At 45.0% G+C, this 277,946-nt stretch overlaps 14 protein-coding genes, 2 long non-coding RNA genes and 2 pseudogenes across 38 annotated transcripts; 10 read left to right on the top strand and 8 right to left on the bottom strand.

Moving 5' to 3' along the window:
• Positions 1 to 33,875: 33,875 nt before the first annotated feature.
• Positions 33,876 to 34,728, bottom strand: LOC122220644 (annotated as a pseudogene).
• A 33,658-nt stretch (positions 34,729 to 68,386) lies between these two features.
• Positions 68,387 to 68,482, top strand: LOC122220878 (annotated as a pseudogene).
• A 1,705-nt stretch (positions 68,483 to 70,187) lies between these two features.
• Positions 70,188 to 76,714, top strand: LOC122218974. The gene is made up of 4 exons (XR_006202207.1): positions 70,188 to 70,268; positions 71,700 to 71,792; positions 75,501 to 75,584; positions 76,422 to 76,714. It is a non-coding gene; the product is annotated as an uncharacterized LOC122218974 (long non-coding RNA).
• Positions 76,715 to 93,129: 16,415 nt separating this feature from the next.
• On the top strand, positions 93,130 to 94,455 carry IER3 (immediate early response 3). Its single transcript, XM_042938157.1, has 2 exons — positions 93,130 to 93,391; positions 93,498 to 94,455. Exons 1-2 carry the CDS (start codon positions 93,182 to 93,184, stop codon positions 93,756 to 93,758), a joined length of 471 nt encoding a protein of 156 aa, XP_042794091.1. The 5' UTR covers positions 93,130 to 93,181; the 3' UTR covers positions 93,759 to 94,455.
• A 230-nt stretch (positions 94,456 to 94,685) lies between these two features.
• FLOT1 (flotillin 1) lies at positions 94,686 to 106,245 on the top strand. Of its 2 annotated transcripts, none has more exons than XM_042938156.1 (13): positions 94,686 to 94,742; positions 95,321 to 95,381; positions 95,677 to 95,752; positions 95,844 to 95,934; positions 96,172 to 96,315; positions 96,452 to 96,571; positions 96,660 to 96,755; positions 96,979 to 97,131; positions 103,504 to 103,685; positions 103,847 to 103,892; positions 104,011 to 104,148; positions 104,408 to 104,572; positions 105,985 to 106,245. In XM_042938156.1, exons 2-13 carry the CDS (start codon positions 95,339 to 95,341, stop codon positions 106,012 to 106,014), a joined length of 1,284 nt encoding a protein of 427 aa, XP_042794090.1. In that variant the 5' UTR covers positions 94,686 to 94,742; positions 95,321 to 95,338; the 3' UTR covers positions 106,015 to 106,245. The 2 variants fall into 2 exon arrangements, with proteins under 2 accessions (XP_042794090.1, XP_042794089.1); XM_042938155.1 differs by lacking the exon at positions 94,686 to 94,742 and adding an exon at positions 94,865 to 95,014.
• A 1,640-nt stretch (positions 106,246 to 107,885) lies between these two features.
• Positions 107,886 to 112,410, bottom strand: TUBB (tubulin beta class I). The gene is made up of 4 exons (XM_042938151.1): positions 112,156 to 112,410; positions 110,652 to 110,760; positions 110,267 to 110,377; positions 107,886 to 109,966 (listed from the first exon to the last, which is right to left on the bottom strand). The coding sequence occupies exons 1-4, from the start codon at positions 112,210 to 112,212 to the stop codon at positions 108,909 to 108,911; spliced, it is 1,335 nt and encodes a 444-aa protein (XP_042794085.1). The 5' UTR covers positions 112,213 to 112,410; the 3' UTR covers positions 107,886 to 108,908.
• Positions 112,411 to 114,411: 2,001 nt separating this feature from the next.
• On the top strand, positions 114,412 to 128,428 carry MDC1 (mediator of DNA damage checkpoint 1). Of its 6 annotated transcripts, none has more exons than XM_042938146.1 (15): positions 114,412 to 114,696; positions 116,530 to 116,668; positions 117,220 to 117,600; positions 117,686 to 117,755; positions 118,041 to 119,506; positions 120,256 to 120,321; positions 120,490 to 120,579; positions 121,290 to 122,066; positions 122,172 to 122,215; positions 122,686 to 124,719; positions 124,801 to 124,920; positions 125,049 to 125,231; positions 125,462 to 125,587; positions 125,699 to 125,809; positions 126,901 to 128,428. In XM_042938146.1, the coding sequence occupies exons 2-15, from the start codon at positions 116,533 to 116,535 to the stop codon at positions 127,066 to 127,068; spliced, it is 5,772 nt and encodes a 1,923-aa protein (XP_042794080.1). In that variant the 5' UTR covers positions 114,412 to 114,696; positions 116,530 to 116,532; the 3' UTR covers positions 127,069 to 128,428. The 6 variants fall into 6 exon arrangements, with proteins under 6 accessions (XP_042794080.1, XP_042794079.1, XP_042794084.1 ...); XM_042938145.1 differs by lacking the exon at positions 114,412 to 114,696 and adding an exon at positions 114,713 to 114,857; XM_042938147.1 differs by lacking the exon at positions 114,412 to 114,696 and adding an exon at positions 114,897 to 115,045.
• LOC122219657 lies at positions 127,934 to 130,992 on the bottom strand. The gene is made up of 3 exons (XR_006202506.1): positions 130,755 to 130,992; positions 129,919 to 130,060; positions 127,934 to 128,179 (listed from the first exon to the last, which is right to left on the bottom strand). It is a non-coding gene; the product is annotated as an uncharacterized LOC122219657 (long non-coding RNA).
• Positions 130,993 to 131,113: 121 nt separating this feature from the next.
• NRM (nurim) lies at positions 131,114 to 134,124 on the top strand. Of its 2 annotated transcripts, XM_042938152.1 has the most exons (4): positions 131,114 to 131,382; positions 131,958 to 132,154; positions 132,770 to 132,946; positions 133,296 to 134,124. In XM_042938152.1, the coding sequence occupies exons 1-4, from the start codon at positions 131,250 to 131,252 to the stop codon at positions 133,575 to 133,577; spliced, it is 789 nt and encodes a 262-aa protein (XP_042794086.1). In that variant the 5' UTR covers positions 131,114 to 131,249; the 3' UTR covers positions 133,578 to 134,124. The 2 variants fall into 2 exon arrangements, with proteins under 2 accessions (XP_042794086.1, XP_042794088.1); XM_042938154.1 differs by lacking the exon at positions 132,770 to 132,946.
• An 832-nt stretch (positions 134,125 to 134,956) lies between these two features.
• On the top strand, positions 134,957 to 144,455 carry PPP1R18 (protein phosphatase 1 regulatory subunit 18). The gene is made up of 3 exons (XM_042938144.1): positions 134,957 to 137,762; positions 142,409 to 142,619; positions 143,510 to 144,455. Exons 1-3 carry the CDS (start codon positions 136,149 to 136,151, stop codon positions 143,527 to 143,529), a joined length of 1,845 nt encoding a protein of 614 aa, XP_042794078.1. The 5' UTR covers positions 134,957 to 136,148; the 3' UTR covers positions 143,530 to 144,455.
• Positions 144,456 to 146,258: 1,803 nt separating this feature from the next.
• On the top strand, positions 146,259 to 162,053 carry DHX16 (DEAH-box helicase 16). 2 transcript variants are annotated; one of them, XM_042938127.1, is made up of 20 exons: positions 146,259 to 146,688; positions 148,128 to 148,375; positions 148,462 to 148,624; positions 148,933 to 148,989; positions 152,607 to 152,861; positions 153,048 to 153,251; positions 153,332 to 153,523; positions 154,171 to 154,281; positions 154,453 to 154,568; positions 156,205 to 156,415; positions 156,612 to 156,710; positions 156,815 to 156,967; positions 158,376 to 158,516; positions 159,144 to 159,306; positions 159,405 to 159,523; positions 159,637 to 159,704; positions 160,411 to 160,573; positions 160,678 to 160,839; positions 161,130 to 161,303; positions 161,818 to 162,053. In XM_042938127.1, the coding sequence occupies exons 1-20, from the start codon at positions 146,482 to 146,484 to the stop codon at positions 161,944 to 161,946; spliced, it is 3,135 nt and encodes a 1,044-aa protein (XP_042794061.1). In that variant the 5' UTR covers positions 146,259 to 146,481; the 3' UTR covers positions 161,947 to 162,053. The 2 variants fall into 2 exon arrangements, with proteins under 2 accessions (XP_042794061.1, XP_042794060.1); XM_042938126.1 differs by having other exon boundaries at positions 146,259 to 146,700.
• A 34-nt stretch (positions 162,054 to 162,087) lies between these two features.
• On the bottom strand, positions 162,088 to 165,929 carry CB2H6orf136 (chromosome B2 C6orf136 homolog). Of its 3 annotated transcripts, XM_042938139.1 has the most exons (7): positions 165,330 to 165,597; positions 165,085 to 165,225; positions 163,863 to 164,071; positions 163,504 to 163,592; positions 163,121 to 163,321; positions 162,466 to 162,535; positions 162,088 to 162,386 (listed from the first exon to the last, which is right to left on the bottom strand). In XM_042938139.1, the coding sequence occupies exons 1-7, from the start codon at positions 165,430 to 165,432 to the stop codon at positions 162,273 to 162,275; spliced, it is 927 nt and encodes a 308-aa protein (XP_042794073.1). In that variant the 5' UTR covers positions 165,433 to 165,597; the 3' UTR covers positions 162,088 to 162,272. The 3 variants fall into 3 exon arrangements, with proteins under 3 accessions (XP_042794073.1, XP_042794072.1, XP_042794074.1); XM_042938138.1 differs by lacking the exons at positions 165,085 to 165,225; positions 165,330 to 165,597 and adding an exon at positions 165,635 to 165,929 and having other exon boundaries at positions 163,863 to 164,261; XM_042938140.1 differs by lacking the exon at positions 165,085 to 165,225 and having other exon boundaries at positions 165,330 to 165,593.
• Positions 165,930 to 166,037: 108 nt separating this feature from the next.
• ATAT1 (alpha tubulin acetyltransferase 1) lies at positions 166,038 to 180,477 on the bottom strand. 6 transcript variants are annotated; one of them, XM_042938131.1, is made up of 13 exons: positions 180,355 to 180,477; positions 179,869 to 179,929; positions 179,651 to 179,742; positions 179,471 to 179,531; positions 179,240 to 179,353; positions 178,941 to 179,042; positions 171,768 to 171,813; positions 171,580 to 171,648; positions 169,943 to 170,014; positions 169,532 to 169,775; positions 166,919 to 167,031; positions 166,785 to 166,827; positions 166,038 to 166,452 (listed from the first exon to the last, which is right to left on the bottom strand). In XM_042938131.1, the coding sequence occupies exons 1-13, from the start codon at positions 180,459 to 180,461 to the stop codon at positions 166,278 to 166,280; spliced, it is 1,299 nt and encodes a 432-aa protein (XP_042794065.1). In that variant the 5' UTR covers positions 180,462 to 180,477; the 3' UTR covers positions 166,038 to 166,277. The 6 variants fall into 6 exon arrangements, with proteins under 6 accessions (XP_042794065.1, XP_042794066.1, XP_042794067.1 ...); XM_042938132.1 differs by having other exon boundaries at positions 166,039 to 166,452; positions 166,919 to 166,998; XM_042938133.1 differs by lacking the exon at positions 171,580 to 171,648 and having other exon boundaries at positions 166,039 to 166,452.
• A 496-nt stretch (positions 180,478 to 180,973) lies between these two features.
• On the bottom strand, positions 180,974 to 187,015 carry MRPS18B (mitochondrial ribosomal protein S18B). Of its 2 annotated transcripts, XM_042938141.1 has the most exons (7): positions 186,818 to 187,015; positions 185,524 to 185,632; positions 185,317 to 185,414; positions 185,121 to 185,189; positions 183,716 to 183,782; positions 182,128 to 182,187; positions 180,974 to 181,551 (listed from the first exon to the last, which is right to left on the bottom strand). In XM_042938141.1, the coding sequence occupies exons 1-7, from the start codon at positions 186,893 to 186,895 to the stop codon at positions 181,256 to 181,258; spliced, it is 777 nt and encodes a 258-aa protein (XP_042794075.1). In that variant the 5' UTR covers positions 186,896 to 187,015; the 3' UTR covers positions 180,974 to 181,255. The 2 variants fall into 2 exon arrangements, with proteins under 2 accessions (XP_042794075.1, XP_042794076.1); XM_042938142.1 differs by lacking the exon at positions 185,121 to 185,189.
• Positions 187,016 to 187,074: 59 nt separating this feature from the next.
• PPP1R10 (protein phosphatase 1 regulatory subunit 10) lies at positions 187,075 to 206,236 on the top strand. Of its 3 annotated transcripts, none has more exons than XM_042938129.1 (20): positions 187,075 to 187,214; positions 187,754 to 188,276; positions 194,455 to 194,572; positions 195,257 to 195,343; positions 195,498 to 195,633; positions 196,876 to 196,927; positions 199,186 to 199,263; positions 199,648 to 199,821; positions 200,029 to 200,134; positions 200,247 to 200,359; positions 201,498 to 201,598; positions 201,858 to 202,005; positions 202,083 to 202,241; positions 202,343 to 202,589; positions 202,774 to 202,837; positions 202,938 to 203,132; positions 203,281 to 203,356; positions 203,605 to 203,718; positions 203,878 to 204,678; positions 204,974 to 206,236. In XM_042938129.1, exons 3-20 carry the CDS (start codon positions 194,466 to 194,468, stop codon positions 205,081 to 205,083), a joined length of 2,868 nt encoding a protein of 955 aa, XP_042794063.1. In that variant the 5' UTR covers positions 187,075 to 187,214; positions 187,754 to 188,276; positions 194,455 to 194,465; the 3' UTR covers positions 205,084 to 206,236. The 3 variants fall into 3 exon arrangements, with proteins under 3 accessions (XP_042794063.1, XP_042794062.1, XP_042794064.1); XM_042938128.1 differs by lacking the exon at positions 187,075 to 187,214 and adding an exon at positions 187,264 to 187,531; XM_042938130.1 differs by lacking the exons at positions 187,075 to 187,214; positions 199,648 to 199,821 and adding an exon at positions 187,264 to 187,531.
• A 5,147-nt stretch (positions 206,237 to 211,383) lies between these two features.
• On the bottom strand, positions 211,384 to 226,399 carry ABCF1 (ATP binding cassette subfamily F member 1). 3 transcript variants are annotated; one of them, XM_042938119.1, is made up of 25 exons: positions 226,168 to 226,399; positions 221,780 to 221,826; positions 221,471 to 221,560; positions 221,229 to 221,355; positions 221,042 to 221,079; positions 220,849 to 220,956; positions 219,330 to 219,404; positions 219,132 to 219,248; positions 218,182 to 218,286; positions 217,491 to 217,613; positions 216,983 to 217,083; positions 216,804 to 216,889; positions 216,391 to 216,530; positions 216,157 to 216,305; positions 215,745 to 215,828; positions 215,426 to 215,550; positions 215,125 to 215,237; positions 214,834 to 215,005; positions 214,594 to 214,668; positions 214,431 to 214,501; positions 212,969 to 213,001; positions 212,718 to 212,886; positions 212,474 to 212,538; positions 212,315 to 212,387; positions 211,384 to 212,158 (listed from the first exon to the last, which is right to left on the bottom strand). In XM_042938119.1, exons 1-25 carry the CDS (start codon positions 226,379 to 226,381, stop codon positions 211,992 to 211,994), a joined length of 2,667 nt encoding a protein of 888 aa, XP_042794053.1. In that variant the 5' UTR covers positions 226,382 to 226,399; the 3' UTR covers positions 211,384 to 211,991. The 3 variants fall into 3 exon arrangements, with proteins under 3 accessions (XP_042794053.1, XP_042794052.1, XP_042794054.1); XM_042938118.1 differs by having other exon boundaries at positions 221,229 to 221,358; positions 226,168 to 226,396; XM_042938120.1 differs by having other exon boundaries at positions 221,229 to 221,358; positions 221,780 to 221,845; positions 226,168 to 226,292.
• Positions 226,400 to 233,099: 6,700 nt separating this feature from the next.
• Positions 233,100 to 238,647, bottom strand: PRR3 (proline rich 3). 3 transcript variants are annotated; one of them, XM_042938122.1, is made up of 5 exons: positions 238,216 to 238,647; positions 237,421 to 237,483; positions 235,335 to 235,517; positions 234,692 to 234,982; positions 233,100 to 234,391 (listed from the first exon to the last, which is right to left on the bottom strand). In XM_042938122.1, exons 1-5 carry the CDS (start codon positions 238,319 to 238,321, stop codon positions 234,285 to 234,287), a joined length of 750 nt encoding a protein of 249 aa, XP_042794056.1. In that variant the 5' UTR covers positions 238,322 to 238,647; the 3' UTR covers positions 233,100 to 234,284. The 3 variants fall into 3 exon arrangements, with proteins under 3 accessions (XP_042794056.1, XP_042794057.1, XP_042794059.1); XM_042938123.1 differs by lacking the exon at positions 238,216 to 238,647 and adding an exon at positions 237,960 to 238,103; XM_042938125.1 differs by lacking the exon at positions 235,335 to 235,517.
• Positions 238,648 to 238,767: 120 nt separating this feature from the next.
• Positions 238,768 to 246,465, top strand: GNL1 (G protein nucleolar 1 (putative)). The gene is made up of 12 exons (XM_042938121.1): positions 238,768 to 239,513; positions 239,927 to 240,092; positions 240,466 to 240,602; positions 240,764 to 240,915; positions 241,022 to 241,093; positions 242,070 to 242,277; positions 242,446 to 242,541; positions 242,941 to 243,135; positions 244,910 to 245,088; positions 245,166 to 245,328; positions 245,575 to 245,715; positions 246,089 to 246,465. Exons 1-12 carry the CDS (start codon positions 239,441 to 239,443, stop codon positions 246,328 to 246,330), a joined length of 1,824 nt encoding a protein of 607 aa, XP_042794055.1. The 5' UTR covers positions 238,768 to 239,440; the 3' UTR covers positions 246,331 to 246,465.
• Positions 246,466 to 277,946: the final 31,481 nt, after the last annotated feature.

The raw sequence follows: 277,946 nt of genomic DNA, 5'->3' as shown, positions 1-277,946 counted from the left end.
AGACACAGAATCAGAAACAGGCTCCAGGCTCTGAGCCATCAGCCCAGAGCCTGATGCGGGGCTCGAACTCACGGACCGCGAGATCGTGACCTGGCTGAAGTCGGACGCTTAACCGACTGCGCCACCCAGGCGCCCCAAATGTTTATTTATTTTTGACAGAGAGAGAGAGAGAGACAGAGAGAGACATAGCATGAGCGGGGGAGGGGCAGAGGGAGAGGGAGTCACAGAATCTGAAGTAGGCTCCAGGCTTTGAGCTGTCAGCACAGAGCCCGATGCAGGGCTTGAACTCATAGACTGTGAGATCATGACCTGAGCCAAAGTCCAACACTCAACCGACTGAGCCACCCATGCGCCGCTAGGTAAAATTTTTAAGTAGCTTTCAAAATCTTTGGTAACCTGAAACTTTATAAAGTTTTGCTAAGTTAAATGATAAGTTGGGTTGAACTCACTGGCTATCTAAATCTTTTCCAAAGAAGATAAAATACTAAAGCATGAGTTAATGAATAAGTTTGTGCTTTTGGCCTCCCATCATGGAGAAACTGAGTATACTTGAGTCTGTTGGTAAACACGTTTTATGCCTTACTGAAAGATTGTACTATGGGAAAACATATGTTTTTAGAAATTATGAAAAGCATTTATAAATTTGCCAATCTAAGGAATTGTTATGTGACAGATGGTTCACAATTGGTTACTACTTAATTTTCACTGGAGACTGAGGTTTCTAAGTTAAAATTCTGCTAAATGTAATTAGGACTGATGGAAATGATAAGGAAAGCAACTTTTTATGCACAGAAGTCAGAAATGTGTAAGGAAGGTATAAGAAATAAGAATACATTTTGTTGACAGAAAAAGAAAGTTTTAGAAGGTTTGTGAAGGAAAATTTTTGGAGAAGAATATTATAGTGGTCAGGACTAAGACCGAAATGGATGGATTTTAAAAGTACACTAGTGGGGCGCCTGGGTGGCTCATTCGGTTGAGCAACCGACTTTGGCTCAGGTCATGATCTCACGGTTTGTGAGTTCGAGCCCTGCATCAGGCTCTGTGCTGACAGCTCACAGCCTGGAGCCTGCTTTGGATTCTGTGTCTCCCTCTCTGCCCCTCCCCCACTCATGCTCTGTCTCTCTCTGTCTCAGAAGTAAATAAACATTAAAAAATAAATAAAAAATAAAAAAATAATAAAAGAACACTGGTAAAGATAAAAATCTGCCTTTCTCTCTGTTAAAAAGAGAAAGTTTTCTTTGTTGGTCTGCTCTTAGTAAGAAAGTGTAAACAAAGTTTTTTTCTTCTTGATCTGCCCAGAAAACTAAAGCTTCTATGTGTTGTCTTTATCAGGTCTTTGATAACTTAATAGAAATTAAACTTGTCAGTATTAAAGAAGCTGGGTTTTGCTAACAACTATGTAACTTCCTATACAATCCCTCACTGCCACCTTGGTTAAATGTAAATATTAAATTTATAATCATCTGTGATCCTATCTAGGAATGTACTTTGAAACTTCCCCCAGATTTTAATCATAAATGAAGTCTTTTTGACTAATTAGGCTTGTCTATTTGGTATGTTACATTACATGGGAAGCACTGTCAAGCAAACAATGATAAAATTTCTTATGTTGTTCAGGTAAGTGCTATAGTTCTAGAAATTACATGAAATTCCTGAAGTTTTAATATGTTCTGGTATAAGGGCTTCACTTGACCTTCTAATTATATTTCACCCTAGGTATTAGGTATTTCACCTGATAGCCCCTTGCTATGTATGTCTCACCTGATAGCCTCTTACTGAGGACCTGCACAGAAGCCCCCCTGAGTTGTCCCGAAGATATCTTTAGCTCATTATAAAACTAAGATCTTCTCCTATAGGTAGTTTGCCACCATTATTTGAACATACGATGCATGCACTAGCAGGTTGATGTGCTAGGCATGCACAATTTAACTGAAGTGCATAAATAATAGAATATGTATGAGTTCTTTAATGTTGTGGGAGACGTGCCTCCTAAAAATGGGCCACTTTGACATGAACATTGAGTTAAAAACAATAAAATCCAGCCAATTGAGGAGAAGCTCTTTACCTTCCCCTTAATGGCTTGCCTGATATTCATTAGCCTGATTTTTCATCAAAGAGAACTATTAACAGAGATTTCTCTTTACCTTAGAAACTCAACTACATAATAGGGCAACTTTGTTTTTCAAATATCTCATTTTCATCTTCCTGCTAATGGCCTTCCTCCCTTTTGTATCCTTAGACCCTACCAGCTCTCTAGTTCATAGAAGCTTCAAGTTGCCTCATTGTCTTTGGAATTTCCATGTCTGTGTGGAATTCCCACAGGTACACCTATTTAATTTCACTTTCTCCTGTTAATCAGTCTCATGTCAATTTGATTCTTAGTCAAGCTAGAAGGACCATGAAGAGCAGAAGAAATTCTTCCTCCCCAAAAACGTATCTGCAAGGTCCTTGCCCCTACCCCTTAATACACTGAATAGAAGCTTCCTGTACTAACCCCACAAGGACATAGTGTTTTGAGAGCTATCTTGCTGTCTCCTTACCTGTAACAAATAATAAAAAGCTCTTTGCTTTCAACACTTCCTTGGGTTGTGTTCAATTTGATGCACTTCAAGTACTGAACCCCTTGAGTTCAGTTATGGTCTTTATTAGTATCATTTATAATAAACTGTAATTCTAAGTATGGCATTTTCCTGAGTTCTCTGAGTCATTTTAGCAAATTATCAAACCCAAAAGGGGACCCTCCATATTTAAATCCAGTTGGTGAGAGAACAAGTGGGGACCCTCAAACATGTGGCTGACATCTGAAATAAGGGCAGTCATGTTAGGGACTGTACCCTTAATCTGGGAGTCTGATGCTAACTCCAGATGACTCGTGTCAGATTTGTGATGCAGCATTCCAGTTCTTTATCCACCTACATTCATGTATTTTCTGTCATGACCTTGCTGGGGTGTCTCCACCTGCATGATTTCACAAAGGTCAGAGGCCAAGGAAGAGCAAATTTACCCAGAGAAACAAATTCCAATACCTTTTGATATGCATTCCTAAATATTTACAGTTTCTTGCTCATCAGTTCTCTGTTATGCCTTTTGTTTCTCTGATTTTACTAGATTATCTAGATTCTGATAACACTAATAATGTATTTACATAAGTTTAACCTGTATGCCTTCAGGATACATTCTCCTACTTTCTCCATTTTTTTTCCAGAATTTCCTCAGCTGTGTGTGTGTGTGTGTGTGTGTGTGTGTGTGTGTGTTGCTTATGCAAAGCCCCAAATCACCAAGCCAAGACCTAACTTAATTACAGTTTCAGCCTCTCCCAGAAATAGAATCTTAAATCAGTCAATCAGGAATCACCTGATCAGCGCTAGTTGGGGATCTGACAGACTTCTGCCATCCCCTAAAGGAAAGTGACCTTGCCATAATCAATCTGCTTTCTGCCTCCTTGTTCCAGCTGACATCTGCCTAGAAATGTCTTCCATTTTATACAGCGCCTTGGAGCTCCTTTTCATCTGCTAGATGAAATACTGCCCAATTCATGAATCATTGAATAAAGTCAATAAAATCTCAAATTTTGAGAGTTGAATTTTGTTTTTTTAAGTGTATATTCATTAGCCTGACTTTTCATCAAAGAGGTTTGTCATCTTGATGTTTCCTTTACCATGAACAAAGGAATGGATGGATTACACAGAACAAATAAGTGAGTGATTATTATACGATATTGATCACTGCCACAAAGGCAAAATATATATTGCTTAAATTTTCTGGATTGGAGGGGGCATTTTACTTTCCTATTTTTATTTTGTGCCGTGAAAAGCTACTCCTACCCTAAGCTACATTGAACTGAGCTGAAAGACTTAATGCTACCCATCCCACAGGTGGTCTTTTCATTGCACTGAGGATTCTTGTATCACTGAGACTTCTTGTCTTTTCCACGCACTGTGGAATGGTCTCAGCAATGGTCACAGCCTGAGATATTTCCTTTCTCAGTGTGGCCTCTTTTCTTGCCTCACAGATTTCCATTAGCTGATTCTCATAGTGGCTTTAGTTGACTACTGGCTTCTGGGACCATCATATTAATGAAACTACCAGCCAGGGTGGTGCAATGGTGCATTTATCAACCACATTTCCCATTTTATTTTAGCTTCTTCAAGAGCACAGCAATCACTACCTCTAGCTCTTGGAGGAGGATTTTAACTACCTCATTTAATTTTATGGGAACTTTCATGAAAAGCAACCATATTTGATCTATGTCCTTTGAGCTGAATTGAAGGCCACCTGCTTGCATTACACGAAAAAGGAAACAATCTGTTTATAGCCTGGAAGCTCTTTGAAGAGATTCCTCTGATGGAAACTTGCTGAGTAATACCATTCCCCCAAGATGGCAGAGGACAAGGTGCTGACACCAGATGTCTTTGTCATTGGCATATGGTTTCATTAGCGGATCCATCCCTCCAGCATTTCTTCAGCCATCCTGTTCCCTCATGGGCTTACCAATTCATCACAGAAATGTTGAATATCAGACCAAAATGAAAATGTTGTAAGATAAATTTTCATAATAGTTGTTAATTCTGAGGCAGCAAAAACTACACCTAAGTAGGACTATAGGTCTCATATATCAGCAAGAGAGGCTGATCCAGGCATTCTCACTTGAGTCCTTCACTCTGATGGGGTTTTTATACCCTGGTTATTACTCCTTGTGATGGTTCATTTGATGTATCAACTTGAGTTGGCTAAAAGATGCCCAGATAACTGCTAAAACATTTGTGGGTGCATCTGTCTATGAGGATGTTTCTGAGAGAGATTAGCATTTGAATCAGTGGACTCAGTAGATTGCCCTCCCCATTGTGGGTGGGCATCATTCAATCTGTGAGGGCCTGATGGAACAAAAAGGAGAAAGAAGCTCTTTGCCTGAATTGGAACATGTGAGAAATAAGCCCACTGACCCAATCAAAGGAAGGATGTGGAGATTCAGAGCACAGTGAAGAGAGGCTTTAATCAACATTCTTGCAAGAGCGGGTGTCTGATGGACAGGCACACTCAGGGAAGTTACAGTACGCAATTTATCTCCTAGCATGCAAGTCCCTCCCCTGGTTCCTCATTGGCTGAGCACTACAGAAGTTACAACCTTACCCAGAAGTTGCCTATGCCCACGTAAGGCAAAAAGTAGTCTGATTGGAACAAATGGACGGACATTCCTTAAGGTGATGCAGAGACTTCAGTTCTTTGGTACATGCTTATTGCAAAGCCCGTGAAAAAACCTTGTGAAATGGAGAGGGGAAGAAAACCAGTAAATGAAGTGTCTAAGGGTTTGGGACTCCATTGGGGGTAGAGGAGTTGTACATATTTCCAATAGATTATAAACCTATTGTTAACTAGACAGCACAGCTTTTATTTGGTATTTCTGAAAATGAATCATTTCATTACTTCTCACAGAACATCTCTCTCTCCTGCCCTCAGAGGTCACATTCCTGGTTCTTGAGACTTCATACTCATACATTTTAACATACTAATACACCATCACCTCTTCTGATTCTCCAGCTGCAGACAGCAGAGCAGGTTGGAACTTCTATATCTCCATAATTGTGTGTGTATATATATATATATATATATATATATATATATATACCAGTACAGAACCAGTAAGGAAATAGATACTGCTTTTATTTTTTTATTATTTTTTAAAATGTGTATTTATTTATTTTTGAGAGAGAAGGAGAGCACAAGCAGGGGAGGGACAGAAAGAGAGGGAGACACAGAATCAAAAGCAGACTCCAGGCTCTGAGCTGTAAACCTAGAGCCCGATGTGGGGCTTGAACCCATGAACCGTGATATCATGACCTGAGCCAATTCGGTCACTTAACCAATGGAGCCACTCAGATGCCCCTAGATACTGTTTTTCAAAAACATTCAACTGAGCCTGCTTTGGATTCTGTGTCTCCCTCTCTCTCTGCCCCTCCCCTGCTCACACTTTGTCTCTCAAAAATAAATAAATATTTTTAATTAAAACAAATTCATTTGAGTAAATTTAAATCTAATTGGTTTTATCAAACGATTCAATCAAGCAGCATCCCATCTAACAAATAGAAGAGAGCTCTGAAGATTTTGTACAAAATGTAAGATTTTTACAGACAAAGAGAGGGACAGGAAGTTAAAAGAGTGGATTATTTCAGGCAATGTAACCTCCCCTTCAGGGAAGGCAAGAGATCTTACCATACAGATTACCTCATCAGTATGGATCAGGAAATAACAGACTGATTGGTTAAAAATTCCAGTCCTAGATAGTTGAAGCTGATGCTGGCAGGCCAGGTCCAAGGACCCGCAGGACTAGCCGAGAGGGTCCTTGGCTTCAAGAAGGATGGAAATTAGATGGGAGCCAGCAAGAGGTAAAAGCAGAGTTTATTGAAGATAAAATAGAAAGATATGGACCCAGGTCTGGGAGACTCAGACAGGAAAAGAGAATGAGTCTTATCTTTGCTTGGGGTCTGGAGTTCTTACTGGTGATTGTGATCTAGTGCACATGTTCTCTTAAACATCCAGGAACTGGTCAGAAAAAGGACAGGGTCCAGGTGTCTTTCATAAGTCACTCATTCCCTGAAGTCAGTGGTCTTGGCATCAAGGTGTTTGAAGTCAGTGGTCTTGGAAAACATTTATGACAACCCTCCTGGTCACTCCTTACATGCTATCTATTGTACTGGGAGATTCCAAAGATATCATTATCTATTTATGCCTTCCAAGGAGTACATGTACTATTTGCATTACAAGGCACATGTAGAGTGGGCTGGGGGTACAGATCCTAGCAAGAATGGAAGCCAGAAAAAAAAGGCAAAGGAAAACAAATGGCTTTTTTTATGGGATACCTTCAGTTTCCCTATCTCAGAGGTAATTAAGTAGTCTGACATGAAAGAAGAATCTGAGGATGCTCTTAGGGAAATGCCAGAAGGAGAATTAGACTAAGTGCATCCATGTTAGATTTATATAAATCTTTCATTGGTTGGCAAAAGTTCAAAGGTGGACATCACAGTGCATGCGTGAGACTAAGGAAACAGACTATCCCATACATTGCTGGCAGTAGTGCAAATGGCACAGTCCTGAGAAGTAGAACCTGTAGTATATGCCAAAATTATAAATGCATTTACCCTTTGATCCAGAAATCTCCCTTCTGGCAATCTACCCTATAAATTTGTCCACACAAGCACAAACTTGTTCAGCTTTAAGGTTAGTCATTGTGGCATTATTTGTAATAACAACTTATTATATTGTAATGTAGCCCAAGTGTCCAGCAATAGGGGACTGGTTGAACACATAACTCTGCTATATGTACCAATGGAATACTATACAGCTATCAAAAGGGACCAAGACATGAGGAAGACCTTTATGTGCTTTGAATTTTTTTTTTTTACATTTTATTTATTTTTGATAGACAGAGACAGAGCACAAGTCGGGGAGGGCAGAGAGAGACAGAGACACAGAATCCGAAGCAGACTCCAGGCTCTGAGCTGTCAGCACAGAGCCCGACATGGGGCTCGAACTCACAAACCATGAGATCATGACCTGAGCCAAAGTCGAATCCTCAACTGACTGAGCCACCCAGGCGCCCTCCTTTATGTGCTTTGATATGGAAGTATATCCAGAATATTTCATTAAAATTTTAAAAAGGAAGGAGAATATATAATATTGTTTTTTAAGATTATATATATACTATATATACACTTATATAATATATATATTTATAATATATATAATATGCTCTTTTGTGTAAGAAAGGAGGAAATAGGAGCACCTGGCTGGGTCAGTGAGTAGAGCATGGGACTCTTTATCTTGGGGTTGTGAGTTCAAAGCCCCATGTTGGGCACAGAGCTTACTTAAAAATAATAATAATAAATAAAAATAGAAAATAAAAATAGAAGGGACAAAATAAAAGTATATTTGTATAAAAAAAACTTTGGAAGAATAAATAAGACACTATTATAATAAAAATGGTTAATTACATGGGCAAAGCAAGGGAGAACAAAGGTAGGGATGGGGTGGGAATGATATTTCTCATGTACCTGTTGATATCACTTGCATTTTTAACTATATAATTTTGATATCTATTAAAAAGTCTTCCTAAAACTAATGCAATGTTATATGTCAGTTATAGCTCAATAAAATAAATAATATATTTTTAAATTTTTTTAATGTTTATTTATTTTTGAGACAGAGAGACAGAGCATGAATGGGGGGAGGGTCAGAGAGAGAGGGACGCACAGAATCCGAAGCAGGCTCCAGGCTCTGAGCTGTCGGCACAGAGCCCGATGCAGGACTCAAACTCAGACCCTGAGATCATAACCTGAGCCGAAGTCGGAGGCTCAACTGACTGAGCCACCCAGGCGCCCCTAAAATAAATAATATTTTAAAACTAAATTTTAAACAATGTTGCTTTGGAAGATTGTTAAAAACCTAAACAAGAAGACTTCCAATTTGGGTAAGCTATAATAATTTGTGACAAACTAAAGTGGCCACAAAACTATAGGGGCACCTCGCTGATTCATTTGGTAGAGTATGTGACTCTTGGTCTCAGAGTCGTGAGTTCAAGCCCCATGTTTGATGTAGAGGTTACTTAAAAACAAACAAACAAACAAAAAACAACTAGAAAAACAATGTTTATGATCACCAGAGATCTGAGGAAGCAACTCATACTATAGAACTAATTTTTGTCAAAGTTCTAAAGGGAGAACCTAAGAAAGTGAGCTTTTGATCTGAAACTGCTTTTTTCCCAGAGGCATTTGCTAACTCTGGGCTCAGGAAAAAGGTTAAGACTCTGAGCTTGGTTCAGGCAGAGTGCCATGGATGGAGTTAGGGTGACAAAACTGGAGAGTTAAGAGGTCTCAAAACCACAGTATCCCTTTAAGACATTTGCCAAATTTTGAATGCACATAGGGCTGCAAGCAGAAACCTCTGAAATGAATAATGTTTTCCACAGTCTTTCAGAGTTTTGAACACTAGAGATTAGAGTTAAGGACCCTCCAGGGGAAAGATTCCCAGTGAATACACTAGGCTCTTACAAAACCTTGTAGAATTATACCCTAGGAACAAAAACAAAAGGTGGACTACAGTCTTAAAAACTAAATACATAAATAACTGCAATTCAGCTTTAGCACAGCTAGGTCACCAATTAGATCAATGTGGTCAGCTTCCATTCTGTCTGCCTAGCAGGAAAAAAAAGTGAACTCTGTAGTAAAAGACATCATCAACTGAATAAGTCACAGTTTTTATTTTTTATTTTTTAAATGTTTATCTATTTTTGAGAGAGAGAGAACGAGGGAGGGTCGGCGGGGGCGGGAGGGGTGGTTGGGGAGAGGATCTGAAGCAGGTTGTGTGCTGACAGCAGAGAACCTGATGCAGGGCTCAAACTCATAACTGTGAGATTGTGACTTAAGCCAAAGTTGGATACTTAACCAACTGAGCCACCCAGGTGCCCCTAAGCCACAGTTTTTATAAATAATATTTAATATCAAATTAAAATCCGCAGACATGGTGAGAGTCACTTCCATAAAAATGAAAACCAAGAGAAAAACAGGCAATAAAAATAGAAACACAAGTGATCCCAATATTGTGTAACACAAAAAGGGCTTTAAAAGGACTATAGTTAATAGGTTCACAGAGGGGCACCTGGGTGGCTCAGTCGGTTGAGCGTCCGACTTCAGCTCAGGCCATGATCTCGCGGTCCGTGAGTTCGAGCCCTGCGTCGGGCTCTGTGCTGACAGCTCAGAGCCTGGAGCCTGTTTCAGATTCTGTGTCTCCCTCTCTCTCTGCCCCTCCCCTGTTCGTGCTCTCTCTCTGTCTCAAAAATAAATAAACGTTAAAAAAAATTAAAAAAAAAATAGGTTCACAGAAAGAGAGGAAAAGATGGAGAAGCTATATTAAAATGGAGACGTTCACCACAAAATTGAACTCTATAAAATAATCAAATGGAAATTCTGGAATACAAAATTACACCTAATATTAAGAACTCAATAGATGGGTTAACAATGGGTCAGAAATAGCAGAAAACATACTTGGTGCACTGGAAGACATACCAGTTTCTGAACAGAAACAGAGAAAAGAATGAAAAACCCAAGAAATATTTGTTAGGAGAAAAGAGTAAACTTTTTAAAAATCTCTAATGATTTATTAAAGATTAAAGAAATAACTGGGGCGTCTGGGTGGCTCAGTAGGTTAAATATCTGACTCTTGGTTTCAGCTCAGGTCATGATCTCACAGTTCATGAGTTTGATCCCTGCATCAGGCTCTGTGCTGACAGCATGGAGCCTGCTTGGGATTCTCTGTCTCCCTCTCTCTCTCTGCCTTTCCCCTGCTCACTCTCTCTTTTCCTCTCTCTCACTTAAAATAAATAAATAAACTTAAAAAAATAAAGAAATACTGAAAGCAGATATTCAATAAGCAAGAAATAAGGGACATGCATCAAAAATACTTGGGGTTTCTTTTTCTGAGGAAGCCTCTCTTCTGTTTCCATTCCCTTCTTTTTGTAAAAAATAAAAAAAATTAAATTAAATTAAATTACATTAAATTTCCAACCTTGGAGACATTTCAGGAGAATCCTACAAAGGAAAATGCCTAGAATTAAATGGACATAGGAGCCACAGTGCAAAAAAGAGAAGGTCATAAAATGTTCCAATGCCTTGAGAATCATGTTTATTGATTTTGGTTATAAAATTTATACCAAATGTCACATTCCTTCTTTTTTCTCAATCAAATGGAATCTACTCTGTGCCCCAACCTGCCAGGCTGGGAAGAAATTCAATCCTCGTCATTAGTGGGGCTCTGTCCTCCCTCTATAAGGTTACAAAATATCAGGGACTTATGCAGTATCAGAAAAATTGAAAGCAATGCCAGGTCCTTTTAGTGGTAGCTGCCTTAGCTCAAGCTGCTATAATAAAACACCATAGACTAGGTGGCTTAAACAGTAGACATTTCTCTCACATTCTGGATAGGAAGTCCAAGATCAAGTCCAAGATCAAGGTGCTGGCAGATTCAGTGTCTAGTGAGAGCTCTCTTCCTGTTTTGCATAGAGATGGCCATCTTCTCACTGTAACCTCACATGGCAGGGGTGGGGGGTTGACTCTAGTCTTTTCCTCTTCTTATAAGGGCACTAATTCTATCATGTGTGGGGAGGGGGCCCCATCTTCATGACCTCATCCAAACCAAATTATCTCCCAAAAGCCCCACTCCAAATACCATTGCACTGGGGATTAGGGCTTCAACATAGGAATCTTAGGGTGGCATAAACATGCAGTCCATTTCAGCAGCCATTGTTTTTGTTGCTCCCCCTGCTTTTAAGCCCTCCAGTCCTGGCTGACAGTCTACCTGGGAGACTCTGGCTTATGTGCTCCTACTAGGAGAAACTGTGCCCAGCCTCTCTAAGCATTCTGTAGCAATCCCTCGGCCTAGGAATGTCCCGGACAAAATTAGGTGCCTGGGTCTCCACCACTGATAGGGAGAAAGTCCCAAATTTCCAGATCCCAGAGAATCTCAGCCTCTGCTCAGCACACACCCACAGGCCACTTCTGTCTCTGTCAGCCTACGTGTTAGTACATAATCCAGATGCCAACAACCACCCATCTGCTCCATACCCAAAAAGAAGCTCAGAATTGAGAACAACAGCTTCATAATTTTCTCAGTGAGGAAAATGTACATAGAGCAACAAAAACAAAATAAAAAATAATTCCACAATAAACTATCCTGCCACAAGCCTGGCAGCTTAGATAAATTCTAATGGAATGAAGAGATAATAAATACTGTAGCCACAATTTGGCAAAGTGAGTTAAGTAAATGAGTTCTTACAGAGCCAAGGAATGAAGGCACAGGTATGAAGGCTGTGCTCCAGGTAAAGATTAAACTTTTCCAGTTACCTTTTGTTGAGAAATAACTATACCAAATCCAGTAGCTTAAAACAACAACCAGTGCCTCATAGCTCATGATTTTCTCTGTCAATTTGGCAATTCTACTCTTTTTTTTTAATGTAAGAGTTACAGTTCATTTATTTATTTAAGTAATCCCTACACCCAATGTGGGGCTTGAACTCATGACCCCAAGATTAAGAGTCGCATGCTCTACCAACTGAACCAGCCAGACACCCCTCTTCTACTCTTGATGTTGACTGAAATCACTTGGCACTATCAGATGGCAGATGGGGTTGGTCTAGAGTGTCCAAGACAGCATCCCTCACATTTCTGTCTCTGGTGGGGACAGCAGGACTCTGGTGGTAGTTGACAAGAGTGCTACACATGACTGCTCCAGGCTGCAGCCTTGGGGAATTTGAACATCTTGCATGGCAGGTCAGGGTTCCCAGAGTGTTCCAAGAGACAGGAAGTAGAAGTTGGCTAGGTCTGGAAACTAGCTCAGTATCACTTTACTGAATTTTGTTGATCAAAAAGCCATAGAATCCACCCAGATTCAAGGGAACCTCAACTCTTAATGGGACAAGCAGCAAAGGATTTGTAGACATCTGTAATCTCCTTCACTGGATAGAAGTGGACCCCTCCCTCTGGGTGATTCTAGGTGAGTTGTGTCCTGCTTTAGCAACAGCACCTATGAAACTTGATGGTTCTGGAGAAGATAGTGAGAAGACCTCCAACTTGATCAGTAGTGTCTGTGTGGCTGCTGTGAGCAGCACACAGGCCTTACTCATGGATTTACAAATGCTGATGCTCATGCTCAAGAGTCCAGCTAGTATTTTATGAAGGAGGCAGCAAATTAGGAGCTCTCAATAACACAACGCATCTAATTCATTTCAGTTTTTCCAGGAGCTTAAAAATGCATGAGATCAATTCAGGAAGCCATTAAAACGGTAAGCAAAAAAAAAAAGTCCTTCATGATTTAAATTCTGCACCACCTCCCCTCCTCTTGATGAGACAAGAGCAAAGATCCTACGAGAAGGGCACAGAGGACAGTGAACACTGAGATTGACTAAAGACCATTCCCATGTTCCTCACTCCATTCTGTAGTTTCATTTCTCATACTTAAATCTTTCTAAAACTGTTTTACATAAATAGAGTATACATACAGAAAGGCACACAAATCGTAAGTGTGCAGACGATGAACTTTCACACACTGAGCACATCATGCAACCAGCGGCTAGATTAAGGAACAGAACATTCCCAGGATGCCAGGGGCCTCCTTCATGTCCTCTTTTAGTCACTACCCTCCCCACAGAGTAACCATTCTCCTGACTTCTGCAGTCTTGCCTGGACTTGAGCTTTATATAAATGGAACCTGACAATATGTGCCCTTGTATAGACTTCATGCCTGCAGGTTCACCTGTGTTGTCACAAGTTGCTGTGAGATGATGCATTCTCATCGCTGAGAAGCATCCCACTGCATGAAGCCATTACAATTTTTCTTCCTGTTCTTTTGTGGAAGCTTTTTGGGCAGTTTGTGGTGTAGGCTGCAGCATGGTCCCTCATAGGCATATCTCTGTCGGGAGCCGTTCTGATCGTCTTGCTTCTTCCTGAGGTGCAGGCCCCCGCCAAGACACAGGGCCCCACTAAGATGCAAGGCATCACCGAGGCACAGGCCCTGACCAAGACACAGGGTGCCACCAAGGCACAGGGCACCAGTCTGAGGCATTTGAGACCTGGCCCAGCCGGCAGCACCACACAGTGCTTCTTTCCCAAGGGCTCCAGCCTGCTAGGCAAATAAGCAAAGCCTTCCTCCTATCCCACAAACCATCCTGGCACTTCTACCACCTCCCCAGAGCTTAGCCCAAAGACTCTTTCCTCTGGACTCATAAATGTCCCCAGCCTCATCACCTTCCCTCTTCCCCTCCAGTCCAAGGGGGGAATGTTGCTCTCAGTCTCCCCTTCTCCTAAATCCTGGGCTTTTGCTGTGAACCTTTTCAATTCTCTCAAAGGTCTAGTATTTAAAACTCAGGAGCCATGGAAGAATCACCATGTCCTATCTGCCACCCTTTCTCCACTTAAAGCCCTCCTTGCTCCCATCTCTTACCTGCAACGTGGGCAGCTCTCTGTGGAACATGATACTTTTCCTGGGAGAGCTTGGCATTTTCTCAGCCTGCATCAGAGAATTACAAGCCCCATGACCCTGAATTCCCCCTGACTTACTTGACCACTTCTAACAGCACAACCCTACAGTGTTTTAACCCAGGCAGGGGAGCCTGTGGTGCTTTATAGGGAGCCAGACTGTCTGCTATCTGAGCAGTTAAAGCTGGAAAGGTTGCCCCCACCTTGCGCTGCTCAGCCTCTCTGCCAGCTGTCACCCGGCTTGCTGCCCCTAGTTGCTCTCCAGCACACACGAGGCAGGGTTAGCCACCTCCCTTCCTCAGATGTGACCACAGCATCCTCGCCCAGGCAGTGTCTTCCTTGAGCACTCCTTGAACCGCCCCACCCGTGGTCTCCAGAGCACAAGGCAAGAATGGAAAGGGAGAATTTGTTGGTAGCCAGGGCTATCTGTCCTAGTGGGGATGCCTGCCTGAGAGCAGTGGAGCCCATCGAGCACCCGACATACTGATCCACCTCCCATGCCTCTCTCCTCCAACTGTCTGGGACTCTGAAGCTTCAGAACATTCTCAGAACCTTGGTTACCAGGTGGGGTGGACAAAGCAGTATTTGGCGAGTGAAGATACATCACTCTCGTTTCTCTCTCACCCCACACTGCAACATATGCCTGTAATGTTACGTAACTACAGTCATAACTACTCTTATCTGAAGCACGATAGAACCTGAACCATGGCAGTAGATCAAGTTTAATATGTGAGTTAGGAAAATGGAGGCATGGTTCAATGTTGTATCATACAAAAACTACATCAGTGTGCACCCACACAAATACTCTGGAAGGCTGACGGAGACTCGCTGGGGCAAGATGTGGAAGGGGCTCCCCCTGGTGGGATTTCCAGCAACTCCCCATGGAACTGCAATCCTAACTCAGGACAAAGGCCCAAGCTAAGCAGTCTGCCATCTCAGGCAGGATTGGAAGACTTTCATTTGCTGCAGGGCCAAGTTATGACTCCTGACATTCTCTGTCCCGAAATGACACTCAGTTCCAGGAAGAACTGGCCTCTGGGACAAACTTGCACTGGTGCCCAGTCTGACCAAGCAGGTAGCCCAGTGTGTCTGGTGTGAGGGAAGCCAGCTCATGTCTGCTCCTCAGTTCCACTGGGCCTGAGCACAGACTGCTCAAGGGGAGCCAGGGCCTTTGGGTGGGGCAGAGGCTGCTCCCTACTGCCTCTCAATTCATAGCCAAGAGGGGACTCGAGCAGGAGCCCTGGTTCTATTTATATTGCAAAAGAGGCTGGTGTAGTTCTAAGTTTAGATCACCTTGCTGTGCCACTGAGAAAATGAGTGTAGCAGGAGAAGGAAAACAAACTGGAGCCATGCATGAGCCCTGCCTCTATCTGGAAGCAACTGGGAATCCCGGGCTCACTCAGACCAGAGTGGATTTGGAATATTGGGTGATTTCCTCACTGGGTCCCAAGGACATGGCTACATAATATCTCAGCTGCATCCTGCTATCATATATACCCATGACATATGAAACTTGTTTGTCCATCCAGGGACCATCTCCAGCTTCCAGTGTTTGCTCTCACATCCACCCTCGTGCTGGATCCAGCCTGGCTTGAGATCTGTACTGAAATGTTGGCATGGAAGCCCAAGCAGAAACCTTCCTCCTGTCCTAAAACTGCCATCCCAGGGCCCCTTGCATGCATCCTCAGGTTGGGTAGGAAAGAGCACCACTTTCCCCATCCTCATCTTGGGTAACTGCTGTAGTATAGAGCCTCCTACCTGATCTAGCCTTGAGGAAGTTATCAGAACTTTTGGAGGAACTGGTCAGAGCAGCCCCCTAGCATGGAGCATAAAGCTACAATTAATGCTTGCACAAAAGACACAGACACGTGAGGGAAACAGAACAGCAAAAGAGGCTGGTGCAGTTCTTTTTTTTTTTTTTTTTTTAATTTTTTTTTTAATGTTTATTTATTTTTGAGACAGAGAGAGACAGAGCATGAACAAGGGAGGGGCAGAGAGAGAGGGAGACACAGAATCTGAAATGGGCTCCAGGCTCTGAGCTGTCAGCACAGAGCCCCACGTGGGGCTCGAACTCACAGACCGTGAGATCATGACCTGAGCCGAAGTCAGACGCTTAACCGTCTGAGCCACCCAGGCGCCCCGAGGCTGGTGCAGTTCTAAGTTTAGATCACCTTGCTGTGCCACTGAGAAAATGGGTGCAGCAGAAGAAGGGAAACAAACTGGAGCACATGGTACCCCAGAGGCTACCATGCAAAGCAACGATGAATAAAATACTGGAGAAAATAAAACTCTATGTTCAACAAGGGAAGAATATCCCCATAGGTATTCTCAGAAATGGGATATAAATGCAAACAATGAATAGAGCTGAAGCTGTGATCTGTGGAGCTCTGCGTCTAGATACAGTTAAGGACAGCTAGGAATTCAAGGTCTGTCAAGTAATGAGAAAGAATTAAATTGCCCACTTGAGGTGGGGGACCAGAGTCATGTTCACTGATCAAAATTCCAGAAGCTGTGACTGGCCTCTCCCTACCCTCTTCAAGAAAATAGATGGACAGGGATGCTCCTGGACACCAAAACGGGTCTGCGTGTAGACCTGACCCAGCCTCCTCCTGCCCTGAGTCATCCTCAGGGTCATAGCAGGGCAGCAGCCCTGGCTGCCCAGGAGACCTCACTCTGGACAGACCCCAGGGAGGGTAAATGCTCAGTCACTGGAAGAAAAGAGTGAAGAACAAAGAAGGGAGGCAGAGAGAGAAAATAACAAAAAATGAACCTGGAGGCTGAATTCCAAACTACACGAAAACTCACACTGAGAAAGGCAGCCAACAGCATCAACAGTCTAGAGACAGATTCATATCAAATGAAGTGAAAAGAAAAGAGCAACCAGAAAGAGACTTCAGTATCCTCAAAGAGGTGACTGAACATATAATGCTCATTAAAAAACAAGCAATTATGAAATAAAACCCAGGAGAAAGGTGCCATTCTGAAACAAGGGAAGCAAAAATATCATTTGATAAACAGTTTGAGAGAAATAATTGATTATTTGGGAAAATACATATATGTATAAAACATCTAACATACTAAAAAAAAATCCAAATATTTTCTGATCTCTAAAAAGAAGAGGATGTCCTAAGCTGGTTGAAAAAAACAAAAAACAAACAAACAAACAAACAAACAAAAAACCCAGGCCAGCAAAAGAAAAGAATAGACTAATAGATTTAACTATAAATTTTTTAATATTTATAGTTAATAAGGGGAAACAGTCAGACAAATAAATTCGGGAAATATTGCCCATTTAGTAGTTTGCACAGGCTTTGAATCCAAACTTTCTTGGTATGACCTGGGATAAGATACTTGATTTGTTCATGTTTCTGTGTCCTCCATAAACTGAGACTAATCATTGCATCTGCTTGCTGGTGAGTCAAGATTAACTGATTTACTACCTGTGAAGCTCTTAGAACAGTAACTAGCACATGGAAAGCACTCAACAGCTATTTTTATGTTTTACTGTACTGTGTGAGAAATTCAGACACAAACAGTTCACAGCAGAGAAGCCATAACTAGTTAAAAATCACAGTCAAAAACTTCAACTTTGCCAATAATGAAAAAAATCAAAATAAAATTTAATTTTTACCTTTTTAGTTGGCAAACATTGTTAAAATGACAATAGAGTATTCCTTCTCTAACCATCCTAAAAAATCTCCTTGGATGAAAGCATTATGATTTTTTTAAATTTCTTAATGTTTATTTATTTTTGGAAAGGGAGAGCACACAGCGGAGGGGCAGAGAGAGAGGGAGACACAGAATCCGAAGCACAAAGCCCAACGCAGGGCTTGAACCCACGAACCCTGAGATCATGACCTGAGCTGAAGTCAGACGCTTAACTGACTGAGCCACCCAGGTGCCCCTGAAAGAATTATGATTAAAGAACTTAGGACTTTATGCAAAGTTTGGGGTAGGGGAGATCAAAATTTTTAGTAAACCTATGTTCTGAAAAGGCTTTATGCCACCGCTTACCCATTAGGATGACTACAGTAGACACAGAGAGCAACAAGTGTTGACAAGGGTGTGGAGAAATGAGAACACTTGAGCACTTTTGGTGTGAATGTAAAATGACAAAGCCACTATGGAAAACAGCATGGTGAGTCCTCAAGAAATTTAAAATAGAATTGCCATATGATCCAGCAGTCCTACAGTTCCCAAAAGAATTGAAAGCAGAGTCTCAAAGATATATTTATACACTCATGCTCATAGCTGCATTATTCACAATAACCAAAAGGTGGAAGCAACCCAATTATCCATCCATGGATGGATGAACAAAACATGGCAAAACATGGTATGTATGTATATATATATATATATATATATATATATATATATATATGGAATGGAATACTATTCAGCCTTAAAAAGAAAGGAAATTCTAATACATGCTACAACGTGCATGAACCTTGAGGACACTATGCCAAGTGAAATAAGCCAGCCACAAAGACAAATACTGTAAGAACCTACTTATATGAGGTAGTCAAATTCATAGAGACAGAAAGTATAATGGTGGTTGCCAAAGCCTGGGAGGAGGGTGCAATGGGAGTTGTTTAATGGACACAGAGTTTCCATCATGCAATATGAAAAGGGTCCCAGGGATTGGTTGTCCAACAATGTGAATGTACTAAACACTACTGCATTGTACATTTTAAAATGATTAGGACGGTGGGGCACCTGGGTGGTTCAGTTGGTTGAATGTCTGACTCTGGATTTTGGCTCAGGTCATGATCTTGTGGTTTGTGAGATCAAGACCTGAGTCAGGCTCTGCTCTGACAGCATGAAACCTGCTTGGGATTCTCTCTTTCCCTCTCTCTCTGCCCCTCCCTTGTTCATGCTCTCTTTCTCTCTCTCTTTCTCTCTCAGAATAAATAAATAACCATTTTAAAAAATTGATTAAGATGATAAATTTTATTATGACAAATTTTAAATGTTTAAGATTTTGTTTTTTTATGTTTAAAAATATTCGTTATTTTTAGTAAGATAAAATTATAGATTATCAATTTTACAAAACAGATTGGTAACTTCTTATTGAACAATGATTGTCCATTAACCTTCCCTTACTGCAGAGCAGCTTCCTAAGAATCCCTCTCCTATAGTTTCAATGAGATGTTTGCAAATTAGTTCTAGTTTATTCCCACTAATGGGCCTATGAAGAAGGATTTTGGTGTTTGTTTACATGTAGTTCTCCATCTAAACAGAGCCTTCCAACTATCAGTGGGACTATGTAATGTATTGCGATTATGTAATGTAATTATGAAACAGAGAAAAATAAAGTGTGGTTCAAGCAGAACCACCTATGGAAGATCATGGCAGGAAGAGAAGCTTGTGTGCCCTCCTGGAATGAGCCAGTGGTCCCAGCCCAGGGATTCTGATTGGTTAGGTCTGGGCCCAGGCACATGTGTTTGGATAGGCTCCCTCAGGCAGTTCTAAAAGTGGGGTCTTTGTTCTATGACAAGGCAAAATGACATCTCAGAAAAAAAACACAGGCCTTGAGGTCAGGCCACCGAAAGTGATGTCCTCTCCCATCATTCTTCCTCTCCCTCAGCTTTATATCCATCCTTCCTACCCAGAAATCTGTCTCCTATCTGTCCCTGACTGCCCTTTGGCTGTTGTCTTAATTCAGACTTTCATTGCCTGTCAGTGAGACAGTTTCCATAGCTTCCAAACTATTTTTCCTGACACCAGTCTTGATCTTCTCCAATACACTTCTGCACTGCCTTTTGGTATACATCTTTCTTTCCCTGTGGTTGGAATTTCTGGCTTATAACAAGGGTGTATTTGCTCTGCTTTATACACTAGTTGTTTTCTCAGATCATCAAGATCCTGGCAATGACTAGGAAGCAATTTACACTTTTGCAACATGGTTCCCATTATGCTGCTTTTTCCTTCTTGCTTCAGCAAACCCTCAGTATCTTCCCTTGTATAAGAAATGAACCAGGATGTTATCATGAATATTTTCCATTTTGATTTGTTCCTTACGATCAACAAAGTTTGAAAGAAATTTTGCTTCAATTTAGAGTTGTGTCTCCATCCATACTTCTGGGCATTGAGTGTTTCCTAGGACCTCAGGTGAAGAGCCTCTATTGGGATCTCATCTTGTCCTTGTAGGACTAAAGACCAAAATTAGAAAGTGCCTTGAAGCATAGAGCTCTGCTTTATTTACTATTGAACCCCAACTCCTACAGCATGCCTGGGATATTGAATGAATGAATGAACGAATGAATCCATCCATCCATCCATCCACCCACCCACCTAAAATAAATGTTAGAAATAGTTCTTTAAAATTCCCCAGGGTCAAAAATGGATAGAAGCACAAAACAAGCATTGAATGTCTTTACTGTTCTCAGTTCCCTCTTGCCTTGTGCCTCCTACTCCCACATTCTCCACCACAAAGACCTATGGCACACTCTCAGGCACTCACTTCTTACCTTGGACTCCAGATCCTACAAGTGCCAAATCCAATCTGAATGTAATGGACATTGGATTAGGCTAATACTCAGGGCCAAGTCTACTCCTCTTCAGACACCCACAGGACAGTCAGCACTTCTCTTCACAAAATGGGATACATATTTTAGTTCAATAATGTTGATATTAGCAATAATTCCTCACTGACCTCTTCTACTCTAGTATTCAATGGCTCAATGGCAAGGAGACCATAGCAAAGAGAAGTACACATTAGATGCAGATAAACACAAGCCCACTTCCAGTTTTTACTCCCAGGTGGCTTTCTACACACAAGGCAGGAAAGGAAAATACAGACTAAACAGGGTCAGGAGGCCCATATTTGTTATTTTAAGGTTAAGAAAGGAATTTGTCTGTACCTTGATGGCAAGAAAACCACATCAAAATATCAACTGTGTCACTTAGAACAGACACGTGAAATGTGCTTTCTTGTGGGCATTTTCAGCGTTGATTACAGGTTTCCCTCCCTTTCCAAAAATAGAGCATTCCTATGAAAACTTTTGGAAGCCAAAATGGCATAAAGCAAAGAAACAATTAGCATTAACTTATATGAAAAAAAAAAATTAGCATCCCCAGAACCAAAAAATAACCTCCCTTAGGCTTTTCTGATACCTTAGGACACATCTTGCTAACGGAAACATGAAATAAATCAAGATAAAGCACAAGATGCTCACGGACACAGTTCAAAGCTCTGGCAGGTTGATACCGAGATGCTGAGCGTAGTTCCTTGCGAAGGCGCTTGGTGGCACCACTCTGCTGCTCGTGGTCCCTGCTGCTTCCAGAAGGGCTGCGATGGAAATCAGTGCAGAGTGCTACCTTCACTTTTTTTCCGTAAAAGCAAAAATCCTTTTCAGATTTCTTTCGGTGAGCGCAAGCAGGTACTAATGTAGTTTTGTTTTTTTTTTTTAAGTGAAATGGCATAACGCAAACTTCCAAAAAGCAGGGTGTACCTGTGTCTAGTAACTGTTTTGTTAATGTTTTTTTAGAATGGCGGACATCCTTTTTTTTTTTTTTTTTTTTTTTTTTTTAAAGGCACACAGTTTCGCCATCTGGCGGCCAAATAAATTAGAAACACGCAATTACACTGACCTTGAATTCGGCCTTTGTAGTTGCAGAACGTGTGAAAAGAGTTATTCCCTTTTCCTTTTAATCCTTACCCCCATTTTCCCATGAGAATATGTCGGTCATTGGGCGCCTGCGTGGCTCAGTCGGTTGAGCCTTCCACTCTCAATTACGGCTCAGGTCGTGATCCTAGAGCCCCGGGATTGGCCGAGTCCGGCTAGGAGCTGAGAGCCCGCTTAACATTCTCTCTCTCCCGCTGCCCCTCTTCCCTGCTCGCCGTGCTTGCTCTCTCTCTCCCTCTAAAATTAAAAAACAAAACATTTTAAAAAAAGAATATATCAGTCACTGCATAGGGAGTGGCAGGGCATTGAGCTTGATAGTATCTGGATCCCTACAGGGAAAGATAAGGAGGTTTGATCTTGGGGTGTGAAACTGGTTATGACAAAAGCAAAAAGGAAGAAGGAATGCGTCCCGCCCTCATGCCAATCATACAGTATTCCCAGATGAGGGATGGACAGCAGAATCTTTGAGTGCTTTCAGTTTCTCAACAAGAACCATGGCCTTTGAATGGAAAGGGTAAGGTGACTATTGGTAAGTAGGAGTCAACACCCCCCCCCCCTAAAAAAAAGAAGGTAAGAGAAACTGTAGTTGCACCAAATGTGTTCAAATACCTGCTATGAATGGACTACAGGCCAGAGTAAAAAAAAAAAAAAAAATTATGATACTAGGAGTATCAACAAGTCACCATCAGTGATCTTTGAGGAATCATGGAAAGGAAGACAGGTGTTAGAAGGCTGGAGGTAGCTTTGACTTCCAAAGATGGACAAAAGGCAAATGTTGAAAATTACAAATCAGTGGCCTTAACAATTACCATAGGCAAAAATCCTCAAATGAGATACAAAAAGGTGTCTTGTGGGGCACCTGGGTGGCTCAGTCAGTTAAGCATCCGACTTTGGCTCCGGTCATGATCTCGCGGTTCCTGAGTTGGAACCCCGCCTCGGGCTCTGTGCTGACAGCTCAGAGCCTGGAGCCTGCTTCAGATTCTGTGTCTCCCTCTCTCTGCCCCTCCCATGCTCACGCTCTGTGTGTGTCTCTCTCTCTCAAAAATAAACATTTTTTTTTAAGTGGTGTCTTGTGAGACCTTAAAAGAAGTAAATGTGGCCACCATGGTCATGCCAGACTGTCCTCATTTATGTTGTCTTGTCAGGGAGACTGACAGAATGAGGCACTATAGCAGACCCAAGGGGGTGCATTTGATTAAGGCATTTCATGACATCTCAAATTACATCCTTCTGGAACAAATGGAGAAATATGGAATTGATAATTGTACAGTTAGGAGAAACTGGAACTGGTTAAATGACAGAATTCCAAGGTGTTGGAGGGTTCTCACGTCAATCCTGCCCTGATCAATATTTGTATCATGTCTTGTGTGTAATACAGAGGATGTGTTTAGCGGATATGAGGATGGCATGGAGTTTGAAGGCATAGAAAATCCTTTGGATTCTGGAATCAGTACACCAAATCCATCTAGTCAGACCAAACAGATTCTAACAGGAAGAAGTGGGTCTTCTATCTCAGATCTCTATCTCTATCTGGGTTTTGCCCAGAGTTTCTCCTCTGTTTACAGCTCTGCTAAAAGTTGCCCTGCTTCCCCCAAATCCTCACTGGAGGTGAAAGCATCTAATCCACCTTAACCTCGAGGATTCCTGCTTTCCTCTCTCCAGCAATTGGTCACTGAAGTCCCTGAGCAGAGTGTTCCTCACTTCCTCGACTACCCCCAAAAACAATCTAGATTCACCCAATCAATATACCATCAGCCTCAATCTCAGAGACTGAGCAACTGATCCCTCTTATTCCAAGCCAATCACTCTTTTTGGCCTTAAAGTCCATCCTCCGCCTTCTCCCCAGGCCTCACCTCGTAACCATCCTGTCCCCTTCCAGTATCGTCAAGCACTCCCTCTCCACGGGCTCCTTCCTCTCCTTCCTGCTCTTAAAACAAACAAAAGAAAAAATTTTAGAAACCCTTCCTTACTCCTTCCCACTAAACTCTTCAAAGACTTGTTTCCACCACTGTGTCAGAGATTGGGTTCTCTGGAAGCAGACACCCGGATGGAATTTGAGATGTAAGATGTTGATTAGAAATCAACCTCTGTGATGGTAAGGGGAGGGCCTGCAGAGCTTCAGACAGCTATGGAGAGCCCCCACAGAGCAAACCAAATTGGGTGAAAACAGCCAGGCCTTTCCAACCCCACCCCTGCTCAGTCATCATGAGGGGCTTGCCCAGAAAAAGCAAGGACCCTGAAGGAGCTGACATTTGGTGACCGTCACCCTACTTCTGTGTCTCCACACTCTCCTTGCTTCTCTTTTCTGGCACCTTGGAAATTCACCTTTCATCTCCACTTTTATCCCATGTATCCCCTCCCTTTGCCCCACTCCAAATCCAATTGGTACTTTGTGATTCTCCCCTTCCCAGAAACTCTGTTTGCATTCATTGGTGCTATTTCTGTCTCTCTGTCTCTCTCCTCTCAGAAGTCTCAACCCTTGGTTTCCACAATAATTTCCTCTCCTACTTAGTTTTTTGTTTTTTGTTTTTTTCTTTTTTTAAGTAGGCTCAGGGCTTGAACTCACGACTCTTAGCTGAGATCAAGAGTCCAATGCTTGGGCACCTAGGTGGCTCAGTTGGTTAAATATCTGATGTCAGCTCAGGTCATGATCTCACGGTTCATGAGTTCGAGTCCGGCTTCAGGAGAGCTCAAGCCCCGCTTCAGGTGAACACAAGACCATTTGAAGTGAGTTCCTCTTCTCTCTCTCTCTCTCTCTCTCTCTACCTCTCACTCATTTGCACCCTCTTTCTCAAAAAAAAAAAAAAAGAGAGAAAGAGAGAGTCCAGTGCTTAACTGACTGAGCCTCCCAGGCTCCCCATCTCCTACTTAGTCTTAACCTCTATGGCTGGCCCTTCTTGGCCTTCTCCAGTGTCTTGTCCTCTACTCACCACCTAAGTGTTCAGATTCATCCTCCCCTTCCTTCATACCCTCCCAAGGTGATCTTTCCCAGAGTCAGGGTTTAATCTCCATTTACGTGCCAGTGACTCCAAAATCTACTCTCTAGCCCATTCCCTCCCTCTTCAGCTTCCAATTCTCACATTTAATTGGTCGCTAGACATGTCCACACTTACACTGTCAAGACAAGGAAGTTCTGCTTCTCCTTTCCTGCTATGTTCCTATCCTTAAGAAGACTTCTCCTAGTGCAACAATTGGATCCTTTGAATCTGCTCCATCAAGTTCCTTTTCTAGGCAACTACCGTTGCTTCATCCTGTTTGGACATGTGTGTGAAAGCACTCTGAACAATATTAAGGACTCTATGTGGAAACCTGCATCACTGCTGTAGAAATAGCTGATGCTGGGTGCTGAATCCAAAAGAACATTCATCACTTCTTCCCTGATCACACCCACTACTTACCTAACCAGGTGTGAACCTCTGACTCACTGGATCCCCAGGAAAGAGTTATTCAGAATTTCCTTATTACAGGTGATAAGAGGTGATAGTGATTTCTTTTACAGCTTGTGTTTCTCCTGAATAAAAGGGTTCTCCAAGTGGGTGGTTTACAGCTATGCCTTCTTTCCCCCTGTCCTGTATATGTGTGGCAAAGGCCTGTAGAGGAGGCATTTCTCAAGGAAAATGAAATCTCCACTTTATTTAAATACATCGTGCTTTGTGTGTATCTATGTGTCTTCTCTTCTCAAATTGGAATTTCCAGTTGAACTCAATGAATACTCATGGGCCACATACAATGTGCTAAGGGCAGGGCTGAGTACAAGACATTCCCTGCCTTAAGGAATTTAGAGAGTAATAAAAGGAATAAGTCTAATCAAGCACATGCCAGTGTGCTGGTGATCATAGAAGCCACAGAAACTACGTGCTGTGGGGTTACAGAGAAGGGAAATGTCTCCATCCAGGCTGGTTTCCCAAAAGCATCTGGGACACACCTCGAAGGCTAGATCAAATTTCAGGGAGTGAGCATGTAACAGAAATAAGCAAGAAAGAATGCTGACACACAAGGAATAGAGAAAAAAGAGTGACAAATGGCAAAAAGCTATCCGAAGAATATCTTCAGAGAACTACAAAATAAACAAAGAATAATAGTAAGAAATTTTTCTCATAGCTGAGGCCAAATACTGAGACTGTAGGAATATCCTGGGAGACAGAGTGGGAGAAAGATTATTAGGATAATATTAGGACAAGGAGGTAGGTAGGAGAGGCAAGATCGCTGCCCCATTAGCCCTTTATAGGCCCCAGCTAAGACCCAACTTCTTTGGATTTCCCTTTCTTACCATCAAGCATGATGGGTGTTAGTGGCTCCAAGACCCCACCTCTCTCCAGCTCTGCAAGGAGGACAGTGCTCACTAAGAAAGACACTGCTGCTGTGTTGACCCATCTCTTCTGGTTTGGTAACATGTCCCCAATGTTGCCAGAGGTGTTACCTCACATCTATACCAGTCCATCCTTCTGCCTCATGGGTGTAAGGTAGCTGTTCTGCCTGCAGGCATCATACCCACATTTCAGGCAGAAAGGAAGAGGAAAGAGCAAAAGGTATGTTGCAACTGAATCTATCTGAAAACAACAGAATTCCTGAAAGCCACACCAAACGGACTTCTGCTGATGACTCATTATCCAAATAGTCATGTGGCCACCCCTAGATGCAAGGGAGTCTGGGGAAGTAAGTGTTCTTAAGTAGCACACTGTCCCTCATACAAGATTCAGATACCATTGCTGAGGGAGAAGAGGATGATGGAGTTTGAGGCAGCAATCAGCTCTGTCAGTGTCAGAGATACATAGCCATCAAGATAAACAGTCAAATGATAAGACAGAGGAGGCTGCTGAGAAAGGACCTTCTGAGTAGATGACAGGGAGGGGACATCTGGGTAATTCTCCACTGGGGTGTAGGTGCCTGTGTGGGTTGTTCTCCCATTCCTGTGGGTGTGGGCATGAGGCTAACAGGGAGTGAGTGGCTTCTTTCACTTGCCCTAGGTTACTCAGCAGCAAAGCGGGAACGCACACCAATCCCCAACTTTGAGTCTGAGTTCTTTCCACCACCCTATACATTTGCAAACCATGTTCAAGGGACACTTGGAGATCCACAGAATGGCCTCCAGGGGCCCTGGCTAGTACGCAGATTGGTACACAGTGGCCAGGCCTTAACTCCTGGGCCTCTTCCTCCAGAGAGGTTCCACCTCTGTGTTTTTCTTGTATAGTGAGCTTCTTTCTCTATGAGATTTAATTTGATAAAAGAGCTAAACTGTTATGTTATTTTATTTTATTTTAAAAATGTTTGTTTATTTTGAGAGAGAGAGAGAGAGAGCAAGTGAGAGAGAGCAGGAGAGGGTCAGAGAGAGTGAGAGAATCCCAAGCAGGCTTTGCACCACCAGTGCAGAGCCCGACACGGGCCCAATCCCATGAACCACGAGATCACGACCCAAGCCAAAATCAAGAGTCAGACACTCAACCAGTTGAGCCACCCGGAAACCCCTAAACTGTTACTTTATTTTTTTTTTTCAACGTTTTTTTATTTATTTTTGGGACAGAGAGAGACAGAGCATGAACGGGGGAGGGGCAGAGAGAGAGGGAGACAGAGAATCGGAAAGAGGCTCCAGGCTCCGAGCTGTCACCCCAGAGCCTGACGCGGGGCTCGAACTCACGGACCGCGAGATCGTGACCTGGCTGAAGTCGGATGCTTAACCGACTGCGCCACCCAGGCGCCCCATAAACTGTTACTTTAAAAACCATTCTGGGGGCACCTGGGTGGCTCAGGTCATGATCTCACAGTTCAAGCCCCGCATGGAACTCTGTGCTGACAGCTCAGAGCCTGAAGCCTGCTTCAGGTTCTGTGTCTCCCTCTCTCTCTGCCCCTCTCCTGTTCATGCTCTCTCTCACTCCCTCTCTCCCTCTCAGAAATAAATAAACATGAAAAAAAATTTTAATAAAATAAAAAATAAACCATTCTGCTGTATAACTAACTATTGTGTACATTCATTATTTGGTGAGCATTTTAAGATAGATCTAATTATTTCATACATCCAATAGGTCCTCTGAGTTTGAAAGTGTGACCAGTGCACAAGGGGCTCCAGAAGTAGCTCATACCTGTTTGGTGCCAGCATCAGAAGACAACATTGTCTAAAATGGAATTAAAATGAGGAGGGGATGGGGTTAGACACCTCCAGAGGCAATCTGGAGGGAGCCAGGATACACCCATGACAAGAGTCCCTCAGTGGAGTACAGTATGGGCTACATGTACTGTGAGCTTTGTAAAGGCCTCTTTTAGGCAGCAAGCTTGAGTAATGGAAAACTGAGTAAGGTAGCAGGGCCCACAGTGACCACCAGGCAGAATGCAAACAGGCCCATTTAGGTGACCCACCTCAAAATAGCCATAAGTCCTAGTTGACCAATGGGCTACTTGCAACTGGGCACAGGTACCAAAAAAGGAAAATTCCACATGTTCCCATACCTTCTCATACCCTCCCTTAACTATAGCCCCTCCCCATCCCCCACTGCCTCTAGGCAGAGTCTCTTCTTTGATCTCCTGGCTGCTGCTCCCTTACAGTATATTCAATAAGCCTCTATCTCCTTTGTCCTGCCTTGGGTGAATTCTTTCACTGCCCACTCAACCAGCTTCCAACCCATCCAGTTGCCCCACAAGCTTGGCTTCATCCCTCTGGCAAGGCAGCATGCCTGGGGAGAGACAGTCTTACTTAGAAGGTGTTGGACTGTGTCTGTCTTCCACTTATTTTCATTCAATAGTCACACACAGACTAGATGAAGGAAAGAAGGAAGGGAGAGAGTGGGGATTTCAGTGAGGACTCACATGCAGATCTCTGGCTCTCAGACTTAGTAGGGGAGAAATCTACTGACCTCCATACAGGAGAGCTGGCTACAGCCTGCTTACAGAGAGACTTTGTGTGCATTTTTAAGACTCCTCCTGGGTTGAATTAAATAAGCACAGGCAACCCATAGGTATGTGAGCTTCACAACAAGTGGCACCTTTTGTGCAAATTAGGAAAAAAGGCACCTTCCTTTGGGCAGGCAGTCTGTGCCCTGCTGGTGCATGAGGCCAAGGGAGCTGAGGCTGAGGCTGGAATTTAGCCACACTTACCACCTTTGTGAGTTCATAGGCAGGGCCCAAGGTGCCCAATTCTCCCTGTGCCTCAGGTTATCTGTTGGGATGCACAGTCCTGCATTCTACCCATCAAAGCATTTTTTAGCTCCAGACAGCATCTGCCTTGAAAGGGAGGAGGAAGAGACAGGGAGAAGCTTCTGTTCTCTTCCCCTTTTTTATGATATGTGGACACAGATCTGTGCACATGTGAACTCATGCATACACACTTGCATGCCCATGCATACATGCAAGCACACACAAAATCAGAGCCCTGTTGGGTAGAGCTTAAGCCACTGAATGTTTCAAAAAGAATAGCAATACCTAAAATAGAATAATTGGTAGATTAAAGATGAGGCTTATCTTACTATTCATGGTTCTTAGTATTATATGCAATTACATTTTAGAAACCCAACAGGTAAATGGTAAGTATGGAATTAAGGAATCACAGTGTAGTGAATTCAAGGAAGCTGATGTTACTCACGAGAGTAAATTAAGTAGGAGGCATAGGGCATAGGGCCATGGTCAAGAGCTTTGTGTAGGATTTCTGGAGCTTCAAGCATTCAGAAAGTGCATCAGAGCCATCTTGCAGAGACCCAATATCCATTCTCCATTCCTCCTACTGACAAAACTTTGGTTTGTCTAACTTTGGTTAGAAATGTTCCTCTATTTTAAAAATAATTTTTTCCCTCAGCTTCCCATGCAAGTAGGAGTGGCTCTGTGACACAGTTCAGTGAGACTCCTAAGTTACTAAATGGGACTTGCAAGAAAATCCTTTTCTGGAACTGACTCTACAGGCTTGGGTCTTCTTTGGCCTTTATCCTCCCATTTACCCCTGCCTGAAGCATCAACATGATAGCCGGACCTCCAGCAGTCATCTGGACAGCATTTCTTCATTTACTCAACAAACACATGGTGTTTTCAGTGCTAGGGACTCCTCATGAAGAAAATAGACAAAAATCCCTTCCCTCAGTGAACTTAGTCTAGTGAGAAGAGACAGATCATCAGCTAATTGCTATATAATATGTCAGAATATGGTAAGGGTTAAGAAGGAAAATAAACAAAGAGATGATGCAAGACACAACCAGCCCTAGAGAAGAGACGGCTCAGGGGCTGAGGGAGCCAGCTTCTTGCTACACTATTAGGAGCTCTGTTCTCACCTTGAGATTGATTTTAAATGCAGAAAAATTAAGCCCCTAAATTGTTATGTCACTGTTTTTCAGGTTTCTGTTACTACCAGCTGAATGCCATCCCCAAGCTGATAATGATCCTAAAAGAAGGTTGTCTTGGGCATGCACAGTAAACATTTCCTCAGCTCTCATCCATATGAATAGGTTGTTAGCCAGATGACACAAATAGCAAGACAAGTAATAGATTCTCAATAAAGTAACTACTCCAATCCATGAACATATACAAAGCACCACTGCAAAAATATGATGATTTTTCACAGAACTTTTCTGTAGATTGAAGATTGAAAGTTTCAGTAGTCGTCCTGAAGTTACTTAACCTTACAGTGCTGCATTAAAAACTAATCTTCGCACGAACAAAATGTGGGCGGGGTACTACGGAAGAAGAGGAGGTGAGGGTAGAGAAATGGGGAAGGGAGATAGGGGTCTTTGTCTATAGCAGAGGTTGCAGACTTTGCCGCCTGCAGAGGCAAAGCAGGAAATGCAAATGATAAAGCACTCGGGGCTGAGAAAAAAACAAGGCTTTTGCTGTCTCTTTGTTCTCCCACTTTTGAGTAAAGATGTGGGTTGGAACAGAAATTCTTATGCTAATGGAAAAAAAGCTGCTCAAACTAAATGATAATTGCTAACTGACATTTTCCCTCAGTGTGAGGGAAACCAGGGGACACCAAGTAGACTCTGGTTACCTGAGAGGGGCCGCCACCATCCTGCTTTCTCAACTGTTACCGTTATGGGCCTCATGATGCCAGATAGTTTCAATTTTTTTAGAAATTGAAATCTGGATTTTTTTTAGGTGAAATATCCCATTTTTAAATGTTGGGAATGAATTCAATATTTTTGGTAAGCATTCTGTTACATATTATATGTCTCTGCAGTTATCAGGCAGCAGGCCATGAGTTTGCACCCTCCAGGTACGCTGAATGGATGGGATAAAAAGCTGTTGCAGTGAAAAGTGGGAGAAAGCCAAGAAGTTAGGTAAGGCAAGGAGATGGGAAAAAAGGAGGAAATGGAAGAAAAGACTGAAGGTGGTGGAATGGAAAGATTAAAATATAAGTCAAAAGAAAAAGATGTTGAAGAATGTGAGCAAGAAGAGATTGGGAGGGAGTGAAGAAGAGAGGAAGAAGGTAAAAAAAAAAAAGTGGGAGAAGAACTAGTGAAAGGGGAGGATATTTGAAGAGGTAGGAAGTAGCGGGGCCTCTATAGACAGAGGGTGGGGATTTGGAATCATTCCACAGAGACACAGGAATATGCAGGCACCACAGGGAGAACACCAGCTCCATATGGTGAAAGGGAAGCCCGGGTTCTCAGCCTTTGGCCATCACTTTCTTTTCTTCCTTCCATCTTTCTGGCTTTCTATCTTTTCTTTTCTTTCTTTCTTTCTTTCTTTCTTTCTTTCTTTCTTTTTTTTTTTTTTTTCCTTTGAGAGAGAGAGCACCCAAGCAGTGGGGAGAGTCAGAGGGAGAGGGAGAGAATCTTAAGCAAGCTCTATGATCAGCCTAGAGCTTGAAGTGAGGCTTGATTTCATGATCCTGAGATCATAACCTGAGCCTAAATCAAGAGTTGGACGCTCAACTGAGTGAGCCACCCAGTCTCCTCTCACTTTCTTTTGATAGTCAAATTGAAAGAGGACTGCAACTACCTCCATTCTGATCGTAGTCAGTATTTTCTGATTAAGTTCCTCTTTCCAGTTTCTCTCTTAACTCAGATAAAAGACCCTTTGGGCAAAGCATCCACTGGGGACAGAAACTACCCCCTCAAGCAATAAGGAGTGCTCTGACCCAGCAAGACCCCACATAACTGACTCCAAGACAATGAACAACCTGATTTTTGCTGCCCACCTGCACATACCCACCAACATTTGTCCCACATTTTCCTTTTATAAACCTAGAGGCAGGTGCCTGGGTGGTTCAGTCATTAAGCATCTGACTTTGGCTCAGGTCATGTTCTCACAGTTTGTCAGTTTGGGTCCCACATCAGATGAGTTTGAGTCCTGCTTTGGGTGAGCCCCACTTCTCTCTCTCTCTCTCTCTCTCTGCCCCTTGCTCACTTGTGCTCTCTCTGTCTCAAAATATAATATAATATAATATAAAATTAAATAAATAAATAAAATAATAAACCTAGAAGCTTTTCCAGCACTTTGGAGACAGTCTTTGTGACACTAGTCAGTCTGCCATCCTCCCAGTATAGGCCTCCCTGAAATGAATTTCTTTCTTGTTTCACCACCACTCATGTCTCTGACTTTCGATTTTGTCAGTGGAAAGTGATCAAACCTCGTCTGTTTGGGATCCCTGCAGCAGGTGCTCTTGTACTCCTGTGCCCCGGTTACAAAATAACTCAAACCCTTACTGTTCTACAGCTACAGGAAGTCTAGGACCCTGACGCAGGAAGTGCCACCATTTTCCTGGTCAATATTACCTCTTCCTTCTTCCTCTTACCACTTCTCTGTGAGCATCCAGGCTCTGTAGCCCTTCCCTTCCTTTACAAGCTAACAACGGGCTAGGGGTCAACTCAGCTTAGTAGAGACTTGAACCATGGATAGGCCAACGAGTAGGGGAATTACAACCCAGAACAGGGACACATTAGAATTCCATACCAAAGGTGACTGTTCCTAAAATGATTTCTGTCTCAGGGGACCCACTCTAGACATTTCTCACCTCTCTGCTCAAGGAATTGTGCTTAGCAATGGAACACCTCTTGGATCAGCCTCTCAGTTCAGACTCTGCCTTAATTTCATGTAATCAAAGAGTACATTATAGATTTTCTCTTACAAAGAGCAATAACTCCCCAGAATTAATGGGGCACCTGGGTGGCTCAGTCAGTTGAGTGTCCAACTCTTTTTTTTTAAATAATCTTTTTTCATTTATTTTGCAGATCTTTTCTTCTTGTTAAAGTTTATTTATTTATTTTTTTGAGAGAGAGAGAGAGAGAGAGAGCATGAACAGGGGAGGAGCAGATACAGAGGGAGAGAGAAAATCCCAAGCAGGCTCTGAGCTGACAGCACAGAGCCCAATGCAGGGCTCGAACCCATGAACTGTGAGATCATGACCTGAGCTGAAACCAAGAATTGGACACTTAACCAACCATGCCACCCAGGTGCCCCAAGCATCTGACTCTTGATTTTGGTTCAGGTCATGATCTCACAGTTTCATGAGTTTGAGCCCTATGTCAAACTTGGAGCTGACAGCTCAGAGCTGACCCTCTTTCTGCCCCTCCCCCCTCAAAATAAATAAATAAAACTTAAAAAAATTTTTTAAGAAAGAGCAATATGCCCACAAATTAATGATACCATCATACCCTAAAGCAAAAACAAAGGACAGAAGGAAGGAAGGAAGGAAGGAAGGAAAGAAAGAAAGAAGGAAAGAAAGAAGGAAAGAAAGAAGGAAAGAAGGAAAAGAAAAGAAAAGGAAATAAGAGTAGCCAACTTGTAGAAGTTGTGGTACTAGAGAGGAAAGAAGAGACAGGTGAGAGAGAAGCAGCAAAGGTAGAGGAAGTTTGGAGCTGATGTGGAGGTAATCTGTTCAGGCCCCGGAAGAGCTGTGAAATGAAGGAGTTACTGTCATTATGCTCAAGGACAGAGAGCAGTTTCCTCTTCTCTGCCAGGCCACCCCATCCCATGTTATATCCTGAATGGCACTCCAGCTCTCCTCAAGGCCTACACAGACCATTTCCTATTTTTCTTCCATCTTCCTTTCCTTTCCTTCCTTCCTCTCTCTTTCTCTCTTTCTTTCTCTCTTCCTTTCTTCCTTTCAAGTAGGCTTCACACCCAGCATGGAGCCCAATGCGAGGCCCTAACTCACAACCCTGAGATCAAGACCTGAGCTGAGATGAAGGGTCAGATGCTTAACCAACTGAGCCACCCAGGTACCCCTCTTTCTTTCTTTCTTTCTTTCTTTCTTTCTTTCTTTCTTTCTTTCTAATGGATCAGTTATTAAATTAGATTCTTTGTAAGAAATTTAGAACACCAATTTGTGAGGATACACTCCATTTATGACATAAAACACAGGGCAGAGGTAGCCTTGAAGCTGAGGAAGAGCTTTGATTTGTGGCAGAATTTCCAAGTCCACAGCTTTCTGATCAACTTCGCACTGCTCTGTAATCTCATATTTCTCCTTCACCATGTCAGAGATCTCACCTTCCTGGTGTCTGGGTTTACACAGCTTCTTCTTGAAGCAAGCATCAGTGAGATGTTTTGGTGGAGGTGCAATGACAAATTTCTGGTGTGTTCTACACAGAGGAACTCGATTGAGGGCCAGAGGTCCAGTCACAAGTAGCAAGCACTGCTCAGCTGCTTCAGGAAAACAACCCTCTTGCCTCTGTTGCCCCCAGTGAGGATGATCAAAATGGTCCCAGGAGTGACACCAGCTCGCAGTTTTCTCACATGCTGACTTAAAAGTTTTTTGCCATGGCTCAACAGCTTTCAAGGCACATCTTCAGTAGGATAATATCTAGGTATTTTTCAAAGTTTAATCACTAGGGTACCACCATTGTCACCACCAACTGGTTTTGTGACAATAGCAAGAAACTTCTTTTTCTTTTCAACCCCGGATTTAGCTGCTGAATACTTCCTCTTCTACATGGCCCTTCTGGAATACATAGTCAATGGGGGAATATCTGCCAATTCCTCTGACTAGGACAGGATTTCAGCTCTGATGGGACTTCCCACTTCCCCTTCTTTGCCGTTTTAGCCTTGAGGTTACCCTTCTGAACCCTGCCACCAGCATCAGCCTTCTAGGTTTTAGGTTTCTTCTTAGTATCTCACTTCTCAGCTTTTTTCACCCACCATCTTGCAAGATGGGAAAAAGCCATTTCCTATTTTTCTTACTTACCTGTATAGCCTTAGAAAAATTTCCCCCCTGAAGGTAACTTGAGTGTTTCTCTGTTCTTTGCAACCTGAAAGAGCTCAATACCTTCTTCATCTTAGCTTGTTTGTAGAAGACAGTCAGGGTTTGTGTTTGTGTTTTGTTTTCCAATTGAAAGGACAGTTGAGGACGTTTGAATATGGAACAGAAATATTCAAAATCTGAAGGATGGAAGCAGAAGTGCATATCTGCTGCACAGAGGGGAGCTCTGTTCAGTCCTGGACCCATTAGATGATGTATTCAGAAAATAAAATGCCTCTGATAAGGGATAAGTGACAGAAAATTACTACAGTCTAGGTCATTTCCTCATGATCAAGTTGTTAAAAAATTGAAATATTTCTTGACCTGCAAGTGACAACTTTTCTGTGCTTCTGAACAAACATCAACATGGACCCCTTCCAGTCACCAGTCCAGCACCTTCCAGCCCCTCTGTCTTACCCCTAAATCTGCCTCTCTCCCCCTGTGCCTCCTCTACTCCTGCCCCTTCATCGCCAACACACATTTCTTTTTCCCGTTCTTTTTCATCTATTCAATTATCCAACAGATATGTAATGAGTATTTACAATGTGCCAGGCACTGTGCTGGCAATGGAATAAAAGATGGCCAGCATGGGGCCCTCCCAGGCCACAGAGACTTACAACCCAGCATGAGGGCTGCAAAGTCTAGAGTCAACCACACTGCCCACATCTGAGCTCAGTGGATCTGGGGAGTGAAATGGGATGAGGTTAGTCCTCAGATGGAAGAGGAAATATAACTATAGGGTATTATGAACCTTTTATTATAGAGGCCGCAGACTTAGGCATATTGAGCCTGGAATTTAATGTCATGCAGACTGACATCATCCTACTACTTACAAGTGTGACCTTAATTCTGAGCCTCTTTTCCCTTCTGGTAGTAACAACCTTAGCCAACTAACAGGTCAAGATTAGATGACTTACTCCCCATAAAGCATTTAGCAGAGTACCTGGCACTTGGTTGTAGAAAATGGCAGGTGGGAGCTGGCATTGATGATATGGAGCTGCCCTGACTATCACGTGAGTATAGAGGAAGAGAAGTTCCAATCTCTGTATTCCATTCTTCCCTTTTACTGTCCACTTCTCTTCCTTCTGTCACCAGTCTTCCTCAGTTAGAAAATTGATACTTTCAAACATAGAAAACAAGAGCAGGAGGTATATGGGAACAGGAAACAACTGAGCTCCTGAATGGTCCTGAATGAGTACCCCCACTTTGCCCCCAGGAAACCACTTTCTACCCAATCCTATCCTCACCCCCAAGCAGAGCTGGCCCTCCTCAGCCTCGGCAGGACCTGCTCCAGCTTGAATCACTCTCTGGACAGATCTTTAGCCCACTCTTCCTGAAACTCAAAAGGTCGTAACTCCCTTGAGCTGCTGGAAAAACACTGTGCAGAAATCACAAAGAGTACAGGAAAGAAAAACAGGCAACAAAATGGATCAAGTGCAGGGAGTCGAACAGATGTTTATTTTGATCCATGTCCAGTTTTGGCAAACCTAGGAAAGAATACAATGTCCAGGAAAAGGCAGGCTGAAGGAAGGGAGGGAGGGGAAATAGTAATAAATAAATTTGAGACTCTATACAAAAAGAATAAAATTTGATCCATTTATCATAGCATACAAAAGGATAACTTCTACATAGGATATTTTTTAAAAATTGAAACTATAGAAGGGGCACCTGGGTAGCTGTTAGTTAAGCGTTAGACTCTTGGTTTTGACTCAGGTCATGATCTCACATTTCGTGAGTTAGAGCCCCACATTGGGCTCTGCACAGACAGTGCAGAGCCTACTGGGATTCTCTCTCTCCCTCTCTCTCTGCCTCTCTCTCTCTCTCTCTCAAATAAATAAATAAACTTTAAAACAATTTAAAAGCAAACACTTTCATAAGGAAAACATTACCATAAGCACGGTAAAATGATAAACATGTCACAAATGGCTAACATCCTTAATATATAAAGAACTTCTAAAATTAGAGGGAAAAGAACCAACAACTTTAAGGGGAGCAGAATAAGCCACTCTAAAATGTGCCACTTTGGCATGTGAATTATTTTGACCTGAAGGAAATCAACACCCAGCAGACTCAGGAAAAGCTTTTTATCTTCCCTCAATGCCTAAAAGAACTTATATAGGGACCTGAACCATAAAGAGAGCTATTACCAAAGATAACTTTTTTTTTCCAAGTAATGTCTATACCCAACATGGGGTTCAAACTCACAACCCCAAGATCAAGAGTCACATGCTCTACTGACTGAGCCAGCCAGGTGCACTGATAACTTTTTATCTGACTTACCTGCTTGACAGGGCAAACACATGACTACAAAATAATGCCTCTTTTCATCTTCCTGTGAATTGCCCCCATCCCCTTTGAAGCCCTAGGCCTCTATCCCATTCCTTAGCTCAGGCCAGCAGATAAACCTCAGTTGCCTGACTGTCTTGGAATGTCATATTTTTTATGAGGCTCTTGTAAGTATAAATTGTGTTTTTCTTCTGTTAATCTTTGTCAATTTAACTATTAGACCAGCCAAAGAACCTAGAAAGGAAGAAGGGAAATTTTTTCTGCCCCTACAAACTCAACTTAAAAATTGCAAGAACAGGGCACCTAGCTGGCTCAGTTGAAAGAACATGCAACTCTTTTTTTCTTTGTTTTTTTTTTTTTAATGCTTATTTATTTTTGAGAAAGAGAGAGAGAGAGCATGAGTTGGGGAGAAGCAGAGAGGGAGACAGAATCTGAAGCAGGCTCCAGGCTCTAAGCTGTCAGCACAAAACCGAACACGGGGCTTGAACTCTCGGCCTGTCAGATCATGATCTGAGCCAAAGTCAGATGTTTAAACGACTGAGTCACCCAGGTGCCTGAAGCATGCAGTTCTTGATCTCTGGGTTGTGAGTTTGAGCCCCATGTTGGTATAGACATTACTTAAATCAGTTTTTAAAAAGTTTTTTAAAATTGGAAGAGACATGAACAAACAGTTCACAGAAATAAATGAAAAGGGCTCCATAACATATTTAAAAAATGTTCAACTTTTCTTCTAACAAGAAAAATACAAATCAAAACTGTACTAAAGTAGTGTTTTTTACTTATCAAATTGGCAAAAATCCAACCAATTTGTTGGCAAAGCTGTGGGGAAACAGTCATTTTAGTATACTGTTGATGGGAATGCAGAAAGAGGCAACCCCTATGAAGGGTAATTAGGTTGGCCATATCTAGTAAAATTACATATGCATTTCCTCTTTGATCCAGTAATACCATTTCTCAGAATCTATCTAAAAAAATCACTGGCAAAAATATGGAAAAGTGTTTACATAGGTTATTTATTGCAGCCTTGTTTGTAATATAGAAACAGTCCAAATGTACAACTATAAGAAACTGGTTGAACTAAATATGAAGTACTGTGCAGCATTAACAAAAGGGGGGGGTTAAAAAATGTCTCTATATACTGTCATGGAATGATCACCAGCATACATTGTCTAGAAAAAGCAAGGTAGAACTATATATAAATATCTCAATAAAATAACTTTTTAAATAAAAAGTGAGGAAAACTACATAAAATGTTACTATATATCTAAGAATAATATATATATATATATATATATATATATATATATATATATATACAATGGAAGAATAAGCTAAAAACTTTTTAAAATGTCTATGTATGGGAGAAGGAGGAAATCAAGTAGAGGAGATAGGGATAGAAATTAGGTTTTTCTGATATACTTTGTTTTGTAGATCTGACTCTGAAACTGTGTAAATATTTTAAATAATTACCAAAAAAATTAACTTTAAAAAGCTTTCCCCAGGGGTGCCTGGGTGGCTTAGTCGGTTAAGCATCAGAGTCTTGATTTTGGCTCAAGTCATGATCTAATGGTCATGAGACTCAGCCCTTAGTTGGGCTTCATGCTGGGCATGGAGCTTGCTGAAGATTCTCTCTCTCCCTCTCCCTCTGACTTCCTTGCTCGCACGCACGGTCTCTCTCTCTCTCTCTCTCTCTCTCAAAACAAACAAACAAAAAGCTTTCCTTAAAGAGCAAAAGAAAAATAAAACAAAACCTATCTGCACAGTTAGTGGTATAATCACAAAGAGAAGAACTATTTCAAACAACTTTAAACCATACTAACTTGACTGTATATGCCTTGTGAGATATATCCTAAGGACAAACAAAATTGAAAAATGGTTTTCATTTCTATATTAATTGATTAATGACTAATCAATTAAGGTGATAATATGGAGAGATAAAGCAAATGTTGGTATGTTTGGGAACTGAAATATTTGGTTGGGAGAAAGAGTAGATATTAGATGAAGTCATGTAAAATAATGGAAGTCTTATTTAAATCAAAAGTATTAGTATAAACAAAGAATGACTTTATGTTAGAATATATATGTTTGTACTTCCTGTCCACCAGAAGGCCCTAGAAAACAAGGATCAACCCAATAGCAATGAGTGTCCTTGGGATTCAGACTGTGGTCTCTAATTGCCATTTCCTATCAATGGAAACCTTAAAGAAATGCTTTGTTCTCAGGCTGGAGAAGGAAATGTATAAGATGTGCTTGGATGTTTCATTATAACAAAAACTCAAGAAGCTATCAAAGTATCTTAGGACTACATCAAAAGGAGGTGAGGAGACTCTTGCCAAAGATGGGACAATTCAAGCACTCATAAGAATAATAATCGCAACAGACTGCAATAAACTAAAATACATCAAATATATTTAAACCCATGACTTTATAAAGATTTTTTTTAATTGGTCACTTTTAATTGGAGAGTTGTAGGTAAACAACTCAATAATTTGAAAACTGGTCATAAAGAGAAGCCAACATTTATCTTGCCTTTCCTATAGGAACCATACCTGACCACGTGGTTGATGAGGAATTTCTCTTACAGAAGTAGTCCAGCTAGTAAATGAAGAACAGAATGATAGAATTCCAATATCACCATTTTGCAACCTCTTAGAAAATCACAGATTAGTCAATGATGATTAATGCCTGATAACATAAACAAGAGAGAGGTAAACAGACATTATTTACCTTCTGTTGGAAGTTCACAACATTCTCTGAGGAATCCTGCAAAATAAGCCAAACCCAGACTGACGTAAACTCTACAGGACAAAAACAAAACAAACAATAACAACAACACAGTGTCTTCAACAAATACCTTTCAAGGAGAAAAATAGAATGGATGAAAGAACTTACACATTAAAAGAAACATAAGGGGAACCTAGGTAGTTCGGTCGGTTGAGCATCTCTTTTTTTTCTTATGCTTATTTATTTTTGAGAGAGAGAGACAGAGACAGAGACAGAGTGTGAGCAGGGGAGGGTCAGAGAGAGAGGGAGACACAGAATCTGAAGCAGGATCCAGGCTCTGAGCTGTCAGCACAGAGCCCTACATGGGGCTTGAACCAACAAACTGGGGGATCATGACCTGAGCCAAAGTCTCACACTTAACCAACTGAGAAACCCAGGCGTCCCAAGCATCTAACTCTTAATTTTGGCTCAGGTCATGATCTCATGGTTCATTAGTTTGAGCCCTGCATCAGACTCTGTCAGTGCAGAGACTGCTTCAGATTCTCTGTCTCCCTCTCTCTCTGCCCCTCTCCCTCTCGTGATTTCTCTCTCTCTTTCAAAAATAAATAAATAAGGGTGCCTGGGTAGCTCAGTCAGTTAAGCATCCGACTTCAGCTCAGGTCATGATCTCATGGTTCCTGAGTTTGAGCCTGCATCAGGCTCTCTGCTCTTATCATAGAGCCTGCATCAGATCCTCTGTCCCCCTCCCACTCTGCCCCTCCCCAACTTGCACTCTCTCTGTCTCTGTCTCTCAAAAATAAATAAACATTAATAAACAAACAAACAACAAACAAACATTAGGGCGCCTGAGTGGCTCAGATGGTTAAGCATCTGACTTCAGCTCAGGTCATGATCTCATAATTCGTGAGTTCAAGCCCCACATCGGGCTCTGTGCTGACAGCTCAGCCTGCTTCAGATTCTGTGTCTCCCTCTCTCTGACCCATCCCCAATCCCACTCTGTCTCTCTCTCACTCTCTCAAAAATAAATAAACATTAAAAAATTAAAATAAATAAACATTAAAAATAATAAATATTTAAAAAATAAAGATAAAAATATCAGCCTATTTGGAATTTATTTCAATTCTGATTCAAAAAAGATAAACTTGGGGCGCCCGGGTGGCTCAGTCAGTCAAGCGTCCAACTTCAGCTCAGGTCATGATCTCACGGTCTCTGTGAGTTTGAGCCCCGCATCGGGCTCTGTGCTGACAGCTCAGAGCCTGGTGCCCATGTCAGATTCTGTGTCTCCCTCTCTCTCTGCCCCTCCCCTGTTCATGCTCTGTCTCTCTCTGTCTCAAAAATAAATAAACGTTAAAAAAATTAAAAAAAAAAAAGATAAACTCATAAAAAAATATGAGACATTTAGGGGAATCTGAAAAAAAAAAAAATCTGAGGCTCCTAAACTCCAGGCTGTTTTCCCACTGATCTGAGCCTAGGCATCACTGCTATTGTAGGTAAAGACCACTTCAGAGCCCAGAACCACAGAGTTGGAACAGCTCCCTCCAATTGGCTCTTTACTATCAGAGGAAGAGCCTAAATAACAAGGCCCTCGCAGCTCCCCACCCTCCCTTCCTCCCAGACCAACTGACTGTAGCGGAGAGAACAAGGAGTATAAAACATTCAACAATTCACCATGAGGTTCCAGGCAAGAGGTTCTCTTGAGGTGGTTCTCATTCAGGTTCTTGCCCATCTGGCATCATTCAGGGTGCCCCAAATGAACAAGTTCTAATTGTGTGAAGTGAGCTGACATCCCTGATCACAACTGGGCCCGTGATATGGAATGGAAGACAGATGGGATACAAATACCACTACCAGCACTCCATGGACTAGAATAACTGTAACCTACACAGTACAGGACTCCATCTTGAAAAAGGTAAAAAGTCCCTAGGACCTGAACTTTTTTAAGTTAAAAGACCTGAGAATTCACCATTATCCCTATCTATGACTACATCTGCACCTGAGGTCCCTCGCTGCTCTTAGCTCTTCAACTGTAGATATGAGATACGATTATTTCAGAAGATAGAAGAAGAACTTAAGATAAACAAAAGAACCTGAGGAAGGATAAGAAGTGAACAAGTTGGGAAGTGTTGCTGGCACATGAAGCCAAGGGGGCTGAAGATGCTAGGCAGATAATAGTAATAATAATTTCACATTTATTGAGTTCTTACTACCTGCCAGGTGCTGGGCTGTCCTTTTCATGCATCATCCCATTTAATACCCTCAACAACCTAATAGGTAACGCCCTCACCTCCTCTTAAAGGCAACCTCACTCCCTCTTCTCAGGAATGCATTCCTTACCCATTTCCTATTTTAAACACCTGGCAGTTATACATAATAACTGAAGTTTCATACAATATACAGGCCAACATATATACAATATATGGGCCAAAGACCTCTATAACACAGTCAACAAAACTTCTTCCACTTAATATCTAAGCAAGGCCTACCTAAAGAAGTCTATCATCTTTGCAAAAGATGTCCAGAAGATACTACGCTTCTCTAGTCAGGGCTTTGCATGTGATGTGACCCATGACCAGCCATTGCTCCCCTCACAGTGTTTCATTTGGCCATCACCATTTTGGATTATTTTCCAGGAAGTAGAGCAAGCAAAGCATGAACCACATCTCTAAACAGAGATGGACTTTTACAATTTTACAACAAATGAGTAATGCTGAAAGTTGAGTGCATTTATTTGTAAGAAGTCACACTGTAATTGGTAATTATAGAGCAACTGACTTTTTTCCATCATTTCCTAACAAGGGTCAGGCCTTGAAGATTCACTAATGGCGAAATGATAATGACAGGATAGGGCAAGGAATTGACACACAAGGCAAAGAAGCAAACTAGATCTCATGTGAGATCCATCTGACCCCTGTAAAGGAGCAACATTTGGATTATATACCCATTACTCTGGCCCCCCAAAAACACCAAAACATAATTAACAATGGGACTTAACTCTTTAGCTGTAACTAATCATATCTAGAATTACTGCAGTGAAGCAATAATGGGGTGCATGTCTTTATTACTTGTTTGTGTCTTCTTGATATGGATAATCAGTACACATGACATCTGCAAATTTTATATTCAGGCTGTTTCTTTTTTTTTTTAATGCTTATTTATTTTTGAGACAGAGAGAGACAGAGCATGAATGGGGGAGGGTCAGAGACAGAGGGGACACAGAATCTGAAGCAGGCTCCAGGCTCTGAGCTGTCAGCACAGAGCCCGACGCGGGGCTCAAACTCACAGACCGTGAGATCATGACCTGAGCCGAAGTCAGAAGCTCAACCGACTGAGCCACCCAGGCGCCCCTATTCAGGCTGTTTCAATTGTCTGTGAAGACCCTGCTGAGGCACAGCAAGAATGGCACTGCCCAGCTGGGTCTGGTTGGGCTAGGAGAGCTGACCACCCAGCTTCAGGAAGCAGCTCCGTATTTCTCAGTGGGTAGTCCAGTAGGCAAAGACCTACTGGAAAAAACTTTTTTGTTGTTGTTTATTTTCATTTTTGAGGGGGGGGGAAGGGCATAGAGAGGGAGACAGAGGATCTGAAGCCAGGTCCGCACTGACAGCAGAGAGCCCAACATGGGGCTCGAACTCACATACCATGAGATTATGACCTGAGCTGAAGTCGGACACTTGACCGACTGAGCCACCCAGGCACCCCTGGAAAAACTTTTTAAAAAACTTCATTTCTTTGTGAAAATTTCCCAGAAAGAAAGTCAGTCATTAACACTAATAGAAGGAATGTGAAGCATTCTGAAAAAATAATGGTTTTTAGGAACTGCAAATTGGGGTAAAGAGAGGCATTTTGATCTTGATGGCAGCTTAGCTTTATTAATCCTCAATAAATGCAGATATTTGAAAAAAGACTTGAGAAACAATTTTAGGAAATGTTTTCAGGCAGCTTAAAAGTTTTTCACAGAGCAAGATACAAAACTTAAGTGAAAGTAGGGAGAGCGGTTAACTCGTGGTAAGAGAATATAAACAGGAAACAGCAGCCTCTTAACATAAATGTAATTGAGAAAGGCCTGGAAAATCTGGATAAGTATGTATCATCTAATTTGGAGATATGCAAGATCTGGTGCTTCTTGTAAAGGTCAAAAGGGTCTGCTATCCTTTCTGCAAATGTGGCCAATGGGTGCACACACATCAATCTCCCCTTCATTTCGCCATCCCTCATCCCAAACTTGCTACAAACAGATTTTGGAGGTTAAAAAATTCTGAACTCGTTGGAATGAGATTGTTTTGGGGGGGTAGGAAGGTTGGTAAAAGCCACCAGCATGCCAAGAACAGAGGCCCCTTTCCAACAGGAAAGGCTTCTGATTCACCTTCCAAGGGTTCATCCTCTCTCTACATAGATATTATCTAGCACTGTAAACACACCCTCTCCTCCCTTTCTACGTGATTTATTATTCTACTCTTGTCTGTCATATCCAGGTTTATCGTGTTTATGTCTTTTCTTTTAACTACCAAAGTCCTTTTGGATATAAGTTTGGTGTACATGAAAAATAACAGTACCTACCAAGTATTATAGCTATTAATTATATTAACAGTTAAGGTATGTTATAGTTATTATACTGTATATAATACTACGTTATATATAATACTATACTATTTATGATAGATATAATAGTTATACTATAGTAATAGTTATAGTATTAATGTCACAGTATACATTGCCTTATATCTTTACAATGCTAGGAGATAGAATTTACAAAAACAAGGCACAGCAAATGTGGGCAACTTGCTCAAATTCTCATAGCTAGTAAGTGGTAGATTCAGGGTTCAAACTCAGGTGGCAAGGAATCTATGTCAGGGCTTGTTCTATTAGTAAGCTGCCTCTAATGGTGAATATCTCATTAATATCATGCTCTTACCTATCATTAATTCAAGAGGATCAGCAGTTTTATAAAAGCTGCTTACCAAGCTGAGCTAAAGGAGGGTTAATTACACAACACACACACGCACACACACACACACACACACCCTTTATTCAGCTAGACTCCTTGGTTCTCTCAACCAAACATGTCCATGGTTACTCCATGCCAGACACTGGCACTAGTATACAAGCTAAGCATGGTCCCTGTCCTCTTGGAGCCTCCTGCTAATTAGGTACCTCATAATACACCCTATACTTTTCCTTCATAGCACTCATCACCCTTTAATTATTTGTTCAATGTCTTTCATCGCAATGTCCTGTGATCTCCAAGGGGGCAAGATGGCTGTCCTATTCACTACTATATCTAGTGTCTTGTGTAGCACCTAGCATCTAGGAGAAACTTAATAAGTATTTGTTGAATGAATGGATGTGAACAAGCAGTGGGAGCAGACTCTCTCAAAGGTTAGAGAAGGTGTTGTACCAGTCAGTAGTTAGGTGATATATTATCTGTTTCTGTGTCACGGTCTTCTGTTAACCTCTGCCTAACAGAAACCAGCAGCCTCTGAGTTCAAGTCTCCTTCCCATTGCACACACCTTCTGCTGTCTGCCTTGCCCCTGAAGTCTACCCAGGCCCGCCTAGCCTGGGAGCTATACCAGTGGGTGGAAGCCTGCCCTGCCCAAAGCGCTAATTAACCCTAAAAATCACATCAGTGTCATAGCTTTGGCGCATCCAATCAGGTGTCCCTTTGATCATAGTCTCTAGCCCTAGGGTTGAGAGTCACAACACCTGGAACAAAGGACAATGCCCCATTCCACCCCTCACTGTATGAGGTTTCCTGGGGACTGTGGCTTTCCTGGTGTGCCCTGTAGGCCAAAGTCACATGCCTGTCAGTAAGCATGGTCTCTTAGAGATGCGCATTTCTGGCATCAGGCGGGCATAGGTGAGGTCGGTCCTCAGCCAAGGACCTGGAACTCAGAATGAGAGCCTTGGGCAGACATGGATATGAACTTGCAGCTGTCTATCCTTCTCCCTCCGACTCAGGGAGTCTTTTTGAGATGGAGGCAGCAAGCCAGGAGCAAAGGAGGAGCAATCCCTGTAATTGCCTGTGGGCTGAAGGTAAATCAGCTGTCTTGTGAATCAGATTAGTTACCTGCTACTCAGTTCTTTACTATCTTCTTAACTCTAGACCTTTAGGGAAGTATTATTTAATTGTTCTGAGTCCATGTGGGGCCAATGGCTTCAACAGTGGTTGCTTGCAAGCATAAAGGGACAGGGAAACTTCTGGGGACAAGGCAGGGCTGGGAAGTCCCTTCCTCTCCCCAAGGAGATGCTCCCTCCAACTGCATCCCCCAGATGTTCCTCTTTTATTACAAAAGGCGGCTGTTTCTTTGCAGCACGTAGACCAGTTGAGGAAAGTCCCTGACTCCAGTCCTCAAATGGAGGTGACTACAAAGCACCCAGAGTTGGCTCTGGAGATTGTTCTCCTGATGCTTAGAGTTATTTTGCTCTTCACAGACTCCTGTAGCCCTGGGTAATCTGGGAGGCTTGTCACCACCTGGCAGGTAAAAGGATCCCAGTTGCAGTCTCAGTCAGGAATGTGGTCTATAAACTGCCTCTCAGGGCAGACCTGGATGTCTGGGTCGATTAAGTGTCCATTCTTGATTTTGATTTCGGCTCAGGTCATGACCTCACAGTTCATGAGTTCAAGCCCCACATAGGACTCCGCGCTGAGACTATAGAGCCTGCTTGGAATTCTCTCTCTCTCCCTCTCTCTCTGCCCCTCTCCTGCTTGTGCACACACACACTCTCTCTCAAAATAGTAAACTTAATAAAATAAAATAAAATAAAATAAAATAAAATAAAATAGGGGAGACTGGGTGGCTCAGTTAGTTAAGCATCTGATTCTTGCTTTCGTAAGTTCGAGTTCCACGCTGGGAGTGCGGGGCCTGCTTAGGATTCTCTGTCTCTCTCACTTTCTGCCCCTCCCCCACTCACGCTTGTGTGTCTTTCTCAAAATAAATAAATAAACTTAAAAAATAAAGCAAAATAACAAAAAGCAAACTGCCTCCCACCCCAAGACCTCAAGGCTCAGAGTCATCTTTCCTTCCACAAATGAGATTTCCCCTCTTCTGTGCTGTGCAGAGCCCCCACCCCCCCCCCACCCCCGTCGACCCAGGGCACTTTTCTAGTTCCCACAAGAATTGGATCTCTTTCATTGCTCTGAAAAAAAAGAACTTAATGACAGATCACAACCCTTCCCCCCAAAATCCCCATGATTAAAAACGCTGGCATTTTATTTACGTGTGAATAACCAATATTTTACAGTCTCTTTTCTCTCTCCCATGTGCACACACTTCCTCATTTTCCAACGGTTATGTCTATCCTTCCTCAGCCTGCACCTGAAGGTTTGTGACCACTGGGGGCATTCTCAGCTCTCACTCAAGGCCTCTGTTAGGGCATCTGTGACCTCAGAGGAGAGTTCAGTTACAGTGGTGTGCTGATAAACCAGCATGTGGGGTTAGAGGAGTAGGACCCTGATTACCAATTTCCATGATGTAAAAGCTCCCTCTCATCATGACCTCTTTCCAACTAAAAACCCATTTAACAACCAGCTTGTTAACAGATTGTTCTCACCATTTGGACTGAGCTGGCTGAAGCACACCAATGGTTCAAGGGGATTCCCCAGAGCATTCTTAGGTCCCCGAACTGTCTCAACAAAATAAGCAATAGATTCAGTGGAAGTGAAGGGAGGGAGGGGCCCTTATGTGCCATTTTTGCCTGCTGGCTTTCTTGGCTCAGCGTACTAGAAAATGTATGGACTTTAGGGAGTCAAAGCTCTGGGTTCAAATCCTTGTATGACTTTGGGCAAGTTTCGGTTTCCAACTCTACAAAAGACAATTGATAAAAACCTACCTATGGGATTACTTAAGAATGAAATGAGGGGTGCCTGGGTGGTTCAGTCAGTTAAGAGTCCAGCTCTTGATTTTGGCTCAGATCATGATCCCAGGGTCATGAGATTGAGTCTGGCATGGAGCCCACACTCAGCGTGGAGCCTGCCTGAGATTCTTTCTCTCTTCCTCCGCCCCTCCCCCCACTCGCACACTCTTGTTCTTTCTCTTTGTCTTTCTCCAAAATAAAATAATAATAATAATAACAGTTTTAAAAAAGAATGAAATGAAATGCCTAAACAAAATGCTTAGTATATAGCAAGCTCTCCATAAACATTATTTCTTTTGCCCCCAGCCTTATGTTAATTTTTTTGTAGTTCACATAATTATTTTCCAAAGGGCCCAACAGGGGGAGCCCAAACTCAACATTGTCAGGGTGGGGGCTGGTAATTCCGCCCAACTCTCTCACCAGTCTTGGCTTTAACTGGGGAAGCTTTAAGGAGCAAAAGTTTCTCTCTTCCAGGCTCTCCCTTGTCCTCATCCCTAAAGAGGTGAGTCCATCAGAATGTTTTAGAACTGAGGTTTATGCCATCTGGCTTCTTTCTCTGAGATGGCATGCTATACCCTGAATCAGAAAGCATGGTCTATGAAGGGAGCACCAAGGTGGGACTAGAGCAAGGGCAGAGGGCTTCACCCAAACTGTACTTCACTCAGTGCAGAGCACATAAAGCTTCCTGCACAGTCAAAATGTCTCCCACACCAAACCAGGTCCCATAATAAACTATTATACCTAACACTCATGGGGATTTATGGTAAAATTCTGCAGCAGGAGGCTGTGGTCAGACATCTAGAAGAGTTTTCCAACTACAAAACCTCCACAGAAGGAAGTAGAGTCTTTGTCTCTGTGGCTGGAGAGGGTGGAAAGAGGAGGGGAGTCAGAGGTGGAAGGGACATGAGGCTGTCCTCGTCCCTTTGAGGGTTTGAGAAGTGTGGCTGCCTGTTCATAAACAATGGAATTATTGGAAAGGTACAGAGAGGGACATCAAATGAAACTTTGAGGAAATCTGGTTTCTTGTGATAAAGAGCTTTTGGTAACCTGAGACAGTTTTGGAAACCTAGAGGCACAACAACTTGTAATTAGAAATGACTGGAAAACCTTGGGTTTGAACCACATATGGCCACTTTCCAGCTGACTGACCCATGTAAGTTATTTAACCTCTCTGAGTCTCAGTCACTCATATACTCATTCACTCTGCCTGTATTTATTGAGCATCTTGTATATGTCAGGCATGGGGCTAAATGAATCCTGAGGAGACAAAGATGAGCAAAATCAGACACTGTCCCTTTTTTCAGGGAGTCTACAATGTATTCATCTGTAAAAAGGCATACTAATGCTGCGACAACTGGATATCCACATGCAAAAGAATAAAATAGGATCCCCACCTCATGCCATATATGAAAATTACTTCAAAATGGATCAAAGACCTAAATGTAAGAGCCAAAATTATTAAACTCTTAGAAGAAAACATAGGCATAAATCTTTGTGACCATGAATTAGGTAATAGTTTTTTGGATATGACACCGAGTACACAAGTAACAAAAGAAAAAAATAGCTAAATTACACTTTATAAAAACTTAGACTTGTGTGCTTCAAAGGACACCATCAAGAAAATGAAAAGATGACACACAGAATGGTATAAAATACTTGTAAATCATATATCTGTTAAAGGACTTGTATTTAGAATACATAAAGAACTCCATGTGGGGCTCTGTGCTGATAGCTCAGAGTCTGGAGCCTGCTTCAGATTCTGTTCCTCCCTCTTTCTCTGTCCCTCCCCCACTCGTTTTCTCTCTCTCTGTCTCTCCCTCTCTCTCTCTCAAAAATAAATAAAAACATTTTTAAAAATTATTATAAAAAAAAGGGAGGGGTACCTGGGTGGCTCAGTCCGTTGAGCATCCAACTTTGGCTCAGGTCCTAATCTCACCGTTCATAAGCTCAAGCCCCACTTCAGGCTCTGTGCTGGCAGCTTGGAGTCTGGAGCCTGCTACGGATTCTGTGTCTCCCTCTTTCTCAGCCTCTCCCCTGCTTGTACTCTGTCTCTCTCTCTCTTGCTCTCAAAAATAAATAAAAACATTTTTAAAAATTTTAGAATACATAAAGAACTCTTAAAATTCAGTAATGAAAAATAACCAAATTTAAAAATGGGCAAACAGGGACGCCTGGGTGGTTCAGTCGGTTGAGCAACTGACTTGGGCTTAGATCATGATCTTGTGGTTTGTGAGTTTGAGCCCCACATCGGGCTCTGTGCTGACAGCTTGGAGCCTGGAGCCTGCTTCGAACTCTGTGTCTCCCTAGCTCTCTGTCCCACCCCCACTCACGCTCTGTGTCTCTTTCCTTCAAAAATAAATAAATGCTAAAAAAAAAAATTTTTTTTAATGGCCAAAGGATCTGAATAAACATTTCTCCAAAGAAATACAAATGATCAATAAGCACATAAAAAGATGCTCAACATCATTAGCCATCAGGTAAACGCAATGTAAACTACAATGAGATACCACTTCATACCCACTAAAATGGCTAGACTCAAAAAGACAGATTGGAGAAACTGGAACCCTCAAACACTGCTAGTGAGAATGTCAAATGGTGCAGTCAATTTAGAAAATAATCTGGCAGTTCCTCAAAAGGCTAAAGAGAAGTGCCATATGACGTAGAAATTCCACTTGTAGGTATATATCAATGGGAAATAAAAATATATATCCACACACATTCTCTCTTTTTTAATTTTCTTTATTTACTTTGAGAGAGAGAAAGAGTGGGGAAGGGGCAGAGAGAGGGGGAGAGAGAGAATCCCAAGCATGCTCCGCACCACCAGTGCAGAGCCTGATGCAAGGGCTCAAACTCACAAACCATGAGCCAAAGTCGGATGCCTAACGACTGAGCCATCCAAGGGCCCCTATCCACACATATTCTTGTACATGAATGTTCATGCCAGCATTTTTCATGATAACCAAAATACAGAAACCACACAAACGTTCATCAATAGATGAATGGTTATATAAAGTGTGTATATATCCCCACTGTGGAATAATATTTGGCAATAAAAAGAAACAAAGCACAAGCCAAAACAATTATTAGAAAGGAGAACAAAACTAGAGGTGATGCAATCCCATATTTCAAGATAGACTATAAAGCTGTAGTAGTCAAATAGTATGGTACTGGTACAAAAATAGACTCAGGTCAATGGAACAGAATAGAGAGCCCAGAAATAAACCATAAATGAATAAATATGGTCAATTAATCTACAATAAAAGAGGCAAGAATATACAATGGGGAAAAGACAGTCTTTTCAATAGATAATGCTGGGAAAACTGGACAGCTGCATGCAGAAGAATGAAACTGGACCACTTTCTTTTTTTTTAAGTTTATTTTTATTTATTTTGAGAAAGATACAGATAGTAAGTTGGGGGGGGGGGGTGGTGCAGAGAGAGAAGGAGACAGAATCCCAAGCGGGCTCCGCACTGTGAGGACAGAGCCCAATGCAGGGCTCGAACTCATGAACCATGAGATCATGACCTGAGCTGAGACCAAGAGTTGGACGCTCAACTGACTGAGCCACCCAGGAACCCTGAAACTGGACCACTTTCCTACCCCATACACAAAAATAAATTCAAAATGGATTAAAGACCTAAATGTGAAACATGAAACCATAAAACTCCTAAAAGAAAATATAGGCAGTAATTTCTTTGACATCAGCATTAGCAACTTTTCTCTAGCTATGTCTCCTCAGGCAAGGGAAACAAAAGCAAAAATAAACTATTGAGACTACACCAGAAAACAAAGCTTTTGTACAGCAAAGGAAACCATTAGCAAAACTAAAAGGCAACCTACTAAATGGGAGAAGGTATTTTCAAATGATATATCCAATAGGAGCTAATATTCATAATATAGAAAGAACTTATACAACTCAATACCAAAAACAGACAATTCAATGTAAAAATAGGCAGAGGAATTGAATAGACACTTTCCCAAGACATACAGATGACAAATAGACACATGAAATGATGCTCACTATCACTAATCATCAGGGAAATGCAAATGAAAACCACAATGAAGTATCACCTCACACCTATCAGAATGGCTAGAATCAAAAAGACAAGAAATAAGTGCTTGTGAGGATGTGGAGAAAAAGAAACCCTTGTGCACTGTTCATGGGAATATAAATTGGTACCGCCACTGTGGAAAAAAATATGGAGTTTCCTCAAAAAATTAAAAATAAAAATACTATATGATTCAGTCATTCCACTACTGACTATTTACCCAAAGAAAACAAAACACTAATTCAAAAAGATACATGCACACCTGTGTTTATTGCAGCATTGTTTACAATAGCCAATATATGGAAGTAACCCAAGTGTCCATTGGTAGGTGAATGGGTAAAGAAGAAGTGCTATACGTATACAGTGGAATATTAACCATAAAAAGGATGAGATCTTGCCATTTGTAACAATGTAAATAGAGAGAAAATATATTATGCTAAGTAAAATAAGTCAGATAAAGACAAATACCATATAATTTCACTTATATATAGAATCTAAAAACCAGATGAATAAACAAAACAAACAAGCAAACAAAAAGCAGAAACAGACCCATAAATACAGAGAACAAACTGATGGTTGGTAGAATGGAGGGAGGTTGGGAGCATGTGAAAAATGGATAAAGGAGGGTGGGAGATACAGATTTCCAGTAAGGAATGAATAAGTCACAAGGATAAAAGGTACAGAATGGGGAATATTGTCAATTAAATTATAACAGCATTCCATGGTGACAAATGGTAACTACACTTGTAGTGAGCATAGCATAACATGTAGACTTGTTGAATCATTATGCTGTACACCTGAAACTAATGTAACATTGTGTGTCAACTACATTTCAATAATAAATAAATAAATAAATAAATAAATAAAACCAAAACTGTAAGGAGAACAAACCACAAAAAATATATCAGAAGGAGAGGAGGAGGGAAGGAAGGAAGGAAGGAAGGGAGAAAGGAAGGAAGGAAAAGAGAGAGAGAAGAGAGAAAAAGAACTGATACATGCTATAATGTGAATGAACCTTGAAAACGCTGCACTAAATGAAAGAAGCCAGACACAAAGGCCACATATTGTATGATTTAATTTACATGAAATGTCCCAAATGGACGAGTCTATTGACATAAAAAGTAGATTCGTGGTTGCCCAGGGCTGAAGTCGGGGAGATCTGAGGGGAAATCGGGACAATTAATGGGTATGGGGCTTCTTTTAGGAGTGATGAAAATGTTCTAAAATTCACTGTGGTGCTGATTGCATAACTCTGAGAACACTAAAAACCATTCAGTGCGCACTTTAAAAGGGTGAAGTGTGTAGTATATGAATTCTATCTCAATACAATTGTTATTAAAAGTAAAGGCAAAATTCAAATAGATATGTGTATATCCACATTCATAGCAGCATTATTCACAATAGCCAAAAGGTGGATATAACCCAAGTGTCCATTGATGGATGAATGGATAAACAATATGCGGTGTATACATACAATGGAATACTATTCATCCTGGAAAGGAAGAAAATTCTGACACATATTACAACATGGATGAACCACAAAGACATTATGCTAAGTAAAATGAGTCAGTCACAAAAGGACAAATACATGGCTCCACCTATATGGGGGATCTACTATAGTTAAATTCATAGACACAGAAAGTAGAATAGTGGGGGCACCTGGGTGGCTTAGTTGGTTAAGCATCTGACTCTTGATTTCAGCTCAGATCATGATCTTGCAGTTCATGAGTTCAAGCCCTGCATGGGGCTCAGTGCTGACAGTGCAGAACCTGCTTGGGATTCTCTCCCTCTCTCTCTTCCCCTCCCCTGCTTATGTTCTCTCTCTCTCTCTCTCAAAATAAATAAATAAACTTTAAAAAGTATTTTTAGGGGCGCCTGGGTGGCTCAATCGGTTGGGCAGCCGACTACAGCTCAGGTCATGATCTCGCAGTCTGTGGGTTCGAGCCCCGCGTCAGGCTTTGTGCTGACAACTCAGAGCCTGGAGCCTGCTTCAGATTCTGTGTCTCCCTCTCTCTCTACCCCTCCCCCACTCATGCTCTATCTCTCTCTCTGTCAAAAATAAAAATAAATAAAAAAGTATTTTTAGGGGCACCTGGGTGGCTCAGTCGGCTAAGCTTCCGACTTCAGCTCAGGTCATGATCTCATGGTTTGTGGGTTCAAGCCCCACATCAGGCTCTGTGCTGCCCAGTTCAGAACCTGGACCCTGTTTCGGATTCTGTGTCTCCCCCTCTCTCTGTCCCTCCCATGTTCATGCTCTGTCTCTCTCTTTGTCTCAATAATAAGTAAACATTCAAAAAAAATTTTTTTAATAATAAAAAGTATTTTTTAAAAAGTAGAATAGTAGTCATCAGGGGCTATGGGAAGGGATGGGAAGATTCTGTGTAATGAGCACAGAGTTTCAGATGCAGAAGATGAAAAAGCTCTGGAGATGGATGGTGGTGATGGTTGCACAACACTGTGCATGTACTTAATGCTATGAACTATATCCTTAAAAATGGTTAAAATGGTAAATTTTTTCCCATGTCTATTATTTTTATTAGGGTAAGTGTGTATATGTTCTGTAACTTATTTCCTTGCAAGCCTGAATGGTGAGGTGTCCTTGTCTCTCTCTACGTCAACTCTTCTTGGGGCCTGGTCACAATGTGCCACAATGGGAGCAACTCACCTGCTTTTCAGGCAAGGGGCAAAGCTTCCGTCTTAGGACCACAGGGCAGGTGTCCTCCTGCAGCTGCTTAGCCTCTCGCTCCCAGCTTTCCCTCCCCAGTTTCTTCCACTGACCTCTCTTGGCAAAGAAATCACGATACATTGCTTTCTCAGAAGGATGCAAGGTCATCTCTGCACCACGAGGAACCCTGTAACACTCCTACCTCTCAGAGCAGATGCCCTGGGAGGGTCTCCTGGGAGGGAGACACATGGTGGTGGAAGCTGACTGTGCCAGATTCTGCCTCCACCTCCCTAGGTAGCTGGCAGCCTTTCCCAAATCCTTTTCATTCTTATATTCTTCAAACTGGGTTCTCCTCAAACTAGCAAAGAACCGGTATTTGTCCCTGTGACTTGCAGTGGCACAGAACCCGCTCAGAAGGCTGCAACACCGTCTGCCAATGAGTCGGGTGGGCCTGAAGGCCGTGAAGGCCACTCACCATCAGCAGCCACCAGGACTCCCTAATGTGGTCGATTTTATGTTATGTATATTTTAGTACAATTTAAAAACAATAATAATAATGAAGGCATAATAGTAGTTCTTACCTCATAGGGTTTTTGTGAGGATTAACTGACATCAACATTGGCTGAAGGAATGGCTAAACCATTTATGAACCAGGTTTGGAGAGTAGGGTTCGGGATGATAGTGGGACACTTTCATTTTCTACTTTAATTCATGTATCTATTGTTCAGATGTTTTAAATAACTTTTATGCTTTCATAATTACAAAAAAAAAAAGAGAAAAGAAAAAGAAATGAGAGCTGTTTATATTCCTGCATTACTGATTTGTTCAAGACTCATATCCACTGAAAAGTGCATGAGGATTGGGATCAACATTCTATTCTTGGCCTATGTTTGACCTTCTGTGTTTGTATCTCTATGTGTAATTTTTTCCAGATTTCCTTAGCTTTGCTTGCCTTTCTTCCCCTCCACCCTCAATTTACTTAAGTATCTTAGTCACGGTCTCTCTCTTTTTTTTTAAATGTTTATTTATTTTTTGAGAGAGAAAGAGAGAGCATGCAAGCAGAGGAGGACCAGGGAGAAAAGAAGAGAGAGAATCCCAAGCAGGCTCTGTGCTATTAGCACTGAACCCAGTGCAGGGCTTGATCCCAAGAACCGTGAAATCATCATCTGAGGCAAAATCAAGAGTCAGACGCTTAACTGACTGAGCCACCCAGGCGCCCCTCTTAGTCACAGTCTTAACCCTCTCATTCTGATCACTGAATCCTGCATTCATGCTGGAAGGAAAACTCCAGACCCCAGGCAGAGGGGCTCCATGTTTATCCCTAAACAGTGTCTTCTCAACTCCTCTTCCCCATTTTTACCTCCTCCCCTGTAGTGAAACCTTCCCTGAGATCTGATGTTCAGTCTTTCACTGCAAATTCAGAGGTCTACTGCTCCAGGAAGCCAGAGACAGCTTAGCCCTGGCCGGAAGTCTGTTTCCTGGGCAGGAGAACACTGGCAGGAATCCAGACAGCTGACGTCACCTGGTCTGGATGGCGGAAGCTATTGCCCAACCATAGGAAATCGATGCCAACAACACATTTCTCTGTGACTCCTTCCCTCAGTTCAGAAAAGCATTTTTCCTGGACAAAGGCAATAGGAGTGGAAAGTGCTCTGACCTGTGAACTATGCAACGTGCTGAGCGTGAGGCTGGCCTCAGCCTTGACTGACAAATGAACATGAGACCTGACACTGGACTCCAGCTTGGAAGACGCACGTCTGAGTCTAACTTTGACCTTTGACAAATCATTCGATTTCCTTGGTCAGTTTTCTTAGCTATGAATAATACTACCTACCTCACAGAAGTTATTGTTGCAAGCTGGAGTTAGGTCATCTATGTGGAAGATTTCATAAACTTGAAGCAGGATGCCAAAGCCAAATTATGCCTCTGTGAGGGCCTTCCTGACAGCAGCCAACCCTGAGGACGCCCGAGGGAGAATGGTTAGAGGCAGATCGGAGCTGGGCAGCCTGCCCTGGAATGCTGGTGTGCTGCTTACTAGCTTTAGGGCAGGGATGCACAACTTAACCTCTCTGTGCCTAGTTTACTGGTGGTCAAAATGGGGATGATAAGACTATACCCTCACCACAGGGTTGTCAGGAGAGTGAAGTAGTTACTCCACATAGGGTCCATAAGGCACATAGAACACTGCCCGCTCGTGGCAGCATTCACTAAGCCTTGACTGGGGTGATTATTCCAGAGGCCATCTTGTGCACCTCTGGGCCATAGGCTGGGCATTCAGCCTAATCCCAAAAGATCTCACAAAAAGAGATTCTGTCCCCAATCCACTGTCCACACAGCGGGCAAAGCAATTTAGCTTCTCTGCTTAGCCATGCAAATCTTCCCTAACCAACCCAGTGAAAGATATCAAGCCCCTGAGATAGGCCCTAGTCCCTCTCCAGGCGCATCTCCTAATGCCCAATGCCTTTCATCAAGGTTCCAGCAACCCCAAACTACCTGGCCCCTGTTCTCACCTCCACCACCTGGCCCCTGTTACCCTTCTGCCACCCTGCCTTCACTAACTCCTAGTTATCCTGCAAGACTCTTAGTCTCATGTCTTCCAGAAAGTCCTTCCTCACTCTTCTGCACAGGGCTTGGTTCCCCTTCTCCTCCCTTAACTCCTTGCAGGCACTTCCATCATGTCACAGGCCAAATTTTATTCTAACTCTTCATGTGACTGCTTCACAACAGATTAGGGGATTCTTGAAAGCAGCTGTTAGCACTGGGTCATACTTACCTCCCTAAACTCAGCACAAGCACAGTGCCAGGCATACAGTAGGTGCTCAGTAAACATTAGGTGCCAAGACTGATGAATGGAAGACCAGGAACTAATCAAGATTGTTCAGCTACCATAACAGTTGACATTACTTGCCTAGGGCTGGGGTGAACATCCCAAACAGATACAGTTTCCATTTGCCTCAGCAGTTGTTTTTCTTAGCATCATCTCTGTCTGTGTCTCAGGCATCCTCTGTACCTCTCTTCTCCCTGTTTTTATACTTTGTCTCACTTTTTTCACTTTGTTTCTCTTCCTTGCTTTGTGTCATATTTCTGTACCCTTTGTTGCTTTGCATCCCTTCCTCTTCTTTCTTTTGTGGTTGAATGGATATCTGTTCTCTTATAGATCATCAAGGTTCTTGGCTGGTAAGAACATCCCTAGGTTCATGACCCTTCAGAAAGAAAGAAAAAGATTTTGAAAGGAAGAAAATTAAGCCTTATTATGTCCCCAGAAGTTGCACATTTTTTTCATATAATTCTGGTAATATCTATAATACAGTATGTCACCCAAAGAAGCTAGGTTATGCTTCTATAACAAGCATCCCTAAAATCTCGATGTCTTTATGCAACAAAAAGTTATTTATTGCTCCTGGGTTGGCTGAGGCTCTACTCTGAGTCTTCATGGTCCTAACTCTAGGACCTAGGTTGACAGGGTAGCCACTATCTAAAACATTGCCAGTTGCCATAAGTAGGAGGAGAGAATGTAGAAAAGCACACATTGGCTTTTAAAAGTTCCACACAGAAGAGGGGTGCCTCTTGGAAGAGTGTGTGACTCTTGATCTTAGGGTTGTGAGTTTGAGCCCCACATTGGGTGTAGAGATTGATGAAATAAATAAATAAATAAACTTTTCTAAATAAATAAATAAATAAATAAATAAATAAATAAATAAATATTTGGAGATGGGGAAAGTAGGGAGTGCCTGACTGGCTCAGTTGGTAGAGCTTGTGACTCTTGATCTTGGAGGTGTAAACTCAAGCCCGACATTGGATGCAGAGATTACTTAAAAATTAAATCTTTAAAATTATTCCCCATAGAAGAGACATATTGTAATTTGTCAATTTAAGTTACACAGCCATGCCTGGGTTAATTGGTAAGAGTTAAATGGGGTGGCAAAGTACAGTTTTCCTAGGAACCTGGAAGAAGAAGGAGATTCACATATTTGTGAACAAGCCTGATAAGCACAGTGGGTATTACTGTTCCCACTTTACAGATGAGGTGGCTGAGGCTCAAGAAGTTTATGGAGTTTGTTCAAGGATATGCAGGAAATGTCAGAGAGGGAGGCTGAACCCATGTCTTTTGATTCCTGAGATTCTTCTCTTTCCATGTCATTGGATTTTTAGGGTGCCTAGACCTCTTCTGGCATTTTCTACCAAGTTTTTGGACCCTGTTGTGAAGCATGGCTTAAGGCATGCCAGAAGCAAGATGCTAAGAAACCCAGCCTTGCTAACCAACCTCTGCATCACATCTGGTGAGGGCATCGGCATCTGTCTCCAAAGTGGGGTTTTTGGAGACTTTCATTTTCCAAGACAAAACCAAGTAGGTCACAAAACATGGAGCACAATTCTTTGAAACCTTCTAGATAAAATTAATATATGATGACAGAAGTCAGAATAGCAGTTATTTCAAAGGAGGGTATGAGAGGGAATGCTGTATATTGACTAGATAGGGGCTTAAGGGAACCTTCTGGGGTAATGGGGGTGATGCTATCTTGGAGGAGATTGTGGTTAAATTAGTGAATACAAATGTAAAAATTAATCAAGCTGTACACTTACTATTTGTACATGTTTCTAAATAGCAGTTACATCTCAATAAAAATAAGTGATAAAAATATTTTTTACCAAATTAAAAAAAATATGTTGTGCCAAAGATTCTACTAAGAGAATGAAAAGACAAGATATCAAGTGAAAGAAAGTATTTCCAAATCACATATCCTACAAAGAACATGTATCCAGGGGTGCCTGGGTGGCTCAGTTGCTTAAGTGTCTGACTTCAGCTCGGGTCACGATCTCACAGTTTGTGAGTTCAAGCCCCGTGTCGGGCCCTGTGCTGATAGCTCAGAGCCTGGAGCCTGTTTCAGATTCTGTGTCTCCCTCTCTCTCTCCCCTCCCCCACTCATGCTCTCTCTCTCTCTCTCTCTCTCTCTCTCTCTCTCAAGTAAACATTAAAAAAAAAAAGAACGTGTATCCAGAATACATAAGGAATTCTCAAAACTCAACAGCAAGAAAGCAGACAACCGAATTTAAAGATAGGCAAAAGACGTGAATAGACACTTACACTAAGAGGGTAGCAAGAAGGCAAATAAACTCAACATTTGGCCATCAATTTTGCAGATTGAAACCATGATGCATTACCACTACAAATCTATTAGAATAGCTAAAGTAAAAGATATTGACAGCATCATCAAATGTTGACAAGAATGCAGAGCAACTCTATTTTGTTACTAGTGGAGCACAAAGTCTGCTCTCTAACACAGTTCAGCAATTTCTTATAAAGTCAATCACACTTACCATATAACTCAGCAATCCTGTAGGTATTTACCTGAGACAAATAAAGATATGTTCATACAAAAACCTGTACACTAAATGCTCACAGCAGCTTTATTTGTAATTACCCAAAACTATGTTAAAATGGGTAAATGCATAACTTGACATATCCATACCATGGAATACTATCTAGAAGCAAAAAGAAACAAATTATTGATACATGCAACAACTCGGATGCCTCTCAAAGGCATCATGCTAGATGAACAAATCTGATCTCAAAAGGTTTCATGCTGAGGCTCCTGGCTGGCTCAGTTGGTGGGGCATGTGATTCTTGATCTCGGGGTGGTGGGTTTCAGCCCCATGATGTGTGTAGAGATTACTTAAAAATAAAATCTTAAGGGGTGCCTGGGTGGCTCAGTTGGTTAAGTGACCTGATTTCGGCTCAGGTCATGTACTCACGGTTAGTGGTTAGGTTCATGGGTTTAAGCCTTGTGTCAGGTCTCATGCTGACAGTGCAGAACATGCTTGGGATTCTTTCTGGATTCTTTCCCTTTTTCTCTCCCTCTCCTTCTACCCACCCCCCAAATAAATAAACATTTTTAATAAATAAATAAATCTTTTAAAAAAGGTTCCATGGCTATATTATTCCATTTCTGTGACATTTTTGAAAAGACAAAACAACAGTAATGGAGAATAGCTCAAACCAGCAAGAGGTTTGCAGGGGATGGGAGGAAGGATGTGACTACAAAGGATAGCATAAGGGAGTTTGGGGCAGCAGAACTATTCTATATCTTGATTGTGGTGGTGATTACATGAATTTTTACACATATTAAGATTCATAGAGGGGCTCCTGGGTGGCTCAGTCGGTTGAGCATCTGACTTTGGCTCAGGTCATGATCTCACGGTTTGTGGGTTAGAGCCCCACATCAGGCTCTGTGCTGACAGCTCAGAACCTAGAGCCTGCTTTGGATTCTGTGTCTCCCTTTCTCTCTGCTCCTCTCCTGTTCACACTCTGTCTCTCTCTCTCTCTCTCCTTCAAAAATAATAAACATTCAAAAAAAATTTTAAGATTCATAGAAATGTACACTAAAAAAAGTAAATTTTACTCTATGTGAATTTTAAAATAACTTTTTCAATTAAAAAAAATCTTTTAAATTAAAAAGAAAACTTCTAGGGGTGCCTGGTTGGCTCAGTCGGTGTGGCATGTGACTCTTGATCTCAGGGTCGTGAGTTCAAGCCCTATGTAAATAAGTAAATAAAAAGAAACCTTCTAGCCCCTCAAAAAACACAGAAGAGGCCCTGTGGAGAGGCACTAAAGAACTAAGTGCCCTGGAAAGGTACACAACCTTCCTCTACCCATACCTGACCTTGGGATTTTCCTGGGCCCTCTATGCTTCACACTCTCTCTCCTGGTTCTCCAGCTAGGCCAGTGTGGCCCAGTGTGACCCACACATCACCTCCTCTAGACTCTAAATCCAGGGACCAAGGACTCAGTCTGCTTTGTTCACCTTTTTTTTTTTTTTTTTAAGTAGGCTCCACACCCAGTGTGGGGCTTGAACACATGAACCTGAGATCAAGAGTCTCTTGATCTACAGACTGAGCCAACCAGACCCTGCTGCTTTGTTTACTTCTATGTCCTTGTGTCTGGAACTCAGGTACAAGGTGAATGCTCATTGACAGAATGAAGGAATGTTCTAGCACTAGCCCTGATTCATCTTGCTACACTGCACAGCCTACTCTATATTTAGCCTCCTCTCCAGCTGCACTGGACACACCACAGCTGAAAGGCATCACTTGTCCCCCTCTCATAGCCTAGCCCTGGGTCATAAGCTCTTCCTGAAAAGCAGATTCTCCATCTGTCCTAGAGTTTGAAATCTGAAGATATTAGCAATCTGATGAGTTTATTGTTGCTGTCATGTTAATTTTTGAAGTACATTTTTATTATAAAAATAACATCTGTTCAATGTTTTTTTTAAAAACGTAGTCAAAAAACAACAACAACAAATAGGCAGACTTAGTCTTACTTCCCAGAAGCCATAATTGTTACTAGTTCCTTCTCTATCTAGAAAGAGTTATGTGCATGTAAGCATGTATGTCCATATACATATAACAGGTATGAATGAACTGATCCACAGCTCTTGGGGCACAGGTAATATCTTATTTCTTTATGGACTCACTCATATCAAGTCTGACCTCAGCCCTGATCATCACTGACTAGAATTCTAGAGTCTAACACTATTCAGACTGTCCCCCTTGGGTCACACAGGGAAGCTTTAGGCTCACGCTGTCCTGAGGGAAGAGGAGAGTCTGCTGCTCTGACCATGGTGGTCAGCACTGCCTTGTATTCCTTGTTTCTTGCCTAGGCCTGTGGGGTGCATTAGAATCAAGCCGCTCAGGTGCACCTGGGTGGCTTAGTCAGTTAAGCATCTGATTCTTGGTTACCACTCAGGTCATGATCTCACAGTTTCATGAGTTTGAGCCCTGCATCAGGCTATGTGCTGACAGTGTGGAGCCTACTTGGGATTCTCTGTCTCCCTCTCTCTCTCTGTTCCTCCCTCACTTGTGCTGTCTCTGTCTCTCTCAAAATAAATAAATAAACTAAAAAAAAAAGAAGTCAAGCCACTCAGCTGACCTGGGCAGGTCCTAATCACCCATTCATGACACCAGCAAAGCCAGGAGTGGGGAAAAAAAAAACACCAACTTTGGAAATAATTTTATATTTGAGAAGAAGGAGAAAGAGGAGAAATAGAAGCAGATGGAGAGAGAGGAGAGCATGAAAGCAGTCACACTACTGGGGAAAATCACAAATCTATAGTATACCCTTAAAGCTGTTTTTTGGTTTCATATACCTCTTTTATCGGGGCGGGGGCAGGGGGCACTGTAACATTTTTAGTGCTTCTCTACAGTCTTGATCTGGCCTTGCCTGGTGGCTGGGGACATTTGCCAAGGCTCTGAAAATGCCCTATCCAAAGTATCCTGGCCCAGTTCTCATGGACCCTAGCAACCAGTACCATCCAAGGGACTGCTTTGGAAGAGGCCTAGACCTTCACATTCCCTGGAGAAGTTGCATCCCCTATCTTTTCTCTGAGTTCCCAGAGTTCCAAGAATCAACCAAGGGGTATACTGTCTATCCCCCCATCTCAGACCAGACATCCAATACCTTCTAAAACTAAAGCCTACTTAGAGGTGGATTTCCTTCAGACTCTCGCTCAGCCTGATTCTTTCCTTTCCTTCTAAAATACACAAAAGACCTTACACCTAAAAGAGCTAGAAAAAGAACAAACAAAACCCAAACCAGCAAAAGGAAGGAAATAATAAAGATTAGAGCAGAAATATATGATAGAGATACTTAAAAAAGAAAACAACAATGGAACAGATCAATGCAACCAGGAACTGGTTCTTTGAAAAGATCAACAAAATTGATAAATCTCTAGTCATACTCATCCAAAAAAAACAAAAGAAAGAGAGAAACAGAGAGAAACAGAGAGACAGAGAGAGAGAGAGGACACAAATACACAAAACCACTAATGAAATAGGAGAAATAACAACCAACATTACCAAAATACAAACAATTGTAACAAGAGTATTATGAAAACCTATGCCAACAAAGTTGACAAAGTTTTGCCAACAAAGTTGACAATGTAGAAGAAGTGGATAAATTCCTAGAAGCAAATAATCTACCAAAACTAAAGCAGGAAGAAATAGAAAATTTGAACAGACCAATTACCAGCAATGACATTGAATCAATAATCAAAACACTCCCCCAAAACAGGGGCACCTGGGTGGCTCAGTCAGTTGAGTGTCAGACTTTGGCTCAGGTCATGATATTGTGGTTCTTGAGTTTAAGTCCTGCGTCGAACTCTGTGCTGACAGCTCAGAGCCTGGAGCCTACTTCAGATTCTGCGTCTTCCTCTCTCTCTCCCTGCCCCTCCTCTGCTCACATTGTGTCTCTCTCTCTCTCTCTCTCAAAAATAAACTTAAAAAAAGACAGCCCCCCCCCCAAAGAAAAAACAAAAGTCCAAGACCAGATGGCTTCACAGGTGAATTCCACCAAACATTTAAAGAAGAGTTAATACCTATTCTTCTCAAGCTATTCTAAAAAATATAAGAGGAAAGAAAACTTCCGAATTCATTCTGAGACCAGTATCACCCTGATACCAAAACCAGATAAAGACACCACAAAAAAAGAGAACTACAGACCAAATCTCTCATGAGTATAGATGCAAAAATCCTCAACAAAATATTAGCAAACTTAATCCAGCAATACATTTTAAAAACCACACACCACCATCAAGTTGGATTTAGTGCCAGAACACAAAGATGGTTCAATATTTGCAAAACATGATACATCATATCAATAAGAAAAAGTACAAAAAACATATGACAACTTCAGTAGTTGCAGAAAAAGCAATTGACAAAGTACCACAACCATTCATGATAAAAAAAAAAAAAACCCTCTGGAAAGTAAGTCTAGACAAAACCTATCTCAACGTAATAAAAGCCATATATGAAAAACCTACAACTAAAATCATACTCAATGGTGAAAAACTGAGAACTTCTCCCCAAAGATCAAAATATGTCCAATCTCACCACTGATAGTTAACATAGTACTGGAAGTCCTAGTCTCAGCAATTAGACAGTATAAAGAAATAAAAGGCATCCAAATAGTAAAGAAGTAAAACTATCTGCAGATGATAAGATACTATATATAGAAAATCCTAGACTCCACCCAAAAACTACTAGAACTGGTAAATGAATTCAGTAAAGTCACAGGATACAAAATCAATGTACAGAAATCTGTTGCATTCCTATACAATAATAGTGAAGCAGCAAAAAGTGAAATTAAGAAAACAATCCCTGGGCGCCAGGGTGGCTCAGTCAGTTAAGTGTCTGACTTCCGCTCAGGTCATGATCTCACGGTTCGTGGGTTCAAGCCCCATGTCCAACTCTGTGCTGACAGCTGGGAGCCTGGAGCCTCTTTCAGATTCTGTATCTCTCTTTGCCCTTCCCTTGTTCGTGCTCTCTCTCTCAAGAATAAATAAACATTAAAAAAAATTAAAGAAAACAATCCCATTTATAATTGCACCAAAAACAATAAAATATTTAGGAATAAAGTTGACCAAATAGGTGAAAGACCTGTACTCTGAAAATTATAAAAACACTGATGAAAGAAATTCAAGACAACACAAAGAAATGGAAAGATATTCCATGTTCATGGGTTGAAACAATAAATATTGTTAAGATTTCTATACTACCTACAGATTTAACGTAATCTTTATTAAAACACCAATAGGGGGCACCTGGGTGGCTCAATTGGTTAAGCGTCCCACTTCGGCTCAGGTCATGATCTCACGGTCCATGAGTTCAAGCCCCGCGTCGGGCTCTGTGCTGACAGCTCAGAGCCTGGATCCTGTTTCAGATTCTGTGTCTCCCTCTCTCTCTCTGCCCCTCCCCTGTTCATACTCTGTCTCTCTCTGTCTCAAAAATAAATAAACATTAAAAAAAATTTTTTTTTAATAAAATAAAATAAAACACCAATAGCATATTTCACAGAAATAGAAGAAACAATCCTAAAATGTGTATGGAACCACAAAAGATTTTGAAGAGTCAAGGAAATCTTGAAAAAGCAAAACAAAACTGGAGGTATCACAATTCCAGATTTCAAGTTATATTACAAAGCAGTAGTAATTAAAACCGTATGGTACTGACATAAAAATAAATACATAGGGGCACATGGGTGGCTCAGTTGGTTAAGAATCTGACTCTTGATTTTGGCTCAGGTCACAATCTCCCGGTTCATGGGTTTGAGCCCTTCGTCGAACTCTGTGCTGGCAGTGCAGAGCTTGCTTGGGATTCTCTCTCCCTTTCTCTGCCCCTCCCCCACTCACACTTGCCCCCCCCCAAAAATAAACAAATCAACCTAAAAAAAAAAAAAAAGATTCTCTCTCTCTCCCTCTGCCCCTCTACCTCCCTGTGCTCTTTGTCTCTAAAACAAACAAACAAATCAATGGAATAGAATAGAAAACCCAGAAATAAATCCACAATTATATGGTCAATTAATCTTTAACAAAGGAGGTATGAACATACAATGAGGAAAAGTTTTTTCAACAATGGTGTTGGGAAAACTGGACAGCAAAATTCAAGAGAATGAAACTGGACCACTTTCATACACCATACACAAAACAAATTCAAAATGGATTAAAGACCTAAATGTGAGAAAAGAAACAATCAAAATCCTGGAAGAGAGCACAAGCAGTAATTACTCTGACATCAGCCATAGCAACATTTTTCTAGATATGTCTTCTGAAGCAAAAGAAATAAAAGCAAAAATAAACTATTGAGACTACATTAAAGAAGAAAGTTTCTGCACAGACAAGGGAACAACCAACAAAACTAAAAGGAAATATACTGAATGGGTAGAAGATATTTGCAAATGACATATCCAATAAAGGGTTGGTATCCAAAATCCGTAAAGAACTACTCAACACCAAACCATGAAAAGATGCTCAACATCATTAATTATCAGAGAAATGCAAATCCAAACTACAATGAGATAACACCTCACACCTGTCAGAGTGGCTAAAATAAAAAACACAAGAAACAACAAGTGTTGGGGAGGATGTGGAGAAAAAAGGACCCTCTTGCACTGTTGGTGGGAATGCAAACTGATGCAGCCACTGTGGAAAATAGTATGGAGTTTACTCAGCAAGTTAAAAATAGAACTACCCTAGGATCCAGTAATTACACTACTGGGTATTTATCCAAAAAATACAAAAACACAAATTCAAAGGGATACATTCACCCCTATGTTTACTGCAGCATTATTTACAATAGTCAAACTATGGAAGCAGCCCAGATGTCCATCAATAGATCAATGGATAAAGAAGAAATAGAATATATATATATATGTATATATATATATATACATATATATATATATACACACAAATACACAATGGAATATTATTCAGCCATAAAAGAGAATGAAATCTCACTATTTGCAATGACATGGATAGAGTTAGAGAGTATAACACTAAGCAAAATAAGTCAGTCTGAAAAAGACAAGTACCATATGATCTCACTCATATGTGAAACGTAAGAAACAAAACAAACAAGCAGAAGAAAAAAAAAAGAGAAAGAGAGAGGGACAAACCAAGAAACAGACTCTTAATTATAGAGAACAAACTGATTGTTACCAGAGGGGAGGTAGGTGGGAGGATGGGTGAATCAGGTGATGGGGATTAAAAAGTACACTTATCATGATGAAAAAAAAATGCAAATAAAATAAAATAATAAAAATTTGAATAAATAAATAAACAAACAAACACACACACAAAAAAAGTCAACCTCCTCTAGGGGTCAGGAAACCTACAACTTCAAGGAAACAAAGTCCTGGCTATGCAGAGGAGGAAGAGAACACCTGCATTCCTTTCTAATTCTTAATAGATTCTTACAATAAATTCATAATAAATTGTCCTGTTACACACATACTCTTGAATTTGATCATTTCTTAGAATATGATCCGTTTTGGGAAAGTTACTGTGGGAGATCAGTTAAAAATCATTTATGAAATGTTTTTTGGATGAAGAAGCCCATAATGGGCATAGTGAGGAAGAATTAAAGAAAGGAACAGACAGGATCCTTCTGACAAATTTCAGTCCAATTTAGACAAGATACATATACTATCTGAGGAACTATTTGAAAACAACTCAAGCCAGTGGATATTTACAGAGCTTCCACTAATAAAAGCTAACAGTTTCTAATAGCCTACTAGGAGCAGGTGCTGCACTAACCTGGGGAACTGCAACCGAGTAGACAGAGGTGTATGCTGCCTAGGTTGCTCAGAAGAACAGACACGAAACATACAGGGATGAGGTAGTGACTCTTAGGAAAGGGGGAACACAGGCTGCCACAGGAATGGAGAGACAAAGGACTAAACACAGGATGGGGTTTCAGGGAAGGCCTCCCTTGGAAACTGATATTTAAACTGAGACTTGAAAGTAACCAAAATACAAAGACGTGGGAGCTGGCAGAGGAGGGAAGCTGAGTTTACTGCTTAGTAGGCAAGGGAGGGCCATGTCCCTCAAGAAATAATTCAGTGGTTTGCCCAAGCAGAAATAGAAAGGGTGAGATATAGGTCCAAAAGGAGGAAACCAGTAAAGAGGGACTGAGTTTCCATCTCCGGCTTACAATGGGAGCTGTACACTCTATTTTGTAATTGGGTGTCTTCAGGTCTCGGTTCTCAAAAAAATAAGCACTCTCAAAGAGATCCAAGACAGGTCCTATGATATCCTGGGGGACTCAGAGCCAAAGTGGGCAAACCATATCCATTTACTCCAAGGATAGATGGATATTTCCTTACAAAGACTAAATAGGAATAGGAGAGGCAGAGAAAGAGGGAAGATGATGGAGGGATCAGCGCTGCAGAAAACTGAACAAGTTAAAGGAACCAAGAGAGATTGAAGGTATAGAAGCATGAAAGCAGAGAGGGTAGTGGGTAAAGTAGGCCAGATTAAGAAAGACTTCGTAGACCGTGTGCTATGGACGGGTTTGTGTGCCCCCAAGATTCATCTGTTGAAGCCCTAAACTCCAATGTGACTGTATTTGGAGATAGGGTCTTTTGTAGGTAATTAAGGTTAAATGAGGTCCTAAGACTGGGGCCCTAATTTGATAGGATTTGTGTCCTTAAAAAAGGAGGAGACACAAGAGAGCTCTTCTCCTTTTGTAGTTCATAAGAGTGATGATTGGATATTCACACCATTATGTGACATGTGCCTCCCTGTTACGACCTCGGCACATTACCTGTCTGACATGGAAAAAAAGAAGAAGAAGAAGAAGAAGAAGAAGAAGAAGAAGAGGCCTCAGAATTAAACCTACTTTCTGGCACCCTGATCTCGGACTTACAGCCTCCAGAACAATGAGAAATAAATTTCTGTTGTTTAAGCCACCCACTCTGCAGTATTTTGTTATGGCAGCCAAAGCTAACATACCATATTAATTTGAACGAAAAATTCAATGAGGCTTTAAGCTGGGGATATACATGCTCACACTTAGGCCTGTGAAGGCTCACTTGGGCTGCAAAGTGGAGAAGGAATCTGATCAGGACAAGACTAGAAGCAGAGAGACAATGTAGGAGGTGAGTGTAGGCACCCAGGCTGGAGATGATGGAGGTTTGGAGCGTGATAGAGGGGACGGGAGGAAAAGCAGACAAACTGAAGAAACCTTTACAAGGTAAAATCAGCAGGACTTGGGGATTAACAGAATGGAAGGAGGAGCAGGGGGAGGGGGGGGGCCTCCTCTAAAGGCCCCTCCTCCAAAGGCCCCTAAGGTACAGTTAGAAAGGGTACTGCACTGGGAGTCTCAAGATTGAGGCTCTAATCCCAGATCTGCCACCAGTAAATTACCCAGGGGCTTTGGCCAAGTCACTTTATTGCCCTTCACTGCTTTAATTTCCTCACCTCACAGAAAGAGTTGGGGCCTATTGATCTCATGGTCCCATTCAATTCTATTATCCTATGATTCTATGAAGTAAATGCACTAATGAGGACAAATTAAAACAATAGTATCACCTCCCTCAAGGCTAGTTTAGGGGCCCTTTCTCTATGCTTTACTTAACACTATTGATTATATATACTTATAACTGATCATCAAGGACGTATCAGAATCCTCCACTTACTTGTCTGTCTCCCTCAAAAGACTGAAGACTCCTTGGGGCAAGATCCAGGTTTCCTGTACCTGGAACCAGGTCTCATATGGTAATTGAGTCATCATATTTTTTAAACTGATTATTTTAAAGTGCTGAGAGGACACATGGTTACTCTAGGAAGGTGTCTTGGTACAATGTGTTGTGTGTTTTCTGTATACGAGGCACTGTGGCAGATGCTAGGGTCAACAGAATAAACAAGTAAGCCAGTCATGGACCTTATGTCAAGTCAAGTAGCTTAGACAGACATTAAACACATGAGGACAAAAATGATGGTTTATTTCTAGTTGTGGTAAATGATACAAGGAAAAGTACTGGGTGCTGTGAATGTGTAATAGACATAACTTGGAGGTAGAGGAACAGTTTCTCTGCAAAAATGACCTTTATGATTATACAGATGAGTTGATTTACTCATAGAATGCAGGTGGGAAGAGAAGAGGGGGTAGTAGGTAGAGGAGAAAGGAAGAGAGAGAGACTTTTAGGCAGAAGGAATAATAAGCATGCATGAAGGCCTGAGGCAGGAAGGAGTTTTGGTGAGGAGGAGACAAGAAGGAAGCCCACCAGAATGGTAATGTTAGTTACCACAGTTAGTTAAGCTGTGGAGTTATGGGTACTTTCAATTTTCTTTTGTATACATTTTTCATTTTACAGATTTTCTACAAAAAGTATGTATTATTTTAATCATCCAAGGGGGGAAAAGACAACACTGTTAGTTTAAAAAATAATAATAAATGATGAAGAGAGAATGGGTGTCATGGAGGAAGGGGCACATTCCAGAGGGATTGATGACATAAGCAGTGAGTAATTCCTATGTGGGAGAGAGCAGTAAGCACATTGGTGGGGCTGGAACAAGGCAGCAAGGATGACTCACAAATGATACACCAAGGTCATGAAGGTGAGGCCAAGGAGTTGGGGGTAAGATGAGAAGTCACAGTGAGCTACTGCCAGGGGGCCTGAGCAGGGAGAATATACCTTTTTATAGAGGTGAGTAGGATAGAGAGAAACCAGGGGCAAAAAGACCCCCTGACAGGTCCCTGCAGGGCTGATGCAGGATAGTGGGGACCTGGTAAGGGCAATAGTCCTACAGCACAGAGCCAGCTTCAGTTACTTCCTCTGCTACTTCCCAGGCATTGAGGGGTTGGGCTGCCCCATGCTTTCTGCCCCTACAGCAGAAGTGGAAACTGTGGTTTCCAAAGGTCCTTCCTGATCTGCAATCTCTGAGAAAGAAACTGCTAGCCCGAGGACATTTCTAAAGAGATGAAGTCAAAGATAGGTTTGGGTGGAAGGGCAGGGCATAGGCAGGGTCTGGAAAATTGAGACCGGATGTAAGTTCTAAGATCTGCTCCCACCCACTCCTGATTGTGATAAGTATGCCTGCTACCCACACTGAATCCTTTGCCAGAGTCTCCCCCTGGGGCTGTGAAACATGTTTAGAACTGGGATGTGAGTTCAGGAGGGGGTGGAAATTGGCTCCCCTCCCCTCTGAGCTGGACCCATACCCATTGCCTCAGCCACTTCCCTTCTAGCCTTCCCTGCTTTTCCTATGCAGTTACCTCAGATCACCATCTAATTTCTCTACCTGAACACTCCTTGGCATCTCCCACTTACCTCACACTCCTAACATGGGTGCTGCCTTGCTCATTGCCAGCATAGAGATCAGAAGCAACTTCATCCTGGTCTTCCAGCCAGGAAGTTGAATGCAACATTAGGGTCTGTGTCCTAGCCTTTGACTGCTCTCCTGAGAAAAGAGATACAAAATTATATTAAATCATCATATTAAATCGGTGTATCAAATGCAGGACCAGTCAGTAAGTGGCTGAGGGATCTCTGTTCATAGCTCTGTAGTTGGCCCTGAGCTGCTGTGAGGATGGATGGGGCATCTGAAGAAACAGTCCCAGTCTCCACAAGTTTTATTTGCTCTTTGGAGGCATCCAGTTCTTAATAAAAGTAACATCAACCCAGAAGCCCTGGGTCCATGTCACAGTGGAGTCCTTGCTGAGTCATCTAGAGTACCTCACTTACCCCTCTAGGCCTCAGGTAGTTCATTCCATTACTGTTATTATTAATGGTTGTTGAATAAAGAGGACACTCATAAGAAGCTCTGAGAGAGTATAGCAGATGGCATTTTCTGAAGATGAGTGGCCCTCTACCTCCATGCTCTTCTTCAGTAGTTTTATAGATTCCAGGGTGGGGTCATGTTCCCTCCCTTTGAATCTGGGTTGGGCTGTGACTGCACTGACCAATGGGGTACAGGGAGAACAATGTAGATCATAAAAAAGATGAGGTTATAAAAAGAATACAGTTCATGCCTGCTTCTTTCTTTCAGTAACCCAGCCACCATGCAGGAATAACCCAATCTAGACCACCAGGAGAGAAACTGAAGCCCCCAGCCAATAAGAAAGCATCCACTGTCAGATGTGTGAGTGAAGAAACCTGCAGATAATTCTGGTCCCCAGCTTTTGAGTCTTCCAGCTGCAGCCCCAGACATCATGGAGCAGAGACAAGCCATCCCCACTGTGTCCATCCAAATTCCTAATCCACAGAATCCATGAATATAACTAAGGGTGTCTCATGCTGCTAAGTCTTGGGGTAATCTGTTAGGCAACATTAGGTAACCAGAACATTGTGCTCGCTTCGGCAGTATATATATATATATATATATATATATATATATATATATATACATACACTAGGTAACCAGAACATAGAGTAACCTTAGGACAAGCAAGAATGAGCAGCATATCAATTGAAGCAAGAAGTGCCCTAGAGGAGTTAAGAACCAGAATGGAATGCCATTAAATATGGAAAGCATTACTAGCTCTCACTATGTGGTTTCTAACCCAGTTCTGCTGTGACGTTGTTCCCTTAAAGGCCACCAACAACATCTGAACTAACAAACAAAACAAAACAAAACAAAATACCTCAACTTTTTCTCCATACTCATTCTTCTTCAATGTCTTCTTCCCTTGACTTCCAGTGATAAGTTAAACTACCACACTAATATGTCTTTCTACTGATCTCTGCTTTGTTTTATTCATTGATTCCTCTTCTCCCACCCACCTTCCCACTAGGGAATAACCAACTTTCTTTCCAAAGGCTTGCTCCCCTCTCTGTCTCCATGGCCCTCAAAGAGCTTATTTCTTCTTATCACACTATCATCTGTGTGTCAGAGTCCCTCACTCTAGTATCTTCATAGCTAGCCCTATTCTTCTACATGAACTCCTATCTGGTAGATCCCATGACCCACTAGTTATGTACTAATACCTTATTTCTTTGCCACCTCAAATCCAACACACCCAAAATGGACCCACTGTAATGGATTCTGTCTGGGCCTCACTCAGATCTTTTAGCAGCTGGTCCACTCATCACCCACAAGCATGTTGTCTAATAACCACACAGCTGTCCCCTTTTTGAAGAATTGCCCTGGGTCAAATGGGAGCCAAGCCTTCCCCAGTTACACACACTTTGGGCAGGCCTGAGTCAATGACTGCCTGATGCAGGACTATAAGACACCAGCCCGCTTGCCTCCAGCTGTAGCCCACTCTTGTGACATCTGTACCAAGAGCTTTCCTATGGACTTCAGCTCAGCCCACTCACTTGCTCAGCTGCTTCCCCTTTGCCATCCCATTGTCCTTACTCTTCTTTTCTTCCTTCAATCAGCCCCTTGAATAAATGTCCCACCAGGCTCTGCTTCTTTTTTTGTTTATTTATTTTTGAGAGAGAGAAAGGGCACAAGCGGGGAAGGGTTTAAGGGGCAGAGAGAGAAACATGGAATGTGAAGCAGGCTCCAGGCTCTGAGCTGTAAGCACAGAGCCCAATGCGGGGTTCGAACCCACGAATTATGAGATCATGACTTGAGTTGAAGTCAGCTACTCAACCGACTGAGCCACCCAGGAGCTCCACAGGCTCTGCTTCTAAGTGGCCCAGTTGAAAACACCTACCAAGGCAGGTTTGTTCTGTTTACCCTGTAAATCCTGTGTCTTGACCCCAGCCTGGAACTCCCTATCAGGCCAGTCATCAAGCCAAACACATTGTCTAGCAAATGGCTCTCAGATGTATTCCTACCTCACAGCTGGATTGTGAAATCAGTCTCCCCTGCACCCTGCCTGATGCTTCCTGTTTTTCCACCCTTCTCCAACATGTCTAGCATGTAATTGCTAGATTAAAAATTTTTAAATGCCTCTGATTGTACAGCTCCCCTACCCAAAAGTTCAATGCCTCCTGTTTCTAGTGGCACCAGATAAAGATTCTTTTGTCTGCTTTCCTGGCCCCTCACTGAGATCTGGCCAGCTTCCATCTTATTTACTTAATCTCATTTTCAGTATTTCTAATTTTTAGTTCCAGCCAGCTCCTTCAGAGTTCCACAAACACACACATTCCTATCACACCAGCAGGACTTTTCCCTCTCACCTATACTTTCCTAAATCCCACCCACTCGTAGGAGTATAACTGAATCAACATGAGTTCACCCCTTGATGAATCAGACGCTGTATCAGGTTGTTGCAAGAAGAAAACTTTATTTGCTGCAAACAAGGAGATCATGTGGAATAGCTTCTAAAGCTGTGACTCCCTGAGCAAGGGTGGATGGGTTCCATTTTATTTACGGTTAGGATAAATATTTAGACAGGGAAACCTTGTCATCATATGTAGAGGTGGGCTTAAGGTCATGCATGCACCTTCAGGAAATATGCCTACAGATACATTGTATGTTATGTAAATGAGGCTGAGGCTCCTCCTTGGGCAGAGGTTTTAGTATTATAATGAGGTAAAGGTAATGGTAGGTCATTCTAGAGGTCACTCCATGATCCATCTGTGCAGGTGCCAGTTGGGGATTAAGCTCAAACTGGTCTGGGTGGTCTGGGCTGGCTGAAGGTCTTATCAGAGCACTTGCTATTGCTTAAGGGGCAGTATTGCTTTCCATTTGCCTGAGTTAAGAGATAAGCTGGAAAAAAGAGGTTAAGGAAAAATGTGGGACAAAGATCAGTGAGTTCAAGCCATTGGGTTCAAGTCTTGGGTTCTAGCTGGTAACAAGAGTGATGGCCAGCTGTCTCCCAGTATCCACTTGCTCCTTCTTCCTAGTTTCAAGATGGGCACATGGCTGCATGGAGTAAATAAACATGTCCAGGTCTCCCTTGCAGCTAGATATGGTTGAGTGACTTCACCTCAATCTATTTCATATAAGCAGAAATGTTGTGTGTTGCTTCTATTGATGGCCTTAATAGGAAGGGGAGTTTTTCTTTGCCTTTCTCTTCCCTACTGGTTGTAATGTGGAGCTTACACAGTGTTGGGGAGGGAGATTTCCTCTGTCATTCAGAGTCTTTCCAGCTGGACTAAGAATCAAATTGACATAAGAAAGATTAACAGGAAAAAATCAAATGTAACATACATGCAGGGAATCCACACAGACATGAAATTCCAAAGACAATGAGGCAACATGATGCTTATATGAGCTTGGGAGAGGGGTAGTGTCTGATGATACAAAGGAGTGAGAGACCATTAGCATGAAGGTGAAAGGAATATTTGAAAAAAACAAAGATCTCCCTATTATGCAGATAAGTTTCTTAGGTAAAGAGGAATCTCTGTTAGGGGATTCTGGGTGACTCAGCTAAGATGCCAACTCTTGATTTTGGCTCACGTCATGATCTCACGGTTTCATGAGTTCAAGTTCCATGTCAGGCTCTGCATGCTGACTGTGGGGAGCCTACTTGGGATTCTCTCCCTCTCCCTGCCTCTCTCTCTCTCTCTCTCTCTCTCTCTCTTAAATAAATAAATAAAAATAAATAAATAAATAAATAAATAAATAAATAAAACTTTTTAAAAAAATAGCTCTCTTTGGTACAAGAGAGCTCCCTCTGGTATAAACAGGCAGTGAGGGAGATATGAAGAGCTTCTCCATTAGGAGAAGCTGCATTTTGATTGCTTATAACTCAAAATAAAATTCATGCCAAACTGGCCTATCTTGGGGCAGCCAGCCCTTGGCCCCTACAGCAGCCATCTTATATCATGAAGTAAAAGCCATGTTTGTGTGAGGCAACAAATTAGAGCTACTAGCCAACCCGAACTGCCTACCTCAATCTAGAGAATTAACTTATAGGTAGTAAACCACTGTTGTTGTTTTTACTCACAGCTGAATCCAATCCTAACTGGCACTCAATCCTTCATGATTCTACTCACATTTTGTGAAGAAAGAAGTGGATGCAGTGGTGGACAGGTAAATAATTAATAACTATGTTGGGGGTGGGATAGGGGGCAAGTCCTCATTTGCAACATTCCAATTTCCATGGCATAAAAATTCCCATCAAGGTCAACTTCAAGCTAGCAATATTATGTCAATTGGCTCACAAAAATCCTAAAAATACAATGATTGGGTCCTGGATCCTTGTGTGAGCTGTATGAGCTGGCTCCGACACATCACTGATGAAGCGCTGGGATGGCAATAACATTTACCAAAACTTACATGTTAGCATGTAATAGGCATTTTGCATACATTATCTTTTTTAGTCTTTCTACCATCTGCTGAGGGTTAAGGCCAAACTTCCTCAACCATTAATACCTTTTGGGAAAAATTCCAATATAAATGGATTTTTTTTAAAGTATATTTTCTTTTTTTTTTAACGTTTATTATTTATTTTTTTGAGACAGAGAGAGACAGAGCATGAACAGGGGAGGGTCAGAGAGAGGGAGACACAGAATCTGAAACAGGCTCCAGGCTCTGAGCTGTCAGCACAGAGCCCGACGCGGGGCTCGAACCCACTGACCGCGAGATCATGACCTGAGCCGAAGTCGGCCGCTTAACCGACTGAGCCACCCAGGCGCCCCTTAAAGTATCTTTTCTATAACCTTGGAAGATATGTTGGTCACTCCTATTATGGATAATTATAAAAAGTAGGAAATGGAGGTTAGGAAGAGAAAATGGGGTATGGTGGATATTTTCTGGGGTTTGATCATCCAGCATACACTCTCTGCTCTATGTAGTCGTCATGACTGTCAGGTAGTTTCCTTTCTCCCCCTGGCCCCTAAACTAGGCTAACCAGATTGTCTCTTCTAGGGCTTGGAATGATGAACATGAATGGGAGAGATGGAAAAATCTGATTGTCACTCATTCATTTCAGCACGTGGCAAGGGCAAGATTTAATTTTTGCCACTGAATCCCCTGGAGCTGCCTTTGTTTCTCTGTTCCTTAAGCCTGGTTCTCTAGCCTTCCTTTGATACTGTGAGCTATCCAATATCCTCCCAGGATTCAACATTTCTGTTCAAGTTAGCCATAATGAGTATCTGTGGCTTGAAACCAAAGAAATCCAAAGGAAGAAAGACAGAAGCTTTAGAAAAAAATTAAAGGAAGCTGAGGCAAAGCGCACAGAGCTTTAGAAAGACATTTCTAAATCACTACCAACAGGGAAATGGCCATGATTATGTAAGGAGAACTGAGGCAAGACCAGTCAGAATGCAGGGCTAGAGTTTTATGTATTCTACACCGCAGGAATTGATGGGCAGAATTGACATTACATAACCCTGAGTGTTACGTAAAGTGTTTGAGCTATACCACTGGATGCTCATCACAGGGTAATTAAGTAAAGGCAACTCAAATATATTTACATCTAGAATGTCCAACTTACTCTATGCTTCTAGAATCACATAAAAAGTGTGGGAGGCACCAGTCAGAGTGGTCAAAATGAACAAATCAGGAGACTATAGATGCTGGAGAGGATGTGGAGAAATGGGAACCCTCTTGCACTGTTGGTGGGAATGCAAACTGGTGCAGCCACTCTGGAAAACAGTGTGGAGGTTCCTCAAAAAATTAAAAATAGACCTACCCTATGACCCAGCAATAGCACTGCTAGGAATTTACCCAAGGGATACAGGAGTGCTGATGCATAAGGGGCACTTGTATCCCAATATTTATAGCAGCACTCTCAACAATAGCCAAATTATGGAAAGAGCCTAAATGTCCATCAACTGATGAATGGATAAAGAAATTGTGGTTTATATACACAATGGAGTACTATGTGGCAATGAGAAAGAATGAAATATGGCCCTTTGTAGCAACATGGATGGAACTGGAGAGTGTGATGCTAAGTGAAATAAGCCATACAGAGAAAGACAGATACCATATGTTTTCACTCTTATGTGGATCCTGAGAAACTTAACAGAAACCCATGGGGGAGGGGAAGGAAAAAAAAAAAAGAGGTTAGAGTGGGAGAGAGCCAAAGCATAAGAGACTCTTAAAAACTGAGAACAGAGGGCTGATGGGGGGTGGGAAGGAGGGGAGGGGAGGTGATGGGTATTGAGGAGGGCACCTTTTGGGATGAGCACTGGGTGTTGTATGGAAACCAATTTGACAATAAATTTCAAAAAAAAGTGTGGGAGGTTTGTTGTTGTTTTTAATATGTTGATCATTTGGATGGAGGATCAGAGAGAAAACACAGACCTCTAAGCACTCAGTTAGCATTTTATTTTCTAGAAAGTAAAATGAATTTACAATCACCTCATTAAAAACTATAAGCAATGGAGAGTACGGCAGATTTCTAGTATAGAAGCAACAAGTTGTATTTGGGTTTGTGTGACTGCCCAGCATTCTTGCTAGTTCTGTGTCTCAACGAAAACTTTCCCCCTCACCCCATCCTGCAGTGATCTCACCCTGCTCTGAATTCCTAGAATGCTTGCTTTCTGTATCAACATTCCATTCATTTGACATTCATCATAGTTGTTTGCTGAGGAAAAGTACTTATAAGTTCTAATATACCAAACAAATGTTAGTTATATGCTATTACGTGTGTGTGTATATATATACACACACACACATATATATGTCTATGCATACATATAATGTACACATATTAATGTATACATGTATGTATATAATATACACACATAAATACACGTGTATATATGTACAATTATATAGTTGTTATGTGTTTCTCTTATTTTCCCTTCATTGGGAATTGTGATCCCATGATTCCCCTTCATTGGGGATCATCACGAGATGATCTCAAGTCCTTATGCTCTTGAGATAAAGAGCTGGAGGAGATTTCTTGGGCATTATTTGTTATGTGTTTCTCTTATTTTCCCTTCATTGGGTTATAAGCTTCTTAAAGCATATTTTATCCATCCTTCTGTCTTCTACTGCTCTTAGTTGGAACACAGTTGTTACTCAATCTACTGATGTTTTGAGTATGGGGATTTACCTCCACCATTTCACAAGTACATGACCTTCAGCCACTTACCTTCACTGCCCTTCTGTGTCCTACAGGGCTGTTGAGAGGACCAGATGAGATAATGGGCACAAGTCACCCTGGAAGGGTTAGTTCCCTGTGGCCTATGACAGAAAGAAAACTGTGGCTTTAGTTCCTCCTTCAATCTCCTGTCTTCTTTTTCTCAGAAGTTTGGGTCATGGGTGTGATCAGAGATATATTTCTCTTTTTCAATAATAGATTTCTGAAGTGATTCCGAGACTTCTAAATGGGCAGTATGCAACATAATCTAATGAGAGAAGACTGATCTAGGCTGTTTTTATTTTATTTATTTATTATTTATTTATTTATTTATTTATTTTTCAATATATGAAATTTATTGTCAAATTGGTTTCCATACAACACCCAGTGCTCATCCCAAAAGGTGCCCTCCTCAATACCCATCACCCACCCTCCCCTCCCTCCCACCCCCCATCAACCCTCAGTTTGTTCTCAGTTTTTAACAGTCTCTTATGCTTTGACTCTCTCCCACTCTAACCTCTTTTTTTTTTTTCCTTCCCCTCCCCCATGGGTTTCTGTTAAGTTTCTCAGGATCCACATAAGAGTGAAAACATATGGTATCTGTCTTTCTCTGTATGGCTTATTTCACTTAGCATCACACTCTCCAGTTCCATCCACGTTGCTACAAAGGGCCATATTTCATTCTTTCTCATTGCCACATAGTACTCCATTGTGTATATAAACCACAATTTCGTTATCCATTCATCAGTTGATGGACATTTAGGCTCTTTCCATAATTTGGCTATTGTTGAGAGTGCTGCTATAAACATTGGGGTACAAGTGCCCCTATGCATCAGTACGCCTGTATCCCTTGGGTAAATTCCTAGCAGTGTTATTGCTGGGTCATAGGGTAGGTCTATTTTTAATTTTCTGAGGAACCTCCACACTGTTTTCCAGAGCGGCTGCACCAATTTGCATTCCCACCAACAGTACAAGAGGGTTCCCGTTTCTCCACATCCTCTCCAGCATCTATAGTCTCCTGATTTGTTCACTTTGGCCACTCTGACTGGCGTGAGGTGATATCTGAGTGTGGTTTTGATTTGTATTTTCCTGATGAGGAGCGATGTTGAGCATCTTTTCATGTGCCTGTTGGCCATCCGGATGTCTTCTTTAGAGAAGTGTCTATTCATGTTTTCTGCCCATTTCTTCACTGGGTTATTTGTTTTTCGGGTGTGGAGTTTGGTGAGCTCTTTATAGATTTTGGATACTAGCCCTTTGTCCGATATGTCATTTGCAAATATCTTTTCCCATTCCGTTGGTTGCCTTTTAGTTTTGTTGGTTGTTTCCTTTGCTGTGCAGAAGCTTTTTATCTTCATAAGGTCCCAGTAATTCACTTTTGCTTTTAATTCCCTTGCCTTTGGGGATGTGTCGAGTAAGAGATTGCTACGGCTGAGGTCAGAGAGGTCTTTTCCTGCTTTCTCCTCTAGGGTTTTGATGGTTTCCTGTCTCACATTCAGGTCCTTTATCCATTTTGAGTTTATTTTTGTGAATGGTGTGAGAAAGTAGTCTAGTTTCAACCTTCTGCATGTTGCTGTCCAGTTCTCCCAGCACCATTTGTTAAAGAGACTGTCTTTTTTCCATTGGATGTTCTTTCCTGCTTTGTCAAAGATGAGTTGGCCATACGTTTGTGGGTCTAGTTCTGGGGTTTCTATTCTATTCCATTGGTCTATGTGTCTGTTTTTGTGCCATAGGCTGTTTTAAAAGTATCAAAATCAAGGTAAAGCTATCAGCCTTCAATAAATGTTTTCCCCTATGCACCAGTTTTCCTTCTCTCACCCCATCATCTAACCCAGTGTTGTCCAATAGAACTTTCCGTGATGATAGAAATGTGCTATATCCATGCTTTCCAATATGATAACCATCGTTATCTTCATTTAAATTTTCTTTAATTCAAATTTAAATAGCTACATGCAACCCTATGGGACAGCACAGAGCTAAACTAAGAGAATCTGGGTCCTTTATTCATTCATTCAATCAGTCAATCAACCAATCAGTAAAAATCTATTGAGTACCTAATATGTGCCAGGTACAGTATTAAGCCCTGACAAGGGGTTCAATGATTGTCTCTCATCTGAAAGAATTCAAAATTTGTTTATGGACCCAGCAATAGCACTACTAGGAATTTACCCAAGGGATACAGCAGTGCTGATGCATAGGGGCACATGTACCCCAATGTTTATGGCAGTCCTTTCAACAATAGCCAAACTATGGAAAGAGCCTAAATATCCAACAACTAATGAGTGGATAAAGAAGATGTGGTTTATATATACAATGAAATACTATTTGTCAATGAGAAAGAATGAAATCATGCCATTTGCAGCAATGTGGATGGAACTGGAAGGTATTATGCTGAGTGAAATAAGTCAGTCAGAGAAGGATAGATATCATATGTTTCACTCATATGTGGATCTTGAGAAACTTAAGAGAAGTCCATGGGGGAAGGGAAGGGGGAAAAATAGTTACAAACAGAGAGGGAGGGAGGCAAACCACAAGTGACTCTTAAATACAGAAAATGGAATGAGGGTGTGTGGGTAGGGGTGGGGGAGAGGGGGAAATGGGTGATGGGCATTGAGGAGGGCACTTGTTGGGATGAGCACTGGGTGTTGTTTGTAAGCCAATTTGACAATAAATTATATTTAAAAAATTTGTTTATGGAAGCAAATAATCCCTTCAGATGATCTCAAGTCCTTATCCTCTTGAGATAAGAGCTGAAGGAGATTTCTTGGGCATTATTTCTGCAAATAACTTACCTCCCTGACTTTGCCTGCTAGATTAGGATTCTTGCCTGAGCTAGAGGCAGTTCTCAAAGGGCAGTGATATAGCCAGGGGTACCCATGCCCAAAAGTCCTACCCACCAAAGTTATTCCATCCTGGGGAGTGAGTGCACAACACATTCAGAGTTTGAAAGTGAAACCTAAGCAAAGATGCAAATGTCAAAGCAGTGTAAAACCCCAAAGACACTAAAAGCCAGGGCAGTGAGCCAAATAATAACATTAATAATGAGGATTGTTGAAAGACAGGAAAACATAGAGGTTGGTTGCTCTGTCTCTGGAACCAAACTTCCTGGATGGCAATCCTAGCACTCCCCCCACCCTCCGCTATTGCATAACAGCCTTGGTATCTCTTCACTTGTAAAATAGATGTTATAAAAGCCCTCTTTTCAGAGGCTTACTACAAATACTATATAAATTTGAACAATGAAATTGAACCCAAGTGGACTAGCTCTGGACTTCACTCTGACCAATATGCCACACAGCTGGACTGCAGAATGAGATAGACCAGAGATCCAGTCTAACTCCTACTACTTTATAGTAATGCAGTCTTGGGAAACTGAGCTGCCTCATTGAACCTCTCATTTTCTTCCTCTGTAAAATGAGGGTATAAATAATAATAGTAGGGGTTTGTGAAGACTAACTAAATTGATTCATGTATAGCAGTCAGAAAGAACAGTGCCTACAAGGGAGTGGGAAGCAAGGCAGACAGAGATACTGAGCCACAAGGTTGTTGGGTGAGGTCAGGAGGGTGTGTTCTTGGAGCTGCTGCAGTTCCAAGGGAAATTGCTGCAGCATCCTGAGGACATGCCAGTCCTTTAGAGGATCAATAGCTAACCAAGGACATAGCTGCATTCCATCCCATCCCTGTCCCTTGAGGTAATCTAAAAGAGAACCTGTTCTCTGATGAAGAAAACATTTTCACTTGGCAGATTTGGTTGACGGGGATTTTTTGTTTGTTTTGTTTTTAAGTAAGCTATACTTAGCCCAAAGTAGGGCTTGAACTCACCACCCTGAGGTCAGGAGTTGCATGCTCTACCAACTGAGCCAGTCAGCTGCCCCAGCAACAGAGATGTTTTGAGGCAGCTTCCTTAAAATAGTCCTGTCAGGGGCGCCTGGGTGTCTCAGTCGGTTGAGCGTCCGACTTCAGCTCAGGTCACGATCTCGCGGTCAGTGGGTTCGAGCCCCGCGTCGGGCTCTGGGCTGATGGCTCAGAGCCTGGAGCCTGCTTCCGATTCTGTGTCTCCCTCTCTCTCTGCCCCTCCCCCGTTCATGCTCTGTCTCTCTCTGTCTCAAAAATAAATAAACGTTAAAAAAAAAATTAAAAAAAAAAATAGTCCTGTCAAAGAATAAAATGGCAAACCACTCTGGAAAACAACATGGAAATTTCTTATTAAGTTAAATCTATACTTAATTATACTACTCCTAGATACTTACTCAAGAAAAATATAAGAACGCATGTCCACAAAAAGAGTCATATAAAAAGTTCACGGCAGCATTGTTCATAATAGCCAAAAAGAAGAAAAAAACACAAATGTCCACCAATGGTGAATGAGTAGCCAACTGTGGTATATTTATACAATGGAATACTATTCAGAAATCAAAAGGAAAGACCTACTGATTTGTGCAAGAACATGGATGAATCACAGAGATATTATACTAAGCAAAATAATCCAGACACAAAAGAGTGTCTCATATAGTCTTATTTATATGACATTTTAGGATAGGCAAAACTACATGAATGGAAATCAGATCAGTGGTCGCTAGGGGCTGGGAATGGAGAGCAGGTATTGACTACAAAGGAGCATGAGGAACTTTCTGGGGCAATGGAGATATTCTATATCATGTTGGGGTGACATTTGCACAACTATATGAGTTTGTCAAAACTCATCAAACTGGGGGCGCCTGGGTGGCGCAGTCGGTTAAGCGTCCGACTTCAGCCAGGTCACGATCTCGCGGTCTGTGAGTTCGAGCCCCGCGTCAGGCTCTGGGCTGATGGCTCGGAGCCTGGAGCCTGTTTCCAATTCTGTGTGTCTCCCTCTCTCTCTGCCCCTCCCCCGTTCATGCTCTGTCTCTCTCTGTCCCAAAAATAAATAAAAAACGTTGAAAAAAAAAAAAAAATTAAAAAAAAAAAAAAAAACTCATCAAACTGTACTCCTAAAAAGGGTGCATTTTACTGTATGTAAGCTATACTTCAATATACCTGACTTTTCATAAAAGATAATATCATCAAACACTAGCAACTTCTATGTGAAAAGGTGAGAGGATGAGCACAACCCATAGAGATGGGTTGAGAAAACCTGGTTTGTACATTTCTTTCTGATTTTATTTATTTTTTAAGTTTATTTATTTATTCTGACAGAGAGAGAGAGAGAATGAGCAGGGGAGGGGCAGAGAAAGAGGGAGAGAGAGAGAGACAGAGACAGAGACAGAGACAGAGACAGAGAGAATCCCAAGCAGGCTCTGAACTCTGCACTGAGCCTGTTGTGGGGCTCCAACTCACAACTGTGAGATTATGACCTGAGCCGAAATCAAGAGTCAGATGCTTAACTGACTGAGTCACACAGGCACCCCTCTTTTTTATTTTCTCTAAGTGCTGACAATTTAATAACTTTTTAAAAACTTTCTTTTCTTAATGTTTATTTTTGAGAGAGAGAGAGAGAATGAGCAGGTGAGGGGCAGAGAGAAAGACACAGAATTTGAAGCAGACTCCAGGCTCTGAGATGTCAGCACAGAGCCCTATGTGGGGCTCGAACTCACAAACCGCGAGATCATGACTTGAGCTGAAGTTGGCCATTCAAGCTATTGAGCCACCCAGGCGCCCCAATTTAATAACTTTTTTTGCCTTGTCAAAATGTTCCTGGCATCAAAATGGCTGCATCACAGTGTCTGGTCATGGCAACCAGAAAGGGCAATGGCATGTCCAGGCAATCAGAAAGATCAATAAACAAATGACTATAGTAAATTGTGTTTTATGCCTCAAGAGGTTTATGTACAAAGTAGATGGACTAGGGGTGCCTGGGTGCCTCAGTTGGTTAAGTGTCTGACTTCAGCTCAGGTCATGATCTCACAGGTTTGTGAGTTTGAGCCCTGCATTGGGGCTCCGAGCTGTCAGCACAGCCTGTTGTGCTGGAGCCTGCTTCAGATTCTGTGTCTCCCTCTTTCTCTGCCCTTCCCCCACCTGTGTTCTCTCTCTCTCTCTCTCTCTCTCTCTCTCTCTCTCAAAAATAAATAAATATATTTTTTTAAAAAGAAGTAGATGGACTAATTCTGCATGTGGGAGTAAGGGCAGGGTATTCCCAGGAGGATGGAGAGGAAAAAAAGAGAGGAAACTGCATGTGTCATGTGTGAAGGGTCCAATGGGTAAGAGTTTGGCACATGTGAAAAAATAGTGCTGTATCTCCGGTCAGGAGGAAAGCATTGGGGGAGTTGAGAGAGAAAGCCCACGAAGTTGCCCGGACTTAGGTTGGGAAACCAGCGCAGCCCTACTGGAGAGTTTGGAGGCACAGAATTGCTTGGCAAGCACTGACTTGGTCAAGTCCATCTTTTTTTTTTTTTTTTAAGTTTATTTATTTTTGACAGAGACAGAGTGTGAGCATGAGCTGGGGAGAGGCAGAGAGAGAGGGAGACACAGAATCCAAAGCAGGCTCCAGGCTCCAAGCTGTCAGCACAGAGCCTGACTCGGGGCTCAAACTCACGAACCGTGAGATCATGACCTGGGCCAAAGTCGGATGCTTAACCGACTGAGCCACCGAGGCGCCCCAGTCAAGTCCATCTTTTAACAAGAAAGCTCTGGGGAAGACATAGAAGATGGACAGTGGGGAGGAGAGTTAGGAAGGTTCTTTGTGGCCCATCCTTGTCATAATTTCCACTGAAATAAAAAGTGCATTTCTGGTAGTGGACTGTTCTGCATGCCAAAAATATTAGATAAGTCTCAGTATAAAGCAACCCTGAGGGTAGCTCAGCTGCCCAGTAGTTTGAGACCCTCTGTTTCTTTCCTGAAACAGGGTTAGAGGCCCTCAGGGTTAGAATCTCTTGGTCTATTCCAGAGATTCAGTGGTTACAGGAGCAAACCCAAACAAGTCATGGTTCCTGGTGGAGATCAACAGACCCAAGGGATAGAGTATTTTCAGCCTCCCCTTGTGAGCAATCCCCTTCTGTGCCGGGTGGGATTTCCAACCTGGGGAAACAACTGACCAATCGTCTGGGAAGGGAGACTGTCATAAAAGGGTCAGGGCCACTCTGGAGACAGGATGACGGCAACATGAGGCCCAGACACTCCAGGGAATCTGTGAGGCCACGGAGAGAAAACTTGAGGGAAGGCAGGGCTACTGTCTGCCTGGCCCAGCTTCCTCTTTCATGAGCTCATGGCCAAAGCCAGGCCAGGCAGGAGGGTGCCGGAGATTGAGTGAACATGTTTTTTCCCTTACTTGGTTCTGAGTCACACAGGCACCTACCCTTCCCAGAAAACCAGCTTCAGGGCTCACCCCCTGGCAGGCAGTCAAGCCCTAGTGCTAACACGCAATACCAGGAGGAGGGCCGGCTGGCAGCTGGAGTCAGGCCAGCCTGGAGCTCTTATCCCACCCCTAGAGGCCTCTCCCAACCTTCAAAGAAAAGGGCTTATGGTGGCTGTGTTGAAAATAGGAGGGAGGCCTAGTTTAGCTTTTGAGAACCCATGGGAGACACTGTGAATCATGGGGTTGCAGAGGAGGGAGAGACATCAGAGAGCCTTTAATCTAAACACTTGACTTTACAGATACTCATCCAGTAAATACAGGGTGTCTGAAAAGGTCGGACAAAGGGGGGAATACTTTACTTGTTGCACTTTCCCCTTCCCCACCACCCATATTATGCTTTGAATTAAATCGCAATCATACTCTCCAATGCTGACATGGGAGCACTCTACAGAGAGATGCAAGCTGTTTCCCACATGAACAACTCTGTAACATTGAGTTAAAGGGCCCTACGTGTCCAGCTTTTTCAGGCAGCCTGTAATGATGGAGAAGTAAAGTTCTAGGCACTGAATATAGAGCAGTGAACAAGATGGATAAAGTCCTGCTTTCATGGAGTTATTATCTGATAGGAAGAAATGTGAGGCCAAAGGGAGGAACTACAACACCGGGTCCTAGAAAGCCAGTGTTGGCACAAGAACAGGCACATTGGGTCCTTTCCCAGCTCCCCATTCTCAGCAGCCTCCAGGAAATTTTGGTTGAGTTGGACTGAACTAGCATGGACCAGGCAGTATATCAGGACAGGGGATATCATGCTCTCTTGTGACCTTGCCTTGGTGCTCCAGGCACTCTTGCCTTCCTTTTGCATCAGGGAAAACTGTCAGGGCCTGATCTTGACCTTCCTAAGGCCCAAATGGGCATCTTTGAGGGTCATTTATTAACTTGCTGCCAAGAATTCACCAGCTCACCCTACTGCCATGCCTCTAGCAAGAATTGTTCCAGCTAGAATGTGTGTGCATGGGGCCAGGGGAAAGGTGTTTAAAATCAGTCAACTCGCTGAACAAGAACTAGGAATGCAGAAGTCTCTGCTTCTCTGAAGAAAAGAAAAAAGCCACAAAACCTGCCTGAGATGGAGAGGGAAGCAAGGGGTTGGGGCGAAAAGAGAAAGAGAAATTCCTTTCTTTTTAATTTTTTAAAATATTTATTTATTTTTGAGAGAGAGAAAAGCAGAGTACGAGCATGGGAGGGGCAGAGACAGAGGGAGACAGAATCTGAAGCAGGCTCCAGGCTCCAAGCTGTCGGCACAGAGCCCGATGCAGGGTTCAAACTCGTGAGCCGAAGTCAGACGCTTAACTGACTGAGCCACCCAGGCACCCCAAAAGAGAAATTCTATGTCCTGATGACGTTAGCACTTTGAGGCTATTTTGTCACCCTGGTCTTCTACTCCTGGATTAGCTCACTGCTGCCCATATCTCCCCCGAAGTAGCCCCTCTTCATATAATCATAATAGTGGCCATCATGGGAAAAAGCGCCTGCTATGTGCCTAGGAGCAGTATACTTATATACTTAATCCTCACAGTAACCTGAAAGCCAATTTGCCCATTATTCTTTCTTTTTTTCTTTTTTTTTTCTTTTTCTAATTTACATCCAAGTTAGTTAGCATATAGTGCAACAATGATTTTAGGGGTAGATTCCTTAGTTCCCCTTACCCATTTAGCCCATCCCCCCTCCCACAACCCCTCCAGTAACCTTCTGTTTTTTCTCTGTATTTAAGAGTCTCTTATGTTTTGTCCCCCTCCCTGTTATATTATTTTTGCTTCCCTTCCCTTGTGCTCATCTGTTCTGTGTCTTAAAGTCCTCATGTGAGTGAAGTCATATATTTGTCTTTCTCTGACTGACAAATTTTGCTTAGCATAATACCCTCTAGTTCCATCCACGTAGTTGCAAATGGCAAGATTTCATTCTTTTTTATTGCTGAGTAATACTCCATTGTATATATATACCACATCTTCTTCATCCATTCACCCATCGATGGATATTTGGGCTCTTTCCATACTTTGGCTATTGTTGATAGTGCTGCTATAAACTTTGGGGTGCAGGTGCACCCACATTTCAATTGAGGGAACCTTTTCAGAGAAATTAAGTAGCTGGCCCAATATCATATAGTTAATAGGTAGCAAAGCTGGGGTTTAAACCCAGTTTCCTCTAACACCACTAGATTCTAATATGCTCTTTTTGCTACATCATGTCTCCTTTCTACTGCAAAACCAAGTCAAGTCAACAAAGTTACTGAGTATCTACCAAACATCCAGGTGCTGCTGAGCTTTCTGTTTCTGTTCCTTGAGTACCCTGACTCCAGCCCTCTAACCCTGTTACCCTTTTTCAAAAGTTCCCACTTCCAAATATCTGTCTCCTTCCCATTGCCTTTGTCCCCCATACTAGCCTTCAGTCAGCAATGCAGCAATACTCTAGGTGGCCAACAGGCACGACTCACTCTTATGCCAGGGATTTATACAGAGTGAGGGCCAGGGCTTTGCCAACCATCGCCTGCACAGTTATTTCCAATTTAATGGCAGATTCCCCTGAGCCACAGTTGAGCATCCCCCGTCTCCTCTTTGGAGAGGAAGCTTTGGGGGGGGGGGGGGGGACAGACCTTTGAAGGGACACAGCTGGATAAACAGATACCTCTGAGGGTGAGGGGTAGCTCCTCAGAGAAGATGGATTTAAGAATATTCATGAACCCCCTACTAGGTGAAAGGCCATGTACTGGAGACACCACCAAGACATCATGAGGAAAAGGGCGGATGTGGTCCTGTATATTTATGGAGATTATATTCCAGTGGGGGAGACAAACAACAAAAAGTAAACAAATAGATAAAATGATTCCCCAAGGTAGCAAGTGTTGTAAGAAAATGCACAAGTGGCTAAGAAAGAGGTTGGCAGGAGGTCAAGCTCACGGGTCAAATGAGGGGAGTGAAGGAGCATGGCAATCCTGGGGAAGATGGAAAGGAAATGAGGAGTAGTGAGAGCAGTGGAATGGAAAGGGGCCAGCGGCCTGTTTGCCCAGGATTAGGGCAGTGAGAACTGGTGCAGCTGCCATCTCAGCCCCTGGCCCTTCCTGGCCTTAACTCATCCCCCAGCACTCACCCCCGCACCCTTTCATTGGCTTAATGATTCACTCTCAACCTTTCCCTAGCTTCCTGTGTGTCAGGAGGTGGTGGGGAGAGCTGTGTGTCTCTGAGGGTAGCAGAAACAGGGATGACATTGGTTGAGAAGGAATGGTGAGCAGTATGGGTTGTCTCGTTCTGCTCTGTCCCATTCTGGCCTTGCCACAAAGAAAGGTCTCTCTGTGCCGGGAGGACAGTAAAGATAACTAGGCCCAGCTGGAGGCCCAGATTCCAGATGTGGGAGGTAGTGGTGAAACAAGATCCTGACAGCCGGCTTTGTTTCCCCTCCCCTGCCTAATGCCCTAGAGAAAATTTCCATCATAAACAAGTTGTGCATTCCTGACCTTGGGTGCCCCCACCTCTCTCCCACCAAGCCTGTTTCTTCCATCATCACTATCTCCCCCACCCTCAATTTACATCTGTGTGAGCACGTATGTGGGTCCATGCACGCATGCCAATAGTCATGTATTCATTTTAATAGTTGTGTGGCGTGCAGGTTCCCTTGGAATAAGGATGCAGGTAGCTGTGTGGGCTCACTGTTTGGGTGTGAAAACAAGGATGGTGGCAGGTGTGAAAGGCAGGTATGGGAAAGGGATGTGTTTCTGTAGAGGTGTGTTTTATGTTGGTCAGGAAGAAGTGTTTAATACATGAGTTTAGACAGCAATGATGGGTGTAAAATAAAGAAACATAGAGGCCTAGGAAGCAGTTGTATACACAGAAATAGTGTATCTATTTTAGCCCAGTTCTGGGGATGTCCTCTATTTGCATCCCACATGTCCTTGGTTGAGAAACACCATCATTTGTTCCTTGTTTGTTATGTGTGTAAGAATTGTCCCAGCTAGGGGCACCTGGGTGGCTCAGTTGGTTGAGCGTCCAACTTCAGCTCAGGTCATGAGCTCCTGTTCATGGGTTTGAGCCCCTCATCGGGCCCTGTGCTAACAGCTCGGAGCCTGGAGCCTGCTTTGGATTCAGTGTCTCCTGCTCTCTCTCACTTGTGCCATGTCTCTCTCTGTCTCTCAAAAAAAAAAAAAAAAAAAAAAAGAATTGTCCCAGCTGTTCTTAAGATGTAACTTTGTATGTGCGGCTTGAAAGAGTGTATCCATGTCTCAAAGCTTGGGGTGACCCGGCCACTGTGTGAATACCATATGTGCATTTTCAGCTTTCATTTAATAAGACTGTTGAGCCACTACTACATGTAAGGCACTCTGCTGGGTTTTATGGAGGGCACAAAGACATGTGTGACACAGCACAGCCTGTAATGGAAGAGATCATATACGTACTCTGTGTGCACCAGGCATAATATGATCTGGAGTAAAGACCTGAGCCAGATGCATTTCAAATCCCTGGAGTCAGCCTTAAAGCCTTCATATTCTTAACTGTCAGCACCGCACTCTCCATGCTCCGTGATTCTAACGATTCCCATCTCATTATTAAATCTCTGTGGTCTTGTGCTACAAGTGTCTCTTACTGCACCCCTCTTCCTGGTTCCCTCTGCCATAGCCCATCTCAGGCCCTTGTTATCTTCCACCTGAACCTTTCCAATAGCCTCCTATCCCATGCCCTACTTAGTTCCCAGCTTGAACTGTCCTCCTTTTATATCCTCCCATGACCCACAGAATCCACAATCTAGAGTCAAACTCAATTTCCTGGCCTGGCAGCTAAGTTCTCTCCACTCTGCCTACCTCCTTTCAAGTATCATTACTTCCCACTACTCCTTTACAGGAAACTTACTGTAAGATTGTTTTTCTTGTGATTCCCCAAACATATCCTGTACTTTTCCAGCTCAAGGCCTTTGCTGATTCCATTCTCTTCCTCACAGTCATCTTACACATCTGACTCTGTGGTATCCCACCCACAGTTCAAAGTCATCTCAAATGCCACTCTTCCATGAAGTCTTACCTTTTTGTTTTTTCCACCTTATTGATTAGACAGGCGTGAACACTAGTTCCTTTGGGTCCCCCTTTACACTTAGTCTTCAGTTTCCTTAAGACCCTCAAAACATGGGAATGCAAGCTGGTGCAGCCACTCTGGAAAACAGTATGGAGGTTCCTCAAAAAACTAAAAACAGAACTACCCTATGACCCAGCAATTGCACTACTAGGCATTTATCCAAGGGATACAGGTGTGCTGTTTCTAAGGGCACATGCACCCCCATGTTTATAGCAGCACTATCAACAATAGCCCAAGTTTGGAGAGAGCCCAAATGTCCATCGATGGATGAATGGATAAAGAAGATGTGGTATACATATACAATGGAGTATTACTCAGCAATCAAAAAGAATGAAATCTTGCCATTTGCAACAACGTGGATGGAACTGGAATGTATTATGCTAAGTGAAATTAGTCAGTCAGAGAAAGACAAAAATCATATGACTTCACTCAAATGAGGACTTTAAGAGACAAAACAGATGAACAAAAGGGAAGGGAAACAAAAATAATATAAAAACAGGAAGGGGGACAAAACATAAGAGACACTTAAATATGGAGAACAAACAGAGGGTTACTGGAGGGGTTATGGGAGGGGGGACAGGCTAAATGGGTAAGGGGCACTAAGGAATCTACCCCTAAAATCATTGTTGCACTATATGCTAACTAACTTGGATGGAAATTTTAAAAAATTAAATAAAAAATTAAAAAAGACCCTCAAAACAGTTCTCCTGATTGGGGTCCCCCCCCCCGCATGCATAAGGTAAGGCCCACAAGGGTGAGGTGCCCACTAAATCTGGCTTGCCTCACTCAGCAGCCCATATGCTGGAATTCATAGCCCTAGTACTTTGATCAGTACCTTCAACAGGGTACCCAGCACCAGTGAATGCTCAAAGGATGTTAAATTGTGTGTCCATGAGCAGCTGTCTCTAAGGCAGTTATGAAAATGTGTCAATTCTCTATTTTTTTTTTTTTAGCCAAGCGCCTCTCCCTTCTTATTACCATTACCATATTTGCATAACATCTCACAGTTTAAAATGTTCTTCACATAAATTTTGTTATTTTTTCTATATGACAAGGGACAAATCTGGGTGGCTGCTAACCTCTTGCCTTTCTGCACCAGCCTTATGTGAGCATTTCTGCACACATCTAAGTGGGTAGCTTTGTTATGTTATCCTTGCAAAGTCTCTGCACCTTTGCTCTGTGTGTGTGCGCGCACACGCACATGCATGTGTTATGTACACGTTAAAGAAGAGCAGAATAGGCCACCCCAAAATGTGCCACTATGCCATGTGAATTATTTTGAGCTGAAGGCAATCAACACCCAGAAGACTCAGGAAAAGCTTTTTACCTCTCTCCCTCAACTGGCTAAAAGAATTTAGATAGAGGCCTGAAAGATAAAGAGAGCTATTACACAGATAACCTTTTATCTGAAAGACTTACTCTTGGCAAGGCAAACTTCTGACTCCCAAACTTCGGTTCTTATCTTCCTCTGAATTGGCCTCCTCCTCTTTGAAGCCCCAGGCCACTGATCCATTCCCTAGCTCAAGATTGCTTATAAGCCTCAATTGCCTTACTGCCTTGAGTCTCATGGCTTCCTGGGTTCCAGAAGTAGGTAATTAAACTTGTTGTTTTTCCTGTTAATCTATCTTATATCAATTTAATTATTAGACCAGCCAAAGAAGAGACCATTTTTACTGCCCCTACAATACAGTGTGTGTTGAGGCAGGAAGCATTGTGTCTGTGTGTAGTTCATTTTTCCATGTCGTCTTGGCTATTTCACTAATAACTTTCTTCTTGGGGTGTGTGCGTTTTCTGCGTGCATCTACGAGGGTATAAATGTGCCTGTGTAACTGTAATTTCTTGACTTGCTAGGTCACTATTGTAGCAGTAAGATTTCTTTTTTAAGTCCTCCTGCTTCCCAAGAGATGGGACCTGTGGCCCAACCACCTTCTAAGCTGTCTGTTGGCCCCTCTCCATCTACCACATGTCCCGACATGTGCCTGAAGTCCGGGAACTCACCCACTCCACTCACAACTCACACACTCACAACACACTTGGGCGCCTAACCTTGCATAGGCCACTCCCTCTCTCGGCTTAATCTTCGGAATTTCCAGCTCGCTCCGGCCACCACTCCCAGTCGTGGGTGGAGTCGAAAAGGATCCGCCCATTCCAGGGCGCACAAAAATTGCTCCGCACGACTGCGGGTCCTCATCCGGCCTTCCGCCCAGCTCAGCTCACCATGTGTCACTCTCGCAGCTCCCTCCCCACCATGACCGTTCTGCGGGCCCCAACCCCTGTCTCCTCCACCAGCCCCGGACCCCGGCGGGGATCTGGTCCTGAGATCTTCACCTTCGACCCTCTCCCGGAGCCCGCGGTGGCCCCTGCCGCGCGCCCCAGCGCCTCCCGCGGGCATCGAAAGCGCAGCCGTAGGGTCCTGTACCCACGAGTGGTGAGTGTCGAGGAAGTAGGCAGCAGGTGGGGCAGGGCAGCCGGAACAGCCGGAACAGCCGAACCCCGAGATCTCAGCTAACCTTCCCTTCGTTGTCTCTCTTCAGGTCCGGCGCCAGCTGCCAGTCGAGGATCCGAACCCTGCCAAAAGGCTCCTTTTTCTTCTGCTTACCGTCATCTTCTGCCAGATCCTGATGGCTGAAGAGGGTGTGCCGGCACCCTTGGCTCCAGAGGACACCTCCAGCGGCGCATCCGCCACGCCCACCCCTGCGCCCCCGGTCCTCGAGTCCCTTAATCTGACCTCTGAGCCCTCGGACTACGCTCTGGACCTCAGCACATTTCTCCAGCAACACCCGGCCGCCTTCTAACCGGGACTCCCCACATCCCCCTCAAAAGAATCCGAAAAACCAAAGAAACACCAGGTGTACCTGGTGCGCGAGAGCGTATCCCAAACTGGGACTTCCGAGGCAATTTTAACTCACAACACTGCAGCGGAGACTCCAGCCCGAGCCTGGGATTAGAGGAGCACCGACACTCCGGGGCGAGATCGGGTGGGGAAGAGCGTCATTAATTTATTTCTTATTGATCCTAATTAATATTTATATATGTATTTATGTATGTTCCCCTAGGTGATGGAGGGGTGTATGTAATATTTATTTTAACTTATGCAGGGGTGTGAGATGTGCCCCCCTACTGAAAATGCAGATCTCTTAGTATTTGAGCTTTGTGGGAAACGTGGAAGCAGGGCTCCCAGAACTTAGGGAGACCCTTCTCCCGAGAAGGAATGGAGAGGATCTGGGTCCTGGAGAGCGCCCGGGCTGAGGCAAGGATGGTGGCGGGTCTTAGGTTTAGGGACTGGTATTCCGTCCTCCAGGATGTCACCTCCGCGGATCTATTGTGTGAGGCTTTGGCGGACTGTTGGGAATAAGGTCCTTGTCCGAGGATCTCCTCGAAGTTGCCCCCAAGGGGTGGCTACAGTGTCAAAGGTCGGTGGGCTATCGGGGGCGGCTGTGGGGTCGCCCGGTATGTTCTGTGAACACAAATAAACTCGATTTACGGTCAGCAGTCATCTGAATGTATCTTTGCAAGCGGCGATTCCCCATTCTTCCTCGGGCCGGCGGGAGGAGCTGGGTCCACGTCCCTAACGGGCGCTCCGCCCCAGGTGACCGGATACGGTCGTTTTTTGCCCAACGCGTGGTTTTCCCAGTTAGTACAGCCGAGCAAATCCGAGATGAAGCAATGTCCCCCGCCCTGGGTTGCCAGGCCCACGGAAGTCACGTCCTGCATCCCGGGGCGGAGCTCGCAGCTGGGGAAGGGCGACGGCGGGGGCGGCCGCTAGCCCAGCAGCCTCGGTAGGCCCGGCTGCTGGCTGGCTGTCTGCGAACCAGAGAGTGGCCTGCCGGGAAAGGGGCGGGCCGAGGGCGCAGGGGTGAGGGGGGCTGGCTCGCCGCGTGGGGCGGGGTCGCGTTTGCCGCAGCAACAGGGTGCGGCCGGGTGAGCGGCGCGGGCGCAGGCCCAGCTTTGCGGAAGGCGGTGCGTCGGGACCGCTGCTCAGTCCCCAGATCGGCTGCGCGCCCCAGCTGTTGCCGAGACCCCAGCCCGGCCGCAGCCAGCGTGCAGGGAGGTGGGTGGGGAGGGGAGATGTAGTCGGGCTGCGGAGGAGCGGGGAGGGTGGCTCAAGGTCTGGGGTCCGCTAGGCGCGGGAGAGCATTATCAGATAAGCAAGAAACTGTCCTCACAGAAGGCGGGACGGGGCAGGGGCAGGGAGTGGCCGTAAGCCGGCGTGGGAGGGAGCCGCTGGGGATCTGTGGGACTGCAGAAGGAAATGTCTTAACGGACCCACGGGTGTGGAAGGGACTGGGCCTTGGAAAGAGAGAGTATTCACTTCTGTGGACCTCGCCCGCAAAGTTTTTCTCTCCCTTTCCTCCAGCTCTAACTAACCTGAGCCATGTTTTTCACCTGTGGCCCAAATGAGGCCATGGTGGTCTCCGGTAAGTAATGTTCTCTTCTCAGCCAGTGCCCCCCAGACTCTTGCGGTCCTGCCTCTGTCCTTTACTCTTCTCCCTACCAGCTCCCCAGCGCCAAGCCTTCTGTCCACCCCACCCCCCCATGGCTGCAAGCCACCCATTTGTGATTACCAGTCGCTACCCTTACGAGGCCCAGACTGTCTCCCCTCCAGCTCCCAGATTTCCTCGTGGGGATTATCCCCCCAACCCCAGTTTTTCAGTCTTCCATATTCTAGCCCTACCCCTCACCACTGCAACTTACTGCCCCCTCACCTTGCAGGTTTCTGCAGAAGCCCCCCAGTCATGGTAGCTGGAGGGCGTGTTTTTGTTCTGCCCTGCATCCAGCAAATCCAGAGGTAAGTAGGAGAACCAGGGAAGGGGAACCCTAGTTTTCTCTCTTTCCTTTTTTTTTTTTTTTTTCTCACTGTCCACTCCTTTTTCCTATAGGATCTCTCTCAACACACTGACCCTCAATGTCAAGAGTGAAAAGGTTTACACTCGCCATGGGGTCCCCATCTCAGTCACTGGCATTGCCCAGGTGAGGCTTTCAGAGCCTTTCCCCTGATGTCCATTCCTTCATCACCTTCTTTGTCCCCAGACATTAAGAATCTTCTGACCATGGCCTTCCCAACCTCTGGCTGCAGAGAAATTTCTCTGCGAAGTCTCACTTTCTCCAGGGACTCCCGAGGCGCTTGACTCTTCCATTCTTTTCCTGCTTCCTACCTGGCTTCATGAGACCTTCACCACACTCCCTCTATCCCTATTCTGGCTACAGGTGAAAATCCAGGGGCAGAACAAGGAGATGTTGGCAGCTGCCTGCCAGATGTTCCTGGGGAAGACAGAGGCTGAGATTGCCCATATTGCACTGGAGACTCTGGAGGGCCACCAGAGGGCTATCATGGCCCACATGACTGTGGAGGTGGGCTTGAGGGCAGGGAAAGATCTGGGAGGCATACCAGAGTGAGTTGGGCCTCTGGGCCAAGCTAGTCTGTGGGAGACAGTAGCCAGAGGACTGAGAGCTTAAATTCCTCCTTCCTACCATTCTGTTACCCTAGGAAATCTATAAGGACAGGCAGAAATTCTCAGAGCAAGTTTTCAAAGTGGCCTCCTCAGACCTGGTCAACATGGGCATCAGTGTGGTTAGCTATACCCTGAAGGACATTCATGATGATCAGGTATACCTAGGTGGCTGATCTTCTCCAGTTCCCTGCTCCCATCTCTTAAACCTTCCTGAGGATTCTGATTTCTGCTTCTCTCCCACAGGATTATTTGCACTCTTTAGGGAAGGCTCGAACCGCTCAAGTCCAAAAAGATGCTCGGATTGGGGAAGCAGAAGCCAAAAGAGATGCTGGGATCCGGGTGAGATAGATCCCACTTGGGGGGTCAGTTGGTCACTATGGATTTGTTGGGCATGCAGCGGGAGAGGGGATGGAAGAGGCACATCTGAGTGAGGTCTGGTAGAGCTGGGTTGGCAGAGGATATAGATGAGGCCACGTGCAGGGGAGCCTGGTGAGGAGTAGGCTCTCCCCGCGGGGCCTTCCTCTCCCTACTCTGACTTCCTTCCTGATCTCTGTGTGGACAGGAGGCCAAAGCCAAGCAGGAAAAGGTGTCTGCTCAGTACCTGAGTGAGATCGAGATGGCCAAAGCACAGAGAGACTATGAGCTAAAGAAGGCTGCATATGACATCGAGGTCAACACCCGCCGAGCACAGGCTGACTTGGCCTATCAGCTTCAGGTCAGAACTACCACACTGGGCAGTTCCTCTCAGGCCCTCCATCTCAGGCTACCACACTTTCTCAGGTTCTAACTCTGATCCCTTTACTCTGGCTGTCCATTTCTGACCCAACTCCTCCATATGAGGAAGATTTGAAAAACCTAACCATTTCAGTTGAAAAGTAAAGGCCAAGAAGGGATATGGTCAATAGGACTGGTCATATGTTTGGGCAGACTGTTCCCTGTGAAAGGGCACCTGGGTGAATGGGGTGAAGCAGAGCTAGGATCCAGCCCATGCTCTGCTCACCATACTGTGCATTCTGCCACAGGTCAGTGGTTCCGCATCCACCCAGGGGAAGGGGCACCTTTTTCTGATTTTCCGTGGGCTCAAAGCAGCCCTGGTGATCCAAGAAGGGCGTGAGGAAGAAAAACATGGATGTGAGCTTTGAATCCTGCAAAGTGAGATATGGGCAGCCCTTGATATTGCAAGGAGGCATGATCAGTCCTCTTTGTTTGCAGATTCTGTATTTGAGAATTTGCCTACTCAAAAATTTATTGGTAACCCCAGAAACAGTACTTGTGGCACCTTTGTGGTCATTTGCACACAATGCACAGAGCAGTGAAAACTTTGAGTTGCCTAACGTGCAGCGGAGGTTGAACAAGATGTTCTGCCTTCCTGTTTCAGCTCTCATAAGGTAAAAAGTGTCATTTTCACAGTATATTTACTGCCATGTTTTTTGCATTTTTGTACTTTTTGTTGGTGATTTTGCTGTTTAAAATGGCCCCCAAGCGTACTGCTAAAGTGCTAAGTATTTCTAAGTGCAAGGAGGCTGTGATATGCCTATAGAGAAAATACATGTGTTAGATAAGCTTCTTTCAGACAGGAGTTATAGTGCTTTTGGCTATGAGTTTGTTGTTAATGAATTAACAATGTATATTACATAAGGTATCTTTCAACAGAAACACATGTAAAACAAGGACATATACTAATCTGTCGATGAAAATGTTGTGACCAAGGGCTCACAGGAACCTAATAGCAAAATAAGTATTTGCTAATTCAGTATTCATGGCTACTCTATAGATCTACCACAAATAATGAAAATCAACTGTATTTTGAGACCTTTACCCAAAGGATGGCAATATTATGAAATTTGGTTTTGCCAAGAATTGGTACAGGCTGAAAGCCTAATGAAGTGCAAAACCTCTTTAGTTTATGATGTTAAATTCCTGGTGTTTTGACAGGTAATTGAGTGTAGCATAGTGCTTTGCTCCCCAGCATGGTCTGCCTACCAGCAGCATCAGCATCAGCATCACTGTGGAACTTGTTAGATACAAAATCTCAGGCTCCAGTCCTACTGACTGAATCAGAATCTGCATTTTTTTTTTTTTAAGTAGGCTGCAGACCCAGTGTGGGACATGAATGCACGACCCTGAGGTCAAGAGTCACATGCTTTACTGACTGGGCTAGCCAGGTGCCCCCAAAGCCTGCATTTTTAACAAAATCCCCAGGAGATTCATGTACACACTGGAGTTTGAAAAGCACTAACATTGTGGAAACCATTTGCTTGAGTGGTCCTTAACCTTCTAAAAATGGCTTTATTTGTCTGAAGATCAAAGGATTGAGCTGATTTTGGCTCTGTTCCAGCTTTTATGAGTTCTTTATTTTGTGCCAGGCTTTGTGCTAGGTGCTCATGAAATAAGGATTCATTCAATAAATATGTATTCAATAAATACATATTCATTCAATAAATATGTAAGTGCTTACTATGTGCCAGACATTGTTTTGGAGGTAAGGATATAAGGCAGAAAAGATTCCTGCCCTTGTGGAGCTTACATTATAACACAGGAAACAGCTAATAAGCAAGTACATAATTTTTATGGGTTCTTGTTTAAGTGCTATGATGGAAATACACAGAGTGAGCAAAAAACAGTGGAGAGGTACTATATTAGGTTAGGGGTGATCCAAGAAAGCTTCAGTGAGGAAGTGACTTATGAGATGAAACCTGAACATGAGAAGGAGCCAGCAATGTAAAGAGTTGTGGACCAAGAACATTCTAGGCCAAGGCTGTTCAAATAGAACTTTCTATGATGATGGAAGTGCTGTAAATCTGTGCTGTGATTTTTTTTTTTACACATTTTTTAATTGTTTTTATTCGTTTTCAAGTTTATTTATTTTTGAGAGAGAGAGAGAGACTCACACAAAATGCAAGTGGGGGAGGGGCAGAGAGAGAGGGATACATAGAATCTGAAGCAGGCTCCAGGCTCTGAGCTGTCAGCACAGAGCCCAGTGTGGGACTTGAACTAACGAACTGCGAGATCATGACCTGAGCTAAAGTCGGATGCTTGACCACTGAGCCACCCAGGCGTCTCTGTGCTGTGATGTTCAGTGCTTCAAATGTGGCTAGTGAAATGTAGGAACAGAATTTTTAATTGTATTTAATATTAATTTAAATATAAATAGCCATATGTGGCTAGGCAGAGAACCATCATGTGCAAAGGCCCTGAGGTAGGAAAGCTTGGTATATCCCAGGAACAGAAAGGAGGGTTCTGATCTGGTGTGGCTGGTATGCAGTGAGATGGCAAGGTAGGCATGGCCAGGTCACATAGGGTTCAGGTGGTCGTGATGGAGACTTAGAATTCAAAACCCAGTAGAATGCTATTGGAGAACTTTTTTTTTTTTTTTTTTTGAGAAAGAGTGTACACACAAGAGCAGGGGAAGATGAGAGAGAGGGGGAGAGAGAATCCCAAGAATGCTCCACACTACCAGTGTGGAGCCCAGTGCAGGGCTCGACCCCACGAAACTTGAGATCATGACCTGCATCAAAACCAAGAGTCAGACGCTCATCTGACTGAGGCACTTAGGTGTCCCATACTATTGGAGAACTCTAAGCAGCGTGCTGCCATGGTCTAATTTACATTTTCACAAGGATCAGTATGGCTGCTATGAGGAGAATTGATTGTCAGAAGACAAGAGAGGAAGCAGGAATTTAAGTTGGAAGCTTTCTCAAAGATGATGGATTGAATAAATATAGTTAATTGCACTCCCTCTAAAACCTCACTAAAACCACATAGAGTGATTTTTGAAAAGAAAGGGAAGACAAAAACAGATGCAGAGAATAGAATCAGAGGGAACAGAAAGCATTTTGGAAGCCAGAAAGCCATCGTAATTGACTAAGCCAGTCTGAGACAGCTGAGCCAGAGCTGCAGGGAGAAACAATGTAATCAGCTGAGGCTCAGGAGATAGCAGCAACAGGTGCCTCTGGAGTTGTGATGAGACTGTTGAAATGAGGAGAAATGAGGTAAATGTGATAAAAAGTCACTTCTCAGCTCCTCTGGCTCCCTATGTCTTTGGTCATAGGCTCTTCTCTGCCCTAGTAGACATTGGGAAGTTTATTATCTGACAAGAGAAAACTAGAGGATATGATATGAGCCAGCTAGGCACAGGTGAGGGCCTGGTACTTTATCAATGACAGGCACGATGTGACTGACCATTGAATACTAAATGCTGACAGCCTCCCCTAACTCCCTTACCCCATTTGCCCCCCAGACCCTCCATCTTCCAAAGAAGACATCAGAAGACCATGCTGGGGAACATGACCAATCCAAAGGGAAAGGCTTAAAGATTCTGAATCAGAGGTTCCTCAGCAGGTGACCTGCCCAATCACCCTAGAGTGAAGCTCAAAGTCAACAAGCTTTATCCACATGCCCACAGTTTCCTTTCACTGTTTTAAACTTTAAACAGTTTTAAACTGTTTAAAACTGTTTTAAACAGTTTTTTTACTGTGAGCAGACAGCCAAGAATTACCTGATATATGAGGGAATACTGCAACATGGAAGACTGAGACCAAAACCACAAACAGCAAAGTGATTTGAAGGATATATATACTATGCAGGGAGAAGAAAGTTAAAAAAAAAATTTTTAATACCCCCAGTGAGATAAGAGGAAAATTCACATCCAGAAAATCAGGACATAGAACAGAAAACAAAAAAAGAGCTCTTAGGGGTGCCTGGGTAGTTCAGTTGGTTGCATGTCCGACTTCAGTTCAGGTCAAGATCTCATGGTTTGTGTGTTTGAGCCCTGTGTTGGGCTCTGTGCTGACAGCTCCGAACCTGGACCCTGCTTCGGATTCTGTGTCTCCCTCTCTCTTTGCCCCTCCCCCACTGGTGTGTGCGTGTGTGCTCTCTCTCACTCTCTCAAAAATAAAAAATAATAATAATAATTAAAAATAAGTAAATAATTAAAAGAGCTCCTAGAAATTAATAAGATGGCAGAAATGAGGGCGGAAATCACATTGAAAGAAATTCTAATCAAGGGATTTATTAACCTAATTCTAATAAATTATTCTAATTTTAATAAATTCATTAATCCTAATCTGTAGATTTATTAATCTAATAAATCAACAGAACAAAGTAACTGGGAGGAAAATTGCCAATGGAAAACATTTTTAAATGGTTATTCTGAAAGGTATGACTTTCTAGGTTGAAACCCTCTACCAAGTATGTAATACAATGAATGAAAAACAACTACACCGTGAAATTTCAGAACATGGAGAACAAAGAAAGGATCTAAAAGCTTCCACAGAAAAAGAACAGATCTCAAAGGGTCAGGCCTCAAAATGACTTCAGATTTCTCAAGAAACTAGAAGACCATGGAGAAATGCTTTCAAAATGCTGATGGGAAATGAATTCTAAAGTTTACTTATTTTGAGAGAGAGAGAGAGAGAACAAGTGAGGGAGAGACAGAGAGGGAGAGAGAGAGATTCCCAAGTAGGCTGAGCTGACACAACGTGGGGCTCAAACCCATGAACTGTGAGATCACGACCTGAGCTGAAATCAAAAGTCGGATGCTTAACTGACTGATCCACCCAGGTGTCCCCCCCCCCAACCTTTTTAAAACTTTATTTATTTATTTTGGGAAAATGAATTTTAACATAATAACTTGTACTCAACCTAATTGTCATTCAAATAGAAAGGTAGGGGAAAACCTCAGAAAAGCAAGATCTCAAAAAACTTATTGTCCACATACTCTTTCTGAGGAAGCTGCTGGGGGTTATTTCATCAAAAGGTGGGCTTAAACAGGAGGGGTGCCTGAGTGGCTCAGTGGGTTGAGTGTCAAACTTCTGCTCAGGTCATGATCTGATGGTTTGTGGGTTCAAGCCCTGCGTTAGGCTCTGGGCTGACAGCTCGGAGCCTGGAGCCTGCTTCAGATTCTGTGTCTCCCTCTCTGCCCCTCCCCTGCTCTCACTCTGTTTCTTGAATTGTCTCAAAAATAAACAACATTTAAAAAAAAAAAAAAAAAAAGGTGGGCTTAAAGCGGGCAGGAGGGACTCCAACACAGAGAGATCCTGCACTCTGGGGTAGAGAGCAACTAGTCCAGTTTGGGACCTGTTTGGAATTTTAGGGTCAAAGACACTGGAGGGTGCCATACTCAGAAGCATTGTTCTCGAGTGAACAGATGGCTGCATTAGAGGCTGGGCACCATCTCTGGTATTGATAAGACCCACAGAGATGTTGGTACATGGCTGAGCCAGAGCAGTGAGATAATAAAGACACATGTTTTTCTCTGGTACCTCTCACCAAAGTCTTGGCAAGAGCCTTCTGATCTCTGTACTCTACAAGGAATTAGAAAAAGAAATATGCCTAAATAAGAGGAATTCTATATGTACACATTCTTGTAGATGCTTTGAATGTCCCTGGGAGAAGAATACACAAGAAACTGGTCACAATGGTTGCTTCTGGGGAAAGGAACAAGGTGGTTTGAGGAAATAAGTGGATGGAAGCCTTGCTTATCATTATTCGTTTTTTTTTTTTCTTCTGAATTTGTACCATATGCAAAAAATAAAAGTGAAAAAGATACATACATACACCCGCCCCTGCCCCTGCCCCTGCCCCAAGCCAGTTAGGCAGCTGTTGGCAGGTCAGGCTAGAGTTGAGGGTGACTTGCAGGAAGTTTACAGGAGTACAGATGGAAAGAAGTACATGGGTTTGAGTGAGCCTAAAGGTGGAAGACGGCCACTGTGCACCAGAGCCCTCCAGTGCTCGTACTCTAGCAATGGACACTGTGGAGAAATAGACTAATAGGGGAGCTCAACAGAGGGAAACTTAGCATGGCCAAGGGAGAACAGGGACTGGATCCCAGCCCTATGCATCTCTTGATGCTGAGGCTGCCTAGAAAATGCCCTACCCTTGATATTGCCTCTGAGAAGGATCAGGCCATCCCCCAATCTATGACTGGGATCCATATGGGAAATGGACTTTGCTGGGCTGGCTGAACCCGCCAAGGACTAACTTCATGTACCTACTCTGTTTATATCTCTCCTGGAGCTCTGGCTTCTCTCTGTGGTTCCTGGGAACTTGCCCTTCAGCCCTGATGTTGAGCATCTCTCCTACCCAGGTGGCCAAGACTAAGCAGCAGATCGAGGAGCAGCGGGTACAGGTGCAGGTGGTGGAGCGGGCCCAGCAGGTGGCAGTGCAGGAACAGGAGATCGCCCGCCGAGAGAAGGAGCTGGAGGCCCGAGTTCGGAAGCCAGCCGAGGCTGAGCGCTACAAGCTGGAGCGCCTAGCTGAGGCAGAGAAGTAAATGCCCCTTCCCAGGCCCCATCCTGGATCCTTTACCATGTGGGTGCCCCCATATGAAGAACTGAGTTCTATGGAACTCGGGTTACAGGAGCCTCTGTCTCTCCAATGGGGTCTGCCTTTTGCCCCTCCTCAGCCCCTCCCTCCCCTTGTGTGCCCAGGTCTCAACTGATTATGCAGGCTGAGGCAGAAGCTGAATCTGTGAGGGTGAGTTAAGAGGGGGCTCTTGCTGGCTTGTGGAGGGAGTAGGGGTTGCTGTATCAGCTTGGGTTCCTTATCCTTAACTACAGCCATCAGTACCACAACTTTCCTGTACCCTTCTCAGATGCGTGGGGAGGCTGAGGCCTTTGCCATAGGGGCTCGAGCCCGGGCCGAGGCTGAGCAGATGGCCAAGAAAGCGGAAGCATTCCAGCTGTACCAGGAGGCTGCTCAGCTGGACATGCTGCTGGAGAAGCTGCCCCAGGTCTGGAGGTTGTGTGGGCACCAGGAGAGGAACAGAACCAGGGAATGTAGGGTGGGCGGAAATGAGGGGCAAGAGCTTGGGGAGAACCAGGCTAGGGGACCATAAATTAGGGGTGGGAATTATAAGCCAGCAACCAAAGTGAGGAAGGATGATCTTTACAAAGTGAAGCAGATCAAGGATCTTGAAGCCCAGGGTAAGGCGTTTTAGGAAGGAGTGTGGTCAGACCACAGGTGCTGAGTGGGCATCTCTCACCTACCAGGTAGCAGAGGAGATCAGTGGTCCCTTGACCTCTGCCAAAAAGATCACACTGGTGTCCAGTGGAGGCGGGGCCATGGGGGCGGCCAAAGTGACGGGGGAAGTACTGGACATACTGAGCCGCTTGCCAGAGAGCGTGGAAAGACTCACAGGCGTCAGCATCTCCCAGGTGAGGGTCTGTAGGGTGGGAGCTGTGGAACAGAATTTCTGGGTTCCTGGGGCATGTGATGCAGTGGGCCTAGTAGTGGGACCAGCACTAAGGAGGCTTGGGGACCATTGACGTTTTTGTTTTCTATGTGCCAGACACACTGCTAAGCTTCTACACATATGGTTTGTTTTTTAAAATCAAAGTATCCTTTGGGTAAGTAGTATTTTACAAAGTAAAGAAACAACTTCCAATATGTTAAGGAACTCAGCCCCTGTCATACAGCTGGTGAAGCTAGGCTTCAAACCCAGGCTTACCATCCTCTAGAGCCTTGTGGCCCCACTAGCACAAGAAACTAGTTGCAGCCTGTTGACAATTAATTCCAAGCCATATTACTACTTTTCTTGGTGTCTGTTTATTCACCTATAGATTATGGTAGAGGTCAGAAAGCAGGCCCTGGAACCAGACTGTTCTGGTGTGAATCTTGGCTTCAGTGCCTGCTAGCTGTGATCTTAGACAAGTTCTCTACTTCCCTGTACCTCTTTCCTCACCTTAAAATCATGTTAATAATACTATTTACTATGTTGAATTGCTGAAGGGATTTTGTATATATATATAAATATATATAGATATCTATATATAAATATATATAGATATATATATAAATATATAAAGTCGATTGAGCGTCCAGCTTCAGCTCAGGTCATGATCTCACGATTTGTAAGTTCAAGCCCCACATCAGGCTCGCTGCTGTCAATGCAGAGCCAGCTTCAGATCCTCTGTCTCCCTCTCTCTTCTGCCCCTCCCCCGTTCCTGTTCTGTTGCTCAAAAATGAATAAACATTCAAAAAAAAAAAAAAAATATATATATATATATATATATATATATATATATATATATATATATATATATATATATATAGGGGTGCCTGGGTGGTTCAGTTGGTTAAGTGTCTAACTCTTATTTCAGCTCAGGTCATGATCTCAGTTTTGAGTTTGAGCCCTGCATTAGGCTCTGTGCTGACAGTGCAAAACCTGCATGGGATTCTCTCTCCCAGTCTCTCTGGCCCTCCCCTGCTCACTCTCTCTCTCTCTCTCTCTCTCTCTCAAAAAATAAAAATTAAAAATATATAGAAGTGCCCTTCAAGTTAGTTTCCTTGGAGTCTTCTTGAGGCCTTCATTGAAAGCACTGAGAGATTAGGAGCTGAGGAAGGTCTGTGAAAGGGCTCTGGCCCTCTCCGCTCCTCTTCAGTGATATATTGCTGTACATGGGGCCTAATGACCACTTGACAAGAGGGTAGGGTAGGGTGGCAGAAAAAAAACTTCTTAGAAGACTCCTGGAAAATGCATGTCCTCCCTTCAGCCTTCATCCAAATGGGGACCTGGGAGAATAGGGTACCTGGTTCCCAAGTGTCATCACCATTGTCTTTTTGCCAGGTTAACCACAAGCCTTTGCGAACAGCTTGAGCCGTCAACCTTCGCTGATGCCTAGCCTCATGGCTTAAGTTGCCAGAATGGTTCCCATACTGCATGTACAACTGGCTTCCCTGAGCATGTCCTTTTGACATTGGGGTCCCACCCCTCATCTCCTTGCCAAATTGCCTGTGCCTTGCCTTGAAGGGGAATGGTCACTCCCCTTGCCAACCCTACACTGCCAAGAGTATCGGTCCCCCAGGATTCCCATGCCAGTCTTCTGATTATCCTACTCACCCAGCTTATTTAACTTCCTAATTACACTGTGTGAGCCTAATTACACTGTCTAGAATTTTCCTGACCCAAACTTGAGGGATGGCCTGGAGGTTCGCAACTTTGTCAAATCAATTGCTGTTAAGAAGCACTAACACTAGTGTCTGGGTGGCTCAGTCAGTTAAGCATTCGACTTCAGCTCAGGTCATGATCTTGCGGTTTGTGGATTCAAGCCCTGCATTGGGTTCTGTGTTGACAGCTTGGAGCCTGGAGCCTGCTGTGAATTCTGTATCTCCCTGTCTCTCTGCCCCTCCCCTGCTCACACTCTCTCAAAAATAAAAAAAATTACAAATTACAAATACTGATGAACAATTAATAAAGCAGAATTCATTCAAAATGAATGCTAGTATGTAGCTTATTCCCTTCGTTCAGTAGACTTTTGGGGCACCTGGGTGGCTCAGTCAGTTAAGCATCTAACTTCAGTTCAGGTCATGATCTTGCCATTCCGGAGTTCAACCCCCGAATTGAGCTCAGTGCTGATATCTCAGAGCCTGGAGCCTGTTTCAGATTCTGTGTCTCCTTCTCTCTCTGCCCCTCCCCCACTCATGCGCGCGCGCTCTCTCTCTCTCTCAAAAATAAACATTAAAAATTTTAAGGGGCGCCTGAGTGGCTCGGTCGGTTAAGTGACTCACTTTGGCTCAGGTCATGATCTCACGGTTCCTGCATTTGAGCCCCACATGCTGACAGCTCAGAGCCTGGCGCTGGCTTCGGATTCTGTGGCTCCATCTCTCTCTCTGCCCCTCCCCCACTCATGCTCTGTCTCTCTCAAAAACAAAAAAGATACAAAAAAAAGTTTTTAAATACTTTCTAGAATGGGAGAAGTTACTTGTACACTGTTAAAGTTGCACAACTTTTTTCCTGCAAAAAAGTTGGCTACAGGCGGAAAGCGTGCTGAAATGGGAGGAATGGAGAGAACTGCACTAGTCCCCAGAATTACTGAAAATAGGGCCAAGGAAAATTATGTTGACTTAAATTTCTAAGGTAGCTTTGAGACTTATTTTGTGTACTTAGAAGTATGGGGTAGGTTTTAGGTGTAAGTCACTTTAGACCATAACGTGGCATCCCTCACTAGTTATCTTTCCCTTGTGTTAACTGAGAAAATGCCAAAGGGTAACAGAAAACAGGACACAGAGCCATAACCCAAATGAACCCTGGATGTGCTATACTTTGGAAGTGGTGCAGTAGTAACTTCCAACTCTTCATTCATGAGATTCTCCCAGACTACGGTTAAAACAGATTGCTGTAGTCAACTGGTTTCTGGTTTAGTACATCCCAGTAGGCCTGAGGATCTGCATTTCTAGAAGTTCCAAGAGGATGTTGATGCCTGCTGGTCTGGGAACCAGTTACACAAACATTCATCTCCGTTCCCATTTCTGTCCATAGATCCTGCATCTGAGCCTAGGACTATCCCAGTTACTGAGACTGGTAGTAAGTGTGGTGGGGTGGTTTGGGTACTAGGGCTAAGAAATGAAAGTCAATTAAGTATAAGGATATTCTCGTCAGCTTATGGAAAGCAGAGTATATGTATAACTGAACTTGAGCTTCATGTGTCCACTGGCAAGCTTTCCCTAAATGAGCACACATCTCACAACTTCTTTTCAATTCTCATTTATTTTTGGCTCTTGGGGCAATGTCATCTTTTCAATATGAAAAAAAGCAAGTTCAACACAAAATAGAAATTTGAAGTGTAGGACAGGACAAAACCAAGGGCAGGTGGATAAAAGGAATAGCAAAAGGACAATGAGATGTTGCCAAAAGATGGAGGGTTCTCCTTGTCCCTTCTCTGGAGGAATGACTCAAGTATTTAGGTGGCAATACACACCTTATACATGGCAGGGCTAGGTTTGTAAGAAAAAGTGGGGATGGGGAGGGCCTTTCTGGAGGCTTTAGGGACCAAAGTCAGTCCCTCTTCCCCCTTTTGGCCTTCTTCTCCAACCATGGGAAAAGGAATCCAACATGTGAAAGAGGTTGCATAGAAGAGGGAAGGATCCCACTCAACAGAGTGGGCAGACCCCTACAAAGGAAATAGGACAGAGCTTGGAAGGGGACTAAAAATGGAGATAATACTGTTAACACCTTCCCTAAAGCTGAGAAATAACAGGGAAATTCCCGGAAATCAGGACTTCAATAGCCTGTATAGCCTTCCCCAAAACCGCTCTGGAATAGAAAACCCTAACCCTTCCTTATAGGTACCCCTACCTGTTATGAAGTGGGTTGGTTTCCTTTCCCTTGGGCTACCACATGGGCTTAGGATGGTGGCCATCTACTGGGTTTTCAGCATATGGTTCTAAATGAGATCTAATGAATTCCAGCTTCTTAAACAAAGGGAAATATCAACTGGACAGATGAGAGAAATGTATACCTAAGGGGAATACCAGGTTACCCAGAATGGCAGAAATCTAGGTTTTTCCAAAGTGGAAGAGAGGAGACATTCAACAAACAACAAATATTTATTGAGCGCCTATTATGTGCCAGGCACTGTTCTAGGAACCCCCCTCCAAAAAAGGAAAAACAAAAAACAAGATAGAGGCAGAAAATGCAAATTCTGAGGGAGAGGACAGGGGCAGTTGAGGAAGAAGGCTGAGGGAACAGAGAAGGCTACGGTGATGATGCTCTTAGGCCTCCTCTTCAGCCTCCTCGCCAAAATCCTCTTCTTCTTCTGCGGTGGCATCCTGGTACTGCTGGTACTCAGAGACAAGGTCGTTCATGTTGCTCTCAGCTTCAGTGAACTCCATCTCGTCCATGCCCTCACCTGTGTACCAGTGGAGGAAGGCCTTGCGCCGGAACATGGCCGTGAATTGCTCTGAGATGCGCTTGAAGAGCTCCTGGATGGCCGTGCTGTTGCCGATGAAGGTGACTGCCATCTTGAGGCCACGGGGTGGGATGTCACAGACAGCCGTCTTGACATTGTTGGGGATCCATTCCACGAAGTAGCTGCTATTCTTGTTTTGCACATTGAGCATCTGCTCATCTACCTCCTTCATGGACATCCGCCCACGGAAGACAGCAGCTACAGTGAGGTAACGGCCATGGCGGGGGTCACAGGCAGCCATCATGTTCTTGGCATCGAAGACCTGCTGGGTGAGTTCAGGCACAGTAAGGGCCCGATACTGCTGGCTTCCACGGCTGGTCAGAGGTGCAAAGCCAGGCATAAAGAAGTGGAGACGTGGGAAGGGCACCATGTTAACTGCCAGCTTGCGGAGGTCTGCATTGAGCTGACCAGGGAAGCGAAGGCAGGTGGTGACACCGCTCATGGTGGCTGAAACAAGGTGGTTCAGGTCCCCGTAGGTTGGAGTGGTCAGCTTGAGAGTGCGGAAGCAGATGTCATAAAGGGCCTCGTTGTCAATGCAGTAGGTCTCATCTGTGTTCTCTACCAATTGATGGACGGAGAGGGTGGCATTGTAGGGCTCAACCACAGTGTCAGACACTTTGGGTGAAGGTACCACGCTGAAGGTGTTCATGATGCGGTCAGGATATTCTTCTCGGATCTTGCTGATGAGCAAGGTGCCCATTCCAGAGCCTGTGCCCCCACCCAGTGAGTGGGTCAGCTGGAAGCCCTGCAGGCAGTCACAGCTCTCGGCCTCCTTCCGTACCACATCCAAGACTGAGTCAACCAGCTCAGCCCCCTCTGTGTAGTGGCCCTTGGCCCAGTTGTTGCCTGCCCCAGACTGACCTGGAATGGGGTCAGGAGGCAATCTTGGTTAGTAAGGTGAGAGATAAAAGACCAAATTCCACCTTCAACTTTTGGAAAAATGTCCATGAATGTGCCTTCTTTCTCACTCACCTGTGATATACCGCCCCCCCCCCCATTATTTACAACCTAGGGTAGTCACTACCAACACCCTGCATTAGAGATTTCAGAACACAGCCCCAGGTAAGCTCTCCAGTATAACAATTATCTCCTAATTCTTCCTGTTTCCTTCATACTAGTAAATTGAACAGCACATTATCTACTAATATGTGTATAACTCACCGAAAACAAAGTTGTCTGGTCTGAATATCTGCCCAAAAGGACCTGAGCGAACAGAGTCCATGGTCCCTGGTTCTAGATCCACCAAGATAGCACGAGGAACATATTTGCCACCTATATGGAAGAAAGTAGAGTAAAAATTGGCAGACAAGATAAATTGGGGCTGGGAGACCAAGGACCCAAACTTGTGATTCCAAGTGCTGCCACCAGGGGGCAGGAGAGCCAATCTTTTGCTCCACGGGGAAGTCAAATTAAGTTGAGTTCTCCTTTAAAAAAAAAAAAAGACAGACCCATCCGAAGGTGGTAAAGGGTTCTCCAGGGCTGGAAAGAGACCCCAGAGAAGGGGGAGAGGAGATAGGAGGCAAACTTCCCAGGCTCCCGCCCTTACCTGTAGCTTCATTATAGTACACGGAGATGCGGTCCAGCTGCAGGTCGCTGTCACCGTGGTAGGTACCGGTGGGGTCAATGCCATGTTCATCACTGATTACCTCCCAGAACTGCCGAGGGAAAACAATGAGACCTCAAAAGCTCTGGTCCCAGCCAATTAGGCTCCCCCGATCCACACATTTTAATCCCAGACACCCCGGTGGTGAGCCTGGTTCTAGGGCCCGGTATTCCCATCTGCCTGCCACTTCCTTCCACGAGCCACCCGCAGGTTTCACTGCTTGGGATGTGAACGGAGTTGCGGCTGAGGATGCCCGGCGATAGCAGGAAATTGTGGGGTGGGAGTGTGCCGAGGGGGATGGAGGCGGCAGACCAGACTGGACAAGCGCACCTCCCGGACTTGTACAAAGGGCAAGGGGTAGAGAAAGAAGCAGCTGCTGCGGTGGACCACCCTCCCTCCACGATTGAGGCGCACGCGCGCGCCATGCCACTGACAAAGGGTGCGTCGCGCGTGGGCGGGGGCGCGAATTCCGCGCGAGGCGGGGCTCAACTCGGACTAGCGCGCCCCCAGCCGGTCGGCAGGGCCGCATTGTCCCCGCGCGCCAGGGGCGCCCGGCCCCGCCCTTCTGCTACAACGTAGCAGCAGCACTTCCTCCCCGCCCTTCCCCCGCTACACTGTAACGGCGCGCAAAAAAAAAAAAAAAAAAAAAAAAAGAAAAAGAAAAACCACCACTCCCCAACTCTGCCTTGGTTGGCCTCGGTATTTTATTCCTTGGCTAGCTTTTAAGCCCTCGCTTTAAATACGGATTATCTTCCTTTCTCCCCCTGGTTATTCCTGAGGGACCCTTTAAAGAAAAGGACTCTCCCGCCCTCTTTCCCGGTATCTGTTCACGCCCTAAAAGGGTCTCTTTACGGGAGATGAAAGGAAATAAAATTAATTCAGCACCTATTAGTCTTCCATCCACGAAGAACTACGGGGCCGCCCCTCAGGGATCGCGGGCGCGCGAGATGCCTATCTTTTGCGAAGGGCACCGCTCAGCGCAGCCCACCCTGGCGCACCGCGTCCCCCAGCCCACGGGTGGGATTCGAGCTCTCCGCAGCCGCCGCCCAACCTCTCTCCTTCCCCCTCCGACGAAACCCAGCCAAGGGGGATGCACATGGGGGAAACCTCGCTTCGCTTTGTCTCGAACCGTTTCCGCATCTTCCTCCCTCCCCGGTCCTCAGACCGTTAGAACACTTTCAGGTAAAATCTTACAGAACCACGGTCTTCCCACCCCCAAACCCGAAAGGTACTTAATAGCTTTCCCAAAATAAGCCAGCCAAGAATTCCCCATTTTTCAAAAGCGAAATCTAGCTACAGAGGTCTATTATGTATAGAAAACTTTTGGGGGGCAAAGTTCAACTATGGATGAAATGCAAATATATCCCACAACTATTCTTCATCATTTATCTGGACTTTTTCCATCTCAAAAGAAATATAATTAAAAGAAGAGGTTTAAAATCCTTACCTTGGCACCGATCTGGTTGCCACACTGACCGGCCTGGATGTGCACGATTTCCCTCATTGTTAAAATTTATTTTAAATTTTTTGCTCGCCTCAAGATGTGTAGGGGGCAAGAAAATGATACGGAATTTTTTTTCTATACTGCTAGTCGCAGGCTGGAAGGATGGGACGTGTCCCGGAGCCTAGAGCAGCGAGGTCCGAACGCAGCTGCAGGAAGGTTCTGAGAGGGAGAAAGAAGAGGGGAGGGCAAAGGAGGGAAGGCGGGCAGGGCGGGGCGCGCGTGCGCCCAGGCTGGGAGGCGGGAGAACGCGCCCCGCGCCGCGGTCCCGAGACAAAGCCTTATCTAGGCTGGCCCTGATTAGTCGATGCCACTCACGTATGAGACGTCCATTGGTCTCTGCTTGGATGGAGGAACGCAGGCCTCACTGGGAGTTGTAGTCCTCCATTGTTGTCCACGCTGGAAAAGGAAGGGAGGGATGGGTGGATACTGGATTTTTGGTTTGGGTTTTGTTTTTTGTTTTGATGAAAAGTGATCTTGCGCAAGATTTCTTTCCCCCATGCCTGAGTTTTTGTACTAAGAGGGAGTAGTTTTCGGGGACACACTAAGTGGGAACCCTAGGGTGCCAGGCGTTGGAAGGTGGAGTGGGCACGCCCCGAACGCTCCCTGCTGCGGTAGCTCTTGGGAAGAGAGGGCCGCTTAGCTCAGCGAAAACGGGAGAAATGCGGCACCCTGCTCTGCTAACGGCTGGTCCTTTGGTGCCCCTAGGCATGAGCGCCAGTGAGCCGCTGCTCCCCCAGATAGAAAGAGCGTATTGCCTCTCTATTTCTTTGTAAGTTTTCTAATGATAATGTTTAGAAAGAAACCAAATTGCAGCAAGGGCTTTTTAGAAGAGAGATATAATTGTCTGAGGGTGTGTTCAAAGAATAAGTTGAATGGTTTAGAGAAACTGTATCTGGAATCTGTGAAGCCAGAAGTCTTTGTCTACGTGTAACGGGTTCTGGGCCTTAGAGCAGCACTAAAGACGCTTTGTGTCACAGAACTGTTGAGATGAAGTGCGTGGTAGAATTTTAGTGTCTTCCAGCCTGCCTCTCTAGACACTTCAGTGGAACTGTTTTTCAGTTTGCTGAATTCACTGACTAGGTGGCTGGTCATTGCAATCTTTCAAAAGCCTCAGGATTGAAACAAAAGAGGGGAGCTGATGGGAGAAAATTGGATGGGCTCAAGTCAGGGTAGCATGCCTCTTCTTAGGGGTTAATTCGTTTGATAGAAACTAGGTATCCAACAAACCAGAAGCTACGGATACAAAAAGAGTAAAAATTAGCTCCCGGGTCTTCAGGATCTTGCAATTTGATGGGAAGTGTGTAAACAATGGAGTGTGGTAAGCACTGTAACAATATGGGACAACAAGATCATTCACAATCCATTCAACACATTTCTCCTCACCTAAAAAAATAAACATCAAGTTGTATAAGACCCCCTCTACCCACTAAAAAGAGAATATTTCATGTTTTGGAGCATGATCACCATGAAAGCAGTTATTTTGTGGTAGTGGGGAGGGCTCAGAATTTAGAATTAGAGGACTTGTTTCAAGTTGTCTCTACCTAACATTAGCTGTAGGAACCTCGGGAGGTCCGCGCAGACCTTCAATTCCTTCTGTAAAATCTACTTCTCCTTATTTGATTGTTGTGGTCGGAAGAAAGTGAGATAAAGAATGCAAAAAGACTCCCTAAATTATACACATATCGAATTGTTACTATTCTCTTCTCCTCTTAGTATGAGATCATGAAATAGATGATTTTATCATCCTTTCTACACCTCTTGAAAGACCTTGGTCAACCTTTAAGATAGTTAACAAAACAGTTCTCTCTCTTCGCCTACGGATCCTTAGGAAAATGACCTCCAAATGTCCATCAGGGATGTATTCTCAGGGAGCAACAGACATGACTTCTACTAAAAAAGCCAAATCAGAAGGAAATGAAGTTCCATGAGGGAGTCCTCAAGCGCCACGCCTACGGGCCGTTCTCCAAACTGCAGCCTCCAGCCACGACTGCAACCCACACCTCATTTTCATTTCTCATGAGTCAGCGGACTCCATGTCTCGGAGGACCGGGGAAGGGCTCTCTGGTTGCAGTAAACGCATCCGGCAATGACTATGGTAAGCCCCTCTATCCGCCGGCGGCAGCCAGACTCTGTGGTTGCGGTTTGGAAATCTACGCGGGAAGTGGGCGGTGGGTGGTGAAGCGGTGGTGGGTTGTGCCTCGGAGCTGTCCAATCGAGGTGCGCGATTCTGTGCGCACAGAGCAACCTCCGATTGCCGCCTCCCTCAACCGATTTCGGGTTCCCGGGAGAAGCAGCCCCTTGAAGCTGTTAAGGGTGGGGGCGGGGCTTTGTGTCTCGGCGTTGGGAGCTTCGTCAATCGTCGCGCAGCAGGGCTGTGAAAGACAGCAGCAGGAGCCAATCAGCGAATCGGCTCCCTCCCGGCACGAGCTCTAGCGCCACTGGGTCGTGGCCGTTACTGGTGGCGCGCGCGGGGACTCAAAGTAGGTGAGTTCTGGGGGCCTCTCCCACGACTCCTCGGGTGCCATCTTTGTTCTCCCGGAGGGCGGGAGGGGCGTGCCTTGGGTGCGACTGGGCGGAGGATACTTGGAAGTTTGCTTCTCGGATTGTAATACTCATCCTTACTTGACGCTCCTCCCCGAGTTTAGGTATGAGACATTGGGCCTGGAGGGAACCCACTGGGGTAGGGATCAAAGATGGTGGTCCACTGGATTGGAGCCAAGGGTCCCGGGCTCCCGCCGAATCCTCCAGTCTTAAGGACGGAGTTAGCACTGTCCCCATGGACGCGTCCTACTTTCCCTGTCAACAATTAACCTCTGGGATGGCATCCTTCTAAGTGAGTTCCACCCTTCCTGTTTTGAGTTTTCATCCCCTTTCAACAGGAGGGCAGGGTTAATTTTATGTTTGGTTTGAACAGTACCAGGTACACAATAGGTACTGTCGAGCGAATATGGTGTGCCCTAGGGGAAAAGACACAGTTCTGCTGGTCCAGTTCTCGAGAGGGTGTGTGAAGGCAGAAATGGAAAGTACTGGTTACAATATAGTGAGAAAGGTTAGGGGAAAGACAAGTTTACTGACCACTGTGGAACATGTGGGTACACAAAGAACACCAGAAAGCAGGGAAGACTCCAGGAAAGGCTTTGTTGGAAGTGACATTTGAACTGAATCATAAATCATGGGTAGGAGTTGGATCAGAAAACTAGGAGTTAAGGGCCAAGGTACTGGCTAAAGCATGCAGGTGTGGGAGACAACAGGAACTGTGTTGGGAAATTGGGGAGAAGGTCCATATGGCTGAACCATAGGCTTTGGGGGAGGGGAGCATACATTGTAGGACCTGAGGTTCAGATCATGGAAGGTCTTGCTATGGAGTTGAGATTTTACTTTATTCTGTGGGCATGAAAAGCCACCAAATGTTAAACAGAGGATGGACAGTATCTTGGTGATCTTGGGCAAGTTCTTGAACCCATGTATGTTGCAGTTTCCTAATCCGAGAAATAGAATGTAGTAATAGTTGTTTACAAGATTCTTGTGAGGACTGAATCTGTATATATAAATATATGTACTTATATGTATATATGTACATATATAGAGATAGGTAGATAGATATAAAGTAACTAGAGCAGTGCTTCACACATAGCAAGCATGTATGTATATCAGCTGTTAGGATTCTTTGAAGTTTACTCTGATCATACTGAGATGTTCTGGTAAAGTGTAAAAACCATGGGCTTTGCCTCCAGAAGCATATTTATTCTTGTCCTTTCCACCTACTTGCTATGTTATTCTGAGCAACTCATTTAATATTTTTAGCATTACTTTCCTAAATGCATGCCTCCTATGTCTGCTATGCCTGACATATAACACAATGCCCAACACATAGTTGATGCTTAGCATAATTTGGCTCCCTTTGAAATGTTTTTTTTTCAAACTGTGTGTTGCAAATCAGCATTTAAAAAATAGAGAACGGGAATGAAAACTATCAGTATATTGTATATCCTAAGGCAAACATTGTTTCTGAAAATGTTTGTCTCTGTACGTAAGCACGTGTGTTTGTATATATTTGTGTACTTGGGACCTTGTAATATTTATCCCCCACCAATATTTATTTTTTATCATAGTCACAAATTTTTATTTAGTTTTGAGAGAGGGAGAGCATGTGCATGTGTGTAAGTGGGGGAAGGGCAGAGAGAGAGGGGGACAGAGGATTCAAAGCTGGCTTTGTGCTGACAGCATAGAGCCCAATGTTGAGCTCCAACTCACTAACCATCACAAATATTTTTTAAATGTTGTGATAGAGATGATGATAATGTGTTTCTTTCCCAGGTCATGGAAGACACCCAAGCTATTAACTGGGAGGTTGAGGAAGAGGAGGAGAAAGAGATACCCAGTGAATCCTTGGGGTGTAGCTTGGAGCCCGTAGGACGACTGCATATCTTCAGTAGTGCCCATGGACCAGAAAAAGGTCAGAGGTTATTAGATGCTCGAGTACTGACACAGGCCCCTTATTTTTATGGGGAGGTAGTTGGAAGGTTGCAAGAAGCTTATATATATTTCAAGGAGATCTGAAAATGTTTTTCACTGGGAATGGAGAAGAGGGGGCTGATTGAGTTGATTGTTCCAGGCAAGTGCCCTGGACTCAATGGGCTCAATTTTACTTTGGTAGGAGAAAGTGAAGAGATTCAGATAGAAATTGAGCATAGTCTGGAAATGGATGGTGGTGATGGTTGCACAACAATGTGAGTGTACTTAATGCCCCTGAACTGTACACTTAAAAATGGTTACATGGTAAATTTTAACATATATTTTACCACAATAGAAAAAAACCCAATATGGATGGATGGATATTGACAATGAATAACATTGCTTATATTCTTCAATACTTAGGTGTACTACAGCCTTTATTTTCTTATGTATGTGGAGACCTTGAGTTAGTAGTGGGGTACTTAACAGGAATATTTTCCTGATAGCAGGCCAAGACTCTGGCCTTAATCTATCTACCTCTCTAATTCTTAGATTTCCCTCTGTATCTCGGGAAGAATATGGTAGGCCGAATGCCTGATTGCTCTGTGACCCTGCCCTTTTCATCCATCTCCAAACAACATGCAGTGATTGAAATCTTGGCCTGGGACAAGGCACCTGTCCTTCAAGATTGTGGCAGCCTCAATGGTACTCAAGTCCTAAGGCCTCCTAAGGTCCTAAGCCCAGGGGTGAGTCATCGGCTGAGGGACCAGGAGTTGATTCTCTTTGCTGACTTGCCCTGCCAGTACCATCGCCTGAATGTTCCCCTGCCCTTTGTTTCCCGGGGCCCTCTAACTATAGAAGAGACACCCAGGGTACAGGGACGAACTCAACCCCAGGGACTCCTGTTGGCTGAGGACTCAGAGGAGGAAGTAGGTATGTTTGTGTATTGGGAGGGTGGGTGAGAAGATGGGGATGGTGAGTTTAAAATAGTCAACTTACTCCTTTCTATTCTTTATAGATTCTCCTTCAGAAAGGTGTGTGGTGAAAGAACCAAGAACCTGCCCTCTAGCTGCAGTGGTTCCAGAGAGGTGAGTGCAGAAGACCAGATACTTGAGTCTTCAAAAGGAGGAGGAACCAGGGCTATAGGATCCATCTCTGAGAGATGATTATCATGAAAGTGGGGCCGGGGAATTGCACATAGTCTTTTGCTCAGCTGAACTTTCATTAACCTGACGTGCCAAGTAGAGAACTAATTGCTGGAGAGAAAAAAACAGCTACTGCCTTGTGTCTGCTCTCAGGGAGCTCCCTGTTGAGTAGAATATTCCTTCTTGGGAAACATGCTTTAGATTCTTTCCTTTCTGTTCCCTTCACAGTGATGAAGAGGGGCCTTCCCCTGCCCCAGATGGCCCTGGGCCACCTTTTGTATTCAACCTGGACAGTGACACAGATGAGGAAGAAAGTCAACATCCAGCATCAGGAGAGGCCTCCTCAACTGCCAGAGGAGGCTCCACTACAGAGACAAAACAGTCTACAGCTATGGCAACTGAAATCCAGCTTGAAAAGAATCAGTGTTCAGTAAAAGAGAGAAACAATGACACAGAAGTTGAAAGGGATGCAAGGAATGGGGTGGTTTCACTTGGGGTGATACTGGAGAGGAACCAACCTACTGGGGAAGACAGTGACACAGATGTGGATGATGAGAGCAGGCCTCCAGGAAGGCCTGCTGTGGTCCATTTGGAAAGGGCTCAGCCTTCTGACTTCATAGACAGTGATACTGATGTGGAAGAAGAAGAGATCCCTGCAACCCCAGCTGTAGTTCCTATGAAGAAGAGGCAAATCTTCCATGGAATTAGTACAGAGAGTCCTCGGACACATGCCTTGGTACATCTACAGGAGAGCCCAACTGGTAATGATACAGATGTGGGGGAAGGTGAGATCCAGCTGGCAGTCCCTCTAGAGAGAAGCCAAGCCTCTGTGGTGATTGACAGCAATACAGATGGTGAGAAAGAAGTCTTAGCAGCACTCGCTTTGGCACATCTGAAAGAGAGCCGAGCCACTACATGGAACAGAGATACAGATTTGGAAGAGGACAGGGCCCAACCTGTGGCCCTTCTGGAGCAAAACCAAACCTCTACTGGGAGAGACAGCGACACAGACATGGAGGAGGAGGGGCTCCCAATGGAAAAGAGAGGAACTGTTTTCAAGGGTCACACAGACCAGGCATATTCAGAAAACAGGCAACCTCCTCCCCAAAACAGTGATCTAGGGGTGGACAAAGATAAGAGCTCACTTGGGGTCCATCTGGAGAGAAGCCAAGCCTCTGCCACAGTGGACATCAACATACAAGTGAAGGAGAAAGTCCCACCAGGGTCAGCTGTTATACTTGTGGAGAAGCATCAGGTGCCTGTGGTATGGACAGATCAAACAGATGTGGAAGTAGAAGAGGGCCAAGCAAAGCTGCCTGTGATGCATCTAGAGGAAGCCCAACCTCCATCTGGGGACTGTGAGACAGATGTGGAGGGCATATCCTTAGCAGCTTCAGTGGTGGCAGATATAAGAAAGAGCCAGCTTCCAGCAGAAGAGGATGCTGGGGCAAAGAGGGCTGTAACTGTTCTTGAGCACAAGAGAGATCTTGAGGCGAGGGCCCAGGGTGGGTCACTTGTGTCACAGGTGGAGCAGGATCACCTCCCTGTCTCGAGGGAGGACATTAATGATCTGGTGGTCACAGGCACTTCAGGGAAATCCATCCAGCCACAGAGAGAGGGAACCCAGACCTCCATAGAAAGGGAGAGAGAACCACATATGGACAGGACCCAGGACTCTGGAGACAACCACGGTGGTAAGTGCTGGCCTTCTCCCTTGACCCCTAAAAGAAAGAATGCTTATAGAGTATCTTAGTCCATTTGGGCTGCAATAACAGAATACTGGTGGCTTATAAATAACAGAAATTTATTTTTCACACAGTTGTGAAGGCTGGTAAGTCTAAGATCAAAATGCCAGATTGGTCATGTTCTGGTAAAGACTTGCTTCCTTGTTCATAGGCAGCTGTGTTCTTACTATGTCCTCACATGGCAGAGGGCACAAGGGAACTCTCTGGGGTCTCTCTTTTTTTTTTTTTTTAATTTTTTTTTTTTTAACGTTTATTTATTTTTGAGACAGAGAGAGACAGAGCATGAACGGGGGAGGGGCAGAGAGAGAGGGAGACACAGAATCTGAAATGGGCTCCAGGCTCTGAGCTGTCAGCACAGAGCCCGACACGGGGCTCAAACTCATGGACCGCGAGATCATGACCTGAGCCAAAGTCGGATGCTTAACCGACTGAGCCACCCAGGCGCCCCTCTGGGGTCTCTTTTTAAGGGTACTAGTCCCATTTACGTGTGTTCTATTCTTATGTACTAATCATCTCCCTAAGGCCCCACCTCCTAATAAACTCACATTGGAAATTATATTTCAGCATATGAATTTGGGGGATACACACATTTGGTCCATTGCAGAAGGATTTGGGTTAGGGAGAAAATGGTAGAGAGAGTAAGGAATTAAGGGTCAGGTAGAGTTTTTATTATCTATCCTCTATTCTTCCTCCACCAGATTCTGAAGACCTGGACCTACAGGCTACTCAGTGCTTTGTGGAGAGAGACAATCAGAATCTGGAAGGTGAGGACATCCATGTCATGTGGATGTTGGTGCAGGTGGGACCTGGGAGCCCAAAATGGTGGTCCTTGAAGGTTGTGAAAGCTAGCATGGGTGAGGCAAGAAACCAGGAATGGGACCCTGGAGTTCTGTGGAGGAGCTGTGCTTGAGTTGGCTTTTCTTGTGCAACAGCCCAGAGCATGGAGGATGAAGCCACCCAGGCGTTTCTGGTTACTCTACCCCAAGAGCCTGGTCCTTCCTGCCGTAGCTTCCAGGATACAGGTATAAGCTATTCTGTCTTTCATGCCCCTAACTTGGCATCATTGCTTTCTCCCTCTACATGCTTTTTTCATATTGTTTGACTTTTGCTGATGTTTCTCCATCTCCATCATCTTTTTAAATTTTTTTTTTTAAGTTTATTTATTTATTTGAGAGAGGGAGAGAGAAAGAATCCCCAGCAGGCTCTCGTTGTCAATGCAGAGCCTGATGCAAGGCTCAATATCCCGAATCATGAGATCATTACCTGAGCTGAAATCAAGCCGGACACTTAACCAACTGAGCCACCCAGGCGCCCCTCCCTCATTTTTAAAGAGGCTGCTATGAGAACTTTTTTTTTTTAACTTTATTTATTTATTTTGAGAGAGAACGAGCTGGAGAGGGGCAGTGAGAGAGGGGGATAGAGGATCCGAAGCGGGCTCTGTGCTGACAGCAGAGAGCCTGATGTGGGGCTTGAGCTCATGAACCACAAGATCATGACCTAAGCCAAAGTTGGATGCTTAACCAACTGAGCCACCCAGGCACTCCTATGAGAATTTATGTACGTGTATGGGGTCTTATTTTTTAGAGAAATACTAAATGTTATAACTGTCCTCCTTATTCCCAACTTTCCTTTAATAATCCATTTAGGTTTATTATTCATGAATTTATCTTAATCTTTTCTCAACCTGTTACATTTTCAATCTGTATCTCTCTCTCTCCCTCTCTCCTTCCAGGTACCTTGGATGAGCCGTGGGAGGTCTTGGCAACACAGCCATTCTGTCCGAGAGAGTCTGAGGCCCCTGAGCCCGAGCCCATTGTTGCTCCTCTTGATGCCCATGGATCCTGCCTCTCTACACCTTGGACAATACCACAAGGCCAAAATCCAGGAAGCCCAGTTCACATAGAGCCATTGGGGATTCAGGACAAAGGGATGCAGACTATGGAGAAAGACATGGGGATACCAAGAGAAGCAGCAGAGGGGGTGGCCCCTGAGAGAGGACCATTGGACAGGGAAACTGAGAACCTGCCATCAGGAGAACAAGAAGATGTGATAGGAGAAGAAGAGTTAACCAGAGGGATACAGGTGTTAGCTAGAGATACTCAAGGACAAGAGTCTGACCAAAAGGTGAAAATTGCAAGTATTAAAAGAAATATGGAGAGTTTGAACATAGAAATTGAGATAACCAGGGAAATACAAGAGAAAGAGATAGAAAAGCAGATTCTTGCAAGAGAAATATTTGAGAGAGAAACAGAGAAACTAGTACTAGAGAGAGAGGGTGAGCCAAATGGATTAGGAGTTGAGGTACCGGAAGTAATACTGGAGAGAGGCCCACAGAGAGGGGAGACTGAGAAAGGGAGCCAGGACCAGGAAGGGCAAGCCTCCAGTCCAACACTAGAGCTTGAAACAGGGACAGGCGGTCATCAGGGACTTGCTTCAGCCTCAGTAGCTTCTGGGAGCCAGTCAGGTGGAGGAGAGGGAGTCCCAATGAACCCCAGGAGGCAGCAGAGAGGTAAGTGAAGACAAAGGGGAACTCCAGGTTAGCCTTCGTGCTAATCAACCCCCAAGTGACTGACTGCTTAGACTTCAGCTACACTTGTTTTTACTTTCTGTCTAGGCCACTTGACTTGTGAGGTGCCACCTGCTGAGAAGGCCTTCGGGGTGAGAGCTGCTGTTTCTGCCTCCTCCTATTCCACTGTTCCTTCCCCTGACCTTGCTCCAATCTACTCCTTTCTCTGTCTTCCCAGTTTTAATCTGTTGTCACCACTCCTTAGTTGGTTTCTTTCCCTTTCCCTTGGCACCTGTCATTTTCTGTATCTGTTTTTCAAGTTCTGTCTCCCTGTACCTAACTCAGAATATCCATTTTTTTTGTGTCTTTTCCCTCTTTTTTCCAACCATCCTCTTATTGCCATCATCCATCTATGGAGAACACTATTCTAGCATGAGGCGGGGTCTGTGGGAACGAGGACTGCTCCCTCCCCAGGAAGTTTCCAGTCTTAGGAAGGGAGGTCATAGACAAGTGAAATGCCAGGAACACAGTCTAACCATAAACAAGTATCAAGAACAGTATTCAAGTACTGTCTTTCTTCTTTCTGCCTCTTCCTCCCTCACTTGCTTCTATTTCTCCTCAGGGTGATCAGGAATCCACAGATGCTTGTCAGCCTCCTGCAGTACCTGAAGCTTCAGCCCCACACCAAAACCCCCTCCTCTTTCAGAGTCAAAAACATCCTGTGCCTCAGCCCTTCTGTTCTTCCTCTCCATCTTCTTTAGAGCCCATTCCCAGGACCAGGCAAAACAGGAATCAGAAAGTTCCAGAGACTCCCTTGCCAAAACCCAAAGTCAGGCTCCGAGGGTCCTCCAGGAAGACACCCTCTCCAGTTTCTTCTGTAGCCCTTGAACCTCATACTGCCATTCCCACAGACCAACCCCTCAGTGCTGAGCCCACATCTCAGGTCACTCGGGGCAGGAGACGTAGGTCCTCTGTGAAGACCCCTGAACTGGTTGTCCCCACAGCCCCTGAGCTCCAGCCTTCCATTTCCAAAGACCAGCCTGTCACCCCTGAGCCCACATCGCGGATCACTCGGGGTAGGACACAAAGGTTCTCTGTCAAGGCCCCTGAACTAGTTGTCCCTACAGCCCCTGATGTTGAGCCTTCCACCTCTAAAGACCAGTCTGTCACTCCTGAGCTCATATCTCAGGACAGGACACATAAATTTGTAAAAACCCCTGAACCGGTTATTTCCACAGCCTCTCAGCTCCAGCCTTCCACCTCCAAAGGCCAGTTTGTCATCACTGAGTCTGTATCTGGGGCTACTCAGGGCAGGGCACGTAGGTCTTGTGTCAAGACTCCCAAAGCAATTGTCCCCACAGCCCCTGAGCCCCAGCCTTCTACTTCCAAAGACCAGCCTATCACCCCTGAGCCCACATCTCGAGTCACTCGAGGCAGGACACGTGGGTCCTCTGTCAAGATCCCTCCTGAATCAACTGTCCCCACGGCCCCTGAACTCCAGCCTACCACCTCCAAAGACCAGTCTGTCCTCACTGAGCCCACATCTGGGGCCACTCATAGCACGATACCTAGGTCTTCTGTCAAGATTCCTGAGCTAGTTGTCCCAACAGCTCCTGAAGTCCAGTCTTCCATCCCCACAGACCAGTCTGTCACCCCCAAACCCACATCTCAGCGCAGGACATCCAGGTCTTTTGTCAAGACCCATGAACCAACTGTTCCCACAGCCCCTGAGCTCCAGCCTACCACCCCCAAAGGCCAGTCTGTCACCCCCAAACGTAAATCTCAGGGCAGGACACCCAGGTCTTCTAGCAAGACCCCCAAACCAGTTGTCCCCACAGTCCCTGAGCTCCAGGCTTCCACCCCCACAGACGAGCCTGTCACTCCCAAACTCACACCTCGGGCCACTCGGGGCAGGACACAAAGGTCCTCAGTCAAGACCCCTGAGCCAGTTGTCCCCACAGCCTCTGAGCTCCAGCCTTCCATCTCCACAGATCAGCCTGTCACCCCTGAGCCTACATTTCGGGCCACTCGGGGAAGGATACATAGGTCCTCTGTCAAGATCCCCCAACCAATTGAATCTACAGCCTCTGACCTTGAATCTCTCAACCCCATAGATCAACTGGTCACCCCTAAGGCTATAGCTGAGGGTGGTCAGGGTAAGACACTAAGGTCTACAGTAAGTGCTGTGCCAGTTCTTACCACCCCTGAGTCCCAGAATCCTGACCCCATAGGCCAGCCTGTTCCCCCTGAGCCCATCCCTCAAGCCAACTGCAGCAGTAAGCGGAGGGCCACAAGGAAGCATGGGTCCTTCACAGCTCCCATTGTCCATGAGCCCCACTCTGCACCCCCTGAACCTAACTCTCGATCCTCAAAGAACCAAAGACGAGCAGTGAGAGCAGTGGAGTCTCTTAGGACCATTCCCGAGCCTGCTCTTGCCCAGCTTCCTGAGGCCCCCACTCATGCTACCCAGATCCAAAAGGTAGAGGCATCAGGCAGATCTGAGTTCACCCCAGAGCCCCAGTCTAAGCCCTCTCAGAGCCGCAAGAGGCCTTTGGCTACTGTGGATTCACCCCCACTTCAAAAACGGCTCCAACAGAAGACCGTGTCCCTCCACAAAGAGGAAGAAGATTCAGCAGAGAGCCCAAGGAAGGATAAGGTGAGGTGAGGGCTGGGGCCATGAAGCTAGGAAAGGGCTTGGAGGCTCAGAAACTCCCAGCAAGATCTTTCTCAATCCCAGGTTGCAGTGATTCCAGGACCAGGCAAGAGAAAGAGAGACCAAACAGAGGAGGAGCCCAGGGGAATCCCAAGCCGCAGCCTTCGGCGGGTCAAACCTAACCAAGAGTCCACAGCACCCAAAGTAGGAGAGAAGGGGCCTGGGGCTTGGTGGGAGACAGACATGGGAGGATGGGAGGAGACTTAGGGGTTCAGAGATAGACACTGATGGCGTGGGTTGCCGTGACCAGCTTAGGCTAACTCCCTCCACAGGTACTCTTCACAGGTGTGGTGGATGCCCGTGGAGAACGGGCGGTGCTGGCCCTGGGTGGGAGTCTGGCCAGCTCAGTGGCAGAGGCTTCCCACCTGGTGACTGATCGAGTCCGCCGCACGGTCAAGTTCCTGTGTGCCCTGGGGCGGGGGATCCCCATCCTCTCCCTGGACTGGCTGCACCAGGTGAGAGGCCAGGAGGTGATAGCACACCAGCAGAGATATTGATGGCAGAAGACTGCTCACATGATGCTCTAGAAAGTAGTGAGGGGAAAGAGGGTAAAGGAAGACAAGGGAGGTGAATGAGGCAGAAAGCTTAATTCAAAGAACATTTCATAAGCTCCGTCCACATGCTAAGCAGAAGAGCTGGGTGGTAGGCTGGGCTGAGCTTTGATGCTCACTGCTGCTATCCTTAGTCCCGCAAGGCTGGTTGCTTCTTGCCCCCGGATGAATATGTGGTGGCTGATCCTGAGCAGGAGAAGAACTTTGGCTTCAGCCTTCGAGATGCCCTGAGCCGGGCTCGGGAGAGAAGGTTGCTAGAGGTGAGAGGCTGTCTTCTACCCCATGTTTCAGGCCTCCTTCCTGAGGCTCTCCAGCTGTTCATGGGCTCTCAGTGCATACATCTATGGTCTTCACTGTTTTCTTCTGCTCAGGGCTATGAGATCTATGTGACCCCAGGAGTCCAGCCACCACCACCTCAAATGGGAGAGATCATCAGCTGCTGTGGAGGCACTGTCCTACCCAGCATGCCCCGCTCCTATAAGGTATGGGTGGTATGTTTTGGGTCTAGTGAGGTGGCAGTTAAAGAGGTGGCTGGAATGGGAAAAGTTTGGAGAATACTGGTATGGATAGAAACACAGAGTAGTGAGAGGGTGGGGGTAAGCTCTGTGGTATATAAAGGGATAGGAATGTAGGAGAGGTTTGCTGATTCCAAATGGATTTTTATTTTGCATTTTTAATATTTTAAATATACACAAAGGGAGAGAGAACTTCCATATATCAATGAACCTCCACATATCAGTCACTCAGATTTAACAAGGTAGCTTAGATTTTGCTACATCGTCTGCATTTATCCCTTTTTTTTTCTTTGCTGAAGTACTTAAAAAAAAGTTTTTTAAAGTTTATTTATTTTGAAAGAGTATGAGCAAGGTAGGGGCAGAAAGAGAGGGGAGACAGATCATCCCAAGCAGGCTCTGCACAGAGCCTGATGCGGGGCTCAGACTCACAAACCATGAGATCATGTCATGGGCTGAAACCAAGAGTCAGATGCTTTACTGACCTAGCCACCCAGGCGCCCCTTTGCTGAAGTATCTTAAAGGAAACTACAAGCATCATATTATTTCCCCTTACATACTTAAAGTATACTTCTGTAAGAAATGATGTATGTTTGTTTACATAATCACAATGCCATTATTGATCCATAACAAAATTAACAATAGTTTCTTGTCATTTTCTCAGAGTCCATTAGTCAGATTTTTCCAATTGGCCAAAAATGTGTCTTTATAATTCAAGTCAAGATTCAGATGAGGTCCAAGTATTGCCACAATTGCAATCTCCTTTTTTTTTAATGGTTATTTAAAAAAACTTTTTTAATGTTTATTTATTTTTGAGAGAGAGAGAGACACAGTGCAAGCAGGGTAGGGGCAGAAAGAGACAGAATCTGAAGCTGGCTCCAGGCTCTCAGCTGTCAACACAGAGCCTGAGGTGGGGCTCAAACCCACGAACTGTGAGATCATGACCTGAGCCAAAGTTGGAGGCTTAACCAACTGATGCTGAAACTGATTTGTGGACTCCAAACCTATTTCTAGGATTGTTTTTCACCCATGACTTTGTCTTTGCTCTCTGTCTTTCCCAGCCTCAGAGAGTTGTGATTACATGCTCCCAGGACTTCTCTCGATGCTCTATTCCATTTCGGGTTGGGCTGCCCATTCTCTCACCTGAGTTCCTGCTGACAGGAGTGCTGAAGCAGGAAGCCAAGCCAGAGGCCTTCATCCTCTCCACTTTGGAAATGTCATCCTCGTGAAAACATCACCACAGTACTTACTGTTTTCCCTCCCAGACCAGTAAATAAAGTGTTAGAAAAGATTTGGAAGAAAGAACCTAGGGCTTTAGAAAGAATTGGGGTATACTGACCTGATTTGTCTTGGAACATGGGTGGGGCTAAAAAGGCTTATGGATAAACAAAAAGATAGTGAGATTTTAGCCACAGTTTGTTTTTTTTCTGTTTCTTTTTTTTTTTTTTTTTTTTTTTTTAGTAAACAACCTAGTCTTTTATTTGCCCAAGGCTGGCTGTTGCAGGCACTAAGGCCCCAAAACTTCCAGAAGGGATGGAGGAGGGAGGGGCAAACCATCCTGCCTACCAGGTGCTACCTGCCCCCATCCTGCTTCCTGCAGGAAGCGGGAAAGGAGATGAAGTCTACATTTGTGCCATCAAGTATCAAGCCTGCTTTCAGATACTATAAATACTCAGTTGCTATTGAGGAGGAAACTGAGGCACTCTGACTCCCCAGGCCTCTATCTGCCAGTCCAAGTTTTTGCCTGCTCTCTCTCTCCAGAATGAGCTGCAGGCAGCCCTTTGCTGGGGGAGGGTCTCAGGAGCCCATCTCGTGGCCTGTGTGTGGGGGAGAAGGCCAGCCAGTGTCAAGGGCTGGGGCAGCAGGAGGAGGGGTGTGTTTGGAAGAGAGCAGCTGCTAGGAGGGGGGAGTCAGCACTGAATAGGGACCCCAGCTGGGGTTCCATAATGATATCAGTGGGGGACAGCCAGAGCCCTCTGCTCTCTAGAAGGGGAAACTGAGGCAGAGACCCCTCCCATCTTTGAGAAGGGAGGGGCCTCCTATAAGCTATTCAGGTCTATTTACCATCTCCACAAAGACACTACAGCCCAGGAGTTGGAGCATGTCAGTGGTCACTCAGTGTTTAGATTGAGACACAAGGAGTGGGAGGCAGCTGGGTCACCTGATGAGACACAGATTTCTCAAATGGCCACTTAGAGTTGGGTAATCCCATTCTCAGATATCATAAGTGGCTGCCCTTAGCAGGACTGATGTACTTACTTCTGTGTGGCACACATGGTGTCCTGCCTCCTGTTTGGAAGCCATCTCTCTCCCTCTTTGACTGGGATTCTTATTCATCCTCTGAAAGAGAGTAGAAACAATTTTAGTGTCAAGAACTTGAAGGGATGCTTGGAGTAAGTAAATTTGAGGTTGGAGGTATGGAATGCTACTAAAATATTTTCCTCTCTCCTCACCCCATCTTGTTAGAAGTGTTCTTTAGTTTTGACTTTGAGCAGATCTTTGCACTTTTCTGGCCTGCTTTTCCAGTATTTATAAAATTAGAGCTTACGTTTAATTTCTGTGATAAATAAATATTCACTCTGTGCCTTATGGTGTAGTGCAGGTTTTTTTTAAACATCTTAAATTTATGTATTATTTATTTATAATCTTACATCTTATTTATGTATTTGTTTATTTTTGTCTTTAAAGTAAGCTCTACACCCACTGTGGGGCTTAAACTCACAACCCCAAGATCAAGAGTTGCATGTTCCACCAATTGAGCCATCCAGGTGCCCCTTAAATTTAAAGTTTAAAAGTTGGTTGATTTCAATGATGTGGAGAAATTGGAACCCTTATCACATATTGCTGGTGGGAATATAAAATGGTTCAGCTGCTGTGGTAAACAATCTGACAATTTCTAAAAAATTAGACAGAGAATTACCAAAAGACCCAGTAATTCCACTAGTAGGTGTGCACCCAAAAGACTTAAAACACATGTTGAAACAAATACTTGTACACAGATGTTCATATCTATACTTCATTAGAGCCAAAAGGTGAAAAGAAAAATGTTCATTAACAGGTGAATAAACAAATGTGGCATATCCACACAACAGAATATTATTCAGCCATAAAAGGAGATGAAGTATTGATTCTTGCTACAATGTTTTGAGAATGAACCTCAAAAGCATTATACTAAGTGAAAGAAGCCAGACACAAAGTCGCCTGGGATGATTCCACCTACATGAAATACTTGGAATAGGTAAATTCATAGAGACAGAGTAGAGTAGTGGTTGTCAGCAGCTGGGAGAAGGGGGAAATGGGGAGTGACTGCTTAATGGGTATAGGGTTTTATTTTGGGATGATAAAAACGCTTTGGAACTAGATAGAGATGGTGATTGCACACATTATGAATTGTATTAAATGTCACTGGATTGTTCTCTTTAAAATAGTTGTTTTTATGTTATGTGAATTTCACTTTAATGACAAAGATGGGTGATTAGTTAGTGGCTTTTCTGCAAGTAAATTATACTTAAGTTTGTAAAACTTTGGTGTAGTAGAAAGAGCATGAGCTTTGCCACTACTGCTGACTTTTAAACATATAAACATGTCTCTCTTTTTTAATGTTTATTTATTTTTGAGAGAGAGAGAGCACACACGCGCAAGGGGGGGAAGGGCAGAGAGAGGGAGACAGAATCTGAAGCAGGCTCCAGGCTCTGAGCTGTCAGCACAGTAGGACCCAAATAAATATTAGTCCCCTTGCACACTCAGAATCTTGTACTGTGTAAAACTGTCTATGGCCTTGAGGTTCATGGGACGCCTTACAGTACTAGCTGTCTCTATACTCCCATTTTAGCACTCATCTGCACCTTGACTTAGTGACATTGAAGTGCCCCAGTTTAAACTTCTGGAGAATAGAGATCTTTTCTTACACTTCCAGTGAATACTATAGTAGTACAAATAATGTATTTCTATCAGGGTCCTAGCAGGAAATAACAGCACAGTCAAATTAGGATAATTGGAGAGAGTTTAATACAGTGAAAATGACAAGGAAGTTGGGAGAGTGTAGAGAAATCATAATGTTACAGTACCCTAGTACTCACAGCTCTATTGTGACCACCTCTAAGTCCAAAAGGTTGAGAGGAGAGAGCAGTTATGCAGAGAGGGCTTCCTCAATAAAAGCTGTGATTTTCATTGATTTAGTCCATTCGGGACAACCTTGAACAAGAAGGGTGAAGGGTGCATCTGGAGGGAAAACATAAGACTGGTATAGTTTACAACAGCACTGATTCAGAGGAGGGTGGGAGTACTGATCCTCCAACAGAAGGAAAGTAAAGGCTGTGGGATGCTGCCTGGCAATTTTCTCATCCATGAGCCCACAGGACTAGCAGCAACTTAGTTCTCATCTTCGTCAATTTTCTTTATATTCTTATGTCTGTAAGCTGAAGGATTTCGCTACATGATGTTCTAAGGTCCCTGCTATGGTCCTAGGTACTGTGACTAGGTCCTTAGCAACATGATGTTTAATTCAGATGGAGGAAAACCTTATTTTTACTTTGCTTTTCAAATATGTTATTCTGTAGGTATTACAAACAGGTCTGAAGGAAAAAATTCAGACAAAAGATCTTAGCGGTTTCTGACTCGTGGATGGTGGTCAGGCTTATGAGCTTGCAGAGTAAAGTCATAATTATCACAAGCTTGGGTAAAATTAACCTACTACAAAGTTTACAACACAAAATTTTCTATCACAAATATTTAACATTGTTATTCTCATGATTATAGATCAACAGCCTTTGGCATTATTAGAAATAATCTAAGTGTTACAGAGAAATTCTCTGTCCTTGGCAAGTGGAGAGAATAAGTTACAGAATAAACATTAATTTACTTTATGGTAAAATGGTCACTAACTTTTTAACAAGATACAATAGGTGATTCAGACCTTTGGGTTTTCAGCCTCGGTCAACAGTCTTCCGTTCTCTCACCGTTTCCTATTTGAAGTGTTAACCGACGCTTTGTAACCTCTGACTTTGGCTATGTTTAGTGGCTAAGGTTACAGAAAAGGGGGTTTATAATTCTCGTTTTCTACAAGAACCCTGAAAGAAACGAACGAACTGTCTTCATTTTAGATGAGACAACTAGCCGAGCTGCGACTCAACCCACACGAGTGGCTGCAGAGCAGCTACGTTTCCACTTGTCACTCAGAATTCTAACATTCCCTTCTATGACGCGGCGACCGCAGGCTCAGTCAAGGCGCCGGGACCCGCCCTAGGGACAGTGTGGAAAAAAAGCGCGCGGAGAACGCACGCCGAGGCAGCGGCGCGAAGGGGCCACGCCTTCCTGGGCAGGACCCCAGGCTGGAGGTGGGGGCGGGGGCGGGGCCTGCGGCCGCGGGAATCCCATACCCGCCCTTTTCTCAACCCCTCCGAGTGTCGCCATGGCCCCAACTCTGCTCCTGGTCCCTGCTGCCCTCGCCTCTTTCATCCTGGCTTTTGGCACCGGAGTGGAGTTCGTGCGCTTTACCTCTCTTCGGCCACTTCTTGGAGGGCTCCCGGAGCCTGGGGGTCCGGGTGAGCGGAAGGGATCGAGGACGAGCTCTGTGGCTGGAGGTGGAGCCGGACGAGAGCGAGGGAGGGCGGGGCTTCGAGACAAATGACAGGGGAAGTCCGGGAGAGGGAACTAGAACCTTGAAAGCCCGAGAAGCTTCAGGGCTGACCGGAGGGCTAAATTAGGAACTCAGGGATTAGCGGTTTGGAGAGGCGGAAGAGTTAGGACTGAGTGGGGAGGGAAAAGGCGATAAGAAGCAGAGGAAAGGAAAGTGCTTTTGTAGAGAGGACTATGGAGAGGGGAGTGTTAAAAAGAGGGCACATTTGGAGTACCGAAAACACGAGGATCAGTCCAATGGTGGCCTCTCCAGCCAAGCCTTTTGTGATTGAAGGAATCCTCCTCCCCACTCTGAAGGAGGCCTGGGGAAAAGGGAAAGGGCAGAGAATGGAAAAGCGATATGGGAAAAACCAGGAGAGGAAGCATTAAGGCTCGTGAAAGCATTAAAGGACATGGCCTGGGACCCCCAAGAGGAGATTAGGGTAGGGGGTGTTTCCTGAAACTTTCTTGATCTTTTGTCCCCTTCTTGAACTCCCCCTAGATGCCCGCCAAGGATGGCTGGCTGCTCTGCAGGACTGCAGCATCCTTGCCCCCCTGGCTTGGGATCTGGGTCTCCTGATACTATTTGTGGGGCAGCACAGCCTCATGGCAACTGAGACAGTGAAGGCGTGGATGTCTCGATATTTTGGGGTTCTTCAGAGGTCACTGTACGTGGCATGCACTGCCCTGGCATTGCAGGTATGAGGCCTTGGCCACTGAGTCCCCAAGGGAAACAATCTGTGAGAAGGGTGCCCTCAGTTGAAGGGGCAAGGACCTTAGCCTTCTGATAAAATGTGGGTTTAGGGGAATTTAGGTTGTTTAGGACTCTAATCTCAGCTTCCATTCCTCCACAGCACATATCCTTCTTCTTATCAAGAATGGTGTACCATTCCTCATTCCCCAAGCACCATATGTGCATTCTCACCTTTGCAACTTTGTTCATGTTGTTCTGCTTGAGATCCCTTTGGTGACACCTCTTTCAGTCCTACCCTTTCTTCAGAATCACTTCCTGAGGTCTCAAGAGGAGGCTTCCCAGTTAGTACACATTTGTTTTCTCAGTGTGTGCTTGGCACAGGCTACTTTATGTACCTATCTGGTCACCCCCATCTGTTCTCTTAAGTCCTCAGGGTAGATACAGGTTATCCTTACATCCTTGGGACCCCACCTAGCATGCTCCACATGGTGAATTTTTGTTTATGATGCTCATGGTAGAGGTGGGGAGAACTGCAGGCCAGCCTGGGGTGGGGGCAGCCTCTGGGTCTAGGTCTTTCAAGGGTAGGCTGCTGAGATACCCAGCCCCTCATCCTTTCCCAGTTGGTGATGCGGTACTGGGAACCTGTACCCAGAGGCCCTGTGTTGTGGGAGGCTCGAGCTGAGCCATGGGCCACCTGGGTGCCCCTCCTCTGCTTTGTGCTCCACGTCATAGCCTGGCTCCTCATCTTCAGCATCCTTCTCGTCTTTGACTACGCCGAGCTCATGGGCCTCAAACAGGTGAGGCTCCCAGATTCCTACCTGAGACCTCTGATTCCCTCTAGAATGCCTCTTTCCCTTTCAAGGATTTCCCTCCTCCTCCTCCTCCCATGCTCTTCCACCTTCCTCTTCTTTCAACTCCCTCACCTACTTCCTTTTCTTATAAGAGAGTCTCCCCTCAGCTTTCCCTCAAAGGTCAGAAACCATAGGCCTCCTGGGCCTAGCAGAGATGAGAATCAGGAGTCCAAGTCTCAGAAGGGTGGTTCTTGGGCCTGAGTTATAGAAGGGGAAGTTTCCTCCAAAGGGAGGAAAGAGGTGGCTAAGTTGCAAAAAGGGTTTGACTTCATTTCTAAGCTGTTCTCCCTCCTAGGTATACTACCATGTGCTGGGGCTGGGTGAGCCTCTGGCCCTGAAGTCTCCCCGGGCTCTGAGACTCTTCTCCCACTTGCGCCACCCAGTCTGTGTGGAGTTGCTGACAGTGCTGTGGGTGGTGCCCACTCTGGGCACTGACCGCCTCCTCCTTGCTCTCCTCCTTACACTCTACCTGGGCCTGGCTCACGGACTTGACCAGCAAGACCTCCGCTACCTCCGGGCCCAGTTACAAAGAAAACTCAACCTGCTCTCCCGGCCCCAGGAAGGTGAGGCTGAGTGAAGAGCTAGCCTGGTTCCAAGCCCTGAACTTCCTCTCCTTTAACATCCAGGCCCTGGCTGCTTCAGACCAGAGGCCCAAATCTATGGACTGAAGGGGCTGTCCCTTCCCTTGTTTGAGCCTCCACTTCTTGGGCCCAGCTCCATACCCTAAATTTTGAGTTTCAACCACTGGACCTCCAAGATCTTCTTCTCACCAGCCAAGAAAAGGAGGTGGGAAACTTATGTCTCCTCACAGTTTAGGGCTTGATCCCCCCCTTCCCCTCCCACCCACCTGCCTCAAGAACCTCCTTATAAAGGAAGAAGGGTGGGCCTGACCACTTCTCTCCCACTGTTACTTGATTCTGTGCCTCAGGGATCCCCTTCTCCTCCAGCTTCCCTTCCTAGGAGCAGAGTCTGCAGGTTTGATGGTAGTGCCTGCCCCACTGGCCTCTTAAGGCCCTGCCCCTGGCTCTGTCCTCTAACCTAGTTGAGAGGATCCTTCCGCTCTTCTGTTCTCCCGAGGAACACGCGCAGCAGAAAAATAAAATTCAGCCTTTTTTTTCTACATATGCCATGTAGTCTGTCAGTGTCTTCTCTAGCCGGAGGGCTAACTTTGGGACGGAAGGCAAGCGGAGCCAGGGCACGCCAAACTCGAGTCTGGGCAGCCACCGCGCCCTCTGGCGACAGCTGGGCGGCGACCACTCCGGCAGACCCACCCCCATCTCCCTGGTCCCCCTTCCTCCAAATTCCCCAATTTTCCCACTGCAGACCAGGGGACCCATGGAAGACAGGATGAAGCTAGAGAGTGGGGCATTGGCTCTGGTGGGGGAACCAGTTTCCAAAGTCGTTGGCTTCTGAGCACTTCTCCAGCCGCCCCGGCTCTCCACAGACCCACCGCAGCCTGGTGGCGGCCCTGGACCCCGCAGTAACAAAGGCTGTCGGGGTGGGGGGCGGGGGGGAGGCAAAAGCGTGGGGAGGAGCGGCAGGAGATGGGAAGGGCGGGCCCGGCTCGCAGCAGCTGCTGCTTCCTCTCCAAGTCCCTGGAGGGGCCTGAGTCATGGGCCGCTGCCTTGAGTCTGTGAGCTGGGGGCGAGGGTCTGGACACCTAGGTTCTCCAGGACTACTGGGAGATGGGGGTGGGTTGAGGGTCCTGAAGACAGAGAGCGGAGGGCCAGGGGTTGCGGCGGGAAAGGGGTGAGTCGAAGAGTCTAGTCCCACGCGGGGATCTCTGGAGCGAAGCCCCGCCCCCTCTGGCACCGCCCCGCGCCCCCTTCCCTTTCCCCATTGTCCTCAGACAAAGCGGTCGCCGCCCCCCGCCCGGCCCCCAGGTCTCTGTCTCCGTCCCTCCTCCTCTACTCCCTCTTCCCTCCTCCTCCTTTCCTTCCCTCCTCCTTTCCTTCCCTCCTCCCCTCCCTCCTGTCTCCGGATCTCCCTCAATCCCACTCTCCTCCTCTTCCTCTCTCCTCCTCCCTCCGGACGCCAGGCTCCTCCGCACCCCCTCCCCTGGGAGCCCCGCTGGCTAGTGAGTTGACTGAGGGGCTTCAGACTTGGGGAAGGGGTGTCTCCTCCGTCTGTCCCCGCTCCTGCCCCCAGCCAGGACCTTGGGCTGTCTCCTCTTTGTGCCGAGATTGTCTGTGCGGTCCGAGCTGGGTGGGGATGGCCGGCTATGTCAGGGTTCGGTGAGATCGGAGACCCGGGCATAGGACTCGAAGGTCCGGAGAGCAGAGTCGTGGAGCCGGTGCTCCGCACCCAGGGTCCCGGGCCCGGCCGGTGGGAGAGGCAGGCGGTGGTGGCGGGACGGGTGGGGGTGGACGCCAGGGTTCCGAAAGTCCCCAAGGGACGGTATTTCCCCCCGACCTGCCTGGGGGCGGAGTGCAGGGCGGAGGGGTGGCGGCTGGGGGCCGGAGAGGTGTGGCCCGAGCGGATCTGGGAGGGGAGCCAGGACCTCCCCGGCCCGCGCTGAAACGCGCGCCCCGCTCCTCCCGCGGAGCTCTATTTCCCCTCTGCCTCCGGAGTCCCCTTGCTCCCCTGGACCTCTCCACTCTCCGCCCCTCCTCACCTCCCCGCCCCCCCTCCTCAGGTCCCACCACCCCTTCTCGGGCGGGATTCCCTGACCTCCCTTCCCACTCTAACCGCCTCTGGAGTAGCTGTGGGGAAACCTCGCCTGACCCCTACTCCCCCGCAACCCCCCCTCCCCCGCCTCTCTTTTCTCTCTCCTCCCTCATGCCGGCTTCTTTTTCCGCCTTTCTCTCCTCTCACATCCTTGGGACTGTCTGTGATACCATTAACCGTACATTACCAAATCTGACTCCTGCCTCTTTGCCCTGAATCTCCACTCTTCCTCTCTGCCACGACCCCACCCCCACTTGGTCCACAGCTTTTTCTTCACTTTCTTAGTTTTCCCCTTTCTCTGCTTTCCGTCTTCTCCCTCTTTCCCTCTGTCTTCACCCTCAGCTCCTTTGCCCATCTCTGTGTCCCACCTCTCCCCCTCTACTTCCTCTCCGCCCACCCCCAGTCTCACCCCCAGGGCCTCTGGAGCCTCTCCTTCCTGTTCTCTGGCCCCAGCGCTCGGCACCCTTAGCTCAACGCGGTCATGGCCACCATCCCAGACTGGAAGCTACAGCTGCTAGCCCGGCGACGGCAGGAGGAGGCAGCCCTTCGTGGCCGGGAGAAGGCAGAGCGGGAGCGTCTGTCCCAGATGCCAGCCTGGAAGCGGGGGCTCCTGGAGCGCCGCCGGGCCAAGCTTGGTCTGTCTCCTGGGGAGCCTACCCCTACACCTGGGACTACAGAGGCTGGACCTCCAGACCCAGACGAGTCGGCTGTCCTCCTAGAGGCCATTGGGCCAGTGCACCAGAACCGATTCATTCGGCAGGAGCGCCAGCAGCAGCAGCAGCAGCAGCAGCGTAATGAAGAACTACTTGCAGAAAGAAGGCCTGGGACTTTGGAGGCCAGGGAGCAGAGATCCAGCCCTGGGGAGATGCGGGATCAGAGCCCCAAGGGAAGAGAGTCGAGAGAAGAGCGGGTCAGTCCCAGGGAGGCCAGAGAGAAGAGGATAGGGGGAGCCCGAGAGTCAAGCCCCAGGCCTTCAGAGGCTTGGGACTGGAGGCAGAGCCCAGGAGAGGCTGGAGACAAGAGCTCCAGACTGTCAGAAGCGCGGAAATGGAGGCTGAGCCCGGGAGAAACTCCAGAGTGGAGTCTGAGACTGGCAGAGCCTGGAGAACAAAGCCCGAGGAGAAAAGAGGTGGTGGAAAGTAGACTGAGCCCAGCGGAGTCTGACAACCAGAAGATGGGCCTGACAGAGGTCCATAAATGGAGGCCCGACTCTGGAGAGTCTCAGGAACAGAGTTTGGTACAACTGGAGATATCAGAGTGGAGGCTGAGCTTAGAAAAAAGAAAAGACTGCTCAGAGGAATGTGGGAGAAAAGAAGAGAAGCCAATTCCAACACTGGCCTCAGAAGAGATTACAGAGCTGTCAGAGACCCTGAGTAGGGAGGCTCCAGACAGCAGCTCTGGAGAAGTGGAGGCAGCAGAACAAAGGCGTAGCCCTGTGCAGGATGGTGAGAGGGGACTGAGGCTGACAGAAGGATGGAAATGGACCCTGAATTCTGGGAAGATTCGAGAATGGACACCCAGGGACACAGAGACTCAAATTCAGAAACCAGTCCCCCCAGAGTCTGCTGAGAAGTATCTGGGGCCCTTTGGTACAGAGGCTGGAGAAGGCGAGGCTGAGAAGGAGAAGGCGGGGGCTCTGGGCAGGCCTTTGAGAACCCTGCAGAACTGCAGCTCTGTGCCCTCCCCCTTCCCACCAGAGGACGCTGGGACTGGAGGCTCTAGAGGGCAGGAAGAGGAAGCAGTGCAACCCCGGCCCCCACCAGCAGCCCCTCTGTCTCCCCCACCCCCAGCCCCACCTGCCCCCCAGTCCCCTGGGGATCCCCTCATGAACCGACTGTTCTATGGGGTGAAGGCAGGGCCAGGGGTGGGGGCCCCTCGCCGCAGTGGACACACCTTCACAGTCAACCCCCGGCGGTCCCTGCCCCCTGCAGCCCCCACCACTCCTCCGGCTACCCCAGCCACAGCTGATGTTGCAGTCCCCGGAGGTGGGAAGAAGCGGTACCCAACTGCTGAGGAGATCTTGGTTCTGGGGGGCTACCTCCGTCTCAGCCGCAGCTGCCTTGTCAAGGGGTCCCCTGAAAGGCACCACAAACAGGTAGGGAACAGCTAAGCCAGCTTTCTTTAGAAGCCTGCTCATTGGTTCTTTCTGTACTCCTTTCTTTTTTTATATCCCTATGTTCTGGTCTTCCTCTATTCTTTCGTGCTAATTCCTGCCACAACCCTTCCTCCTCTGCACACACACCCTTCCTTCTTGTTGCCCTCCTTTTCCATTCATTTCCAAGCCCAAGAATCCTGCCCTAAATCAAGTGCTGTCTCTGGGTGTGTCTCTCTCAGGGTGTGCCCAGGCTGCTCACTCTTCATTCCCTCAGGCTCTGAGTCCCTCCCTGCCCCCCATTTCTTTCCTTCCTTTCCTCTGAGTCTGGGACACAACCCGTCTGGTGGAGACCTGAGCTGAGGCTACAGCCTAGAATCTATGAGAGCAGGGTCCTCAGATTGAAAGCACACACAGCCTCCCAGGGGAGGGAATGTGGGGCCAGGAAGCCTGAAGAGGCACAGGGGGTGCCTTTGGGGTTCTAGGGGAAAATGGCAGGGAGAAGTGAGTGGAGGAAGTTCTCAGTCCCAAGGCAGAGGGGGCAGAGCCAGTGAGGGAACTACTGGGATGAGGGTGGGGGAATGGAATAAGGCTGGCCAAAGAGAAGACTTTTGAACCCCAAGTCTGCTCCATGGGAGAGGCACACACAGAAGCCATTTGAAGTGGGTGACCTCAGGGTTGCACACCCCCAGCTGGGCCACTGCTTTAAACAGTGCTCCCTTCTCTCTTGGGACAAGAAAAGCCTTCTCTTCTTCCAAAATACCCCCACCCCTCACTCCCCTTCTTCCTTCCTCCCTGGGCTTCCCCTCCCTCCCCAGAACTGGCTCAGCAGTTGGTTTTCCCCTCTCTTCCTGTTGCCCTGGCCTCTCCCTCCCTTTGGGGTAGCAAAAGAGAGAAGTGAATTTGGAGACACTGAGCTGAGAGCAGGGAATACAATGGGAGTTGGGGACAGGGATGGGGGCTGAGGCCAGCAGAGGGTTAGAGGTTAAACTGGAAAAAGGACAAAGTGCAGGAAGTGGGAGCAGCCAGGCTTCTTGCTGTGGCTTCAGCCCAACCCCTTCCTTACACACCAATCAGTTTCCAGCTTGAAAATCTCTAAGGAAAGAGAGGTCCCTGCACCTAACACATCTCCTCAGAGACTGAGAAGCCCTTCATAGTGTCCAGTTGTCATCTCATCTGACGTCCTCAGATTTGTCTTGTGTGTGTGTGCGCGCGTGCGTGCTTTGTCAGTGGGAAACCACAGGGACCAAAGACCTAGATTAAGCTTGCAGGACACTTGATCCCCCAGTTCATCCTCATGTGCAGCTCAAGCTCCCCTCCCTGAGCCATGGTACCTGAGTCTATCCTGAGCACTCTGACTGCTACCCGCCCCTTCCCCTTTGGGCTGGACAGATGTTAGGAGGTAGGCCAGGAACTGCCAGAGTGAGGTGTTCAGACAAGTCACTTCCTATAGAGGTTGGCCTGTGCCTTCGGGGAGGAAGAGCAGAGGGAGGCATGAAATTCAGGGCCCAAAGCTGGGGACCATGTGAGTGCAGGACAGGACCTGTGATGGTGACCATACCTAGGTTAGGGAGCAGGGAAGCCGGAAGCAGATCACCCAAACAGGAAGCCTGGGGTGGGGGCCGGAAGGCTGGTGGGGCTGAGTGGGGAACCGCTGCGCCCTAGGCCTGCCAAAACTGCTCAGGATGTGGTGAGAGAATGAGGAAGCCATAGCTGCTCTAGGGGTGGGGGTGGAGAGAAGCAGCACAGAGTTTTCTAGACCCAGACACCTCCCCCTCCACCCTGTCTGAGGCCTTCTTCCCTCTCTCTGCACCCTGCTCAGCAGGGACTGACATGCTTGTTCCAGCTCTGACCCAATCCACTTGCTCTGGGACCAGAGGACTGCCCCCTCACCCCCTTCCCGAAATAACTCTTGTTTGGAAGCTAAGGCCATCAAATGCATCCTTGCCATGGGAGAGAAATCCCAGCCCTGTCTTGTGGCTGGTGTCCTTCCCCAGAGGCCCTTCTAGCTGAGAGATGGGCCCCTCCCCTCTTTGGCCCCCTTGTGACTTTATATAGCTGATGGGAGAGGAGCAAGTGAGTCACACCCCTCTGTACTCCCTCCACCAAACTCCCATGGAGGCTGTGCATTCCTGAGAAACCCAGTCAGAAGTTGTGGGGGGGGGGGGGGGTGTGAGCAGAGAAGCAGGATTGGAGAAGAGAGACAAACAGATTGAGAACAAATAAAATGAATCATTTTTCAGAGTGGATAACAAACCATGGAGCTTGTTATCCCAAAAGGGAATGTGAAAAGAAAATAAATGGGTTCCCAGAAGTTTGGGTAAATCTGTCAGTAACAGAACCAGAACTGGTCCTTCTGAAGAATTGGGATATAAGGGATCTGGTTGCTGTCATGCATTTCTACCAGCAGTTCCACAGATAGACTGTGTACCTTCCACACTGGTCCCCAGTGTTGGTTGTCTGTGGGGATCACACCTGAGGTCTGAACCAACTCTTCCTTACTCACCATAGCAACTTTCATGCTCTTATGGACAGTGGACACAGAATAACAAGTAAATTCTCTGGTAGATTAGGAGGTGGTAAATGATTATGGAAAAAAATTACAACAGGGTAAGTGGAACGTAGACAGCGAGAAAGTTGGGGGAGTGAATATGAACTTTAAATAGGGTGACTGGGAGAGAGGGAGCTATGGGGGTATTTGGGGGAACAGTGTTCCAGGCAGAAGGAATAGCCAGTGCAAAGGCCTTAAGACTGGAGTGCCCCTGTTGGCCTTAGAGGAACTGTGATCAGGGTGGCTGCAGTGGGAGCAGATAGTTGCCTGAGAAGTGGGGGGTAGGGAGAAGTGGTACAGTGGGAGTACCCTGTGGGCCTTCGTCAGGCTCTGGCTTTTCCTCCCAGTGAAATGGGGAGTCAATGGTGGGTTTGGAGCCAAGGGGTCTCTTAGTTCCAGCTTCCCATGGGAACCCATGTTGCACATTCTGTACAGCCCTTAGCATCCACTTGTCCAGCCACCCTCCCGGTTTCTCTTTTCTCACACCCCAGTCCATGTGGAGACTCAAGGATGCAGGGCCCAAGCTCCAAGTTTCCCAAACAGGTCTTCTGGGAAGACCTGAATAGATGGTCTGGACCTTTCCAAGTAGTTCACACAGAATCCTCCTGTTTGTTTCCTTAATCGCTTTGGCTCCCAGAGTTAATCCCACTCTGCCCCTGCCCCTGAGCTTCTTAAAAGGGCAAAGGGGAAGAGTAGAAAGGGAATGAGAACATCTGGGGCTCGCCTGCTCTTGGGACAGTGTGTTTGTGGAGGATTTCTGCCCCCTCCAGGTCCCCTCTGGCTTTTTGCCTCTGTCTCTGCATGTTTCTCCTGTTGTGCTTTCCACCCCAACCTGTGTTTGCATGGACTTTCTTCTCTGCCCCTGACGCCTCACCTAGCTTCCCTTGCAGGGACTCAAGGGCCCATCTCCTCTCTGTGTTAGGGGAGAGTCTTGTTTCCTCTGGGCTTTTCAGCAAAGTCTCTTCTTCCCTCCCAGGCCCCAGCCCCACTTTGTTGTGAGTTCACTCCAGCTGTAGGAGAGGAGTGAGGGGGGGAGCAGGAGGGCACAGGTGTCCAGGGTTTCTCAGGAACAGCCAAGGGTCTGAGGATGTGGAAACCAATGTGCTCTTCCTTGCTTTTGCCTGGGACTCCCTCTAGCCACCTATTTCCTGCCAACTCAAACTTCCTACCTCTGGGAAGCCTTCTTGATTGCCCTCAGGGTACCCAAAGATTCGGTTCTGATCATAGGGGTTATCTCCACGTATTTTCTTTTTACCCTTCTGCCACCCACAGTCTAAAGAGTAGGAAGCTGGGTCCTTTATTACTCACTTCTGCACCTGTGTCAAAGTTCAGGCAAAAGTCTGATGTTTTGGAAATGATATGATAGAAGAAGGGAAATCTGGGATTGGAGAGCCTATATCAAAAGGAAAACTGGGTGGGATGCCTGGGTGGCTCAGTCGGTTAAGTGTTGGACTCTTGGTTTTGGCTCAGGTCATGGTTTCACAGTTGGTGAGTTCAAGCCCCCTCACGGCTAGCTCCATGCTGACAGCAAGGAGCCTGCTTGGGGTTCTCTTTTTTTTTTTTTTTTTTTAACGTTTATTTATTTTTGAGACAGAGAGAGAGTGTGAATAGGGGAGGGGCAGAGAGAGAGACACACAGAATCTGAAACAGGCTCCAGGCTCTGAGCTGTCAGCACAGAGGCCGACGCAGGGCTCAAACTCATGGACCCCAAGATCATGACCTGAGCTGAAGTCGGACGCTTAACCGACTGAGCCACCCAGGCACCCCATGGGGTTCTCTTTAACTCTCCTCACGTTTTCTCTCTCTCAAAATAAACAAGTATTAAATTAATAAATGCATAATAAGTAATATTTATAAATAATTTATTATTATGTATTATATTATATTAGTGCTGTATATATTATAATAATTAATACATAAAATAATAAAAATTTAGGGGGAAAAAAAGGAAAACTGGATCCCTGGGCCCCAGAGTGGATAGGGAGGGTAAAGTCAGTAGGGTGCCCAAATCCAGCTCCCCTCCCCACCTGGCACGTGCTTCCCTAGGAGCTTTCCCAGGCTGAACTCCATGCCTCCTGCGTTTCTCTCCTACTCTCAGCTCAAGATCTCCTTCAGCGAGACAGCATTGGAGACCACGTATCAATACCCCTCTGAAAGTTCAGTGCTGGAGGAGCTGGGCCCAGAGCCTGAGGCTCCCAGTACCCCCAGCCCCCCAGCGGCCCAACCCGATGACGAAGAGGATGAGGAAGAGTTGTTGCTGCTACAACGGGAGCTCCAGGGCGGCCTGCGCACCAAGGCCCTGATCGTGGGTGAGCTGAGGCTCTGCTGGTCCGAGGACACCCCCTGGTGTTCCTATTGGGCATTGCAGTCCAGGAGGGAAGGGGAGGAATTAATTAATGTTGTGCTCCTGGAAGAGACTTGGTAGGATCTCTAACCCCACCCACTCCCTTGACAAATGGGGAAACCAAGGTCTTAGAAAGTGAAGTGCACAAGGGATCTCCAGATTTCAAAACCATAACTCTGAGCACTCTACTGTGGTTAAAAACACAAGGTTTTGGTCAGACAGGACTGTGTTTAAATTTTTTTTTTTTTTAATGTTTATTTATTTTTGAGATAGGGAGAGACAGAGCATGAACGGGGGAGGGTCAGAGAGAGAGGGAAACACAGAATCTGAAACAGGCTCCAGGCTCTGAGCAGTCAGCACAGAGCCTGACGCGGGGCCCGAACTCCCGGACCGCGAGATCGTGACCTGAGCCGAAGTCGGACGCTTAATCGACTGAACCACCCAGGCGCCCCAAGACAGGACTGTGTTTAAATTCCATCTTGTCTCTTACCTGTGGTGTAATCTCCAGGAAATTACCTGCTCTCTGGCCTTATTTTTAGCAATTATGACATGGAGCTAAAAATAACCACCTCCTGGGGTTTACTGAGAGGGTTCAGTAATTTTTATGAAGCATCTTGGAACTATGGCTGGACATTAAATTACTTAAACTCATCTGGGGTTATTGTGTGATTAAACAGGTTGTAAGAATGCCTGGCACAGAACGCAAGCTTAGTGAATGATGGCTGCTGTTATTGTAGTAGCAAGCACTCAGCATGAAAGATATAAAGACTTATCTTCAGTGTGGAGAGTAAGGGGGAAAGGCAGGTGGCAGAGGCCCTCACTCATTCTCTATCGTTATTGCCTCCTCTCCCACAGATGAGTCCTGCCGGAGGTGACCCTCTTCCAACATACGGTCTATACCTTCCCCTTTCCCAGAACTGAAGATCCTGGAGCCCAGAAGATTGAGAACAGAGAAACCCTGAACATGAGCTTGGAAGGGAAGGCAACCGACATCTTCCAACTTGCTTTCCTCATCCTGTTTATAGGGGCAGAGCTAGTTACCCACAGTTTCCACATTCACCAAAGGTCTCTGATGTGAGTGCATCAGACATGCTGGTGCACCCTGGGTGATTCAAGAGTGAGCATCAAGTCCTGGGGAGGAGCACAGAGCTCATGGGGGTGAGGGGTTGGGGGAGGGAGATGAAGCACCTCTTACATCTCCATGGACAGAGTACACTCTCCAGCCTTCCTTTACTCCCCACCACCCCTTGAGGGCTCTTACAATTTAAACACTCATCCTGGGCAGCCTGCCCCCATTCTATTTACAGGCCCCTCTCCTTCCTGTTCCTTAGGTCACTGCCCCTTTGTTTACAGCTCCTGCCACCTCCCTTGACCACCAGCCTGGTTTACAAACCCCACTAGCTCCCAGCCCTACCTGCCAAAGTCCCAGGTTTACAACCACACCTACATGTTGAGTCTATGTGGAATCCTCTCCCCTGTCCCTGGCAGTTGCCTCATTGGGGGTGTGGCTTCTTCCACTTTTGCTCAGTCTGTACCTCTGTTTTCCCCAAGAGGAAAGTCTGGGAATCCTAACCCTAACCTTGTACCCCCATTTAGTTATTTAATTCTGTTCCTCCTAGTGGTTCACAATTGAATTGCAAGGGTGTGGAGTGACAAACAATGCACCTCAACTCTTCTCTCCCATTTCTCCTTCCTTATCAACTGCCTGTTTGGTTTTTGTTTGTTTGTTTGTTTGGGTTTTTTTTGAAGTTTTCCATAATAAAATGGAGATCTCTCCAACTCTCCTGCTGCTTTTCCTTCTTTAGAAAAAAAGTATGTGTGTGGGAGGTTCTGTGTTTCTCATACCAAGCCTCTCCCATCTTCCTATTGGCCTTGAAGAGGTAGTGGCTACGGCTGCAGGAGGGAAAAATGATGGAAGTGAAACAGGAACTCAATACTGACATGAAGAAAGGGCTCTGTAAGAGCCCTGTATCTGTTTCTCGAAGGACTAGCAGGAAAAGGACTGGTTTGAGGAAGGGCAGGAAGAATCCACTAAACTGGAAGTGCCACAAGGGCAAATGATGTCAGTTGGGTTTAATGAAGTAGCCCAGGCCTCACAAAACTATTACTAGATTGAATGACTGAACAAATACAGGAATAGATGAAAATAGCTAAAATATTGGAATTGAAGAATTTCAGTATTTAGAAGCCTGCTAGAAGCAGCCAGCTAGTGTATAACACTGGCTAGTCCAGGGGCATTTACTTCAAGACTTGGGACCATATATAACAAGACTAAAATTGCTGCAAAATATAGTGTATGTACAGAAGTGCAGTTTTCTGAAAACGAGTCCGCTAGACAATGGGTTTTATACCTAAAGGTTTAAGAGCCATTGATAATTCATGGGTTTGTTGCCCAAGTACACTGAATGTTGGCATTTCAAAGAATTTCTATCTTCTATAAATGTGGAAGATCTATACATGTAGTTTGCTTATCAAGTCTTTTTTTTTTTTTTTTTTTTTTTTTTTTTTTTTTTCTTTCTAGTTTGCTAAGGTAGTAAAGACTTGTTTGAGTAGTTATAGTCCTACTATTACGGGAGTTTTCTCAGCCTAGTCAGAGGAGACTCCCTTTTACTAAATACAAAATAAGACAAAGTGATCTTAAACACATACCAAAAGTCTTCAATTTACTAGCAAAGGAACAAGCAAGGTGTTAGAACAATGAGCCAATTTAGAGAGGGTGTGAGTATAGAGGGAAACAATGCTTACATTAGTAGCTAATTAAGTAAAGATCCTAATCTGTTGTAACCCAGGAAAGCAGGGCAGGAAGCTCTGATATGCCTGTGGTGCCCAAAGTCCATCTCAGAAACAGAAAACAATGCATCTAAGAAGTCAATGCTAAGGAGCTACCTGTGGCTGTTGGATTATTTCATTTCCCAACAGTAGTGTCTGATCAGTCCAGTTAGTCATAAAAGTATGAAACAGGGTCAAACCGACGTCAGATAAGCAGAGAGCAAGGTAACAAGTTCTGCTTATTTTTTGATTAAATGCCACCAGAGAATTCAAGCGGTTAGCGAAAATGTAGAACACAGTTTACACATTTCTTAGTTTGGAGACTTTTAAAAATAACTTTAAGACAGCACAAAGAAAAAAGGGAACCTTTGTTTTTTTCCCAAATCCTGTTTCTTCCTGCTTGGAGGTCCTTGCTTATTCCTAACCTGTATTCCTTCCTGCTGCAGGTACAGTGCTAACAAAGGTAACTCCTAAACAGCATGGGCTAATCTTTCATCAGCATGTACCTGACCTTCCATTTGAAAGAGAATCTCCCCCCACAACACACAAACCTTGCATTATTTTTTGACATATTTTTGACCATAGGACTTACATGTTTTATTATGTATCTCGTCTTCGACCCTCCCTTCGGTAAGGGATTTTTTCTGATTAGTTCTTTGCCATATCCCCAGCAACTAAAATTGTGCTTAGCACACAGCATTTGTTGAATGAATAAATGAGAGAGGCATCCACAGACCGACCATCAGGGGACGACTGAGGAACTTAGTAGAGGCGGAAATAGAACATTTTATCCCGAGCCTCAGGGGCGGTACCGCGAGGTTTGAACTCGCTCGGCCACCATAGTGCTTAGACCGGAAATGAGCGGACGCTTCCGGCCTCGGTGGTCCGGGAGGAAGGTTTGGGGCTGTCGAAAACCAAACCTCAAGGTCCTAAGGCAGGTCCTTTGCGGAGCTGAGACTCCAGCCTAGGACTCCAGGTCTCCGGGCCTCCGACGGGACGGCCGCCAGCGTGGCTGCTCGAGAGAATTCAGGGCCAGGAACGGGGCAGCGTGGGTCACCATGGCGACGCCAGCTGGGCTGGAGCGCTGGGTGCAGGACGAGCTGCACTCGGTGTTGGGGTTGAGCGAACGGCATGTAGCCCAATTTCTGATCGGTACCGCGCAGCGCTGTGCCTCGGCCGAGGAGTTCGTGCAGCGCCTCCGAGACACCGATACTCTGGACCTCAGCGGGCCGGCCCGGGACTTCGCCCTGAGACTCTGGAACAAGGTGTGGGAAAGGGTGAGGCAGGGCCCACCGGGAGAGGAGGTGGAGCAGGGGAGGGGCCCCAGTTTATTTGTCCTGGTGAGACTGGGCTAACTGTTGTTCGGGGAATTAAATAAGCTCAGTTTACAAGCGCCTAGCCTTGTCCGTTGTCGCCTGGGTCCTGTGCTAGGTGCTGGACGTCCAGCTGTGGGGAGAAGTTCAAGGAGGGTTAAGTGCTACAGAGCAGTGTTTCTTGAACTTTAATATGCAGAGACTCATTCAAGACCCTTGTTAAAGTGCAGATTCCGATTTATTAGTTATGGGATGGGATCTTAATTTTTGCATTTCTAACTAGTTTCCGGGTAAATCCGATAGTCCACAGACTACACTTTGAATAGCGAGGCCAGAGAAGAGAGGTGCTGGGGCACTTGGGTGGCTCAGTGGGTAAAGCGTCCGACTTCAGCTCGGGTCAGGATCTCCCGCTCTTGAGTTGGAGCCCTGCCACCAGCTCTGTGCTGACAACTCAGAGCCTGAATCCTGCTTCGGATTCTGTCTCCCTCTGTCTCTGCCCCTCCCCCGCTCACTCTCTGTCTCTCTCTTTCTCTCTCAGAAATAAATAAACATTAAAAATTTTTAAAAAGAGAGAGAGAGAAGTTCTGTGGAAGGGCAGAAAAAGGTAGCAGTACTGATCAAGGCATGAGGGCCCAAAAATTCCTTGAAATTTGTCAGAGAAGGGGAAAGTAGTAAAGGTGTAAAGGTGAGCTTCTAGAGGACAGAACTGTGTATTTCTTGTCTTTGTATTTCTCTCACCTGACAGCACCTTACAAAACAGGTATATGGAAGAGTGAAAGTGTTTGGCATGTTGCTAGAATGGCATATAGCCTGCTTTAGCTGTCTGGTGAGAGATATGGTGCCTGGTGAGAGATAAGTTTAGAATGTAAGTAAGATGAGGGTAGATGATTTATGTTAATCTGTTTAGCATCTCTGGAATCTGATACAGTGCCAGACATATGACAAGCCTTTGCAAATCAATCCTCGTAGCATGTCGGCCGCCAGCATGGCTGCTTCAGAGAATTAAGGGCCAGGAACGGGGCGCGTGGGTCATCATGACGACACCGGCTGGGCTGGAGCACTGGGTGCAGTGGTATCAGAATGACTTAATCATGAGGAACAACAGAGGCTGAGCAACTGAGAATTGATTTTGAGAATGCAAAATAAACTCCATGAAGGCAGGGATTTTTGTCTTTCGTTTATTCCTGTGTTCGTACCTAGCAAGTACCTGGTGCATTGGACAGGTTTCAATAAATGTTAATTACTGGATGAACATGGTGTGAAGCCATTGGGAAGAGGGACAATGAAGGCTGGTTTAAGATCAGGTCATTCCTTAAATTTGGAATGGGGCAAACTTGGTGGGCAGAGATCAGGAGTTGCTCACATCCCATTATCTTCCCTCCTACTGAAAGGTACCACGGAAGGCAGTGGTAGAAAAGCCAGCTCGAGTGGCAGAGCGAGAGGCCCGAGCCCTGCTAGAGAAGAACCTATCCTATAAGTTGCTGGAAGACAGTGAGGAGAGCAGTGAGGAGACCGTAGGTAGAGCTGGGAGCAATGTCCAGAAGAAGCGTAAAAAACGGAAACACCTCAGGAAGAAACGTCAGGATGAAGAGGAAGAAGAGGAGCAAGAAGTTTCTGAGAAGGAGAAGAGAAAGACAGGGTAAGACAGAAGCAGGATGGGGCAGGGGATGATGGGATGATAAACCTTCTAGGAGGCCTTATGTGATCCTTCGGGCTGGGCTGCAGAGGAAGTAAACAGCTGACTGAGAAGCCAGAGTCGGAGGATGAGTGGGAGAGGACTGAGCGAGAGCGCCTTCAGGACCTGGAGGAACGTGATGCCTTTGCTGAGAGGGTTCGGCAGCGGGACAAGGATCGGACTCGAAATGTCTTGGAGCGGTCAGACAAGAAGGTACATAGGAGCAGCATGTTTTGTAAATCCCCAGGAATATTCCTGGTTGGGTGTGATTGCAGAGATAGTAATCTTTGGGAAGACCAGCGATGGCCTCTGGTGGTATTCATCTGTATGGTAAAAGGACCCCTCTGGGTGCTTTGGCTAAGGCGACCCTCTGCTGAACCTGTAGCCCTAGAGATTCCCACTGAGAAGGGACATTTCTTCATGCTATGGTATATCAAAACCTTGTGATTCTAAAGGGGGAGTGACTGTGGCTTTGGGAGATTTTGTCCTCACAGTGCTTTACTCTTGGTTTCTTTTCCTAGGCTTATGAAGAGGCTCAGAAGCGCCTCAAGATGGCTGAGGAAGACCGGAAAGCCATGGTGAGTCCCAGTGCCCAAGAAGCCAACATCAGAAGGCAAAAGGAAAGACTTTCTAATGAAGTGGTTTGGGGTAGGGGAAAAAGGACACGAAATACAGCGGGGATGCTGATGGGGTGTCAGGTCCCTGTTGACAGGAGCCTACCAAGGACAAACTTAAGTTGTAGAGGGAAGGAAGCTACACACAAACCCTCCTGACTCCTTAGAATTAAATCACGCTGTGTTCGTAAAGGAAGTGTGAGCTTTCCCTTTTCCTGAGACTTAATGAGATGTAATCAAAAGGCATCTGGAACATCAAGGGGGGTGGCTGGAGGGCAGGGGCAGGGCAGCTATCCCACTGCCCAGGGATCTGCCTAGGGATATGCTGACCATTCAGTTTGGACACACCCAGTTCCAAATACCTTCGTACCATCTAGTCTCTCTATCCCGGACATGGCCTTGTGATCTTCCTCTAGTTTCCTGAGTTGGTCTTCTTACTGAATGGGGACACAACCCTTGTAATTCATGAACTGAACTTGTTATGGTATAAGTTTAGTTAGGGTAGGTGGTTTTCCAAAGGTTTGGTCTTCCCAAGTAAGGTTATACTTTGGTTTCTCAAAAGAATTTTGAGACTCTTGATGTCCTAAGAATGACCTATTAGAACTCAGGTCTCTCCTGACCAAGCCGTCTCGTGACCCACCCCACAAAACAATTGTGGTCAGAGAGTACTAAGACATTTGTCTGTACAGGTGTAATGTTTTTATTTGCCAGAATTTAATTTTCCTTTTCTTTTTGAATCATGAAAACTTCCAAACAAATAAGAATGTTGAAAGCATTAGTATAATGAACATTCATATAAACTGGATTCAGAAATGGTTAATTTTTTTCTTAAGTTTTTTTTTTTTTAATGTTTATTTTAGAGAGCGAGCACATGTATGAGCGGGAGAGAGGCAGAGAGAGAGAGGGAACAGAGGATCTGAAGGGGACTCTGTTCTCAGAGCAGAGAACCCCATGCAGGGTTCGAACTCACAAACTGTGAGATCATGACCTGAACTGAAGTAGGATGCTTAACCAACTGAGCCACCCAGGCACCCCTAGAAATGGTTAATATTATGTGTAGTATTTGCGATGTCTGTGTGAGTGTAGGCTTTTTTTTCTTTTTGAACCATTTAAAAGAGTTTAGACATGGCATATTATCCTATTAACATGTACCTTCTAAAAATAAAGATATTGTCCTCTAAAGCCACAGTGCCATTGTCACACCCCAGAAGATGAACAGTACTTCTCATGTGTCAACTAGGAACCTGTCCATAGTAAAACTTCCCCAGTTACCCCAAAATGTGTTTAGTAACTGCTTTTCCAAGCAGGAACCCAGTTAAATTTCCTACATTACATTTGGTGTTTCAGACTGTTATATATTTTTTTGTTTCATTCTCTCTCTCTCTCTCTCTCTCTCTCTCTCTCTCTCATCTTGTACTATGTCCTACATTCTGGATTTATCTGACGCTTATCTTGTGGTATTGAGTTCTTCTATGCCCCATGCTTCCTTTAAAGTGGAAATTATATCTAAATCTTGCCTCAACTCAGATTAAAAAGTTGTGACAGGAACACCTCTTGGGTGGCGATGTGCACTTCACATTATACCACATCAGGGGGGACATCCTATCCGATGGCTACCTGTTAGTGCAGATATCCTTTTTGCCAACAGCCTTTCATCTAATGGTTTTAGTAGCCATTAGATGCAGATCCTTTCCTGAATCTGCTGTTTCACTGGGGATTGCAGAAGGTGATTTTTGGAGTTTGACATCCCTTCTACATTTTTTGGCTATCCTTGTTATGTAAAGAAGAGCTTTTCCTTAACAAGTAGGAATGAGCTATCATTCCTTTTTAAAAGGCAGGGAAAATGTTTAATTACTAATTTTCAGAGTAAGGAGTTTGGTGTAACAGCCACCTCACTGGGGGCAAAAGCTTTTTCCCATTCTTAGTGTGTATGTGTGTCACATTGGACTCACGAATTTCTATTTTGCAGTATTTTATAGTTTCATATCATTATTCTTTTTTTTTTTTTATTTTGAGAGACAGTGCATGTGCATGAGTGGGGAAAGGGCAGAAAGAGAGGGAGAGAGAGAGAGAGAGAGAGAGAGAGAGAGAGAGAGAGAATCCCAAGCAGGCTTCACTTTGTCAATGCAGAGCCCAATGTAGGATTCCATTCCACGAACTGTGAGATTATGACCTGAGCTGAAATCAAGAGTTAGATGCTTGGGGCGCCTGGGTGGCGCAGTCGGTTAAGCGTCCGACTTCAGCCAGGTCACGATCTCGCGGTCCGTGAGTTCGAGCCCCGCGTCAGGCTCTGGGCTGATGGCTCGGAGCCTGGAGCCTGTTTCCGATTCTGTGTCTCCCTCTCTCTCTGCCCTTCCCCCGTTCATGCTCTGTCTTTCTCTGTCCCAAAAATAAATAAAAAAACGTTGAAAAAAAAATTTAAAAAAAAAAAAAAAAAAAAGAGTTAGATGCTTAACTGACTGAGCCACCCAGGTGCCCTATCATGATTCTTTTTGATGTTTATATTGCCCTGGGTTGTTTTTGTTTGTTTGTTTGTATGTTTGTTTGTTTGTTTGTTTTAGTAATAGCTACACCCAGTGTGGGGTTTGAACTCAGGATCCTGAGATCAAGAGTTCCATGCTCTTCTGACTAAGCCAGCCAGGTGCCCCTCAAATTGCCCTGGTTTTTTGTCCATATTTTAAAAGGATATCTTCTGCTTTACCCATCAGGTTGGAAGGGTATTTGATTGTGTACTCACATTAGATCATGAGCATAAACTTTTAAGTCTTCACAGAACGAACAAGAAAAGCCAAGCAATTAAACCGAATTGGAGCCCCCAACGAAAGGGCTTAATGAGGTTTTGCCACCACAGTAGAGGAGGTTGTTGTGATCTGGAGAAGACAATGTTGCCACAGTGGGAGGGCTCAGGATGAGAGCTGAGAAAGGTCTTATGGATGTGGCCAGTCTTTTATTGGTATCCATAATATGTCCTAAAAAGCTCATATCAAAGGAACCTGTAGAAGCCAAATGACACATTGTAGGAGGCGGGGAGAGGTTAGTTTCAGAGAGCTAGGCCTTTCTAATTACATCTTGCCTTACAGAACACTTTCTGATGTTATACTTCCATTTTTTTGTATATAGTGTATTTTTCCCCTTTTCCCAAACCATAGTCATTTGATTTAAGACCAGGGAGCATCTAACAGACTGAAGATTACCTACTGTTTTTGGCACAGCCAGTGGTTTTCGTTTGAGACCTGTGCTTCTAAATGCTGGTATTAGCCCTTTTGTTTTCCTCCTTTCCACTAAGTTGAATAAAATAATAATATAATCTAAAATATTCAAATAATTGCCCTGATGTATTTGTGTTGACAAAGATGGTGAGACTGTCCAGAAGTCCTTCCAGTTGGATCGTGCTGCTAGAAGATAGTGTGTGGGGTCAGTGTGTGGCTTTCAGAGAGGCCCAGCTTGGAGTATACCATTAGGTTGGACATTGCAGAGGGACATTGCCAGCCTGTTGGGGAATTTGTCACTTTTACAGATAGATAAGGAAAGGGGTTGCTATTCTAATAAGATAAGGATTTGGTTGCCCTGTCCTGACCCAGGTCCCTGAGCTGCGGAAGAAATCCCGCCGAGAGTACTTGGCTAAGAGGGAACGAGAGAAACTTGAGGATCTGGAGGCTGAGCTGGCTGATGAGGAGTTCCTTTTTGGGGATGTGGAGCTGAGCCGACATGAGCGGCGGGAGCTCAAATACAAGCGGCGAGTGCGGGACTTGGCCCGAGAGTACCGGGCTGCTGGGGAGCAGGAGAAGCTGGAGGCCACCAATCGTTACCATATGCCTGAGGAAACCCGAGGACAGGTGAGATTAAGCAGAATCAGCTTCAGCCCTGCTCCCCAAGCTGAGGGGAGGGAGGTCTTGAAGGCATTGACCAGGGCTGTGGCTGGCCCCTTCTTTGTCTTGCCTTTCCTGGTGGGCAGGGGTAGTGACTGGGGAGGAGGGGCCTGGAAAGAGGGCATCACCTATCTTCACATGTCCTCTCCATAGCCAGCACGAGCTATGGATCTAGGGGAGGAGGAATCAGGTGCCCCTGGGGAGGAGCAGCGGCGCTGGGAGGAGGCCCGGCTGGGGGCAGCGTCCCTGAAATTTGGGGCCCGAGATGCTGCCTCCCAGAAGCCCAAGTATCAGCTGGTGCTGGAGGAAGAGGAGACCATCGAGTTTGTCCGGGCCACTCAGCTCCAGGGTGACGAGGTGAGCGGGAGAACTCTGGGACATCCTAAGGAGGTTGGGAAGCTGGCTCTGAAGCTCATGCCATTCTTTCTCCTTCTCAGGAGCCATCAGGCCCACCACCTCCAACCCAGGCTCAGCAGAAAGAGTCCATCCAGGCTGTCCGCCGCAGCCTCCCAGTGTTCCCATTCCGTGAGGAGCTCCTGGCTGCTATTGCTAATCATCAGGTCCTCATCATCGAGGGTGAGACAGGCTCCGGGAAGACCACCCAGATCCCGCAGTATCTCTTTGAGGAGGTACAGTCATCCACACCCTCCAGGTTGCTGGGCACTGGCCCTTGACAAGCACAGTCCTGTCAGACCTTCTTTTACATGGTGTTTTGAGTAGCTGCTTACCTTTTCGTCTTCAGTCACTTAGTCTTTTCCTCTAAATTGTGAGTTTCTTAAGAATAAGGACAAACCCTTTATGTTTCTATTCTCACTTGCTGCCACAATGTTTGTGTCTGGTTCCATACATTCATGTTGGAAGAACATGTAAAGTGGATAGATGGTGGGCTGTGGACCTTCCCATGCCAGCCAGCTCAGCTGTTGCTCCTCTGCAGGGGCCAAAGAACGAAGAGTCAAAGGACTCATTTTCCTTTTTCACCTTCTTTTGTTTTCCATTGCATCTGGGTCTGCCCCAGTTGTCTGTCCTGTTCCCCCTCAAATCTAGCAGGGCCTGAACATGATTACCCAGACGCTGGGACTCTCAGGGCTGGGTGACGACGCCCTCAAGGGCCCTAGGTGTGCTGTCCTATCCGTTTGCCCTTGTGGTCTGGTTTTCAGGTTCTGTCTGTTCCCTCCATTCCCCCTGCCCTGTCATGAATTTACATCTCTTTCTCTGAATTGTCCTGGGTTCCAGGAGCATATTTAACAAAGAGAAAACCTCTTCTCTTGTCATTCAGGGTTACACAAAGAAGGGAATGAAGATTGCCTGCACCCAGCCCCGGAGAGTGGCAGCCATGAGTGTGGCTGCCCGAGTGGCCCGGGAGATGGGTGTGAAGCTTGGGAATGAGGTGAGATATGTGGGGACCGAAGGGCGAGGGGAGCCTCTAGGGTCTGGGACGTAGCCCACACTGCACAGGGCTTCACACCACAGGTCCAGGCCCTGGCACCTCGTCCCCTAGCCCTGCACTCCCTTCAGGGAGCACCAGCCCAATTTTGATTGCTAATGGCCCCCTTAACAGGTTGGCTATAGCATCCGCTTTGAGGACTGCACGTCGGAGCGAACTGTCCTCCGCTACATGACAGATGGGATGCTCCTCCGGGAGTTCCTCTCTGAACCTGACCTTGCAAGTTACAGGTACACAAGGGGTCCCCACCTCCCACAAGAGAGCCACCATCTTCTCCTCTACCCCATCTGCTGCCTTCCTCCCCCTTCAGTATCTTCCTGTATCTCCTTTAATTTCTGGCCTTTCTTCTCTTTAGTCTTACCCAGCTAGTTTGGCCTTTGTCTTCTGACTAGCCCACCACTTCTTAGATCTTTATGGTGTGGATGGTACTAGGACTGAACTGCAGGCGCCATAGAGATGGGGTAGAAGAGACTGCAGAGAAGTCCTCTCCCTTCCCTGCCCACCCACCGCCCCCTGCCCTGTTGCTTCCAGAGTGTAGAAAATACCAGGATGGTAAAGTAGTGCTGTAGAGACTTGAAAAGCCATGTGAAGACCCTTTGAAGAAACTTAGAATGTTCAGCTTAGAGAGAAGAAACTCAGGGGACACATCCTGGTTCCCTCTAAACATGGGAAGGGGTGTTACTTGGAAAAAAAGGTCAGACTTGTTTCACGTGACTACAGACAGTACATGGAGCAACCATGGGAGAGGTTATAGTGAGACAGATTTCAGCACAATACCAAGAAGCCAGAGTGGTGATTGGAGGGGCTGTCAGTATGCCTGGACCCTCACTCTTGGGCCTTTGGCCAAAGTCTTGGAGTGCCTTGGCCTGTGAATAGTGAGTTCTCAGTGTTGGTGTTGGCCAAGCAGGGCTTTGCATGAACATGTGTTTAGGAGGAGAAGGGATCTGTGCATGGGCTAGTGGTGGGGTCAGGCCAGCTGAGCAATATGTGCCTTTTTAACTTTTAGGAGGCTATAGATTTCTGGTCCTAGGATATCATATATGGAGCAATAGAACAAATATAATTTGAGCCTTCACATCCCTTGCAAAAATCTCAGAACCCATAGAAGGCTAGCCAGTGTAAGAGTGTTTGGGGCATGGAGTTTTCCCATCAAATCAGCCTGCTTTGTGAAACAGCTGGGGACTACACCAGCATAGTCAGGGTTAGGCACAAAGGGTTGAGCCAGGGGGTGAGCTCCTGCAGGCTTGACTGTCACTTGGAAATCCAAAGACTTGAGCAAGGATAAAGAAGCATGGCACACATGTAACTAAGGAGGAAACCAAGAAGCCTGCAAGGTCCTTTAAGTTTGGGGTAGAAAGACTTAACCGCTCCCTCTCTCCACAAAGAGGCAGCAGGACCAACAGGGACACATCACAGCAGTCCATTGGGAGCCTGGGAACTTCTGGGCTGTTCAGATCGTGGTGGCTCAGATCTGTCTGTTCGAGCCCAGCCTTATTTGAAGAGGCCCTGCTCTCACTTTTTTTCCGCTTTAAAACAGATATTCTTACTTCTGTTGACTCTGACAGACCTTTGACTCTGATCCAGAGAGGATTGTCTGACTTGTCCTGGCCTTGGCTTCCAGCCTCCAGATCTTGGTTATTGTTGTCTGCCAGGCTGGAATAGGCTGCAGACCCTGGGGTCTTGACCTTCTTTAACTTTTTGTTGGTCTTCCTTAACTGGGGTGATTGGCTTCTCCTTGGAACTCCCTCCTCCCACATTCACCTTTGGGCTCTTTACTTCCATTTGTGTCCTTATCCAGGGCACCCTAGTGTCCTCTCCTGCAATGCCCAGCTTTCCTTGCTCACTGCTCCCCTGTTCTTTCCCCAGCGTGGTGATGGTAGATGAGGCTCATGAACGGACCCTACACACAGACATTCTCTTTGGGTTGATCAAGGATGTTGCTCGCTTCCGGCCTGAGCTGAAGGTCTTGGTGGCTTCAGCCACACTGGACACTGCCCGTTTTTCCACCTTCTTTGATGACGCCCCTGTCTTCCGAATCCCTGGACGCAGGTTTCCAGTTGACATCTTCTATACCAAGGTGCTCCCCTCAGGGAGGATGGACTTAAGTGTGAGGCACCAAAGCTTGAGCCTTTGGAGAAGGTTGTTCTAAAGATGGAAGGGGAAATGGAGAGTCCAAAGGGGAACTGGGATAAAGTGGTTACTGAGCTGGGAGAAGAGGAAGAGGTTTCCTGAGCAGATGGCCTTCCTGTGACCCTTCTCCTCCTCATCCCCAGGCTCCAGAGGCTGACTACCTGGAAGCTTGTGTGGTGTCTGTGCTGCAGATCCATGTGACCCAGCCTCCCGGGGATATCCTGGTGTTCCTGACAGGACAGGTGTGACATGTAGGGGAGGGATGATGATGTGTGTATCCCAGGGGAAGACAGAGCTGGCATGTCAGCTGTATGTCACTGGACTGTTCTCCCCATCCCAAATCTAGGAGGAGATTGAGGCCGCCTGTGAGATGCTCCAGGATCGCTGCCGCCGCCTGGGCTCCAAAATCCGAGAGCTCTTGGTGTTACCCATATATGCCAACCTGCCTTCTGACATGCAAGCTCGAATCTTCCAGCCCACACCCCCTGGGGCACGAAAGGTTAGTTGGAGAAACCCACACAACTAGTAATGGAAAAGAGAGTATGTGCCTGCCCTGTGCAGGATATGTCCTGGGCACTGTTGCAGCTACAGGGTTCAGTAATAGTCCCTCACTTCCAGAGCTGGAGAGAGAGAATAATTCAGCATGAACTGAGACATAGCCAAATACATGATCTGTTAAGTAGCACTGTAGGGGTGCAGAGGAGGAGGGAGGTCCTTGGTGTGCCAGCAGGTTAGATTTGATCTGGACCTTTAAGAAAAATGGTGGGGAATATCAGAGCAAGGCCTAAGGTGAGTTTGAGATCAGAGCGTTATCTAGAAGGCTGAGTGGAAAGTTCACAAGGTGAAAACTTTGGACTGATATTAGGGAGGGCCTTTCATAGCAGTTGAAAGCATTTGGACTTCAGACGATTGGGTGGCATTCAAAAGGTTTTGAGCAAAGATGTAACTTTCATTCAACAAATATTTAACAAGCTCTCCCACATGCCAGTTACTGTTCTAGGGAACGAAGATACAGTGATAAACTAAGTCCCTAGCCTCCCAGAGTTTATAGTCTAACAGAGGTTAGGAGACAGTGGACATGTAAATACACAATGCTGATTTATGACAAATGCTAATGCTGTGGAGAAATACAGTGCAGCTTGGGAAGATGGAGACTGACTCTAGGGGGTGGGAGTGAGGAATGGCAGGGAAGTATTTTCCTTGGGGTGTAGGGAAGGCCTCTCCCTCTCCAGTAAGGTGAAAGGGAAGCTGAGGCCTGAACCTGGTGAGGGAGGGAGCCAGGCTGATAATCTGGGAGATGAGTGTGTCCAGCAGAGGTAAGAGCTTATGCAAAGGACCCGAGTGAGGAGTATGCTCGGACCAGCCTGGGAGCCTGGCTGGGAGCCCTTACTCAGAGGTAAGGTCAGAATGGTAGCCAGGGCTGGATGACTGAGGGCCTTAAGGGACTTGTATATAATTCTCAAGTAGGCAGGAAGCCATTGAAGGATGGGGTTAGAGACGTGACAAGTTAACATTTTTAAAGAACCATCTGGATGCCAGGTAAACAGGGCTTGGAGTAAAGCCAGGAAGACACATGAGGAGGCTATTGCAGGAAGTAGTGGGGGAGGGTGAATGTGAAAGTGGTGTTGGACAAGATGGAGGCAGGGACCTGGACCCACCCTCTCCCATTTCTGAAAAAAGTTCTAACTCCTCTTCTCCCTATTCCCTTTCCACATCATGTCCCTGTTTATCCCTACTTCTCCCTTGCCTCTGCCTGGCCTTGGACCTCTCTCCTGCCTTTGGATATGAATGCCCTCAGCTCTTGCCCCTTGTCTGCACCTGCTTGTCTACTTGAATCTTCCAGGATTACTTTTTCTAGGTAACTTGGTGGGTGGGGTCCCTGGGTGATTCTACATCCTTTCACTCAGGTGGTTGTGGCAACAAACATCGCTGAGACGTCACTCACCATAGAGGGCATCATTTATGTGCTGGATCCAGGGTTCTGTAAGCAGAAGAGCTACAACCCTCGCACAGGCATGGAATCCCTCACTGTCACACCCTGCAGCAAGGTCAGCCTGATTGGGCTCTAGCAGGGTCTCCATGGGGAAGGTTCAACTCAGAAACCTGTGGGAGCTTCTCAGAGGACAGGAAATAAGCAACCTACATCCTCTCAGATTTCTTTTTTTTTTTTTTTTTTTTTTTAACATTTATTCACTTCTGAGAGAGAGAGAGAGACAGAGCATGAGTGGGGGAGGGGCAGAGGGAGAGGGAGACACAGAATCAGAAGCAGGCTCCAGGCTCCAAGCTGTCAGCACAGGGCCCGACGCGGGGCTAGAACTCATGGACTGCGGGATCATGACCTGAGCCGAAGTTGGATGCTCAACCGACTGAGCCACCTAGGTGCCCCCTTTTTTTTAAATGTTCATTTATTTTTGAGAGAGACTGAGTGCGAGTGGCAAGGAGGGGCAGAGAGAAAGGGAGATACGGAATCCAAAGCAGGCTCCATGCTGTTAGCACAGAGCCCAACGTGGGGCTCAGACTCACTAACCATGAGATTGTGACCTGATCGGAAGTCAGATGCTTAACCGACCAAGTCACCCAGGTGCTCCCATCCTTTCAGATCTCTTGCATAAATATTGCCCTTTGTCTTTTCCCTCATCAGATTGTCAGCTGTCCTGCTTCTCCTTTCTTTCCAGGCCTCAGCCAATCAACGAGCTGGTCGGGCGGGTCGGGTGGCTGCAGGGAAGTGCTTCCGCCTGTATACCGCCTGGGCCTATCAGCATGAGCTGGAGGAAACCACTGTGCCAGAGATCCAGAGGACCAGCCTGGGCAATGTTGTGTTGCTGCTCAAGAGCTTAGGTTATTGGGGTCCCCCAGTTTTCCTGAGAGGAGGGAGGTGGGGTTAGAGTCACTGGTCCTTGCAGAGAAACTGTCTGTTCCCTCATATCTTTCTTTAGGGATCCATGACCTAATGCACTTTGATTTCCTGGACCCTCCACCATATGAGACCCTGCTGCTAGCCTTGGAGCAGTTGTATGCTCTGGGAGCCCTCAACCACCTTGGGGAGCTCACCACGGTGAGGTGGGAGGGCAGCATGGGCTGGGCAGGATGAAGGGATTGGGGGTAACCTCTTGAATGGTGGAGAGACACCTGAAGGAGGACTGGCCTCACCTCTCTTTCCTTCCTTAGTCTGGTCGAAAGATGGCAGAGCTACCAGTGGATCCCATGCTATCTAAAATGATCTTGGCCTCTGAAAAGTAAGCAACCCTCACCCTGCCCAAACCCCCAGCACACAAACCAGCTGTGCCTCTTTCTGTCTCTTGGGGCCATCTTTGTTATCTTGCTTTTTTTCTCTACTGTATTATTCTTTAACAAGTAAGTTAGAAAGCTCTTACTGCCCCTTTTGAGGCTCACAAGGGGCAGTAAGACACTGTCTTGCCCTTCCTTGATCGTGATATGAAATGGATAAGATTGACAGAAAATTTGGGGGCATGAATGGATGTGGAAGTCCCTTCACACCTGTGCAGAGTGCTATTTGTGGACTGGTTTGGGGACTTACTCATTCCTAAGGTTTCAGACTGTAACATTCAGATGTAGTTGTGGAGGGATCACCTTTAAATGCCATTCCCCTGCCATGGTTGAGGTCAGAGGTGATTACATGAAGTGCTGTCTTTCCCTGATGCACACAATACACACCTTCCTCCTATAGAACCCTCAGAAGTCCCAAGTGCTTTCCTGTCCCCACCTCCAAGGATAGCCCTCCTCTGTTATGTTTCATGTCCTCGACACGCATATTGCCATTGCTGCAACCAAAATCTGTCTGCTCTGGTTTGTAGCCATTATCCTAACCAACAGTTTCCATGTGAGGACATAGCTACACACAGTGATCACTTTTCCCCTCACCGTGTGTCTGTTCCTGTGTGTCTTCCTTTGAATCCTCATGTTTTCCCCTTCCTGCCCCAGGTATAGCTGTTCAGAAGAGATCCTGACAGTGGCTGCCATGCTCTCTGTCAACAATTCCATCTTCTACCGACCCAAGGACAAGGTCGTCCATGCTGACAATGCCCGTGTCAACTTTTTCCTCCCTGGTGGGGACCACCTGGTTCTGCTAAACGTTTATACACAGGTCACTGGGCATGGATGATGGGAATGAGGGAGACATGGGGGGAGACTCTGGTTCTGCTACTTATCCCCCCCACTTCTCCCCCCTTTTTTTAACCGTCTTCACAGTGGGCTGAGAGTGGTTACTCTTCCCAGTGGTGCTATGAAAACTTTGTACAATTCAGATCAATGCGCCGAGCCAGGGATGTGCGGGAACAGCTGGAGGGGCTCTTGGAACGAGTGGAAGTTGGTCTCAGCTCCTGCCAAGGGGACTATATTCGTGTACGCAAGGTCAGCGTTTCTTTAGTCTGCTGTTCCCCACACCCCCTCAATCTATGGAGCAAGCTTCTCCAGCGGCCTGCAGTCATCCCTCCAGCCTGAGGATATGTCCTCTTCCCCTGTGGAAAGTGTGCTCTTCTGTGCTTTCTCCCCCACGCCAATGAAGGTTCCTTCTCAGTGGGTTCTTCATGCATCCTTTACCTTTCTAGTTCTCCAGAAGCCTGAACTAAAAAGGTAGTGAGTGCTTAGGGTGCTTGGATATCTGGCTTTCTGGTTGACTTTCTTTCCTGTCTGCCCTTAAGGCCATCACAGCTGGTTACTTTTACCACACGGCGCGACTGACTCGTAGTGGCTATCGCACAGTCAAACAACAGCAGACAGTGTTCATTCACCCCAACTCCTCTCTCTTTGAGGAACAGCCACGCTGGCTGCTCTACCATGAACTTGTCTTGACCACCAAGGAATTCATGAGACAGGTGAGGGGACCTTCCCCTGCCCAGGAAGGTGGAGATATGTGGGGCGGTGGGATCCTAGCAAGCTCAAAATCCAGATTCAAGTTGCTGAGACCAGCAGAGAAAGGAAAACACATTGATTTAAGGTAGGATAAAATAGAAAGACATTGTTTCTAACAGCTGTGTCAGCATCTACTAAGATCTGCATACTCATTCAATGAATTAATGAATGAGAATGCCTGTTGTCTCAGTATTTTCAGATGCTGGGATGAGAATGGTGAACAAAGCAGATGTGGTCTCTGTCATGAGTGTAGTTTATATAGCTTTATGATCAGATTTTTTAGGGATAGTTTGCTTGGGATCCTGAATGACATGTAGAGGTGTGTCTGCCTTTGGGGTATATAGTATTAGAACCTGGCACCTTTCCCCTAGCCCTGTAGTCAAAGGTGGAAAAAAAGAAACTTTTTGGTCAAACACGTACATTATGAATCTAGTTTGGAAAAAGGGGAACCCTGCTAATTTTTTTCATCTCTTCTAGGTATTAGAGATTGAAAGCAGTTGGCTTCTGGAGGTAGCTCCCCACTATTATAAGGCCAAGGAGCTAGAAGATCCCCATTCTAAGAAAATGCCAAAAAAAATAGGCAAGACACGAGAAGAGCTAGGGTAAAGAGAAGGGAACACAAACACAACCCAACGCCAGCTCCTTTTCTTTCTGTAGTATTATTTAATATCTATTAATAAAAGTATTTTTGGAATAAAGCTTTGTAGGAACTTTTGAGATGCAGAGAAAGTGACGTGGAAATTCTCATATATTTACTTAGACTTTATTATTTACAAATTAAATTACACAGCAGCTTTACATGGCATGAGATGGCAAAAAAGGAGAGAAAAGAGAGGAGGAAGCTGGCTCCCAGAGATTCTAGGCCACCTCCACCTCCACCACTTGTGCGTATGTAGCAAAGTCTTCAGTGCTGCCTCCACCCAGTTCCTGGATCAGGTCTTAGAACACAGGTGTAAGTTGGGTTCTGGCTCTGACAGTCCTAGAGCCACCAGGGCTCCCACTAGCAGTTTCTTCACAGGTGTCGGGGGTGAGTGTGAAGGCATCAGCTGCAGGAACAAAGGTTAATGCCAGCTGGTGGGATGTTCTATCCCTTCACCCCATCCCCATCCAGTCTAAAGGACTCACTTTGTCTAGGCGATGGCGACAAATGAGGCCATTGGAATTCAGGAAGAAGGTGGAATAGGCATCATAAGTCCTGGTGAAGGGATAAAGAAAGGCTTACTGAGGGAGGTGACTGATTGCAAAGTTTAATTCAAGCATTTGTTTAAACCAGTAGTTGCTAAATTTTGCTACACACTAGATCACCTGGAGAACTCTGAAAAGTCCTGATTGCCGAGGCTGTACCCTGTCCCACTTAAATCAGAATGTCTGGCACCAATATTTTTTAAAGATCCTTAGATGATTCCACCATGCAGCAAACTTTGAGGACCACTGGTTTGGGCTGAGCCTAACAATTTCTTGAGATTCTACTCTCTGCCAGAAACTTACCAAATACTCTACCTAGGGTTGCGAGGCTCAACTTATTACACAGGAATTTTCATTTGTTCAATAAATATTTGAATGCCTACTATGTACCACACAATGTACATGAAGAAACCCGAGTTTAGAGGTTTCCTTACGCTCAGTCCCTATTTCTGTATATTAAAGTAGACTAAAACGAAATCCCTGCCCTCAAGAAAAAGCTTGCAGTCAAGTCAGAGTAGATCAAGGATTGTCTGGAAGACTAGACCATCAGAGTCCTAAAGTAGGATTAGGAAACTGACTGGATCTTTTCTCTTACTGGTAAAGCTCTTCCTTGTCACGCTTGTAGAAACGCAGGAAAAGCATGTGGATGGGCAGCCCCACAAGCCGCCAGCGGGCTTGCAGGGTCCAATTCTCTGGGTGGCGGGTCAGCTGTAGAACCTCCAACCGAAGTTGTGCAAAATAGTTCCAGGCCAGAAAGCGGCAGAGGGTCAGTGACAGAATGTACCATGTTAGGCCCCTGTGAAGAAGGGATGGGAAAGCTATCTTATGATGGCATAATGAGAAAAACCTCACTGGCCTCTGGGGAATGGGAAACAGTTGTGAGAAGTAGCAGGACCTTCTCTGGTAAGTGAAAAAGGTCAAGTATAAAGCATTGGGTGGTTTTCTTTCCCAAGGCCCTACCCGTGCCTGGATTCTCACTTGGTGCGTATGTTCAGGATCTCATTGATGAATTCCACATCCGATGAGTAGAGAGTATAGTCGTGGGAGTGAAGGAAGAGATTGGGAAGCTAGGTGGAAGAAGAAGGCATCAGTCCAGTAGGAAAGAAATTATCCTATTTCTCAGTTTTCTCTTTTTGGTGCCTCTTTACTCCCCTCTGAAAGGAAATCTCATTCCATGTCTAACTTCCCTTAAATCAAAACTGAAGAACATCTCTTCCTTGGGAAATGACATAATACATATATTTGCCTGCCTCGTGATTTCAAGAAAATCCTCTATTTCCAAGTATTGCCTACATCCCTTCTCACTGTGGGTGAAGCCCACTTTCAGGCTGACTTACCTCGTGTCTCAGTCTCTCATACATGATAGCCAGGTGCTCCTCCATACTCGGATCTCCTGATGGCGTGGCAGGGGAAGGGCAAGAGGTCCCAGGGGCTTGGAAAGGTATCAAAGCCCCAGGATAGGGGCAGGGAGGTCCCTCAAATAGGCTCCTAAGCCCATCCAAGCAGCCGCTATGCATCTCAGGTCCTGGTCCCTCCTCTCCCTTTCCTGGAGGGAGAACCACCCATGGTGAGCTGAGGGCCTGGATCTGAGGGAGAGGGAGGGGGGGAGCTCGGGGAAGCAACCAGATAGGAGGGGGTGGGAGTGGGGGAGACCAGAAAATAGAAGATGGAGAAGTGGTTGTTGTGGAGTGGGGCCAAAGTGGAGGAAATGGTAGAGCCCGTGGAGAAAGCTGGTCCTAAGGAGGAAGAATAAAAGGAAAAAAGGTAAGAATCTAGCTGCCTGATACCCCCGCATCTAAACTCTGTTCATTAATATGCTTCCAATCCTGCTCCTCCTGACAGGAGAGAGAAAATTATTAGAGGAAAATGGGATGAATTCACCTCTACTGAAAACAGGAGGAAAGAGTTTCCTGTGACACAGGTACCAGTACTTCCCCCAAAACAGTACACTTAAGATCCTAACACTGTTTTGGGGGCAATTCCACCTCTCTTACAGGAAGAATCATAATATATTTTTTGAAAAAAGAACGAGTAACAGATTTTCGCTTACTGTGGATGAAATAACGTAGCCTGTAAGGGAACTCCACCAAGCAGTGTGTAACAGAAAAAAAACATCCAACTGGAAGTAGGAGACATTTCTCTGAGCTCCGATTACATTGTGACACCTTAGGCATTCTCATTACCTATGCCTATCTCTTATAAATGTCTTCTTATAAACGAGGACGATGAAGCCACACTGAGTTATTATGAGGACTATATGACCTAATAAATGTAAATAAAACTCCGCGACCTGTAAAGTAGTATGTAGATGTAACCTACTATCATTTCGGGCCCCCCTATGACAGAAACAAGCCCAGGAGACCGTTAAAGGTCTCCAGACCTTTAACGAAGGTTAATGAAACCAGAGGGCTTCATTCCTCTGGTTTACCTACGCTTAAAGTGCGATGAGTGGGAGGCCACTCATAGGCCTAGACCAAGTCTCTCCGCTCTCAAGGAACCCCCCCCCCCCGGGGGGGGGGGTGTCTCACTACCGGGAAGGCTGGCGGGCCGTGCAGGTACCTCTGTCCCCAAAGGTGTCCCTGAGGCACCGTCTCCGCCGGGGGCGTGGCCATCTTGCCCACCCTGGAGCTGGGGCCCGAGCCCAGTCCAGCCGGGCCGGCCTTTCTGCCAGGACCGCTATCCGGGTGGAAGATGCGCGAGCTGCAAAGCGCGGCCCCTAGGTCTGTCCGGTCGGGACTTGGAAACTCCCGGGGCAGCTCCGCGGCCGGGCTGCGAACCTCTCCACCCACTGCCCTTCAAATCACCTCCAGGCACAGGTAACCGCAGAAGCTGGGACGAAATGCGGCCTCGCCCCGCCGTCCCAGCTTCAATCCAACCTGCACAACCCAGACCCGGGAGAACCAACATCCCGTGTACGCCACCGATGGCGGCGCAACCCTCCAATCCTCGCGACCCCTCGCCCCTCCGTGCACCGCCCAGCCCAGGTGAAAAGGGGCGGTAGGACGCCACTGCGCCTGCGCGGACGGGGCGCGCGCTCCGCCCTACGCGCCGGCTCTGAGGAGGGTCTCACCCCGCCCCCTCCTCTCCCGGGTTTCCTCTTTGCTCTCACCTGGGGGCGAGCCTGGTAGGTACGGAGGCAGGGGCCGAGACGCCGGGCCGCCCCCCGGCTGGGCTGATACATGATCTTCCGGGAGCGGAGACAGCGCCTCCCGTGTCCGGCCTCTTCACAGGGGTGAGCGCGCCCTGGAGCCGGTTTCTTGAAGGGGAAAGGAGGTGGGGGGGGGGGGGCTGAGAGGAGGGAAACGGAGATGTTGCGCGCTTGCGCACTGCAGCGGATTCCAGGGAAGCGGTGAGGCACTTTGTCTGCACTAAGTGCGCCTGCGCTCGCCTGTTCTTGAGGCTGCCTCAGAGCGCTTGCGCAGTAAACTAGCGTTCAGGGGAACACAGCTGCCTCACGTGCGGCGCTTACGCAAAAGTCTGGGCGATGATAGGCCTGAACCAGGTGCAACAAAGAACGAGGGGTGGGACTGAAATAACGACAATCAAGTTTTTTAGCAGCTCTCGTGATAAAAATAAACTTTTATTGCTCTGGTTAAAAATAAAATACAAATGACTTGGCACTGGTAAGAAAAGCTGTTGAATGAATGAAAGAATTAATGAATAAATATTTCCATTATGAGGGAGGGCTTTGTTTGGCTACCTCCTGTAGTGAGAAATTATACTGACTTTGAAGGTGTGAGAAAGGGTTTCCGTCACCAAGGCCTAGTGCTGCGACGGTCCTGCAAGTTTCGAATGAACCTGGCGTTGAACATGTCCCCACCCATTGTCCAGGACTGAGCTGGTAGGGTCTGGGCCTGTGGAGGAACTGTGTGCATGAGTTCCTCCCCAGACCCATCCTGTGACAAGACCTGCTCCTCGCTGGCAGACCTGGTAGGTGAGAGGGAGATGGAAGGTGAATTACTGGGGTACTAGAGTGGCAATTAAGATCAGGGGCTCTTCAAGGTCTGGCCCTAATGTAGAGTAGGATACATGATGGAGTGAGTATGAGGCTGAAACCATTAGTGCTATGTGTCCAAATCTGAAACCCCTTAGTGCCAAAGTAAGCACGAGTTGAACCTATGGGGAAAGAGGGTTTAAGGATGTTAGGTGGAACAATTTATGGGAGGAGCTGGTGTTCAAAGGAGAAAGTAGCAGACAGTGATGTTAGGAAAGGAGTCAGAAGTGGTGGGAAGCTGGTAGAGGAAGGGCTCAGACCTCACCTATTCTGTGTTTCCTGTTCCCCTTGCTTCCACTCTTGATTGCCTGTGGAAACACCAGGCATGTCATGGGAAGGCTGGAGTAGGTAGTGAATATGGTCTACTTGGTTTGAGGATAAGGAAGGATGAATACTTACCTGTATTGGGGGATGAGGAACTCAATCCCCCATGGCGGCTGTAGCAGCAGCTTTGGGCTACCAGCCCTGGGGGAGCCCCCCTGTAGAAGAAATGGGAGATGATGGGGAAGAGGCTACAGGAAGAAAGATAAGTGGGTTTGGAGGGGGGAATCAGAGAAGAGAAAGGAAAGGAATAGTACAGGATAAAGACAAAGGGGTAATTACCATTCCTATGGGGTTTTAATCTAATCTATGCTTCAGAAAAGGGTAGGGAGCTCATTTTATACCCCAAGATTTTTTGGAACAGTCCTAGTTTGCTGTAGTCTTAGTTCTAGTTGAGGTAGTGTGTTAAAAATAAGGCTAAATGTGATTCGAGTTATGTCAGAAAACCAGAATCACATATAGGCAAAAAAAATTGTTAGACCAGATGCCCTGGTGTTTGGTTTAGAAAACATGGTTATTTTAATTATAGGATATGTCAGACCAGAGGGAAATAGGGAGTGACAAGGCTTAATTTAGGAGGAAAAGAAATTGTACGGAGAGAGGTCCAAGGGTGGGAGAGGGGCAGGAAACCAGAATGGGAAGAGGAATCCAGGGAACAGTCAGGAGGCAATGAGCAGGTCCCAGAGATGTTGGCAAATCTTGACATCTCAGCAATGGCTGGCCTATGCAAAAGGGTAGAAGTCACTGGGGAGAGCTGGAGGTTTCTGGAGGGAATGGGAGAGTAGATCCAGAAGCCTACCCAGAGGATCCAGTGACTGCATGGACAGGAGAAGGAACCTGCAGAAGATCCAGTAGATCTCAGAGGTAAGGAAGATGAGAGGCACAGAGGTCCAGAGATCCCAAGGAAAAAAAAAACAGGTGACACACAAACGAGGCTGAGACCTGAAGTTTGGGGTTTTTTTTGTTTTTTTTGTTTTTTGATTTTTCTTTCATTGAAAATGTCCATTTAAAAAACACAAAAGAATGCAGTTTATTCAAACAACAGTGAGAAGGGGAAGGAAAAGGAGTGAGTTGGGAGAGAGGGAGATCCTGCTCCCAAGTACTGGGATGGGGGAACACACTGGGAGTAACCTGATCTACCACACATTCAGAAGGTAGGGAGGGGGAAGGATGTTCCATACCCTGGGTATGGAGCAGGGAAGGTTCTTGCTATGGAAGAAAGAAAGGAAGGCCAGAGGAAGAGTTCCTCCATCATCTCAAGACAACCTCACCAGACAGGCATTTATCAGCATCTAGCTACTTTGGAGGGATGTATACAAGAGGGGATCCCAGGAGCTAACAGATACTTGAGACTCAGGGCCTATCTTCTGAAACATGGCTAAGAGTGATCACAGGGTGCTCAACAGGATCTGCTGCCAAGAAACAAACTCCCTCACAGTATCTGGATCCGGGGGACGTGATGGTATCTTTAGAAGTGTGGGGAGTCTAGAGCCTCAAAGCAGACATCAGCTTGGGGGTTCCCAATACATACACAAAACATGGGGAGATTTAGAGTTTGGCAACGTTGAGTGGATCCCTTTGGGGAGCTGGTAAGACCCTGTCCTAGATCACTGAGCTGCTCTGAAGCAGAGCTCATTAGTTGGCTTCAGCAGGCTGAGAAGATAAATGTGGTAGGCAGCACAAAGCAGTATTAGAGCCACCAGTAACACTGTGGAAGGACTATGGGATTTATTCCATGGATAAGACTCCTTAAAAGTTTCCCTGGCAGAGGAGGCCCTTGGACCTTCCTTGGTGTTCTAGGGTCTAACACAGCAAGCAAAAGTGTGCTTCTCTGGATAATCAGTATGAGCCACCCAATCAATGGATCTGGCAGCAAATCAGGCTGTCTGTGGGAGTGTTCGCAGCCCACTTAGGAAGAAGGCAGAAAAGCTACAAAGTATTTGGCCATGTAGGACCCTGACAACACTGTTGCCCAAGAAAGTGGAAGAGGGAATCCTATGAGCTCTGTCAGGTTCCACTGAACCCTAGGGACTACAATGGAAGAGTGGGTCTGGGGTTCTCAGGGAGAGGGGGCTCTGCCCATCCCGGGTCTCCACGGGAGGGGAAGGGGTAGCTGTCTGTCAGTATCGACTCTCATCAGAGCGGGGAAGGGAGCTGAGGAAGGGTGTTATGGACAGGAGAAAGAGAAAGGGAAAGGGAAAATGGGGGAGAGAGAAAAACAGAAAGCAAAGTCAGAAGTGAAGAGAAAGCTAGGGAGAGAAATCAATGAGATGCCCACTCCACCTGTTAAGATGGGCTGCTGCCATATAAAGCACTAACATGGGGCCAGTGGCTCCCCAATATGTCAGAGACACTGCATCTTCCCAGTAAGTATTAAACCAAGATTTCCCCAATTTGACTCCATTTCCCCACCCAATGGATCTGTGTTTTTCCTTCCTCCTGTCTCTCACTTTAAAACTAGAGTCCCTAGATTCCGTATAAAGTACTATTCTGCTCCTTCGTTTATTTCTATACCACTCCTACCACTCCATACCACTCTGTTCCAATATATTCTTATCAAAAGGTTTCAGGCCTCTCCAATCCACATGTCCTACTGCTTCACATCTCTGGTGGATTCAAACTGCCCTTTGCCATTTCTAACAACCTCTCTGACAGTTTTGAGGCTCCCTAACCTTCCCTAACTCCTATTACCTGGTGCGGCGACGCTGGGCTGGACTGCCCCCAGGGTCGGTAGCAAGCAGAAGGCGGGCAGTAGGGTGTGGAGGGCAGAGGCGCAGGGAACGCAGCAGCTCCTGCTCTGGCACAAAGGGGCGGAGGGGACCCCGTTCTGGTGAGTTTCCCAGGCTGCTGGAGCGGGGGGGTGGGTGAACTGGAGGCGTAGCACGGCGAGGGGCCCTGTTTAGGGGCCAAGGAGGCTCCACAGCTACCTTCAGAACTGGCAAGAGGGAAAATACCACAACAGAGAAAGAAGAAAAAAAAGAGGGAAGAGAGTGATGACAGCAAAGATTTGGGTAGAAAAAAGAGAAATCAGAGCCTTTAGAGAGAACTAATCCTTCCCCTGGATTAAGGTCCCCAAGCCCAGCCACCCAACCCCAGTCTTACATTCTCGGTCACTAGAGGAATATGGCTTAATGTCTCCCTCTGCTCTCTTGGGTGGCAGCTTTCTTGCTGGAGCTGTCAGTGAAGAAGACACAGGCAAAGCAAGCATTAGGAGACATACCCTGCACCCCTCCTCCCAGCCACTACCCCCATGACCCCAAACCTCTACTCCCTGACACCACAGTTCTTCCCAGGGAAGGAGAGTTCAGCTCCATCACAGAAGCAGCTCTGTGGCAATGCCTTCACACCAAGAGGGAATTCAAGGAAAATGTTGGAGCATTTTTGAGGGGAGCCAGAAGGAGTAGGTCAAATGCAGAGTTGGGGGAAAAGTTCCAGGGGGAGACTCTGGGGCCTGGGTGATGCAGGAGAAGGATGGCTAAGGGAGGTGAGCTCTTACTGTCAGTGGGTGCTGTCAGGCCCCCCTGGGATTCTGGGGCAGTGGAATGGTCCCAGCTGGGCCAACGAGGACCCCAGGTCCCTCTAGATGAGACGGACAAAGCCCTTGGTTAATCAGGATTGCTTTGGAGAGGTTGGGGTGGGGCAGAACCTCTCCTTCTGGCGCAAAAATAGGACAAAACTTAAGCTTTTTTTAGGAAAAACAAAAGTTTGAGGAGAAAACAAAGACATCTGGAGTTAGCAGAGTAAATGGGAGGCTAACATATTATCCAAAGCTCTACTTTCCACCCCCTTACTTTCCTATTTGCTCCCTCCCTTTCCCTTTCCAGAGGTTCTCTATCATGTGTGGTAAATGAGAGACTTCTCAACAAATCCACTTAGGCTTTATCTGTGCTCTCCTCCCCTGTGGATATTGGTCCTCACTGTCCTTGTTGGCTCTCACTCCCTCTTACAGCCTGTAAGTCAGCAGGAGCTAGATGGAAGAAGCCTTGGCAAGCAAAGCAAGTCATGGATATGAATTGCCTCCCAGTGCCTGACACTGGTCGAAACTAATAACTGGTAACAGACTGTTCTTTGGGTGGCTGCTACTCCCTTTCCTGGCCATGGACGAGGTGAGAGCTAGCCACAAAACCAGATCAACAAGGGAGCACTTCTGTGCAAGCTGTGCTTCTCTACCTGTGGGAGGCAGTGAGGAAGAGTGAGGAGTGGGGCCCAAACTGGCAAGGAACATGTGTGTATGATGGAATGGGGAAGCTGGGCAGCATTTCAGTACCTCCTAGGTTTGGTTTCTCCAGATCAATTTCATTATTTGGTTGGAAATACTAAATTCTGAGCATTGTTTTTTAAAACTAATACATATTTAAACTTTGGACCATTTGTGTCACTATTCTATGATTGGAAATGGAAGGGCTGACTACACTTGTCTGTCCCTCACTGACTGACAGAAACCTGAGGGGTTTGCAAAGAAACGTGACTCTGGCCTATTTTGACGGACCTGAAGGGGCAAGAGACTCCATCAATACCAATCCTCAAACAGGCTCCCAGTGAACTCACTTGGTTAAAGTTCTAACAAACCTAAGATGCACTAAGCTCACAATGGCAATGGCAAATGGGTAACAATTGCCAGAGACTTCGGCTGCTTTAGAATTCTCCCAAATTGCCCATGATTGCACTATGCTCCCTGTGGCCTCCAGAGGAACTACCCACTATGGCCCTACAGTTCTACCCATTCACTGCAGCTTTACCAGCAGGTGTAGGATCAACCACAGCAGCACGAGAATGTCGAGATGCTCTCAGGGAGGGAGCAGGGGGCCCTGTGAGGAAGGAAGTGGTGGTGCCCCTCAGTGAGGGGGCCAATGGGATCAAGAATCCACCTCTTTCCTTCCCCTCACCCCAACTACTTGGCCAACACACACAAATTGAGAGAACTTACGGTGCTGATGGGCAAAGAAGCCTTCGAAGATCACAAAGTTGTTGACCTATAAGATGAAACAAGTGAAATATAGTTGTCCATTCAGCACTACCCGGGGACAGAACTTGTCCTAAAAAAACATAGTGGGAGGAACAAAAAGCCAGCCTTCCTGTCCTTGTTGACAGAATCAGTCAAAAACTCAAACCCTGATAAGCTGATCCTAAAAGTTGATATGGAATTATAAAAGATCTCAAATAGCCAAGACAATCTTGGAGGATTCACACTTCCTGATTTCAAAACTTTCTACAAGGTATGGTAATCAAAATGGTATGGAAGAGGCCTAAAGATGGACAGAGAGAGAGACCATTGGAATGAATAGAGTCCAGAAATAAACCCATGTGTTTATGGTCAATTTTCAACAAGGATGCCAAGATGATTCAATGCAAGGAAAAGCAGCTTTTTAAACAAATGGTGCTTGGCACTCTGGAAGGTTCCTCAAAAAGTTAAAAATAGAACTACACTGCGATCCAGCAATTGCACCATTAGGTATTTACCCAAAGGATATAAAAACACAGATTCAAAAGGGAACATGCACCCCGATGTTTATAGCAGCACTATCAACAAAAGTCCAACTATGTAAAGAGTCCGTGTGTGTGTGTGTGTGTGTGTGAGAGAAATGGTATATCTATAATGGAATATTACTAAGCCATAAAAAAAGGATGAAATCTTGCCATTTGCAGTGACATGGATGGAGCTAGAATGTATTATGCTAAGTGAAATAAGTCAGAGAAAGACAAATACCTTATGATTTCACTCATATGTGGAACTTAAGAAATGAAACAAATGAACATATGAGATGGGGGAACAAACTGTAAGAGACTCTTTTGCTTTTTAATTTTTTTAAGCTTTATTTTTTTTGAGAGAGAGAGAGAAAGCATAAGCAGGGGGGCGGGAAGAGAGAGGGAGACAGAATCCCAAGCAGGGTCTGTGCTGTCAGTGCTGGAATTCACGAACCATGAGATCATGACCTGAGCGAAAATCAAGAGTCGGACGCTTAGCTGACTGAGTCACCCAGGTGCCTCAAGAGACCTTAAAGATAGAGAACAAACTGAGGGTTGATGGAGAGAGGTAAGTGGGGGATGGGCTACATGGGTGATGGTTATTAAGGAGGGCACTTGTTATGATGAGCACCAGGCATTGTATGTAAGTGATGAATTGCTGAATTTTGCTCCTGAAACCAATATTGCACTGTATGTTAACTACAATTTGAATAAAAATTTGAAAAGGAAAAAACAAAACAAAACAAAAAACGGTGCTTGGACAACTGAATATTCACATGCAAGATACTGAATGTAGGCCTACACCTCACACTAGACAAAAATAACTTCAACTGGGTCAAAGATCTCAATTTCTTTTTTAATTTTTTAAAGTTTATGTATGTATGTATGTATGTATGTATGTAGTCTCTGCATCCAACATGGGGTTCAACTCACAGCCTAGAGACCAAGCATTGCATGCTCTTCTGACTGAGCCAGCGAGGTGCCCCAAAGATTTAATTGTTAAGAGCTAAAACTATGAAACTCTTAAAAGGAAACATAGGGAATAATATTCATGACCTGGATTAGACAATTGTTTCTTAAATATGACACCAAAGCATAAGAAAGCAAAGAAAAAAATTAATTGGACTTCATCAAAAGCAAAACCTTTTGTACTTCCAAAGACACAATTAAGAAAATGCAAAGGCGGGACACACCTGTGTGGCTCAGTTGGTTAAGTGTCCAACTCTTGGTTTCAGCTCAGGTCATTGTCTCCTGGTGTTTGAGTTAGAGCCCTGAATCAGGCTCTGCGGCTGGCAGCATGAAACCCGCTTGGGATTCTCTCTCTCTCCCTCTCTCTGGCCCTCCCCTGCTTGTGCTCTGTCTCTCTCAAAATAAGTAAACTTAAAAAGGAAGGAAGGAAGGAAGGAAGGAAGGAAAGAAGGAAGGAAGAAAGGAAGGAAGGAAGGAAGGAAGAAAAAAATGAAAAAACTCACAGAATAGAAAATATTTGCAAATCATACATCTGATAAGAGTGTTATATCTAGAATATATAAAGAACACTTAACAACTCAAGAACAAAGAACACAATTTAAGGGAGGGTGTAAATGGGTGGCTCAGTCAGTTAAGCGTCCAACTTCAGCTCAGGTCATGAACTCATGGTTTGTGAGTTTAAGCCCCACGTTGGGCTCTGTACTGACAGCTCAGAGCCTAAAGCCTGCTTGGGATCCTGTGTCTCCTGCTCTCTCTGACCCTCCCCCCTCTCATGCTCTGTCTTTCTCTCTCAAAAATAAACATTAAAAAAAATTTAAAAAAAGAACACAATTTAAAAATGGGACTTGATATTGGACTTGGAATAAACATTTCTCTGAAGATAAGCAAATGGCCAATAAACATTTGAAAAGATGCAGATCTGCATTAGTCATCAAGAAGATGCAAATCAAAACTGCAAAGAGATAACAGTGCATAGCCACTAGGATGACAAATGTTAGTAAGGATAATGAGAACTTGGAATACTGTATATTGCTGGTAGAAGATGTAAAATGTTGCAGTCATTGTGGAAAAACATCTTGTCAGTTCCTCAAACAGATAAAGAATTACCATTTGACCCAGCAATTCTACTCTTAGGCATATACCTAAAAGAACTATAAAGATATGTGCAAACACAATCTTGCCCACAAATATTCACAGCAGTATTATTCATAATAACCATAAAGTAGAAACAACCAAATCTGAATCAGCTGATAAATGGATAAACAATGATAAATTGATAAACAAAATACGATATATCCAAATAATCGAGTATTATTCACCCATAAAAAGTGATGACGTACCAATACATGCTACAACGGATGAACCCTCTGAAAACATTATGCTAAGTGAAAGCCAAACACAAAGGCCACATATCGTATGATTCCATTTATATAAAATGTACAGAATAAGCAAATCCACAGAGTAAATTACTGGTTGACAAAGGCTGGGGAAAGGGGAATGGGAAGTGACTGCTTAATGAGTTCTGGGTTTCTCTTTGTCATAGAAATGGTCTAGAATTAGCAGGAATAATCACACAACATTGTGAAAATACTAAAAATCACTAAACTGTATATTTTAGATAGTTAAAACAGTGCATTTTATCTCAAAAACAAAAAACCCATACCCTACTTTTTAGTTCTCCCAGGACCCAAGCAAATGGGAAAGACAGCACACAAAACATCAGGGAAGATGAGGCATCCCGAACTGTCAAAACAAAAACTTAAACATTCACACACATTAACAAGACCAAATAGTTTAAGTATATAAACAATGAGAAAAACTAAGAATTAAGCAGGGTTCAAATGGGTGGAATTGTTAAGAGAAGACATGCTGGAGGACAGGGTGCCAATTGACCATTTTAGAGTTATTTTGTCAAACCACATTCAATTTGACCTTCACAACAATCCTTATAGTCATAATGTTAAAGAAGAATAAAAAGGCTTGGAAACATGGCCTGCCGAAAGCCAAGTAGCTAACAAGTGACACAGCCAGGACTTAAGCCCCAGAATCTTGATTCTAGCTGCAGCATTTCGGCCAGGAATATAGTGTAGTCATAAAGAGTGGCCAATAGCTGGGATGCCTGGGTAGCTCAGTTGGTTAAGCATCTGACTTTGGCTCAGGTCATTATCTCACAGTTCATGGGTTCTAGCCCCATGTCAGGCTCTGTGCTGACAGGTCAAAGCCTGGAGGCTGCTTCAGATTCTGTGTCTCCTCTCTCTGCCCCTCCCCTGCTCACACTTTGTGTGTGTCTCTCTCTCCCTCAAAAATAAATAAAAAATTTAAAAAAAAAAGAGTGGGCATTGGGTTCACGTTATTGCCACTTATTAGCTGTGTGAACTTGGTCAAGTTGCTCATCTGTATAAACCCCTAAGTGGGGTCAATAAAAGCACCCATCTCAAAGAGAGGTACAAAGATCAACTAAGATGATGCATGTAGACAGCACACAGAGCTCATGAATCATTATTTACATAATTATACTCTACAATGCTTTGGTCTACAGGTTACCTTGGTATGCCCAATATGGTATGCTCCTCCCACCACTCTCCACTGCCTCTTAATGGAACAAAGTATTAGGGGAGGACATTCTAAATATAAATAGATCCTGCCTATCTCCTGCCTTGACCCTGTCTACAGGCCCACCCTCCTACTCCAGCAATAATTATTGCACATGCACAGCATTCCTGCCACACCATACTGCCTGTAGTACCCTAAAAGGTATCTGAATACCTATCTGCTTGTGCTCATGCTGGTTCCTCTATAGGAAATGCACTTTAGCCTGCCTACTTCTGTCCCCATGACATTCAGCTTTCACGATTAAACTAAGTCAAGCCTTCCTTTACCCAACCCCCACCCCAAGGTAGCACTCACCACCATGTCTTTATGCCTTCTTCTGTAAGTACATCAATCAAATCATGTTAGTGGATTGTCCATGCTCCTATCCAAAGCTAACTTGTCAACCCAATCCCAACCCCTCCTGCCCATTCAATGACATTGCTTCTGCAATTCTCCCTATGTTCTGACATCACATTTTCTATTAAGTCATTCTTATATTGCTGGTTCTTCCAAACGGAAACTGTCAACCCTGTCTTAATCCACTTTCCCCTCTAGCTCTTGCTCTATTTCTTTGTTCCCCTTAAAGCAGCATTTATGGCCTATTCTTGCCCTCTCCACTTCCTGGCTTCTCAATCTCCTTAAACCCAATCCATCCAGGCTTCTACCCACCACTACACCAAAACCCCTTGTCAGGATCACCAGTGGCCTCAGGCAGCTAAATACAACAGTCACCTCTCAGGCCTCTTCTGACCTCACTAATCAGCAGCATTTGACTCAGTAAGCCATTTCTTCCTCCTGGAAATGTTTTCTTCATTAGTCTTCCAGGTCACCCTACCTACCTGTAAATTTTCATCTACTTCACTAGTCGCTCCTTGGTCACATGTGCTGGTTCTTCTCCTCCTCTGGTGACACCCCTTAAAAGAGTGCTTGGGGTACCTGGGTTGAACACCTGATTCTTGGTTTCAGCTCAGGTTGTGATCTCATGGCTCATGGGACCAAGCCCCACAGTAGGCTCTGCACTGACAGTGTGGAGCCTGCTTGGGATCTTGGGATTCTCTCTCCCTCTCTCTTTGCCCCTCCCCCACTCACAGCTCTGTCTCTCTCAAAGTAAATAAACTTAAAAAAAAAAAAAGAAGTGCTCAATGGCTCAAGTCCTTGAACCACTTTTCTTTCTATTCTCACTCCTTGGTGATCTCCTCCTATCTCATCGCTTTCAACACCCTATGTATGCTGAGACCTTTCTATTCCAAATCTCTTCTGTGGACTCCAAAGAAGTACCCAACTGTCAACTCAACCTAGGATTAACAAAATCAAAATGGACTCCTACCATTTCCCTCCAAAGCTGCTCCACCTACCATCTCGGTTAAGCAAATTTCTTTTTTAAAAAAAAAAATTTTTTTTTTTTAACGTTTTATTTATTTTTGAGACAGAGAGAGACAGAGCATGAACAGGGGAGGGTCAGCGAGAGGGAGACACAGAATCTGAAACAGGCTCCAGGCTCTGAGCTGTCAGCACAGAGCCCGACGTGGGGCTCGAACTCACGGACCGCGAGATCATGACCTGAGCCGAAGTCGGCCGCCCAACCGACTGAGCCACCCAGGCGCCCCTAGGTTAAGCAAATTTCATCTGTCCAATGCCTCAGGCCGAGTGTGGGATCATCCTTAACTCCTTCTTTCTCTTTCTCCACAGATCATCTATTAGGATATCTTATTTAACTTCAAAATATTTAAAATCTGACCACCCTTTACCCTCTCTAATGCTACCACCTTGGTTTCAGCCCCACCATTTTCCATCAGGATTGTTGCTTCCTCACTAGTCTGCTTGCTTATATCCTTGCTCCCCTATTGCTATTCTTAATAACCAAAGTGGTCTCGTTAAATCAGATTGTATCATGTCTCTGCTCAAACTCCTATGATGACTCTCCTTTTTTCACTTAGAGCAAAAGCCAAAGCCTTTGCAATACCTGTAAGGTCTGAAATGTTCTTCCTCCCCCTTGCTACTTGATCCACCACACTCCCATTCACTCAAACTGCTCTAGCCACACCAGCCAATTCATTCTCATTCAGGCACATTCTATCTCATGGACTTTGCACTAGCCATTCCTTCTGCCTGGATGCCCTCTCTCCAGATATTACCTGGCTCTTATTCTCACTTCCTTTAAGTTACTGCTCAAATGGCACTTTCTCAGGGAGGCCTTCCCTGATTATCCCATTTAAAATTTTTGAAGCTTACTTATTTTGCAAGAGAGAGTGAGCAGGGGAGCGAGCAGAGAGAGAGAGACTCCCAAGCAGCCAAGTACAGAGCCCAATGCTGGGTTTGAACTCACGAACTGTGAGATCATGACCTGAGCCAAAACCAAGAATGGGATGCTTAACAGACCACCCAGGTGCCCCTGATTATCCTATTTAAACTTGCAACCCCATGAACTCCCATCCCCACAATGGTACTTGCAAGCCTTCTCAGTGGCTCTCCTCTTTCCAGAGCACTTATCATCAACCATACTACATAGTCATTTGTTACGGTTGTTTCCCCAACGAGAATATAAACTGCACAAGGGCAGAGACTTTTGTCTGTTTTGTTGAGTAAGGTATTCCTAGTGTGCAAAACAGTGTCAAGTGCCCAATAAATATTTGTTAAATGAATGGATAGCATTAGTACATTGTATCATATTTACTTATACACAAACCACCTTCCCTATTAGGCCAAAACTCCTCCAAAACAAGGAATATATATTACTCTGGGCCTTAATAAATATTGATTGAGTAAAGGCCTGTGTAAAAACGAGGTGAAAACTGGTTATGTTTGGGGCACAAACATATTATTGGGTATACAGAACAGCCAATAACGAAAAATCAAAATACATGAAAGTGAATAGCTGCAGAATGAGAGATGGTACCATAAAAAAATGGGCGGGGGGGGGGGGGGAGCCGGGGGAGAAGAGGTTAGCTACGCAGAATAAATCCTATATAATGGGTAATAAGGAATGCATGGAAGATGCCATTTCGTTGCCCCCAAATAATAAATACATTCAATGGGAATGTTCAATGAGGATCTACCCTCTGAAGCCTCTAACCTGTGGGACTGTGGTCTCCAGGTTGTAATGTTTATTCAGGAACTTAAGCAGCTTCTGTGATGGTCGGTCAATGGCCAGTTGGTGTGGTTCAACCCGCTCCTTCTGCAAAGACAGGAGACTCAGGGTAGGAGAAGGTTGGGGGAAAGCATGCCAAGAGGAACCCAGCAGCCTGGGAAGGGGATAGGAGGATATGGGAATGTGGCAGGGAGGAGGGTGGAAGTCAGGGCCTTTGGGAGGGGTCAGGGCAAAGGGGCCTTTGATCTCTATTTTGGATGGACTAGTGAAAAGCTAAATGACACCTGCAACATATAGTGGAAGAGTTCTCGTCCATGGCCATGGCGTTGAAGTGACTCATGGATGTAAAAGTCCAGAATGCAAAGTGGTTCTACCTCATTGTGAGCCTCACGATCATCCTAAGAGGTAAAGAACAAATATCTTTTAGGACAGACATCGTTGCCCCCTCCCAACATCCAGCCCTTTTATTCTCAAAAGCCAAGGCATGTGAACTCTCAGCTTCCAGTAACACTCACCAGTACAAAGAGTTTCTTGTATCCAACTTTCAGGAAGCCAATAATGGCTCCTTTTCCAGCTCTGCAGGATGGGAAGAATAATGAAACAAGCTAGTAGCATCTATTGGGAGAGTCAAAAAAGGGAGAGGGGCTGGAGTTGGAAGGAATAAAATATGGGATGGAAGGGCATTTGGCACTTACGGTCGCGCTGAAGTGTCTTTGAGCACATACATAACATGGCGGTTACTCTGCATCCTTGATGCACTGGTGATGGGAGCAGGAAGATGCTGGGCCTGCCGGGAAGATGAAGACAGACTTTCTGCAAGTCCATTCCCAAGGACCTAGGCCTCTCTTATCTACTGGCCCCAGAGAGATTCCCCCCACCCCGCCCTTTTCTCCATCTAAAGACTCCCCAGTACCTTGGCAGAAGCCTTGCCCAGTTCATCTACAATGGTCATAATTTGCTGTTGCAGGTCAACACTACAGAAAGAAAGAAAGAGTCAGATACTTACTGAATTAGAGGATCCTGGTAACATTGGCCACAACCTCAATCCAGGTTCAGCACTTAAGACTCTCTGACTTTACCTTTCCAATCTGATTTTCCACCCCACCTTTCTGGAACCCAAGCTTTTGCCACACCTCTTTTCAATACAGTACACTCCTTCCCTGAGGTTATTGTGGGGAAGCCGGAAGGGCTTTGGTTAGAACAAATCAGGCCTAAGAGTGAAAGGTCACAGATGCAAGTGGCGAACAACTCCACCAGGTCTAGGGTCAAAGGTCACCAAAGGGCAAGCCAGGACCACAAAAGGCAGGGCCACTATTCCGTGAAAAGGGGGCGTGGTGCCTGGACCATTTTTTGAGAGAAACTAGGAGAGAAGGGCCTTGGGGCGAATTTGAGATGTCACCGGGCCGGCGTTGTGGTTCCGGGTCGCCGAGCTGGGGGTCGCAGGTGCTGGTCCAGCACCGTGATCCGCTCCGGCAGCAGGGCGTCCACATCGAAAGAGAACTCCATGGCCCATTGTGCGTGGACAGACCCGCCCCGCGACACGTCACTTCCGCTCCTCCTCGAAGGAGGTGGAGGGGAGGAAGTGCTTCTGGGAACCCTTATTTCCTGGCAGTGGAGGGGCTCAGGACCCGCCTCTAGGGGCAGCACGAGCTTCCTGGCAGCCAGCCCTGGAGAAGCCGTTCTCCCCAGGCCAGTCAGTCCCTTAGCAATGCCACTCCCCTACCCCACATCCCACATAGCTAGGGCCATAGCAATGCATTTTTCCTAGCCTAAAGACCCATTCTCCAACCCTTTAACATACCACCCCGCCACACAGCTGGTATGGTGGGAACACTAACACAGAGTTGGGCACAGGAGGCCAGAAAGGTGATCATCACCTAATGGCCCAACTGCTCATTTCTGGTGGCTCCTGGTTCCAAGAGTCACTGGCTGGTCTGGTGCAAGCTTCACCCCTCCCCTCCCCACAGCAGCACCCATTCCCCCCACACAAATGGCATTAATCTGAAACTCAGACCATAAACAGAGATATAGCTTTATTGTGGAAAGTTGAGTTAGCAGAAGTCTGAAGCAGTAACAGAATGTTTAGCCTATTTACAATATATAGGGGTTGGGGTTTCCCATACACATCTGTCCTGCCCTCCCTAAGCCTCAAATGTATTTTTTCCCTTCAACAACACAGTCATTTCTTTTCTCAGGCCCTGGGCCTGCCACTGGCCACAAACAGACACAAGTCTCCAGAGTCAAATCCCATCATGCAATTTTTAGGCACTATCTCTTAATCCCTTCCCAAGATACAGCTCCTACAGAGCACTCTGGGGGCTCTCCTGCTCAGTGGAGGAGGCTTCAGCTGGGGTTGTGAGTGGCAATTCGGCCATTGACTCAGGTGGGGGACCACTCTCTTCTCGGAGATGACTCTGATAGAGGCGTCGAAGACGGGACAGCTCTCTCTCTGGTGGCTGTTTCCAGCTGTACCATGGGTACCAGGGGTCACCTGACACCAGGCTGGGCGCTGGTGGAGTAACACTCACAGCTCCATGAGAGGTACTGAAGTCAAGGTCCCGAGGTTCAACCTGAGGAATGTGGTACCTGAGGAGACCTAGGGGATTAAAAACAGAGAAAGTGAAGGAAGGAAGCAAGGAAGAGTAGTTCAGGTCAAGACAATAAATAAAATGACCTACAAAGGGAGGGAGGAACCAGTCAGAGCCACTGGGTACATTTATGCATGTTGTACACTGCACAAAGGCAACTGGACAAGGGGCAATGAGGACTGACATACTTACTGCCTGGGCTCTTGCCTGTCAAACCGTGCAGCTCTGCACCAGGACTATAAAGATGCACCTGCCCTAGCAGAGGTATACCTTTTTAAAATTTCTGCGAAGGTGTCATGGAGCCCAGGGCCAGAGATTTATACAAAGATCCCCTATGATTTATCTCTGGCATTGAGACCAATAGTTAGGGAAGAGAAAGGAAAGAGGAAGAATAAGGGAATAGGACAAGGACAAGGTAAAAGATTCAGGGGAGGGAAAAAGGGACCAGTGGAGTGCTGAAAGGAGATTTTTTGGGAAGAGCACGTTGGGTACCACCTTTTCAGATCGGTAGCATTTATATCCGCCCTCCAGCCCTAAATCACCTTCTTTATGGCACAAAACTGCACTGTGCCCCTTATGCTCACCATGATCCCTGGCTTTCTGGATGGCCTGGGTCAACTTCTTGTGTTGCTTCATACAGACCCCTGGAGGGAGAAAGAGAGAGAACCTGGTGCTTGTTCCGAAAAGCACAATAAATAAAGTATATAACTACTTCTATATGATGATAAAGAGCTGGGTTTGAAAAAGTTGCTCTAATAATCCCAGTTCTCTGACCCCTCAATGGGCCTCAGTTTCCCCATCTATCCAATGGAAAGAATCCCCCCTTTCTGAGAGCTGAGATGAAGACTCTAAGAGGATCTAGCCACCACAGAAAAGCCATTTGATGGTAAAGCCTCCAAGACAGCAGAACAAAATTCAAAGGGCAAGTATGGTTGATTAAAGATTTAGATTGGACAATCCACAAAGAATGAGTCAATAAAGCAAGAAAGGGGGGTGCCTAGATGGCTCAATCTGTTAAACATCTGACTTGATTTTGGCTTAGGTCACGTTCTCACAGTTCTTGAAATCAAGCCCCGCATTAGGCTCTGCGCTGAACATGGAGTCTGCTTGGGATTCTCTCTCTCTCCCTCTCTCTCTCTGCCCCCCCACCCCACTCACTCTTGCTTTCTCTCAAAGAAAATAAATAAACCTAAACAAAATATAAAGGAAGAAAGGTTTCCAGATCTGGAGAAGGTGATCTGAGAGAGTAGCAAAATAGTCCCTTTAACTTTCTATAGCTTGACTATAAATGCTCTTCTTTAAAACTCCCTGACAAACCAAACTCCACTGATCATGCTGCCTTCCCCAAAATGGTGGATTCAGATTAGTTTTGCAAATTTATCTTGCTTTAGAGCAGGGGTTGGCAAAATTTTTGTGGTGGGCCACATAAATTTCAGGCTCTGCAGGTCCTACAGTCTCTGTCTCAGCTACTCAACTCTGCCATTGTAGTTTGAAAGCAGTTGTAGACAACATGAAAATAAATGGGAACAGCAGTGAGCCAGATTTGGGCTGTGACCATCGTTAAGGAATGGATGTAACCTTGCATTGTTAGGATTACAATTCCAAATTTGAGAGAGTTAGAGCTAATTGGATTGTCGATGACAAAAAGAACTTACATGCAGTCAATTTATCAGTCATCTCCGAGAAGAGAGTGGTCCCCCACCTGAGCCAATCAATGCTCAAGGTGCCCCTCACAAACCCAGCTGAAGCCTCCATCGAGCAGGAGAGCCCCCAGAGTGCTCTGTAGGAGCTGTATCCTGGGAAGGGATTAAGAGATAGTGCCTAAAAATTGCACGATGGGATTTCACTCTGGAGACTTGTGTCTGTTTGTGACCAATGACAGTCAATTTTTGTAAAAGCAGAGACTCTACAGAAAGGAGATAATCACCACGACTTATCTTTTAAGAGCTCTGTTGAGATAGTTTACTTACATTGGTACTTGCTTATATTTTTTGTCCACATATAATTGCTTTAGCATGTGAATATTCCCATTAAGGCAGGATTTCCAAACACGTTCAATCAATGTTTTTTATGCCATACGTAGGAACCACCAAATACCTGTTGTGTGACTGAATAAACAAGAAGTGCTCCAAGGAAAAGTTATTCTGGTGGTGACAGGAATGATGGGCTAACCTGTGTACGGAGCATGAAAGATGACACCCGTGTGGGCACAGACAAATTGTTCCAAGAGCTTCAGGTTCTGTGGGAGGAAAGTGGTGGGGAAACATGAGACGGCAGGGAGAGCACCAAGACCTTGAGAGACTGGAAGTGCACGATCTGTACACGTGTGCACAGACACCCTTAACTCCTCTGTGTCTCTTCAGGTGTTACCCTCCTTCTAGCCCCATCACTTTGCTAAACACATTCTTAAAAACTCTAGCAAACGTTTCCCCTTTCTTGACCTTGCAACCATTTTATGTGCACACTCTACATTCTGTCACTGAGACTTACATAGAATCCTCTCCCGCAGGGGTTAGGTTCTAAAATCAGCCTTTCATGCAAAACAAATTGGGGATAGTCAGTTGGCAATCCATGAAATCACCCAGAAATATGTGTTGTAATGCACACGTGTAAAATATTAATGTACACAACAGCATACTATGTATAACATATACATTTACTAAGAACAATTTTATAGTCTTAATTGTGTTACGATGCCTGTTGGCCAGCAGGTCAATCAACAGGAGATGACACCCAAGGAAAAAAGTAGATACGTGTGTGGAGTAAAGGAGCAAGCAGAATCATCTGAACTATTCAACCTATAACCTGTGTCTCTTCCTCGGTCACGTAATGGCTTCTAAACTGTATACAACTGCTTATGTTCTCTTTTTATAACCAACTGTACACAGTTGAAATTGAGATATTATCTATCTATTGGACCCTTCCACAACTGTGTCTGAAGGGACCTGAGAGCAGTCAGACACCCCCATCTGCTTACTGATACACGAATTTCCTCCAACTCCCTTGATGACCATTCAGCTTCTGCTCTAATGCCTTCACTGCAAGCTCAGAATAACATTCTTCCCATTTTTTCCCCATATTTTTATATGGTTTTTTTAACTCTTTAGGGAGGAAATTCTGTCCTGGCAATAAAGGCTTTTTGAAAAATAATTAGACTCTGTATCTTGCTTCATGTATCTGCTCTCCAGCCCCAAGTCTCAGCAGGCCATCACACAACATGACAACAATAAAACAAAAACAAACACATGCACAGAAAAAAACTAGCCCAATCTACTTGCCAATAATTGTGATGGATACAAATGAACCTTTGGGTATTGCTCTCCCATTAGAAACAGGTATTCTTCTGGCCTTACAATGTAAACTGTAAATTTCACATATAAGAGATGAAGCTTTTTAGTATGATCCACAATAGAGAACAAGAGGCTGGAGAGAGGAATGTTTTTCTGTTACTAGAAAGTCAATGCAAAATAAACTATAACAGTACTACATTATGAAGAAGAGTAGGACACCTATGGTAATCTCTTTAGCACTATGAAGAAACTCCAAGTCCTTACTCTGAAGAAAAGATTCCCCTTACCCTAAAGTCAACATGCAGCTTGGGATCCCGGCAGATGGGGCAGGGATTCCCAGCAACTTTGTCTCTACGCTGTGGAGAGAGAAAACTGGTAAGTGAAGATGTTCAAAGTCCTATGAGAAAAAGTACTGCTGCCATGGTCACTATGGCCTCCATCCACACTCTACATCCCATCCGTGTACCACCTTCAGAAACTCACAATACAGGTCTTTCGAGTTCGCTGAGGGGGTATGCCACCTTTGTGGTTTCGACGGTAGTCAGCCCACACAGGGCGAGAACCATAGCGATTCTGGTATTCTGAAATGAAAAACCACACAAGTTATTTCTGGGGGGGGTGGGTAATAGAAATGTCTCTGTCCACTTATTTCAGACCGCTGTGATCCTCCCCTTTCCCATTTAGAGGTACCTTCTGAGTCCAGATATTTCCAGGGTTCATTCTTATAAGGGGTTATGGGATCTAGGGGCAAAGAATCATCCTCAGGAAGGGCTTTGGTGCAAAGAGTCTGGAGGGGAACCTATAAAAAGAGGGCCAAAAAAATCAGAAAAAGAGCTCAAGGAAAGGACCTGATTGTCTCACTGCCCACATGTTAGCAGAAGGGGAATTCATGTCCACTGTATTAATGGAATATAGTAAGAATATACAGAGAAAGTAGCATTTTTGTTAGGGTAAAATTGGTATCATCAACCACTATTCCTGTCTCTGACTGGACCCTGAAGGAAAAGCTAATATGAGAGGGTAACTAGGTTAAGTGACTGGGAAGCAGGCGTATTTGAGAAGACACCTATGATATAGTCGTGCTTTTGAGAATGTACTGAGTCTAGTGGAGGAAAGTGAGAAGAAAGGAAAAGGGATAATGTCTAACTTCTTGGAAGGAAGATGCCTGGCAGGGAGAGGATGCATATGACAGGGCAATCTCCAACTCAATCCAATCCTGGATCATGAAATTGCCCAGTCTTAAAAAAGTTGAAGGTCAACATTCCATAGGTCAGAACAAACTTGAGTCCTAACGCTTGCTTTAAAGCTACCAAAGCTGTTATTAACTCCGTGGTGACCCCCTGTCACCAGTCTTCAGTCCCACTTTAGGGAGTGGCAGCTGTGCAAGCCTTTCTATCTCACCCTGCCCTACCAAGAACCTACCGTGCCCTACCAAGAACTTCCAGTGTGGTGAGTACATGAGGCTGGAGGGAAACCTCAATCCAAAGGACTGAGTTAAGGTCTCATGTATGCTCTGATTAAAATAATAATAATAATAACAATAATAAAATAATTTAGTGAGAGAAAGCGGAGAAATTGGTCCCCAGGTCTTGAGAACGTATCCTGGCTTTACCGGGAGATACCACAGCAGGTAAAAGTTAGTCTCCCTCAACCCAAGATCACTCTAGAGAATCAGATTTAAACACCATACGCACACTTAAGAGCTGGTTGTGTATGACCAAGAGATCCAATCTTTTACCTAGTTCTTTAGCCGCGATGGTAACGGGAAAAGAATGATATCTAACCCGGGCTCTTTGCCCTGGGCTAAAGATTAAAAAGCCGCGCAGCACTGAAAAGGGTGAGAAGGAAAGGGTGGTGGAAGCAGTGTTGCCTAGCCGGCCAAGGCATAAGCACTTGGGAGGGTCTCCGCTCCTGGATTCCCAGCAATAACCTAGAGAAAGTATAACTAAGTTGCGGTTGTGCAAAGTGTGCTCCAAGGAGTTACCTGAACTCCGTGGGCACCTCTGAAGGGCGAAAGGTTAAGAAGGCGCCTCAGCAACGAACACGATAGGGACGCCGCCATCTTGACGTACGCCCAAGGCTCGAAAGGCGACTGCGCATGCTCCAAGAAACTGACTACGGTAGGGCCAAGGGCTAGACCGCAGTGCGGGAGGCGGCCCCGCACTTGCGTCAGGACGGAAGCGTAAAAGGGGGGGGCTATGGGGAGAAGCCAATTTCAACTGCGTCACAATTGAATTTGGCCTCAAAATTGCGTTTTTCCTAAACCAGTCATTACGATTCTTAGATCTCATACTAAGGGCTTGCGTTTTAAACAATTTTGAAGGGGATTTCGACCGACGTCTTCTCAATGCGCACGCGCCGGCCCGGTTCTACCAACCAGGGTGAGAAATGTTCTGGAGGACGGAAGTGGTGGAAGCAGAGGAAAGGGAGGTGCTAGGCTCTGCGGTCACGCGCTTGCCGGGGGGGCCAGGAAGGAGGCGGAAGAAGGTCCCGGGGGAGGAAGGGGCTGAGCGAAGGTGAAGGAAGGATAGCCAATCAGCTAGCGAGTTGTCTTTCGCGTTGGCCAATGAATTCATGCCTCGCGCACAATGTCTCGCGACAAGGGCGTTTCACTAGCATGTTTGGGCGCGTTGGGCGGCGTCCGGGTATAAAAGACTCCGCCCGAGCAGACAGCCGCCATTCTGGGGTTCGTTTAGAGGTAAGTTTGGGTGTTTTGTCGGTTGGAGGGTTAAGTTTTGTTGGTTTTGTTGGACTGAGGAGGGGGTTAGGGATGGGTTCTGTGGAGGGTCATGGCTTATAAAAGGCGGCTGTGTTCGGAATGGGACCTGGATGTGATTGGAGACAACAGATATGGTACTTTGGGTGTTTAAAGCAGCCCGTATTGATTATATCTTTCTCCCTTGTGTTCCTTTTATCCTAGGTTTGAATTTTCTCGGAGAAAGACAGGCCGGCCACGAGGAAAAAAACAAGCCGCAGCAACATCTAAGCCCTTGAAAGGATCCTGAGAGAGGGGGGAAAGGGAAAACCGCAGCCACCAGCCCAACCACTTGTGTCTTCTGCCCCTTCCCACCTATCTTGCCCACCCCACCAGCCCACGCTGCATGGGACTTGCAATCTGTGGCCGAAGGACCGTCACCACATAACTTCAAAAATAATCAACCACCCACCCTTCCCAAACCCACCCAAATTCACTCATCCAGCGTTTACTTTTTTGAATCCACTCAGAACTTTTTTTCTACGACCCCCCCTCCCTAAATGGAGTTGGGTGGGGGGAAAATGAATACTGAGTTGGCCTTCGTTTTTTTAAGAGACTTTTTGATCCAATGAGGCCCCCCAAATAATTGAGTTTTGGGTCTTGGTTGGTTGTTTTATTTTTTTTCTCCAAAATTTGAGCCCCCTCCCCCCCTGAGCCCGAGGTGCTGACGTCGCAAAAAAATTGGATAGTAAGTGTCGAATTTTCCAAAACCAGCCTTGCAACAAGAAATCAACGTTTCCCGTTGTGAAACCAAAAATAATGAGAGGAAGAAATGAGACAATAGAACAAAATAGAGAACTGGAGAAGGACCAAGCCGGTCACTTAATCTCCATTAAAAAAGGGCCTTTGGTCTAAACAGTCTTGTTCTCTCTCCCCTGCCACCTACCTTCCTGCCCTGCTGCAGGCAAGGAAAGGGTGGAGGGAGGGCCAGCAAGTGAGGATTTTGATGGTTAACCCTTGGTAATCCAGCCAATTTCCAGACTGCCAAAGCCATAAGTGTTTGCTTTTTATAAGGAGGAATGGTTAACTTCCTCGTTAGCAGTCTTCAAAAGGGTTAATGAGCTCACATACAAAAGATGGTGGATCTTGTGGCCCAGAAGTCCCACTTCTTTGTGTGTGAGACAAGCAGGGCGCCTTTCAATTTGCCAGATTAATAAGCAATCTGTACATAAAGATTGCAGGGTAAGGAGATGGGCAGAGAAATAATAGCTGGCTATGACTTTAAATGATTGTTAAATCCTCTCAATTTTAATGTAATTTGCTTGGGATATATTTGTGTGGTTAAAATAGGTGGCAATCTAGGAATAAAGATTGCAAGACACTTAATTCAGTACAAAACTATAATCTTAGTGCCAGTACATACAAGATAATGGGGAGGTAAAGAATGTTTTTAATTGTTGCAGGTTGCGCAGGTTATTTAAGAGGAAAAAAGTGATTAACATTTTAACTTGATAACGTTTTGGTGGGTGGGAATACAGTCTAATAGGGGGGTGGAAAGGTTGGGAAATGTGGAATTCAGGAGTATAATTTTAAAAGCCATTTAGTGCAATTGAATGCTAGCTTTCTAAAAGATTTGTGTCGTTAAAAGGAATTTTTTTCTTCCCTGCTTCAATATGGCGACTTTCCTTGTCCTTTTGTCTTCAAAGCGGTGTTGCAGGTTGTGTCTCGGCCCATTTTTCTCCTGTCCTCCCACCTCAACCCTATTTGTTGAGAGGGGTCCAAGTCCTCCCCCTTTCCCTTTATAGGGAGGATGGGGGTGGTCGATGGTAGCAGGTTGAACCTCAATTGCAAATTCAATTCTTCCCCACAGAAAAATGTTCTTTTAAATATTTTAATTGGTTTTATTTTCACAACTCTCTTACTCAAATTAGGTTAAAGACCATTCAGGGTGGGTGGCTGGTTTGGGGTATTTTACTGAGAAGGGTTGTTTTCTAATGTAACTAGCTGCCGGCAGAGCCGGAATAGCTTTTTTAAGTTTTCCTCTTCTCCATTACAAAATGGCGTCGTCCCTGCTTCTTTGTTGTTTTTTCTCCCCCTTTTGCCATCCAGAGCTTAGGGCCGCCCTAGAAACTTGGTCAAGGGGGAGGAGCAGCATGGAAAGGTGATGTAATCAGCTTTCTTCCTCTCCACCCTCTTGAAACTCCACCCCTGAGCAGATGCTTTCTGGACTCCCTGTGCACGCTGCTGCTAGACAGGAAAAGACATTTTCTGTATTTTCTTTAGAGTATCTTTTATATTCTTAAGAGGGAAAAGCTTATAGGGATTAGGTCTTGAAGTTGTCCATCTCCTGGGCAGCTCTAGTTTTTATATTTAACAATCAAAGCCTGTTGCTTTTATTTTCATCTTCCTTCACTCATCACAACAGCTTGGAAATTTTCCCCGCTTCAGTTGCCAGGGGTGGAAAACCAGTCAAACCAACTATACTTTAAGACTGGGAGCCTTCTGGTGGTGTGTGTGCGTGTGTGTGTGTGTGTGTGTGTGTGTATGTAGGTGTGGCGTGGTGCGGGGGATACTGGGGAAAGGAGAACTTGTGGAAGTGACTTGAATAGACAAGTGGGGCCTAATACTGAAATGTGCCCTTTCTGTCCAGGAACCAGTCCTTGGGCCTGCATTTGGTCGCTTTGTATAATGAGACGGGGGAGGGTGGGTACCTGAGGACTTCTTTTAAATCACCCTTATTCCCTTATCCCACCTCTGGGTTTGGGGATAAACTCTTTGTGTTCAGTGCTGTGTCACGTTCTCCAGTTGCTTAGCTCCTGTACATTGGTACTAGGATGAGAAGTGAATAGGAAAGGAAGCGGCAGTTGTAAACTCAAGGCAGGGGGATGCAAGCTACGGTGTCTGGTAAGCAAAACCTTTCTGGTATTACATTTCAAAACCTTCATTTCTTTTTTCCAAAGAGCCACCCTTTTTGAATTTCTTTTTCCTTCCCTTTAGAAAGAAATTCCTTAAAAACATTAATGGGAAAATAATGTCTTCATTTTTCAACTTGTGCAGTGCTTTAGCAGTTGGTGCATGTTCAAAGCCATGCCCTATCTGAGGGTGGTATTGGGTATCCTGTCCCTTATCTATCTTCCTCCAACTTTTTCAGTCAAATCTTTGTCCAACTCTCCATATACTTTTCATTTTTTAAAGTCCTGCCTTGAAGCGTGGAGTTTCTAGGCAAAATTGGAAAGCCCTTTTGAACACCTGTCCTGTGGTGACTTGGTGAGACTTCAGGGCTAATTTTCTGTTGGGTACTGATTCTCAAATTAGTGCTTAAACTTCTGGATTGGGTGGGAGGGACTCTTCCACATGTCTATTGACCACAAGTTTTTTATCTTTTAAGCAGTTTGCCATGTGCCTCTGCAGCATACCTTCCTTGGGAGCTGAACATTCTACCCATTGGGGTTCCTGATCTCTAGTGAACAGGGGATTAATAAAGAAGATCTTCCTTAACATGGGAGATAGGGAAACCACATCCATCCAGAGAACCTTGGAGAACCTGATCCTTGTAGTTTGTGGCCAGAGTTATTTTCTGGGATACTTTGCTGGCAGGTGGGGGGTGATTTTACATCCTTACTGAAAGGCAAATAAGGTTTCTGGGAGATCACTGTATCAGGTTTTCAAAAGAAGTTTAAGGGGTAGGGCTTATGCTTAGGAGAGGTAAGACCTTGTACATCACCCAAGAGACCTAATTCAGTTCACTGAGTCCTATTAGGAAATACCTCAAACACCAAGGAAAGGAAGGGTGGGGGGAGTGTAAGAGGTCAAGTACAAAACATTTTCATTTCCAGAAGTGCTAAGACTTCTCTAAGTCAAGGTAAACTCAGACTCCTTCCTTGTTATGAGTGTTGTGATTGTATTTAGAAGGGCTCTGATTTGCATAGGGTTTTTGTCCTGAACCAATTAAGTTCTTTTTTCTTGGTGATGGGTATGGAATAATTTTCGCCAAGCTAGATATTTTTCACCTTGTTAACTGAGTAACCCTCAAGGAAAACTCATTTCAGAGGCAGGAGTTGGTGTCACTTAAGGACTTTTTAAATTTCTGGTAAGAAAGGTAGAAAATTTCCCAGTGCCTTGTGTCAGTAGTGCTCATCTCTGCTTGCAAATATCCTCCATAAGAAGGAATGCACAGCTTAGAAGAAGGTGGAGATAAGGCTGGGGTTATTTCCCTCTCCCCGGCCCTTCTTATTCTGTATGTTCTATCTTGGAGGAAATTAAAAGAGCAAACGTCATGCCCTAGATTATTTTTGGTTCCAGAAAGCTTCCTCAAGCATTCATTCCAAGCTCCAGATATGACTAGGTAATGTTGACACTTAGTTATTGCCCCTCCTTCCCTGTTCAACTCCTTTGCCTTTTCCACTGTAGGCCTGTGCCAGGAATTTAGGTTCTTCATTTCTTTCCACTTGAGTGCCTTGTAGCTTCTTTCAGAATGTACTGACTTTGAAGTAAGGAAATTTGGTTGTAAGACATTTGGAGTCCTTAATTTTAGTGAAAACTAATTTGCCTATAGGAAAACCATGAGAAAACCCATTTACATTTTCTCACAATTGGCACTTAGGAGACAAAACTTAGTTTTTGTTAATTATACTTCCAAATTATAAATAGGAATAACAATGGTGGAAACCTAATATTTAATATATCTGCTTTGTCTTCTAGCTTCCCCTGATTATTCTTGCTTTTTATGAATGGGAATGAAAAAGTTGTCCCTTGTACCCATTTCCAGCAGAAGGCACTGGACAGAATTTAGCTTTGCACTCATTGGTCTCTTTCCTGGGGATGGTTATTCTCTTCTCTCTCACCCTCTTAAGTGAAGGAACATTTGAGCTCAGGTGACACTTTTTTTGTTTCTGAAGGAAGTAGGGGGAACAGTCCTGTTGATTTAGCTCGGACTTGGATATGCCAAAGGTAGTTCTCCAAGGCGATGTATATCCTACTCTTGGTTTGAATCATTGGGATCAGCTGTATTTGGCTGGAAGGGGTGTGGGGGGGTAGGTAGCACTGGTTTAAAGTGTTACTTAATTGAAGGTTTTTGTCAAATTGTGTATATTTTGGTTGATGAAATGTATTACTTTGGATTCACTCATTGCTTTTTTAGTCCCCAACAAATGGGAAGTCGGTCTATATATATCCCATTGTGTCTGTGTATCTCTTGGTATAGTAGTGTCTATGGATCACTTTATATGGTGTCTTACTACATGGGAAAAAATGCCTTTATCTCCATGTCTGTCTCTAAGAATCATCACATTTCAGTGGATTTGGCTCATGGGCTTCTAATCTTATCCAGTATTCTACTTCAGTGTTTTTTTCTCTGACCTCAGGTTCTACCTGTCTTTGTGGAGGTTCCAGGGCAGCAGCAACAACAGCACAGTTAACCCAGAGTTGCTCACCTCTCGGAATTTCTTACCTTATCTCCTCTCTATTCAGCCCACAGGTTATGATCTCAAGAACCAGCCTCTTCCCTCTTTCTGCTGCTTCTTCCTTAGGTTGTTAGGACCTATCTATTTAGAAATTTGTTGGCCTTTTTGTTGAGAGGACTAAAAGGTTGAGATTGTTATGCTTTTTGATTTGTCTGAGAACATACAGAACGAATTTATGTTATTTTATAAGAAACTTGTTCTCTTTCCTGCACAAAATTCAGTCATCGTTGTAAAACACTGATTTTCCCACCCTTCTGCTGAAATTCTGTCTGTTATCTGTACTAGAAGCAGGAGGCAAGAAGTAGTTCTTGCCTCCTTTCTACCCAATGTTAACCTTATATTCCAAATGCAAGTATTACTGAGGGGGCTTTCTTTTTTGGTTCTCAGAAGTTTATATTTAGAGGTATTGTGGATAAAAATCCCAATCAGAGCCACATTGATTCAAGATTATCTTGGGTTCTGGCCTAGAAATTGCTTCACACTTCATCCCATAACAGAGTTTAGCTTTTAATGAGCTCCTTTTCTAACCTGGTCTAAAGTAGCTACTTAAGAATTTAATGGCATTTTTCCAGCTTCTAGCTCTACTCCATTCTTTTTGCCTCTGTGGTTTCTAATTTCAGGCCTTTCTTGAAGATCTTGGATGGTGGTGTGATTTTGGAGAGGAGTAGTGCTCAGATTTGCGTCTTTGCTTTTGAAATCACAAAGCAGTCTTTCTCTTGACTTTAAAACAATAAAAACATGTACAGTATTTGGTTAATGAATGACAGTTCTATTTAAGACTGAGGAGTGCCAGCTTGATATCTTTTATGTCCATTTGTCTCCATTTCTGGGAGCTCCCCTCAACTCTCTTGAGGGAAAGTTTCTGTTACCAAGTTTTATATCACCTGCCATTTTAGCTGATTTTCTCCTGGTGCAAGCAGAGCTCATCCTACCACTTGAGGTGATTATGGCTAAATAAGACTAAGATAAAAAGGAACCGACTAATCTTAGAAGACATTTAGCCCTGTCCAAGATTTGCCCAGTTCTTATTAAACTACAGGTTTTTTTCAGGCCAAATTTATCAGCTGCTAAGTAGAAACAGGAACTAATTAAGCAAAAATGCCTTGGAATGTTGAGTGTTTTGTTACAGGCACTTGTTTTTTAGCCCTAATACAATTTAGTGAAGTTAGCTATCTAGAAGGGATGTAACTGGGAGGAAGAGAGAAAGGTGTACTGCCCAGTCCATTGTCTTCCCATTCAGTCCTGTATTAGTACCATGCTTAACTTGCCAGGGCTTTTTTTCTCAGTGGTGTGATGGTCTGTGTTGATTTTTTCATATCTAGAAAATGGTGAGAGTAGTTCAATATAGATTGAATAATTAGTCACAGAATTTTGTCACATATAGAAATGGAAGTTATTAGAGGGCATAGTGGGACTGTCCTTGCCACCCACTTATTCTGTGGGTTTGCTTTGTCCTTGTCTTAGAAACCTCGATCATGGGTTCGGGTCCCATAGATCCCAAAGAGCTTCTCAAGGGCCTGGATAGCTTCCTTAACCGAGATGGGGAAGTCAAGAGTGTGGATGGCATTTCCAAGATCTTCAGGTGAGTCTGCCTATCTTTGGATTCATTGTGAGTAGAAGATATTGTATGTTGTAATATAACCTTAAGTAAGGCAGACAGGAATGAGTGTTCTTGGAGGGGAAAGGGAGAGTCAGTGGGAATATGATTGGAATCCAATAATTTTAGAGTAAGTGATAGGAAAAGGTGATCCTTTGGTTCCTGGCCATAATGGAATTTGAATATTTGGATATCCACAGTCTTGAGGGAGTCACACTTTGGAAGGAAGGGAGCAGGGGAGCAGAATTTTTGGTTGTTTTAGGTCACATTCCTTATACCCAAAGTGTTATTTTCCCTCAGGAACCTTCCAGTTCCCCAGTGGAAGGGAAAGAACTAAACCAGTCCTGAACAGACTATGAACGGATGGCTGTTAGTGCTAGGTCTCTTGACCAGGAAGCAGAATCACGTGTGTCCTGTGTTAGAAGCAGTGATGCTTACCTCCCTGGATCAGAGACTTCAGTGTCTCCTGAATTGTCTTCCATCCTCTCATAGGTTTCCATTTCACTCTGGATCCATATCATCCTCCAAGAGGCTTGTGTGACCCTCCTACCCTGTAGCAAAGTCCCAAGTCATTAGGATTATTAATGCACTCCCACAGTTAGAGATGCTTCTGCTGAAAGAAGAGGCATTCTAGCTGCTCCATGTCTAACCTTAATTTCCCTCCTACAGTCTTATGAAGGAAGCACGAAAGATGGTGAGTCGATGCACTTACTTGAACATTCTCCTGCAGACCCAGTCACCAGAAATATTGGTCAAGTAAGTGGGGAGCTGGGCGGCTGAGATGGGAAGATGTTAGAAAGTGGGGGAGGTGAGGCCTGGGTTTCTAGATTATTGATGGGGGAGTAAGAGTGTGGGATGTGGCACTCCAAAACCTAGGAAGGTCATTACAGATTCTCCTACCTGCCTACAGGTTTATTGATGTTGGTGGCTACAAGCTTCTTAACAATTGGCTGACCTATTCAAAGACAACCAACAACATTCCCCTCTTGCAGCAAATTCTGCTGACCCTGCAGCACCTACCACTCACTGTGGACCACCTCAAGCAGGTACCTTAAGTCTTTACAACCCTAGTGCTTCCTTTTTGCATTAGCCTAACAGATAAAATACCCACAGTGGCACTGATGGCGTTGCAGTCTTGGGCCTGTGAAGGAGAGTGGTAGAAAAAAATAGGAATTTGGGGTACCTGGGTGACTCAGTTAAGTGTCCCGACTTCAACTCAGGTCATGATCCCAAGGTTCGTGGGTTCAAGCCCCGCGTCCGGCTCTGTGCTGACAGCTCAGAGCCTGGAGCCTGCTTTGGATTCTGTATCTCCCTCTCTCTCTACCCCTCCCCTGCTCATGCTCTGTCAAAAATAAATAAATGTTAAAAAAAAAAAAATTGAAAAAGAAAAAATAGGAATTTAGTATCAGAAAACTAAATTTAATAGATGTGTGGTTGGGGCACTTCATATATTTGAGCCTTAGTTTTCTCATCCATTACTGGGGTTTTGTTTTTTTTAAGTGACGTGCCACGTTTTTTTTTTTTTTTTTAGGTTTTATTTATTTGAGAGAGAGAGAGTGCAAGTGGGGAAGGAACAGAGAGAGGGGGATAGAGAATCCCAAGCAGTCTCCGTGCTGCTAGGGCAGAGCCCAGTGTGGGGCTTGAACTCCTGAAACCACAAGATCACAAACTGAGCCGAAACCAAGAATCGGTTGCTTAACCAACTGAGCCGCCCAGGCACCCCTATTGTTGGTTGTTTTCAGGGTTAAGTATGAATATGTCTACAAAGGGGTGCCTGGGCGGCTCAGTCAGTTAAAGTGTCTAACTCATGGTTTCAGCTCAGGTCATGATCTCACAGTCAGTGAGTTCAAGCCCCATATCGGGCTTTGTGCTGTTAAGCCTCTTACTCTTGGTTTCAGCTCAGGTCATGATCTCACGCCTTCATGGGTTCAAGCCCTGCAACAGCAAGCCTGCTTGGGATTCTCTCTCTGTCCTCTGTCTCTCTGCCCCTCCCCGACTCATGCTGTCTGTCTGTTTCAAAATAAATAAATTTAAGGAAAAAAAAGAAATTGTGGCTGGAGCACCTGTCTGGCTCAGTCGGAAGAATGTGTCACTCTTGATCTTGGAGTTATGGGTTCAAGCCCAAGCCCCACCCACATTGGGTATTTAAAAATACCCAATACTTAAAAATACTTAAAAATAAAATCTAAAAAAGAATAAAAGAAACTGTGGGTGAGTTTGTGCAGTTGTTAACTCTGAGAGGATTTATTTTCCTCCTGGCACTTAACTTTTCTCCCCATCTCTCATAGAACAACACCGCCAAACTGGTGAAGCAACTGAGCAAGTCAAGTGAGGATGAAGGTAGGGGCCAGTCCTTACTTTCTGTCACAGCCCTTCCTCATTACTTCTACTTAGTTAATGCCATGTCTCACTTCCATCCTTGAACTGTCCTGTCACTCCTTGCTACCTCACCTTGCTTTTCTCTTTCTTTTAAAAATTGAGCTTCTCTAACCTGTCCTCTTTTCCTGTTCTCAACTCTGAATGGGATTTGTCCATTTCTCTACTGTTGAATGTAAAACAAGACACCACACTTTAGAAGCTGATTCTTAATATCTCTTGGTGTAAAAGGTATACACTTAAAATTCTTTGGGGAAAATAGCATCATCCTAGAGAGTGTCATCATCACTCTGTTTTTCTAAATATAAAGCATATTCTGAGACTTTCAGTGTGTATTTTCTTAACAACAGATACACTATTTCTACCAGTAAACACCTTCCTTTAGGGCACGGACAGAATCCTGACTGCTGGAGTAGATAGATTATAGCTTTGGTGGCAACAGAGTCTTTCCTTTTCTAAGACAAAGCGTTGTGGACTCTTTGGCAAGGGCCATACAGTTCTGGCTTGAAGACAGAGCCTGGCTCCAGAAAGTTACAGCCTTTTCTTTAGTGGAAAAAAAAGGGGGTTATACCCAGGGTACAAACCACAAGTACAAGACACCAGTATCCCACAAGTGAGCAGTATTCTAGCAGAGCTAATCCCCTGATCAGAATACAGGCTTGCTCTTTTGGCTGAAGGGAATGGTGTGCTAGGTCCTTTTGAAAAGAGGCTTTGGTGGTTTGGGTGTGGAAGGAGCATGTAGACCTGGGTAAGCCTATCTGAAGTTCCTTTAGCTATAGAGGAAAACACAGAAAACGTACAAAGATAAAGGGTTTAACTCACAGAATTGTTTCAGTGAAAGACCTTTTCTAGCTTTCTATTCTTTTAGCTGTATTAATTCTTGGTTTTTAAGCCCTTTAAATACTGAGCACTTCTGATTTGTGACATCACAAGTATCTTTAATAATAATTTGTAATGTAAAAATACATTACAGAAGATCCTTTTAAATCATTGCCCATCTCTTGTTTCTTCATTGTCGGGTATATTGTTCTCTGTTTTCCAGTTGGCTCAATTGTATGCTGCCACTTTTGAATATAGGTGTAATTCTTGTATAATTTCTTTGGATACTGTAATTTATATATTCCTTATAGACTGTAAAGTTTCATTAGACCATAATTTCATTTGGTCCAAAAAGGTTTATAATATCCCTGCATTGGGGATGCCTTGGGGTTCATGTTGCCTTAAGTATAGAAATTGCTGGTTTTGTGAATATTTGAAAAGTTAGGTTTTAATGTTTTAAACAATCTCATTATTAAGTGAGTCTGTAAGTGAAAGTGTTGGTAAGAGGAGGGGTGCCATAGATACGTTATTTGCCAAGTACAAAAGCCAAGAGCTGTAAAGGATTTTTTAAAGTTTATTTATTTTTGAGGGGGGGAGGGGCAGAGAGAGAGGAAGAGAAAGAATGCCAAGCAGGCTCAGTGCTCTGAGCATGGAGCCTGATAAGGGGCCTGATCTCACGAACTGTGAGATCATGACCTGAGCTGAAACCAAGAGTTGGATGCTTAACCAGCTGAGCCACCTGGGTCAGACTCTTGGTTTCGGCTCAAGCCATGATCTCACGGTTCCTGGGTTCCAGTCCCAAATCCAGCTCTGTGCTGGCAGCATGGAGCTTGTTTGGTATTCTCATATTCTCTCTCTCCTTCTTTCTGCCCCTCCCTTGCTCATGCTTGCTCTCTCTCAAACTTAAAAAAAAAAAAAAAAAAAAAAGATGGATCTAAATCTGCCTCCTTTGAACTTTGTCTTTAGGCACAACACAAACTAATACTGGTTAGGGGAAGAGCATTGGCACTGGCTTCGTTCTGGTTTTCTAGCTTTCTCTTTCTCACTTTGTGAAGGAGGTTTAAAAATCTTTGGAATATAACAACCACATGAAGTATATATAAAACAACTGATGTAGTTTTTATAATGTATTCTGTGTGTAATTGATGTTCATTCTCCCTCTTCCCCACCTCTGCCCCGCCTCCCCTCCCAGTGTTGAATTGGAATAGAAGACTGCTATATGATTCATCTTTCCATTTTGAAGAGTTTGGTTTTTCAGCCTATCCCATGTTTTTCTTAAAACTCTGAGTTACTTTTTTTGTTACACAGGTTTTCACAGTATATCTTTAAACATCTCTGTTTTCTGTTATTGGAAGAGTAATATTTTTAATTACTTAGGCATTTCCCCTTACTCTCACCTGTAGAGCTCCGGAAATTGGCTTCAGTCCTTGTCAGTGACTGGATGGCTGTCATCCGCTCCCAGAGCAGTACCCAGCCTGCTGGTAAGCTCCTTAGTCTTTTATCCCTTGTATTTATTTCTTTCCCACTGGGACATGGCTTTCAGTACCTTTAGCCTGCTTCATCTCTGAGAGTCTTTCTCTTTAAGTAAAATCCTTTTCTGCTTTGTTTTTGTTTTTTTTTTTTAATTTTTTTTTTTTTTAACGTTTATTTATTTTTGAGATGGAGAGAGACAGAGCATGAACAGGGGAGGGGCAGAGAGAGAGGGAGACACAGAATCTGAAACAGGCTCCAGGCTCTGAGCTGTCAGCACAGAGCCTGACGCGGGGCTCGAACTCACGGAGTGTGAGATCATGACCTGAGCTGAAGTCAGACGCTTAACCGACCAAGCTACCCAGGCGCCCCTCTGCTTTGTTTTTTAACAACAGAGAAAGATAAAAAAAAACGTAAAGAAGAGGGGAAGAGTCGAACCACCCCTCCTGAGCGACCCTTGACTGAGGTGAAGGCTGAGACCCGGGCTGAGGAGGCCCCAGAGAAGAAGAAGGAGAAGCCCAAGTCTCTACGAACCACAGCACCCAGTCATGCCAAGTTCCGTTCCACTGGTAGGGCTGTTGACCAGTCTTGGGACAGTCTGTGGGCGGATGCATACCTAGGGTCTTGTGGTGGAATAGCCGATTTATGAAACGGCACACACATGGAAGAGGGAAGACTAGTGGGTGAAGCTTGGACTGGATGAAGATTTGGGGTTGGACCAGGGAAGAAGAGTTAAGAGAGTTCAACCCCAATATCGTGTTTTTTCCTTCCGCCAGGGCTAGAGCTGGAGACCCCATCTTTGGTGCCTGTGAAGAAGAATGCCAGTGCAGTGGTGGTTTCTGACAAGTACAACCTTAAACCCATCCCCCTCAAGCGTCAGAGGTATGGACCACATCCTGGGTTTCTGCGTGGGTTATGTCTGTGGACATGAGGGAGAAAGAAGGGGCAAGTCACGGTGAATCAGAGATGTTGTTGACCATTCCTCTTCTGACAGCACCACAGTTGCTCCAGGAGATGCTGCCCCCCCTGCAGAGAAGAAATACAAGCCACTGAACACCACACCCAATGCCACCAAAGAGATCAAAGTGAAGATCATCCCACCACAGCGTGAGTCTAAAGTGAAGGAATATACTTGGAATTGGGAACAAACCCTTTTCATGGGAATGATTGTTGGGGGGTAGGTAGGGGATTGATTTCTTCATGTCCTAAGTGTGTGTGTGTCTTAATTTTTGCACTTCTGGAGCTCCCCTTTCATAGGATTACTTAGGGGTACTTTTAGAGATGGTATTGGGAGGTATGTGACTGGTTAGGAGCACTCCCAGCTGCAGGATATTCTGTCATGTCAATGGGGGCTGGCTTCTTCAGTTATCTGAGCTCTAATTCATACTTAAAGCTACAAATTGTTTGCCTTTAAAAGAAAGAAAGAATAGGGGTGCCCAGCTGGCTCAGTTGGAGGAGCATGCAATTCTTGATCTCCAGGTCATGAGTTTGAGCCCTGCATTGGGTATAGAGATTACGTAAGATAAAAATAAAATTTTTTAATAAATTTTTCATAAATTTTATAAAAATAAAAAATTTTTTTAGTAAGAATAACAAGCATTTCTTATATGAATCCAGCATATGCTTCCTGGCACCTTGAACTTATTATGTCCTAAGTTTTGTTGTTTGTCTTGTTTTGTTTTTAATCCTTTTCTTTTTTTTTCATTACTACTATTATTTTTTAAAAGTTTATTTTGAGGGGCGCCTGGGTGGTTTAGTTGATTTAAATATCTGACTTTGACTCAGGTCATGATCGAGGCTCAGGTCACGTGAGCTCGAGGCCTGTGTCAGGCTGTGTGCTGACAGCTCAGAGTCTGGAGCCTGCTTCAGATTCTGTGTCTCCCTGTCTCTCTGCCCCTCCCCTGCTCACGTTCTGTCTCTCTTTCTCAAAAATAAATAAACATTAAAAAAAAAAAACTCCATGAAAGTTTATTTTGAGAGAGAGAGAGTGCATGCATGGGGAAGGGGCAGAGAGAAAGGGGAAGAGAATCCCAAGCAGGCTCTGCACTGTCAGCACAGAGCCCTATGTGGGGCCTGAACCTGAGCCAAAGTGGGACTCTTAAATGACGGAGTCACGTAGGCAGCCCTTATGATGTCCTAAGTTGGAGTAGGGTCTCCATTGGCCCATTTTCTGCCCAGATTTGTGTATAGGAATAGAATTGTGAAAGAGTCTAATGATTCCATGTTATGCTTTTTCCTTTTATAGCTATGGAGGGCCTGGGCTTTCTGGATGCGCTCAATTCAGCCCCTGTTCCAGGCATCAAAATTAAGAAGAAGAAGAAGGTGTTGTCACCTACAGCTGCCAAGGTATGAGCCCTGGGCAGTAGGTGTCAGTGACAGGATGTCAAAAGTAAAGTAGAAGGAAGGGAAGGGTTTAGCAGGTAGGGGTGGTTAGGGAGGACAACAAGATGTAGGCTGGGGTGCGGGTGGGAGGTTGGCAATGTGAGAGACAAAGTCTTCCTTTATAGGAACTCATGGGAGATTCTGTCTAGGACCATGGACTAATTGCCTTACCTTAACTTTGGCTTTCTTATCAGCTCATTAACTTCTTTTTCTTTCATTATAGCCAAGCCCATTTGAAGGGAAAACGAGCACAGAACCAAGCACAGCCAAGCCTTCTTCCCCAGAACCAGCACCTCCTTGTGAGCCTATGGACACAGACCGCCCAGGAACCCCAGTTCCCCCTGTTGAAGTCCCAGAGCTCATGGATACAGGTAAGTCTAGAAATTGGTTCAGATTTGGGGGTTTTCTGAAAGAAAGGGCCTGCGTCTAAAACCTCTTTTGCTTACAGCTTCTTTAGAGCCAGGAGCACTGGATGCAAAGCCAGTGGAGAGTCCTGGAGATCCTAGCCAGCTGACCCGGAAAGGCAGGAAGAGGAAGACTGTGACATGGCCTGAGGAGGGCAAACTGAGAGAATATTTCTATTTTGAACTGGATGAAACTGAACGAGGTTAGCGTGTGTAGATTCCTGTATAGTAGGTGGGTACAGAGAGTTTAAAAAGGACGTGGTTGTACTTACTTTTGCTCTTGTTTTTTTCTCCTTGCCAATAGTAAATGTGAATAAGATCAAGGACTTTGGTGAGGCAGCTAAACGAGAGATACTGTCAGACCGACATGCGTTTGAGACGGCCCGTCGTCTGAGCCATGACAATATGGAGGAGAAGGTGCCCTGGGTGTGCCCGCGACCCCTGGTTCTACCCTCACCTCTTGTCACCCCTGGAAGCAATAGCCAGGAACGATATATCCAGGCTGAGAGGGAGAAAGGAATCCTTCAGGAGCTCTTCCTGAACAAGGAAAGGTGAGCAGAACAGGGTTTACGCTCTAGGCATGAACCATATCCGTATTAAGTGCTTGGACTGCTGAGGGGAACATGCGCTCTGGGGTAATTCAGAAGGGGGTGTAGGCTAGGAGGGAATGTGAGAGCTTGAATAAATAATTTGACTATCTTTTTTTTCCCTTATTACCTGTGATATTCCTAATAGTCCTCATGAGCCTGATCCTGAGCCCTATGATCCTGTACCCCCGAAGCTCATCCCCCTAGATGAGGTGAGCGAATGCTATGTGGCAGTGGAGACTGTGATTGATTTTAATGTGTCTTTCACATTTCATTTCCATTTCAAATGGAATTGTTCTCCTGTTCTTGCAGGAGTGTTCTATGGATGAGACCCCATATATTGAGACCCTGGAACCCGGGGGAGCTGGTGGCTCACCTGATGGGGCAGGTGGCTCCAAGTTGCCTCCTGTCCTAGCCAATCTCATGGGAAGCATGGGTGCTGGAAAGAGCCCCCAGGGTCCTGGAGGAGGGGGCATCAATGTCCAAGAGATCCTCACCTCCATCATGGTAAGAGTCCACCTTCCTCATTTCCATTTTCTCTGGAATCTGCTTGTCTTTTTACGCTAATACTCATCTTCTCACTTACCCCCTCATCTGCCTCTCTTTTCTCTGCCAGTTGTTAACCTTGCTCTCTATTCACCTTGCCTCCTCACAGGGTAGCCCAAATAGTCATCCCTCAGAGGAACTGCTAAAGCAACCAGACTATTCAGACAAGATCAAGCAGATGCTGGGTAATCACCAGGGCCAGCCCTGGGGCCTGGGGGGAGAAAGCCTACTTTGGGGTATGGGGAGCAGGGTTCACAGACAGTGGTGAGCCAGGGGTATTGCTGCTAGATGGGGAGGGGAAGACTGGATAGAGCATTGCTCTGCCAAGTTGGTCTGAGAGGGCCAGAGGGGCGTACCTAAGTAGGAAGTCATGCCACTCTTCTAGAATCCTCTTGCTGACTGTTCTTTTTTTTTTTTTTTTTTTTTTAAATAGTGCCACATGGATTATTAGGCCCTGGTCCAATAGCCAATGGTTTCCCACCAGGAGGCCCTGGTGGCCCCAAGGCCATGCAGCACTTCCCCCCTGGACCTGGGGGACCTATGCCAGGTAGGTAGTAAACGAGAGGTTGGAATGGGTTTACCTGCTTGATTTTGGTATGGTAATAGTGTAGGTTGACCAAAAGGTGGGAGGAGATAGTTTAGGCTGGGAGAGGCTGTCCCTGAGTGTAACAGGTAACTGTTGCTGTTTCTGTTTTCCCCCTAACAGGTCCTCACGGAGGCCCCGGTGGGCCAGTGGGTCCACGTCTCTTGGGTCCCCCACCCCCTCCACGAGGGGGTGATCCCTTCTGGGATGGCCCGGGTGACCCCATGCGGGGTGGCCCAATGCGGGGGGGTCCAGGACCAGGTCCTGGACCGTACCATAGAGGCCGTGGTGGCCGAGGAGGAAATGAACCTCCTCCTCCTCCTCCCTTCCGAGGGGCCAGAGGAGGTCGCTCTGGAGGAGGACCCCCAAATGGAAGAGGGGGCCCTGGTGGGGGCATGGTTGGAGGTGGTGGGCATCGTCCTCATGAAGGCCCTGGTGGGGGCATGAGCAGCAGCAGTGGCCATCGTCCCCATGAAGGCCCTGGCAGTGTCATGGGTGGTGGGCATCGCCCCCACGAAGGCCCTGGTGGTAGCATGGGTGGAGGTGGGGGACATCGTCCCCATGAAGGCCCTGGCGGTGGCATGGGCAGTGGCAGTGGACATCGTCCCCATGAAGGCCCTGGCAGTGGCATGGGCGGAGGCAGTGGACATCGTCCCCATGAAGGCCCTGGTGGAGGCATGGGTGCTGGTGGCGGACATCGCCCCCATGAAGGCCCTGGTGGGAGCATGGGTGGAAGCAGTGGACATCGCCCCCATGAAGGTCCTGGACATGGAGGGCCCCATGGCCACCGGCCTCATGATGTCCCTGGTCACCGAGGCCATGACCATCGAGGGCCACCGCCTCATGAGCACCGTGGCCATGATGGCCCTGGCCATGGAGGAGGGGGCCACCGAGGGCATGATGGAGGCCACAGCCATGGAGGAGGTGAGAATAGTTCCTGCTCCCTGTATGGTTTTTGGTGTTCCATACAAGTTGTTGGGGGAGCATTAGTACCCCAGGTGTGCTAGGCCAAACATGAGGTCACCTCATTCTCAGCATGCATTCAGTTCCTACCCTTTGCCCTTCCCCCAAATCCATAAGATTCCAGGTCTCCCTGAAAGAGAAGTTTTCAGGATGCTGTGGATGGGGTGGGGGTGGGGGTGGGAGGAAGTGGGGGTGAGGGTGGCATTGACCTCTGTCTGCCGTTTTTTATCTAACCATTCCACCGTCATTTCCACAGACATGTCAAACCGCCCTGTTTGCCGACATTTCATGATGAAGGGCAACTGCCGCTATGAGAACAACTGTGCCTTCTACCACCCGGGTGTCAACGGGCCCCCTCTGCCCTAGGGACCACCTCCTCTGCCCCACCCACACACACCCCTGTGGACTGCAGCCTTGCTCCTTCTACCCTGTTATGGCTTCTGTGAGGCCCACTTTTCCCCTTTCCCCAGCTGATGAGGAGCCGGCCCCCTCAGTTCCCACCTGCTTGGGTTTCTGGGGGTTTTCGATCACTGGTGCGTATTGATGTACATATTTTCCTCCAGTCTGGGGAGGAGAGACTGGATACATTCTGTACCCTGGACTGCTGAAGAGAAGACCCAGTTGGCTTCATTTTTTGAGGAGATTTGCCCTATAACCCCAAATCCCTTTCCAGTATTGCCCTTAATGCCTGAGAACCTAAAGCTGGTTATCCTGGAGAACACCTCTAACTCTCCTATTGTGGGTCCTCCACATGCACACACAACTGACATGGGATCAGCTGCACTTATGAAATCATCCCAGCCAAGTTCATTATTCCTCATGGGGGTGGGGAGATGGTAAAAGGGGTATTATATATCCCACTGCACTGAGAGGGCTCAATTAGGCTGGATTTGAGTTCTGGAAAATATCATCCCCACTTCTGCCCTGACACAGGCTTTACATTGAGTCCTTTCTCAAGACTTTGCAACCTTCTGTGAACACCCAAGTCTGCATCATGGGTCTGTTAGGTTCAGTGATGGCCAATTCACATCTGCATCCAGTGGAAGTTTTAGCTGGTATAGGTAAGGCTGCTGGTGTTGGTCCACCCTTGCCTACAACTCATTCTGGAAACTTTGTAAAACACTTCAGTGAGACCAGCTTTTCATCAACTTGCCCAGCACGCTGGGCCTGACAGTCACACTACATGCACTGCCTTCAGGAGTTGGCGCACTCTTTGCCCCCACCTGGAACCTTGTTGGTGTGAGGCCTCTGGCTCCCTTGCCCTGTCAGCCACCTCTGAATCCCACCAGGTGCCTTCCTGGGTGGGTGCAACAAGCTGACTTGCCCTTCCCCAGCCCTCTCCTTCACATGTCTCGGCATCAGTTGTTTTCTGTGAAAACAGTGGATTGGTTGGCTTTTGTGCAGGGTCTTGGGTTAGAGCCACAATGGATTTGAGGGATGAGTATTTTCTTTTTTTCTTTTGGTTTTGTATATTTTGTACATTAATAATAAACAGTGGAAAGAGAAGCAGCTTATTTAACCCCTAGTGTGTTTGGGCTCTTTGTTTAAAACCCAGCCATTATCTGCTGTTTGAGGTACATTAGGACAAACATTTGTGGAGTGTGTTTTCAGTTCTTGAGCTAACATTTATTCTGTGAGGTCAGTGTTGGTATTAAGTGAAACACTTAAGGAATATTTTGAACATAAAACACCCATAGGTACAGAGTAAATCCCATGGGTCAACATTCTTTGAGTAAGCATTGGGACCTAGGGGAACACAGCTTTTCACAGATTACTGGAGCTACAGATGGTGTAGGTGGACATTCACTTCAACATCCCTGTGGAGTTGCTTAGGGAAGGAATTTAAGTGAGGGTGGGTGAAAGGAGGAAAAGCTGGTGGCTCCTATTAAGAGCAGTTCCAGTGGAGAAAGTGAAGAAAAGCAGAAAATGTACGCTCCTCCTCCCCCAAGAAGTGTCTTTGCAAAATAGAGGTCACTATACTAAGGCTGCTGCTAGATGATCCTGGATTTTTTTTTTTTAATTATTTTTTAGAGAGTGCATGAGCAGGGGAGGGGCTGAGGAGAGAGGGAGACAGAGGATCCAAAGCGGGCCCTGTGCCAAGAGTGGAGAGCCTGATGTGGGGGTTGAACTCGAACTATGAGATCATGACCTGAGTCAAAGTCAGATGCCCACCCAACTGAGCCACCAAGGTGTCCTGATGATGCAGGATTCTTAAGGGCAAGTATTGAGAGCCTAGTTGATGGAGTAAGATTCTTGGGGAGACAGGTCTTAGAGATCAGAACATAGGATTACTACAAATAATAAGTTTTGCTAATTTTGAAATGGGAAATTAGAATTATAGTGCATTTTGAGGAGGAAGGTGGGGATATTGGGGCATGGGTTAAGAACAGTGGTCTTCAGGAGCACCTAGCTGGCTCAGTAGAGCATGTGGCTCTGGATCTCTAGGTCATGAGTTTGAGCCCCATGTTGGGCATAGAGATTTCAGAGAAAGCAGCTCGTTTTGGGGCACCTGGCTGGCTCAGTACAGCATGCAACTTGATCTCGGGGTTGAGCCCCACACTGGGCACAGATTAAAAAAATTTTTTTTAAAAAGGAACAGTTTTCAACCTTTTAGTGTTCATCAGAATCAACTGAGGGGCTTATTAAAAGACATGAGGAATGGGGTCCAGCAAATTTTCTAATTGAGTAGTTCTGGGATGGATCTAGAGATTTTGCATTTCTAACAAGTTCCCATGTGTTGCTGATGCTGATCTGGAAAACACTGAAAGACACTGCCCTAGAACACAGGATTGGTCACACGAGGGCATAACCTAAATTTCACAGGTGTCATTTACATTTAGCAAGGCCAATGGGGCTAATTTTATCTTCTCTTTGCTGAGTCCTCAGAGGGGTTGTGCCCAGTCAGCGTATACAAGCTCTGTGCACTTAGGACCTGAGAAAAGCACCTAAAAAGAGGTAAAATATGAGGTAAAAAAAAAGATTTAAAAATAAAAAATAAAATATGAATGAAGTAGGGGTGCATGGCTGGCTTGGTCAGTGGAGTGTGCAACTCTGGAGCTTAAGGGTGTGTGCTGGAGCCCTACGTTGGGGGCAGAGATTACTTAAAAATTTTTTAACGTTGAAAAAAAAAATGTAGTAGTACCAGCTCAAGTGGAAAAATCTAGTGGGCCACTCTCTGGCTTGTGCTTCCCTATCTCTGGCATCAAGCCACAAGAACTTTTAGAGCTCAAAGTTTTTTCTACGTTAATTTAAAATTTAGTTCAGCCATTTTTCTTTCAAATTCTCCATGGAAATCCAAAGCGACCCATTTCCATGCCTTCACCAATTCCCCTGCAGGCACTTCTCTCCATTTCAGCTGGTCTGTTCTTCCTTTCTGCTTCCATTCCCCCTGCCCCTGAAATACCCTTTCAACTTTAGACATTCTCTGTCAACCCCACCCAAAGCACACCAGTTCCATCTCCAATTCTAGATCATCACTGTTCTAGTTTCCCCATTCCTGCTCCTGGGCAGTAAACCTAATGTTGCAAAAAACACAAATCCTACCATCTTGACACCAACTCAACACTTACTGAGCACCATTTCCTCTTCACCTGAAAATATCTGAGCCTATGTGATCTTCCTTTCCCAGAGGAAGAAGGGTATCAGTTTCCAAGGCAGTATCTAACCCTCTCTCAGCATCTCCTCTACCCACTCAACTATTCACCCAGCAGCCAGAACAATTTTGTAAAAATCAAAACACGGGCACCTGGGTAGCTCAAATGGTTGTGTCGGACTCTTGATTTTGGCTCAGGTCATGATCTCCTGGTTCACGAGATGGAGCCCCACGTTGGGCTCTGTGCGGACAGTGCAGAGCCTGCTTGGGTGTTCTCCCTCTCTGTGCCCCTCCCACTCTTTCAAAAACAAATACACATTAAAAATAATAAATTCTCACCACTGTGTGAGAATGGCCTCCCATTGCTCCTCAAACAGTATCCCAACTCACCATCAAGGCTTACGGCTCTGAGTGTCCTGGCCCCTGCTCTATCTCAAGCTGCCTATCTTGTCTATGTCAAGCTCTTCTGGCTCCAGGGTCCCTGAAACACTATGGTTTCTTCCCTGAGGGCTCTTCTTTTCCACTCACCTAGTTCCTTCACTACCTTCAGGCCTTGGCTTTAATGTTATTCCTGAGAAGTCTTATTCACTGGATTTAAAGCCCACCCCCTACCCTTTCTATCCTAGCTCCAAAGGCAGCAGAGTTCCTATCCTTGCACTAACAGAATCCCAAGCGATGCTCATGCTGCTGGTCTGGGACACTTTGAACATCACTACCCAGAACAGCCAGTTCGGTGTCCCAGTTGTTGCATTTAGCACTGGCCACAAAATGGCAACTTTGGATACTCCCATGCTGTATGGCCACAAGGCTCATTCCTGGTTTTCACTTTTCTTATTGTAGTTTCTTACTGTAGTGTACTGGCACTATTTCCTAAAACCTCTTTGTGTGTTCCTAAAACACAGTGCTATCCTGGCTCTCATGCTCTTCCAGGACTCACGCTTTGGTTACCCTGTCCACATTTTACACAGAGGGAAAACATCCAGGACACTGGAGTCAGCTAAACAAGAGCCATCATATCAGCAACAACCATCTCTGTTGAGGGGAGATGATTGTGGGCAGGTCGGTGTCCTCTGTTTCATTAGGAAGGTATGCAGAAGAATCTCTGCTTTTCAAAACCATTTCTATGGTAGTTATTATGTACATTAGTGCATGACTTATAGATAATAAAAGTTGTCTATGAGTAAGAATATTTGTTAACAAAATTCCATTTTCCAGGCTTTGGGTTATCCATACATACTGTACCATATAAACCATATTTTTTGTTCTTTTTGCATTGTATTTTTTTGCCCACATTTAAGTGCATTATTAATAACTCCATTACTAAGTATGTATATTGAAGGAAAAAGTACAATTTGTGTCCATGTATGGAAGCTGTTTTGAAGCATCAAGTACTTGTAGTGAAGTTGATAAAAAACTTGAAATGCAAAATTTTGGTATTCGTTTTATAAATAACATTCCTATATATTTTATGCATCATCTCATCTAGACCAGTGAACTGAAAAGTGTAGAGTGTAATGTGAAACACATCTAACAAAAAAATTTAAAACACTTTAGAAAATAATTGCCTAATCCCTTAATAATCCTACAAGGTACTTTTTTTTTTTTTGGTTTATTCATTTATTTTGAGAGTGCACAAGCAGGGGAGGGGCATAGTGAGAGAGGGAGAGAGAGGAACCCAAGTAGGTTCCGTACTGTCAGCACAGAGCCTGATGCGGGGCTCCATCTCACAAACCATGAGATGGTGACCTGAGCCAAAATCAAGAGTCAGTCAGTTAAGACTGAGCCACCCAGGTGTCCCTAGGTACACACTTTCAATCTTTTTACAGATGAGAAAACCAGTACCAAGAGGCTAAGTAGCCTGTCCAACATCATACTGTTAGTAAGTAGACTTGAAACCTGGCTCCCATTACTTCACATAATTGTGGAAATTACTTTACATAAAACATCTTACTCAGGTGCTTGGTTTAAGACCCTGATTTTTTCCCCTCAAATTCCATAAGAGGAGTAGTTCCTTTCTAATTTGAGATGTTCCCTAACAACACTATTTCCACACCAAAACTACAAAATCTGTACCTCAGGCTATTACTTATTCACTTGGTCAAAAAATAGTCTCCCCAAAATAGATATCCAAGCTGTCAGACTTAACCAAACAGCTCCTCATATTCCCTCTGGAACTGGATACATCAGATCATTCTCTTCTTTCTCCCCAACTCCCACACATCTCTCCCATCCTTTCCTTCCCATGCCTCCCCTACCCTAGTTCAGCATTTAGTTACCTCACCCACAACAAGTTATGGATTCCATTCCATTCCATTCCATTCCATTCTATAGTCGACCTCACCCATCACCACCTAAAGTCACCAACCACCTGCCACTGGTTACTTTCCAAAACTACCTCTCCAATATAATAGTAAGAAAAATGGCCACACCAGCTACGCTTTCTCATTAACTCCCAAATAGTTTTTTCTTCTTTCCAGGCCTGAGATCTCTCTTTTCCTACATTCCAAAAATGACTCCCTATTTTCTCATTATTCAAATTCTTTTTATTTTTCAAGAGGCCCACCCTGAAGTGATCCTGTCTATCAAATAATCAAGTTCTGGATCATCTTTCCCTTTTATGAGCACATGGCAACTTATAGAATCTAGAGGACACACATTTGGCAATTAACCAAATCACCTTTACACTCATGTCTCATTTTCTAAAGTCTTCTGTAGCTAAACTATTGATGCAGGCAGACCTTGTCTTTTCCTTTTTGTACACTCCACAGTGCTGTATGAGATGTCAGTTACTTAAGAACTTTTCAGAGTATCAGTACTGTGGGGCCCTGACCACAGAGCAAAGCTTGGACAATGGGAGGCCCAAGAGTCCCAGATGGAAGGGATGAACCCCTTTCTGTTCCTATCTGAAGGGCTGGAGAATCCTCAAACAGCAAGCACCATCTAAAATGCATAAGACTACAAATTAGATCCATCTGTATTAGTGGGGAAGCGTGGATACTGAATGCTGCTAGCAATAAAGTGAATCAAAACTAAAAATAGTCCCAATGCCCATGAATCTCCAAACAGCGACAGGATGGCAACAACAACTTTCCTTTATTTCCTCCCCTTGTAAAGGGAGATTCAAGTTGAGGGGCAATTTTCTTGCCCCCAAGTCCCCAACTACAAAAAGACTGCAGGCACCAAGCTCTGGGCTGGGTAACAGCCTAGGCCTCACAACTTGCCTCCAGCACTGAGCTGCAGTAACTGTTTGTATCAGTAAGTCAGCATTAAATCCACCAGAAAAGAACAGCACCACTCAAAGACCAGGGGACCAGATAGGCCTGAAGCTTTCTGGTGGACCACAGGCAGGGTTCTTGGTGATGAAAGTCTCTAGACAACTGGCCACATAAGTTAGGCTAGATGGAGCCCACAACGATGAAGGTCATCTCTGTGTATATGGAGGAATGTCAAGGATAAGGCCAGCTCAGTTATCTGAAGAAAACTGTAACAGGCTAGTTTTTCAGAGAAAAGGAACCAAAGTGGTACCCTGGTCACATCAAGACCATGCTCTGCCTTCCTGTGCCTGAGTAGTTGCTGGGTCAGCTGCAGACCAGAGGCAGGCTTCCAAGCAGAGAAAGGGAGACAACAGGGGACTTCTAGGCCACACAAGCTTGTCTTTCAGGAGACTTCCAGGAAGGAAAACTCACTCTCGGGGTCTGTTGACCATGACTTCACCCAGAGCCTCCAACACCTCCCGCTTGTAGTCCTCAAAGTCACCATCGATCTGGCTTACACTCTGCTCCTCCACCACCCACAGCTGGCAGTTGGTTTCGGTGATGAGTCGGGCATCATGGCTGACGACGATCACAGCTTTGAAAAAAGATGTGAGAAGGGAGAGTAGGGACGAAGAAGGCAAAGACAAATGAGAATGTGAAGAACAAATGAGACAAATGAGAACCAGGAAAGGAGGAGGAGGAGGAAAATGAGAACCAGGAAAGGAGGAGGGTGCACCCTGAGCTGACTTACCACCCTTGTATTCATTGATGGCTTCCCCAAGAGCATCAATAGACTCAATGTCCAAGTTATTGGTGGGTTCATCCTATGGAAGAGACATTCCATGACCAAGTGTTACAATTCTTTTCATTACTGTCACCTTTACCCCCTCCCATAGTCCAGCTCACTCACCAAGATGAGGACATCGGGTTCCCGACAAGCCAGCTCAGCAAACACAACTCGGGCTTTTTGCCCACCTGTAGCAAAGGAAAAAGAGGGCCATCACACTTCACTGCCTTACGTTTCTGAAGATAAAATCTGAAGATGTGTGTGTGCAGAGATTCCCCAAGTCCTAGCTGTTCTTTTCTGACTCTAGGTATAGTCTGGAGGTGTGAAAATTGAGGAGGACACCTTCCCTAGCCCCCTACAGTGGTACCAGAGAGTTTGCAGATCTGGATGGTATGGGCATGACTCTCAAGGCCAAAGCGGCCTAGGCACTTCCGGGCATCCTGGTAGGGCAGGTTGAAGCCCCGCTGCAGATATTCAGTGGGTGTCTCCTCCATGCGCAGCTGTTCTGCATACTGCTGGTTGAAGAAGCCAATTTTCTGCCCAAGAGAGGAAGGCAGTCTGTAAAAATCATACTTCCTCTATCAGGCTCTTCCTCCCTAATTCCCAAAGCCAACTTACCAACCGGTGGTTCTTTCTCATTTCTCCACGAGTCTGCAAGGAAAAAGCAAGTGGGAAGATAAGGGAATGGAGAGGAAGATGCTGCCCCTCCACATCCTCACTTTTCTTAAGGGGAGACAAATATCAGAATTGGGCTGGGAATCAGTCCATGCAAGAAGGGGAACCCAGATGTCCTCCCTAATGTGACAAAGGCACATCCAGGAAATGACAAGAGTACGGGGCAAAGGGGAGTGAGATGACAATAAAGGAGGGGACACAAAAGGCACAGATTCAGAACCAAGAGAGGGCTGACCACAACCAACAAACACCCCCTTCCCACCCAGCAAGATCCACCAATGGCAACTTTTTCAGGGTTCTGCCTCACATGGGAGTTAAGAGACTGTGAGAGGATCTAAGAAAAAACACCTTGAGGTGTATGAAGAAATGGGCCCTTCTCAACATTTTCCTGGAGGGAGTAAAGATGGTTACAACCAATCAAAAGCACTGTATAGCAGTATGTTGTAAATCCTAAAAACAATTCTAGAAAGTTTATCCTAAAAAAAAAAACTACAGTCATGAACATGTACAATAATATTTACTGGAGCACTTGGGTTGCTCAGTTGGTTAAACACCTGACTTCGGCTCAGGTCATGATGTCACGATACATGAGTTTGAGTCCCGCATCAGGTGAGCTCAAGCCCCCCTTTGGATGAGCCCCACCTTCTCTCTCTCTCCCTCTCTCTGCCCGTGGGATTCTCTTTCTCTTTCACTCTCTCTGCCCCTTGCTCACTTGCACCCTCTCAAAAAAAAAAAAAAAAAAGTTTACTATAGGATTGACCTTCAGTGAAAAACCAGAAAAAAATCTAAACGACTGTGATCAAATAAACTATAAATCCACAAGAAACAAATGTACACAGGTAATTATTGGCATGGAAAAATACTTGATGTGTATTATCTGAGAACTGGCTATGAAACAATTCATCTGAGAACCCACTTTTGTTAAAAAAAAATTATATGCACATTTGCAGAGAAGAAAAAGAGAAAGTAATCCATCTAAATTAATACTGGTTATCTCCAGACTTTTCTGACTCCTGCAATTTCTTTTTTTCTTAAGTTTTTTATTTTTGAGAGAGAGGGAGAGGGCAGAGAGGGAGACAGAATCCCAAGCAGGTTCCCTGCTGTCAGTACAGAGCCCAACATGGGGCTCGATCCCAGGAACCGTGAGATTATAACCTGAGTGGAGATCAAGAGTCAGAGGCTTAACCAGATGAGTCACCCAGGTGCCCCTAGTCCAACCCTTCTCCTGGCTCTCTCCCCTGATCTACAGTGTTCTCCTCTCTAGCACCTCTGAGGAAAAGGAAACATCTACGATGAATTCTGTATTTAAATCTCCAGCACAGAGGGGGCTCCTTGATTCTAGCATTTGGTGAACAGCTGCCTTTTCACACTCGTCATGCTCTCTGGTCCTGGCACCAGGACTTACTGGTGTCAGCTTGCCCGTCAACAACAGAAGCAGGGTGCTCTTCCCCACACCGTTAGGGCCCACGATGCAGACTGCAAGGAGGAAGACAGGTGGTCAAAGAGGTCCTCAGAAACTGTCCCTGTAGCCCTGCTTCACGTCCCCAAACCACTTGACACCAACTCACTCCTTGAATCCATGTCAATGCCAAAATCCAGGTTCTTAAAGAGTGGTTTCTGCCCCTCATAGCCAAACGTCACACCTGAGAATCAGGAAAAGAAGTGATATACTTTCTTTTCAGAATCACTCTGAAGGTGTCCTAAAGTCCTTTCCTGGCCTTGGAGAAAAGGAATGGATCCCACGCTGGGTGGAAGACGTGGGGTGCACACACTTCCGCCCTGCGTTGGTGGGGTCTGCAGCTGCTCACCATGCAGACCCAGCACAGGAGGGCTGAGCGGTGGGGGATTAGGGAAAGTAAAGCGCACAGTGTACTCCTTGGGGCGCTTCAGGAGCTCAGGGGCCTCTTGCGATTCCTCATCTTGGTTTTTCCGCCGGCATTTCTGCTGCTTTCGAGTCAGGGCTTCCTTTGTCTGCTTTTCCTGGAGAGGAAGGGGAAAAGGAGAAATTCACACCCTTCACAGCAGTCCTTGAAATGGAGAGCAGTGTCACAGAGTTCCCTCTTTCTCCATATTGAGAGAAAAACCCCCCAGGTGCTTACTGCCTGCTTGGTGGACTTGCCACCTGCCTTTAGCTCCTTCAGCTTCTTCTCCTGCTTCTCATACTGCTTCAGCAGTTCTTTCTGCTTCTGCTGATACATCTTCTTGAAGGTCACTGAGGCAGAAAAGGAGGATGGGCAACAACGGTTGTCTTCCTCCCCAGCAGAGGGACAACCAGAACTGGTGAGGACAGAGTTGGGCATCACTGTCTAGACTCTTTTAAGATTTAGCTAATCATTGCATCCCTATGGGTCTTCCCTCCAAGGCCTCGTCTCTTTCCTCCCCCCAACAAATGATCCTTACTGTAATTGCCCCGATAGTAATGGAGCCGCTGGGCATCGAGATGAATAATATCGGTGCAGACATCATCCAGAAAGCCCTGGTCATGGGAAACGATGAGCAATGTCTTCCGCCAGCCCTGGAGGTAGCTGGGTTTTAGAAGAGTGTGGACAGGTCACAATGGTCAGTTTAGGGTTAAGTCAGGGAAACAGATTGACAAAACAGGGAGGAAAAGAGAAAGGGGCTGGATAGAGTGCTGTCAAGGACAGAGTGTAAACAGCTAGAGGAGACAAGGACAGAATGACAACCAATGACGCAAAGACTGCAGTCAAAGGTGACGCACTTATTGAGCCAGATGACAGCATTGAGGTCCAGGTGGTTGGTAGGTTCATCCAACATCAGCAGCGTGGGCTCCATGAACAATGCCCTAGAAGGTGAGGCAGCAGAATGTAGGGTCAGGGGTAGGAAGATTCTCGCTCAGAGAACTCCACAGAAGCCTCTGGCAGGTGAGACCATGAACACTCCTTCCATATCTCTCCTCAGAGAGCAGGAGATGTTGAAAAGATTATGCCCCCAGGTAGGGACGAAAGATCTTGAGTCTGGCAATGCAGACAATACAGGAAGGAGCAGGAAGACTTGAAACTCCCTACTGGCCTTAGAAGAACAGGAAGAAGAGAAAGCCCCACCCCCCGCCACCCCCACCCATGCGTGGATTGATGCTGCAAAGGGGAAAGGCAGGGAGGTGGGTGGCCCACCTGGCCAGGGAGACACGCATGCGCCAGCCCCCAGAGAACTTCTGTGTGGGCCGATTCTGCATTTCAGGGTCAAAGCCCAGACCAGCCAGGATCCGCCGGGCTTTGGCCTCTGCAGCTGCCGCCCCAGTCGCCCGCAATTCCTCATATACCTGGAGGAGGGAGAAGAGGACACATGTCCAAAGGTTCCAGGAACCCCCAACTCTTAGCCCATGTCCCCTGCGCCATCTCCTCTACCTTCTCTAGCCTCTCAGCAGCTGCATCATCTCCCTGCTCCAGCTGCCCCTGGAGCCGTCGCTCCTCTTCCAACAGTTTCAATCGCTTGGTGTCGGCCCGAAGAACAGCCTGCACAGCTGGTGTCTCATCTGCTACCACCTCTGGGGGGTCAGGGGAGAAAAGGCCAGTTGCCCTGAGGGCCAAGTCTCCCATTCCTTCTTTTCTTCAGCTAAATTTCAGGTTTGTCTGACCTTGCCCAATTCTTTGTACTTATTCCAAAGAAATTTTCTCAAGTCTTTCCTTAGCATCCATCTCCCAGTCCCCAATCTTACCTTAGAACCTTTCCCACTCCATAACCACAATTTCTTCTGTTCTTGGTTGACTCTTCTACCCCAACTGCCCACCCCTCAGGCCCATCCCACCACTGGCCTCACCCTGCTCACACAGCAGCACGTCAATGTTGGGAGGTATGCTCAAGGCCCGGTTGGCAATGTGCTTGAGGAGAGTAGTCTTGCCCTTGCTGGGGAACGAGAACTATTAAGACCAGGCCATCCCTGAAAAACCTTTTTTTTTCCAGCCCCTCCCCTTTTATAGCTCCAGCCCTTCTCCTCACCCGTTGGGTCCCACTAGCCCATAGCGGCGGCCAGCTACAATGTACAAGTCTGCGTTGACAAATAACTCCTTGCCGTGGGCCGAGATGCTGAACTTCTCCAGCTGCAGTTGTCAGGGAAGCAGTGGCAGAAGAAAGAAAAGCACATGAGAACCCTCCTCTTTCAGACAACTTTCTCCCTGCTGGGAAGCCTCTGACAAAACAGATAGCTCCAGCATGACCCTCTTCACCATGCTGGTCCACTTCCTGTCCACAGCTTTGAAGGAGAGTCTCCCAAATTCTAAATGAGTCCAGCCAATCCCACCCTTCCTGCCCCCCAAGGGTGGACCCCTCTAGTTGTGTTGGTTTTCCTATCTTCTCACTGAAGCTGGCAGAAGTCAAGGTATGGAAAACACCTCCAAGCTTTCTTCCAATATACTACTCATACCTGGCTTCCTCGGCTGCCATGGCCACTCGGAAAGGTGGCACTTCCTTGAGTAAACTGGTTGGGAGGGAGCCTCTCAGACCTTACCTTAATGTCAGATGCATTTTCTAACATGGCTTGGCGGGAGGACACCTCTGCTTGGGACACAGAGAAATCATTTTCAGCAGCATTGGCTGCTTTTAATGAAGCCACCTGGCGCTCATACTCCATCTAAGAAAGAAGGAAAGCCCACATGAGGCCACTGTCTGCCAGTTACCCATCACAACACAGCCACACGTCATCAGACACCAAAAAAAAGGTCCACAAAATACATCTGTTTCTTTATTCCAACTGTTGTTCTTGCAGTAACCTCAAAAGCTCCCTTTTGCCCCAATTCAGATGTCCCCTAGTTTAAAAAAAAAATTTTTTTTGAAGATTTTATGAAATCTGTACACCCAATGTGGGGCTGGAACTCGATCAAGAGTTGCATGCTCCACCTACTGAGGCAGCCAGGAGTCCAACTGAAATATTAAAAAAGTCAAACGCGGGGCGCCTGGGTGGCTCAGTCAGTTGAGTGTCCGACTTAGGCTCAGGTCATGATCTCAGTCTGTGGGTTCGAGCCCCACGTCAGGCTCTGTGCTGACAGCTCAGAGCCTGGAGCCTGTTTCAGATTCTGTGTCTCCCTCTTTCTCTGACCCTCCCCTGTTCATGCTCTCTCTCTGTCTCAAAAATAAATAAATGTTAAAAAAAAAAAAAAAAAAAAAAAGTCAAACGCTCCTAATTCTGACCGAGATCTTACTTGTTTCTTTAGCTTTTTCTTCTCCTTTTTGCTAAGGTGCACATAAGGATCATCAGCCTTAGACTCCCCTTCTTCTTCCTCCTCTTCTCCTTCTTCCTCTGAACCCTGTGAGAACGAGATGATGAAAAACAAGAGACCCCTTCTAGAACTCAGATTTCATGTCATTCACCCAGCCCCACAGTTAGCTCGTTCCTTTCCCAGAGTCCTGAAATTTCTTGGTGGGTCCTCTCACTCTCTCACACACACTCCTGGGCTCCCTGGGGTCCTTCACCCACTTCTGTGTCAGGAATGACAGAAGACAAATAGTATGAATGTGTATGTACAAAGTATAACAGTTCTACCCACCTACAAACAAAACTGCCCATACCACTGGGGAGGAAATAAATGAAACAGCTTTTACTCATGTATCAAATGAGTTTCTGTGGCTTACATGTTAACATGCAAAGAAAACGTCCAGAAACCCTAACATACAGCACTAAGAAATCTAACAGAATCCAGAATTAGAACGTTCTAGAGGTGGAAAGACTGCAGAGATCACTAGATCATACAGATAACCGTGCCCTGAGAAGGTGGAAAGGTCACACAGGTGGTGAGTGGCAGAGCCAGAACCCAGATCATCTGAGGCTACCACCAGGGTCCCTTCCTCTCTGAATCAAGAGCTAAATGGTTTGTGGGCCAAATCTCACCTGATGCCTATTTTTATACAGCCCAAGCGCTAAGAATGGTTTTACATTTTCAAAGAATTTTTTTAAAAAACAGGAATATGCATCAGAGATTGTATGTGGTCCACAAAACCAAAAATATTTACTATGTGGCCCTTTACAAAAGCCTGCTAATTCCTGCTCTGGGTAGTAATGCCACCCCCAGATCCTGCTCCCCTCCCCCAACCAAGAGCCACAGAAGGCCAGTCCCTCAGCCAATCTTCCTTCCCCCAACACCAAAATACACACCTGCTCTGCCTTCATGGTCTTCTCCCTCCCTTGTCTGGGTGGCTCCTTTTCTTTTGTTATTTCTTCTTCTTCATCCTCCTCCTCTTCATTGTCCAGAGCAGCAAATTTATTTTGAGGCTAACAGGGAAAAAACAACAGAGCTGATGAAATGTTCTAATTCCTGAGACCCAGCACCTCCTCCTGCCAATACTCCCTCACCTTGGTCTTCCCCTTTGACTTCTCTTCCTTTCCCTTTCTGCCCTTCAGCCCAGGCTGTTGTTCCTCAGATACAGCCTGGAGAACACACACACACACAGAAAATTAATTTGTTAACTTATTTATCAAGCATTTCTAGGGAGTCTAGAACTAGGAGCTAACTATACTGAGTGCTCCTCAGAAAACAAATGAGACCTAGGAAAACCCTAGTTTCTACCTTGAGGTGAAACAGTGAAAAAATAGCTAGATGATGTCAGCAAAGCTAAGGGAACACGAGTCAGGAAAACGAACATGGGTGGGGTGGCACTAGCACTGGAGGGCTTCCTCGAGAGGGCACATCTTGAGAGGAAAAAATGGACTTGAGCTTAGAGAGAGCATTCTAAGGAAAAGGGAAGACACAACATAAAGAAAAAAGAAAGGCTTTGGGGTGCGTGTCTGGTTCAGCTGGTGGAGTACACGACTCTTGATGTTGGGGTCATGGGTTCAATCAAACTCTATGTTGGGGTAGTGCTTAAAAGGGTGGGGGGGCGGGGAACCTGGCTGGCTCAGTCAGTACAGCATGCAAGTCTTGATCTTGGGGTTAAGTCTGAGCCCCAAGTTGGATGTGAAGATTACTTAAAAAACAAACAAAACCACAAATACTTCAACACAGGCATAAAACTGAATGCCAAGGTGTGAACAGGCTAATTTGAAACATATACACAGAAGAATCCCAAGTAACCTTGCAAAAGGGGTCCGAGTGGAAAAGCAAAAACTTGAGGCCCTTTGCTTTAGATTTTGAGTCTAATCTGGGGTGCCTGGGGTGGCTCAGTCAGTTAAACGTCCAGCTTCGGCTTGGGTCATGAGCTCGAAGTTTGTGAATTGAAGCCCCACATCAGGCTCTCTGCTGTCAGTGCAGAGCTTGCTTTAGATCCTCTGTCCCCCTTTCTCTGCCCCTCCCCTGCTCACATACATTCTTTCTCAAATAAACGTTAAAAAAAAAAAAAAGAAAAAAAAAAGATGATTTTGATAGTGTGAGACCTAAAAGAACTAGTTTTTTTTTTTTTTTTTAATTTTTTAATGTTTATTTTTGAGAAAGAGAGTGTGAGCAAGGGAAGGGCAGAGAGAGGGAGAGAGAGAGACAGACAGACAGACAGACAAACAGAGAATATGGAGCAGGCTCCAGGCTCCGAGCTGTTAGCACAGAACCCGACACGGGACTCGAACCCACAAACCATGAGATCATGACCTGAGCCAAAGTTGGACTCTCAACTGACCGAGCCACCCAGGCACCCCTAAAAGAACTAGTTTAAAAGCAGGAAATGGGGAGTGTGGCTTGCTCAATCAGTGACACATGTGACTCTTGATCTCAGGATTGTGAGTTCGAGCCCACACTGGGTATAGAGATTACTTAAAATCTTAAAAGGAATTAAAGTTAAAAAATTAAAAAAATAAAAGCAGGAAAAAAAGCAGGGGAATTACCACACCATGGCCAGAAGGTGCTACATGGGGTGGGAGTGACCAGTAGAGTGGCCACTTTCACCTTATTAATCCGATTCTTTTCCAACTTGGCAGGCTTGGGAGGATGTTTTTCTTCCTCCTCCTCATCCTCACTTTGATCCTGAATCAAGGCTGCAAAAACATTACCACCCTAGAGAATGAAAGGGCCAGAGAAATCAGTGGGATGGTCAAGTTTGCCGCCCTGGGGTCTCTTGTTTATCACACAGATGGCTTACCTTGGTTTTCTTCCCTCCTCGGGGTATTGGGGCAGGTACTGAAATGACACGACAGTTGGGAAGATGAAGTAGGAAAAATTATAATGTCTGGTTACTCAATCTAATCCAACTCAAAATCAAGAAATGAGGCACTTTATTATTCATGACTCAGGGATTCTGGGAACCCATTTCCCCTCAGGTCATTTACCCTCATCCTCCTCATCACTGGCTGGTACTGAGAGCTTCTTAAGACGCTCCATGAGCTCTTTCTCTTCTCCATCATCGTCCACGTCCTTCTTCCGCCGGCCTTTTCGGGTGTCTCGTTTCTTTTTTTGCTGCTGAAAGGAAAAGAGAGTAAGACAACGAAGCCCAGGCCCCTCTCTGCTGCACAGAGAGTTCCCCACTAACGGACTGAACCAACGTGGGCTGGACCCCCTGACACTTGAGAACCTGCTGTTGCTGTTGCGGCTGCTCCTTCTCCTTGAGCACTTTCTCTTCTTCCCCAGCCTGTTTATCTTCTACTGCCAGTTCCTCAAAGAACTGTAAAAGGAGTTAAGAGATAGGTAAATGTGGCTCAGAGACCAACCAAGTCCTTCTCTGCCACACACAGGCCCACTGAACCTCCAGTCCACCCTCACCTTGCTTCCTTTCTTGAAAAGATCTTTCCTCCTCCCTTGGACCCCCTGCCTCCTTCACATGGGCTTATTTTGATTGGAAACACCCACTGTCATTTCTCATCCACAACCCTCATTTACTCACCGTCTTTTTGGTCTTTTTGTCCTTCTTCCCTTTCTTCACCACTTTGTCTAGAAGGTTAAGCAGACACTGTGAATGCTTATCTACAAATTCCAAAGCAGCCTGACCTCCCCTGCAAAGCCCTCAGTGGCTCCATCCTATTTTACTACTTTCTATCGTTCCTTAGGCATTTGTACTGTCCCAACTGTGCCTTGGTCTAGAGTGGCAGTGGAAGGGAGAAGTAGAATTTATAGAGTGAAGACAGAAGTGGGAAGACACAGTACTCAGAGAGGACTCCTACATTTTCTTTTTTTTTTTAAGATTTTATTTTTAAGTAATCTCAATACTCAACATGGGGCTCAAGCCCACAACCCAAAGAGTCCCATGCTCCTCCAACTGAGCCAGCCAGGTGCCCCAAAGACTCCTATGTTTTTAGCTGGGCAAAATTAGTTGGGATAGTGGTACCATTTATTAACTCAGGACATACTGGAAGAGAAGGTCCTCTCTAAAAGGACAAAGATAGTATAAATTTGGTTTGCCATATGTCATTTGTGAAAAGCTGCAGACTGTGTAAACGGAGCTGTCTGGTAAATAAATGAACATCTGGGTCTATGCCCCACCTGGTCTGCTCAAATAACATTCTAGCACAAATCACACTGTTATATTTAACTGTTTGTACATTAGTCTTTCAACCCAGAGAGCAACCTGACAGACTGTTTAGCTTGCGTTCCCATGGAACAAAGTAGGAAGTCTTATATAAAACCTGACTGACTGAACAAATTCCAGCTCCTCCCCTCTATCCAACCCTGTTTCCCTGAAGGCAGGGGACTATGTCTAACTCCCTCTCTCCCTGCCCCCATGAGAATGGAAGGCAGCCAGCAGCTTTATGATTTCTCTTCCTGTCCAGGCCTACCCACTATCACATTCCCCTTCAAATCATCCTATCCATCCACTGCTTTCCAATTCTATCCAGAAACACTTCTGTAATCTTAGTTTAAAAAAAAAAAAAAATCAGGGGCACCTGGGTGGCTCAGTCAGTTAACTATCCAACTTTTGATTTTGGTTCAGGTCATGATCTCGCGGTTTGAGGGTTTGAGCCCTGCATCGTGCTCTGCCCTGAGAGTACAGAGTGTGCTTGGGATTTTCTTTCTTTCTCTCTCTGCCCCTCCCCTGCTTTCTCTCTCAAAAATAAATAAAAATTAAAATATATATATATCAGTGGCTTTCTGCTACCTACATTAAGTATTTTTCATTAAAAAAAAGTTTTTTTTAATTTATTTAGTGCGAGTGGGGGAGGGGCAGAGAGAGGACAGAGAGAATCCCAAACAGGCTACGTGCTGTAAGCAGAGACTGACATGGGGCTTGAACTCACAAAACCACAAGATCATGCCCTGACCTGAAACCAAGAATTGGACATTTAACCGACTGAGCCACCCAGGTCTCCCTATTTTTCATTTTTTTTAAAAAGTAGGCTCCTAGGCTCCACACCCAATGTGGGGCTTGAACTCGTGGGGCACCAAGTGTGGAGCCTGCTTGGGATTCTCTCTGCCCCTGCCCCTCCCCCTGTGCCCCCATGCACATGCATCCTCTCTCTCTCACACAAAACATTAAAAAGTCACATGCTTTACTAAGTACTTTTAAATTAGAATTCCACATAGTCTGTAGTAACCAATTATTGAGGAAAGTTTTACTGACCACCCATATGCCCAAAACTGGAGTTATCAAAGAACAATCCCTATAACTTAAGACTTTACAGATTAAAAGGGTCCTATTCTATCTTTTCTGCTATATCTCTGTTTTCCTACCCACACCTATGTTCTGGACACTGACCTGTTATTGCCCCCTGATTAAGTCTCAGGCATATGTAGGTCTGTCTTTGCTTAATCTGTATCTTCCAACCAGAACACATTTCATCAAAATTTGATCCCCCATATTGGGTGAATAGTGTCAATGAATTGGAAAGATGTGCAGGAGAAATAATGAAAGGCTTTATATGCTATTCCAGAGAGTTTAATCCTAAAGACATTAGGAGGGAGGACCCACTGCAGTACAGAGGAAGGAATGGCATGATCAGCTCACCTTGACAACACTGAAGAGTGACTCCTCCCAGATATTAATCTCTCCCCAAGGACTAACACAACGCAACCATCTCTCCCTTCCAATTTTAATTCTCTTTTGAACTTTAAACCTCACTTTGATCCTCCTAACCATAGAAAGGAAAATCCTATGCACAGGTTCAAGTGCGACAAGGTATGATCACCAAGGAAGAGGAAAAAGCTAAGTACCGCTAAAGCAATGCGGTATCCTGCATCGCTCCTCCCCTAATAGCCCCTCCCCTTCAGCACACAACTTAAACTAACTTGAAAGCCTAAGAACACTTCCTTACTATCTCTTCCCCCAATTACTGCTTTCTACTGTGGTCTCCACAGGTTCACACTAGCTCTGCTTCCTCATTTCCCATTCCTTTTTGAGCATACTCTGATCTGATTTGGGTATCATCTCCTAATGACTACTACCTTTGCCAAAGTTGCCACTGTCCCCTTAGTTGCTCAACCCAAGAAGAATTTTTTTAGTCCTGATTTTGCTGACTTCTCTGCAATATTCCATGCTACCACCTCCTCATCCTCTGCTTCCCTCCTGTCATGACTTAATTTCAGGGATCCTGTTGGCTCCTGGTTTGCCTTCAGTTTCTCTGGCTGCTCACCTTTCTCAGTCTCATCTCCTCTACCTCCTTCCTTACCTTCCCTTAATTGTTGAGGATCTTTTGGGTTCCTGTCTTCTGTCCTCTTTTGGCTTCAATCTGCATACTCTCTCAGGGGACTCCTCTGAATTCAACGTTTCAACAACACTTGCTTGTGTGTTTACTTCTAGCCTAGATCTCTTCCTGCCATCTCCTCTTAGAAGTTCCCCAGGAATCCCCAACTTGACATTCATAAAGCTGACCTTATCTCTTCCCACTCCCAACCCTACAGCCCATTTCTGATCTCAAACAATAGTATACTACCCTTTGAGTTACTTAAGTGAGTGTCATCCTTAATTCTTCTCCCTTCATTCAGTCTGTTCTCAGACCTGCTCAATGCCATTTCCTTAGTAACTCTTTAATATTCACAGTCTTGGCTTACCCTGGTACTGCTTCTCACCTAGATCATTGCCAGCACCTCTTACATAGTAGCCCTGCCTCCAATCTTGACCAATACAAGTCATTCTCCACTGCTCAGTGTTGTCAGGATGAGCTGATCACACCATGCCTTATGCACTTCAATTAGTCCTAATGTCTTCAGAATTAAAGTCTTTGGAATACCGTGTAAAGCGTTCCATTATTTGTCTCCTGCACACCTTTCCAACCCCATTACATTAGTCACCCAATATGGGGAATGGCCAGGCTCACCTACGTCTTTACCTTTGCACAAATTTCTTCCTCTGCTTGGAATGCTCTTCCCTTTGCTAACTCATACTGATTCTTTCAGAATCAACTCAGCTGCCACGTATTTCTGAGAGGCTTTGCTGACATTCCTACCCTAGCTGTCTGAGTAGATGCTTCTCCTCTCTTCTCTAGTCTCACAGCATTCTCAAGCATTCATCACTCTGTCAACCACTTTTGGATTCATGCTGTCCCCTCTACTAAACTGAGTGCCCCTTTGGGGCAAGTCTGATCTTTTGTCTCTACATTCTCAGTTTCTCTGCACAGTATCAGGTATACAGCAGGCATCCAAAAATCGCTTGTAAAATGAGTCACTGTGTATCTACTGTAATTATTTTATCTCCCCTTGAAGTGCCTTCAAATTTGGGAGGATGTCTTCATATTTTTTCTCCCTTCCCAAGACACAGTATAGGTGCTGCTTACTTAATTAAAAGCAGCTGTTTAACAAACATTCGCTGCTTTTAAGTAAACCTTAACCTTCACTGCAACACCCAGCAGCTACCCTGCACTCTTGCTCCAGATGAGTCTGATGCGTATTATGAAAGAACCCAGGGAGTCATCCTCTTGCTCCTGAGAGGGTGTGGGTGGGTGGATGTGTGACGTTTTATGTGTGCGTGAGCGCGCAGTGGGTGAGGTGTCGCACTGCTTGACAGATTCCCATGGAACGTGGAATACAGCGCGGTGGGGAAGATGTCCAAAAGGGAAGAAAAGAGGACTTTCTCATTTCTACCCATCTCTTCCACGGTACCATACGCATTCCCTCGTTTCTTGCCAAATCCCACTGAAACTCGTGCGCGACAGCCAGACACCTTCACTCCCACCCTAAACTGGCGTGCTGGGTAAACTCTTTCCGGCCGGCCCCATTACACGCATGTGCAGTAGCCTCCCTCACGGCCCGGTCAGTTTCACAACCCGTGACCCCCCCTCCTAAAATACGTGCGCTCTCTTCTTCCCTTTTCTATCTCGCTGGTTCCCTGCTTATCAGCCTCACCTGTGGGGCTCGTGCTCTCTCCATCCCCAATCCACTCGGGCTCCGGCGGCTGCTGCTTGGGTCCCTTCGGCATCTTGGTGGCAGTTACAGCTACTCTGGCGACCCCGGGCGGTATTTCCGCTTCCGGCAGCGTGGTGTCCCGAATGGGGCGGGCTCTCCACTTTGGCGCCACGGTCCGGCCCCTGGGCGGTGCACGTGCGCTCCGCGGCGTCATCTCGTGGGCATGCCAGCGGCGATGGGGCGGGGCCGGCGTCTGCTTGGCCCAGCAAAGTCAATAAAGCATTTATGGCTGTGTGTGAATGCTGCGGCAGTGAGTCCGCGACGCCTCGTGAATAAGTACTGAGCATAGTAATTTCGGATTGGTACGAAGGAGCAGAAGCATCCTTCTTTTTGTTTTTGTTTTTGTTTTTTTTTATTTTTTTTTATTTTTTTTTTTCAACGTTTTTTATTTATTTTTGGGACAGAGAGAGACAGAGCATGAACGGGGGAGGGGCAGAGAGAGAGGGAGACACAGAATCGGAAACAGGCTCCAGGCTCCGAGCCATCGGCCCAGAGCCTGACGCGGGGCTCGAACTCACGGACCGCGAGATCGTGACCTGGCTGAAGTCGGAGGCTTAACCGACTGCGCCACCCAGGCGCCCCTGTTTTTGTTTTTTAAGTGGTTAGGAGCAGAAAGACGTAGTCCATCTACTTGGGAAGAGGACGGGTGTTGAGTGTAGGGTTGTAAACTAGGAATTGTAGCCTAACAGAAATAACGGTGTGATAAAGCTTGGGGGCAGTTTGGGGGGCGGGGGGAAGTCACAGTTTTACTGGGATATAATTGGTGTATGATAAACGCACATACAATAAATTGACAGGCAATAAATTGCACTTTGATCAAGGTTTTTACATATATACACCCATTAAACTGCCACCACAATCAAGATTTGAGTTCTCTTAACCCTACCACTTAATAGGTGTGGGAGCAAGACGCTCCCATAGCTCTTTCAGCTCTCCTTAACCCATTATAATCATGCTCTTGTCCCTCCCATTGCTTGAGTCCACTCTTCCCAAGGTCAACTGATAGGGGACCAATTCTCTGTCTTTATCATACTATGCTAGCAGCATTTGACACAGATGATCATTCCCACCTTCCTTTTTTTTCAGGGACACTGCTTTCTGCAGGTTTCCCTTCCATTTCAGAGGCTGCTCCCCTTCTCTCCTTTCCTGGCTTTTTTTCTTTTTTCTTTTTTTAAATGTTTATTTATTTTCAGAGAGACCGTGCATGAGAGCGTGCTCCAGAGGAGCAGAGAGAATCTCAAGCAGGCTCTGCGCTGTCAACGCAGAGCCTGACTCAGGCTCAATCTTGTGAATCGTGAGACCATGACCTGAGCCGAAATCAAAAGTTGGACACCTAACCAACTGGCTGAGCCACCCAGGTGCCCCTCTCATGGTTTCCCTTGAAGTCTAAATGTTTTGGGGCACATTCTTTGACATTTTTCTCTATCTAGACTTATCACCTATGTCTCATGACTTTACTATCCATAACTGATGAATATCCCTAAATGTCTCTTATTTTGACCCCAACTTCTGCTCTAAGCTCCAGGCTCACAAATCTAACTGCTTATTGGATATCCTCTCTGAGATCCCTAATAAATATCTCAAATTAGTATATACTAAACTGAGCTCTTGTTTTTACTCGTCAACTCTGTTTCTCTTCCAGGTTTTCCATCAAGAAATCGCACCACCTTTCATTTGGTTACTTGGGCCCAAACTTGAAAAGTCATTCTCTTTCTCAATTCCCCCTCATCATACTTCATTTCTTTAAAAAATATATTTATTGGGGTGCCGGGTGGCTCAGTTGATTAAGCCTCTGACTTCGGCTCAGGTCATTATCTCACTGTTCGTGAGTTCAAGCCCTACATCAGGCTCTGTGCTGACAGCTCAGAGCCTGGAGCCTGCCTCAGATTCTGTGTCTCCTGCTCTCTGCCCCTCCCCCACCCACACTCTATCTTTCAGAAATAAACATTAAAAAATTTTAAATATATATTTGTATTTATATATATATATATATAGAGAGAGAGAGAGAGAGAGAGAGAGAGAGAGAGAGAGAGAGAGCGCACACACATGGTATATGCCAGGCTCTCTTTTAGGCTCCTGGGATCAGTGAATGAAATAAAGATCTCTGCTTACATTTCTAGCAGGGGAGATAATGCTAAGGAAAAAAGAAAATACAGGTCAAGGTAAAAAGTATCAGGAGGGCAGGGGTTATAGTACTAGAATGTTCATGAAGGCTCAGTGAGGTGAAATTCAAGCAAATTCTTGAAGAAGGTGAGATTTTTGGCTGTATGGATTTCCAGGAAAGGAGGCTTGCTGGGAGAAGGTATAGCTAGAGCAATGTTCTATAGCAGAAGTGTACTTGGCATATATGAGGAGCAAACAGCAAGGAGGCCAGAGTGGCTGGAGCAATGTGAATAAGAAGTTGTTGGAGAGGCAAACAGAGAAGTAAAGCAGTGTCTGGATTGGGAAGGGTCTTGCAGGTCAAGAATTTGGCTTCTTGGAGTGCCTGGGTGGCTCAGTTGGTTAAGTGGCGGACTTCTGCTCGGGTCATGATCTCATGGTCCGTGAATTCGAGCCTCACCCTCACGTTGGGCTCTGTGCTGACAGCTCAGAGCCTGGAGCCTGCTTTGGGTTCTGTGTCTCTGTCTCTCTGCCTCTCCCCTGCTTGCACTTTGTCTCTCTCTCTCTCTCAAAAATAAATACACTTAAAAAAATTAAAAATTTTTTTTTGCTTTTATTCTTGACTAAAATAGAAAGTCATTACAAGGTTTTGAGCAGAGCAGTGACATGACCTGGCCTACATATTAAAAGGATGACTTTGAAGGTCGAGCTGAGAATAAATTGTTCAACAGTTTATTCTCATAAACTGAGGGTCACAGGGTGGGGAGGAATGGCAGAAGCAGGGTGACATGTTAGGGGGTGTTGGTGACTCAGAGCAGGGCAATGGTATTGGAGGTGGAAAAAAGGACTGATTTCTGGATATGTTTGAAAAAGTGCCAGCAGGTTTTGTAATGCGTTGGATTTTGGATGTCAGGTGTGACAATAAATAAATAAATAAATAAATAAATAAATAAATAAATAAGAAAGACTCTAAGGTTTCTGGACTGAGTAAGTAGGAAGGTGGAGTTGCCATCAACTGAGACTTTAAGACATATCCCAAATCTGCCCACCTCTCTCCACCTTTACCCCAGACCAAGCCACCATCTCTTTTCCCTGGACCACCAATGTGGTCCCTAACTGGTGGCCCTGCTGTCATTCTCATTCTCTAGTCTATCTTCACACCTACATTAGTAGTAGTTTTAAAATGTAAATCAGTTGGGGCACCTGCGTGGCTGCAGCTCAGGTCATAATCTCATGGTTCATGAGTTTGAGCCCCATTTTCGGGCTCTGTGCTGACAGCTCAGAGCCTGGAGACTGCTTTGGATTCTGTGTCTCCCTGTCTCTCTGCCCCTCCCCTAGTCTCTCTCCTCTCTCTCTCTCAAAAATAAAACGTTAAAAAAAAATTAAATGTAAATCAGTTGTGGGGCACCTAGGTGGCTGTTGAGTCAGTTGAGCATCTGACTCTTTAAAAAAAAAAATTTTTTTTATTATGTTTCTTTATTTTTGAGTCAGAGAAGGACAGAGTGCGAGTGGGGGAGGGGCAGAAAGCGAGGAAAACACAGAATCCGAAGTAAGCTCTAGGCTATGAGCTGTCAGCACAGAACCAGATGTGGGGCTCAAAGTCTCAAACCGTGAGATCATGACCTGAGCTGAAGCCAGACTCAACCGACTAAGCCACCCAGATGCCCCAAGCATCTGACTCTTGATTTCACCTCAGATCACGATCTCTGGTTCAAGCCTGGAGCTGCTTGGGATTCTCTCTGCCCCTTCCCTGCTCTCGCGGGACTGACTTGCGCGTGCACGTGCACGCGCTCTCTCTCTCTCTCTCTCTCTCTCAAAAATAAACTTAAATGTAAATCAGCTGTTCAAACCCTCAGAATAAAATTCAAGTGCTTTGCCAAAGCCTACCAGGTTCTGTATGACTTGGCCCCTGTTGAACTTCCTGATCTCATCTCCCATAGTCTAGCCGTACTGGCCTTCTGTTTTACTTCAAACTCATTCCTGCCTCAGGGCTTTTGTGATGTTCCCAATGCTTGGAATGCACTTCCCTCAAATATTCATATGGTTGCTTTTTTATTCAATTTCAGCCTCTATTCACATCTTATCTCCTCTAAGAGGCCCTATTGTAGTATTGATTTATTCTCTTCCACCTGTCACTCTCTAGCCTCTTCCTTCACTTTTTCTTTAGAGCACTTATTACTTAAGATTATATTACACATGTACTTCTTGTCTATCATCCTCAATAGGTTGTAAGCACCATATAGGTAGGAATTTTGTCTTTCTCATTTTTATATCCCCAGCCCCTAAACAATGCCTAGCCCAGAGTAGGCATTAAAGTATTTATTGAATGAATGTGAAACTTACATAAGACAGTAAGTATAAAAACTTGACATGGTACCTTGCACAGAGGAAGCAAAGAGAAGACGCTACACTCTGAGATCTCTCCTCAAACCTCTCTGGCCATCTCTCCTCAATCCCCTTGTCAGGTTCATCCTTGTCCTTATTTGGCCATCAAATGTCAGCCCTCCTCAAGGCTGTCAGGTTATCCTGAGCCCTCACTTCTTCCCATTTGACATTCTCCTCAGGTGATTTCAGCAACAGATTCTTCAGAGTTCTATCCCAACCACCATGTCTTGAGTAGCCCCCAACCATTATTCTCTATATAGTACCCCCAATCACAACCTGTAATTATTCATCTGTTCACTTTTGAGAAAAACAGCCCGACGATGGGATCCTAACAGCTAGGCCATGGAGCTCAGGTTGAACATAACCTCATAGAACACCAATGTCAGACAAGGTTACTGTGACTGTCATAAAGTAAGACAAAGTTTAGAATCTTTCTAAACACAAAGATAAGATCATTGTGCAAACCATAAATATTAAACAGCCCCCTCTCAGCTAAAATGAATGTTTTTTTTGACCAGCCACAGCTTTAGCCATGTTTCATTCCTCCCTCCTTTTAGGTAAGATTAAGAAGTGCAATCATAGAATTGCCCTCACTTCCTGACAGCACCCAATCCACAACAATTTCATTTCCTTGAACCCTCCCTCCAAATCACCTAACACAAACCTTTAATTCTGTCATTCTTAACCCTCTTAGGGAGATGGTTTCTGCAGACGAAATAAATCCAACTGTTTAACCACAGGTGTGTTATGTTCCTCATGGTCTTTGGCTAGAGGGTATTGACACTTTGTCTTATTCTCTGTTGCATCCACAAATTTTAGCAGAGTGGCTGAGGACATTCATCCTGAAAGTCCAATTATTTTGCGTAATATGTAGCTGCCTGAATAAAGAGTACTTTTCCAAGCCTCAGTGGCAGCTAGGTATTGGCCACAAGACTGTTACGGCCAGTGGCACAAAGTTGAAGTTGTGTTAGCTTTAAGGAAATTTCCTCCAACACAGGTGGTATCCTCTGCCCTTCCTGGTCCATACTGAGTCTTGGAGCATGGATAAGCAAGCTAAAGCTTCACTTCCCAAACCATGAATAAAAGAATCTTGACTCAAGGAATTATGGAGCTGAAACCTGGAGGGATGGGTTCTGAATACCTGAGGACCTTGTGGTGGCATGATGCCTTGGACTACCTCTGAAGCTGTGAAACATAAACTTCTAAGACTAATTTTGTTCTGTTACAACTGAACTGAAAAGCTGATAAACTGGGCCATAGCAGGCACTTAATATTTAGGGAATAAATGTTTCTATGCGTATGGTTTAACTGCCACCTATATGCAAAAAACTCAGATATGCAGCATTTATGTCACTAGTTTTAATCTAAATACCAAACCTATATGTGCAAATACCTTTTTTATCTCTCTTCTTGGAAGTCTTAAAAGGAAGCTCACTAACTTCAAAAACAAATTAGCAGCATTATGCCTGTTTTCTTACTTTTTAAAATGGTAGTTATGCAAACCAGAAAAACCTAACATACTAAAAACTAAAACCTAAAATACTTTCATTTTGACCTATTTTCAAATTACTTTTCTTCCATTCCAGTCCCCAAGTCTATACCATCATCACAACTCACCTGGACTACTGAAGTTCCCTTCGAAGGCATTTCCAAGCCTGGCCAGCTGTATATATTGAGTGGATCTTCTTGAAAAACTAATCTAATCCATTATACTCACCTGCCTAAAACTCTTCAAAGGCTTCGGTCTTAAGACCCAAATTTGTGTTCTGCAAGGTTCTGAGTGGTCTAGTTCCTCTTTCTTCTGCCTCATCTCCTACTCTTCCCAACTCTAAGCAAACACCTTTGCTTAGACTTCACTCTCCCACCTCACTTCCTTCAGGGCTTGTGTAAAGGTCACCTTCCCAGTCTCCCTTTATTACATACTCCCTTTTCATCATGTCTTGCTTTTGACAAATGCAACCTTACACATGTTCATGATTTTATGACTAACGGTGTCCCCTATAAATTCATTGGTTTTGTCTCTGTTATTTCTAGTGCTTAGTGTATTGTCAGGCCCACAGTCACTCCACATATATTTGCTGAAAGACTGTTTTGTCATTACCACTCCCATAAACATCAAATCTACAAACATGGGTAAAATCTTTAAAAATTACTCCACGGATACTTGGCCTTTCTTTTTTCCTATAAAATTTTACCCTTGAACGTAATACAGCCTGGTGTGTACTTGATGCTTATAGGTTAATGGGACCTCACTGGTTCCTTCAGATTGAAAGAAACTCAAGCATTGTCTTCTCTATTACCACTGTATATGAACAAATGAAAGAATAAAGTTGACTCCAACAAGAACAGCCTCATCTGTACCTCCAGAGATGACTGGAACACAGGGATTGAAGAAAATGCTTGTTTCCACTGCATTTATTACTAATATAAAAAAATGTTAAAAAGAAAAAAAATTCATTCTTTCTCCAACGGCTCTCATCCTTCCCTCTTGCCCACACAACTCCTGACCCATTTCCTCAGGGCCAGTTCAAAACTGAGCCTGTTCACTGCCGTTTTCACAGAAAACAACCAGTGCCAGGGATGCAGGGAAGAAGGTTAGACGAGGGCGACAGTACTGTCCAGGTTCCACCCAAAGGTAGGCCGGGTGGAGATTCACAGAATTCAGACGAAAGGGCTGGTGGCCTCACAATGACATAGTCTAACTAAAGTGGGCTGGAGAGGAGACAGGGTTGCCCATCAGAAGCTTTAGAGGACATCTCATGGGCTTGTGTCAAACCCAGAAAACCCGACACCAGGATGGGGAGACCAGGGAGGCAGTCTTGCAGAAAGGTTCACAATTCTCCCACGTTGGGAGGTGTGGAAAGTCTAGAGGGCACCGAGTCTCACTTGTTTTGGCAGAAAAACTTACTCTAGTGTTGGGAAGTCACAAAGATGCCACGGACACTGAGAGAGGCTACGTACGAGGGGATGCACAGTTTCACAAAGCACAGTGATCACAGACCAGAGCGGTGGGGATCATGCTACTGACGCAGAAACTACAAAATCCAAAAGCAGGGAGAGTGGCCTTTCAGGAAGTATCTCTGCACCAGTCATCCATACTCAACCCCAGGTCAACCTGGTGAGTTTCACAGAGCAACTGGCAACTTTTGGGGTAAGGGTTGTCACATAAAAAGGATTTAAGCAGCTAGATGGGAATGGTAGGAAATTGCTCCAGAGCTCTCAGGAATCGAGGGCAGTACTGGGGGCTGGGTGGGCAGATGCACAAGAAACAGCACCAAAGAGGTTTCCTGTTCAGCAGTCAGTTGGTGAGGGGGAAGAGGATCCAGGAGGCAGTTGAAGGGAGCAAAGATGGGGTCCCGAAGGCGAGTCTCTGGAGGCTGGATCACACACTGGGCACCAGTGATGAAACACAACTCTGAACCCCAAACAGGAAAGTGACAGATGGGGGTGGGTGTCACTGACTGAGGGTGGTGGGTGGAACAGCCTCACAGTAGCCATCACAGGGCCACAGGGAAATATATGGCCGCTAGGTCACAGAGGGCTCCTTCCAGCCTGGATGGGAAGGCACAGTCTCACAGAGGCGGTCCATTGACGCCTGGGTGGTAGAAGGCACAGAGGTCCTCATATCGACAGTGGCCCTTTTTGGCAAAGTGTCGGCAGACAGGGCGGTTGGATTTGTCTGTGAACAAGTAAAAATTGGGCAGTTTAAAATATAAGAAAGAAAATAAGATATAACAAAAACCAGAAATAGAGAGGGCAGTCAGATTTCCTACTCCCTACCATTTCCAGGTATTTATTTGGTAGTGGTAGTGATAACGATAGTCATTCTCTGGCAGAAAAACACATTCAGGGCTACTTCTACTTCAAAAGGACAAAGGATAGCCCAAAAGAGAAGAGTCACAGGCATTCTGGGAGTGATGAGTATTGAATGTGTATAGGCATTTAAAAAAAAAAAAAAAAAAAAAAAAAAGGACCTCACCTTCCATAACTTGGGGGCCATCCTTGGGTGGGCAGGCATTTTTGATAAGAGACCAACTTTTGAGCCTTCGAGGATTTCTCTGCTCTTTGTGAAAGCCTCCCCTGGAAGGACCCCCATGGCCTGGTCCAGGAAAAGGAGGTTCAGTATTGGCCCCCCACCAACCACGACCATATGGGCCACATCTGGGGCCTACGCCCCCCCGAATTGGGCCTCTGCCCCGGGGAGGAGGTGGGAGACTCAGCAGTGGTGGAATCATTGGTCCCCTTGAGCCTGGAGGACCTCTGTGAAGAGCTGGAGAGAAAGAGAAAGACAGACACGGAAAGGTGATCAGTGGCCACCTTAATCTTGAGAAAAAAGCCCTGTGTTTTTGTTCTTTTACTTTTTATTGAAGTACAATATACATAGAGAAAAATACGCCAATTTTAAAAGCACAACTCAATTACCATCAAAGTAAACACACCTGTGTTTTTACCACCCAGGTGAAGGGATAGAGCCTTCTTAGCACTCAGAAGTCCTCCCCCCATTTGTGCCCCTCCTCCCCCACTATTCCACCCTCCTCCCCAAAGGGAACCACTATCCTGACTTCTAGCACCATAGGTTAGTTTTTGCCTGTTTTTTGAACTTCGCATAAATGGAATCATACAGTCTGCATTCTTTTCTGTCTGGCTCCTTTCGCTCAACATCGTGTTTGTGAGATTCATCCAAGTTGCCTGTAGCAGGAGTTCGTTCATTTTCATTGCAGTGTAGTATCCCATTGCATGCACACACAACAACTTATTTATCCATTCTACTGATGGTGGACATGTGGGTGGATTCCAGTTTGGGGCTATAACGAAAAATGCTGCTATGAACATTTTTATACATGTCTTTGTTACACATATGTATGCATTTCTGTTGAGGATAAACGTAGTATAGGTATTGTTGGGTCCTAGGGTATATGTATGGTAAAATTTAATGAAGTCAAACTTTCTTTTTCAAAGTGGCTGTACCAATTTACACTCCCACTGGCCATTGTTCCATAGCCTTGACAACACTTAGTAATATAAATTTTTTTCATTTTTGCCATTCTGGGGAGTTTTTGTTTGTTTTTTGTTTTTAAATTGCGGTAGAACACGTAACATAAAATTTGCTTTTTTTTTTAAAAGCAAACTCCATGCCCAACATGGGGCTCGATCTCACAACTCTGAGATCAAGAGTCGCATGCTCTACTGAATGAGCCAGCCAGGCACGTAAAATTTGCCATCTAAATATTTTTAAGTGCATTTTTCAGTAGTGTTCAGTAAATCCTCATTGTTGTGAAACAGATCTTTAACAACTCTCCTTTCCTCCACTCAGCTCCTGGCAACCACCATTATACTTTGCTTCTATGAATCTGACTACTTCTGATACCTCAAATAAGTGGAATCATACAACATTTGTCTTTTTCTGACTGGCTTGTTTCATTTAGCAAGATGGCCTCAAGGTTCATCCATGCTATATAACACACAAGGATTCTCTTCCTTTTTGGGGATGAATAATATTCCATTGTATGAATATACCATATTTTGTATATCCATTTATCTCTCAATAGACACTTCGGTTGCTTCTGGCTCTTGGCTATTGTAAATAATGCTGCAAGAATAGGAGTGTGCAAATATTCCTTCAAGATCCTGCTTTCCACTCTTTTGGATATGTACCCAGAAGTGGGACTGTTGTATCACATGGTAGCTCTATTTCTAATTTTTTTGAGGAAACGCCATAGTGTTTTCTATAGAATTGCATCATTTTACTATCTCAGCAACAGTGCACAAGGGTCTCAACTTCAAAGTGGTGTGTTTTTATCTTGCAGTTATTTGACAACTAATGATACTGAGTTCTTGTTCACATGTTCTTGGTCACTTAGATCTCAGTTTTTGAGAAACAGCTGCTCTGGTCCTTTGCCCACTTTTCTAACAGGTTGTCTAGAAGAGTTCTGTATATATTCTAGATATGAGCTCTTTATTGGTTATACTTATTGCAAATATCTTCTACTCTCTAGCTTCCTATTAATTTCTTAATGGTGTTATTTGGTTGATAAAAGTTTAATGTAGTTCAGTTTATCAATCTTTCCTTTATGGTTAGTGTGTGTGTGCTTCTTGTCTGTTTAAGAACTCGTATCTCCTCTAAGACTATGAAATGTATTTATTTTCTTTACCTTTAACACTCAGATCTACAGTTCACGTGGAATTGATGTTTACACATGAATAGTTCAGATTTCATCCCCCCCACCCGTGAATATCCAATTGATCCAGCATGATCTACTGCAACATCCACTATTTCAGCTCCATCTTCATCACAAATGAAGTGTCTACATATGTGCAGGCCTGTTACTAGTCTCTTTGTACCGAGATACTGATTTATGACAATACCACATCATAGTAACCATAGTTTTACAGTAATAAGTCCTCCTATTTCAAGACTGTCTTTGCAATCTCTCAGCCTGATCCTTTGCATTTCCATGTAATAACACAGAAGGCTTATTTCCATTATAGGGATTGTAACTGGGAATGCATTGAATCTGTAGATCAATTTGGGAAGAAGTGACATTTTTACATCATTGAACTTTCCAATCTGTGAATATACAACATTTTTCCATTAATTTACGTAAAGAATCCCTGATGTTTTGGTTTTGAGTCCTTCCTGGGTTGTAGTCCCTCCCTTGCTCCCTTCTCCAGGATCTAATCAAAGGATCAGAGCCCCCTTGTCCTCACCTGACTTGGGGTCACCAGGCTTTCCATTGGCCATGGGGGGAGGGCCCAGAAGGCTGGGTGGTCCTAAGAGTAGACACGAAAATATAGTCACCAGAATGGACTAAAGTACTGATGATCCTGTTATGGTTTTCTGCTACTCATCTTTTAATCCAATCAGTACAGCCAGATATATTCTCAGCAGTGTTACAAGTTGTTAGCCCATCTATCTGCCCTTTCCTCTGCAAAGCGTTCTCAGAGTTTGCAAAAAAAAAAAAAAAAAAAGTAGAGACTCAGTCAAAATGAGCACACAATGCGGAAAGGATACTTACAGCTTTCTCTTTCCCTCACATAGTTGCTATCCAAAACATCCCAGGTGATTCGAGAGGTAATCCAATTCCTCTCCCTAACTATTGGCCAATCAGAGCGATCCCTTCACACCTCCCGCCCCAGAATAGTTTAGAGAAGGCAGCATTTCCACTTTCTCTGTGCAAGTCTGGTCACAAGTTGTTATTCTAGACATCGCAATCTGCAACCTCTCCAGGCCCCCCCCCCCCGCTTGCCTTCTGCGGCTGCGCACACGAGCTCTTTATCCTTTTCTCCCTTGTCTTCTTCAGAAAGGTTAGGGGCCGGATGGAAGTTGAGGAGTCAAGGAAGAGAACTCGCTCAGGACTCCACATCGGACAGCCTCCTATCCCCGCCCCAGCGCTTGCGCCCTTCCTCCTTCCGTTAGAGCCCCCTCCCCCGCGCCTTTTCAGACCCCATCCCCTTGCCTTGACCAGCTGACAGGCATGTGCACACCCCTCCCGGGCTCCTCACCTATGGGACTCCCATCCTCCTCGTCTCCAGTCTCTTCCCGCTCTGGCAGCGGGGGCTGCTGCAGTGGCGGCTGCTGCTGCTGACTCTGCTTCTTTCGTTTCGGCATCGTGGTTGCGGCAATGGCTGCAGCGGGATTTGGAGGGTAGTGAGGAAGGGGCACGCTGGGATTCTGTTTCCGCTTCCGTTGGGTGGACTGAGAAGCTGAGGCTCCTGCCCCTTCATTTCCGGAAGGCTCCGGGGAGCCTTTGTGGGGCTCGGTCTCTGCCAGACGATAATGGAGGCCCAAGCCTTCTTTTTGTTGCGTTCCTATAAATGCTTAAAAGAAAATTCCTCTCTTCTCTCCTCGCTGAAAAGACCCCACAACCGGCTCCTCACAATGTGCCATAGAGTCGATAGGCTGTCGGGCCAGAAGGCCTGAGACCGCTGTCGCACCTTTAAGTCGCCACATCCGGTCCCGGGTTACCATGGTAACAGCTGAAGGCACAACTTCGTGCCCTCTGACCTCTCTTCAAAAGTCCTTGTCCCGCCTGGGTTTCCCTCCTCGCCCGCGCTTGCCCGTATGATCTGTGCCCTTATCATCGTCCCACAAAGAATTTTGGTCCCACGAAGGTGGCGCGCCCAGGACTCTTTAGACTGCCACCCGTCCCTCAAGACGTCTGACCCTGTCCCCAGTGTAGCTCAGCAACTTGACTTCATTGCCAAGACACGCAGTCCGGTCTTTCCACAAAGGTCAAGCCCGGGGGTTGCTAAAATATCTTAAGCGCATCCACGCCTCTCTCTCCCCCAGGTGGTAGGACCCGCCCTCTGCTCCACCCACCCCTCCAGGTGAGTGGTAGCTTCCCCCAGCGCGCAAGGTAGTGATGACACGCGTCCCCCCTCTTCCGAACGCGAGTTGGTAGCGTCCGTGACGAAGTTAGCTTGATCCTCCCACGCACGCCTCCTTCCTCGCCGCAGCTGCGCCCTGTCCATGCCACCGAGTCTCACGTGCGGGTAGCCCACCCCGCATCTTCCTCTCGCCTCGCTGCCAGAGGAAAGTGGCTGTATTTCCCTTCGTCCGCCTTCCACCCAGGCCACTGGGGCGAATCGGCCAGGCCCGCTCGCTGACGTCACCTCATAGCCCCGCCCCCTCAAGGGTCCCAGGCCCGTGCGGCGGGGGTTGCCCGGGGGGAGTCCGTTGAGGCGGCCGGAGCTCGGCGGAGGTTGGGCCAGGTGACTGGTCCAGGCCATGCCGAGAAAGAAGCCCTTCAGCGTGAAGCAAAAGAAGAAGCAGTTGCAGGACAAGCGGGAGCGGAAGCGAGGTCAGTGCAGGAGCGAGGGGAGGGGGCGGGGCTCGGGCTCCCGCACCTCTGGAAGGAGGGGTGTGACGGCTGCACCTCTGCGGGGCGTGGGAGTGGGCGGTGGCCGCGCGCGGACGCTCGCGGGCCACCGCAGAGGGGATTCTCTTACCCCAGGCTCCTTGGAAGGGGTGGGAAAGGATGGATAGTTGGGGGAGGGGAACCCCTCCAGCTCTAACCGGGCGCCATCCCCGCAGGTCTCTGGTGGAGGAATGACTCCCCCCACGCACATCCGGTAGGGTGTTGAGCGGGATGGCTGGGAGCCCCCGGCCTCAAAAGAAGTGGGGTCTTGTGAGGAGAAGCCAGGCTGACCGAGGAGGGGGGTCTTACAGCCCCTTAGAACCCGCCAGCTCGGCGTCACCAACTCCTCCCCGCAGGGCTCCAAGATGGGCTGCGATCCAGTTCCAACAGCCGCAGCGGGAGCCGGGAGCGGCGGGAGGAGCAAACCGACACCTCAGACGGGGAGTCTGTGACCCATCATATCCGCAGGCTCAACCAGCAGCCTTCCCAGGGGCTGGGTCCTCGAGGCTATGACCCAAATCGGTGAGAGTAGGCGGGGGAGGGGGGTGTACTGGTCCGGGCTTCCCCGCCTACCCGGATGTGAGAGTATTGGGGGAAACTCGGCTATTGCTGGTGGAGGAGATGGGGCTGGGATGCCACCGTTCTCCGCAGGCAGCTGGGCTCACCGGAGCAGGCCACAGTTCTCTCTTCCGGAGGGGCTGGAGAGAGTTCTTGGTTTTTAGAAGGGCGAGGCTTAGGGGAAGGTCGAATACTGTGGGAAAGAGAGACTTGAGGGAGGGCTTACTGAAAGGAGACTTGAACAACTCTGAAGAGAAAGCTCTACGAAGTTGTCTGCCCAAGAGGGGAGTTTGTGGTCACAGGATTGCAAGAGATGGCGCGGTCCCTGTCCCATTAGATACCGGCTGCATTTTGAGCGAGACAGCCGGGAGGAGGTGGAAAGGAGAAAGAAAGCAGCCCGGGAGCAAGTGCTACAGCCGGTCAGTGCTGAGCTGCTGGAGCTGGACATCCGAGAGGTCTATCAGCCTGGCTCAGGTGAGAGCTCAACACACGGATGTTTGGGAGAGGCAGTGAGTGGGCTCGGGGAGGGAGCTTGGAAGAGGAAGACCTGACTGCCGGGAAGGAGAGGTCTGCGATGTACTCTTGAGCCCTGAAACTATTCTTAGACTTACTTGGACTTTTTCTTGATTTCCCAGTCCTGGACTTTCCCCGACGTCCTCCTTGGAGCTATGAGATGTCCAAGGAGCAGCTAATGAGCCAGGAGGAACGTAGCTTCCAGGAGTATCTTGCAAAGATTCATGGGGCTTACACCTCTGAGAAACTCAGCTACTTTGAGCATAATCTGGAGGTGAGAATGCAGTGGGGACAGGAGTGACCTTTCATCAAATTGGTCTGGGGTCAGGTAGGAGAGGGACTCCAGGCTTAGGTACTCTTCACTGATGTTGTCTTTTTAGACATGGAGGCAGCTGTGGCGCGTGTTGGAGATGTCTGACATTGTCCTGCTTATCACTGATATCCGACATCCAGTGAGTACTGGGAATGAGGGTGGCAAGGGGGAGGGGGAAGGAAGATTCTTGTAGGGTAAAGCACAGAGGCAGAAATTGGGAGCTGGAGAAGTATCTTTCATTTCTAGTCTTCTCTATCAGTATGACTGATGTCTGCAGTCAGGAACTCAGTCTTTTATTCATCAGTATCACAGCTTGCCACTTCTGCTCTGGTTAATTGATCCTTTTTTTTTACTTCCCTTTGATGAAAAACTACATAATTTGTTTCCCATCCCACCAGAGCTAGACCCATAGAAAGTTCTAGTGTGGAGCTCCAAGGGATTCTGTGAAGGCAGCTAGGGCTTCCCCTGCTCCATCATGTTAGTCACTACAGAATTCATCCTCACCTGGAATAGTGGTTAAGACAGTGGTTAAGGCTCTAGTCTCTGCTGCTAGATGACCCTTGTGTTAATCTGGCTTTACCACTTCACTGTTGTCCTCTAGTGAGAGAAAGGGAGGTCTGTGGGAACATTTAGGTTGGAAGTCCTTAACAACATATATACACGCATTGGTACACATATGTGTGCACTCACATGCACTCACACAGCCACACATGCTTGCCACAAACATGCACACGCGTATGTGTGTGCATACGCATGTGTATAAACATAAGTGCGTGCACATAAAAATAGGTGCGAAGTTTGATCCCAACCCCCACCCCTATTCCTGACCCCAGCCTTTATCCCAGTGTGCTAGGTATCACTATTTCCTTGTCTTGTGTTTGGCTCATTTCCATTCCTAATTAGGGCCTGTAAGAAGTTCCCCAGACACAAATGCACAGGTATTGCTTACCATTACTTTATTTTCCTAGTTTAGTTTGGCTGATTTACCCTTTTACCCCAGAATCTGCTACCACTAGAGTCTTGTCTCTGAGCTGTGCCTGGTGAGTGGGGAGCTAGAGGCAGAGAACTCTGGGTTGATCTCTCATTGCTCCCTCCTCTCACCAACCCTGTCCCAGGTTGTGAATTTCCCACCAGCACTTTACGAGTACGTGACTGGAGAACTTGGGTTGGCCTTGGTCTTGGTCCTGAACAAGGTGGATCTAGCCCCACCGGCTCTCGTCGTTGCCTGGAAGCATTATTTTCACCAGCACTATCCCCAGCTCCACATAGTCCTTTTTACCTCTTTCCCTCGGGACCCACGGACCCCACAGGACCCTAGTAGCGGTGAGTGGGCAATGAGGAAGGCAGTATGGGAGAGGTGGGTGGTAGGGGACAACAGGGAGAACAGAGAGGCTTGTTGACAAAGGAGTCCCTGATATTGGTCTTAAGGGTGGTGGGTGAGATGGGGTGCATAAGCCCATGTGCTAACACTTTTGTGCCCTCTGATCTCAGTTTTGAAGAAGAGTCGGAGACGGGGGAGAGGATGGACTCGGGCACTGGGGCCGGAGCAGTTACTGAGAGCCTGTGAAGCCATCACTGCGGGGAAAGGTATATACTTCTTAAGAGGGGAGCTGTGGGACGATATGTGGAAAGCCCAAGGCTTGAAGTCATTTTGCTTACCTTCCTTAAAGTCAACCCCTTCTTTATGGATGTAGGCAAGAAGCCAGAGGGAGGGGTAGAAGAGGGAGCAGACTGACTTGGTGGCAACAGAGGCAGCAGGTAGACAGGAGCCCCAGTGGTCTGTTGCTTTCAGTCTTCCCAGTATTTTTCTGAAACAAAAACATTCATATGATTTCTGTGTGGGGTCAAGTGAAGGCTGGGGAGAATGTATTGTGCAGGTTGGCACTCTCGGGGCGCCAGTTACATCAGCTGTGCAGTGTATAGTCTGTGCAGTCATTTATGGTGGCCCTAGGGAGAACCTTCATCATATTCTGCTTCTTGGAACAGTGGACTTAAACAGCTGGCGGGAGAAGATTGCCCGAGATGTGGCTGGGGCCACCTGGGGAAATGGCTCTGGGGAGGAGGAGGAAGAAGAGGATGGACCTGCAGTCCTTGTGGAGCAGCAGACTGACTCAGCAATGGAGCCAACCAGCCCAACCCGGGAGCGCTACAAAGACGGAGTGGTGACCATTGGCTGTGTGGGTAAGGAAGCAATGGCCCATGCATGGCAGCCTCCTATGAGGTACAGAGTTTCACTCTTTGGAAAAGGAGGGTGTCGGCAATAGTGGAAGTATCCTGGCACCCCTGAGTTAAATTCCCCCTTTCCTTAGCTCTTATTAATTTTGAGGAAGTTATTTACCCATTCTGAGTCTTAGTTACTTTGATTTTTAGAATGGGGATGCTGATACCCAATTAGAATGGATGTCAGGAATGAAGGGAATGGCATACAGAGAGCCTAATGATGCCTGACAGATAGTGATAATGGTAATAATCACGATTGTTGAAATTTAATATTTATGTGGTACTTACTATGTACCAGGCGTTATTCTGAAAGACATAGATTTTAACTGTTTACATGGTAGTAATCAATAGTAGAGCAATCATTAAATCAGAGCAGGAGCTTTGTTAGCATTAGTATCTTTCTGAGCCTTATCCCATTAAGTTTGTTGTCAAGGAGCATCTTCCCTGAATTAATAGCCTTGTCTCTGCTCTTTTTGGGGAGGAAAGGAATGTATGATTAAGGCCCAGAGACCCTTTCCTTTGCTGTGGGACAGGCAGTCCTGAGGTTTCATTTACCTCTAGTTCTTAGCAAATATTTACTGAGTGCCGGGTGCTGTTCCAGGGACGGGTTATGCTGTTGTGAAAATGGCAGAGAAGTCCTTACCCTCACAGAGCTTATTTCCTTGAAAGTAAATTGATTCATGATTTGAAATCATATTATTTAGGGGCATTGAAAGGTAGAGAGTGATCCAGTGAGGAGGGTTCTCATGCAAAACTCCCTCTGAGAAGAGCCCAGGATGTTCAGAGGAAGTAGCTATTTGGAGATAATGGGAAAAGGGCCTTCCTGACCAAGGGGTCAGTAAATGAGAGGGTCTTCATGTGGGAATGAGCTTGGTGATTTTTGGATAAGCCTGAGTGTCAGGGCATTGGGGGATGGGAGCCATGGGGTTGAGTAAGATGGAGGAGAGGGGCAGGACCGGGGAGTTCAAGGTGAACTCAAGTGTGAAAGCTACTGGCTATAGAGCTGGGGCCTGGGATCTCAGTTGGGTAAGAAGAGAAGTAAGGACATGAGTTCAGTATTGAATAGTGGTTCTGTACTAGGGTCAGAGTTAAAGATGTGTTGGAACTGAGGAAACAGAGTAAGTGAGCTGAATTGATAGGATGTCAGGGCAGAGAGAGTGGTGCCTGTGGTTGAGATTTTGAAGGTGTGAAGTGACAAGGTCCAGAGTACAACCTTGACAGTGGGTAGTTGAGGAAATGATCTTTGGAAAATAGATGCAGGCACTGAGAGGTCAGAGTGCTAAACAGAACACCTGTGCAAATACCAAAGTCACCCAGAATGATGGAGGTGGTCCTGAAGAGAGCAGCAGTGAGCCCCCAAGGATTTATAGTCTTCTTCTTGGACAAGTTGTAATGATTATGAGATACATGTTTCACTTGTGTTGGGCATTTGGTCTGCTGCAGGCACTGAACCACACAGTTCTATTTGTTTCTGTTTTATTTAATCCTGACTACTCACTTGTAAAATGAGGAAAGAGGCTCAGAAAGTGAAGCAAATTGCCTTGAGGTTACAAAGCTGATAAGTGGAGAGGCCAGGATTCAACCCTGCCAGCCCAGAGCCTGATTTGTTTGAAACTTTTAAGGTTATACTGCTTCCTTGATTTCTGAGCTTTACTTCCCTTTTTCTCTATAGCTGTTGTCTTACCTGTCACAGAGTAGGGATCTGTCCAGTGTTAATTTTCCTTGCCTTCTTTAGGTTTCCCAAATGTGGGAAAGTCCTCGCTGATCAACGGGCTGGTGGGGCGGAAGGTCGTGAGTGTCTCCAGAACCCCCGGCCATACCCGATACTTTCAGACCTACTTTCTCACCCCTTCTGTGAAGCTCTGTGACTGCCCTGGCCTCATATTCCCCTCCCTTCTGCCCAGGCAATTGCAGGTATGAGGTATGATGGGGCAGGGAGGGAGAGAAAGCAGAAGGCCAGGAACGGGCTGAGCATTCTTGTTTCCCCTCAGGTTTTGGCGGGGATCTACCCCATTGCCCAAATTCAGGAGCCATACACCGCAGTGGGCTATCTGGCCTCTCGAATCCCTGTGCAGGTCCTGCTTCACTTGCGCCACCCAGAGGCCAAGGATCCCTCAGCAGAACATCCCTGGTGTGCCTGGGACATCTGTGAAGGTGGGCTCCATGTTCCTGGCTTCTCCCCTTGCCCTTTACCCTGCTCTATCTCCTCTCCTCTTCTCAGAGGTTCTGCTCTTGGTAAAATATCTGGCTACTCATGCTTGGATTTCTGTCGTGGAGCCAGCAAGATCTGTGGCCTGGGATGTTCCAGAGAAAAGTGGAAGGACTACGTTATGGGAATAGGGTGATGGTGACTGGGTCCGGTTAACGGCTTCCCTCCCCATTATTCTTTTCTCTCTTCAGCCTGGGCAGAGAAACGTGGTTATAAGACAGCCAAGGCAGCCCGGAATGATGTGTACAGAGCAGCCAATAGCCTCCTGCGGCTGGCACTGGATGGCCGCCTCAGCCTGTGTTTTCATCCGCCAGGCTACAGTGAACAGAAAGGTCAGACAGCCAGTGTTCCTGTGCTATGATGTAGGCAAAAGGCTTTGTGGCCCAGGGTCAGATCTGGATTCTACACCTGTCAGCCAGCTCTGTGTTACTAAACATCTTTGAGACAGTTTCCTGGTCTGCAAAACCAGGGTGATAGTTGCCTCCTGGTAAGGTGGTGGTAGAAAGTAGAGTTAATGTATGCAGAGCTATTGTTCGGTGCCCAGCCCATGGGAGTTTGAATGAATGAATGAATTAATTAATGAATGAATGCCAGCAGCTACAGAACTGATTGTTACTCTTAGTTTTTGCTTCTTCCCCATCTTTCTCTGGCTTTAGTTCCTTGCTTAAAACTCTCCTCCATTCTTTTCTTGTTTTGGTTCCCCAGGCACCTGGGAGTCCCATCCGGAGACCACAGAGCTGGTGGTTTTGCAGGGCAGGGTGGGGCCAGCAGGTGACGAGGAGGAGGAGGAAGAAGAAGAGCTGAGCAGCTCCTGTGAGGAGGAGGGAGAGGAGGACCGGGATGCGGATGAGGAGGGGGAAGGGGATGAGGACACCCCGACTTCAGCTCCAGGGTCCAGCTTGGCTGCCCGAAACCCTTATGCCCTTCTGGGCGAGGACGAGTGCTGAGTCCTTGCCCTGTGCCATCTGCTCCACCCAGTATCTCTGCTTTTGGACTGACCTGAGGGTACCTCCCCTCTGCCATCCCAATTGTGAATAAAGATTGTCTGCTTTGTAGCCCCTTCCCCAGATGGGCTGAGGTGAGAGCGGCTGTTTTAGGCCGACAGTTGTGGGAGACTTCTCTCTTCTCCCTTCTTTTCTCATGCATTCTTTTTGGGAAGGAAGAGCTCTCTTAAGGGTTACTTCACTGGGTTCTAAGGCTCTGAAATCCACTGTCTCTGCTCACTTTCCCATTCTGCACTTTATGGATCCTGTTATCAACATGGGGCGGGGAAGTCACTTCAGGCTTTGAGGCCTGGTCTAAATCCAACCCTCTTTTTGAGTTCATGCCATTCCTTCCTTCTCAGATTTGAGCAGCAGCCTTGTGTGTTCCTTGCTGCTAGACCTGGGTTATACTAGGATCTTTTTGGAGAAGAAGTGGTAAGAGGTGTGACAAGCTGATGTCTCCATGTGAGATTTTTACAGGATTTATTGAAGTTCAACAATTACTTTTTGAGGGTCAACTGTTTGTCTGGATCTGTGCTAAGTACTGAGCATATAAAGATGCACGAACAGGACCTGACCTAAATGTGCAGCTTTGCCGTGATTAAGATCCCATTTTCAGATACCCAAGTTTTTGGATTAAGAAGGGTATGTGATGTTCTCCAAATCTTTGGGGCTCATACACTATAATTCTAGGACTTCCTGTTGATAGAATTTTTAGTTAAGACAATGTTTGTGAAAATGGTGATTAAATGTGTAGAAGTAGCATCTTAATTACTGGCAAACAACTAGTGTGCACACTTACGATTTGAGCAGACCAGCCTCTTAAGTACAGTGTTAAGCTTTATTATTTAAAGGTCTACATGCATGGAAGGTCTGTGAGATTCATAAGGGAGGGCACAGAATCAGCCTTCTGAATCCCATTTGCCCTGGTTTTGGAATGGAGCTAAAATGAGCAGTGCAGGGTCTGAGCTAGAAGTCAGCAGGTAGACAGCTGTCTTATGGAGTCATGTGCATTTCAGCAGCAGTTAGTTCTCTTGTGAGTCAGGGTATTTTAACATTTCCTGTACTTTGTTAAGCAAGCAACTGGACTCCTAGACTTAATTCTTGGAGGAAAAGGAGAATGAGATTTGTTTTGTTGGCTACCACAATGTTGTCTGAGTTGAGTGGTAGCAAAAAGTATTGTTTAACAGATTGACAAACCATTAGGTGTAGGGGAAGGAGAAAATGCGAGTACCAGATTTTTCCCCTTCACTCTAAAGCATCCCATGCAGGATCTGGGTCATGGGGCAGTTTTCCGTAATGCCAATAGAAACCCTGCAATCCAGGAGTGAAGGAAACTAAGTATATTTAGGAGAAGCTGATATGTTTGGCTTTTGAGGCCTAGTCACATACTCCCAAGCTCATCCTCTGTTGGTCCAGTGCAGACATAAGTCCTGGAGTTTGCATTCCAGAACAAAGATTAAATACTGTGAGCATGTGAATGTGCTTAAAGGTTGCTCAAAATATGCTATAAAAGAGAAAAAGTCCCAGTTAGAGAAAAACCCACCTGTCTCCCATCTTTGGCTCTTCAGAAGGCTCTGATAGAAGAAAGGGGCTCCAGGCTCAGCTTCCTCTGAGGGTTCATGATGTTTAGGGAAGCAAGAGACTCATCTGCTGCTTAGACGTAGGGACATTAGTGTTCTCAAAAAATGGAGAAAGGGGAGAAAATCAGAATTCTACTTGTCCGCCCACCCCCCGCCTCCACCACAACGCTGCTTCTCATTTATCTTTTTATCTTTGCTGTCTCTCTCATGAGTTTCACTAGGGCCATAGGGAGAATCTGGGGGTGGGGATGAAAAGTTGAGGCCTGGAGCTGGAGGGGAAGCTGAAGAGGGGGTAGGTTTATGTTAAAGACTTAGAAGGAGGCAATTCTAACATCCCCAATGGGCTATACTGTAAATGATTCTTCCCAGCCCCTGTCAGTGACTCACTCACTTTAGGAAAGTAACACTGGGAAAAGAACTATCTTAGCAATAAATAGATTCCAGAGAAGGACAAATAATACCTTAATACCAGTGCTTGGGCTGAAGGTTGAAACTGTCTAAAAGAGACAAGCCAGGGTCCAGTCTCCCTTCCATGCTGATATACCCAACACCCCCGTCCTCACACTCCTTGGCCTGGGTCATGTCCACTATTGGGGATACTTGACCATGGAGGTCTGGGGCCCTGACAGTTCCCATTGCTTCTGGCCTCTCTCTCTGTCTCTCTGTCTCTCTCTCTGTCTCTCTCTAAGGTTATGTATTTAAGTAATCTCTACATCCAATATGGGGCTCAAACTCATGACTCATGTGACTCAAGAGTCACATGCTCTACTGACTGAGCCAGCCAGGTACCTCTCTGACCAGTCTCTTGATGGAGAGAACTCATTGCTTCTCTCATTCATGCTGGCATTCTATTTAGACATTGAGCAACTTCCTCCTCCCCCCCCGCCCCCTTTTTTTTTTTTTCTTTTTCAGACTGAGTTCTAATCCTGTTTCTGGGACAAGGTAGCTGTGTACAATATAGGGTAGTTCAGTTATCTGGGCCTCTCTATCTTAATATCTTATGATCACCAATACAATCAAGTTGGTTGAAAACGATATGTGCCAGGCATGCTGAGTTTTCTGGAACAAATGAATTGAATAAGGCATAGACTGTACCCTCAAGAAGTAAAACAGCCAGATACTAATAATACAATAATTCTATAGCACTATGCAAATTAATTATATGTATCTATTGAACTTCATAACCAAGGTGGATAGAACTATAATCACCCCAAGGATTCATTCACCCAATGAAGTTTTGTTGAGCAATCACTATCTGCCAGTTGCTCCTAAGTGGTAAGTGATATAGAAGTGGTCCTTTATGGGGTTCACAATTTACTAGAGAATGGAAACAGACAATTACTAAAAGAGTATAGTAAGTGCTGTGAGAAGAGTCATACAAGATCCTGTGAGTTAGTAGTGGCTCCATTTGGTTGGTGGGGGGGGTGCTTGGGATCTGATCAGGAAGGAGTGGTATAGGGCTGGAAGCTGTGTTTGGATAGCAAGTTATATAAGGATGCAAGAAAAAAAATCAGTAGTCTATGGTAAATAATTGCTATGGAAATACTAAGCAGGCAGCTAAGCTAGTCTTGGTGAGTCAGAGGAAGCCTAGAAAAACAGAGATCCAAGCTGAGACCTAAAGACAGAGCAGGAGTTAGCCAGGCATTGAGAAGGCAAGAGGATTCCAGAGGGAACAGCAAAGCTCAAGGAACAAGCACTTGACGAGCTGGGAAGACCAATGTATTCAGCATGGCTTAGGGGCCTAGGGTGCAAGGTAGAGGTGGGGAAAAGTGAAGCTGGAGAGGGAGGCTTGGGCCAGCTCTTGCTAGGCCTTGTCAGCCATACTAAAGGTGTAGAGTTTATCCAGAGGAATAGCGAAGAACTTTAAGCCTAAGAACAAGGAGAGATTTGTGCCTTAGATCATTTTGGTTTCAGTGTGGAGACTGGTTTGGAAAGGTAGAGAGATCCAAGGCTTTTGCAGTGATCCAAGGGAAGAGAATGGAAACAAGAATTAAGGTAGTGGCTGATGGAAAGAAGAGAAATAGTTTTATGGGGTACTTAGAGGGTAGAGTTAATGTCTGGGGAATAGTTTTGCTGTGTGGGGGAGGGAGAGAGACAAGGCAAGATTTTGTACCATTTCTGACTTGGAACCAGAGTAGGTGATGGTGCTATTTCCTGAGACAGGGTTTATTCGAGTGGAGCTTGGAGGAAGGGGGGGAGTCATGGCTGCAGACAGATTTGGGCAGCATCAACACACTGGGAGGAGAGTAAAGTAGATAACCCACAGAAAGTTCAGCATGAGAAAAGAAGAGGGCCAAGGAAGAAAGTGGAGAACATACATAAAAGGGTGGGCAGGGGAAGAGAAGCCAGCAGACAGGATGAAACCTGGAAAGTGTGGTGCAATGAAAGCCCAGGTAAGAAAGAAGGAAGGGTGAAGTGTGGGATGTTCCCAAGAAATGCTGACACCAAGAATGAAGAGTGGCTACTGGATTTGGCAACAAGAAGCCTTGGTGATATTGGTGGGAGTAGTTCCGTTGGACAGGTGAGATCAGAAGCCCCAGGATGTAAGGCAATGGAGGAGTAATTTGGAGGAAGAAAATGGAGGCAGTGGAGGAAGAGATATAGTCTTCAATAAATTCTGCTGTATTTGCAAGGAAAGAAAAACGGAAGGGGCAGATTATATAGAATTGAGAAACTTTTTTTTTTTTTTTTTTATAATACTTTGTGTTAACATGTTGGGAAGAAGGATCAAGTGAGGAGGAAAAGTTGGAAATGCGGGAAAGTGGGAATTAGGATGGAACAAGCCCTGGAGAGCAGGTGATGCACTGAGAGTCCCAGTGCAGGGAGTACCCTCCCTCAGGAGCTGAGTGGCTTCTGTCTTAATAGAAGGAAACAGCACTGACATTCAGCTGGTCTGCACTGGTACAGCTCAACCAGTTGTTAAAACACTTTTGTACCAGTTAGTAAGTAGTATAAGAATAACTTCAGTAAGCAATAAACGTAATTAATAAAACAAATTCTGATATGAACTCATCAACTCAAGCTAATTAAGAGATTGCAACAGCCATGGGTAAAGGGTTTTCCCCTGCACCTGAAATGCTCTGTAGCATTATCTGCTGGTGTGGCAGCATCACTGCAGGCTGAGAGTTGCTTTGCACATTTATGAAGCACTCTTTAAAATTGCCTGTTTAAATTATCTTTGAATTATGGAGTTGCTACTGCTTCTAAATAGTTTAGCTTCATTTTGATTTTATTGCTAGTATATTGTCATTCTTGTGCCAGTAAGTTGCAGTGTTTTAATATTTAAAAATTCAAGAATTTTTAATAAAATACTGATGCCAAACTTGCATAACGAGACAACAAAGTTTGGATGTTTCTTAATATGTCTTGAAATCTGAAGGTGAGACTCTCTTGATTGCTGATGGGAACAAAGAAGAAATATTAACGAGATGCATCCTGGAATGTCTTCCATTACTGTGTAAAAATCAGAATATTCATGTAGAAATTCTTTCTAACTTTTTATTTTGAAAATTGTCTAACACACAGAAAAACTGAGGAAAAAGGATGATAAACACCCAAACACTCAATACAAGGACTCAACAAATCTTAATATTTTGCTGTATCTGCTTTAATAGTCTCTGTTGTCTATCCATCTGTGTACATATCTTTCTTTTCCTGAACTATTTGAAAACAAGTTACAGACACCATGACCATTCATCCCTAAATCTTCAGTATATATCTTGCATCACTTAGATGAAATTATCATCCCTAATGAGTTAATAATTCTTAATATCATCTAACATTAATCTATATTCAAACTTCCCCAATTTAAATCTTTTATAGCGTTAATTAAAAAACCCCCAAGATCCAGTCAAGTTCCATATGTTGCTTTGTTGTTGTTGTTGTTATGTCCTCCTCTCTCTTTTTTTCTTTTTAATCCAGAACAATCAGTATTTTTTCTTCATAGAATTGACTTTTTGAAGACATAAGGCTAGTTGTTTTGTTTTGTTTTGTTTTAAAGTAGGCTCCACATCCAATGTGGGGCTTGAGCTCACAACCCCGAGATCAAGAGTCAGATGCTCCACCAAGTAGCCACCCAGGCACCCTAAGGCCAGTTATTTTATAGAATGTCCAACGTTATGGATTCTGTTATTATTTCTGTCTGGGCATTTAACTTGTTCCCCAATCCCTCTGTATTTTTTCTTTTCAATTAAAAACTTAGATTCTGATTACCCAATTTGGGGACTAATTCTTTAAAAGTGCCATGTACTTAACATTGCCTCACATCAGAAGGGATGAGATCATCTCACAACTAATGATGCTTAGTGTGATCACTTGGTTAAGGTGGACATTGTCAGATTTGTCCTGTAAAGTTTCCCCCTTTGCAATTAACAAGTCATCTGCAAGGTTCTTTGACACCATGACTATTCTAAAACACTTTCACCTAATAATTGGCATCTATAGTGATCCTTCCCTGAGTGAATTTATTTCATCAGTGGTTACAAAGCGGTGCATTTCTAATTCTCCCCTTCCTACATTTATAAGGGAGTAGTTATCTAGAGAGGAGCTTTCCTTCATCAACTAGGACTCTAGAGTTCCTTCTAAAAAGGCAGGGTAAATGCTTTATTATCTCTCAGTAATTACCAATTTTCAGAGTAAGGTGGTGGCATATTAATCTACACAGGTGGAAAATCAGTCTTTTTCTTTAACTGTGAGATCAGGGTTTTTATCCATTTAGTATTTTACAACCAATTACAGTCATTCTTTTTGTGCTCAAACTGTACTAAAATATGTCCAGTGGGCATCCTTTAAAACTTGACTCCTGTGTCCTTTTGAGGTGCCCCCAAAGTTGTCTGTGAGCACTTTCTTGCTTTTGGCACAAGATGTCCCAGGCCCAATCTTACTTTCCCAAGCTCTGGACATGGAATCAGCCATTTCTCCAAGGAGCACTGGTTCTTTTAATGAGGAATGATTTTTAGAAAGCACTGTTTAGGAGCTGGGAGAGTTCATTGCTTCAGAAATATCACTGCTTTCAGACATTTAAGGCAGTGTTTAGAAAAATCATGAATTTATATTGATATTTTCAATTCAAATTTTATATTATAGTTTTCTCCTTTCTTTGATTTTATACTTTACATCTTTTATCAGGGTAATTGAAAATCTTGTAGGTTTCTTTTCTTTTCTTTTCTTTTTCTTTTTAGTAGCCTCCATGCCCAACATGGAGTTTGAATTCATGACCCTGAGATTAAGAGTCCTGTGCTCTATCAACTGAGCCAGCCAGGTGCCCCCAAGGTAATTGAAAATCTTGGCTCTTAATAACCTGGACATATTTACCTATTTGCTTTATCTTAAGATATACATAAAATAGCTTCAGAACTGCAACAATCATAGTACTACTAACAATAAAATCGCTAAATGAAATTTAATATTTATTTGCTGTTTTTTTACTCCTTAGAGTATTTACTGTAAAGGATGTACAGAGTACTGTATTCAGAAGTCACCTGAGATAATTATTTTCTCTAATGGCTACCTTAAAATTTGCTAAATAAATAGGTTTATTTCCTTTAGTTTTCAGTTTTAGACTTTTATTTTTTCTTTCAAAATTAATTTCATTTTTATTATGTAAAATGCTTAAAATGTTTAAAAGTAAAAACACAATTAAAAACAGATTACTCAGACAAGTATATTTATCCTATCCTCTCTTTCATTTCTTCCTTCCCCCTCTAAGTAACCATTTTTATTAGTTTCTGTTTTATTTCACAATTTCTTTTTACAAAAATAAACACATATGTATAAGATTCTTATTTAGTCTCCCTTCTTATACAAAGAGTAGCATTATATAGACATCTTTGCACTTTGCTTTTGTTATTTAACTATATATCTTGATGGTTAATCCATATTAGTATGTATAGGTTATTTTCATTCTTTATTTACAGCTGCATAGCATTGTTGTCTGGATGTACCATGGTTTATTCAGTTTCCTACAGATGGACATTGTGTCGTTTCTAGTGTTTTGCTATGACAAACAATGCCAAAATGAATACTCTCATCCATGTTCACATTTGTAGAAATATGTATTGTAAGTAGATTACTAGAAATGGGATTTCTGAGTCTAAGGGTAATTATAGATGTAATTTTGTTAGATGGTGCTAAATTTTATTCCATAAGGATTCTAGTAAACATTTTGCCCTCCCATCAGCAATGTTATAGTGGGCCTGTTTCTCCACAGTCATTAATAGGTTGTTTTGAAAAACTTTGGCACTTTTGTCACTCAGATCAATGGGAAATTGTATCTTGGTATAGTTTTATTTATTTATTTTTTATTATGAATACAATTGAGCATCTTTTCATATGTATTAAGGCCATATGCCTTTCCTTTTACTTTTTTTAATGTTTACTTAGAGAGAGAGAGAGAGAGAGAGAGAAAATCCCAAGCAGGCTCCACACTCAGCATAGAACCCAATGCGAGGCTCAATCTCATTGAGCCACTCAGGCTCCCCTGCTTTTCCTTTCCTATGAACTCTCCACTGATGTCTTTTGCTCAGTTTTCTTGTTTTGGTATGTGTGTTTGTGTTCTGTATTTTTAAGAACTGTAGCAGGGAGATAAGCTATAAATTATTTGTGATATGTTATACATCTTTATAATTTATCCTTCAATTTTGTTTATTATTTTGCAAAAACACATGTATTTTTAATTTTATATAGTCAGATTTGTTAATATTTTCTTTTATTACTTCTGTATTTTGAATCATACTTAGAAAGGCCTTCCCAACCCACAGGTTATAAAGGAATTAATCAATGTATTCTTTCAGCACTTGTATGGTGTCATTATTTATATTTAAATTTCTGATCTATTGGGGTTTATTTTAGTATGTGAAATCAAGTATGGCTCTAATTTTATCTTTTCCCAGAGGCTATTTAGTTGTTCAATACTATTAATTAAAAAGCCTATCTTTCCCCCAGGCATTTGAGATGCCACTTTATTGCACACTAAATTTTTATATTTACTTGATCCTATTTCTTAACATAGTATTCTTCCCCAGTAATCTCTTTCTCTATTCACTTGCTAATACCATACTGCTTTAATTATGGAGGATTCATATTACTTAAATATCTAATCAGATTGCCCTGCCCTCAAATGTTCTTCCTTTTCAGACATTCTTGGTTGTTAACTTTTCTATATGAGCTTTAAAATAAGACTAAATAACTCCAGAAGAAAACAATGGGAATATATGAAATTTATCAATTAACTTGGGCAAATCGATATATTTATGATGTTGAGTCTTTGTATTCCAAGGGAAGATCTTTTGATATTGTGCAGGAAGTAGTACTAAACATGGCAAGTAATTTGTGTTTTTAAATGAAAAGCAATTTGGGTATCTAAAAAGAATAGTGGGGTGGGGCGCCTGGGTGGCTCAGTTGGTTGAGCATCTGATTCTTGATTTTGGGCTCAGGTCATGATCCCAGAGTCATGGGATCAAGCCCCATATCAGGCTCTGTGCTGAGTGTGGAGTCTGTTTAAGATTCTCTCTCTCTCCCCTTCTGCCTCTCTTCCCTGCTTGTGTACATGTGTTCTCTCTTTGAAAGAAATAAAGAAGGAAAGAAAGAAAGAAAGAGAAAGAAAGAAAGAGAGAAAGAAAGAAAAAAGAAAAGACAAAGTAGTTGGTATAGCTAATGATGTAAAAGTTGGGTACAGAGTGTACTCAAAAGCAGTTTGATAAAAAGTAAAAATGCTAAACAATGTTAACAGAAGCTACAACTACCTTGCTCACCCGGTGAACCCAGCCAGTCCTCTCAATTTGGACTTGCCTTCATTGTCAGCCTGGCTTGGCTGAGTTTCAGGGCTTCCTCAGTGGTCCAAATTTGGAGCCAGAATTGAATATCCCAAGGCCCAAGGAAGGGTTATTCACCAGCCACCTCACTCCGCCAGGGAGAGAAGGAGCAGGGGTCCTGTTCACAGAGCCCAGGGTCACTCTCCAGAAGCCCTCTGGGATAAACCTCCCTGCTCTTCCCCTTCTGCTAACCCTTGAAACCAAGCAGGCAGCCTTAAAATATTTCAGGTTTTGGCTCCTTTTGCAGGGGGCTGAGGTTTGGCCTGTCACCTTGCTAAACCACAGGTCTCTCTTGTTTATCAGCTGGGTAAGCTTGTATGGGGTTAGAAGACCACACCCATTCCTAACACAGGTCCTTTCGACTGCACAGCCTGATCTCCCTTAGTCCAAACTACTCAGCAAAGGGCATGGTGGGCACTCTCCAGAGGAGGCCAGACCGAATTGTCAGGAGAGACTGGACCGAAAATTCTGCCATATCAGAGGGAGCAGTGCCCATGATGAACCTGAATCCAGAACTGTGGATCTGGGAGACTGGAGTAAGGAGGGGGAAAACGGGTCCCAGGGTTTAGGAGGAGACTCATGGTCAAAATGTGACAGGGTTCAGCCTTCAGCACTTGGGGATCTCAAGGAGGGAAAATCTGAGCTGGGGTGGAAACTTTATTTATTTATTTTGCATATTTAGGCCCTATGAGGCTAGACTGGGTTTCTCATCTGTGAGTACAGGTGACTGGGCTTCAGCTCAGGGGAGTTGTCTTCTACCTTTTGTCCTCGAGTCTCATTACAGGAGTAGAAACTGAGGGGTGCAGGGCCAGTAGCTGAATAGGATTTGGAAATGCAGGACTCAGAGCTGAGTGTCGATTATATCATACCCTAGCTTGTTTTTAAAAAATATATAAATATATGAACATGCATGTAATCTTCTTTTAGTAATTATATTGAATCCTCAAGAACCCACTTCCTAGTCAGGAGTTATAACCCCAGCCAGTGCCCAGGAAGTCCTGAGTGCCCCTTCTCCGTCATAATCATCTTTTCTCCCCTCACCCCCATCCCAACTAAGCATGGTTCCCTCTTCTGTGGTAATAGTTTCTTTGCTTTGCTGTATGCTTTTCCATTGTGTTTGCACTCTCTGTGAAATAAGGAATAGCTTCCCAATTCTGATTTTTCCTTCCTGCCCACAGGAGATTTCCCCCTCAGAGCTGAGAATCTCACTGGGCACTTCAAGTTCTGGGTTGTGGTGGGCTCTGGTGACCACAGGAGTGTTTGGAGCTGCTTCCCTCTCGCTGTGGTGGGTAAACTCCCCTTCTATCCTCTCTCATCAGCTGGCAAAAACAATCCATGAATAATGTGCAGAACATCATCTTCATGAAATGGTGGTGGCGAGGGCTATTAGGAAGTTGGGAGAAGAATTCTACCCAAGTGAATGAATTTAGAGGCAGTTTGTCATATTAATCCCATGAAAGGAGCCATGAGGGAGACTAGAGTATGCCAACCTGCTCAGGTCAAAGGGTTCGTAACTCCTCTTACCTCTCTCTTCATTAAGGCAGCCTCAGTGACCTTGCTTGGCTTGAGTGCTGGTGCCCCACTCCCCAAGAACACATCCTCCCATGCAATTTTACCTTCCTGGTGCAGGTATATGGTAGTTTGGACTGGACTGGGAGTCAGAGTTACAATTATTTACTTATAAGAATGTTACTGACGTCTCAGTCACGCATTAAGCTCCCTTAATTGTCCTTTTCATACACACTAATGTTTCTCAGGGATTTAATAATTGCCTGATGTTTTCATTTTCTTACGTTTCATGATATTTTAATTTTATAAATGTGAATCCTTCTCAATCCCTTCAGATTCATTATGGTTGTTGTCTAGGTCATTTTGTTGGTGAAGGCTCCCTTCTGCCTTCCCAGCACCTAGGACACCCTATCCCTTCTAGGCCTCTCCCCGCTGTCCCGTAGACTCTTCTTCCTCCTGACTTTTCTTGGTGACTCCCTTTTCCCTCTTGTGGGTTGAGGCTCTGGTTTCCAAGATTCCACAGCTTTTTTGGTATACACCCTCCTTTTCCTGGAGTACATCCCTATACTTCCCAAAAAAGGTTCACAGGAAGAAAATCTTAGTTTCCTTAATGTCTTATTTTCCTTCTATTTTATGGGAGTGGGTTTGGGAGTCATGGTCATCCCCAGCAGGGACATCTAGGGTCACAGGAAGATCCCTATCAAGGTGCACAGATGGCCCTTCTCCTGATGAGGAATCTGAATCATCCCTATCCCGATTACCCAAGCAGGCAGCACAATAATACCAGGGCCTGAGGTCTTCTCTGACTCTTAGGTCCCTTATAAGTCCCTGTTTGGGGAGATTAAGCTGAAGGAGTGGGTGACCTTGTACAAGCATCATTAGGCTCTGGGTCTTAGTTTCCTTCCCTGGGCAATGTACTGATTGGAAGGCCTTCCTCACATAACTGAGGATCAGATGTGGGGGAAAATGCTTTGATAATAATAAAGCAAAATTTAAAAAGGGGCACCTGGATGGCTCGGTCAGTAGAGCATGTAACTCTTGTTCTCGTGGTTGTAAGTTTGAGCCCTGTGTTGGGTGTAGAGATTACTTAAAAAAAAAAAAAACATATTTTAAAAAACAAAAAGCAAATGACCTCAGCCTGCATTTATGTTCCTTCCTGAACTTTCACGGAGGAAGAAAGAGAGGAGAGGCAGAGCAAATGGGAATCACAGCCAGGAGAACAGAAGGATGGAGGGAAAAGCAGAAGAGGTCGGAAGGGGAAATGAGGAGGAAGGATAGTCTGATGGGGGAAGAGCCTGCAGAATGAGTCACAGTAAGTGTGATAGAGGGGTGGAACCTGGGAATATCTCTGGAAACCCACATTTGGCTGCTTTTACAGTTCTCACTTCTCTATCTACCAGGAGATCCATACCAACTTGGTTAGAAACCTACTAAAATGGAACTGAGCTCCTGATTTTTAGACTGGCACCATCACCATCCCCAAGCTCTTTCTTTACTTCTTTGCTCTCTACCTCCTCACCCCCCATCCCCAACTCTTTCCCTTGTGCTCTTCTTCCCATCATGTTATTCTTCCCATCATACTCTTCAAGGTAGCCACTTTTGGGACTCCTGTCATGACCAACAAAGCCTTGAGTGACCATAGCACTCATTTCCTTGTCATTCTGTAGTCTGGAGCTTCCTCCTGTCCCCCAACTCCCTCTCTTGTTCTGCACTCTCCACACACCCTTTCAGCGCCAGAACTTGCCTGATAGGAACATGCAGGACAGCCTGCAGGACAACCAAATAGCCCCAGTGCCCCAACTAACTCCCTGTACTCACTCACCTCCCTCTGCACTTACTCACCTTCCCCCGACCATGCTCTTCCTGCATTCTAGGCTATAATCTGTTCTAGGTGTTATCAGTTCCCGAGCAGTGTTTGATCAAGCAGAGTGGCAGGATATGGGTGCTGAATTCAAGGCATGGGAGGTAGGATCCCCTGCTGGGGGTTCTCTGGTTTTTAAGATTAGGAGAGTTCCAGTTTTATTTTTTATTTTAGAGAGACAGAGAGCGAGCAAGCACACACTCGCATGAGTAGGAGAGAGGGGCAAAGGGAGAGAGAGAGAGAGAGAAAGAGAGAGAGAATCTTAAGCAGGCTTCAAAGCCTGATGCAGGGCTCTATACCAAGACCCTGGGATCACGACCTGGGCTGAAATAAAGAGTTGTCCCCTCAAATGACTGAGCAACCCAGGTGCCCCTGGAGAGATCCAGTTTTAAAGGAGAGGTACTGGATAAGAACCTAGGTGACCAGTTTCGGTTCAAACACCATCCTCTCTGGGACCAGTTAATTGACAAACTGGACTTGTTAGGGGATGGAAAAACATCTAACTTGACTTTTTCATTATATAATTCTCTCCAAAGGCATCCTTTGCCCTAGGCTTTTCTGAGCACTACATGGTCTGGTACTGTCTTGCCTGGTGTTAATCTGGGGAAGCTGAAAATCTTCTTGAATTTGGCAGGTTTTGTTTTTTTTAAGTTTATTTATTTTGAGAGAGAGAGAGAGGAGAGAGGGAGGGGCAGAGAGAGAAGGAGAGAGAGAGAGACTCCTAAGCAAGCACTGCACTGTCAGCACAGAGCCCAATGCAGGACTTGGACTCACAAACCACGAAATCATGACCCAAGCCAAAACCAAGAGTCGGCTTCTTAACCAACTGAGCCACCTAGGCAACCTGAATTTGGTGGGTCTTGATGGTTTACCTGGTGGTGTTATCCAATCCCTTATCCCCAAGGGATCTGAGGCCCTGGTAATCATATTTTTGTCAGCTGGGGTTGCTGCACATGTGCTTTCATAGTCATAATTGGGCATGGAGTACCAAGAGACACCCACATGGATCATCTGAGTTCTACACAGACTCCTACCTGCCTTCATAATGGAGGCCCACTTCCTCTTCCTGTTAGAGTTACTCCTACCAGCACTGAATCTCCTTTTTTCTTCTATTGGTGTTTGGATCCAAGGAGACCAGAGTGTCTAGACAACAGTCACAGTTTTAGGTCAGTATGACCCTTACTGTATCACTTGGCAAGAGGGTTCCATGACTTCTAATCCAGCATAGCCAGGACTAAAAGAAGCAAGAAGCACAAATTCCCCCAATGGGTTATTGGCTGTAATAGAAAATGAGCCCACTCCTCCCATCCCTTCATTCTTGGACCAATGTCCTGTGTACTGTTCTCACTGGGGACATAACACCAGATAAAGGTCTCTGATTCAATAAATACCCTACATTATGAACATTGACACCTTATCTTGAAAAGTATTACTTCTGAGCTGATGCTTCAGCAGCACTATCAGCAGATTATCCCAGTGCTCTGCCAGCAGCTTCAGATTGGTGCAATGTGTGATATTGTCAGTGGATACCATGGTCATCGGCCCACTTTTCACTTCTTGTTTGTTGTGAAGTGGGTCTCCTGGACAGAGCTATGTTGTATGGGCCAGACACTCTGTAATTCCCTTGATAGTGGTATTTGGCCAAGGTTCTAAGAACAGAAAATGCAAATTCTTACCCAGAATCAGTGTCTATTTGTAAGAAATGAACGACTGGCTCTTGAAGGTGGAGGAAATCCAATGTAGTCAACTTGCCATCAAGTAGCTGGTTGGTATTTTTGAAGAATATTGCCATATTGTAGGCTGAGCATTAGTCTCCAGTGCTGGCAGGTAGGCCATTAAAGAGGCACAACTGAAAATGGAGTTAAGAAAACAATTCAATTCATAAAAGCATCAAATACTTAGGAATAAATTTAAGTAAATAAGTGCAAGACTTGTCTGCTGAAAATGGAAACATTGCTGGGAGAAATGAGTGGTCTAAATACATGGAGAGACATTTAATGTTCTTGACTGGAAGACTCAGTACTGTCAAAATGACAATTCTCTCTAAATTGAATAAAATCCCTATCAAAATCCCAGCAACTGTTTTTTATAAAAATTGACTCACAGATGCTAAAATTTGTACAGGAATACAAATGACTTAGCATAACAAAACAATTTTGAAAAAGGAGAATGAAGTAGGAGGACTCATACCACCCAGGTTCAAAATTTACTATTGTGATCTTATGATTCATATATCTCATATATATTTGGTCTTTCTCCATGGTTCCTGGTTCCATGAAGCCCCCCAAACCCTTGGAATTTCCTAAGTGTTAAGAATGATAAAAGTGTCTTTTGTTATGTGAATGACATGACTTTTGGAAAGCACCTAAGGGAGGGGGCTATTTGCCAATAGAGCCAAGCAAGTGATTAGAAGATTGGAACTTTTAGTTCAACCCCTGACATCCAGGGAGGGAAAACGGGCTAGAGATTGAATCCATTCAGCAATGGCCAATAATGTAATCAATCACACCTATGTAATAAAGCCTCCATAAAAACCCAAAAGGACATGTTTGGAGAGGTTTGAGTTGGTAAACATAGGGAAGTATTAAGAGAGTGGCGCATGTAGAGAGGGCTTGGAAACTCTGTGCCCTTTCCTATACATCTCTTCCATCTGGCTATTCCTAAGGTATATCCTTTTATAAGAAAGTAGTAATCTAAAATGTATTTTTTTAATGTTTATTTATTTTTGAGAAAGAGAGACAGAGCGCAGGCAGGGGAGGGGTAGAGAGAGAGGGAGACACAGAATCCGAAGCAGGTTCCAGGCTCTGAGCTGTCAGCACAGAGCCCTACGCAGGGCTTGAACTCACAGACTGGGAGATCAAGACCTGAGCTGAAGTTGGATGCTTAATCGACTGAGCCACCCAGGTGCCCCGAAACTAGTAATCTAGTAAACAAATGTTTCTCTGAGTTCTGTGAGCTTCTGTATGCAAATTAATTGAACCAGAGGAGTGAGTCCTTGGAACCTCTGATTTATAGCCAGTTGGTCAGAAGCACAGGTAACAACCTGGGCTTTCAACTGGCATTTGAATTTAGTGGGTTGGAGGGGGGCAATCTTGTAGGACAGAATCCTTAACCCATGGAATCTGATGCTAACTCTGGATAGTCAGAATTGAGTCACATTGTAGGACACCTAGCTAGTGTCGGAAGCATTGTTTGTTGTCTGTATGGGGACCCCCACAATTGGAAATTGGTAGCAGAATTCCATTAACTATACAGCCATAGTAATCAAGATAGTGTTATATTGGCACAAAGACAGGCATATAAAGCAATGGAACAGAGTTGAGGATCTAGAAATGCATTCTCATATTTATGGTTAGTTTGTTTTCAAGGTGTCGAAGGAGAGTAAGTCTTTTCAACAAATAGTGCTTGGACATTTCAATATCTGCATGCATTGATTAAATTTTGACCCTTACCACACATCAAACACAAAAATTAACTCGAAATGGATCATAGACCTAAATGTAAGGTCCAAATGTAAGGCAAATAAAAAAACAAGCCACTAACTGGAATAAATTATTTACAGGCCATACATCTGGTAAAGAACTAGTATCCAGAATATATAAAGAACCCCTATTAGTCAATAATAATATAAATAAGCCAATTAAAAATTGAACACTCAAAGAATACAAAAACACTAATTCAAAGGAATACATGCATCCCTATGCATAAACATTATACAGCAGTGTTATTTACAATAGCCAAGATACAGAGGCAGCCCAAAGGTCCATCTATTGATGAATGGGTAATGAAGATGTGAGATACACATACATATTAGTGGATATATATATGTATATATAATGGGATATTATTAAGTCATGAAAAAGAATGAAATCTTGGCATTTGTAACAATATGGGTGGAGCCAGAAAATATGCTAAATGAAATAAGTCAGTCAGAGAAAGAGAGATAGCATATGATTTCATGCATAGGTGAAATTTAAGAACAAAAAAAAATGAGCATAGGAGGAAAAAAGAGAGAGACAAGTCAATAAACAGACTCTTAATTATAGAGAACAAGCCGATATTTACCAGAGGAGAGGATAGGTGCTAGATTAAGAAGTGCACTTGTTGGGGCGCCTGGGTGGCGCAGTCGGTTGAGCGTCCGACTTCAGCCAGGTCACGATCTCGCAGTCCGTGAGTTCGAGCCCCGCGTCAGGCTCTGGGCTGATGGCTCGGAGCCTGGAGCCTGTTTCCGATTCTGTGTCTCCCTCTCTCTCTGCCCCTCCCCCGTTCATGCTCTGTCTCTCTCTGTCCCCAAAATAAATAAAAAAACATTGAAAAAAAAAATTAAAAAAAAAAAAAAAAAAGAAGTGCACTTGTGATGAGCACCAGGTGATGTATGTAAGTGTTGAATCACTATATTGTATACTGAAACTAATATTACACTGTATGTTAACCAACTGGAATTAAAATAAAGAATGGACAAAAGATTTGAATCACCATTTTACCAAAGAAGATATATGAATGCCTATTATGCTTATGAAAAGATTAGTATTTCAACAATTTAGTCATCAGGTGGAAAACTACAACCAAATGAGATTCCACACTGAGATACAATTATAGCATGGCTATTATAAGAAAAAACATTGTATAAAGAGAAGAGCATTGCCAAGGAGAAACTAGAACCCTCATACATCGCTAGTGGGAAAGTAAATTAGTAGAGTCACTTTGGAAGACAATTTGACACTCTCTTAAAAATCATTAAACATAAATTTAAAATAGAGCTTAGCCATCCCACTCCTGTGAATCTACCCAAGATGAAGAAAAACACAAGTTCACACAAAGACATATAAATGACTGTTCATGGCTTCAATATTTATAATAGCCTCCAAACTGGAAAGAACATAAATGTCTACCAACTGATGGTGGGAAAAGCAAACTTTGGTAATCTATACTTTGAAGTACTTACTATTCAGCAATTACAAGGAACAAACAACTGATACATGCTATCACATGGATGAACACCAAAGGCATTATACTAAGTTAATGAAATCAGACACAAAAGACCGTGTAATGTACAATTTCATTTATATGATACACCTAGGGGTGCCTGGGTGGCTCAGTCGGTTGGGCGTCCGACTTCGGCTCAGGTCGTGATCTCGCGGTCTGTGAGTTTGAGCCCTGTGTCGGTCTCTGTGCTGATGGATCAGGGCCTGGAGCCTGTTTCAGATTCTGTGTCTCCCTCTCTGACCCTCCCCTGTTCGTGCTCTGTCTCTCTCTGTCTCAAAAATAAATAAACATTAAAAAAAATTTTTATATGATACATCTAAAAAGGGCTAAAAATAACTGATCAGTGGATGGCTAGAACTAGGGCTGGGAGTGGGGATTAGAACAAGGAAAATTTTGGAATAATGGAAATGTCCTAAAACTTAATTTTGGTGATAGTTGCACAACTCCATAATCTTACTAAAATCATTGAACTATTGAATTGTATATGTAATAAAGTGGGTGAGGAATGGTGAAGGTAAAGATTTAGGTTGTCAAAATGTTCCTTCTGAGAAAGCAGTTGCATTACCACCATTCTCTTATGCTTCCCGTCATTAAAAACAGTAGGTTTTTTGAGGGTGGTGGTGGTGGTTAAAGTAATTCTGGGCACAGAAATGAGTAGATAGAATCCTTGAGGATATATAATTTCCTCAGAGTACTAATGGTACCTCACAACCTCCTTTGTCTCCAACAGGAGCCCTCCTGCTCCCTGCTGCATTTTCCAGGATCCTATAACTAGTTTGACATGGGACTTTTCAAGACTGTGTCCAATTTTTCAGATCCTGTCTTCTCTATTTAGAAGGGGATGGGCAGCATATTACAGACCTAATTCATTCTTGGTCATCAGATAGGGGATTTAGAGATTGTACACCCTTATACTTGTCAAGAACATTGAGATGTCTCAGTCTGAGTCCTTCACTTTTTGGAGGCGTGAGCTAGGGTCTGAAACTGATGACTGCTTTAACCAAAGCCTGGTAGAGAATTAGAGGCAGTGTTAGAACCCAGAACTCCTGAATATGAGGCCAGGGTGCTGTGTGCTGCAGAGCACTTGAGTTTGTAGCAGCCAATAGAGAAATGAGGCTCAGAGTCTTTGCCACAATGAGCAAGTGATTCTGAGGGTGATGGTTCTGGTGAAATTTGTAGACCTTCAGGATCCAGAGCCCAGCTCCATTACTGCATTACTGGGGAATGAGAATGAAGGTGGGGTAGGAGTGTGGTTAAGAGGATGTGTGTGTGTGTGTGTAATCACAAGAATCTAGCCCTGCTTTGTGGTAGTAAGATCCATCCACTCTCATCTGTTCAAACTTTGCAGATGCAGGGTCTCAATAGAGATGAGGAAACTGAGGATAGGAAGGTTTAGGTATTCAGTGGGGTCATGGAGTTAGTACTTGGTTATATTTGCAAAGGTAAGTACTAGGTCTCACTGTGTTTTGTATGACACCTCCTCTTTTTTTTTTTTTTTCTTGAAAGGGTTTGATCTCTTGTTCTTTTCTTTTTTAATATTATGAGATATAAAATATATGCAGAAAAGTACTGAAACCACATGTAAAGTTAACTAGTGATTATGATCATGTAAGCAACATGCAGGCCAAGAAGCAGACGGGGTCAGAACCCCACAACTGTGCACCTCTCACATTATTATACCCTTTCTCAGCGCCCCTAGTAATTACTCATCTGACTTGTGATAATAATCTCTTCCTCATCTCTGTTTGCAACTGCTGTGATAAAAGGATTGCTTCTCAATTCTGGTCTCATCTTCCCTCTTGAGGCCATGTTTCTGAGACCCTCTCTGTCAGTGCAGGCCACAGACCTTGGTGGCTTCTGGTCCCTGTGGGAGTTCTTGGAGCTGATTCTGTCTGGCTGTACCAATGAGCTCTTCTTGTTTGCTCACACATTTGCTCTATGAACATTCATGCACACTTGTGTGTGTGTGTGTGTGTAAATTTAAGATTACATTTCTCTGGGATAAATGTCTAAATAGTGAATTGCATGTTAATTAAACAAACAAAAAAGACTGCCATACTTGTTTTCCAAAGTAGCTATACTATTTTACATTCCCACCAGCAATGAATGAATTCAGTTTCTCTGCATCCTCACGAGCATTTGGTGTTAATCACTCTTCCTTATTTTATCCATTCTGATTTTGGTTTTAATATGCATTTTCCTAGCGGCCAAAGCTGTTAATCATCCTTTCATGTCTTTATTTGCCATCTGCATGTTCTCTTTAAGGAAATGTCTGTTCATGTCTTTTTTCATCTTCCTATTGTATTGGTTGTTTTTTTAACTGTTGAATTTTTAGATTTTTAAAAAATGTATTCAAGATATAAGTCCTTGGTTGGACATGTGGTTTGCAGTGGTAAACTTCTGAGGTCATGCATATGGGATTTTCTTCCTCTTTTTCAGGGGCAGATTCTGGAGTCAAGGCTAGCTGTGGCTGGGAAAGCTGAGTCTTGGCAGTCGCAGGGTGCCCAGGCTCAGGGGACCTATTCCCCCCTTTCTTGCACCTCCTCCCCAGCCCAAAGGGTGCAGGGGAAAGTTAGTGCCATTTCTATCCCTATTTCTGAAAACAAGATGCAGAATATAATGTCCTGGACTGGGGTCTCTGACTCTTGGGGGTCTTGGGAGATGGCCTCCATCACAGAGAAGCCTGGATTCTAGTCTAGCTGAGGGGTTCTGTGTTCTGGCCAGCCTCTCCGCCTGCACCTCACTTTCCTTACCCAGGCACAGGGTGATCAGACAGCCTGCCTGTCATAGCTGAGGAGAGGAAATCTCTTAGGAAAGTATCCTGTAACCAGAGAGCATGCTGTCAATGGTAATGCCTGAGAGGGCAGCTCCTGGGATCTCTCCAAAACCCTAACTGGAGCGCCTGATGCCACCCTCGTTTCACTCCCTGAATTCTCTGAGGGGAAGGATGGTTGAGGGGTTGCAGCCTAAGGGGCAGGAGGAGGGGGGAGAAGCTGGCAGAGTTGGAAGAAATAAGAGAGATGAACAGGGCGGGAAGGAGCGGTGACTTGCAGGCGCTGGGCCAAGACCCCCTTGCGGAGCCCACACGTGGTGGGTCTCATCCCAGTGCCCTGGGTCCCGCCGCTGCGTTGTATGAAACGGGATAAAACGTACCCCACACAGCTGGTTCCCAGCCTGGTACCCCTAACCCCGCCTCTCTTTGATCCGTTTGTGCTTCGCTGTACCCCACCCCCATCCCTCATTCTCATCCTACTCGGACTGGGCAGCCAGTTCCTCAGCTCGGTTCTTGGCTTCTAAAGCCACGAGTCACTAAATCACTTGTGGCGTTTTCACAAGCAGGTCTGAGGTTCCCAAGTCACCATTCCTTGGCTCCTGCCTGGAGGGCCTTTCACTGGCAGAATCCACGGCCTCAATAAGCTCCCTAAAGGGCTCTGCTGTCCTGGTGAGACACCGGGAAGGCCTTTTCTGCTCCAGGACAGGCTTTGGGGGACTGGCAGGACGGTCTGCACGCCAGCCCCCCTGCTGAGCTTCACTAGTCTCCAATGTGTCACCTACCGTGGGCACTTCGGCCCCCTTGGAGACGGTTGTCTTGGCGTCCGGTGGTCGGCCTCAGGGAGGGGATAGTCTGCAGGGGCTCAGTTATCCGGAGAGCGGAGGGGACACCAGGCCTGAGGGACAAGCTGCACAAAAGCCAGGAGGCCCATCGTCCTCCACTAACTCGTGTCCTGGCACCGGTTTATTGGCATGCTGACCTCGGTAGGGGCCAGCAGGAGAACGTGTCTTTTTCTTGGTATACTTCTCTCCAAAAACAGCATCAGCCCTCAGCTTCCTGGGGCTCAAGGGAGGCCTCTCCTTTGGGGAAGCTAAAAAGCCTCTTGGGCTCTGTCCTCCGCTGAAGCTGCTGAGACCCGTGTTTGGTGGAGCTGCGGTTACCTGGAGGTCAGAAATGGGGGGTGGAGTTGGGGGTGGGGGCAGAAAAAGAAAGAAAAACAAATACCCCCCCAAACGAACAAAACCCTCAATTTCCCAAATCCCTGCTCCTCCAATTCCATTTATATAACCCATCTTTTAGCAATTGATAAAACAACTAAACAAAATATCAATAAAGACAGAGAACCTGAAAAAAACCCAACAACGAACTATCAACTACCTTGATCTAATTGTCATTTATAGACCATTACCTCCCAGCAATTGAAGAATAAAACTTTTCAAGTGCATGCAGTAGATAGGTAATATACTGTGCTAGAAAACAAGTCTCAATAAATTAAAAAGGATAGAGATCATACAGAATGTATTCTCTGAATATAATGTAATTAAATTAGAAATTAATACCAATCGAATATATAGGAAGGCCCAAATATCTGGAAATCAACACACCTCTATATAGTTCATAGGTTGAAGACAAAATTACAAGGGAAATATAAAAATATTTAGAATTAAAAATTTCAACAATACAACTTAATAACATTTGTAGAATGCAGTCAAAAGAGTCACTTGAGGAAAACTTAAAGCTTTGGATGTTGAGATTAGAAAAGAAGAAAGACCTCGGGGCACCTGGGTGGCTCAGTTGGTTGAGTATCTGACTTCGGTTCAGGTCATGGTCTCACGGTTCATAGGTTGGAGCCCCAAGTAGGGCTTTGTACTAACAGTGCGGAGCCTGCTTCAGATTCTCTGTGTCCCCCTCTCCCTGACCCTTCCCTGTGGGTGTTCTCTCTCTCTCTCTCTCAAAAATAAATAAACATTAAAAAATACTAAAAAAAAAAAAAAAAAAGAAAACCCTAAAAGCAGTAACATGAATTTCACCTTAAGAAACTAGAAAGAGTAAAATTAATCCAAAGGATAAAAGGAAGGAAATAACAAAGAAGAAATCAGCTAAATAAAAAACAGACAGCAATAGTGACAATTAACAAAGGCAAAACTTTGTTCTTTGTTGACTTGACAAACCTTTAGGTAGACTAATCAAGAAAAAAAAGTGGGGTTCTGGGTGGCTCAGTCGGTTAAGCTTTTGACTCTTGATTTCCCCCCAGGTCATGGATTCTGAGTCCGTCTCCCCTTGGGCTGGCTCTGTGCTAACAGCACAGAGCCTGCTTGGGATTTTCTCTCTTGCTCTCTCTCTGCCTCTTCCAACCTCTCAAAATAAATAAATAAACATTTAAAAAAGACTCAACATTGTTAAGATGACAGTTCTCCCCAAATTGATCTATAGATTGAACAAAATCCCAAAACAAAATTTGAGGATAACTTTTGGTAAACATTGGTTAGCTGATTTTAAAATTTATATGAAAACATTAAAGACCCAGAACAACTAAAGCAATTCTTAAAAAAGGCGAATAAAGTTAGAGAACTTATTTTCAGCTAAAAAAGCTGAGATGATTTGTTGTGTTTATGACCACTTCTATACAGTTATACATACTATCTACTTGTACAATTTCTGTTGATTTTCTTCCCGTTATCCATCAAAGAAATGCATATGTAACCACTTTGGGAAAGGACAGGAGAATGGGTGAGGGAAACTAGAAAATCAAACACTAGCCTCCACAAGGCACAGAAGGAAATGCTATTTTAGAGCAGATTCTAGGCTAAAGCTGAGACCACACAGAGATGGAGGCCTCAGGCCAGCAGAAGAGGAACTGTGGCTCCATCGGAGATAAATGTAGAATCAGACTGAGCAGCAGGCCTTGGAAAGTGGTTTAGGGCAAAGTCTAAGGGAAAGAAATCCAAGCAAAGCTTGGTCTCCAAGATCAGTTTCAAAGAGAAATTGCCTTTCAATTATTTCTGGACGTCTTTCTCCCTACCTTCCTTCCCCAAAACCTCTTATTCCAAAATGATCCAGAAAGCAGTGGCCCTGGGTGGGGGTAAACTGTCCTAGAGACCCAGACAAATTCAACCTCTCCATCAGAACCCCTTAAACTATATGGAAGGTTCTCTGATCCCTGCCTTGTTCCCATTCTTAGGGACAGCGCTACAGACACTGTCCCAGTCAAAAAGGAGGTCCAAGGAGGCTGCTCCGTGGTCCCCAGGTACCTAGGTGAAGAAGCATGCCCTCCTGGTTCTCCAGGGTTCTATGTGGGGGATCCAGGCAGTACCCTTCAGGTAGGTCTGGAAGCACACCACCGACCAGGCTGCCTTCCCTTTCGAGTAGTCCAGCCTCTACTCCAGAGCTCAGGTCCCTGTTGAGGAAGACGCAATGTGCATAGGGGTAGGAGGCAGCTCACAACTGCGCAAAGGCTCCAGTTGGGGCATGCACAGGACGGTATGAGACCCTGGCCCCAGCCCCGCAGCATCCCCTTTCCAAGACAGTGGTTAGCCAGATCAGGGGTCATTCACAGTTCTCTTCTATGTGGGACCAGTGGTGTCCCAGGAATACAACTGTGTGCATTATCCATGCCTTTGAAGTACCCAGGCTTTGCGAATCTGGGCTGGGGATAGAGTGGTGTCGAAGCACCTCAAGAAGTGGGACCCTCTGAGGTAGGCGGGTCTCGTGTGTGTGTGTGTGTGTGTGTGTGTGTGTGTGTGTGTGTGTTGGGGTGGTAGGGAAGGTGACGAGGATCAGAGAAGGCAGGTGAGCAAGGGGGCAGGAAGGAGAAGAGATCCAAAGGGATATACCTCTTTTCCTTCCTCCTCAAAGGCAGTTTCACTCCAGATCCCACATTCACTCTCCTGGGTCTCTGTCGGAATTAGCATCCCTGAGAGGACCAGGTGGAGATTTTGGACCACAGTAATCTGATGCCTCAGGACTTCAGAGTCGGGGAACTCTGGCTACCTTTCTGCTCCTCTGTAAAAATAAACTCCATCTAGTTGGCTTCTCTAGAACAGGATACCCAGTGGAAACAGATATTGACAAGTGTCATGGGTCTCCAGGCATGAAAGAGATTGTGAAATTGAAAAGTGAAACTTCTGAAAAAAACAAACATAAAACTAACCCTTGTGTGAATGGGGATTCCCAGATGCCTCCTTCCACATTTGGCCACACTACACCACCACAGTTATTTTCTGCATCCCAGAGGTTACCCTCAGTGCTGGACCCCTGAGATCAAAGTTGCAGACATTGGTACCTTTCTCTGAGCCCTCTCCTCTGCCACATAGGGAACCCTTGCCCATTGTCTCAAGACCAAGTCCTGCCCCGAAACACTCAGAAGGAGGAGGAAAGAAGACAGAGTGATATTAGCTTGACTCTCAGCTTACTTTTCTTCTTCATTTTCTAGAATCTCTGCCCTGAACTGGGCAGGGAAAAGGACTCAGAGACTCTTGACTCAAGATTCTCCTCAGTCTTTCCTATTCCCTTCTGGAAAAATATCTTTCTTCAAAGAGCTCAAGGACAGATAATAAGCACCTCTGGACAATGGAAGGTGGCAGGATGGAGGCTCTTTCTTTAGTTCAGGAGACAACTGATGGCTGCATCGGGTCAGATAGTGATTCTCTTACAGTTTTTGTTGTTGTTTGTTAACTTCTGTTTTGAGAACTATACCCCGCAAAGAGCCAGGAGCCCAAGGTAGTTTCCATGAGGATTTTGGCCACTTCTCATATGCCAAAGTGTCCTGCAAGCTTCGCATAATGCACCTGAGTTCATTCCATCAAGGAATATATTTGTGTGACTTTGGGATTGAGGTGGATTACAATTGTTTGTATATCATATCCAGGGATAATAGCACAATGTGGATCATATGTGTATCAGTCAATGTAGACAGTCCCTCAGGAAGCAGAATTTATTCACAAAGTTTAACAAGCAGTGTGTGGGGCGCCTGGGTGGCTCGGTCGGTTAAGCGTCCGACTTCGGCTCAGGTCATGATCTCATGGTCCGTGAGTTTGAGCTCCGCGTCGGGCTCTGTGCTGACCGCTCAGAGCCTGGAGCCTGTTTCAGATTCTGTGTCTCCCTCTCTCTCTGCCCCTCCCCTGTTCATGCTCTGTCTCTCTCTGTCTCAAAAATAAATAAACGTTTAAAAAAAATAAAAAAAACAAGCAGTATGTACAAATATTAATCAATACATGTTTTTTTTTCAATATATGAAATTTATTGTCAAATTGGTTTCCATACAACACCCAGTGTTCATCCCAAAGGTGCCCTCCTCAATACCCATCACCCACCCTCCCCTCCCTCCCACCCCCCATCAACCCTCAGTTTGTTCTCAGTTTTTAACAGTCTCTTATGCTTTGGCTCTCTCCCACTCTAACCTCTTTTTTTTTTTTTTTCCTTCCCCTCCCCCATGGGTTTCTGTTAAGTTTCTCAGGATCCACATAGAAGTGAAACCATATGGTATCTGTCTTTCTCTGTATGGCTTATTTCACTTAGCATCACACTCTCCAGTTCCATCCACGTTGCTACAAAAGGCCATATTTCATTCTTTCTCATTGCCACGTAGTATTCCATTGTGTATATAAACCACAATTTCTTTATCCATTCATCAGTTGATGGACATTTAGGCTCTTTCCATAATTTGGCTATTGTTGAGAGTACTGCTATAAACATTGGGGTACAAGTGCCCCTATGCATCAGTACTCCTGTATCCTTTGGGTAAATTCCTAGCAGTGCTATTGCTGGGTCATATGGTAGGTCTATTTTTAATTTTCTGAGGAACCTCCACACTGCTTTCCAGAGTGTCTGCACCAATTTGCATTCCCACCAACAGTGCAAGAGGGTTCCCATTTCTCCACATCCTCGCCAGCATCTATAGTCTCCTGATTTGTTCATTTTGGCCACTCTGACTGGCGTGAGGTGATATCTGAGTGTGGTTTTGATTTGTATTTCCCTGATAAGGAGCGATGTTGAGCATCATTTCATGTGCCTGTTGGCCATCCGATGTCTTCTTTAGAGAAGTGTCTATTCATGTTTTCTGCCCATTTCTTCACTGGGTTATTTGTTTTTCAGGTGTGGAGTTTGGTGAGCTCTTTATAGATTTTGGATACTAGCCCTTTGTCCGATGTGTCAAATATGTATATGATCTATTTTGGAGAATGTTACATGTGCACTCAAGAAGAATGTATTCTGTTGCTTTTGGATGAAAAGATCTGAATGTATCTGTTAAGTCCATCTGGTCCAATGCGTAATTCAGAGCCATTGTTTCCTTACTGATTTTCTGCCTAGATGATCTGTCCACTGTTGTAAGTGGAGTATTAAAGTCTCCTACAATCATGGTATTGTTATCTATACATTTATTTATGTTTGTGATTAACTGATTCATATATTAGGGTGTTCCATGTTGGAGACATAAACATTTACAATTGTTAGCTGTTCTTGATGGATAGGCCTCTTGATTATTATATAATGCCCTTTTTCATCTCTTGTTAGTCTTTGTTTTAAAATCTAGTTTGTCTGATATAAGTATGGCTACTCCGGCTTTCTTTTGACATCCAGTAGCATGACAGATCATTTTCCATCCCCTCACTTTCAATCTGCAGGTGTCCTCGGGTCTAAAATGAGTCTCTTGTAGGCAGCATATAGATGGATCTTGGGTTTTTTTTTTACCCATTCTGATACCTGTGTCTTTTGATTAGGGCATTTAGTCCATATACTAAATGAGTGATTATTGAAAGATATGGATTTAGTGTTGTTATGTTATCTGTAGGTTTCATGCTTGTGGTGATGTCTCTGGTCCCTTGGAGTCTTTGCTGCTTTCCACTGACAGAGTCCCCCTTAGGATCTCCTGTAGGGTTGGTTTAGTGATCATGAACTCCTTTAGGCTTTGTCTGGGAGAGCCTTTATCTCTCCTTCTATTCTGAATGACAGTCATGCTGGATAAAGGATTCCTGGCTTCATATTTTTCCTATTCAGCACATTGAAGATTTCCTGCCACTCCCTTCTGGCCTGCCAAGTTTCAGTGGACAGGTCTTCTATTCCCCTTATATGTCTACCTTTGTAGGTTAAGGCTCATGTGTCCCTAGCTGCTTTCAGAATTCTCTCTTTATCTTTGTATTTTGCCAGTTTCACTATGATATGGCATGGTGTTGACCTGTTTTTGTTGATTCTGAAGGGAGTTCTCTGTGCTTCCTGCACTTGGATGCCTTTTTCCTTCCCCAGATTAGGAAGTTCTTAGCTGTAATTTGTTCAAATAAACCTCTGCCCCTTTTTCTCTCTTCTTCTTCTGGAACTCCTATGATACAAATATTTCATTGCATTGAAACATTTAGGTTTCTGAATCTCCCCTTGTTGTCCAGTAATTTCCTTTCTCTCCTTTTCTCAGCTTCATCGTTTTCCATAATTTTATCTTCTATTTCACCTATTCTCTCATCTGCTTCTTCTATCCTTGCTATCACTGTATCTAGTTTATTTTGTATCTCATTTACAACATTTCTTAATTCATTGTGTCTATTTCTGAGTCCTATGATCTCTGCAGCAATAGATTCTTTGCTGTCTTCTATGCTTTTCAACCCAGATATTAGTCTCATGACTATTATTCTAAATTCTTGACCAGATATATTGTTTATATATTTTTTGAACAATTCTATAGCTGTCATTTTTTCCGGGAATTACTTTTGAGGAGAGTCTTCCATTTCATCATTTTGGCCAGTTTTATGTCCTTTATGCATCTTAATAGCTTGTTCTGTGTCCTGCACCTGTGAGTACTACAATATTAAAAAATGTCATACCTTGTCAAGGTCCTAACACCTCAGGAAGTGTTTTTAGAGTGTGTTGCATGTACTCTGTTATTGTGTCTTTGGCTGCTTTATCTCATTACTTGTAGCAGTGGATTGGGCCTTCCATCAGGTGTGCTTTGATTTATTCATTTAAGTAACCCTGGAAAAAAAAGAAGGTGGGGGGAGGGGGAAGAAACCTTACCCCAAACAGAGAAATGACAAGGGCGGAACATAAGACCAGGCAGAGAATCAAAGAAACTATAGGGCTTATACGAGAAAGAGAGAAAGAAATAAAGAAGAGATATAGAAAAGGTGTAAAAAGAATAGAGCAAAAATGTCTGATTAAATAAACAACCAGAAGAGATAAAAAATAAAGAAAAAATATAATAAGAATTGACAAAAAATCGGAAACTATGAGGAAAACCACAGGATAGTTTTCTCTTGGTACCTTGGAACCAGTGGCTGTGCTGGTCTGGAGGAGAGGCCTTTGGTTTGGTCAGTTTCAATCTTCCTCCAGTAGATAAGCAGTTATCAGGCTTGGAGATCATGATCTGAGCTGAAATCAAGAATCTTATGCTTAAATGACTGAGCCACCCAGGTACCCCAACACTACCTTCTCTTCTGACCCTTACTCTTCTGCCTTCTCTGATAAGAACCACTGTGATGACATTGGGCCCACTATGAAAATCTAGAAAGTCCTCTTCTTAAGATCTTTAACTTCATCACATCTTCAAAGTCCTTTTTGCCACAGTCATAGTTTTGAGGGATTAAGATATGATTAGAGGCCAATATCCAGACAACTATCAAGAGTAATTTGTAAGTAAAATTATGACAGAGAAGCAAATTAATTACATCCTAAAATTTACAGTGCAATGTTTTTTATTGTACATTTGACATGCATTTTCTGCAATTAAAGTGCTTTAAAGCACTAAATGTTGGTAGCTTTTGCTTTATTTGTACTCAAGACTTGGCATGCAATTTGGGGCTATGTTTTCTAGAAACATACATAGTAACAGGGTATCTGAGTGGAATTTGTACAAGGAAAGAGATGAAGAAAATAAAAAAATGAAACCAAAGCTAAGAACTCACTATATTTCTAGGTTTTCCCAACATCTTTTACAAATATAACTCATCCAAAGTTCAAAATTCTGATTAGGCATTTTCTTTAACAACGCAATAGAAAATTTGATTTTGGTACACTCTTACAGGATTCATTAAATTCTATCGAAAGAAAGTACGCATTACAACTTTCTCAAAATATTCACAAGATGACTGAAAATACCCTAATATTTAAGTTGGGTGAAGGAATATGGTGTTATTATGGGAAATTGCATTTCCTTAATCTGACATACATTATGATTTATGTTTGGTCCATAAATTGGCAGTATGCTTCCTCCAATTCTTTCAGTTCCTTCCTTTCTCACTCCCCCACCTGTACTGGATCAATCCACCTCTTTAGGACTGAAGGAAATACGATATTGCATGTATCCATGCAGACATCCATGCAGACATCCATGATGTCTGGCTTCCCACATGGTTGCTGAGAGGCTGGGGGTAGAATCAAGTTTCCTAGTAGCCACTAAGGGGTGAATGGCACAAGGAGAAATGGAATTTAGAAGGGATATGGACAAACCCATCCCTCCTTCTTTCTGTCTTTTGTGGACTATAGTGAGCTGCTCTTCCATCTTGCAGTCCTCCCAAACAATCCCTGTATGCAGAATAAATGGATCAACTGAGCTCAGTTTTCATCTCAAGGCTTGTTCTGAGGCAGAGACAGAACAGTACTGCATTTCTTTGCATTGTGTCACATTTTCCCTTGACTTAATTCTCTCTTCTATTAGCCTTCACAGGCCTAGGCCTGTTATTCACAAACAATTATTAGTATCTTAAATATTTGACTCAGTCTCTGCTCTCTAAAAGACCCAGGCTAAGACAACTGGCATTGTAAATAGTCCTAGAAAATTAATTCTTGGGTTGCCTGGGTAACTCACTTGGTTAAGTGCCCGACTCTTGATTCCGGCTTAGGTCATGATCTCATGGTTTTTGGGATCGAGCCCTGGGTCCCACTTTGTGCTGACAGAGCCTGCTTGGGATTCTCTCTCTACCTCTGTCTCTGTCCCTCCCCCACTTGCACATGCGTGCTCTCTCTCTCTAAAAATAAATAAATAAACTTAAAAAAAAAAAGAAAATGAACTCTCAGGCTAGGATTTTGGAGTAGATGGCTAAATTGTCTGCAAGCAATAAGAAACTCTTTGCTGGTTTCTTGGAATAAAAAACAGTTTCTTGGAATAAAAACTTGGAATAACTCTTGTCATGAAAAAGCAGTGTAGTTATTATTTTGCCTGTAGTTTATTATGATGAAGTAGAAGTGGAGAGCAAGGTGGGTGGTCATATGTTTATGGCACTTAAGACGGAAATAATGTTACTAATGAAGATTTTGGAATAGTCAAATTATTAAAGCTTTTTGGAAATATGTCTTTTTTATTGTGGTAAAATATATACGACATAAAATTTACCATTTTAACTATTTTTAAGTGTACAGTTCTGTGGTTGTAAGCACATTCCCATTGTTGCATCCATCACCGCCATCCATCTCCAAAAACTTTTTGTTCTTTTTTTTCTTTTTTCAAAAATTAAAAAAAAAATCCAGTTAGTTAACATATAGTGTATTATTGTTTTCAAGAGTACAATTTAGTGATTCATCACTTACATATAACACCCAGTGCTCAATATAACAAGTGGCCTCTTTAGTACCCATCATCCATTTAGTCCATCCCCTAACCATCTCCTGCCATCAAACCTCAGTTTGTTCTCTATCATAAAGAGTCTCTTAAGGTTTGTTTCCCTCTCTTTCTCCCCCTACCCATAAGTTCACCTGTTTTGTTTCTTAAATTCCACATATAGTGAACTCATATGGTATATGTCTTTCTCTGACTGACTTATTTCGCTTAGCATACACTCTAACTCCATCCACGTCATTGCAAATGGCAAGATTTCATTCTTTTTGATGGCTGAGTATATGTACCATGATTTTCTTATTCATTCATCAGTCAATGGACATTTGGGCTGTTTCCATAGTTTGGGTATTGTTGATAATGCTGCTATAAACATTGGGGTGCATGTACCTCTTTGAATCTGTATTTTTATATCCTATGGGTAAATACATAGTAGTGAAATTGTTGGATCATAGGGTAGTTATATTTTTAACTTCTTGAGGAACCTCCATACTCTTCTCCAGAATGGCTGTGCCAGTTTACA

This window comes from Panthera leo, chromosome B2 (assembly GCF_018350215.1).
Source record: "Panthera leo isolate Ple1 chromosome B2, P.leo_Ple1_pat1.1, whole genome shotgun sequence".
In the NCBI taxonomy this organism is placed as follows: domain Eukaryota; kingdom Metazoa; phylum Chordata; class Mammalia; order Carnivora; family Felidae; genus Panthera; species Panthera leo.
This window is presented reverse-complemented; position numbering and strand designations above follow the sequence as displayed.

What these genes read in the sequence shown, in the direction of transcription:
- IER3 (XM_042938157.1), top strand. Translation starts at nt 93,182, where the DNA reads ATGTGTCACTCTCGCAGCTCCCTCCCCACCATGACCGTTCTGCGGGCC. An exon ending in GGGTCCTGTACCCACGAGTG is followed by an intron (nt 93,392 to 93,497) that starts GTGAGTGTCGAG and finishes GTCTCTCTTCAG; the next exon opens with GTCCGGCGCCAGCTGCCAGT.
- FLOT1 (XM_042938156.1), top strand. Translation starts at nt 95,339, where the DNA reads ATGTTTTTCACCTGTGGCCCAAATGAGGCCATGGTGGTCTCCG. An exon ending in AAAGAGATGCTGGGATCCGG is followed by an intron (nt 96,756 to 96,978) that starts GTGAGATAGATC and finishes CTGTGTGGACAG; the next exon opens with GAGGCCAAAGCCAAGCAGGA. An exon ending in CAGGCGTCAGCATCTCCCAG is followed by an intron (nt 104,573 to 105,984) that starts GTGAGGGTCTGT and finishes TCTTTTTGCCAG; the next exon opens with GTTAACCACAAGCCTTTGCG.
- TUBB (XM_042938151.1), bottom strand. Translation starts at nt 112,212, where the DNA reads ATGAGGGAAATCGTGCACATCCAGGCCGGTCAGTGTGGCAACCAGATC. An exon ending in GTACTATAATGAAGCTACAG is followed by an intron (nt 110,378 to 110,651) that starts GTAAGGGCGGGA and finishes TCTTCCATATAG; the next exon opens with GTGGCAAATATGTTCCTCGT. An exon ending in ACCAGACAACTTTGTTTTCG is followed by an intron (nt 109,967 to 110,266) that starts GTGAGTTATACA and finishes ACCCCATTCCAG; the next exon opens with GTCAGTCTGGGGCAGGCAAC.
- MDC1 (XM_042938146.1), top strand. Translation starts at nt 116,533, where the DNA reads ATGGAAGACACCCAAGCTATTAACTGGGAGGTTGAGGAAGAGGAGGAG. An exon ending in GGACTCAGAGGAGGAAGTAG is followed by an intron (nt 117,601 to 117,685) that starts GTATGTTTGTGT and finishes TATTCTTTATAG; the next exon opens with ATTCTCCTTCAGAAAGGTGT. An exon ending in CTGCTGAGAAGGCCTTCGGG is followed by an intron (nt 122,216 to 122,685) that starts GTGAGAGCTGCT and finishes ATTTCTCCTCAG; the next exon opens with GGTGATCAGGAATCCACAGA.
- NRM (XM_042938152.1), top strand. Translation starts at nt 131,250, where the DNA reads ATGGCCCCAACTCTGCTCCTGGTCCCTGCTGCCCTCGCCTCTTTCATC. An exon ending in CCCGGAGCCTGGGGGTCCGG is followed by an intron (nt 131,383 to 131,957) that starts GTGAGCGGAAGG and finishes AACTCCCCCTAG; the next exon opens with ATGCCCGCCAAGGATGGCTG. An exon ending in AGCTCATGGGCCTCAAACAG is followed by an intron (nt 132,947 to 133,295) that starts GTGAGGCTCCCA and finishes TCTCCCTCCTAG; the next exon opens with GTATACTACCATGTGCTGGG.
- PPP1R18 (XM_042938144.1), top strand. Translation starts at nt 136,149, where the DNA reads ATGGCCACCATCCCAGACTGGAAGCTACAGCTGCTAGCCCGGCGACGG. An exon ending in CTGAAAGGCACCACAAACAG is followed by an intron (nt 137,763 to 142,408) that starts GTAGGGAACAGC and finishes TCCTACTCTCAG; the next exon opens with CTCAAGATCTCCTTCAGCGA. An exon ending in CACCAAGGCCCTGATCGTGG is followed by an intron (nt 142,620 to 143,509) that starts GTGAGCTGAGGC and finishes CCTCTCCCACAG; the next exon opens with ATGAGTCCTGCCGGAGGTGA.
- DHX16 (XM_042938126.1), top strand. Translation starts at nt 146,482, where the DNA reads ATGGCGACGCCAGCTGGGCTGGAGCGCTGGGTGCAGGACGAGCTGCAC. An exon ending in AGGAAGACCGGAAAGCCATG is followed by an intron (nt 148,990 to 152,606) that starts GTGAGTCCCAGT and finishes GTCCTGACCCAG; the next exon opens with GTCCCTGAGCTGCGGAAGAA. An exon ending in CTGAGGAAACCCGAGGACAG is followed by an intron (nt 152,862 to 153,047) that starts GTGAGATTAAGC and finishes TCCTCTCCATAG; the next exon opens with CCAGCACGAGCTATGGATCT.
- CB2H6orf136 (XM_042938138.1), bottom strand. Translation starts at nt 165,706, where the DNA reads ATGTATCAGCCCAGCCGGGGGGCGGCCCGGCGTCTCGGCCCCTGCCTC. An exon ending in ATCCTGAACATACGCACCAA is followed by an intron (nt 163,322 to 163,503) that starts GTGAGAATCCAG and finishes CCTTCTTCACAG; the next exon opens with GGGCCTAACATGGTACATTC. An exon ending in GTCGCCATCGCCTAGACAAA is followed by an intron (nt 162,387 to 162,465) that starts GTGAGTCCTTTA and finishes TTGTTCCTGCAG; the next exon opens with CTGATGCCTTCACACTCACC.
- ATAT1 (XM_042938131.1), bottom strand. Translation starts at nt 180,461, where the DNA reads ATGGAGTTCTCTTTCGATGTGGACGCCCTGCTGCCGGAGCGGATCACG. An exon ending in GGTTGATCCTACACCTGCTG is followed by an intron (nt 170,015 to 171,579) that starts GTAAAGCTGCAG and finishes CTTCACTGACAG; the next exon opens with CTCCAGCAAGAAAGCTGCCA. An exon ending in GAACAGGAAACACAGAATAG is followed by an intron (nt 166,453 to 166,784) that starts GTGAGGTCTGAG and finishes CTCACCTACCAG; the next exon opens with GTCTGCCAGCGAGGAGCAGG.
- MRPS18B (XM_042938141.1), bottom strand. Translation starts at nt 186,895, where the DNA reads ATGGCGGCGTCCCTATCGTGTTCGTTGCTGAGGCGCCTTCTTAACCTT. An exon ending in CTTTCATGCTCCGTACACAG is followed by an intron (nt 182,188 to 183,715) that starts GTTAGCCCATCA and finishes TTCTCCCTCCAG; the next exon opens with GGGTCTGTATGAAGCAACAC. An exon ending in CCAGAAAGCCAGGGATCATG is followed by an intron (nt 181,552 to 182,127) that starts GTGAGCATAAGG and finishes TTAATCCCCTAG; the next exon opens with GTCTCCTCAGGTACCACATT.
- PPP1R10 (XM_042938129.1), top strand. Translation starts at nt 194,466, where the DNA reads ATGGGTTCGGGTCCCATAGATCCCAAAGAGCTTCTCAAGGGCCTGGAT. An exon ending in ACCTGGGGGACCTATGCCAG is followed by an intron (nt 203,719 to 203,877) that starts GTAGGTAGTAAA and finishes TCCCCCTAACAG; the next exon opens with GTCCTCACGGAGGCCCCGGT. An exon ending in AGGCCACAGCCATGGAGGAG is followed by an intron (nt 204,679 to 204,973) that starts GTGAGAATAGTT and finishes TCATTTCCACAG; the next exon opens with ACATGTCAAACCGCCCTGTT.
- ABCF1 (XM_042938118.1), bottom strand. Translation starts at nt 226,381, where the DNA reads ATGACGCCGCGGAGCGCACGTGCACCGCCCAGGGGCCGGACCGTGGCG. An exon ending in AAAATGCATCTGACATTAAG is followed by an intron (nt 217,084 to 217,490) that starts GTAAGGTCTGAG and finishes TGACAACTGCAG; the next exon opens with CTGGAGAAGTTCAGCATCTC. An exon ending in TGACGGGCAAGCTGACACCA is followed by an intron (nt 213,002 to 214,430) that starts GTAAGTCCTGGT and finishes TTTTCCTTGCAG; the next exon opens with ACTCGTGGAGAAATGAGAAA.
- PRR3 (XM_042938122.1), bottom strand. Translation starts at nt 238,321, where the DNA reads ATGCCGAAACGAAAGAAGCAGAGTCAGCAGCAGCAGCCGCCACTGCAG. An exon ending in GACAGAAAAGAATGCAGACT is followed by an intron (nt 234,983 to 235,334) that starts GTATGATTCCAT and finishes CTTTCTCTCCAG; the next exon opens with CTCTTCACAGAGGTCCTCCA. An exon ending in TGGCCCCCAAGTTATGGAAG is followed by an intron (nt 234,392 to 234,691) that starts GTGAGGTCCTTT and finishes ACTTGTTCACAG; the next exon opens with ACAAATCCAACCGCCCTGTC.
- GNL1 (XM_042938121.1), top strand. Translation starts at nt 239,441, where the DNA reads ATGCCGAGAAAGAAGCCCTTCAGCGTGAAGCAAAAGAAGAAGCAGTTG. An exon ending in GGTCTATCAGCCTGGCTCAG is followed by an intron (nt 240,603 to 240,763) that starts GTGAGAGCTCAA and finishes TTGATTTCCCAG; the next exon opens with TCCTGGACTTTCCCCGACGT. An exon ending in AGCCATCACTGCGGGGAAAG is followed by an intron (nt 242,542 to 242,940) that starts GTATATACTTCT and finishes TTCTTGGAACAG; the next exon opens with TGGACTTAAACAGCTGGCGG.